Source organism: Hirundo rustica, chromosome 5, assembly GCF_015227805.2.
Source record: "Hirundo rustica isolate bHirRus1 chromosome 5, bHirRus1.pri.v3, whole genome shotgun sequence".
In the NCBI taxonomy this organism is placed as follows: Eukaryota; Metazoa; Chordata; class Aves; order Passeriformes; family Hirundinidae; genus Hirundo; species Hirundo rustica.
Genome location: NC_053454.1, coordinates 62,809,297 through 63,061,167, shown reverse-complemented (window position 1 = coordinate 63,061,167; position 251,871 = coordinate 62,809,297). Strand labels below are relative to the sequence as shown.

General features: G+C 42.3%; 2 protein-coding genes and 1 long non-coding RNA gene across 39 annotated transcripts; 2 read left to right on the top strand and 1 right to left on the bottom strand.

The window, feature by feature from the left end:
- Positions 1-24,850: 24,850 nt before the first annotated feature.
- Positions 24,851-60,952, bottom strand: UGT8 (UDP glycosyltransferase 8). 2 transcript variants are annotated; one of them, XM_040064435.1, is made up of 6 exons: positions 60,425-60,952; positions 44,406-45,229; positions 31,053-31,195; positions 29,516-29,592; positions 28,165-28,384; positions 24,851-27,197 (listed from the first exon to the last, which is right to left on the bottom strand). In XM_040064435.1, the coding sequence occupies exons 2-6, from the start codon at positions 45,225-45,227 to the stop codon at positions 26,834-26,836; spliced, it is 1,626 nt and encodes a 541-aa protein (XP_039920369.1). In that variant the 5' UTR covers positions 45,228-45,229; positions 60,425-60,952; the 3' UTR covers positions 24,851-26,833. The 2 variants fall into 2 exon arrangements, with proteins under 2 accessions (XP_039920369.1, XP_039920370.1); XM_040064436.2 differs by lacking the exon at positions 60,425-60,952 and adding an exon at positions 58,936-59,418.
- A 3,564-nt stretch (positions 60,953-64,516) lies between these two features.
- ARSJ (arylsulfatase family member J) lies at positions 64,517-213,615 on the top strand. 36 transcript variants are annotated; one of them, XR_005700823.2, is made up of 12 exons: positions 64,521-64,562; positions 71,644-71,694; positions 73,796-73,897; positions 104,155-104,229; positions 104,702-104,783; positions 105,265-105,388; positions 108,879-108,930; positions 110,297-110,414; positions 119,756-119,879; positions 122,137-122,249; positions 123,190-123,300; positions 132,887-136,883. XR_005700823.2 is itself a non-coding variant. In XM_040064432.2 (2 exons), the coding sequence occupies exons 1-2, from the start codon at positions 179,475-179,477 to the stop codon at positions 212,513-212,515; spliced, it is 1,770 nt and encodes a 589-aa protein (XP_039920366.1). In that variant the 3' UTR covers positions 212,516-213,615. The 36 variants fall into 36 exon arrangements, 1 of the variants encoding a protein (XP_039920366.1); XR_005700828.2 differs by lacking the exons at positions 108,879-108,930; positions 110,297-110,414 and having other exon boundaries at positions 132,887-132,959; positions 133,094-136,883; XR_005700836.2 differs by lacking the exons at positions 108,879-108,930; positions 110,297-110,414 and adding an exon at positions 121,362-121,476.
- A 14,100-nt stretch (positions 213,616-227,715) lies between these two features.
- Positions 227,716-232,886, top strand: LOC120752516 (uncharacterized). Its single transcript, XR_005700737.1, has 3 exons — positions 227,716-227,780; positions 231,113-231,203; positions 232,794-232,886. It is a non-coding gene; the product is annotated as an uncharacterized LOC120752516 (long non-coding RNA).
- The last annotated feature ends 18,985 nt before the right edge of the window (positions 232,887-251,871 follow it).

The following is a 251,871-nucleotide window of genomic DNA, read 5'->3' as shown; positions in this document are numbered from 1 at the left end:
GCGCATTCAGAAGTACAAGACAGATTTTTTTCCCTCTCTAAAATCTCATAATGCTTCTATTTTTTATTATAAAATATTCATTTGTTTTGCTGATCTATGTCAGAATGAGGTTAAATCATATCAGAGTCAAGGATTCTTTCTACAAACCTTCCAGAACAGAAAATTCCACCTGCCAAGAGCTTCTATCATTGAGCAAATTAGAAATGACTTGACAGATATCTCCCCACAAGTTTTGGCTTTTTCCTCCAGGTCTGCCTGGGGCTTGTAGACTAAATATTCAAAGTATTTTAGGAGTCTAAGTCTGTTTAAAAAACAAATTAACTAACTTGTAGGCCCCAAAAATCAACTGGCTTTCCAGGCCCTGGCAGGTTTCCTGCCTCTGTCTTATTTAATGAAACAAAGCAGAGTTCTTCCAAAAAGAGAGGAGAGGAGAGGAGAGGAGAGGAGAGGAGAGGAGAGGAGAGGAGAGGAGAGGAGAGGAGAGGAGAGGAGAGGAGAGGAGAGGAGAGGAGAGGAGAGGAGAGGAGAGGAGAGGAGAGGAGAGGAGAGGAGAGGAGAGGAGCTCTTTGTGAGGCCTGTAAATATCCAAATCCCAGTCAGAAACTGATTTATAGAACAGCAGAAATGAATTCTGCATATAATTTATACTCCTATTTCTGCTCATGAGGAATTAAAGACTTCCCAGGAAACCAGATTGATCTTTGCATTTCAGTCAGCTGCAGCTGCTGGGTGGGGAGAAAAACATTGAAAACATCTCAATAAACCCCTATCTGCCACTCTGGGTTTGCAAAGCTGTTTGTCCTGCTGCAGCTCCCTCCAAGCAGACACGGGCCACTTTTACAGCGCTCCTATTTCTTTGGGAACGGGAACGTGACACGTTAATACACAAATCTGTCTCTGTGGCAGAAGGTCAGCTGGGTTTATGGGCTGTAGTTACAGAGCCATCCTGGGGTTTTCTCAGAGGTTATTTTCAGCCAAGGGAAGGTCAGCAGCGGGTGGAGTGGGATTTCTCAATCGAAGTTGCAATTCCATAAAATGCTGTGGGGGTTGAAAAGCATGGTTTATAATTTGGGAGATAATTGCACACCATTCAATTGACTTTGTACTTTCTACTTCTCAGAGTCTGGTGGATGCTCTGCTCTCCTGCAGAACTTATCTGTAACACACATCCCCTGTTGGGTAATTTAGCTTCCCTTCAGAGGAGCTGAGCTGGGAGGAAGAGCTGGATGTTCGAGGGGTTGAGTTTTTGCAGAACTTGCTCTGAGGCAGATATTTATTTGCAGTTTTTCTTTAACTCTCCGTGCGTGTGTTTCACTGTGTTTGCCTTGGCTGGGGAATCATCTCCATGTTAAATCTGCACGCCCTCCAAAGGCACAGTTCCCATCAGTATCGGTGACAATTAAATATTCTGGTGAAGGAGAGAATAAACGCACCAACAGAAAATGTTATTTAATGACATTGTAGCTGCAGCACATCTTCCTGCAGAGCTTTGTGTAATCACACCAAGTAAGCAAAGAGAAATTGTTCTGCAACGTGAAGTGTTTAAAATTTCATAAGCAATCTGATTTATAAAAAAGCACAAAATCACCTTTTGGGTACCTTCTTATTTTAGGAGAAAGCTTTCTGTCTCAGATTTTGGGTTTCCTCTCTTCCTACAAGGAAGTACCGCAGCCCGCTTCCCCTTTGTGCTCTCCTACTCACCCACACTCCTTGGGGCTACTTCTTATCATCATCATCATCTATTCTTTCACCTGAAAATTTCAATCCCGACTGAATTTCTCCCTTGGCTAACTTCTGCTCCCTGCTTCCAGACAGGAAAGCTGCAGATCTCCCAAGGAAGCATCACCTTTCATTTCCCAGACCGTACACAGACCATACACACTTCAATCACTTTTAAGTGATGCCAGTTAATTAAGACAACGTGTTCTAGGAGTGTGCTGAGGATCTCTTTGATGTGGCTCTCCTGCATTATTCCCACAGTTTTCCCACTGTTCCAGTGCCCAGAAGCCATGCAGGGAAGCTCCTTGGTCATAAAGCACAGCAGAGCTGGATGGCACGGCGTGTAAATCTGCCATCATTAGGCTGGGAGCTGCAGTTAAATTATAAATTGTCATCCTAAGTAGGAAGAACATTTTTATGGATCCTGGCTCACCCTCTGCAGACTTCAGCTATTTCCAGTAACTGCCACACGGAGCACACTAAAATTTGTCAGCTGCTTGGAAAAGGAGAGTTGAGCCTGGAGACTTAATTCCCTTCAATCTTCTTAAAAGATATGAACCGATACCTCGGGATGAAAGCTTAGGAAGGTACAGGGAGGCAATCCAAAGCAGCCAGGACAATCAGAATGGACAAGCACCTCGGCACAACTCTAAAACTCATTTCTCCAAAGGTCAGACGCACACCCTCTTTTATTTCCCTCCATGTTAGAAATGTGGCAGAAGAAGAAACATTTGGAGGCTTGCCTGGATTGCTGTGGGAAGGTGTCGTGTCAGGGCTTTAACACAGACCACGTTGTCACATTCTTTCTAAAGCCCATCTCATGACAAGCAATTTTTTTCCCCCCTCCCACGTGGGACAAGCCAGGACATAAAATTTTGACAGACGGGTTTTATATTGGTGACACGCTGCGACAGTGTTTTGGCTCTGGTGCGCAAAAACATCTGTAGAACAGAGGATTTTTATTACCACAGGAGCCTGCTCGGCAGCTGAAGGTTTTAGTGTGGATCCTAAATCACCATTCCTGTAGTGCTGCAGATCCTTTTTTCCAAAATTGTTCCATATTTTCACAAACCCCAAGTGCTTTTACTTAAGGTCTGGCACGCTCACAGAACAGAGCCAACCGCTAATCAGGCAACGAGGGGAATTGTGCAGGGTGAGTCCATGCATGGGCTTAGAACAGAGGCAGGAATCAGGAAAATATCATAAATTAAGATGCTTGTTTCTAGGGAAATCCCTAAGGAAGAGAACTGTGTGTCCTCTTGGAAATCTCAGCTGTGTTTAGAAAATTTACACAAAGACTTCACTGCTTATACAGCTCGGAGAATCTGAAAATTCCAGCTCTCAGAAATTGTCAGGAAAGCACAGGCTGGGCGATTCCTCACCCTTCCCTCCGCAGTCAGGTGCTGACACACCCGCACATGGACCTGTCCAGGCTGTTTCCAGCCATGGCCCTTTATAAGTGGGAAATTCATTTTTGCCCCCCTTCACAAAGACATCCTGGAGAACTGAGCTCGGAGGGAAGGGAAGCAAAGCACGTACCAGCAGCCCACTCTGTGTGGGGTTTTTTCATTAAACATTATTTGACAAAATACTGAGTGCTGAAGTAGAAATATCCCTCGCAGACTTGACTTTGCCAAGGACCTATTTAATACTGGCACATTAAACGCATTTTTATTTTACACATTAAAGAATAATAATTCTGGACACTTAACAGTGACACAATGAAGACATTATAAAATTTGGTAATGTGCAATAGAACTACTTTCATAAGAGCCCAACCTTAAGTACATCCATTTTCTGGTTTCCTTCCAGTGTTAAGATTTGCAGTCTTGCACCTTCAATTACAGAGCTTGGTGCCCATTTAAAATGACTCTATTTTGCCCACAGATAATTACCTTTCATTTTGGCTGCCTTTTCCATTTGCCACCTGTTGATTAATGGCCTCAATAATTTATTCTTTTGCAGCTTTGTTGTTTTTCCAACGAAGAGCTGAACTGTGGGCCCATCCTCCTGTGTAATAAAGGGGCAGAGGAAAATTCTGCAGTTCCTTGTGGTGGGATTACAGAGGGCTTTCCCATAAAGCAGGGGCTGGGCACTGTGGGAAAGTGTCTGCAGGCACCTGAGGGGAAAGCTTGGAGAGCCAGTTTGGCCCAGTCACCGCCTTTGCTGCACTGCTGAGAACTTTCACTGCACTCAGAGATGTGGGGATGGAGAGGAGACGGGAAAGCCGGGGAGAAATTACTGAAAACAGGGTATAGGAAAAGAGGAACACATCCCTGAAGGAGAAACCACTTCTTTGGAGACAGAATTTTGCCTGTGGAAAAGAAAGTCGTGGTTCCCAGCAAACCACCTCGGGAAAAGCAAGCCCATGAGATGCTCCTCACGGTTCCTTCCAAGCCAAACCTGTCCGTGATCCTATGAATTGCCAGGTGAAATCCAGCTGACCGACCTGACACCTGTAGCATTTCCCAAATTAAGAAGCATATTCCAGTCTCTCCTCACAGCACACAGGTTTCATGAACTCTGTCAGAGGGTTAAGATTGTGTCTAATTTAAGAGGCGACTGCGATGTACTATTTTAGCAAGTGAGAGTAGGAGAAAACTGGCAGCGGTGCAAAGAATGAGTCCTCATCCAAGGGAATTCAGTGGCACAGGGATTGGGTATCCAACCTCAGGAGGTACTTCCACAGGGTCTTGGAGCACAGGATCAATTACCGGGCTTGAATACTCGGTGTTCCTAAGTGTTGGAGTGCTGGAGGTGCTTGCAGACACGAGGCAGCTCCTGGAAGCCAAACCAGCCTGGCACGGCTTCACCGGGAATTCCCACGGCTGCGGGAGCTCCCGGGGTCCACCACACCATTTCCCACAGACAGGGTCGACCCTGGAGGTGCTGACCCACCTGACGGCTCACAGGGGGTGTCTTTTGGCTGCAGACTCCCTGGAAAAGCCAAAGCTTCCCCCTGCCGGGCGTGTGCGCCCCACCGCAATTAGCACGGTGAGTCGCAGCCTCGCTCCCCAGCTTCCCAAAATAATCAAAAGCCGTGGGAATCCAAATCTGATCTCAAAATGCTGCTCTGGAGCTGGAATCATTCAGGGTTTAAAAGCGTAATCCTATTATGGCGACAGAGTTTCCACACTTTCCCTCCTCCGCTGGAGCAAAGGTGCCAGCCAGCACCATGACCAGGCTGGAAGCGCTCGGGAGGAGCCTCTGGAAAACTCGGGAGGAGCCTGTGGGAAATCGAGGCGCGTGGCTGTGGGTACAGCCAGGGCAGAGGAGGTTCATGTCCAAATCTGCACTTCTAGCGCCACAGGAAGGAGAAAATAGGGAGTGAAGGAGAAAATAGGAGGAGGAATCAAAGGAAAAAGCTGCATTAATCTCAAAAATCCCAAATTGACGCTTCAGGAATAAGAAGCATAATGCCCTAAAATCCTTTAGTTGATCCCAAGAAGCCAGAATGTCTCAAGGGTGTGAAGTCACAGAGCATGCAGGAAAACCCGCTCTGCTGAATGGAGCTGCAGGGAGAAAAGCTGAGATAAGGTGATTAGGGGCTGGAAATAAGAGCAGGTGCTTGGAAAATTCTACCAAATTTTCTCAACTGCTGGAGCTGAAGGTTACCAGAAAAGTTAGAGATGAATAACACAGACCTCAAAATCAGGCGTCGTGCCTCGAGGCAGCTGCCAACTCAAAATTTAATAATCACGTATATAGTGCCAAAAGCACATTTGCTTCTCTTTGTCTCCTTGCAGCATTTCCTGCTGGTGGGTAAAAATCCCAAATTCATTGCTGCAATAAAATCATGGAATCAGAGAATCCTTAAGGTTGGAAGAGACCTTTAAGATCGTCAAGTCCAAACACTACTATTAAAAGAAAAAGGGGAGGAGGGGAAAGCTCTGCCAAGACGTTTGCTAAGGTTTGGCCAAATTTAGCTAGAAATTAGCACGGTATTCAACTTCTCCTTTCCTCACTCCTCTGAATGTCTTGCAAACGCTTAACAGCGAATTCACAAAGTAACCTTTCATTATTTTGGACTTGAGATGAGCATTTCTTTAGGCAAGGGAAGAATGAGCAGTGGGATAAATAAATATACATCTAGAGGTGCAGAGGATGACAGGTTAAAAATAAGACCCCTCCAGTGCAAAAGCTCCCCCGTGCACCAACCTTCATTTCCCTACCAGCCCAGCAGTGAAGGAGGCAATTTTAATTAAGTGCAAGACAAGTATAAACTGAGTTGGAGAAACAAGTAGGAATGGGATTATTTTAATCCAGTGTGACATAATTAAACGCAGGAATCAAAGGCTCTTGGTGGCACAGAACTTGTTAGAGCCTTGAAGTGGGTATTTGCACTTTCTTCTGACGTGTTGCAGCCTCTTCACAAAAACGAAGCTTTTTCTGAAGGGATGAAAGGGTGACAGAGACGTTCATAAATCACTTGGAATAAAGGAAAAAAAGGCCAAAAAAACCTCCATAAAACAACATTACAGCAAAAGGCTGTTCCTCAAAAACACTCAGCAAAACCAAATCAAAAAAAAAAAAAAAAAAAAACCCTGGCAGCACTGATGATGACATTATTTTGAGATCTTTTTTCCCAATCGTGTCTTAACAATGATAATCTTCAAAGCCACCAGCATCTGTTACCAGAAGGAAATTTGCCCCCCGCAAAGATGATTCCAGGGAATACCTGGGGACACAGAGAATTTCAGGCATAAATGAACTCATGAACTCGCAGGTATATTTTGTGTCTGAGCTCCAGGTCTTTGTTTGGTTAGTTTTGGTGGGTTTGGAGTAGAGGGCATGGAATGATCTTCCATCATCCTGCGGTGACTGATGTGGCTCGCTGTGGCTCAGGGATCTGCACTTCCCAGGGAATGATGCCCTGGAGTTCCCTAACTTCTTACAGACAGTTATTCGTTCCAGCACCAACCCTATCCCCACGCCTCCCAACATTGGCTACAATAACTACTTTTAATTCCAGGTATCAAGCTGGAATATTCCACTTGTTTCACTCACGTCCTTCACCTCTCACGGAGCTTCCCCAAAACACGAGAGGCGCCTGCTGAAGGAGACAATTCCAGCTTCTGCAGTAACGCAAGAGATAAGCAGAGATGGGTGTCCTTGAGGGGCAGCCTTCCTGCCAGCCAAATTCCCAAAGATGCTGAGCACACCCGGCATTTTGAGTGGGAAAAGCTGTGCCAAGGCAAGGTCTCCAGCATTTGCAGGAATGAGGTTAAATCCCGGCACTACGGAGCCCGTGGAATGCAGCTCCCACTCTCCATACCAATGAAAAGTTATCCAATTCATTTTTTTCAGTAATTCAATACTAAACCCAATTCTGATTAGATTAATAGAAGGATTTGTCTTTTCAGGGTTGGGTCTGGGGGTTTTTTTCCTGTTTTGGCATTCTTTCCCATTTAGCTGGCATCTTTGTTTCCTATTCTTCCAAGATAGGAGAAGAGAACAAGAGGTCAAAAAAGAAATAGATTAGATTTGCCCACTCCCTAAAAAATAAAGACAGACCAAACATCCCCAAGCTCTTGCCATGCTGCTTTCAGGGGTTTTTTTCAGCTTCTCAGGAGAGAGAAATAGAGGGGAAAACCAGAGCATTTCTTTCCTTTTAACGGGCTCAGACACGGAGTGGGAACACACAAAAATTTATCGCCATCCCTTTCTGGGTAATCAATACACCTGAAGAAGTGTTCCCTATCGATCCCTCAGCTCCTGTACCCTTGTGCTGGCATCTACACCACATCCAAGGATCCTGGGTGGTGCATAAACAGCAAATAAAAGGCTGTTGTGATATATTGATTACCTGGCTGGACAACCATTAGGAAGAGTTATCCGTGGGTGCCTGTCTTTTATTGCTGTCAAAGGCACCGCACTTTGGTTGGAAGCCCCTTTGATACGGGCAGAGATCCGGTATTTAGGGAAGACAGAGCTCTGGAAATAAACACTATGGCTCATTTTAACAGGAATGTCCCCATGACTGCTAGGAAAAAAGAGGGCTAAAATGTTGTCACAAGAAGACTTTTCCTGCCCTCCTCTTTCCTGGGCTCCTCTCCTGTTAAAGCCCGTTCAGCTCAGGAGGAAGGCTGATGCAAAAGGGCCATAACTCTTCTGTCCCACCTTTCAGAGCTTAAATACTCCCAGCAGCAAGGAATTGCGTCTTCTCCCCTAACTGAACTTATTCAGGTTCAAATGCATTCCCTTCCTTGGTGTTTTTTTGCTTTCTTAAACAAACTGAGTATTTTAACTCCATCTCCCGTAAGACGAGAGAGGCAGCAGTAAGCAAAGCAGAGCAGCAGATCTGAAGAGCCCCACAGTGCCACCCTGCTCATTTATCTGGCAGCAGCTCCAGGCAGGGCAGAGCTGGATCATCTCCCTCCTGACTCACACTCCCCATAAGGTATAGATGCACTAAAAACCCCCAGAACAATAAAATAAACCCACCTCACTCTCTCCCCAAAAGGCACTTTTCCACCGTCCAGCCCTGGTGCAGACATTAAACTTTTCCATCCCGGCCTAGGGAATTGGCTTCCTGGGCAGTGTTCCCAGGATTATAAAGCTTTCCGGTGCTGCCATCCACCGGCTTTGCCCCTGTTGACCTGTGAGAGGAGAGGGCTAAAAGCACCCAGGGGACTCTCAGAGAGTTCCTGGGAGTAGCACAAATACGCTCCTAAAATAAATGAATGCTGCAGGGCAGAGCTGCCAGGGGCAGTTTATGCCCTAAAATCTTACGAGGAGCAGGCTCCGTGCGTCATCCAGGTGTGAAACGTGCCGCTTTATGGACTTCCAGCTCCCTCCAGCCTCGCAAACCTCCTGCCACCCTGCCCAAAAAGCCACCAGCACGCAGCTGGAGGTGGCCACGTGCCATCCTTGGGGACAAACTTCCCGTGAATCACTGAAACACTGCTCACAGGAACGGTGGCAGCCAGGGCCCACCTGAGGTCACCTGCAGCAGCCAGTTCCTGCTCCGAGAGCGTGGGGATGCGCTCAGCAAAACCAGCCCGAGGGGCACAAAAGATGTGCCCCAATGTTTCCTGCTGGAAGATTGCTCCCAGTGGGATGGTCAGTTCTCCAGGGCAGCGGCAGAGAGGAGAGAGGACTTCTTAATGCCTTCTGAAAAAAATTCCACGAGCGGGAAAGCAATAAAATCCTGAAACTTGCTTAACAAAAGGCTGTTCCTGGATGATACAGCATTAAACTGGTGAACTCTAAGACAGTTTAAGAATATTTAATATACAACCCGAGGACCACAAATGTATCTATGCACTTCTTACCCACCCACAAAAAAAGCAGCAAAGCTTGGGGGGAAAAAAAAAAATCTGGAAGAAACCCAGAGAAATATTGTGGCTATGAGCTGCAATCCAAAGGAGATTCTTGGATAATGAATTAATTAGAATTATATTACTGAATATAGGTTTTTAAATTTTATTATTTTTTTAATTCCTTAAGCTCAAAGCTGTCATAAAGCAATGCCTGGAATACTTATAAGCTGCCAAGGAGAGAACCTGCCTTTATTTTTTATGGATTAATTCCGTGGTGCCGGGTAGGAGGCTTTGCTCTTGTAGGGCCACCTGCTAATCTCATTATAAAATGCCTTGTACTGAGTCAGAAGCTGTGATAAACCACCCAGCGATGCTGCACAGCGCAGAGAGTGTTCGCAGAGCTGGTGTCAGACGTGGTGAACCTCATCCTGCTCTCTTGACTCACCTCCTGACAGGCAGCGATGGGCACTTTACCAGCGTGAGGAAAACAGGACACCTGCTCAGCCCCCTGAAAGCCTGCTCACTCCCAAAAATATCCACAAAACTGCATTTTTTCTTGGGACGCTGCAGAGCCTTCTGACACCAGCGCCGGGGTGAGACGGGGCGCTGCCACGATCGCTTCTGCCCTGCCCTGGTGAGAGGTTTGCCTGAATCCTCATAAATCCCAGGAGCCTGGAGCAGCACTGCTGGAACAGACCGAGCCTCTGAGTCACCCTCCCTGCCTCGGCTCCTGCAGGCTGAACAGACCCAGAACCTGCTATTAAATCTCCCCTTTTGTCCTCCAGCAGTTTGCCAAAGCCAAAACCAGCACGGCCCACGCTCCTCCTCTCCCCCTGCACTGGCCCAGCGAGAACCTCCTCAGGTTTGTTTGCTCTCTGATCCAGCAGAAACGGAAGAGGGGCTCTGAAAACAAAGCCGCCTTTGTGGCACCTGTCAGCAGAGTTTTATTATTGTTTCTATCCTGATGGCTGTCGAGATAAAAGGAGGAGTCCTTTCAGATCACACAATGGATGTAATTTAATAAGTGATCGGCGCAGTGGTGGTGAGCAAAGAACTCGTACTGTTCTTTCTCCTCCCTTTCCTCTGCGGTCGGGTCATTTGTCTCTCATCCCTCACAATTCCCAGCGTTAATTCTTGTCTGGCCAGGGAGCAAACAGGAGGTGCTGGGCAGAGCCTCGTCCCCCACTGCAGCCACAGTGGATGGTTTAATGCCTACCTGAACCAGGAGCTCCTCTGGAAAACAATGATTTTCTGGAAAAAAGAACCGAGGTTTGCACATGTATTTTCCCTCTAATTAGTTATCATATCTCTTCCTTTATATATCTCCGCAATAAAAAGCTGCAGTGTCTGGCGTCCTCCTGTGAGAAGGATGTCACGACCTGGTTTTTTAGCCTCATCTCGGACCCTTCACCCTCAGAAATGAACCAATAAACCCCATTTTAGCCTCCTCACTGAAGGAAGCCAAGTGCTGACAGTTCAGCTGCGCGCATGAATGATGAGAGCAATCGGACGGAGACAAGCACTGGGAGAGTTACAGCTGGAACAGCAGCATCCACACGGCTCCGGGGCTCCCGTTTTCCACCCCAATCCAAACACCATGTGCCTTTGCCAGAGCCTGGGACAGCAGGGTGTGATCAGACGTGTTCCTCTGTATCCTGACTGTACCAACAGGCTGAACTCCTCAGGAGTGTGCAGTGTCTGGATCCAAAGCTCTGGCAATTTTGTACAGCAGAGCCTGTCTCCACTTCCCTTTCATTCCTGATGCAAAGGTAACACCATTCCAAGGCGACAGGGAAGAGCCTCCCATCCCTGCAGGACAGCTGCTAGACGTGTCAACGTTGTGGGAGATGGATAAATTGTTCCCTGAACAAAACCAGCTACCTTGGCTTCTGCTGAGCAGACCCTGGGGCGGTCCCCTCGTACCCCACAGCGCTGGCTGAGACCAGCTGGGCTTGCAGGTGGAAGCTGCTGCCAAACCATAAAATCCCGGAATGGTTTGTGTTGGAGGGGACAGTAAACATCATCCAGTGCCTCCCCCTGCCATGGGAAGGGACACGTTCCACTGTCCCTGAGTGCTCCAAACCCCATCCAGCCTGGCCTTGGACACTCCCGGGGATCCAGGGGCAGCCGCAGCTTCTCCGGGCACCCTGTGCCAGGGCCTGCCCACCCTCCCAGGGAGAAATGAAACGATGCAGCTCAGGATAGGGCTGGATCTCTGACTTTCCTTCCATCCCCTCCCGCAGGCCCAGGCACACCCCAGGCTCCCCCCACGCTGTCCCGTGGCTCTGCCAGCTCCATACTGCTCCCCTCGGGCTGCAGACGATTCCCATTCACGGCAATGCAGCGGGGCCAATCTTGAATCATTTTGGGCACTGTAATACTTTGTCCTGTAAATGTTTACCCGGCACACGTCGGTCCGTTCACTCCCAGCACGCCGGGAGAGCAATCTGCATGGGAATGAAAGGGAAACAGAGACAGGCTCTGCTGTACAGATGCTCACAAAATTGCCAGAGCTTTCTTCGGATCCAGACACTTGGAAGACATCGCATCGTTCCCCTGATTTATCTCACGTTGTTCCAGCCAGAGAAAATAAAACCTTAAATAATTCCATCATTTTTGATGTCCGGCCTTTTACGAATTCCAAGGGACATTTGTGGGAACGCTTCCCACTCAGCTTCTAATTTGATGGAGGTTATTTGAAATATGTTGAGTATCTTTTTCTCCCTTTACAGATAAAACAGCCCCTCCAGGAGGACGTGGAAATAAATAGCAAGCGAGGGAGATGAACGGGAAACCTTCACTCACGAGGTAAAGATAGGATTTTTGCGCGCTGTCATTTCTTTTCCCTATGGATTGACGAGTTCTACGGCAGGTATAAGTGCATGAGGACTATCCCTCGTTTGAGTCCCTCTGTTAATTTAAGTCTCAGAGTCAAGGGCCGGCAGATTTAACCTGCTTTGCTCCCTCACTCTGACTGCAGTGACAATCCCTGAAGGGACATAAACACCAGCGGCCTTGCCAGGTCTGAGCCGTGCCGAGGATGGGATGAGGCGGAACGAAGCGGGAGAGTCCCCGGAGGGGACAAAGCTCCGCTCTCAGTCGTGAGCACGGAGGCGATTCCAGCCCCATTAGCTCCAGCAGACAGCACTTCTCCCGAGGCCACGGGAAGGAAGTTCTGCTCTAAAAGAGACACACACACTTGGGACCATGGGAATACAAGGCCAGGTTCTGGAGGGACACAACTCTTCTAAAACGAGGGAAACAAGACAGGGATACCTTCCACTAGACCAGGTTGCTCCAGGCCTCATCCAATCTGGCCTTGGACACTCCCAGGGATGCTACAGCAAGAGCCCTGCCTGTAAAGGACCACGGTGTAGGCAATGCTTGTGCTTCCTTTCTTTTTACTTCTCACTGTCAGGATGAGGTGCCCTAAGCAAAAACCTGGAGAAAGCACATTCAAAGCATTTTCCACAGAACAACAAAATCAACCAGCTGGCGAAGGGGCTTCGATCCCTGACTCCCACAAAATCACCGGACGACAAGGGATTTGGTTTCCCTAAGCTGATCCATCGTCTATCAATGACAGGGGCTTTGCAGCCACCCAGGAGGGTGCTGGCCACCACCTCAGCTCCCTTGGCTCCTTCCTGGCTCCGCCGTCTCCCCCACGGCGCTCCGAGGACGGACAAAGTACGCACGTGGAACCTCACAGCGACAATCTAAATACTGTGTATACCCACGGGATTTGTAGTTAAGGTGCTTCAGACAATGCATAGGTAAGGTTACTCATCCTTTCACCAAAAGTTCAACGATTTGGTCAAAATGCGTGGTTCTGGGCGCATTTTTGGTAGCACAACTCTCAGCTTACTCAGCACGACACTTCCTTGGGATTGAATTCAAATGTAAAGATTGATTCTGCTTTAATCTTCAGGGCACACAGGAAAAGGGAAAAACCAGCAACCTATGTTAAGCCCTCGTTACCCTTAGATTCGAATAAGTTCTCAATATAGTTGGAGAGCAATGGAGGAGCATTTCAACAGAATTTTTTCCATCTGCTCTACTGGGAAGCAACAGCAATTAATTTTGAAAATATTTATAAATTTTGCTTTGCAATTACTCTGTGTTTTGGAATTATTTGTAAGCTATTCATTTCTGTAAATATTTATTCTTAGAGATCGTGATTTGGCTATCTGTTAGGAAAAAACAATTACTTTTCCTCAATTGTGCAGCCACTCTTAAAAAGAAAATCTCTTCAGAGAGGGAATCCCAGGATGGTTTGTGTTGGAAGACCATCCAGTTCCCAGCTCCTGCCATGGGCAGGGACACCTTCCACTAACCCAGGTTGTTCCAAGCTCCATCCAATCTGGCCTTGGACACTTCCAGGAATGGGGCACAGAGGGAATAACAGAGGAAGCTGCTTCCCTGGTTTTGCCCTGAGTCTCATCCCTGGGGCTGGTCAGGCCCTGTCCCATCTGCTCAGCTCAGAAACTGGAAATTCACAGGTTCACCGCGCTGCTCCCAGTGCCCTCAGAGACAGGGAAGAAGAGAAAAGCCTAACTCGGAACCATTCGCCCTGTTCTGGTACCTCCAGTAAAGACATCCAGAATTTAGGCAGTGATCTGATGGAGAGTATCCTTGTCAGGTCAGATGGAAGACCGCTGATTAATGAGGATAACACACTGGGAAGTAGAGGAACTTCTGTTCACCCTACGCCAACACCTAGGCTTCACCCCAGGACATGCAGCCCTGTGGGTGCTGAGCATTCCCTAAGCCACTCTGGGCACTGCTGGAAGGATCCAGCAGGCTTTTGCCACGGGCAGCGATGTTTGCAGTCAGGGCAGTCCCGCTCCCATCCCGTTTATCCCGGGTGGATGCTTTGCCAGGGTTTCACAGCCCCCTGTGGGGTCCCTGACCCACAAACAGGTTCTGAAGGGAGAGCAGCGGGAACCATCCCGCAGCCCGGGCCTCTCCCTCTCTGCAGTTCCCATTTCCAGGCACGCTGGCAATAAGGCCCCTGGCAATAAGGCAGACCGTCATCCTTCTGTCACTGCTCCGTTGGCTGCCGCCAGGGAATCGGAATCAGCCGGAAAGAACAGCTCTCGGCAGCCAGCATCCGCGTCACCCTCCTCCTGCCTGACGGCAAATCCCCGATCTTCCACGCGGGTCCATTATCCCTATCAGAGGTGTCTCTGTCGTGCAGGCGGCAATCCAGGGAGCAGAGGGGATGCGTGGCAGGCTGGGGAACGAGCCACGGGTCAGTGCACGGGGCACGTCTCTCCTCATTTGTACGCAAGCTTTGACTTTGGGTTTTGGCCACTTGATTTCTCTGCAAATAAAGGCACTGACTGAAGGCACTCTCCAGGTGTCAACCCCGACTGTCAAACAGCTACTCCACAGCTGTGACCAGCGCTATGGGCTTCGAGGCCAGGCTGAATGGGGCTCAGAGCACCCTGGTGTAGTAGAAGGTGGCCCTGACCATGGCAGGGGCTGGAACAAGACGAGCTTTAGAACCCCTTCTAACCCAGACCATTCCAGGATTTTAGGATCTCACAAGAAAAAGCTTTAGACCCTGTTCCAGGAAGAAGAACTGCAAGTATGAGGTTCAGACATGTAAATATTCCCCACAAAGGCATGCACCTCCTGATATTTTAACCAATCCTCCCAAAACCATCAGGTACTTTGCCCCAAACAGACTGTGAGGCCACCAGACCCCCCCGGAGCGAAGAGATTGGCTGCGGAATGTGCTAAAGCAACAGGAGAGCAGCTGCAATATCTGAAATTCCAGTCATCTTGGGAGACCTGCCCAAGCACTCTGGCTCGGAGCTCCCGCCTCATCCATCGTGAGGGCCTTGTCTACAAGGCAGCACCTGAGACAGATGAAAACCTCTGACAGCATTTTACTTTCGAGAGCGCCATGCATCCTGAGCAAATGAACCTTTTCCCTACAACCCGTCTGCTCCAGCTCCGGGATGTGGCAGGACACTTTGTCAACAGGGACGTGACCAAAACCATCTCCTACAGCAAAACTCCCCCGTTCCCCCGACACCCCCAGGCTCCCCTTCCTGGAGCAGCGCGAGATCTACGGCCCGTGTCTGGATTCATCTATGTGCCAGCTGCCTTTCCCGGTACGCATTGTGTGGGAGGAAGAGCGATTGGAAAGGCTGCTGTAATTGAGGAGCAGAGTCCATTCTACTTCTTTGTTATAATTGGGAATTCTGACAAATCATTTTTCCCCCAAGCCTCTGGCTGGTAAAATGATTTAAGACATCAGGATTTCAGTCAAGCAGGATAAGAAAGGCTTTTCCCAGCCCGGAGCAATGGCCAGCACAGCCCTGCTTGCATCCCTGTTTATTATACACCTCATTTACTGTGATCTACAGCTGACACTGACCCAAAGCTCAAAGCCTGTGAAAGTCACATTTCCCTACAGGGGCAAGGCAAATTTGGCTTGTCAGGAGCACGTCCTTCATCCCTATCCAGCATCATTCCACCTGGGCTATCCTTGTCTCCCTTCCTAAAACTTTGGCTCTTGCACTCTCTCTTCTCCAACCTACAGATCAAAAGGCTTGGAGCAGGACATTTCACGTCTTTATCCTTCCTGAAGATGAAGAAGTGGCACTACTCCCTGTGCCACTTGGATAACACCTGGATTTCTCCAAGGTTTTTCTCCAGCCACACCAGCTCCTGCACTCTTTAACCTCCTCCCTGTAAATTTTTCCACGATTTTTGTCTGTGCCACGGGGGATTTCTTACCTCTTTGCGCATCTTCATAAACCGGACGTGTCCGCAGCAGTGGAACTCCAGGGGACACAAGGCAGAATGACAAGGCTGCAAACCCATGTGCTTAATTTCACAGTCCAGTTCCCCGACATGGAAGACAGCCCTGTCTCCCTCCTGCATATCCTCCAGCCTCGCAGGCCCATGGTGTTCAGCAATTTATATTCATCAACCACCTGACACACATTTTTATGGATTAAACTTCCAGCCTGGAGCCTATTAAAACATCAACAGACAATCCAAAAGTTATTAAAAGCTCTAAACCCCTCCTCTGTCACTGCAGGTAACCAAAATCCTCTGACAGTTGTTTAATATACACACACACACAGAGTACCTGCACCCAGAACGTCTGGGAATTGCTTCAGAAGGGTGAGGATTTGGGGAATACTGGAAGCAGCTGCAGCAGGAGAATCTGTTCCCCTGTGTTTCCTCTACCTTTTCTATCCTCTCCCAGAGTCCACCACAGACCTGCAGCTTTGCAGCTCCTGCCTTTGCAGGGCAGGTTTTCTAACAAGCTAAATGCTGCTGTGAGTGGAAGCCGGCCCCTGGAGCTTCAGGCCATCCCCAGGATATGTTTTCATCTCCTTTTGCAATAATTTTTGCTCTATACATATAAGCAGTCAGAGAGCACGGCCTGGCACAGGTAAATATCCCACCACATTAAGGAAGCCTGAAACAAAAAGCATTGCTAGAACTAAGCCAGGTATTTACAAACAGAATCAGGAGGAACTGGGTCCTGGGGGGAATGACAGGAATCATCCCACAGTACGCTGCACTGACAAGGCACCATGGATTGTACACGGCTTACATGGAAATAGGAAGCTGGAATTCAACGCCTGCACTTCTCTGAGGGGCTGGTTCATCTCTGCTGATGAAAAAAGACCTGAGGTGCTCAAGCTGTAAAACCCGGAGTGCCTTTCCCCCGATCTGTGGATTGAAACGCGTCTGAAATCTCAGAAGAATCATTCCCGCGAGGAGCAAGGTCAAGCCAAGCAGAATTCCTTCTCAACTTTTCAAGCGCTAAGTTGCTTTTTAATTTCTTTTTTAAGCCGTTGCAGAATCCATTTGGGTTGAAGACGGATGTCAGAGCAAAGCCATTAAACAATGCCAAGGGTGCTCTGAACAACCTCCAGAGTCGCCTTGAGGAGGTCAGGGTGTTAATTCATCAGGAACAGCATTATTTGTGATATCTGCTCATTTCCACTCTGTGACTCATTCTCACCTTTCCTGAGTTAGGGATGCTCTGAGGAAAGGAATGCATTGAAATCCTAAACTAGCAACTATTTTTCAGTACTCAGTAACTGATTATGTTATTTTACTCCATACAATCTACACGAATCTTGAAAGGGAAAGTGTGCATAGAAAATGTGCTCATTTCCCACCCAGGAAGGTGAGAAATGCGCCTCCATTAAAAAAAAAAAAAAAAAAAAAAAAAGCAGGGGTTTAAAAAACATTCCCAGTTCTCAAATTCATCTTTGAGAGAGAGGATTGCAGCAGAATCAAGGGGTAAGATGTGACCTTGCAGACCTTAAAACTACCCCTGCCTAAGGCCACCCTATTTCGGCAAGGCTGATATGAGAGAAACCGGTGCCTTGGGGTTACATGTGCACACGTGAACGTTATTTCCACATCCAAAATAAATCCCTGCCTGCCCATTCTGGCTACAATTTCATATCACATTTCCCTGCCATCACTGACTTCTTTCACAGCTGCATTTACATCCAGATTTTCTTTCCCCCAGATTTAAAGCTGTGGAGTGGCAGCAGATTAGGGAAACAAGACCCATCCTCGGCACAGTGCAGGGGCTGCAATTTCATCCTGGGATGGGGCTGCTCCGCTTGAATCCTGCCTTTGTGCTGGGGGCACCAACGGGAACCTCTCCCCAGTCCCTGAATCACCCCCTTGTGTTCAGTTACAGACGGCACTCGGAGTTATCCAGCTCCTCGCAAATCCGCCTCTCTGAAAACACAGGGAAGGAAAGCCAGGGCAGAGCTGGAGCAGGATCCGCCCCGAGCTGCAGGCACTGTGACTTGGTCCCCCAACTTCCACCTCAGTAGTGGTGGCACCCCTTCAAGCCTGCAATTAGAATTTGCCAGGGAGATTCCCTGAAAAATAATTTCCCATTCCCCTAAGGAATTATAAGGAATAATGTTTTTTTAAACATTAGCCCTCTCTTTCCCCAGCCTTCCATCCCAAAGCCTGGCATATTCATGGCTGTGACTTTTGCTCCTGACCAGGCAGAGGCCTGGTTCTGCCCCCAGAGCCTTGCACAATCTAGAAGCTGTAAATATGGGAAATTAGTGGGAAAACGTCTCCTAAACCACAGGGATCCTTTGGGACAAGGGTAACACATGGAAGACTCCCCTTGATTTATTACAGAGATCAAAGAACAGGGATAAGGAAAAGGATACTGCAGAAGGGCTCAAATCCCACCTGCATTGCCTAATAATAGTTTATAATAAAGAACACATAACATCCAATAAAACCCCTTCCCAGGGAGGCAGCTGCAGCTCCCTAGGAGATGCCAAAAATGTCGTCGTGCTCCCCTTCTTTCGTTGTTTTCTCTTTTTTGGGGGCAGGTATTTGTTTGTTGATGAGGGTTTTCTGAAGGTTGCACGGCCCCAAGAGGCAGCAGAAAAACACTTTTCCCCAGAAGAAGCAGGATGCTCCTTCCCAGCTTGCAGGGATCGTGACGCCAGGTGGCAGCACAGCCTCAGCCACGGGAAGAAGCGGGGAAATTGGAAAACGGGAGGAAATACAGATGAAAAGGGAAAAAAGGGGTGGACGTCTAACAGGCTGCCTGCAGGGAAAGCAGCTCTGCTGCGGGAAGAGCTGCAGTGGGATGGTTCCAGCTTCCAGCCCTGGGAAAAAGCCCAAGAGGCCAAAGGGCTGGGCTTGCACAGAGGACAGGGATACATGGACACAGCTGCAGGATGCTCACACATGTACAGGGATGCACACATCTGTTATTCCTCCTCAATCCCTCAAAAAACCTAAAGTTCATCTTATTTTAAACCAGAAACACACATTACTGTAAATTTCAACTAATGCCATAAACTGGGATTTGGATCTCAAGTTAAAACACCAGCCAGGCTGAGCAGCAGATTTGGGGTTGGTTTAGGTCTTTAAAACTGCCTTTTAAAAGCAAAACAGCACACTTTCTGAGGAAAGGCATCCTTTGAAACAGACTGTGAGAAGCAAAGGTGATGCTGGGAAACAAAGAGATCGTTCCCGGCCCAGAAATGCCCAGAAGTGAAGTGGAAAGGGTTTTCCAGCCCACACGTGAGCCAGGAGCAGCTGGCTGCAAGTTCATCAAGCTCCAGAGTGAAACTACGAAGCGTTTTCTGCCTGTGATACAATCAGAAAGCCACCAGCTGAAATCACAGAATGAATCACAGAATTACTAAATGGTTTGGGTGGGAAGAAACCATACAGCCCATCTGATTCCAACCCCCACCACAGGCAAGGACACCTTCTACAACTACACCGAGTTGCTGCAAGTCCCATCCAACCTGGCCTTGGACACCTCTATATTCTCCTGGCCAACTTCCCCTTTATCTTTCTGCTTTTGCCTCACAGAACAAACCTTTGGCTAGAAACAATCGATACCTCCGGTGCCAACAAACCGAGGGGGTCAGGGACTCCAGAGAGCAGCACTCGAGCAACCAAGTGCTGGAGCAGCCTGTCTGAAGAGGGGCTGAGGAGACTCCTTCCCTGGGGATATTCAAAACCATCTGGACATAATGCTCTGGGGAGGGCAACTCCTGTCGAGCAGGGATTTTTCAGGGAAGTGGTTGTGTCTTTGTATTTCTCACGGAGTAAGGCAAAGCATTAGGAGAAAAAAAATGCAAATAAAGGCAGCGAGGAGAGCGAGGGGGCAGCTTCAGCAGTTGTGGGAATACACCGGTGTGCGGCTCAACTGAACTTCCCCAAAAATGTCAATAAGAACTGTACTGGCTCGCATGACTGGTCCCTTGCCATGGATAATAATCTCTCACGCCACACCTGACATACCTTTCCATGGCCCTGAGCTGGGCAGGGACTGCTCAGTGCTCTCACACAGCCGCAGCCCTGAGAACCAATTGTTCTCTACCGGGAAGTTTCTCAACCGTGCAGATTCGGGAGGCTGAAGGAACTCTCCCTTGGCACGGGAGACGGTTCATGGACACTGAAGGGGGGCTACAACCTGGCCTCCATTTCACACAGATCATGGTGGTTCAGCTAATTCAGCCTCAAATATAGTTCAAACTGAGTTCGCAGGCTAAAGGCTTGAGAAACCAGGGTGATTATACCAGAATTATACATTGCTTAAATCCCTCCAGCCTGAACGCTGGTACTTTAACTTGGCCTGAACAGCTGTCCTCCGGTTGCCACCCACACAGCTCCTTTATTCCCCACTCCCATAACTGGGGTATAGACCGTGCTCCCAGTCGCGGTGTGAGAAAAGGGATCTCTCATCCCAACATCCCCACCTTGAGGGCTCCTACATGGGCCAGGGCACCTGCCTTCTCCTGCATCTTCTCCTGCATCCCAGCCAGGAGCACAAGGGAGGGATGTGAGAGAGCAGGAGGCGATGAGCCCCTACACAGAACATCACCCAACCTGCGAGCAGCAGGAATAGCCCCTCCTGTCCTGCAGGAGAACAGGGAAAACTCAGAGCACTGAACACAACCATTCAAGAGTCTGGCCAGAGGAAGGCCACAGGGGTCACCTTTTGGGCAGGGGAATGACCTGAAAAAGGTGCAAGGACACAGCAGGAGCATGAGGCAGAACAGACACCCAGCACCACAGGGGGGACAGCCCTGACATGAGTTCCTGAGAGATTCCACAATTTTCTCATGCCAGAAGATGGATAAATAAAGGAGAAAGTCACACACTCGCCCTTCCTCCCTCACCCCTCGATAATTCCGTGTCTTCTCTCTGCCGATGCCCAAAGGTGAGCCCCCACCAGGGAAGCCACCCAGGTAGACATGTGGTGACTCCTATGACTCAAGTAAGAGCATCCAGCTTTCCCAACCTTTCCTCCCACACCCAGGAAAACCAGGACTGCCCAGAAACTGTCCATAACAGCACATCTGGTGAAATGGTTTGGGACTGTGGGAGATTTCCTGAAGATGAAGAAATGATCTAAGAAACTAGGGGCAAGAGAGCTGGTCACAGGTCTGGGAATGATAACCTGCCCTAAAGTTGCTCTTATATTACTTGGTCAGTGATGTTTTTTTACTTCTAGAAATTTGTTTGATTTATAATGTTACTTTAACCCTCTTAATTAACAGGTTTTTTTTATAACATCCCCCCCCCTTTATTTTATACAGCAATCCCATCTGGCTCCCATGGACAGACTGGAACGTGTCCTGTTGTTACCTTGAGATGCTCTTCTCTTCACATCCACTAAACGCACACTTAAAACACAAAACCCAAAGAAAAATAAAATCAAAGCAGCAGCAGAGTCTTTCAGGAAACCCAAGTGTGGATTCGTTTGCCTTTTTGGGAAAAGCATGGAGTCACACAGTCCTGCCCCTCTCTACATGCCATTCCTCAGCCCCCGGTTTCTTCACTGCTCCATCTGCTGTCACGAGGCTGCTGCTCTGAAAGAGACAAACAAACCGGGAATAAACCTCGGGTTTAGTCCCATGGGGTTATTTTTTACCTGGATCTTCTCACCAAGTTTGTTTGTGTTGCAGCTCCACAAAAAGGAGATGTGTCTGCAAAGATGAGGAGCCATTTGCAGTCCATGGCAGGAAGGGTGGCCAGCAGGAACGAGTCCTTAAAAAACAATGGATGAAGCTCTTCTACCTGAGTAACACGAGCAATGGGATCCAGGGGAAAAACAATATCTATTCCCCTTGCTGTAGCCAACCATCCATCACACTCCAAGCTCTTATCACTTCATCTAAAAAACCAAACTCTAGGGTTTTTTTCCAGTAAAAGTAATGCAGATTTTAATTCATGCGTCTCCTTGTCACGCTTTTCTCAGCGCTGCCAAAAGACCCAACACTGCACCTTTTCCCAGACCAGAGGCTGCAGAGCCAAAAACAACAAAAGGGGAAAGCTAAATAAACATTACTTTCATCGAGAAGCTCATGGGTGAGGCTTGGAAGCGTTGAAAGGTCTTATCTGCAGTGAAATCCAACGACCAAACTTAAATCCTGGCCTTGGAAACATTCCCTGGGGCGAGGCCACCTCCACCCAAGAGCCAACAGAGCCCAGGCAGGACATACAGGATACACAGGAGCTTTCCATTCCAGAACAGGACTGGAGCTATTGGAACAGCTTCTGGCACAGTTACGGTGTCCCCAGGTGAGTTATCCTGGAAAGCAGAAGCAGGAGGGCAGGGAAATGGCAAGGGGGCTTTGGGAAAGTAGTAAATCAACACCTGGCAAGCTCAGAAAACACACAGAAAAAATGCTGCTGAGAGAGGCTGATGTACCAGAAAGGGAAGATACAGAAACATTTAGGAAAAGATGCATAAAAGCATAAAAAAGCAGGGCACAACAGAGCAGAACGTCTTACAAATACAGGCAAACAAGTTAATTCCTTACAGAACTCAATTTTCTCAACACATACATTCGCTGTCTCTGCTAAGTTTCCTCAGAGGGCATCTCCTGGAGCTGAAAACTCTTATCCTTGCTGTAAAGCTCACAGGAGCAGAATTATTCAAAGCCTCTGTCTGAGATTATCAGGTATCTGCTGCTTCATTTCAAGAAGCAAAGAGCTGTTTGTGTTTAGAATGAGAACAATTTCTTCCCATCAGGCTGTCACAGGAGTTCAGTGCACCTTTTTGCAGCGAGTTTGGAAAGTGACCAGGTGAGCTTTGGGGAGCACAAATAACACAGAGACACCCCAGAGGATGCCTAACATCTCTACGCCAGCTGCAGCTCATGTCCAACCAGTCCCTTAAGTCCAAGCATCCTCCTGACCTCTGCCCCTTCTGGTTTTAAATACCTGCTCTAATTCTGCATTTTCTTGTAACATCAGCACACACAAACACATAAAATGCAGCTTATATCTCCCCCAAGTTAATTATTACACCGCGCAGCCCAGCTGGTGCAACACCGTGTCACCACGGGACAGGAGTGGGACAAGGAATTCTTCCTGATGTGGAAAGAAGCATCTCATTGTCACCTCCAGCCCTCTGGGATTCCCCAATTCCAGCTCCACCCCTTTGTTTTCCAGAATCCAAGATTCTCTAGAAAAAGATAACACTGTCTATATGTATATGTGTATTCAGCTGTGCTCCTTAAAAGTAACTTCCCCATTTTATGAGATCTGGAGAGACTTTTTTCCCCTAACAAATTAAACTAGTAGATACAAAGTAGATACTAAATCAAAATTTTGACTGTTAGCTTGTTCTAAGTGATTCTTAGGCACGTAGGAATGCAGTAAAGCATTTCTAATAATACAAAGCTCTGGTAAAATTTGATGGCTGCACAACAAAATCACGAGGTAAATGAGATTAACAGATGCACACTAAAGTAACTCTGTGTCCGCTACTATCAGTACAAAAATGTACAAATTATTTCAGTCTCTTAATCTGGAATAAAAGTGTCTGTAAGTGTTCCCTGCATTAGGAGTATCTGGCTGCCAAAAATCTTGGTACTCTCATCTGCAAAAGCCTGTGTTGTTTCTTGCCTTAGTAACTATTCCCCAGCAGTTCTTACTCCCAGAGATACCATTATTTCATTAAAATATAATTATACTGACATTTACCAACGCAGTGCACTTCTGCTAAAGTCAGTGCTTCTGTTTCCCACGGACCAGCACTCCTAAACCTACGGAAGGATGGTGTTTGTGCCTCAGAAACGCGCCTGACATGCAGGAACCCTTCAATCCCAGCCCACACTGTTAAGGAGCAATTCCTGAATGGGCTCAGTAGCAACCCAAGGAAGGTCTGGCATTCGTGATCCGTTCAATTCCTTAACTACCGCTTAATACCTAAGTTATACACACCTCATGCACCTAAACAATTGGATGATTCTATCCCCTACTCTTAACAGTAAATTCCAGAATAGGAATTTCCAAGATTTCCCCTAAATACTGTTCAACCTTCCCTCCCCTCAATGCAGGAAGAACACAATCTTTTCTATCCAATTTTTGTTTCAGCACAGAGTAACTAGCTATGCCCAACATAGTGTGTTTCATCATTTCTCAGGGAAACGAGACCCAACATTTGCTGGCTTCTACTTGAGAAAACACAGACAACACCCATAAATAAATCAGGTTTGTAACTCTCAAAAGCTGTTATTTTCATTAGGGTAAGTAAGGCCCAACTGTGGCACTTTCCCCTCAGTGGCAGAGCACAGCCTTGGAAGACGCATTCAGTTTGAGTGTTTTCCCTGTTCAATGTGTAATAACTAATATTGATCAGAGGGGTGACTAAAGCCTCAGCCCTGACACCATGGTGCAGTCTGGAGATCCACACGTATCCTTACACACTCTTTAAACGTTCCTTCTGCCATCTGGCTGATTTCAACGCTGGCTGGGCACCAACAGCAATCGCTGCTCAATTCTGTCTGAGACACAGGAACGACTTGTTTGCTGTGGCAAAGAGGGGACTGAAATAACAGCAACAGTTTGTGCTTGAACTTAGAAGAAAGTTGAAACACAACAAGTATTTCTAGAGATGAGGTGGATCAGACTCCTCAGGAATTTGGCAATACATTTGACGCAGCAACTGCCTCTTCTTGCAAAAGAATTGCAGCATGTTTGTACCTACAGAGACTGCCCAAGAAATCCATCATCTCATCTAAGATCGCTGTGGCAAACCTTTCAGCCCTACTTTTAAAGTGATGAGTTTACCACGTACAGGAAAACAACAAGACAGAAACCACTGTGCCAGGTACGTCCACCAACTTCGAAGAATTCAAATTGCTTTTAAGAATTGACCATTTTCTCTTCCAATTCAAGGCTCCTACAGGAAATCAATCTACACCCACAAAAAACAGCAATATTTTTCATTTCAAATACACATCATGCACCACAGCAAATGCTGACAAGTTCTGTGTACCCCAACAAGCACCCACATTTACGTACACGCACAGTGCTTTGAGACAACCAGCATCCAACTGAACAAAAATGTACTTCCAACAACAGAATTTCTCTATTAAATCCATGTTTATTGCTTAAGTTTTATCACAGTGGAGATTAAATTATGCTTAATCATCCGGTCAGTGCTTTTGTACCTTCTTTAATGCCAAAAAACCCCCACATTCTAAACCAAGTCATTCATACACTCGAAGTCTTCTCACCATCCCACCATTCATCGCCTCTGTGTGCTCCTGTAGTTGCCACGGGCTGTGAGATTGTAAAAAGGTATAGCTAAGAGGCTTATATTTATAACACCATTTTTTCTTCAAGTATTCAGAGAGCAGCACAAGCAGCTGCCCTGCATATTAGAAACACGTCTGCACTGTTATTTATTGCTGTAGGACCGAGGCTCCTGATGGAATGGTGATGAAATATTGCATCACTGTGTATGAAGATGAGCTCAGCATCCCGTCATCACCCCAACTCCTCCCATGTTAGTGAGCGACACAAGGCAAAAACGGGCTTCCCTCCCTCCTTTCTCTTTCAGCCACGGGACCTTCAAACCACAAATAAATAAAGCGTACACTCACAACGCGTGTAGTGCAAATTCCAAGTAAACAGAATGACACGGAAATAAAACTCATAGTTGCCAACTTTGGTTCAGCAGGGCAGCGATGATTCCACGCCCGGCACTCCCGCCCTCGCAGCCCACACCACCGCCAGCGTCCCGTGTCGTGTCGGCGACAATGATTGAAGGAGATTGTTGGAGGCAGGGGGATGTGGGGCCACCTCTGCCCACCAGGCCTCACCCCACACATCCCACCAGCCCCGGGCAGGACAGCCGGACACCGCCCGCGGCGCGGAATTCCTATTGGCAACTATGCGGAACATGGATTGCGTGGCCCAGACTAATAGAAGGTAATGTTTCTGTTTCTCCAGATACAACCATCGAAAGAGAACATCTACAACATTGCGATTCCGAAAGAACTTAATGAGAATTAACAGGAAAGACATTCAACTCTGGGGGCGTGGGGGGAGCGCTGTGTGGGGGTTGTTCCCTTTAAACAAACCCCAAGGAGTGGTTCGAGCCGGCACAGCTCTGGGCCATTACAAAACCTTCTGCACTAAGCACAGGGCTAGGTTCTCTCCTAAAGTTCTTTTTTTTGTTGTTGTTGTTGTTGCTGTCGTTTCACTTATTTTTCTTAATTATGCAAATCTACTTCCCACACAGCCGCATTTGGAACTGAAATAAGACTCCCTAATATTTTCGTGGCATAAATTCTGTATGCAGAGAAAGGCGACAAATAAAATTTTGTCTCGGTTAAAGTTAGGACACACTGTAGACTTGCTCAGAACCCTTTTTCTCCAAAGTACTGGTAGCGAGCAGAAGAGTCATGCAGCTTTATCAGTAAAACAAGTACATATTTTTGCCATTTTTCTTCAGTGCTCATTAGGATTATTTCTTTTTTTATTTTTTATTTTTTTTTTTAACGTCTGTGTTCTCAGTCCACAACTTGCTATTTCTCGCATAAAGACTGGGGGAAGTCATTTGTGTTTTAAACAGCGTTCTTACTCAACAGGTTGAGCCTTCCAAGAAAGGAAACACAGAACTAGCACTAGAGAGTTCTCTGAGCTAAAAGGATGGAGGTATTAAATAATAAAAAAATAAAAGGAGAACACCTCTGCAAATAAAAAGAAACCTCTCCTCATTTGGGAAACACACACTGAGCTTTTAAAAGCTGAAAATTCATAAATACGGTCATTGTATAGAACTTTAGAGCATTAAGGCTTCTAAAAACTTCAGTGCCAAAATAACCTCTCTGCATCAGTATTAAGAATAAAATAGTTTCCATTTTAGGTTGTGCTTGCCTTTTTTCTTTTTTTTTTTAAAGACTTCTCTTAGTTCTGTAGAATTTTGTCACATAATATTACATACTGAAGGGGAGTGTTAGAACTGCTTATTGAGGTTTTAAGTAGTTGTTAGACTAAGTTACAGCGATAAAATTCGATTACTGATCTGATTCATTACTACTTTACATAGGGCCGTTGGCTCATTTCACCTTTTTTTCATGCTTAATGTGGCCGTTTCTTCTATACTTGCCATTGGGGATCCCGTTCTGGTAGTGTCCATTAACAGCGCTATGTTTGTCATTGGACCAGAGATGCTTGCTCTGCTTGCAGATTAATTTTGCCATCCTGGCCAAAACATAGTAAAGTAAGGCAGCACCCACTAGTAGGACCAAGGCAATATCCAGTAAGAAATACTGAAACAGGGAGATGCTGTAAACAGCGGCACGGAGGTGCTGGGCTCCGTTGTGGCGCAGGATGTAATTGATCCAGTACACAGTCCGGTTCACGGGGTGTCCAGGCTGGTCCTTGTGGATCTCCGACAGCCTCTGCGCCCGCTGCCGGTAGCTGGGGGGGAGGAAAGCAAACAAGGAAGAAAGGAAAAGCTGTCATCTCGTGCCATTGTGCAACCGAATTACCAGAGAAATGCAGAACAGCCAGAAAGCTGGGGCTGCTTTTGCAATAAACCATTTCCACTCGGGTCCAGAGTTTCACCCAAAACTTTTGGTTTTTCACCCTGAACAGCTGACCCTGTCAAATTCTTCCTCTCCTGTCTGCAGGGTCAACAGGTTTTTTCACACAGGACTTGCCTTTACACCAAGGATAATTGCACAAGGGGAAGGTGATGCAACTGATGTTATCGAGGCTGCTATCATCATTCCCCCTCTCTGCTGCTGCCCTGCTTGCTTGCTCCTGACAGCAATCTCCTTTCCCAGAAAGGCTCTGCTCTCGTGAAAGCAAGAAGCATCAACAGCATCCCACTCCAAAATTCGGGTTAGCCCAATACTGCCAGCTAACCCCTCTCTATTTTTTATCTGGATGTGAGAGGTATTACGAGCCAGAACAGGAAAATAACACTTTAAATATTAATTTTTTTCTATAATAAAATCACAGAACTTAGAGTCACTCCCCCTGCATACCTCCCCATTTTAGCTACAACCCAAACCATGTACGTCTATCCTGCTCCAGGCCCTGCAGGCAGCACCACAGCCAGACTGCTCATGTGGAGTAATCAAGACAGACATGAAGGGACCGTGGTCTGCAACACCGAGTAAGTCGGGACAGGTTTGTTTCCATAACCTCTGTGCCCTCCACATGGCAACTGCTACAGAGAGGAAGTGAGACAATTGAGTTTTGGTGCTGAGCAACAAGCCCAGCACCCACACAGAAACCTCAGCTGTTGGGTAATCTTGAGAAATGGGACAAACACCCAGACTTGCCTCAACTGTACAAACAAATAACAAAACGCAGGCTTTCTTCAGTGCACAAAGGTTTCGTTTCCATACTCACGCACAAACAATCGCTCATTCCGTACCTGGGGTCGTTAATGACTTTCACCAGGGCTTCGTACAGTTCACTCTCAGTCATGGTCTTCCAGTTGAGCAGTATTCCCATCCCTTTGGCCTGCACACGGGTCATGGTATCGTAATGGTCTCCAAAGAGGGGAATGCCCACCACTGGGACCCCGTGGTACATGGTCTCAAAAATGCTGTTCAAGCCTCCATGACTGAGGAAAGCTTTAATGTTAGAGTGACCTGGAACCACAAGAGGCATGAAGGTTACAGAATGTACTTCTAGCTCCTTTATATTAAGTTATAGAAGCACCTGGGTACGACAAATTTATCACCACGTTTCTGTGGCTGCAACTCAGGCAGGTAAAAATTACTGCAACTTGTTCTGAAGCTCTACCTAAACCCACTCTGCTGGAATTCCTCATGCATTAAATCATTTCCTTAGACACAGAGAGAGAGAGAGTAGCCAAAGCTAAGAAAATTCTCATGTGCAAATGTAAAATCACGTCGTCACATAAAATGATTAATGGAGTAATTAATATGCATTGCCTACTCCTGGGTAGGTGCAAGTGGTGACTCCAGCAGGTTTAGCAGTACACGTGAGCGAGGGGGAGCACGGTTTTGTATGAAATAAACTTTTTTAATGGCAGGACAACTGATGTCACACTCTCCCTGAAGCTCTGCGTGCCTTGCTTGAGGTTAGCAAGATCTGACAATCACAGCAACAGACCCATGTGATGGAAAAAGCTGCCTGCCTCAGAGCAATCCTGTAACCAAAACAAATCTACCTGCTTTAGGAGTCATCTGCCTAATCACTAGGGAAATCCTCCAGCTCACACACACTGATGCTTTATGCACTCATCAGCTCCCATCAGGGCTGTTTAGGGAGCACACAAACATCCAAGGTCTCCCAGAAAGAGTCAAATATTTTGTGGCCTCTCATATCTGCGAGGTGCTCAGGTACCCTTTGACAGGGAAGAAAAAGAAAACATCAAATTTCATTTCCCCCTGAGAACCTGAAGCACCTCAGTTGAACAGAAAGGTTAGCAGCTTGCAACACACGTGCCCAAGTTCTGGTAAAGCTTTCTTGCATTTATAAAGCAGTATTTACAGACCCCTAAAACTTACTCTGATGCTCAGTTTCATGACTCCTTCCTGAACAGTGTTTGAACTTAAGGAAAACACAAAATACATACCAAGGAAAGACAATTTACAGAGGGGTGCTCAATTCTGTCTTAATATTCTTGCTCCATGACTGCCATGACAGAAATCATCCTGGCTTTATAGTAACTGCTAATTCAGTAGAGTATTTTTGAAAGAACAAACTGAACTCAAGTGAGAATTAAGCAATAAATAATGGAAACAGATACTCACCAAGGAGGTCATTTTGTGGCAACCATTCGATCAGCTTGGTATTGTTGCCTAAATTCCTTGGTTTGTTTCCTGAAAACCTAAACCAGGAACATGAAATGGACACAGTTATCAAACCCTCCAAAGTAACTACAGAAGGATAGAGCTGTTCTGTTCATTAGAGAGGACTGGAACTGCAACTTCAGAAAGGATCAGCCACACGTGCCCAGTTAGGCAAGACATACATCTTTGCAACTGGCTTGTACTTCTGTATGTCAAAAAAACCCTAAATTATTTATGCTAAGTTATATAAAAGCAAATTATTATGTTACTGGATGTCTTCCCTAACCAGAAGGGTATAAAAAAAACTACAAAAATCCCTTGATGTGGCATTGTGACAAAAAGACTGCCCAGCAGTACTCACCACTTTTCTGTCCAACACACAAGTCCATGATCTGAGGAACAAAACCAAACCCCAAATCCCCAAAAAACTCCAAGTTACATAAAGATACATAAAGACTTAAATTTAATAGAAGGCTTTAAATGAAATTGTTGGGCTGGCATTTGATATGCTATCCTCAAGAAAACTCCTCCTGATTTATTTACTATAAAACGGGGATGCTTCCTAACGAGACACATTCCAGGGAAAACATAGTAAAAGGACAGAAGAAAAGCAGCAAGGTAAATTTGGATTATTAATTAGAAGCCAAGGAGTGCTGTGGGATTCATAAGAAAACAGTGACTCTACTCCAAACAAAAACTGATGTTTACCTTTACTACCACAGAGTTTGTGCCACAGCCTGAAAAATTTCCCTTTTTCCTATTGGTTAGTGGGATTTGACCCTTGAACTACACACAGCAGCAAGGACATTCCCTAAAAAATTGCGGGGAACAGGCCACCAGGACCGTTAATGCAACTCCAAGAGCATGGCAGGGTTGTGAGACACCCACGTGAGGTGTAAGACACTGAATATCTGAAAAAAAATTGTTCACATGAACTCCACCAAATTGTATCAGTGATGCTTGATGCAAAGCAGAGCTAAGCAGTTTTTGGATTTTCACAGGGAGTTGAGAGCATTACTCAGGATGTTTTTAGAACTGAGAATGCCTCTTACTGAGTCTTACTCCTGAAAATTTCTCTTCCTTCAATTTCTCACAGGCGAACAAGCAAGTGGGAGAATGAATGACAGCTTGTGTTTACACACAAAAGAGGAAAACGGGAAGGAGAAAGAAAATGGAGGCTTTTCATCACCAGGATTCATTTTTGAGCCTTGGGGTAGCTCCTTCATCAAAAACAGTGGCAGCATATCCCAAGTGTTATACTCTTAGTTTGTCTTCACTGTCCCCAATCCTTCCAAGGACATGAACCCGTGCCTTGCTCTGCCACAACAATCACTGCCTCTCCTCATCACTGGGATATTGCAGTATTTTCATGCCACGTGTTTTTCAGGAATGTCACATCGTCTGTGCCACCCAGGCACTCTCAACTCCAGCTTCCACAAGTCCAGCAGGAAACAAGCACGCTCCAAACCTCCCCAAGTTCCTCCAACACTGTCCTTACCTCCAGATAACCCTCTGGGGCAGCCTTCCCAGGGCGTGTGCCAACTTATTGGCGATGTCTTCCGACAGGTACTTCACTCCAGCGCCGAAGGAGACGAGGACAAAGCCGTTCTCGTGAGCGCCGTTCACCCACGCCTGGAGATCCTGCGGAAAACAAAGTTCACACTGAACACTGCAGAGGCAGAGCACAGGAACAGTAAGCAAACGTGGCTCAGAAAGAGCAGTTGTTGGTGCCTTTGTTGCTTCAGAAGCCAAGTTTTACAAATCCCAAACATTCTAGATGTCACTGAGAACAACGGCTCACGATTCAGAATCCAGGGCAGAGGCCACGAAAAGCAAAACCCTTCCGTGTTTGTTTTAGCTTCAGAATTAAACACCGGCGGCTTAAAACAATTTGTCCCTCCTTAACTGAGCAGTTGACACCCATCCACAAGTTAACAGGCTGCATTTGAACTCCGCAAAGCATAAATAGATCCAGCTCATAGTATCAACTTGGAAGCCCTGCACACGAGAAGGCTGAATGAAGCCCAGGACTCAGCTGTGTCATTTCCAGCCCTTAGCAAAGTGAGAGCGCTTCAAAAGCCTTGCTTTGCTTTCATTTATATAAAAAGAATAAACACAACTTGAAAGAAACTTGAGCTTCTAAAGTCGCTGTCAGTTTCTACCGCTCAAGGAATAAAGAAAATGTACCCTTTACTTTTTAAAGCATAGGTTTAAATTCCGGGTTTTTCCTAACACAACCGTTAGCAGTGGAAACAAACAAAAATCCTACCACTGACATATCAGTAGGATGAGGAATATCTTCTGTTTCTCAGGATATGGTTTAATTCTGGTCTCCTCAGGTTTAAGCACAAGCCTGAGCAACACCAGCGCAGCAATAGGAAATGAGTGAAGAGAAAATGAAGAGCCGCGCTCACAAAGTGCCTCTTGTCCTGGTAATAAATAGGAGGGCAGACAGTAATGGAGTAACGCCGTGCTATCGTATCCGAGCACAAAATCCAGCACATTGCACTGCGGCTTGTGCACTGCTCTCTGCTGTAAAGCAAAAAAGATTTCCATTTTCTTTAAAACCCACAGTTCGTCCTTTTTTCATTCATGTGAAGGGAGAGGGAGAAGGCAAAGGAGGGGAAGAGGCTCTGACCTGCCTCGAAGCTGAATCATTTATTAGGGGCTGAACTTCTGACATGAAACTTTCCAAGTGGTTTTGTGATTTATTTAAAGCTCGTCCTTGAATCTTTCTTCAGGACCTAAGGCACACTGCAGATGTCATTATATTATAGTCACTGCAGTGCTTCAACTAGTTACATCTTGAAGTCTTTCCCATCTGCTGTTTAAAGCTAAAGAGAAAAGAACTTTTTGTGGGCTCTAGGACAAACCATTCTGAAAAGCCCAATATTCACAGGCTCTGGTCTTCACAGGGCCATCATCCAGCCAGAGAGGCAGACGCCTGGAGGTTTCCAAAGTGTCTTCTGGATGACAACTCCCTGACAGGGGTGCTCGGGAAGCCACAAACAAGGTATTGGTGCCCAAACACACAAACGTGGCAGATCTTGGGACACAAAGTTCAGGGCAGCCTTGCCTGCAGATACCGTGAGATGGAGCTCAGGATACTGAGGCAACATGGCAGACAACACCAGCATCTCCTGGGCTTCAAGAAAGCCAATTCCAGACTCTTCAGAGACCTGCCTGGAAGAATCCCATGAGACATGGACCTAGAAAGACAGGCTCAGGAGAGCATGCTCCAGCACCACTTCCTCCAAGCTGAAGCATGGCCCAAGCTAATGAGCAGGAAGCCAGCAAAGGTGGCAGGAAGATAAGCAAAGATATAAAAAGAAAGGGGAAAACACCAACCAACACAAAAAAACCCCAAAAACAAAAAACGAACAAAAAAAACCCTCACCACACCCTAAGGAAAAAAATCCACACTTGAGTGAGAAACAGGGACAGGTGGAATATCCAGGAACAGCTTAAGCTTGCATGGAAGGGGTTTGGAAAGCCAAAGCTGAATGGGACCAGGGACCTGTAGTCAAAAAGTTCAAGGTGCTTCCTGCTTTCTTCATTGTAGCCTCTATTGGTTTGGCCTTTGGCAATGCAAGGTCCCTCAGACCAGAGGTGAAGTCTAAATAAACTGGACATAGACTACTTATGCAGGGCCTGAGAGGATGCACCCAGAAACGCCAGGTGTCTGGAAACGGGGGCAGAATGGGTTGAGAAACAGGATAAATAGCAAGTGTCACTTGCATTTTTATAGAAAAAAAATCCATGGAGTGGTCTACTCAGCCTCAATTTGATGCCTGGAAAGTGATGGAGAATAATCCTGGATCATCCTGGCATCAGAAGGTCCTACCTGTGACTACCTCTCCTTGGCCAGACACATGATTTCTGCTGCTGGAGATGAGCCTGTTCTAGCTGAGAACTGGTTCCCAATGCCACTGCTCCTCTGTGCTTCATGAGAAATTCTGGGAGACTTCACAGATTGGATGTACTCACACACTAACAATTGTACTTCATATAGAAGCATAGGGGAGGTATAACTATTTCCCTATAATGGAATGTCTAAAATAGCATTCAAAAAATACCCCTGTATAATAAAAAAGGCTGCTAAGTACTTAGAATTTTATGTAGATGACCAATAATTTTTTAAAAAAGAAACTTTACTACATCACCTGCAGACTTTTGCGTTTTATTGTGGAACAGCAAAGCAACCTGCTCTGTGTTGTTCTGGTGGTTCCATAGCCAAGCCTCTGTAATCCTTCCCCTTGAAGGTAATCCCACTGCTTCAGTGGAACATAACATGGACAAAGGTGAATTTAAAATCTTGACAGGCAAGACAAGATCCTACCGTCAGGCTGAAAGCACGGGATTTGTCCGTCATATTAAACAGGATTACATTAAAAAATCAACTGGAACACAAAAAAAACCCCAGTTTGTATCAACAGAGCCTTAATATCCAGACCAGAGCTGGATGATGCCTGGCCAAAGCAGAAGCAGAGGAACCTGATGTTGTCCTTTGAGCATCTTCTAGAATGCTAAATTAGAATGAATGTAATTAATTCCTCAGGGAACACTCAGTTTCATCGCAGCTTGCTGTACTTTGACATCAACTGAAAGGTTCTTTCCTACCCCAGATTTTATTTATGCTTTACAGGGTGCTGGTTAGCAAGAGGAATTGCTTACCTGCCCCCTGACCCACAGCCCCTTTCCAATCTGCTTCCCCAGAGGGGTGCTGGACATCACTATTGTGCATGGGCTGCAGAAAACCAACTACAGACTCGTCAGGACAAGGGTTCTTCCTGCAAACATCTGTGTCATTCCTGGCCTAAAACAGCCTTCATTCAATGGGATCACTACAAATGTAGGGTGCTGGGTAAAAAATTATGCAATTGAAAACAGGGAACTTACATGACATCCTCTTAGAGCTCGCTGAGTTTGTGACGTGGCGAGTCCATTATCCTCAGGGTCCTTAAACTCCTTATAACTATTTCTGTGACAGCTTTTTAGCACAGAATTTCTAAACAGAAAATCAAGTGAAACTGAATCCAAATGAGTGGCATTCCCAGGCCTTTGTTTTAAGACACATCTGAATGTTCTGGTACAACAAGCTGGGCACAAAGCCTCAGTTTTTTCTTGTATTTTACCTGTCCTTTGGTTAGTATACAAGGTGTAGCTGTGATAGCAGCAGATCACAGAAACAGTAGATAAAGAGCAGGCTGTGCTCTTGACACATCTCTGAAAGGGACAGAATACTTCAGCACCACTTATGACTATGGCTACGTATGTCATTTAATTCTTGCACGTACACTCCTCATGTTCACAACAGAGAAGCTAGGAGCAATGCCCACAGAACCTGAACGCCGGAGAAGCACGCAGTGATGGCACAGAACAATTCTGTCTGCCTACCATTTCAGCAGCCTCCAGTCACCTTTCCACTCCCTAGGGCCGTATCAGCACTAACATCCCCCACAGCAGCCTCGATGAACCACCAAAAAACCCCTTCCGAGACTCCCAAGCCCATCGCCCATGAACTCACCCCTTTCTTCCCCTTAAATCCACTTACACTTTTGACCTCCAGCACATTCTGCCCCGGCGGTCTAATTACTCTCTGTATGAAAAGGCACTGAGTCAGGATGAGTCATTAGAGCTGCCCTCATTAAAAGCAGCATTCCCTGATCGGGCAGCACTTCACCGCCCCTGGTTCGCAGCACAGCGACCTCCTCTTGCCCACTTTAAAGGATTTTCGGGTTCCCTGTAAACTCAGGATGATTTTCTTTTAACATAAGGAAAGGAAATTACCATTTGGGAGGTCTAACCTAATTTGTTACATGATGAGCTGCTTTGAGCCTTCCTCAAACTCTGGCTGGAACTTCAACCGAGCACAGAACAGAGATGTTCATTCAAACTTAAGATACGCAAGATCAGGACATGCACTTCCTTAAACGGCTCTCTTCCAGTGACTAGAAGAGAACACCTAACCTAACCTTCTCCCTCCCTCACCCCCAAATATAAGTAATTTTCAAGTTTTCTTTAAACTGAGGCAAGGGCTTTTCTTTCCAAATCCTAGCACAGCCAAGAGACAACATTGCCTCGTTGAGGCTACACTGCCAACTTGACAAACCTAGCAGTGACTCAGAAACAGGGATCTGGCTTTTCCCTTCCAAAGCAGCAATCAAACCTTCAGGGATTATAACCGCCAAACCTTAGTGAACTTTACAGCAAAACTTCCAAGAGAAATTCTAACAAAGAACCAGAACAGACACTCTCAGAGCTTGTGTACATTATGTCCACTGAAAGTGTAGGCCTAGGAAGTCCAACAGCACATTCCCATCCTGAACTGAACTGTGAACTGCATTTTCCAGCTGAGTTTTGTGTTCCATCCAGTTACAGCTTTATACACATTCATAAGAAAGGATCACCTAAGTATTATAGCTAATTCAAATTTTCACTCAAGTGGTTTAAAAAAAAAATACAAACAAACAATGCAACTATCACCTAATACCTATATTAACTACCATTTTCACAGGTTATTTAAAAAAATAGTAAAGAATGCATACTAAGGTATAAAACACTTAAAGGATCACTACTTAGAAGACTGTGGCCAGCCCTGGCAGGTCTCTGCCTGTTTTCATGTAAGTTCTGTGCAAATGCATGTCCTTTGGGATAAAGAGTACAGGACCCTGTGCTTGCACAGGGAGAAGAAGCACTTATTGATCTGTGCTGTACTATAGGAGCGAGGGGGGGGAGGAATAAAGAAATAAGATCCATCTTTTGAGCAATGTGAGACAGGAATGCTATTGTGCCAGCCCCACTGTGTGGGCTTTGTTCTGCCTGGTTTTCTAATTAGCCATTCTCTGCAGGCCCCGGTGCTGAACACACAGCTGTGAGCAGGGAGTGAGGGCCCAGCTGGCAGTAACCAGTGGTGCCTAATACTGAGCTTTGTTTCAGATAAACAAAGTGCACAAATACAAACATAACCGGGTGTAATATCCGAAGCTTTCCCTGTTCAGCTGCTCCATTCAAATGTGCGATAGCACAAACGCCTGTTCTTTGAATATGGTTGCAAACCATCCTTTCCCCAAGGCAGAGCACAGGCATCCTATGCAACTTCTCCTACAAAATCCTGCTTAGACCAGACAAAACCAGAGCTATTCTAAAATGAGAAGCCATATTAAGCCATCTTTGGAAAGGAGATACTCACTGATAAATTAACAGAAAGGGATAAATACCACTTTTTTTGAGTGACCAAACTTTTCTGCTATCACCTGAATAGTACTTCTCTCATGTGACATATTTAAATTCTGTACTAATACATTTTTATTTCAGATTTTACTAACACAACAGGTGGTCTAAGGTCATACAGGTGCCCTTATACAACCTTTACTATCACACAACTAACACAATCATATCGTATAACCTAAACGTTTTAAAACCCCATAATTCTACAGCAAACTCCAAGAAACTATCACTCCAGGCAAAGTAAGCTGTTTGTATTTATTTGCCATGAATTTTTAAGTCAGTCTAGAACCAAAAATAGGAGGTTTTATTTGCTGGGAGCAGCAAAGGGCACAGAACATCCCAGAGAACACGGAGGGCATGAGGCAGAGGATGGAGTCAGCCTCCCTGACTCCACGCAGCTTCTGCTGGCTCCGCATCGCCTGGCACCTTGGTCACGCTCTGAAGGTTATTTTCCACTGAGTTTTAAAAACTGAGTTTTAAAAACTATGGCCACCAGGCAAAAGCTATTCTCCCATTTTATCAGGACTTGCTCCTTTCCATATGATCCATCTTAATTAAGTTTGTAGTTCAGTTAAGAGAGACATGCAGCTCCCAGTGAGGACAGGATCCTCCCAAGCCCCCACTTCCCTCTGTGTTAACAAGTCAATTCTTCTCTTTCCTGGCCTGTATGAATGAGACCCACCATACAAAAAGTGCATGCAGTTAATATTCACACCATTTTTTTCATATTTTGCAATTCCTACTGGTTCAGAATAACATAACTCCAAAAACAGTACCTTGAGCCCATTAAAGATGCGTACTCAGATTGTGGTATTGGACTAAAACATTAGACATGTTTTCTTTCTGGCTAACAAGAAAGAACCTTGCTACCAGCCAAGAAACAAACTCTGAAGATTTGATCTGCTTCCTGTCAGAACCCCAAGCAGCACTAAGTACAGTCACCTTGTATTAATCTAACAATGCTGTTAAGGTTTTCAATGTTAGACACAGATTCAGCCCTGTTGAAACACAGACAATTTTTTCCTTTCACATTTCTCACTAATTATTTGCTGGTTATATATATCTTCCTTCTCGAAAACACACAGGGTATTAAAAAAAGTCTTTACAATCTTACAAAGCTTTCCAGTGCCTACAATGCTGTATTTCCCTATGCTGAATCTTTACTGCCTTTTCCCATTTAGCATCCAATAAGGACAGAGAGTTTAAGTCCACTTAATTTTAAAGAGGAATAGAATTCACGCTCCAAACTGGAGTCAGGAAATGCAGTCCCCCAAGCCTTTGCTCTCATACCTGAGCCCCTCTAGAGTTGCAGGCATATCCAGTGAAGCTCCAGGGACACGCTCTACCCAGAGCTAGAGGTCAACCAGGAAAGTGCCACGCAAGGACTTCCCTGATGCAAAAATCCATTACTCACCAGACCTCTGGCAAGCACCCTGGGAAAGCAACCTTGCCTTTCAAATGAATGGGAGGAGTGGAAAACGAGGAGCTTGCCCTTCAGGAGAGGTTATTAAAATCACTGCAGAGAGTAGCGTGTGCAGCAGAGAGATCCTCAAACCCAGGGTTCCAATTAAAAACCTTGCTGGCAATGCCCCACAGGCAACATTCTGTTAAAAAAACACCCCAAAGCCCCACCTTCCTAAGCATGAACAGAAAAGTTGATGATTATCAAATGGAAATGCAAACCAAGGTTTTACCAACCCTTTGAATTGCTCCATATGGAGCAAAAAACTCTACAGGAGTTCAGAAGAAAGTGTAAGCATGGAGACTTTTTACTTACTCTGCCTACAGAACATGAAGTCATATTAAATTGCTGATAATACAGTTAAGAAGAAAACTGACAAGAAGCTAAATTTTAAATAAAGATCTCTGTATTACCCATACTGACATACACGCCACGCATAAATCCACATGATAATCTCATATAGGTGGGAAATTTTCTGTCATTGTTCCAGCATGACACCTGCACTCTGTGGATAGCAGGAGATAGAATTCTAACCCGCAGCTTTAAATCCTTTAATCTAATCACCGCAATTTCTTCTCCATTTTCCTCTTCAGATAAAATAGCTTTTCTTTCTTCTGGGGTTTGCCTCCTCCAAGGTAAACAGATCCATAAACACGCAAAGCGTATGTATATACACATACACAACACCCATATATTTTTATATTACATTTATATAAACAAGCCATCAGTCACCACCATTTCTTTGAAAAGCCTAAGATCAGCTGGCTTCTATGCCAGTGTAAGACACACATCCTTCACACAGACTCCCCTTGGTCAGGGTGAGCAGCCGAACACACTCTCCGCAGAATTCCCCCGGTGAACAGCCCAGGAAGGCTCAGGGAGGTGTCTCCTCACAAAGCCCTTGCTGGAGGCACCTCATCCCCCAAAGCAAGGTATTAGCCATAAACAAATTATCCACTTCACCTTTAAGCAACATCTGTAAGAAAAGCTATCTTGATTAAAGATTTTTTTTTCCTCGAGTCAGTAATATTAATAATTAGGCTTGCTACTCATAAATGTCAAGTTTTGAGCATAATGCAACTTCCCAAATTATAGGAATATGGTACCCAAACTCAAGGATGTTCCGAATACCCCAGGAAAAAAGAATGCCCTTTGAAACAAATTCCTATCTTCTGTTTTATATGTTATAAATGGGAGAAATATGGGAAAAACACTGGCTCATTATTTGTCCTCTGTGGAGGTCATTCCTCAAAATATGGAAGAGACACTCAGTTAAGCCACTCTTATGTTACCAAACTGAATAAACTTTGTTAGCTTGTGGGTTCCAATATGAACATGATAAGTTAGAAAACTTAAAACCACAAAGCCTGTTTACATTAGCAGCTTATTAAAGAGTTGGGGTTTGGTTTTTCCCCCCCCCCCATGAATAAAAACAACCAAATAACGTCTCTCGCTTGCAGTTTTCATCATCTGACCCATCCGACGTCTAAGGTCTGGAACGTCCATTTTCCATTCCCAATACAAGCAACTGCTTGAACTCAACAAATAACCACCCCAGACTGTAATCCATGAACCAACTAAACTCGCTTTTTAATGAACAGCACAGGCTCCTTTGTCAGCTCATGAGATGCCAGCTTTACGTCTGGCATGTGCACCTGGAGGACCTGCCTTCCTCCCGAGTTTAACTGGAGTTACTTCACCAAGCTCCCAAGTCAGCCCTGTGTCCTTTTCCCTGTGTCTTGTGCTAAACAGACAGATGCTGAGTCACATTTCTTCCCAAATTTAAAATGCAGCAGTACAGCAGAACAGTCGTGGTTCACCAGCCCTGTCCTACTGGAGAAGCAGAGACTGAGACAGTTCTAGGACTGTGGGTACCTGGAGAGCTCACACAATGCTTCCCTGTGAATCAAAACATCAAATTCTGGAGGGAAAGAAGCTTTATCTAAAATATATTTCAGAGCCAAAATACACGATCATACAGTTCAGTACAGAATTTACAGTGCTGCACCGTCTCCATCATCCTCAAAAGACTTTTTGCCTCCCCAGCTGACAATCATATGCGTTTTAGAACAGCTCTAGAGTTGCTTCACAACACCAGAAATTTACTGCCCAAACAGCTCTGTGAGAAGCACTCCCCAGACTTTAAAAATAATACTAAAACGATGTTGCTACACCATGCACAAAAATCTACTGCTACAGTCTGCAAGGGCTCAGAGAGGTATCCTTGAATCTGAATGAAGGAAAAAAGCCAGGTTTAAGGAATAAAACACCTCTTGATTCTTCCATCTCTTTTTGAAGACAATTATCTGTATCAGCTAACACACCTAGTAAACATGCAACTGTCAGCAAGGCTCACAGAGGAAAAAAGAAAACTAAAAACAAAGCAAACAAAAAAACCCCACCCCTAAATACTTTTTAGTGAAGATATTTCAAAGTCACCAATTTGCTGCATAGACTTTGATCTGTCTGGTAATAAAGAGCGCAGACAAGATGTCCATGGAGGAGTGAGGAAGTTCCTGGAATTATCTGCTGACAGCTGTGGCTGTAAGGACAACTTATTACTCCAACATGAGAACACCCTCCTCTGCAGCATAAATTTGGTTTGCTCATGGACTGAGTGTTTCCCAAGGCAGCTGCTTGTAGCACCCCTCAGCTTCTTGCCCTGATCAGGCTGATTAATGCCTAGTACACATCAACCCGGTCACAAGGTATGAACGCTAGAGCAGAGGTTTCCCCATTGCTGCTTAAAAAGCTGCCCCTTTAAAAAGCCAGCTTCATTCAGATCCCTCTGGAGAAACGTAGTGAGGAAAAGGCAGAGGAGCCTGTGATTTTCCTAATGGCCAGGGAACACCATGCCCTCAATAGTTTAAGTCACTGATGACTTTAAGGACTTGATAGCCAGTCTGTCTCTAGCTTTTCATCTTTCAATGCTAATTTTGTTACCACTGTCCTCTATATAATTCAGCATACAGTTTTATGAGTTATGTACGCAAATCCTGGACTCTGCACCCATCACTCATAAGTGAATAAAATTCCACGTGCACGTGAGCTAAGTCGCCTTAAACACCTCCTTGCCCTTCACTGAGCAGCACAGCGCACTTCGTACAAGAAGCACTGTCCAAACCCAGTTTAACCAGTGAAAATGTCACGCTGGCTCTCAGAGGAGACAACCACAATCCCCCACACAGAGCTTTGCAAAACCACTCCCAGCCCTCCCACCACGGCAGAGCAGAGCGACAGGGTGTGCTCGGTTCCATCCACCCGCAGCAGCGATGGGAAGGGGGCACGTGCCATCCCAGGCACTTCAGCCAGCGCCTGGCACAGGTAAGGCTGACCCTGCCGTGCCAGGGAGGGAGCCGCAAGGCACCGCAGGGAGCCGGGCAGAGCCGTGACCTCCAAAGCAGCCGCTGCTCTCTCCCCGCCGGCTCCCCCTCCTTGGCGCGCCGATCACTGCGACTTCCCGAGGGACACTGCGCCAAGCGCAGACCGACACCGGGGCACTGCCCGGGAGGGAGAGCAGGGAGGGGAACGGAGCCTTCCCGAGGCATCTGGGCGAGCTGCAAGCCAAAGACGCGCTCGCAGTTTGTGTGCCACAGCCGGGGGCCGCAGCGTAATTGCTACAGAGCTCAGCAGCGGCCAAAAAATCACGCTTGACACAAGCTAAGAGCAGGATCAGCAGGGAGGATGCGCCCCAGGATCGAGATATTAATGCAGATGGGATTGCAAAGCTGGGTCAGGTTATATATATATTATAAATAAAACATATAATATTAACACAGATGACCAGCAAAGCTGGGTCAGGTTTATTTCCCCTCACACACACACACACCTACGTGACACAAATACTCAGCAGCCACTGCTATGTGCTACCTTTAAAGCTGTGCTTTTCTTATTCTTCTTTCAAGAAGTTCAAGGAACAGGTGCAGGATGTGAAGAGCCACAAAACAGAGCTATCCCATTCCCTGGAACAAAATAATGGCCACCCTGTAACACCTTAAAAGATCTTGACCTTTACCTCCTCATTCTCTGCCTTACTGTCACTACATGCCTCTTATATTTAAGATGCTGCTTATGAACAAAAAGCTAAAACTTTTAACTTATGTGTAGGCACTGTTATAGTTAAACAAACCACTTGGTTATTTTTGGTGAGGTGGAAGGAAAAAGGAAATAACTGTTGACAACACAGTGCCACTACTGAGGTGCCCAGGCAGTCTGAGCAGGTATTTTTGACTTGAAAGAACACCCCTAGTTTTCCCAACACTTCTCCAGCAGACAAAGCGGACTAGGCTACTTATAAGCAGTTTGGGTGAATTCAAGAGACCCAAAAGACTTGTAGCAACAGCTTTAGTGGGCGAAATTTTAGCTACTGTGCCCAGCTACATGCTCCCCTTTTCTAACCATCATCCATGGATGAGAAAACTACTTGAGAGAGCTGCTGAAGCATCACCAATTCCAGCCCAGCACAGAAACATAAACTAGCTCTGGCTCACCTTAATGTACCAAACTAGAAGCTGCAGGAAATAAATTAGCCAAGGCTGCTGCCTCGGAGATGCAGCAGCAAGAGCAGGGAACAGCCGCAGCACTCGCTGTCTGCAGTCACAGTTTTCATCTGCCAGGACAGAGGGACAGTTACGAATTTCATCCAGTTGTTCAGCAAACACAAACTGATTGCCCAATAATTGACCTACAATAGACACCACAGGGAAATGCTTAACAGCTTAGGCATGGACAAATTACAGGATAAAAGAGGAATGTGCTCACTTGGTCCTTCTCTCACGTTCAATGAAAACTCATGTTTTGAACACTAAGAACAAATTGCCTGGTAAAACTGGAAGTAAGGTAAATAATGTCTCAGCTCACAAATAATTATAGGTAGTTTCTTTCCCCACTGTGACAAATATTTACCACCACCTACTTGACCTACAGGTCTGTTTCAAGGTCACTCACTCCTGTTACACTGAGCATCAAAAGACACAAACCAGAAAACGTTAACCTATTGCCCAAACTGATTACACAAATACGTTTTTTCTCTTACAGAAAAAAAAAAAACAGTCTGGAAAATGAAGAAAAAACTCAATCCAGCCAGCAAAGTTTTCCTGGACGGAAGATACGGATGAACTTTTTAGACAACACAAGGGTACCTTCAGTCTGCTTTCTCAGGATACCTGACCCTTCCTTAACACTAACACATTGATGCTTACGCAGAAAGAACCAGTCAGAAGCAGCACAGCTATGGTCATCTCTGATGACACACTGGAGAACAGAAAATAGCACTTTTCACACAAAAAGCAAAGGCTGAAGGAGCCATTTTAAGAAGCAAATTGTTGAGCGCTGCAGGTCTACCTAGCCCTTTTTATCATCCATTAAAAATCACCTATAACTCAAGATACACATAAAGAGAAGTGTAAATTACATGATTTTCTATGGGATTGTTACGCCTGTCACTCAGCACTGTGTTGCTCAACAGAGGCATTCTTAGGTATAACATACCAAAGATCACTGAACTAATCAAACTTAATAACTAATCTGTGCAGCCAGGATTTCTGGAGTCAGTCCAGTCACTATCACTGTTTCAGTCTGAAGTTCAGCACCTGATGTCCTGCACGTGCACAGTAAAAACTCGTACCTGAGTGCAGCCATAGCACCATTTATGTCAACTCTTATCTCCATATCCCACTCGGTACAGTCTTTTCATGCTTATCTACACGTAGCCTTATAGTCACTATCAAACCTAAGGGAGGCATAAAAACAAATACCATAAAGAGAGCCATACCATGAAATTACCTAGTATAACCTACCAGCAGGGCTTCTTTAAGCATAAACAGTATTCATCCATTCTCCCTCATGCTCGTTTTAAACTACGTTTGGTTAAAAGCTCCTGATGTGATTTCCAAGACAAAGCTCACTGTCCTTCACTTCCAGTGCAGCTTTAGGACCTCACTCAATAGCAAAATACTTCCTGCATCCAAAAAAGATTAATTTTGTCGGATTTGTGACCAACACTTCCCCTCACCGCCACATGAAGCGACTTCCAGGGAATACTTCACCACCCAACAAGAGAACAGGTCCCATCTGAAAATAACTGCTTAAAAGCGGCCACTCATCACATGAGGTCAAGCAGAAACCACAGAAATTACTGTAAAACTCAGCAAACCTTACTTCTGGCAGAGGGCTGGCCGGCTTTGTTAGGATTCCTCCCACATAAACAACGTTGGGTAGCGTAGGTCTCGGAAACTCCAGCGCTACGTCAGTACACAGCATCCACAGGCTGGATCCATGGACCAAGTCATACATGGACCGTTCTGGAAGAACCTTGTGTTTCTGCATTATCCTTTCATATTTTGGCAGAACCAAAAAACTGACTCCAAACCTTGAAATAATATAAACAACAGTATTTTTAATCCTCTCGAATAGGTTCATGTGATCTGTGAGCAGCGAGTTAAATTCTGGAACGTAGGACAGGGGAGCTGGAGCGCCCACTTCTGCTGGATACCAGAGGCCAGTGGAAAACACGGCATATTTAACCCCTAAAAGATGGGCTATAACAAAACCACACATCTCGTTGGGATCTACCAGGAGCAGGTCAAATTTTTCCTGTTTGAGGGCACGCAAGAGGTTTCGGTTGCCAACGATCATGTCGCAGTTCTTGGAATAGTGGTCCAGGATATCGAACAGTTCGAGGGCAGTCAGTCTCCCCGAGAAGATGCTCCTCATCTTGGACTGGAGGAAATCATCCGAGGTGCTGCTGTTAAAGATCCCTGGGTAGCGCTGAAGTCTGTAGTGATTAGATGGAGGAATCTCTCTGCCCTCAGAGAGGAGAAACACTGTCTGGTGACCTTGGTCATGCAAGGCTGAGGCCAGAGTCTTGAAAATATAAAGATGGCTTTCAAACATAATTGGCGGCACAACAACAATTTTGGCAGCCCTCGCTATCCCGACAGCACTCCACAGGAGAACGAAGGCTGGAGCGTACGGCTTCATAGCTGAAAGGAGAAATAAGAGCGTTACATCACAGACAACAGGACTACAGCTCGCAGTTTAAGCGCAACACCCTCTCACTTGCACGGTTATGAGCACTTCCACTGCAGGGTCTTGTCTGACAGTTACCCACAGGCTTCAAGCTGCCCTCCTTCAAGCTGCAACCCTCTACTCTGATTTTAGCCTAACATTTTCTGGGGCTTTGCTTTCATATAAGCTAACAGGATAGTGAAGATAGCGGGCTTTTTTCCTCCCAAAGGGACATGTAAATTCACGCCATGTTTTTCTTTAGTATCACTGCTGATCAGACACATAGGGGTGAAAAGGCAAAAAATCATGCAGGAAGATGCTACCGGTGACTAAGAACCAACTCTGAGCTTCCAAAAATGACATTCTGCTTACAAGAACTAGTGTAATAACAGGAATTAGTACCACACACATGAACACTGCAACTTCCACTGAAGCACTTTACCAGGTACTTGATTCTAAACCTACTTAAATCAGCACTTAAACACCCACTTGAACACCAGCTCTATCTAGGCTGAAAAACCCCACTGTGATCCTAAATGCATAGTTCCTGACAGCAGCACACTGCTGGGGAAAGGGAAAATACTTTGTACACATAGTTGGGTGATTTAAAATTCTGTATGCAGCAGAGGAAAGCAAAGTGCTGTAGAAGCACACAGAGGACATGTCAGAAACTCCTCCAGTCACCATCACCCTCCTAGGACAGAGAAACAAGTACAAGCCAAACCAAACAATCTGCTCTTTCCTCGTGCCAAACCAATCCACGTGCAAGCCTGAGTCTGTTGCAGTGTCCTTTATAAATAAGAACAACAGATAACACCGCCACTCAGCCCTTGTTATCTCCCTACGGTATAGTCATATAACCCTCCTACAACAGATTGCTCAGGCCTTTTTCTTAGTTAATGTTACATGGGTTACCAGCTAACAAATAAGAGCACCTCATAGTCTATATAGCTACTTATAAATTATTATATTCCTATATGCTTATTATGGAAAACGTTTAAGGGTTTTTTTGAGTTATGTTACACTATAGTCAGTTTTCTGAAGGATGTCCCTTTCATGTAGTTGTAGAAAGCAGTTACGTCTCCCCTGAGCTTCTTTCTCTCCAGGCTAAACATCCTCAGCTCCCTCAGTTACTCCTCACAAGAAGACTTATTCTCCAGATCCTCCACTAGCTTCACTGCCCTTGTCAGGATGTGCTCCAGCCCCTCCATACTGTTCACGAGCCGAGAGGCCCAGGACCGGACACAGCATTCGAGGTGTGGTCTGAAGGCGCCAAGTACAGAGGGAGGATCGCTGTCCTGGCCCATGCTCAGTCATCCTGAACAAGACCCTGCTAGAGGGTAACACTCTTTAGCCAAGAGAGGTGTTAAAAAGTAAGTACATATGGTTCGCCAATGAAACATCCAAGAAAAATGATTACTCAAACTCAAAAAAATCTCATTATTGATTCCATCTCCCCATGCTAGAAGCATTCCCACGGTATTGAGTTACTGCTCCTGTCAACAAGAGCGATATTACAAAACGATGAATGGAGGTACAGGACTGGGAAACTCAAGTTGTGTTTCTATCAGCAGCAGAAATCAAAGGTTACAGGAACCTAAGGGCTCGTCGTGATCCAACACATTGCCACAGGCCGGCTCTACTTCCATCTCCTGATCTGAGGCCTAGAGCACAGCACAGAAGAGACAATCCTTAGCCCTAAGGCATATTTTCCATGGCTGGGGTGACACACATGCCACCAAAAGCCATGGGAACTACAGCTATCCTTCCCTAGGATGTTGACAGTTTCCCCACTGCTTCCTCTCCCCACACTTACCTGGCAGCCAAGTTTTAAACGGGAATCACATTGGCCGTTTTACTCCTTTGTAAAGGTATTCTGGATACTAACATGAAAACCTGGCAATGTAACTAAAACCATTTACCAAACCTTATTTTTTTATCCTCTTGCAGTGTATCAGTGTCAAGAGATGACACAACACACTTCCTTGGCAGCCTGTACCTTGTGGTATCTTCAGAACTGGTAAAACAATAATCACTTCTCAAAAACCTATTGCACAACTCCCCTTTTCAACATAAGCACCTTCCACGGGAGCTGGAAAATATATGTACAGGACCTGCCAAGCCATATAGATATTAAACACATGATGCTATTAGAGAAATGCCAATTAAGTGACATTTTTACTGGGAAAAATTGCATTGACCTTCTATTGAACTTCTGGCAGGAACCTGCAGCCTCATCATTTCAGACAGAAGCAGGGAGCTCAGGTCTGAATTCAGCAAGAACAAGGGCAATAGGTAGCAGCATTCTGTAAGCCAATTAATCGCGGGCCTAACTCCCATTTGGCAGACCGGGACCGGGGAATAGGCGGGTGCCCGGTGCCATCAGCATCAACACACAACCACCCAAGCTCAGCCCCAGGCTGTCTCCCAGACACTCCACCAACACCAAGTGCCCTCAGCAATGAGCTCCCCCAGCACAGCAGGTTATTCCCACCGGGACAGACATTCCAGTGGGAACGTCTGATTCAGCCCGTCCCCCAAAGCAGCAAGCAGCACCCAGGCACAGAAGGATTTACAAGGGTCAGGACAACGCCAAGGTGGTGCACAGCCAGAAGCCAGCTAATCACAACTAGAGCTCAGGGATTCTTCCTACCAACTCCCAGCCACGAGCTCCCCAAACAAATCACTTGCCAAAATAAATAAAAAGGATCAACGTCCAATGCAATTGCCTTCAGTTTCTGTACACCAGGAGTACAAAAAAGAATTGCCAGGTGTCCTGGCAGAAAAGAGGGAAGAAAGGCCCAGAGACAGAACAATACATTTCTCCAGGAGGGTTAACAATATTAAACCATTTTGTACCTCTATCTTAAGTTCTTCTTAGGATTTGCCTCCATTAAACATGACTGTTTCGGCATCTGAGCTGGCATGCAACATCCTTTTATCACAGAGAGCGAAAAGGAAAATCCAAATTTTCTAACATTTAAAAAAAAACCCCAAAACGTAACACAATCCCCAACCAAACACCACCCACAAAATGGTCACTGAATTGAAGCCATTCCTTTCAGCCAAAAAGCCCTAAAAACAAGGATATGGAGAAGAACCAGACACAGAGTGGCCTTATAGTAGTGAAACCAACTGCTGATTATAAAGGGTTCTCCTATTGGAGCAGAGCAAGAAAAAGTTAAAGACATACCAAGAAGTTAAACATTAACTTTATGAGTAGCCGCTGGAGTAGGTTTAATGATCTGTACGCAGGGGTTTTCAAATGAAAGAGGAAGCATGAGTTTAAAAGGGTTACAGAAAATCAAGCGCACTCCTGACAGTCAGACTGTTGGAGAGGCTTTCAGCTGACCAAAGCACTCCTAAATCATGATTTATTTGTTTTAAGGAAGTATTTTTCCATTCACCCAGAAGGACCAAGCAGGACCTACAAGAAGAAGTGTGACTACACAAGAAATAATGACTTTCAAAAGGAGAAAATCAGAGGGAAGATCTTCTCCCCCTTCTTCACAAAGCTCTGATACTTGAAGGTTGGACAATGTGGAAATGAACTGAATGACACTGAAATAAGTGTAGTGCTAGTTGACTTACAGAATAATAATTTAAACATTAAGACTTAATGTCATTTATATAAACATCAATCTTAAATTATTTTAGATAAATTCCAATTAATAATTGGTGTAACAGTCAATTACAGTCCTGGAACATGTACCCAAGATTACATTTAGATCTGCTGCCAATCTTTAATAATTTGCTAATCACTGCTAATAGAGCTTTTTGGCATGTTTGAGGGGTTTTTTTCTGCTTTACACCCCTGGCTGCCTACCCTTGCCTATTTTCAAGCCAGCAATACCACTGTCCACAGTTTCCTCCATCATAGCGAGGATCCAGAAGCAGAAGAGCTTCTCACTCATCTGCATCCAGCACAGCCTGAATGCAAATTGCTCCCACATTTATCACTACTCAAAAGATTAAAGGGCTCTTAGACATTTATACATAAGGATATAGAGTCACTTATTCACTAACCAAGAACACTCCTGACTTCAAAAGCAGCAATGGAAGTTTTACAGAGCTTGAGTTCAGCGATGCAATTTGCCTTTTTAAGTTCCTCCCCTCCGTTCAGCCTTTCTTTAGATTTGCTAAGGTCTGTTGAATTTACATGGGCAGCTTGAGCGGGACCTCTGTCGGGAAAGGTGCCCTTCATCCCAAACAGCAGCGCTCCTCTGACAGCAAAGGAGCAATCTCTGAGCTGCTGATCACTCTCACCTTACTCAAAAGGGCTCAAATTACTCATTACCATTGCACAGAGACAGCACAGGTTAAAGGAACAGGCTGCCACCTCTGCAAGCCCAAATCTGGAAGCTAATTAGCAATGAAATTACCATGCCCAAATGGAAAGCTAATGTGTGCCTCCCAAGAATATTATTATTTTTAAAAAGGAAAAATCTGATATTTTTATGTATTTTAGCAAACCGTGCGTACTACAAATTGCCAGTTGTGGTGTTCACATCCAGATTTATTCCTTCATCTTGCTCTCAGTATTGCCCCCTTACTTTATTACACCTCGTTACACAAAACTCAGTATTTTAGGAGGAAGAACACAAATTCCGCTCTAGGAGCTGTAAACTCTTCAAAACTTACTATCAGTGTCTGAACCAACTGGAACAAAAGGCAGAAACACAATTTATTTTTTTTCTTTTTGAAGAAAGATGTATTTAATCAGCAACTAAACTTACATTAAAAGACGCACATCTGATGCAGTTTCCACATAGGAAACTTGACCAATTTTCAGTTACATACAGCAACCACCCATAGCAGGCTCCAGAGCCAGTTGCTTTTCTCCCACTAAGGCATATTTCACCTCAGCTGCCCCACCTGAGGTCAAAAACTGGAACCGTGAGCAGGGCAGTGTCACCTCGGGAGCCAATCCCACCCTGCCATGCCCAACTGCAGCCTTCAGCACAGATCAACATAAGCACGGTGCTTTTTCCTCATAATATCAGAGGTACTGTAGCTGTAGGAAGAGACGTGGTTGAAAGCATAGCAAGAGAAATGCTGAGGGAAGCTGAAGAAAAACTGGTCATGGAGAGCACTACAAACTGCCTCTGGGAAAAACAAACAAACAAACAAACAACATACGCAGCTGCTGATTATGGTTTACCTCTACTCTTAATGGAAAGCAAGCACTAAGACAGGGAAAGAAATGACCACCGATCTCCGATTGTTACCAGACATTACCCAACTCACTGCTGCTCCAGCCCTGCCCACTCAAAACCCCATTGACACAAACTTACCTCATGTGCAGCTCTGTTTGCTTTAGCTGCTATTAAAACAGCTTTACAGGTAGAACATGCTACCCATCCTCCAGAGGCTTGTTAACACCTCAGTTATACAAACACAGAGCCAAGCCCTACAACTCAGGCTGCATGACCAAAGGCCCTGTAAGCAAAGCCTTTTATCAAGCCCAAGATAGCCAGGAATGACTAACAGAAGGCACTCGCAGTTAAGTATAATGCTGGAAGACAAAGAAAATATTTCAAGACAGACATGTTTCACTGAGTACAGGATGATTCTATCTAAAAACACATGTACTCAACCCAAATCTTAGCTGTGTCAGCCAAATACAAGCAGTGGATATTAAAGACAAAATATAGATACACATGCACACAAATATGCATGAAGTGCATTGATTCCAAACTGTAGAGGAATGACCAGAGAAAAGAAAAACTCTTCCCTTTCACACACCCTTCAAGATCTCCAATTTTTCACATTCCCCCGAATATTTTAATTTAATAGCAGTCCACATCAGTGCTTTTTTGCCAAGCATCCAGACATGCTACCTATGTGAGGAAATGTACTGAACAAATAATGTCTGACAGCAAATCTCAGAAAATAATTTTATCACAGAGAATGGAAGGTTTTAACTAGTGGCATAATGGATGACAGTAAGGAAGACCATGACCTTCAAGCTAAAACTTCCCTCCTAACCATTCCTTTAAGCTGTAAATTGTAAAACACATTCTTAACCCATAATACTGTTTGCTGTGCTGTACATACTCCACAGGAAATCCAAAGTACTACTCCCTAATCCTTTAGGAGCCTAACAGTAAACCAGGCCCACAAGCTGACTCCAGGCACCAAACTGCAGCTTAAGATTAAGAAGCACTTGGTACTACGCAACCCAAGAGCTGAAAAGAAGCAAAAAGACATCAGAAATGCCAAAATGTGCAGAGTCTCAGAGCAACAAACCAGGAAATTATCTGGGAAGAGACTCTGGTACCAGGTATTATACAACCTTTGGATTTATGTCCTTAAATTTTCCCTATCACACATCCTGTTACTAATTGCTGAGGCACAGTGTGTGCTGTGATTGCTATTCTGTGTTGCAATGTTTTAGATGAGTGGTGTGATCTGGCTTTCAACCACAGGCTCCCTTTTTCAACTAAATGAATAAATTAAGAAATCAGTCAGACACGTGTGTGAAGAGCAGGCTTTTGCATTTACTTTGTACAGTCTCCCAAACAACATCATCTATCCAATGACTGAAGCATTTCAGTGAGTACAAGAACATTCCCAGACAAGAGGAAGATTTATAGGCATTACAATGTTGCTGCAATCCTCTATCCGACCTACTGTGCCAGCTACGCAAACAGCAAAGGAGCTATTTATTAAGAGGGAGTCAAAAGGATATGCAATTTATGAAACCACTTTTAGTAATCACTTATTGTATGTGCAACAGGTTTTATCAAACGTTGAAGGGTTTTACCTAAGCTTTTGCACTCAACCATGGTAGAAAAAGGATTTTAGAAATCCTCATTTCACAGGCAGCACGGCAGAAGAGGCACTCCTTCAAAATACAGGTTCTACAGTTTATACACAAAATACTTTCAGTAAGCATGCTAGCAGATGGATCTTTCAGAAGTTACATGGGAATTTAACTATTACACAAGGCATTTTGTCCTATTAAGATGACTTTACAGCAAGTGGCCGAGTGTAACACCCGTGTAGCACTCCACCACTGGACTTTGGACAGAAGAGCTCTGTGATTCTTCACAGCTATGGAAAACTGTCCCAAACATCTGAAAAGACAGATCATACATAAAAAGATAAAAAATTTACAAATATTATCTTTATGAAGTGGTTGCATTCTAAATCTACTCACATCTATTAATAGCAAAAATTTCATCTTTCAATCAAGTCTCTTCTAAACCCTTATAAGGCCTGTATACTTTGGGGTCATGATGCTGCAGTAGTGACTGTATCAGCCAAAATCTGATTTCCCTGAGAGTAAAGGATTCAAGTCTAATTAAATATTTTTATAATGTGAATTAAGTTCCAACAGGGCAAAGTCATCTTCCACTCCACATGACCTACATTCCTTAATACTCTACGCACTAAAACTGAGCAAACAACACACAGTAAAAAATATAAACTTTATTGAAGGTCAGTATTTTAACAGTATCTATTTTCCAAGTTCAGCCCAACTAACTGCATGGAATTGGGTTTCATCAAGATTTTAAAACCTGTGAAACATTAACCTCTGCAGACCTACCAGGTAGGGTAGTCAAAACAAATCAAAAGACATTCTCGAGGCGTTTAAATAACCCAAATAAAAGCAAACAGAGCAAGAACAGCCAGTTCTTTTTGTCCTGTTTCGCACCGGTCATCTCAAACAGGGCATTTCAAGATCCCTGTAATTTGTAACACTTTACATAGTGAGGATTAGCAAAGCCAAGCGCTCACACATTGCTCCAAAACCTGCGTGCCTTCCACGGAGGGCAACCTGCCTCCGTGTGCCAGCGGCTCGGATTTCTCCGCATTGGCGCTCTCCATTATGCAGCTCTGCTCCTCGTTGCCCACGGTTATCCCACCCCCGGCACCTTGGAAAGACAACTGCTGACCGCACACAGCCAAGAGCCATCTGTTTGCGAGAGACACACGCATATTCCTGATGGAGAGATTCGTCTGCTTCATCCAACGTGACGTGAGAACTTCTCCTGACAAATTACACGTTTTCCTTCACCGCTACTGGGAACTCACACAGGACACGGTGTTTTGGCAAAAACAGTCAAGTCCCTTGACAAAGTCCCCTCAGCTCCTGGAGACATTTCCTCCAAGTACCCAGACCTGAAACCATTAATTTCTCAACTCGCTGCAGCCATTTTTCACCAGAAAGAACGAGAAATATCGCTGTGACATCGAGGCTGGGGTGTCAACACACGGAAGCCAACAGGTTATTCCACGTTTCCAGGGGACACCAGTGCTGATGAAGATGTATTTTACCAGCCCTGCTCCTGCTGGGGGACCACCGTGCCCTGAACATACCAGGAACAGAATAACTCACCACAGGACTAAGTGCTGAAAATAAAAGGAAACTTTCTACCTGTGGAGAGGACTAGGCACAAGAGCCACAGCAGCTGATGGAGATAAAGATGCCCCCCCACATCGAAGGGTCAAAGCTGCCCATGAAGTCTTTGCCCTCACACTGACATCAAAAGACAGGCTGAAATAGTGGCTGAATGAAGTGCTAAAAACATAGAAAAGGGGAAAAAAGACAAAACCTGACTCTGATTTTCAACACTTTAATTAATGACTGGATCTCCTTTGAGATAATGACCCTCTGAAGAAGGGGCTGGAAGAAATTGCAGTGCACTTTGTTTCAAGCCTAATTTGTTGGTGCCTGAGTTATATGCTTCCATCACCCAAGCATGAATTCTGCCTCATGAACAAGCCTCAGGACCTGAAACAACATTAGTTTTAAACTTAATCCCATTTTACTGAGATTTTCACTTAACTTCAGTAATTATTGGGGGGATGCTTTGCTTTTCACTCCAGCTGGCTTCAGCTTGGTACAAGCTCTCCCTGGTCACGCCATCACATGACACCCAGAAGCACTCAATGAATTTCTTTGTTCCGTTTCTGACTTCATCCTATAGCAAATAAGCACATTTTAACAAGCCACACAAACACAATCACAAAGGAAACTATCAGGTTTGTTTCGGCAGTGGGAAATAAAACTTGGAATAAAGTAAAAACACTTTGTTTCATCATGTTTTGCTCTTATCCAGCTCAATTAAAATAATTGCAGCAACACCACGCATGCCAAAAACATTTAGCTTATTCAGTCTGTTAATTAATAGGTTCTGTTTTGAAATTTGCAGGTCAGTTTTCTTCAAATTCAGTTGTTGTCTGTTGCTTTCAGATTTGTATTTTGAGTGCCTGCTTTGGACTGCCTCCTAGTAGAACTCGGGCCTAGAATAAGGGTAAAAGTATTGTAACAGCTTTCCTGTACAATTTAATCTGATTTTAAGAGCAAGACCACATCACCTACCAGAGCTCCAGGGGACAGAAAACAACTTGGGAATCTTCTAAAAGGTCCAAAATACACTCCAATAAGTGTTAGGGCCTTTTTTTTTTTTTGAGATACTCAACTCGCAGGAAGCTTATGTGTAAGACTAGAGTGCAATTCAAGAAAGGAACAGGCTAAAGACAGGATCTGTAGATTTTCAAAGACAGCCTGAGACTTTAGTACAATCCATTAATTCGCAAATATTAGGGAAAAGAGAAATTAAATCCAAAGGTTACAAGCATCAAGACAAAGATGGTTTCCATCTCCAAGACTACAATTCCCAGAATGATCTGAGTGTAAAACCAAAACAAATGAACAATAACCCGTCTAGGCACATCCCAAGTGCATGTGTAGAAGCACATGTCTGCTCCTACCTACCAAAATGGCACTTCCCAGGTATTCCTCCACTTCTGGAAAGCAACTAAAACTCCTTCAACGTGAACACTACCTAGCAATAAATACCCGATGGAGGTTTAAAATAGAAAAAATCTTTACAGCCTATATCTGTAATTATTTCATTAGTAAGCAGTTTAAGACAAGACTCATTGTCTAATAAAAGCACAGTCTGAGATAAAATGATTTGGAATACTCCAATCCTCAAATGTACTTCCATGAAAATAAAGCTAATTGATAAACAAGCAAAATAATTACCAGAGTGTCACAAAGCACAGTAATTAATGACTTATCATTAGGAGTGGTTAAAGAAATGACAGCTTTACTCCTGCATTTTACACACTCAGATCTGTTTTTCAAGGTTCTCAACTTGAAAAAAAAATTTAGATAATCATCACCTGTCCTTGGGCAAGTTTCCACACAAGTCCTCACAAGATTGACACCAACAGCTCCCATTTACTTTTAGCCCCCCAAGTCAGGGATGCCCCAAGCACCAGACTGGCCTATCCAGACATGTCACTGAAATACATGTGGAATTTTCCACTTTGCACCCCTGGGAAGCAAAATGTGTGCAGACAAAACTTCACACAAGCATTTTAAGCCTGACTACTTACAATAAAGTTTTGTGCCCAGGGACCAAACGCCCTACACATCACCACACACCCCGCAAAGCTCAGTTTCTGCAAATCACGGTCTCCTAAGGACCAGCAAGGCTTCATCAGGGTGTGTAATTCTCCAACAAAGCTTTGCTGGCTCCAACAAAGCTTTGCTGGCGTTTACAGTGCATCGGTGTACAGGATTTAACCAAACTACGGTGACTTTGGGCCATGCCAAACCCAGCTCTCCAACCTTCTAGCCAAGAACACTCCTGAGAAGGATACTGCTACAAGGCCCACCTCAGCACACCACACTATTAAAAAGAGGTACTTCTGAGCTGATATTTGCACTATGGTAAGTTGGCAGAAGTGGCTTCCCAAGCAGACCTACAAAAAACCCCAAACTATTTAGCTCCTTGCAAGCAGCACCTATGTTGTCTAACGACTACCTCGTTTTAAAATCCCGAGCACTTAGAAATCTGAAGCAGCTACTACATGAAGTACTAGCACAACTGCTGGGGCTGGTCAATAGCAGTGGGCTCTGCTTCCACACTTCCCACCCCACCAGCAAGCTGTGCATCTCATGCTGAAAGCAATATCCTGGGCAGAACTCCTGTTCCTCACCCGCATTTCATTCAGAGAGAGATGCTCCCTTCATCTCATCTGCAGTGTCAGCCAGAAAACCTCACTGTGCAGTGTCAACCAGAATTCACCTTGCTTCAAATCTGGGTATTTCTCAGTTGAAGCATTAAATTGGGAAGACAATGATATCCTGAAAATAAAGCTAAGAGCAAGTAAGAAGAGATGAGTACTGGCCTTGTGTTTTCTTGAGGCCTTTTTGTTCTCTTTTTGTTTCCTTGTGCTAGGATTTTTTGTGATTTTTTTTTTTTTTTAAAGCTAGCACTTAATTTTTGTTGAAAGTTTTTGCAGTATTTTTTAAAATGTCTATTTTGTGAATTGGTGCTCTTGGCATTAAAGCACTTTATTCATTTGAATTAAGACTAATAACTCTCAAACTGAATGGTGGCTGCAGAAAAAAACCCCCAAACAAATCAAATACAAAATATGGAACTGCATTTTAATCTAAAATCCAGGATGTCTAAATTTAATGTTTGAAGCTTTGGTTACACTTATGTGCTCCATCTTCAGGTATAACAAATAAATTAAATAACTTTCTCCAGACTGATGGTAAAAACAATTTCTCTAATGGAATACAGTCCTGAATTAAGAAACTTGGAAGGTCCTCTAACTTCTACATTCACTCTGTTACCTCCCTCGAAATACACTGAGACACAGCCTTAATTTTTGAATTTTTTTAAAGCATGCTGTTACTGCAGGGCATCAAGGCTCACTTCCAGCTCAGAATCAGAAGCTGACTCAAGCCCTCCCATTAACTCTCCCTTTAGTTACTGAGTAAGAAGGGAAAAATAGTCTTAAGTTGCTTATTTTTTGTGAAGCTGAACCATCCATTCATAGGAGGAAGAAAACAGCACAGAGCAAAGAAGAAAGCTATGCTTGTTTCTCTATACAAATAAAATTATGGGCATGACAACTGTACTGCTTAAAAGAAATGGTCCTAACAAACCAGTTTATAGCCACAGTTTGGGCCATAAACCATTTAAATGGTTATTTCTTACAGGGAATATCAGGAGCTCACACCCTGAGCATTTTAACATACATACGAACAAGTGTCATAAAAGATCAAAAATAATTCACCAAGGGATTCTAGAAACCTTGTGTCACAAGTCTTGGAAATTGCCTCCCAGCAAAGCTGTCCTGGGGAAAAGGACAGATAATTCTATTAAATGCTTCCAGTGTACTTCCTGGAAAACAGGGAGAAGAGCCCTCTACAATGCCTATTCACAAACACTTGGAGCTGTATCAGAAAGTCAGTTTTCAGCCCAAAGATACCTTCCAAAACAACAAGAGGCCAATCCATGCTGAAATTTTTCTGAGGACTAGAAATACCAACAAAGGAGGTGAATTATGTCAAATGCTTCTCACGTATCAGCATTTCTCAAACACGGTTCTGTTCTCCTCACAAATATGACTTTGTAATAATCAAACAGAAATAAAAATGTTTGTTGAAAGTCTAGAGCTGGAGAAAAAAAAAAGTTATTTCTTTGCTAAGCATCTCATGAATTGGATCTCGCCACAAACAACGCAACAAGCTTTAATATTGCAGTGGGATTTCTCTTGTAGGTAAAAGACAAGAGAGTTGACCAATAAGGAATAAACCCAGGTAAATTCCTGTAGTGCTCTGAAGGGAGCAACTTGGCTAAAATAGCAATGTGGACAAAAAGCACTTTAAAGAGCACAGAGTTGAAAACAACAGGAAAAGTAGGCATGGGCAATAAACACCAGGCAGCTTAAGTCAGAACTAATGTATCCCAGGCTCAAGAGCATCAAGAAAACAGGAAACAGCCAAGCAGCATCATTAGAAAAATAACCAACTCAGGACAGATGTTGTTACACTTTTACTTATTGCAGAACACTTTTCACATAGTAGGAAGAGTATTCCAGCAAATCATATCCTCAGTGCAGCCCTCAACAGGTACAGAGAAGGCCACACACAGAGACATGCCAGCAAGGCACAACAGCTAATAGCCACGCACTAAGCCAAAACTGCCACCAATTCAGTCCACCAAAACCAAGCCACTGCTTCCCTTGGCAGGCACCCAGCAAGTCACTTCCCTCCAATCCACTCACACGGGCGTGGAGAGGACTCAGAGCTCAGGTGACATCACCCTGCACAGAAGAAGGATGCAGGATCATTTCGGACGTTCTCTCCTCCAGCACTGGATAATCCCATGGGTTTCTCCACCCAAATCCTACTTTAGAAAAACTCAACTGTTTAGAAGCACCCTAAGAAAATAAAAAACTACTGTTTACAAAGCACTGACACAATTCTCACCTCTGAATGTTAATATTTAAGACACATCACAAAGCAAATATTTTCTTGTTTTCTATAAAGAGCTTCTGTTAACAGGAAACACGCAAAAAAAAAAAAAGAAAAAATAAATCACAGGCATTTTGTACTAAATACTCATTTCCCTGTATTTCAACTGAAATATTCTCAGAACTGCATGAAAGCTGTCTCAGAGCACAAGACTCCAGCACAAACTGGTTGGTCTTTTGAAAAAGAAAAGCCACTGCAGTATCCAGTGTTCCACCCGGATCAATGACTGAAACAAAGGAACAAAAACAAGGAAACGTGAAGCAAAGGTTAATTGCACACTGTGTAGTGCCGGCGCATAAAAACTAGCTCAGCTAAAAATCTAAGTGACCTTGTGTGATAATTGCTTGGAAAAGCGGGCAGGCAGCTTCAGACTGGAAGCGTTACCTGAGAAAATGCTGGCAATAGAAGTCTGGAAATAAGTAAAATCATGTGAATTATTCCCAAAACTAAGTCACATGGTCGTAACACAGAAAAAAAAAAATCAGAAAAATATTCATTTTGAAGTGCTTGCTTTGGGGGAGGAGACCTTCAAGGATGCCTGCTCCTAGAGTTGCTCCCTGCTTTCCATCCCCAGGGAACTCTGATGAGCATGCAAAACGGGCTGCGCAATTCCCAATGATTCCCGGTCGTTCCACGGCGAGGGCTCAGAGGAGCAGGCTGACAGTGAGAGACAAGATGCCACTTGGTACCCGCTTAAACACCGCCACTTCAGTGATGCGTCTCCTGAAAAGTTCACGCTTGACCGTTTTCCTCCTTTCTGAGCCCAAGCGGGAGGCGCAGCAGCGGTTACGCAATTACTGCTCCTTCTGAGGCGCCTGGGATGGAAACTCGGGGAGTATCCAGGGAGGGCACTGCATCCCAGGCGCTCTGGGAGCCATCCCAGGTCTACGATGTCCCTCACACCACCGTCCCCAAGCTGGCAGCCGGGCGGCAACCCGACAAGGGGGGGGCTCTGCACCCACACGCCACGGCGCTACCCCCGCCGACCTCAACCGCGGGGCGGCTGTCGGCGACAGCCCCTCACGGCGCCGCCAAGCAGTTACTGGGGACCCGCCGAAAGAAGCCGGAATTCGGTGTCCGAAAAGCGGCGACTCCCGCATCCCCCCGCCCTCAGCGCCCCGCGCGCGCCGAGCACCGCGCGCGCGCCTGCCCCTCAGGGCTGCGGAGCCGCCGCGGAGGGACCCCGCGGCTCGGTGCCCCCTCAGCCCTCCCGCTCCCTCCTCCCTCACGGCGCTCAAACTTCCTCAGGGAGCAGCGCCGGCACCTGCCGGGCTTCCCCGCACTCGCCGCTGCGGCTCCGGACGACGACAACGCCGGAGCCCGCTTGCCGCGCCACACAGGTACCGTCCGCGCCGGCCCAGGGCCCCTCTGTCTCCCCGCCCAAGCGCCCCTCACGAAAAAGGCGGGAAGGGACGTGTCCTTCTGGCGCCCCTCAGGACATGGCGCTCCCCCACAGCCCTCAGCTCCCTCCTCAGGTCACACCGTCCCCTCGCTCGGAGACACCGCATCGACGCGGCTCCCCTGCGGCTCCTTCTCTCGGCTCTCACGCCACGACACGGCTCTTCCCCTTACCTCCCCGGTTCTTCTCCCCACTTCCACGGCTCTTCACCTCAGCTCTCTGGTTGTCCCCCCCTTTTCCACAGCTCTTCCCCTCAGCCCCCTTGATCGGCTCTCCCCCCTCCCGCTACACCAGACCCTCCGCCGCGGGCGCCCGGGGTCTTCCCCATGCGCTACGGGAGGGAAAAGGGAGAACGCAGACTACGACAAGCATCGCGGTGGAGCAAACAGCCCCTCTCCACCACCCCACCCGGACTCTGCTCCGCGCCGCAGCCGGGACCGCCCGGCCCCCCTCGGTACCGCCGAGGCCCCTCACCGCTCTCCCTTCAGGGCCGCTCCTCCGCGTCGCTGCCTTTGGTAAGGAGCCGACGACCGCAGCTCCGCTCGGAGCTCTTGTCCTTCAGCCGGGTCCGCCCGGCCCGGGCTGCGGCGCTGCTGCGGCGCCGAGAGCGCCGGGCCCGCCGGTGCCTCCGCCCGGGCTCTGCTGCACCTGCTGCGGGGCTGAGCTGCCCTGCGAGCAGAGGAGGCTCCCTCGCTCCGTCCTCCCTCAACTTCGCATCACTCTGGGCTGCCCCTGCTCCGCCCCACCGCATGCACCGGCGCCGCCGCTCGCCCCCGCGTCCGGGGAAAGGCTCGGCTGCCCTCCCGCCCCATGCAATGCCCCGCTGCCGGGACGGCGGGCAGCTCCCGGCACAGGGCAGGTCCCCTGTGCCCGCCCCTGGCGGGAGGGACCGGGGCTGCCTCCACCAATCAGCTCCAGCGCGGCTGCTTTTCGCTTCCAACCCCGTGCCATAAGCAGGGATAGTTTCTCCTGAACCAGGGTGATCCGAGCAGCGTCCCACTGCTTGGCTCCTGAAAAGCCAATTTAACAATGTAATTATCCCGTCCTCGCTCACCCGACAGGCTTTAAATACAAGCGCTAATCACCCAATTGGTTTTGTGTGTGTGTGGTTTGGGTGGATGTGGATTTGAGTTTTTTTCCCCGTGTTATTTGCCTATTATTTAATAATGATCTATTAAAATGTAATAAAACTGTATTTTCTTAGCTGACAGTCAGTAAAGTTCTTTGAAACAGCAAGATTTTCCCCTCACCTCTCACACACTCTAAATTTCAAAGTTCCCCTGTTTCTTTTGACTTACACTGGTATTTTTGCAATGAGCTTTAAAGGACAAGAAGTGTCAGATTGTTTTCCTGATTTGAAAGATCGAGTTACTCCTTTAATAAAAGTGAAGGTTTAAACTTCATCAGACAAAATAAGAAAGTTAATGAAATCGGAATGATAGGTTAACGAAATGGCATGATAAGAAAAATTAACATAAGCTTTAAATTGTTCTCCGTTCTAGTCAAGATGACTTGCAAAAGAAAATGAAACTTTCATTCAGACTAATCCATTTTACTTGGGACATAATTTTTTTAATATATTTGTTATAGAGCTTTCTAAGAGCTCTCCTCTTTCTCACATATAGAACAAATTAAAGTTTCTCAAACCTCACACTCCTTTTGATGTCCAGTTAACATTAAATAATGTTAAGCTTTCATGGGTGGTACTGAAATCCTACAAGCTAATGATGCCCCTTGGCTTAAGGTAAATATTGAGCTCTAAAAATTAAGTTCTGAAGTTAAACATTCCAAAATCAACTATATTCTCACCATTGTGTTGCAAAGTTTAGTTGCTTACAGGCAAAATAAATTTCAATTTGTATTAGGTAAGAATTGAATAAATTCAGTTCCCCTGCAAATCCAAATGACCTTCTTATTCCAGTGGCAATCGATTTAGTAAATCTAAGACCAGCAGAACCATTCCTAAGGCATAACCATGGGCATAAGTCTAGATGTGAGGCACGTGTAGATTTTGTTCAGCCCTCCCTGAGCTGTGCTGGGATCCCCTGCATGTTTGTCAGTATTGCTTTGGTTTCTTGGGTGCTGTGAAAGTGGAAATCGGTGCAGGCACCTGGGGAACTCTGTTACAATTATTTACCAGACCTCGGTAAAAAATTACAGGTGTCCTCATGGAATGTTGTACTGAAAATGTCTCACAGTGGTGGCTTTGAATTTAATTATTGTGTGCTATTTAATACTAGCTCAGGAATGAATGCAACTTCTAAAAGCTTTTGTGTATTCCCCACCCACTCTGCTTTTCCTGCCAGTATGTTAGACTTGCTTGATTTTGTCATTGTTCTGCCTTCCTGGTTTCCTATCTTGAACAGATAGGTCAGACACAACGGTTTATTGAGATTTATTGTGTTCAAGAGTTAATGATTTTCTCATAACATCCTACATTTACTGTAATGGCATCTTTCCTTGCCTTGTAATGGCATCTTTCCTTGAGTTTCCATCAACTCTAGGGATATGTACATCGTATTATCCTGTCTTTGCCTGTTATGGTGCCATGCTATTGTCAAACTGATTTTATTTCAAACTCCGGATGTGTGCATAATTTTGTGTTTGATAATTTTGTGTTTCTTTCAAAGTAAATATGAGGTATTCGTTACGAGCTAAGCTATGATTATAACTCTGAGGTGTGCAAGGTATACAGCAAAATACTGAAATGGGGATTTTTTTGTTCTCCAGTATATTCCAGACCCTAACAAAGAAATTCTGTGCTGCAAAAGTTTTGGAGTCTTGGAACATAAAATTGTGATAAGGAAATCAGATTCCAATAGAATGATAAAAATTCACAAAATACTATAAATATGAAGCATTCTTAATTTTTGTCAAAGTTTTACAGAGATAATAAACACTTCAAAGCATTTTTGAACAACCTTCTATTGTTGTCCAAAGGGACACCTTCATGTTATTTTTCAAGAGAGGAATTTAATTACTTTGCTTTTAATTTGAACAGTGATGTCATCAAAGTTATTTTTACTGGCTGAGGAACAGTAAATGCCTCTTGACATCACATATTTCTCTGAGGTTGTCAAGTGCCTTCATCCAACAGAGTTAGGTTAGAACTTGATTATGTTGGAGGAAGACAGTGCAATGGTTCATGGTTCCCTGTTGCGTTTTCGTCCCGGTGGAGTTTTTATCACACTCATAAGAATCAAGAAATACTACACTGTTAATTCCAGATTTGTGATTCTGCAAGTCCAGTTAATTGAACTGACAATATGTGTAAGTTATATTGAAGATTATGTCCCTTGTGCTTTTCTACTGATTTGCACCTGTCTGGCCGAAGAGGACGGAATTTCTCCAGTAGATTTCTGGATCATGATGATTCACATCGAGTTCTTTAAGTGTTTTTTCCTCAGCCTTGATTGTTTTGGCTATACATGCACATACCTCAAGAGTTTTTACAGAGCAAAGTACAAGCATTACCTTTCTTGTAACTCAGATTCCAAGACAGTGTTAGCTGCTTTTGTTTCCTAATTTATATGCAGTCATAAGCAGCCAAACTAATTTATTTAAACAGGGTTTGTAGTTCTTTAGCCTTTCCAATATGCCTGAAGGAATTAATCATCTGAAATGTATAGTATCCAATTTAACTGCAGCGTTTCCACACAACCAGCACTTCTAGATCTGCTCTCCACTCTTTGGAACCTGCTCACAGATCCTCATAAAAGCAAGAAAAATGTACAAACGAGTCTGCCTTTGTGTAGGCAACTGTTGGCCTCATTATCTCACACGAGTGACACTAACACACGAGTTAATTCTACCTGAATGGGTGAGCCCCGAAACTGTGTATTACAGCTCTAAATGGTTCCCAACAGAGAACTAAGGTCGTCACCCCATGCTTTGTGGCTCGTGTAGGTGCGAAATGGTAATTTCTAGTTAACTGATGGATATCTGGGTAGCAGCAGACTGTTTTTCTCCTAGGTGGCAAATCTGTGACGTGCCTGCAGTTGCTCTTTCGGTGCAGCTTGTGTAATTACAAAACAAAATGTTCTATTTCCTGGGACAAAAATTTTAACAAAGAAGGAATCCTTTATGGGCAAATTTAGGTAAGACCTCATGTCTTAGTTATTCCTTGTCTGGCAGCGCTGTAAGTTTCTGAGGAGGTTTGTTGACCATGGGGGTCAGGACACTTCAATGCAGATAAATCCCACTTTGCTGTGCCTCCTTGTAAGGGACGTTCTGTGGTCAGAGGAGGCACAGGGAGGAGCACTTAAAGCGTTTGAGCAGATCAAGCAGCTCTCTTATGAGGAAAGACTGAAGAAGGTGTAACACTTCTGTGTGGAAAGGGAATAGCTGAGAGGGGATTTGGTCAAGATCTGCAAAACCACGAAGGGGGTAGAGATGACAGCTACACAGCTGCTATTCACTAGAAGCTGTGATTTGACAACAGGTGACAGTAACCAAAGCAGGTTAAAGAGATGAGAGGAAAGCTTTTCATGAAATGCAGCTGATCTTGATTTCCTTTATTACCCCTGAGGAGATAAAAGGCAGGCTGGTTGAGCAAGGTTAGCAATGGAGGGAGCTGCTCTGTGGGTGAGGGTGCTACAATTCAGCTTTGAAGGTAGGCTTTGACCCTGTTGCTGTGCAAATACAATAACTGAGTATCGTGAGTGAGTGAGTAACAAGGGGTGTGCTTGTCAGAATGGGTTATGCTGTCTCTCAAGGGTTTTTTCCCACTGTTAGAAATGCAATAGTGATCTAGAAGAACTTTCTTAGGCCTTGGAATATTTCTTGTGTTGAGAACTCTAATCCAGGGAGTAGAGGTGCTCATTAAGTTTTGGGGTTTTTCTGAGGTTTTTTTACTGCTTTAAGCAGAATGCTGTGTGTGAAAATGTTGTCAGAGAATTGAAAGACTATTCAGGTGGTTTTCCTGCTAGTAAGTTGAGATAATATGTTTTTACAGAAGTTGTTTCTGGGAATTTAGGCTGTGTTTATCCCTGAGCATTTTCAAGTTCTAGGGTAATGCTGAAACACAAGTAGTAAGAGTGTTAGGTGTGGGTGCTTCTTAGTTGGATAGTGTCATGTCATTTGTTTTGGTAACTTTTTGTTCATTTATTTTTTTTCTACACTTAACGGTGATTTAGTGAAGCGGGTTCAAAGCCTGTACAACTCCCTGTTTCACTCCTGGGTTTGACTATTTTTCCTCTCCACTTGCTTAGTCACTTCCTGAATTGTGTGGAAGCGTATTCCTCAGTGTGCTTTTGAAAAGGACTATAGCAATAGAAAGATGAACGTTTCTGTTCATGCCTTTATGAAAATTGTTTTAAATTCAATTTTGTAAGACTATTCATTAGGTTTGTAAAACAAATGTATATAGAAATCCTGTCCTCTTAGTTGTAGTTAAAAGTGCTTATGCATGTAGTTTGCTATTTTATAGGTTTTTATTATCTTAGCAGATAACACCACGTATAGCTCTCCTCATCTGTTTTCAAAAAGGAGCACTAGGACTTCATCTTTTTAAATTTGAGGAAAACAACATGAAACAGGTGTTGGTGGTGGTCTTTTTTCAGCTTAAAATATCAAAAGGTATTCTGATTCTGTTACCTAGTGGGAGTTGCTTGTTCTAATTAGTTCCTTAGACAGGAAGAAGTAATTGCAAAAGGCCACTACAGTAGTTTTATTTTACAAGGCAAAAAAAAATTCTAAAATACTCTAACTTGGAACTAGTACTGATTTTATACCTAGCTTCTGCAAGAGGCTTTTTCAGACCCCATTGTCATTATGCACATATTTTAACAAGTACTGAGTTCAAAACCTGGATCCAGAGAAAGCGAACTAATCCGACAAGGTGCTTGATTGTATTTTTCCTTGAGAGCGGCTTCTGGAAACACTGCGTAGTTTTGCATTTATGCTTCTAACTTAAATTATCCCTGATAATAAGCTACACTTTGTGTATCTTTCCTGTGTAAGCAGAAAAGGTTAGTTTGTATGTAATAAGTAAAATAATTAATAGTGCCTGGATACTCTACTAGAAGGTGTTGCTGTTTGTCTGACAGGAAAAAAAGAGCAGTAAAGCAAACAAAAGCATTGCTCTAGCAGTACTGTATTGTATTTAGTTCTTACAGTGTTTCTCATTGATAAGAGAGCTCTTGACACGCCTATTAAGAAAACACCAAATGCTAAAGCTCTGTGCATCTTATTTGTTCTCCTTAGCCCCTCTGAGCATGACTGTAAGGAGCAGAGTGAGTGTGCAGCACCTCAAAAGGGCTTCAAGGAAGCAGTTAAATGAACCGAGATCCACTCGGTAGTTCCGTGCTGATACAGGTGATAGGGGTGTGGTACGTGCGTGTTTGGTGTTCTGTTTTATACATTAGTAATGTTAGGAAAATTAATCCACGAACACCAGAGGTTTATGTCCAAAAAGGAGACAGAGGAGTCCTTTTACTTTATTCAATTAAAGGGAGAGGCCATGGGGCATTTCCCCTGGGGTCTCAGTTTTTCGGAGGACGTAGCCTCCTTTTTATCCTAATTTCCCAGCCGCATTTCCCTCTCTTTCCCCACTGGCTGAGGTACTTAAGAGGTACAGACTTCCCGAAATGCCTAAGATTCCCCTTGTAATATATAACCCCCCCAATTTTTTAATTTTTATGGGATTTGATGTTTTTTCCCTATTGTTGTTTTATCTTTCAATATTCAATTTCATTTACAAACAAACCTATGGTTTGTTAGTAAAGGCAAGTATCTTCTTTTCCGTTTATCAGTCAATAGAATCCTGCCCATTGTTTCTCTTATCTCTCAGTGCTAGTTTTATCTACCAGCAGACCCAGGGCTTGTTTGTAAAGACAAATCTTGTCATTCCTCTCAGTAAGAGTCTTCATAGCCTTGGCTGTGGAGTGGTAAAAGCTTGATAAAAGATTAGTTATGAGTCCCTTTAAACATAGTTCTGCGTTTCCTTTGTGTCTCATTCAGTTGGTTCCTTTTTTCTTTTTCTTTCTTTTTTTCTTCCTTGTGTTGTCAAGCCCTGCTGGGCTTGGCATTTTAACGTCTTTTTAGTCAAAGATGACACTAAGCAGCAATTTGAAAGTGTTAGTTAAACAGTATTTAAAGGCTGCTGAAAAGACATCCTGTCCCTCCTTCATGTGATGTGCTCTGTCTCCTCAGGTAGTGCTAAGCTCTCCTCAGTAAACTAATTATGACTGTAACCTGTTGTACTGTTTCCTTTGCTAGAAAGCTACTCTGATTTTAACATGAACCTAATGGGCCTGTAAAAGCCAAGGGAGGACTGGGTTCTGTATGAGTTAATAGTCCCAGTTCAGGAGGTTCCTTTCAATCCTAAATTGCTGAACAAGTATTTGTGTGAAGAGAGAGATTAAGAACCGGAAAGGGCTCTCCAGCCTTCTTTTTGGGGTGTTTGCAAGGGGTACAGGGCAGAGATCCTGAGTTTTAGCTCCAGTGCCAAGTGACTAATAGAAATACACTGACATCCAAAGCTGGAAGGTGTCAGGGACTGTGACTTCTAGCAATGAATAAGAAGCAAAATAACCCAACTCTGATGAATCCAGTCTGCTATGGGAATCAAGTATGGCCACTGATGTGAGTCCAGAGAGGGGAGGGGACTATGGTGTTCCAGTTGCCACAAGCATATCTCAGCTCTGTAGTGCTTGGGGAAGCCAGGAACTTCTAGTACTGAACTTACTGTGCGGCTGTGGACCCTCAGCAGCAGTTCATCTTGTCGTAACTCTGCTGTTGGGTGTGATGGGGGAGCATGCCAAAGTCACTCTATGTACCTACCACGTACCAAGAAGTTGTTTCCCAATGTATGGGTAGCCACAACCACATCCTCATGCCAGATCTTCCTAACAAGTTCCTCACTTGTGTATCTGTGTGTTTCATTTTGCAAGTATTGTGTTAGGCTCAGAGAATATAGTACAGAAATCACTGCTTCCAGTATCACAGGACCTCTTTGTGCTTCAGATGGAGAGGCAGGTGTCTCAGGAACTCGTTCTGTTTTTCTATTCAATCTTTACAGTAATAGACTTTCGTCTTTATGCGTTCCTGTCTACCTTACAAATGATTTTCCTTCTTCTGTGCTTTTAAGTAGCCCGTGTAATAAAAGCAATTCTGTCAAGATGTTTTCTGAGTGCTGCAGAAGCCTTTTTTACTTAGGTGTAAAGTAAAAACTTTTGCTTCTGCTCGGGTCTAAGAAATCTATCCATAATGCGCAATTCCACCAGCAAAGTCTGTTTAAGAGACCACAGCCTTTTGCAGCTAAGTTGTCTTGTTTTTATAGCTATACCTTTTAGAATACCTGCTGGGTCATTTTACATTGTCTCTTTTGTGGCTTTACCATTTCTTACTGGTTTATCTGTTTTTAAAAAAGGTGTCCAGTACCATTTCCTAAAAAGTCACATTTTTCCTTGTTGGTTTCAATTATTTCATGCAGTCCTTGTCCTTAAGGCAACCAAAAAGCTTGGGGGCCTGAAGTGTAGAATGAATCATTCAGAGCAGGCAGTCAGCTTTGGAAGAGAGAACAAATTGAAAGTCATTTTCTCTCCAAACTGCTCTCGTTAATTCAGTTTTCAGTGTAGCCTTTCTTCTTTCCTTTTATTTAGGAGATGAAATAAATACCAAGAAAAGGGTCGGAAAGACACTTTTAAGAATGTCAGGAACCCATTTCAATTCCTCACAAAACTAAGGAAAACAGTAGCCTTACCAAATTAGAGCTCCAACAAGCTAAAAAGAAGTTTTAAACTATATGTGTAGATATTAGAAATCTGTTAGTGTGCTGTGTCATACCCCTGCTGACATACTTGTTTCTTTAAAGTCAAAGGTCTCAAATGAGTTATTTTATGTGTATTTGTCCGAGTTCTTCATGAGTTTCTTATGTACTAACTTTTGAACTTTTCGTGCATTTAACAGTGTTGATGTAATTCTGAATAATGTAATGTTAAAGGCTGCATTTAAATAACAGTGTTAAATAGAACAAGGGAAATATCTTTAAGCAAGTGGCAAGCTTGTACAGAATATCAGCAACATGATTTATACGAACTCTAGGAAGTCAGTTTTAAACAATTGTAGAAAAAAAACCTAATACTTTGTATTATTGAAAATATGTTCTCTCCTTTTCAAATGAGTGTTTTGTCTGCTTTTATTTTCTAGGAATATTTTCTTTTTTCCTCTTGGAGGGGAAATTTTCCTTGCGTTAATCATCTGTTTATTTTCTTGGCATTGTTTTTTCATTAACACATTTGCAAATAGTTGTGTGGAAATGGAGCTAACTAGCTTGTATCTGTGGATATCTTCGTAAACCCATCTGTGCTTATGATGCACCAGGTACACCGAAATTGGATGGGAATAACAATTGTAGGGATGTGTTTGCCTGAACTTGTGACGTGGGGGAGAGCAGACGCTGTTTCTCAGTGTCGAGCTCTTCCGTCTCTCTGCAGCCCGGGGTTGATATCATCACATAATGATGTGCTTCCTGTGTTTGTCTCCTCATATCAATGATCTTCCTCTGCAGCACCTTGTCCTTTACTCAGCCCTCAGTGACTTAATTTGAAGCTGTTGTCTCTTGCTGAGTATATCCATATTAAAGCCCTCCTAAGAACATTGAGTAATACATTGAATGCTTTGCTGAAGGAGCCTGGATCTTATTTCATATCAAGAATGTGTTAAACATATGCAAGAGCATGAAAATGTTTGGAGCAGTGAACTGTTACACTTCCATTTGTCCCATTATCCTATTACTCTAGCTGTAATGACTGTACTGCAGCTGATCAAAGTGTATGTTTAGGGAAGAAAAAATCTGCCATTTCATGATTAAACTCTCCTCCTACACTGTAGTTTTACCAGCAGTTTTGGAAGGTTGGTACTTTTATTAGTAAGGCATGGTAAATCTGGATCCATTTGCAGTTAGTATAATTTTCCTCCTTTTGTTATGGTCGGGGGGGTGGGGGGATTGGATATTTTTCTATGTGTGATTATTAACTGATACTTAGTAACTGATTATTGATGTTTTTGGTTTTGTGTGCTGTGAATGGAGAACTGTACTAAAATCCATTCTAGAACTGTCCTATATAGATTTGAATATATAGATTTGAATATTTGGGAGCCTTAATCCATCTTCCTGCTGTTTCATGTTCCCCTTGTAGAAGTTTTGTAACACAATTTTGGAGATGGTTACTGGCTACAGTTACTCCAGATACAGGCATTCCTGAGCATGGGTATCCTAAAATCATCCAGGTTACAAGCTATGTCTGGAGGTCTAATCCCACCCCTGCCCAGAACTGATCGTACCCTAAGTTTTGGGTACTTAGGGCCTGGCTACTTCAGTCTGGAACATTTGAGTATCAGGGTTCCACAGCCTATTTGGGCAACCTTTCTCAGTGTTTGACAACAACATTGGTTTTTTCAAGTATCTCGGCAGCTCTTCTTAGCCTTTGTGTCCTTTGCCTTTCATACTATCACTGAGCACTTCCCAGAAAAGCCTTGCTGTTCCTTTATCCAATCCCACTGGGCAGTTGAAGACAGGAGTGAGTTCTCCCCTCAGCTCCCTTTTGAGATATAGGACACTAGAGAAACTATTCACTGGCATTCCTCCTATCTTGCCAGAGTGTGGATTTTGGGTGTTAGGTTTGGGAAGTATCCCTCCACACCTACAAAAATCGTGTCTTGTTTTGTAACTCTGGTGCTGTGGGGTTTGTGTGGATTGGAAATAGTGATTCCCAGGAAAAAAGTGTTCCTGACTTGGATCATATGTTGAAATCTGCTAGGGCTGGAGGGAAGATGGAATTGGTTCCTCCCTTTGATTTTGTGTCTGAAATGGGTGAGAACGCACTTGGGAAGGAGCTCCATGCAGCTTGAAGGATTGAGTAAAGCAAAAGGATTAGTGAAAATGAAGGCATTGGTAGTAGCAAAGCCAAGAGTTAAGTACAAGTGGTGCAGATGCAAAGAGCATGTTGAAATTAATGTGTGGGCAAGGGATCACAGAAATTACCGTACCTGTCTTAGTAGGCTCAGGCTTTTTCTTTTTATCTCCACAGTAATGTGTTTGTGGACAAGTTAAGAGTGAAAAAATTAATACAAATATTGCAAGAGAGGCATCGCAGATACCATGGAGTTTGATTTTCCTAGAGTGGAGAGGGAAAGATTATTGGTTGAAGGGGGAGGAGTTGTTCTGCTTTTTCAGCCACTGCTTTGAATAATGAAATATTTATTCCCTTGGAGAAGAACAGCTGAAACAATAGAGCTGTGTTTATAGAAAAATGGTCATTTGTCCAGACTCTGATTTCTGGTTCATCAATACCTCTTTGTGAGAGGTACTTCCCTCAAATATGCCTTTGTTTCCAATGGAATGCAACCAGGGGCGTATAGTGCAAGGAGTCTCAGTTGGGCTGGCTTAAACAAACAATAAAACAGTGCAAAGACTGAAATTAAAATGTATATATTTGTTCTGTGCCATGTTCTATTCATTACCTGATTGGAGAATGAAGCAAAGCAACGCATCTTGAAGCTTCCAACTGGCTGAGCTGTGTATCTGTACAGCAATGTTACATGTGTTTTAAAACATGATTGAGAAGGCGTTGCCAAGTTTTTCTTATGGTTTGTTTAATGAGCTTCTGAATGGTGGAAATAACCAGAAAAGTTCTCAATTCATGCCTATTCATAAGGACAAACACCAACTTTTTTCCTTTCTTCCCTAGATCACTGAGCCCAGTGATCCAGTGTTGTGCTTGGAGGGGCTATGACAGGTGGTAAGTGAATTGGCTTCAGGTCACTTTGAGTGTAATTCATCTCTTTTCTGAAAACGGCATCTGCTTGCCCAGAGGGTGCTCAAGTCTATTTTCTTCTTTCCATGCCCTGGTGTCCTTTGCTGGAAGCAATTGAGAGCTTGGAATGTTTATTACCACGTCATTGCTTGTCATGTCCCTGTTGTGATGACAGGGTATGTTAAGGCTCCCTTTCTCTGCCAGGGAACCACAACGTGGCCTGGAATACAAGTTTTATAACATAAGGGTATGTTTTTAGTTTGAATTGTTGTGCTTCTTCCTCTCTATTCTGGTGTGTTGACCTTGCCCGGTGCTTTGACTTGAGTTGTTCGGCTCTCTTGAAAGCACTATCCAGTGGTACAAGCTCATCAGGAAATTAAGGAATAGATTCTGTTGCTTCTTTCTGGGGTAAATCTGTCTCTTGTTTTGTCTTTGCTAAAAATAAGGCTCAAGAGCATTTCTCCGGGTTCCCTTCCAGCCTAGTTCACATTTGGAACACTTCTGCATCCCACCTCTGTGGTGCCTTTTAAAAAAAATTTTTGATAGGTGCCTAAGTCAAATCGACTGGTCTCCAAGAAGTGATCAATGATAAGTATAAAAGATGATATATTAGAGAAACAGGTGGTACTGCACTGTGGTCTGCTCTAGAGGCAGAGATGAGTCTGTGGGAGGGGTAGGTGGAGGAGAGCTGCTGTTCTGCCAGCTGGTTGGGGTTCTTTCCCAAGTGGTTTATGCATATTTTGGATACAGCCAAGGAGTGAGATGTAAGGATATTGCCCTCTCTACAGCAAGAAGGGTGGCATTCAAGGAACAATGAGTGCACACTTAAGCAGGATGTGAAACAAGGACAAGGATGGCAGCTGCAGAGGGACAGAGATGGCTTCTGCCACCTATGGCAGAGGCAAGCAAGCACCATGGGATACAGGGATGGAAGAGACCAGGAGCCCTAAAGTAAGGAACTGTAGGAATGATAAATCATGGAGAATGTGAATGTGAAGTCAGTGAATTAAAAGCAGCTGAATACAACAGTGCTCATGAAGAGCACCATGAAGAGTTGATTGAGAAGTCAGGACAAGTCATCAAAGAATTTGTGAAATGACTTGCACATCTTGGTGACCAGGACTGGCAGTTGTTGCTGTCTTGTGTCTGTATGACAGCCTGGGTTTAACAGGATGGACATCATTGTGCCAATAATTTATTTGTTCTGAACAAAACACAAATACATGCAGCACTGTTAAATGAGCAATATTTAATTCTGACTACTTCTTAGTGTTCTAGTAAGAACAAAGCAGAAGAAATGTTCATGAACAGCTAAATTTTGTTACCATTGACAACCGCAGTGATGGGCAGATGGTGTCACACCTTGCTGTCTTGCCTGGATCAAATGCTTTTTGTGATTGATAATGGGAAAATCTCTCTTGGAAAATTTCTCTCTCCCTGCCAGACTAACACTACCTGCCCTTTTTATTGTCACCATACAGAGCACCAGAGGCATCTTTCCATTTCTTTAAAAATATCAAGGAAAAAGTGTTTACTGATGCTCACTAAATATGCAAATATGTAAGGGCAGCATCTTGACAGATCCATCATAAAAGACTTGTCCTCTAGTGGGGGACAACCTGCTTACTTGAGCATTTGGAGGGCAAAATGTGTTTGAGCATCTTTCAGTAGAATGGCATTTGAAATCGTCTGTTTTTTGGCCCATGAAAAGGACACATAAATGCCTTTAATGCTTTTGATTCTAGAAAAATTTTCAGCCTAACCTCATCAATTTTCAACCAATATAAGGTTTATGGTGAAATCAACAATCAGAAATGAAAGAAAAGAAGCTGCTTGTCAGTGTCATGCTTCCCTATGAAGCTCTTGGTTACAGAGCTGAGATAGTTTTCAGACAGACAGCTTTAAAGATATGCTTAAAAAGCAATAGGGATCAGCTGGTTTGACTATAGAGGGAATGACTATAGTCTGATAATGAAGGTGAAACAGATGTATTTTTTTGTGTGTGTGCAATGCATAGCAGTACCACCACTTAATGCATGGTATTAGCAACATAAATTACATCGGGTTTTATTCTGTATTGTGACAGCATATGCCCAGAAGGAAATGCAGGGGGAGAAAGTCTACAGACTGAAATAGGGAGGACAGTGGGCAAGTTGTGGAAGTTCTTCACACCTAAAACATTGCTGAGGTAAGTGAATTTTAAGTATGTGAACCTTGCCAAAATAAAAGTTACCAGCTCCTATTCCAAAATTGCAACATCCTAGCAGATGAAGCATTTTGTCGATAGTGACACATCTAGAAAGAAATGAGTGCTAAAAGTTGTGAGATGTGATGAGATTTAATTTGAAGTAAGGAAAGGGTCATGTAGTGATGCAATATCAAATTATGTATGAGAAAAGGGATTGATTTAGATACCAGCTGTATGAGGTGGAAACCTACAGCTCATGCTTGGAACTTCCTGTTGTAGACAGGTTATATTTACCTGGTCAAGTTTGAGAACATTTGGGGCCTGGAGCAGGGCAGGTTAGCCCTGAAAACCAAGGACCTCTACTGGTATTGTACTGGTATTCTGCTCTTGGTACATCACACACAAGCTCGGGGAAAAAAAATAAAACACACACAAAAAAAAACAAAACACCAAACAACCCACAAGCCATCAAACCCAAGCGCCACTAAAAAAATCAACCAAACCAAAAAACCCACCACCACCAACAAAAACCCCTAAATACCAAACAAACAAAAACCCCAAACAAACAAGAATACAAACAAAAAACAAGCAACCCCCCCCCCTCCCCCCCCAAAAAAAAGCTTTGCTTTGTAAGGTAGAATTATTTGTTCTAGCCAACACTTGATATACTTACTGATTCTGACCAGGTTGCAGACTAAATAAAAGCAAGTAATCTTTTTAAGGCCTTTTATGCCAGCAAGGTGAAGTAATCACTGCTGCAGTCTTTGGTTGTGCCTCTTTGCAAGTCAGTCTTTTTTTCTTTTGATTTCTTTAGTCTGAGTTGAATTTTATCTGTTTGGTGGAGTTTTCAGTACCTCACTGGTACCTATGCCATGGTGTTGTAGTTGATGAGTAAGTGTATTTCCCCAATCATAATTGTATTAGTGTTTGGGGGTTTTTTTCTTGCCCTTTCTTGGACTTTTACGTGTAATGGCTGTCAAATTATTTTCCTTACTTTCCATAATGCTGCTAATCTTTTGGAAGGGAAGATGTAGCACATTCCCCTGAGTCCTATTCCACTATAATGCGCCTGGACTAACAGAAATGTTGACTGTCCACTGATCAGACTACAAGAGCTGGTGGGTTTATTGGCAAAGGGCTTCCCAAATGTGACTTTAGTGGTGGCTGTGTTCAGACTGACATAAAAAGTGCATGTATTGATATTTGAAAGGATCATTCAAAAATGGGTGAATGTGCAGAAATAGCTTGGAGCTATCTGCCATGTAATGCCCTGAAAACTTGTGTGCCAGGCAAGAAAGCGGTGTTTGTGCCATAAGAAGTTAATTGGTAAGTAGGGTGTAATTTTCTGAGTTATAAGCACCTGAAGAAGTTTCAGCTTCTGTATCCAGAAGCCTCATCAGATAGATGATATCTTGCATGTGTGTTGTTGTATGAAAGGGGTTTCATTTCCAGCTTCCAGAACGTCTACATATAGGAGTCTGTTGTTTTTTTGTAATCCTGATGGGACATGAGTACTCCTTTTTACATACAGGGCAGTACTCACCTGTGGCTCCATTATTAAATTTACATTAGGCAAGAAATTTTGCTTGCTCAGTCATCTTATTCTGGTATTTTTCAGTCTGTGTGAGTTCACAAACGTGACCTTTTACTGAGTCTTCTGTGACTGCATGCCCAAGGGTTTGCCTAACAAGGCTACCTGTCCCTATGAGCCTGACCTCTCTCAGTTCACAGCAATAGAATTACTATCTCAATTTATTGTGGAAATCTTTGATTGGCACAGCTTTTGGGGCATGTATCTGCATATCTCGCTCCGAAGAGCCTATTAGCTGTCTGAGGCACTGCCTTACAAGTGCATGGCAATTAAGGAGAACACAGAAGTTAACTTGAAAATTTTACTAGGTTCAACCAAAGGACCTGGGGCAGGATAAGCTTGCTTGGTTTTTGGGGAATGCACTTTGCTCCTTACAGTAATTTCAGGAACAGAACTCTAAAATGGATTTTTTAGTGTGTTTCTAGAATGTAATTCTTCAGGTAAGTTGTAGGACTATGGTCATTGTCATTAGTATGAGATGCTCTCATATGCTTTTAGACATACAAAAGCTTTGCAAACTTTGTGTTATTCCCTTTTCTTTCTCAGAATCTTGCCAGTCAGTGTTGTTAATATCCTGGTGTAAATGAAAAAAATATCTTCATCTGTTCTTATTCTCCTTAAGGGGAATACTGTGAAATATGTGAAGCATTATCCATGGGGTTTCTCCATTCCTATGTAATTCCCCTTTTTGTTGTACTCTGTGATAATAAAGATATCCCTTTATTATAGGTTATCTCTGTGCCACTTGCTTTTTATTTGGTCTGTTTATTCTTCTTCCCGCTCAACCCACCTTGCTATTGGTTCCACTTTAACTTATTTATGATTTTCCTGTCAGTTACAAGTTATAAATGTATTAAATGTGTTAGAATCAGTATATGTATATATTTAAAAAGATAATCTGGACCCAAGTGTTCGATCTTTCTCTCCCCTTCATTCTGGAACATTGTGGTGGGTGAAATTAGGATGAGAATTTAAACACAGAACCATAAAGTTGGCAGTGACTTTTTTGATGAGATACTGCAAGGACTTCAGTGAGGGTTAAATGTGGGCCTAACTCTGGTTTGGCACAGAGGCAAGCTTCCTGCTATAGTACCTAGTTTTAAGTATCTCTCAGACTCTGCAGGGGAAGGAAGGGGTTGATATGTGATACTGTGTAAGGAATACTACAGTAACAAGCTCCTGTGAGGCATGCTGAGCATTTGGATTGCCTGTACAATCAGTGTTTGAGGACATCAGGCACTGGGTACTGCAGACATTTCTTTGGCTTTTCAATAACTGTCACCTAGTCTGCAGGGGGAACTCATTGTGAATTACAAGGAAGTTCTGGACAAATATTTCAGTTTCCTTTATTTATGGTATGGGAACAAAAGAGTACTAAACGCAGTTCTCTTCATCTTCATGCTTGATGTGCTTCCTCCTAGGCAAAACTACTGGATTGTGTCATAACCTGGCATTTGCCTTGGCAGTGAATGCCAGCCTGACTGCAGGTGGCTGGGCTGGATTCTGCCCCAGACAGGTGTGGGGATGTCAGTGCATCGATAGGCATCTCTGCTAGATTCATATCCCAGCTCAAGCATCATCAGGTTAAGGGTCATTAGTGTTTGCCTGTGTCTGGACCACTGGATTCACAGGTACACTTTGGAAGCTGTTTGTCTGTGTCCAAAGTGTTGTGAGGACTTGGAGCAGAAGCCTGACATGCCCTACTTATTCTTTGCATGATTACTTGGAGGAAAAAGGAAAGGCCAACATACCTACACTCCTCTCCAAGTGTTACTGCAGTACAATCATAGATTAGGAAACCATTAATGGACTTCTGGTAGGAGCAATATTATCATGCGTAATTTCAATTGCTGACTACGTGTACTTTTGTGTATGGTGCCTTTGTTATACAAATGGTAAAATTAACAAGCTTATAGTTCAAGTTCAAAAGGTAGGTTTCAGGTCAGAACTCAGGAAATAAAGTTCTAGTTTCTTCCTTTGCCAAATTTTTGTGACACACTCAGATTACTTGATCTTTTACTGTCTCAACTTAATGCCTTGAAAATTAACATAAACCAGCTCATTTCCTCCCTAAACTTTTTCTAGCCATTGCTGAAGCATAAGAGATAATGACTAATTTCAGATGTTCTCCTTAGTAGAATTGGGAAGGAGTGCTATTAAATTTGTGGCATCATTCAGAAAAGTTCCTGAGGAGACAAATGCCAAAAGTAGAGATTGTATCATCATCTGTGCATTGCATAGTGATTCTTCTCAGTGTGTGACAGGAAGAGGTCCCTAGACAATTAAAGGCTATATTAACTTTATGGGATAGACCTTTTGGACGTCTGCTTTCAACATTAGGAGATTATTCTAGATATGTAATAGCTTCATATTTTCAGTGCTAAATGGCATTTATTTGTTTAAAATGTCAGGTGATCCAAACTAAGAATCCAGGGTGTTTTTGAAGTCATTTTATTGGAAAGCAACTTGATGCTAAAATGTGTCTTGGAATTCCTCTGTTGAACTGTAATGTTAAGGACAGATTTTTTTTATTTAAAATCTGGGCCAGGAATGTGGTCAAAGATGCTAAAGCTAAGTCAGACAATGGTAATCTTTGGTATTAGGAAACCTTCTGTGTGCTGGCACGTTTTAAGAACAGTCAGCTTAGCTTTACACACTTCTTCTACAGAGCTGTTTCTGACCTTGTAGCAGCTTTTTCCGAAGTGTTAAGTACTGGTGAGACCATGCCTTGGATACTGTGGGCTCCTCAGCACAGGAGAGGTATGGACATACTGGAGAATGTGCAGCCAAGGGGCGGGAAGGTGTTCAAGGAAAAGCATCATCCTGTCTGCAGGGAAGGGCTGGGAGCACTGTGGCTCTTCAGCTCAGAAGAGAAGGCTCGGGGGCATCTTGTCAGTGGACAAACAGCTGTAGGGAGGGTACAGAGGAGGCAATTTGGCCACCTTTGCTGTCTGCTGCCAGAACTGGAACCACTGAGCACAAAATAAAACAGGGGAGTTTTCTGCTGAACATCAGGAAACATTATTTTGCAGTAAGGGTGATTGAGCAGCAGCAGAGGTTGGCCAGAGAAGTGTGGTGTCCACTAAGTCACAGCCAGATCTGAGAGCAAGCCTGGGACAGCACAAAGTACCCTCCAAAGGCATCAGAGCATAACTTCAGGAGTTCCCTTTCAGCCTCAGCCTGTGATGATGTTAATGATTCATGAACAGGGACATCACAGGACCAAATCCGTCAAGCTCTGACTCTGCCGTAGCTCTACTAAATAGACACATTAGTGTGGAAAAGCGTGACCTAGCCACTACCCGTGGCTAAAATGGCACTAGGGCTAGGAATGTCAGATAAAGTTGCCGCAATTATGTGAATCTGTCAGCCAGTTACTTTGTATATTTATGGAAAAACACTTCTAATGACACTTATTGGACAAAAAGTGAAGTTCTTTTGGATGAAGAGGACTGATGTCAGGGGAATCCAAGTAACTTCTGTCTGGGGGTCTGCAAGCTTTTTTATTAACTTGTGAGAATTCGAACTTGTTCTTCTTGCTAATTTAAATTTTTACAGACTTGAGACCTATTAAGAATAATTGTAAGAATTAAATAATCCAATATGCAATCAAAATCTAAAATCCCACCCATGTTAAACTACTTTGTATTTTTCTATCAAATGGATTTTTTTAGATTAATTTGAAAGGCTTGTGTTTTCTCTGACTTCACTATGTTGTTAAACACAGCACTTCTTACTAGATACTAGGAAGTAGCACTGCTCAAGGTTTTCCAAACAACAGATGTATTTTATTGTCACTCATTAACCAGTCGTATGAACTGTTAAAAGCCCACTTGCCATTTTCATAGCACTGCTCCTCCTAAGCAGGACTCTGAGAGCCCTTGAACTTACCTGAGCTATGGCTCTGCAGAGCAATCTGTGGTGTTTGTGTCTGGTAAGGGACAGGTTATTACGTAAAGGCTACCACCTTGAGTGTGTTTGAGAAGATAGGAAATAGTATGCATTAATGCAAAATAATAGGAAATAATGCATATTATTGTTGTTCCCCCAGAATGCACTATTTAGTCAGGCTGTTTGTAGATAATGAAGACTATTGTGTAGTTCTTAGGGCAGTTAGTGTCTGAGGAGTATTGTGGTGGTGCTGCCTTAGGTGCCTGGCTTCGTGATTTCATTCTCATATTGCTTCTTATGTAGTAGATTTTTCTGTTACATGTTACAAATTTGGGAAGTCCAAGAACTGAATTTGCACATTGCTTACAGGAAGTGCTTCATAGTTGCACGGATGTCAAATGGATGGTGATTTAATCTCCTCTGGAAAGGAGAGGCTATATAGCACTATGTCATCAAATACCATGGGAAAAAAAGGGGCTTCTTTTCTGTTACCTTATGAAATGATTAATGAGAAGTCATTCAGTTTATCTAATAAAATTTTTCCATGAAGCAGCTGTGAAGTAGCAGCCCTGAAGATTTCCAAATGAAAGTAAATACAGATGAGATATTCAGCAGCTTCCTCAAAATTTGTTCAGTTGGAAAGGCACACTTAGTGGGAGGATGAGCAATCAAAACAGAGAGATTAACTACTTGAAACTCTTAGTTTCTCCTTGTTTCTGAGCCTGCCAGGAGAATTCCAGTGCAAACTGAAATGGTAAATCTCGTTGAAAGTCAAGCAACTTAAACCACTGGCTGCTTTGGAAGGTAATGACTTGTTAGCTACACTATGGGGAAATTGTGTTTATGGAGAGAGTTTATGGTGGTAAAACTGGGATCATAACATTGAGTCCTTTTTTATCTATTTTCCTTATTACAATAAATTCCCCTTCTTTCAGCATATTTAGTAGCTGCCTACCTGGTTTTAGTTTACTGGTGTCCAGCGCACACAAAAGCACAAGCACATTAGGTCTAGACACAGGTGAAGCACTGGTTTTAGCAGCAAATCATCAGAGGGAAAAGTGTTAAATCATCTTGAAGATTTTGAGTTCTTTAGGCCTTTACTGTGTGGTTTTCAGAGCTCTGTGTCTCTGGCCTTGCATTAACTATTGTTGTTCATTTTGTGGTAGGGAGAAGCATCTAAGAATGTTGGTGTTTTCTCTCCTTCTATAGAAAAGGATTTCAGTGCTGTAGTCTCAGATACTGTGGACCCACTTAAGGAAAGTTGGTAAAATCACTTGTGTAACAGAATGACTTTAAAATTTCAAAATATTTGTCAGGTGAGTTTAAAACAAAATAAGAAATATCTGTTTCTCCCCAGCAGTTGATTTCTTATGTGACATCTTTATGAACACATCTCCTTGTAATTAAAGTATTAGAGATATTCAGGGGAAGATTTCGTAACATGCCCATATACCTCTTAAAAGAGTAACAGGCTTGAGGGATAGTAAGTTGGAAGTAAAAATACCAACATGGGAATATATCTAAATGTGGTGAGGTGTCCAAATGGTTAAAAAAGTCTTATTTAAAGAATTACTATAATATGGCTTAGAATAAAAAGATGCTAAACTTTCTCACTGCTCAGGCAGTTTGACTGCTTAAGGACACTTAGTGTTCACAACTTGTGACATCTGATGGATTGGCAAAGCTCCGTTCCTCCCTCCAAAAAAAGAGAAGCTGTATCCATTTACCTCAGAAAGGCTTCTAAAGCTCTCTCTGTACATATCAAGGCGTTTTTAGGACACCATTTGTTTTAATGCAAACATCCGACTAGCTCAGTCAGCCTTCTGTTCCCAGGATGTAGAGTTGTTGGAGGGAAGCTAATCGAACTGTGGTTTCAAAGGTATAACATGAACTTAGCTATTCATAAACTGTACTTTAATGGGTGTTGCCCATCACACAAATCCCCAGGGGATGTTCTCTTGTCTCTTGCATTTCATTCTTAAACTGTACTTCAGCTTGAGAGGAATGACAAGATTTGTCTTTACAAACGAGTTCTTGGTCTGCTGGTAGATAAAACTAGCACTGAGAGATAAAAGAAGCAATGGGAAGGATTCTACTGATTGATGAATGGAAAAGAAGAAATTTCCCCTTACAAACAAACTGTAGGTTTGTTTGTAAATGAAACTGAATATTGAAAGATGAAAGTAACAATGGGGAAAAACCCATAAATCCCATAAAAATTAGGGGGGGTTATACATTAAAAGGGGAATCTTAGGCATTTCGGGAAGTCTGTACCTCTCAAGTACCTCAGCCGATGGGGGAAGAGAGAGGGAAATGCGGCCGGGAAATTAAGATAAAAAGGAGGCTGCGTCCTCTGAAAATCTGAGAGACCCCAGGGGAAATGCCCCATGGCCTCTCCCTTTATTGGAATAAAGTAAAAGGACTCCTCTGTCTCCTTTTTGGACATAAACCTCTGGAGTTTGTGGATTAATTTTCCTGACAATTTTTTGCTGCTTTTTGCTAGATTTCCCTTTTCAGGTCTAGTTCTGGGGGGTATCTGAAATAGTGCTATCTTGATATCTGCTTTAAAGATGGGAATGTAGATATTGGTAATAAAAAGGTGATGTTAGATCCACACACATTGTTAAAAGTTTTTTGTTTGACTAAGTTAGTGGCACAGAGCTTTCCTGTGCTCCTGCTTTGCTATGAAGTAAATAAGAAATACAGACTGTCTTAAATTTCAATATAGTTAAGCAGAAAAGTGTAATTTACTCTTGGCTTGAACTCTTTTGCTGTTAGACCTGTAACTACCAACAGTATTTTTAACTAGTTCTTTGATGTGGTCCTGAAAAGATTTTAAAAACAAGTGTTGCTCTGATGAGCAGGGCAGACACATCTAGTAGGAGAAGCTCCATTTAAACAGAGGATTCTTCTGAATAATGTACCTCCACTTTGCATCTTTTTCCCATGCAAGCAAGAAGCCCCGTTTATGCAATAGGAGTTATCTCCTCGTCTCCCATTGTTGTTGGGAAGTATGAGTACGTCCCCTCTACGAAAGTCCCTCAGGAGCCAAGGAGGTGCTAATGGCTCACTGAGGGTCCCAAGCTGTTGGAAAGTACCTCTTTTAGGCATCGTTTTGTGGGAGAGATGCAGAATTTAATAAGAAATCAAGCAGGGTTGACAATCAACTTCTACCTTTCACTGTGCGTGGAGGGCTATCAGATTTGGGTTTATCTCTGTGAATAGGGTCTGTTTTTAGAACGGTGGTGACCCCTCCTGGGACCACAAGCTGCTTTTAAAACTGCTGAGTGTCAGAATATTGTAGCATGAAGCTTGGCTTTCCCTGTCACTCTGAGTGTTTTGCCGTTGCTGTCTACAAGAGACAAGCCAAGGCATAGCTGATTCCTGAAGTATAACAGTGCAGAAGGTGATGCCGAGGGAAAAAAAAAAAAAGCCAGCTTCGTTTCATATGCTTGAGCAAATGGGACTTGTAATGTGCTCCCGCTGTCTCTGTGGAGCAGCAAGTGTTACCCGGGGCTCTAGGGCATGGAAACTGCAGCCTGAGGAGTTCCTGCGTCTGCCTGAGCTGCCGGCACCAACTGAGGGCACGCTGCTAGCCCCAGGCAAGCTGTGTGCCGAGGGCTTGCCTCTGAGCTGTTCTGGGAGTTCCACATCCTGGTAGAAATGGGCATGAGACCCTATAGCTGTTTGGGGACACTGCTGCTATTGGCAGATCAAAGCCAGCCCCTTGATAAAAGGCAGTTTTCTTCCTGCAGTTTTCTTCCACAAGGGAAATCATATTAGGTTAGGAAACCACTATTAACCAACCAAGCTTCGTTGCAGCCAAATTTTATCATCATGGGGGGGGGGGGGGCAAAAATCAAGGTTATAACCACAGGGCACAAAGTGATGGGTTTTAGTGATGCATTGCTTCAGGCAGGTGAGCTGTACAGCTATAGACAGCTATAGCAAGGCATTTTATCTGTTGGAACTGCATAGATTTAATTGTAAAGTTTTTCCTTGGAGCTTGGGCAACTGGATGGGGTGGTTTTGGGAGGTGATGTGTAGGGGTCATAAAAAGGGCAACATAACCCTAAAGGTGACTCATGGTGACAAAACTGAACAGTTTCTACTTTATTAGTTTTCCGTAGGATTTTTTTTCTGGTACTTGTTGAGTTTGGGGTGTTTGCATTCCCAGTTATGTTACTGCTTAGAAATTGAGTAGACATGTTATTACACCTGAGATGTAAGATCTCATTTTAATAAGTAACTTATTGTACACTTTACAGTTATTAGAAGAGATTAATCTACCAGTGAAAAGCCAAAGTACAGCTCCTGGTTTTCTATATGGCTGCTCTGATCTGATCCTAGACTTGTAATTTTATTGATCAGCTTAGTTATTTCTCTGTATTCATCCGAAACAGGCTTCTGAATGATAAAATAATTGTAGAGAAGTGTTATATTCTTTATTTCTACAGTCACAGCTGTCTATCATGTTCAGTTTTGGGGAACCTCAGTCTCCAACTGGAATTCATTTTATAGCGACAGAGGTAACAGTTTCATTTACAAATATTACTTGTGTTGGTAAAAGGGGAGGCAGGTGTTAGCTCTTGTTTGAAAGAATGGCCTGGTGAACACCACAGATCTAGGTGACTGCATCACAGGAAGTATGCCCTGTGTGTGGTGTACTGCATTTTATTATGGGTTAGTTTGGGGAAATAGAGAACAGCTTTATGTGAAATACATTAAATATCATATGTGAGAAATTACTGTCTGATCCCAGATAAAAATACTGAAAGATGCCGTGTTTTCCCTCTGTTGTGAGTTGGTCACCTTCTGAGCAGTGTTCCTTAAATTAAGGTCCAGAAATTTTTCTCACTATTGCAGAGTTACTATGAAAGCAGTGTAGATCAATTTACTAGGAAATTATAGATACAGCTGTGTTCTGGTTCCAAGCACCAGCGGTAATGTGCAGGATAGTGAAAAAATTATGTGTTTTGGATTCTGAAGTCCTGGTTGTTTCCAAAGGGTCCACACTGAAACAGCAAATACATCCCTTCTGAAAGCTCAGTCAGGCATGCACGGGGAACTGCTGTCACAGCAAGAGGAGCCTAATTTGAACAGCCTGGGTAGCACAATTGCTCACAGCATTGCAGCAGCCTCGAGGTCACTCCTCAAGGTCTCACAGCACCATTTGGTGTAGTTGGGCTTTTTCTTCCAAGGAATTATGATGTGTATGCAAGCTCTTCTGTATTGTCTGTATTAATAGTCTTTGGAAAACTTACTGGTTTTCAGGAAAACTGTTTGCATAGAAAATGGAATTCTTCCTTGGGGAGTGTGTATCAGTGCTTCCAGTGCAGAGAGAGGCTGGCTCTGAGAATGGAGAGGAGGGACAATGGTTTTAAACTGATAAGAGGATAGTTTTAGAAGGGATATGAGGAAGAACTTTTTTATTATTAAGGTGGTGAGACAGGTTGCCTAGAGAAGCTGTCAATGCCCCATCCCTGGAAGTGTTCAAGGCCATGTTGGATGGAGCTTGGGGCAGCCTGATCTAGTGAAACATGTCCCTGTGCACCACAGGGGGTTAGAATGAGGTGATCTTTAAAGGTCCCTTTCAGTCCAAACTGTTCTGTGATTCCAAGCACCTCAAGTTATTCTGTCCAGCTTCTGGGCTGCCTTTCTGCAGCTGGATTTTCTGTGTTAATTACAGACTTTGCCATGGTGTCCAGTGTGAAGTACTTGGGATAGGTAAAGATCATGATTAATGCATAATTTATATCAATCAGTGACATAATTGCGTTTAATTGTTTCTGCAGTTAGGTGGTATTAAGGACTTTTGATGTCGCAAAGTAACAATTAAATGGAAGTTGTTTTCCCTGTAATTAGCCAGTATTACACTATTAAGTAGAATTTGAACCCTGAAACAGAAGCATTTCTTCTCAACTGTGTTTTTGTATCTTAGCAAAGTAGTATCTGCGTTCTGGGAGTGTCTGAAAATGCTGATGAGAGCAATCACTCATTAATTTTAGTAAATAACTAGTTTTAGAGAAGCAAAGGTATGATGTATGTCTTCATTTCAATTCTAACAGATGTTATTTGATGAATAAGCCTACTTAGTTCACATTTATACGACTTAGGTCAAGTCAGGATGATCAAGTTGTTGGTATATTCAAAATGCTTGATCAATGTAAACTTAAAAAAAATTTTCTTAATTACTTTTAATGCCTTTTTGGGCATGCTTCATAGGGTTGCATCTTATTCATGCCATCATTGTAATAATGGCCGCTACAGCTCCTCCTGTTTCCTGAAAGTACGCTTTCATTGCAGGGCTAACAGTGCTGTATGCTCCCATGGAAATTTTGTTTCTGTAACTCTCAGTCGTTATGGGGATGTCCAACTGAAAGTTTGTGGCCTGTGAAACTGAGGAAAAGTGATATCTTCTCAGCTCTTCTTGCTGTTAAACACATAATGCCCTGATGTGCATGTAGTAAGTGATGTCCTGTATTGTGAACATTCTGTTCTGACTGTGGAAGAAGCAAGTAAAGGAGGCCCAAAGAACTTGCTGCACTGTTAGTGCTCCACATGCGTTAGCTACGTTTTTAAAATCCAATCTGTTCCAGCCTATCTCAGATGGACTAGAAGCTGCTGAAGGAGTCAGCATTGTAGTTAAAAATAACAGCTTGTCATTTTTACTACTTTTCCCTCTTGGATAGGAAAATGACTGTCATTCCAAAGGGGCTGTGTTGATAATATCCTGTACACAAGTACTTCTCTGTCTGTATACAATATTACAGATAACAATACATAATATAGAATGTAGGCTCAGATGTAGGTTCTGAAAGGAAACTAAATGGGAATGAAGATGGAAAGCTACTTCTGTAAGGAAAAGCATAATCTTCTGGGCATCACACATTTAAAAAGAGTCAGCCATAGATAAAATTAGGCAATATTTCTTAAATTGATAAGTTACTTGAGCTGTAATGGAAGCCTACTTGTGTTCTTCTGACTTGTATTCAATCCAAGCTAATTCATGGTCTCTTAATAATTGTGTAGAGGCTATAGCAGCAGGTAAAATTGTGTAAGCGTCTTCCGGCAACAATGCCATTATACCATAAACATGTAGTGAACCCAGCTCTCGTGTGCTCAGCATCAGCCCAGAATTCCAAGCCAGAGTCCCAGCCTGTTGCTGATGCAGGTGCCCCTGAATAATGGGGAGTTGAATGTTCTTAGCTGTAACCACAATTCCTGATGATTTGCTAGCACTGTTTTTAACTGTACTTAAAAACGATCAGTGGCCAGAACCCAAGTATTGTTCTTCAGGGTTCATGGTCGGTAAAGAGGAAATTGGGATCCTGAGAAGAAACTTGTGTAGTAAATGACCCTGGGGAAAAAAAAACCTGCAGATGCAAGTGGGAAGGGAAAGCTGCATGTTTTTCCCCATACAAGTTGGTATTATTTAGAGGTAGGCTTTCTGGTGTGTGGCTTTTTCTGGCACACGTGCTGTCATTCTAATTTGATTTGACAAATAGATTTCTAGTCAATCCTATCTCAGTAGATTGTCCTTTTTCTTCCATTATTCATATTGTAACTTTGACCAACATAGTCCAAAAATAGTTTATAAGCTGAAGAACTGTTATGAATAGAATTTTGTACTTAGTCCTTGGAACTTGCAGAATCTATTTTTTTACAGCACTGCTTATGAATAAGTTTCAAATTACTGATACAAAATCAGTTGGTCTTTTTTCCCCTGTTGTATTTATCACAACCATGTGATTATGAAGAGTTTCATGAAGCATGGCATGTCAGCAGTTACTGCTTTATTAGGAGTAAAAAATGTGTCAAGCTCTGAATAATATTAATTAAATAGGAGATGAATTCTGTGAGAAGCTGGTCCATCCTGATATTCCCTGATGCAGTTCCCTTACTGTCTAATCATTTGAGTGATGCTTGTGATTCAAGCATTAAGTATAGGCTGGGATTTTGGTTCTGGCTCTTTGGATGATGATGGGAACATCTGTGTAACAGGAGGTGCTGGTAGAACAGCCTTCATTCCTTCCCCCAACCATCCCCCAGCTACTTCTCCCCAGAAAGGACTACTGAAAATCCATGGCAAGCATGGAGGGAGAAGCTATGGAAACAGTACTATTGACTAACCTTGGAATATGTTTCTGCATCTCCTGCTGGGTGTCCTTGGGGTGGGCCTTCTTGTTTCCCTTGGGAGTAAGTACTGGATGTCAGTGTTGCTTAATGAATCACAGCTGGTTTGTAGCCATGGGACCTGATATAGGAAGAGCTGAGCACTCCTTTTTCTACTTCTTCTTGAAATGCACCTTTTGCTAAGCAATTTTTTGATTTCAGAGTGGGTGATGCTTCTCTCTACCACAGTTTTATTTTTAAACAGAAATATTCACTGAAAAAAATTTGGTTGTGCTTCTGTGAGAAGCTTATTTTAACATTTTTTTCTGAATACTCTAGGGGAGAAAAGAATTAATAAACAACTTCATTTACATTAGGAAATATCATAAAGCCTATTAATGACAGAAGCAGCCTAAACACTCCTGTGTTTTCTTTTTACTGGGTTTTGCATTGCTTGTATCCAGGGTTCTAAACCATGAATATAATCAGTTTCTTTAGTTTTAACACCTTCCCGCTTCAATTCAGACAGAGAAAAAGGCAAAAAGCTCCAAAGGTAAAGAGGGGAAAAATAAATAAGTGTACTCCTGTTTTGGTTAAATCCACCCCCTGTCAGGAATTCCAGCAAGGCAAATTTGCTCCATGTAGTTGATTTCAGTGTTGATTTGAGACTTGTATGTGATGAGCGTTGAGGCCCCTTTTTCTGGCAGGATTGATTCCGTTCTCCAGAAGTTCAAGATTTAAAACCCATGCTAAGTGCAAGTAGCCTAGAACAAAGTGCTTTGGTTCTGTGCTGGGTTTTTTTTTTTTTTGGTCTGGCAACAAAGAAACACATTCATTTTATGGAATGCATTTCTCTCACAGTTCTGGAGAAGCTCATTGTTTATTCATGAAGGAAGGTCAGTAAGGCCTGGTTAATCCAAGCAGTTCTTATTTCTAATTTATTTCCTCAAAGGGGATGACTCTTGCCTTATCAATTAGGAATATTCAGGGGAAAAATGCATGTGGCTTGCAGAAGGGAAAACGAATGGGAGATGCAAAGTCGGTATGTGTTTAGAGGAATTTTAACTATCAGAGCAGGTTGTATTTTTCAATTGTATTTTCTTGTTCTTTTTGATCACTGACATCAATACTATTTGCATTTTAATTTTCTTAAATGATGATAAATGAAGAGAAAGAAGTATACAGTGGGGGTCATTTATGTGCTTTTCCACTGTCCATTAGGAGATCTGGTTCTAAACCTCTTCTCTAGAAATGTGATCCGGAGGTTCCACAAAGCTGCATCCTTTTAAAAAGTGAGGGACGCTGATTTCCCTGTGGAGGAGGGAAGAGATGCCACGGCTTCCAAGCTGCTTGGCACACTGCAGTCTGCTGTTTCCTGAGCTGTGACTCTGATAGATATACACATTGCCTTTGGATTTGTCCCTGATGTCATTTATGTGGCAACTGACTTGGCCTTTTTTAACAAGTTGCTTCTTACCTTGTGCATTGCCCCTAAAAAATTTAAAAGCCTATTAGATAGTTTAAATAATTCAATTAGAAGAAACTAAAGAGCCAGAATTCTCTCATTCTAAAATAAAACACCAAACTAAAGCAAATTTTGGCTCCCCGGTGCTTCATCTTGACAAGGTTCTAGTACACAGTGATAAAATTTTCCATTCTCAATTATTAAAATGCAGTTAAGCAGCAATTCACAAACATTGCAGAACACCATCTACTGCTAATAACTTGTTTATAAGAGAATGTGTTAAGGCTTCAAGGTTAATGGAAATGTAGCCGATCCATGCTGATTTATTTGATTGTAATTTTTTAAGGCAGCACTAAAGCAGTTTTCTTATTGACATTGTTAGCACAGCTGCCTCTGTTTTGATTTGGAGTTATTGTTCAGTGTAGCTGAGAGAGTGAACTGAGACACTGACAGTGTGGGAGTGTGCTCAGAGACAGAGATATCAAGTGAGCTATTTGAGCTGCTTATCAATTGTTAATTGTCTACTGATCCTTAAACCAGATACCTAAACTGAAAGGACCACTTTCAGCAACAGATGCAAATTATATGGATCCTGTAGGTGTGCAGGCCCTAAAACATAAGTGGGGTGCTAAATTTTTTATTATGTATTGTAGCTTTCATATCTGGGCAGTTCTAGTGTGGGCCTCCAAACCTATAGGTGCTCTGAATTCATTTGTAATGAGAAGCTAACACCTGAACTGAAGCTGGATTAACAGCTGCATGTTGACCAGATGTCCATAGATACATCTATTTGGATTTCCCATGTCAAATGCAGTTCTTCTAGAATAGGGCAGGAGTTGGAGATCTTGTCTTTTCCATAAACAAGGAATTTTAGGTGCATTTTCAGCCACGTTGCTATTAATGCTTCAAAGCAACACAATGCAAGTGTTGTTTATGGTTACCAGTAATGTGGTTGAGGTTTTGTGGTGAAGGAGCTATTTGAATTAAACATGAGACAGATGATGTAGTTCATGTTAAAATTCCTTGAAACATCACCTGTTTGCTTTCAGTGCTATGGAATAATGTGCTTGTGTTGGGAGTCTGCTGTGCTAAGTTGGAGCAGTTCTTGATTTATGTCCCTGCATGCTTTCCACAGTTATGTGTGTGCCAGAGGAGAGAAGCACTGCTAGGAGCAAGTTACATGACTGTGTGTGTGTGTGTGTGACAGGGTAGATAGTTTCCCCAAAATGAGCCTGTGTGACTTTTTATGTTAAATAAAAAAATGTATGTATTTGGCAACTTGTACATCAGATTTTTTTTTGACAGAACTGTGACAGTTTGGGAGAAGAATAGGAATGAAGAGAACAGCAGCTTGAAGGCTATGGTCTTTCAAGCCACCTGGGTAGTCAGAATCAGTCTCAGATGTCACTGGGCCCTTTTCTACCCCTGCACTTAATTCTCTTGCTGCAAAGGCTGCTGGCCATCCCTAAGGCAAAGATGTCAAAATAAACATCCTCTATTTTTTCTGTTTCCATTCTCACAAATGGTCCTTTAATCAAAGTCAGAAAACCTGGCCCTGGCACCTCACGTGTCCCACAGGAGGTAGTCTGTTGTATGAGCCCCTGGTTTGGTGTTGGTGCTGCTCTTTGCATTACACAGATAATCTGGGAGCACAGTGTTAAATCTGTCACCCTTTTGGATGCACCAGTGCTTTCTGTCAAGTCACAGCACAAGCTGCTCTGCCCTGGTGACCTGACTAAAAAGCTGCCTTTCTTCAGAGTACATTAAAAGGCTACACAAATAAATAAGGAAGGATTATGCCCTGATTAACAACTTAATGGACAAAATGGCAATGTGACTGAAATTGGACTGATTTTATTTTTGTTGGTTTGGGGCCTTTTTTGGAGTGAGTTCTTGTGTTGGGTAACTAGTTGTCTTTTTGGAATGTGGGAAGATTTTTGACAGCTTATTTGAGATTCTTTTTGAGAAGCCTTGGATGAAACACTTGCAGTGCATCTCCCACAGCCTTTGTGATCTGCTTTTGCTTTTGAGCTTTAGTTGTAGGTGAATTTGCTCCTTTGAAAGGTAGGAGCTGACATCCATTAGCTGACTTTTCATGAGTCAGTACTATTCTCTATCCCACATACTATCATAACTTCTATTATCTGTTTTTCTGTTACATAGCTCTGTGTTTAACTGAAATCCAAGTCTTCTTGAATGTGTGATGTTTTTCAGTGTCTGAGAATTGTGACTACCAGCTTCGTCTTTGTCTTCCACATTTCCTTTTTCCATTCCTGTGTAATGAATTCATCTACTTTCTTACTATTTTTTGATCCAGTATATCCACAAGTTCCTTCTTGGAGACAAAACTCAAAAGGTTAATTAGGAACTTCATTTCTGTCCATATATTTGAAGACAGAATATTTGGCTAATAAGGGGTAGTTGTATTTCTGCTTCAGTTTGCATATTGTCTTCCAGAATCAACTCTATTTTAGCTTGGCTGAATACATTCTTGAATCCTTTGAGTGTAGCCCAAAACTCAGCCAAGATTTCCTCCTGGCTGGGGTGTCATTCATCTGATGGTGCTGAGGTGTAGTGCAGAAACAGCACAAGCTACAGTTGTCCAGTTCCCAATTAGCTGGGATTTCATGCACTCAGAAAACTTCCCTGTGGGGTACCCAGTAAAGTCTTGGTTTGCTTTACCACCCAGTATACCTTGGGCACAACTTGGTGCTTGACATTCCAAACAAGATCATCTTATCAGCTGTTTCTGGTTGTGCATCTTTTCCTGATTTATCCCTCGGTAATACCCATAGTTAGTCAGTACATGCCTTTGCAGCTCTTCTCTTTTCCAGTGATGACTGGAGAGCTTTTGCTGCTTTACAGAATGTATAAAATTATGTAAGTCCTCCTTGTCTGGCTCATTGCCATTTGCATCTTCAGTCATAAGTGAGACCTTCAATATCAAACTTACTTATCTGTCCTGCAAACAAGATGGACTTGGATATAGGATTCACTATATTTGGCTTTCTTGGGTTTCAGTGAAAAGTAGCAGTCAACACTTAATATGTCCTTCCTTTAGTGTCAGCTTTCCAAACTTACTCTGTGCAGACTGCACTGTCCCTTCTTTGTTGTTTTTGCATTATCTCTGTTCATTAGAATATTGAGTTTCTTGCCTCACTGTAATAGGCAAATATTTCCCACAAATTCAGATTTAAAGTAAGCAGAAATCTTTCACAAGCCTCAAACTGATGTCCCTGTGATTTGCAGCAGTTTCCTAAGAGCTCCTCAAAATATGGCTGTTGCTTGTTCTTATCAATAAAAGCCGGGCAACTGGCACTTATCCCTCTTCAAAAGAAACAATCTGCTAATTGCCTTCCCTTCTCCTTTGATCTTCATGACCAGTTTTTCTTAACGTTGTGGGACTTCTCTGAATTCTGAAATGAAGGGACGTGTCTCATAATCAGTCTTAATGCTCTGCATAATTCTTGTTCGCAAAGAAACCAGTTCATAGCTCAGCTGAGCAAATGTGCTTATAAACATCATCTGGGTCATCTAAACAATAAAGCAGTTGGAAGTCAGCCTCTAGTTTTCCTTCAAAAGCAAAATTTAGTAAGTTGAAGCAGACTTCAGCCTGTGAATTTGTGTATGAGAGCTTTTTAGCTCGTTTAATAGTGTATCCTGTTCTGGCTGTATCCTCAGTTGGTCTGTCCATGGGTTCCGTACAGATGCCGTCTACCTCCTTGCTTTGCCAGTACAGATGAAGTCAGACTTGCTGACAGATAGATTTCCTATCATTCATCTGAGCTGAAGAGACACTGAATCAACATCTCAGGGCTACCTCACTGCAAAAAGCTGCATCTTCCAGAACAATACCTTTGTCCTTCAGTGTTCATTCAAGTGCTTTTGGAAAACGGTAGCTGAGCATTAAATTAGCACAGAGATCCAAGCCCTCCACAGAAGGGGAAAAACAGATTGAACATAAAATGATACGGCATTCTTTTCTTCATTTATTTTCTTTTTCCTTTCAAACCTACCTTTCTTTTTTATTGGCATGGCTGCATTGTTGTTTGCATTGTATGCTCTGCTTGGTGTGTTGTATATAAAATGTAAAGCTGTGCATGAGCAGGTCCCTTCCCTGTGGCAGCTGCAGCAATACACAATCCAGTTCAGATGTCATTCATCACTGCAAATAAAAGCATGACAGCTTACATCTCAGAAGCTGATCCTCTTAAATCCCTTTCTGGTCTGAGCCCATGCGTTGAATTTCACCTAGAGCTGTTTTCCAGGTGAGTTTGATTGAAAGCCTTTTCATTTGTAACATACTGCAAATACCGCATTACAGACATGAGCTTAAATATAGGAAAAGACAGGAGCTTACAAAGTATTTCATGGAAGCACTTCGTTACAGGTGAGAGGCTGTCCTTGGGATTCAAGTTTTGCAATATATTGAGAGGTAACACTGCTATGTGGTGCTTCTTTAGGAACACAGAGTGCAAATTTGACAGGTAAGCATGTATTTTGGACAATTCCTGAATGACAGGCAATGAATGTGCATAACACAGGGGAGGAGAAGTGGATGCAACTTCCTTTTGTGAATTATGATCATTTGTCTGTCAATAAGCTGTGGTGAGTAAGCACAATAGCAGTTTCTGCTATGTGGGTATTGCTGAGTGAGAAGTAGCAATGACATTGTGTGCTTGTGTCATCTGTCTGCTTCATGTATGAAATCAATGCCGTAAGAAACACTTCAGTTTGTCTCAAATGGGGTTTACCTGTGTGCCATTGGTTAAAAATGGGAAAAGAAGCGCGCCTGGGATGGGAGGCAGGGAATGCAGTGCTGTAGATCAGTGAGGTGTCTATCTAATCCTGCAGATGGATGAACTTCTTGTGCTGTTCCCCTACACCAAACATTTTCTTGTTAGTTGTTTAAAACCAGTGCAACTCATCTCCAAAAAGAGTTCTTTTCTTATAGCTCCTTTCTTCGTAATCCTTGAATGCACTAAAAATTGCAGAATACATAGGATACTGTAATTAAAATGAACTTGTGTGTTGATAGTATTTACCTAAACAATTTGTAGTTGGATATGTCCCATTCTAGTGGAATTACTGTATCTCCTCTGGTGTGAGCACTAGCCCAGCTTTCTGGCACTGGGTAGCTTTTCTCCCTCTTGAAATCTGCATTTGTTTTCTACTCTTTTCCTAGTGGGATTCAGTCTGTAAATCAGGCTTGAGGCAGTGGAGTTGATGCAAGGAGAATGGGAATGTTATTTGCTTTAGGCATCAGTCACACAGGTTGAGTTACTTAAGTGCATATTGCTTTAGTACATCCTTTCTCGTGTGTATCCACAAGAGGCAGAGAAATTGTGAACGAAGGTTAAAGTATTGCTTTACACTTATACTGTATTATGTTGCTAATGGGCACAAGCACATTCACAAATTGTGGATGTGATGTGTGTGACTGAAGCCCAGTTTCTGTTATGAAATGAGCCAGGGGAACAGATGAGATGCTGGTATTTATTTCTGCTGTTCTGCTCTCTTAGGATAACACATCTTTTAAATTTCCCAGCTAATAACTACATTTACTTTAATTGGCAAAGGTTAAATTTGGGCTACATCTGAGTTCAAGGACTAGGTAATACAATTTTTTTTTTTCATTCTTGAAGAGCTGTAAGATTACCTTTCTTCCCCCACTTATTTTATTACACTGTCTTGAGGAATTTCTTTTGCTACAAATCCACACATCCCTGTGCATCCCTTAAGTAATTTTACAGAATTTCAAGCCAACTGTCACAGGGACCAGTGTGATGTATATGGCTCTATGGTTGGATTTTTTAAATTTCTTTTTTTTCTGCAGTGAGGCACAATAAGAGAAAGGCGCTCGTAGTTGGGCTACCAGACTACCATGGTTGTCTTGCATTTTGTCTGGCTTGCTTACAAGAGATCTTTGGCACAGGTGAAGGTGCACAGCTGATGTTTTTTCCAGCTGTGAGCGCAGAAAAAAAGCAGGTTTGAACTTGCAGCCAGTAGGCTTGGTGTTGTCATGTTATGGAGCTTTTGATACCTAGTAATAGGAAAAAAGAAGAATTGAAATAATGATAAGTTTCTAGTTCTGTTTGCAGAGTAATTTTTAAAAAATGCTGTACTTTTTGTGATTTTTGTAGCATAAGTCAGTGGTGTAGAAATGGGGCAACTCCAACTGATTATCTAATTTTGGGATGAATTAGTTCACTTTTCCTGGCTAATTCCTTTGCTCTTACTAGGGTTAATTTTTCATTACGGTTATCAACATTTAGTTCATGATTCAGTTGTGTACTAGAATAGGTTTCCTAGTGCTCTTTTGCCCTGGGAAGTGCGTTTGATGCATGTATCATGTGACCTTTGGTTTCTTCTGTTTTCATAATGCAAATACTGGGGGAAAGACTTCAAGAGGCCAGCAGGGGAAGGACAGAATTCAGCCTGGATAATGAAAGGGGCTGTAGAGTTTAAAGATCACTGATGGATTTGATAGACCAGGAAAATAAATTTGAAGCTGTGAGCCTCTAGAACCTTTTCTGAGTGTTGCAATGAGGAAGGAACCGCTTAGGGTTACCGCTAAGTGCTAACCACAGTGATGGTGAGGATGTTCTGAATGTGGTGACTGACCTCTGCTATGGCTGACAGAACAGTTCTCACTCACTTGCCATTGGAAATAGCTTAGGGGCACCTCTCTTTGGTCTGTTGAGCCCTACCTTGGAAACAGCTACATATGGAGAGCCTTCTGTGCCTGGGACAGAACTGGCAGGGCCCCAGTGAGAGCAGCCAACTTAGGAAGTAGTTTTCATTACAAAATGAGAAGAGGAATAGCTTTGGTAGGTAGGCAAAATGCCTGTTGCCTCCCATCTCAGGGCAGATGATACCTAGTCAGGATGATCCCAAAGCAGCGGGGGAGCATAAATATAAAAAGGCTGATAGGTTTGCTTATAAAGAAATACTGAATTGATTGATAGAGGAGTTAGAGGCACTTCCACAGACACTTGGCTTTACAGTTCATAGCCATCTGGGACTTTCTGTAATGAGCATTTCTTACTTCATGAAATGATGTCTCATCACTGGATTCCAAGAGCACTTGTGCTGTGGATGTGGGCTGCTTTCAAACTTGCCAACTAGTTCATGAACTACAGCTTGCCTCTGGAGAGCAAAGGTGCAATGGTACAGCTGTGGTTCTGTAGGAATATAGGTGCATTTAACAGTCATTCAGAAAGATGTCATAAAACCACTTGTATTCTGATGAAATTTCTTTTTTTCACAGTCATGATTTTAGAAGAAAAGGCCCTAATGACCCAGGTATTGTTAAAAATGCACAAGCAGGAGGAATGCAAGAAATGATCTGTGAAGTTACATCAAGTAAAGCAGGCAAGAATCAGGGTGGTGGCTTTTTAGGGAATGAGTAGTGAGCATTTAGTTTGTTCTTAGTGAGCAAGGAAAAAAAGAAGTGTGTTTAAGGGCATTTTAGAGTTCTTGATGAATTTTGTGAATTTGGTCTGAAATCGAGCATGTCTATAACTACCTGTGTTATACCCGCTGCAAACCTGTGACAAACACTGGGTCTCTTCCATACCCTACAGTTCTGTCCTGTCACTGGGCAGTGTTCTTGGCAGTTTATTTCCCAAAATAACTTCTGCAACTTGCAATTCTTCCCTTGTACTTTAATGTGTCAGTTAGGTTTATATTTTTAGGGATGTTCACCAAAGCGATGCCAACTCCTATCTCTAACATCAGCACTGAGGAATGCACTTCTGGGTGCTGCTTTCAGTAGAACAGGAAATGTGAGTCTTTAATGAGGAGAGGCAAAGCCTTCCAGCTCCATGTCAGGTGGTTCTTCCTTCGGTTTGGGCTTGTGCCAAGAAGGCTGCTTAATCACTTAGGTGAATGCTGTAACTTAAGCTCCTTTTCAGTTCAATGTCAGTCAAACATTAAATGTTTTGACTGTCTTTTTGAGTTCCCTATGCTTTGCTGCTGAAAAATGATCTGGTGTGTTTTCTCTCTGCTGCTGGTTTATACTGTTCAGCACAAGTTTGTTTTCAATAGAATTGCTTGATAAAATTATTTTCCTAAGCTATGCTTAAGTAAACTCTCTAATCCTTTATCAAAGACGGTGCAGGTGTTTTGGGTAGCAAGAAAAGTGCTATAAGTGTATGAAAAATATAAATATTTTTATCCTGAAAAATGTTATCGCAAATATATGTAGATCATAAGTATTAATTACAGAAGAATGTGATAGTGCCATCTGTTGTTATAATGACTTTGCATCCTAAAATCCTGTCTTACAGCATGTTACAGTATTTTCTCTCTTGAGCTTGAATTGAGATTTTTTTTCCTGCTTTTCTGGAGTTGTAATGATATGATTTTGGCTATGATATGCAGGCCACATGAAAAGGGAGATCAGGAAAAATACCCTGCTTTGCCAAAGTGCAAGCATAAAATGTTGAGAATCAGTAAAACTTTACCACATCTCTTCTGGAAAGCATGAATTTGGCATTTGATAGTAGAATAGCTTAATGAAAGAAGATACATTTATATGTCAAACCTGACAGATTTTTGCCCTGTAGATCTGCAAGTGCCCAAGTAGAGACTTGGAGAGTTTGGAAGTGAAATTCTGCTGAGGTTGGGTGCTGTATTCACCACACCTAGGACTGCAGTCACTAAGAAACCTTTCCTGCAATTGGATCCCCTGATAGGCAGAGGTGATTGTGGCACTGATTGTTTCTGGAACAGAGATCCCCCGGAATCAGTTTCTGCCTGTAAATGAAGACTCTGCTATGCCTTATGCTTATGAGGGAGCAAAATTAACTTCACTGTTCTATTACTCATATTTGGCTTTGTAAAACACTCCTTTAACAAGTTTGTGGCAGTAGTACGTGTTTGCTCTCAGGTTTGTACCTGTTCTGCTCTCTCATTAGTATACTGAGGAGAGTGATTCCAAGAAAATCAGGGAGTTGATGGGGGAAAAGAGATAGAAGAACTTGAAGGGGCTGTGATATTTCCCTGTTATTATTGGTGTTGTTCCTATTCCTTTTCTTACTGATAAATTGGCAAAATTATAATCAGGAAACTAATGCAAAACCCTTTCTCTTCCAAATGGAAAGAAAAGAAGGCAGTTATGGAGTGAGCCTGTCACAGAGATTTGCCATTGCTTCTGAGAGAGAGCTTTATTGCACAAGGTTTAGCAAAGGTAAAATTTCTCTGTAGGGTGTGTCACAGCATATAATGGGTGACACTTGATGATTGTTCTTGTTGCTGCTGTCCTGCCTGCAACTCGGGTGCTGTTCCCTACAGGCCTGTGTGCTGTGATGTTCCAAATCCCAACTAATCCAATAACAAGTCGAGTTCCTGAATATATGAGGTTTAAGATTTGTCTGTATTAACTCCCTGGGAACTTTCTGTTCTAAAGTTGGTACACTGAACAGAAAGTCATCTGCCTTAAAATTATGAGGGTCCTCCAAACGCTTGCCATCTAAGCACAGTAATTGTATTCCACTGTGGTTTCACCAGATTAAACTAGTAAGAATAATCAACTCAGAATGTTAGGAATTCCAAGTATTAATGAAGTGCTGTATTTTTAGCTGTGGCTGAAGTTTACAACTGAAATACTACATGGAGGTATTTTCTTCTGAGATTTGTTTGTGTCAACAAACATATAAGGTATGTTTGAACTGCAAAAGTAGTTTGATATTCTTGTAAGAGATCTTATAGCATTTGGGAGGTTATACTACACCTTTGCTCCTGACACATAAATGACAAGTTGGGGACAGAAAGAACTAAAAATTAGAGTAAGAATTATGTCCAGTAGACTCAGATGCTAAGAATTAAGGAGCATTGGCCACACCTACAACTTAGGCACGCACTTAACATGGAAAACTGAGTTTCCAGCTATGTTTATCTGGTGAGAAATTACAGTACAGGAAATATGACCTCTTGAGTTACTTTGATTGCCTTTGAATTCAAGACAATTTTATTAAAAAAAAATGGTGTAATGACTTGGGCAAATGTAAGCAGTGCTGCAAGATGTTACGAAGGACATGAGAATGAAATCTGTAAGTTAGAATAGTGGAGTAGTGGATGAAGGTAGTGCAGGGCACATCCTTATACTGTCACTGCCAGTGTTAGCTTTATGCAGTCATCACCTGGAAACATATACACAATTTTCTTTTTTTTTTTAGCTACCAAAAGAATTAGAATTGTTCATCTGAGCAGTATGTGGCTCTTTTGTGTCTGCGTATTACCACCCTCCGTGGTATTCTGTTACACTATTGTACCCCGTTGAACTTGCTGGAATGCATTATGCAAATCTGTGTTTGCTCCTTGTGTGTCAGCAAGCGAGATCTCGGCAATGCAAGAGCTGCGGCCGAGCTACTGATGGCAGTCGGAGCAGTCGAGCACTGCCACAGTCCACCCCTTGAGAGCCGGCTGTGGAGAACACGGGCCTGGGCAGCTGGCCTGCTCTTAGCAATGCAGAACAACTCTAGTGTGCTGCTTCTAATGGGCTGAACAGCAGCTGTCAGTGACCAAAAGAGGGAATGCTCTCCAAGACTGGGAATGTTTAATGTGTTGTAATACACGGTGGAGGTGTTGTGTGTGAATGGGGAAAATGAACCAATGCTTGCTGTTTACAGATGGGCAGATCAGAGCTCTTCTGTTTGTAATGCTGCACCTAAGCTGATGTGCCTGATTTGGGGTGAGTGAGTGTCACAGCTAGGGATGATATGGTAGCTAGGTATTTTTTATAAGCCACAGACTCATTCAATATTAGGTGAACATGGCTCCTGATTGAGCCATGTGCTTATCACAGGGTATCACCTTTACCACACTTTGGTTGCTGTTGTTTGTGCCAGATATTCCAGTAATGTCTGTATACTCTGGCTAGGAGAAGTCAAATCTTGTGGTCGCTGTTGCTGCAGCACATGAGTGTTTAGACTTGATTGTAATCAAACCCTGTTGAAGAGTTGCAGTTGCTGCCCTCATTGATGTCATGATGAGAGAATTTGCAAAGGAGTGGGTTCTGCGTCATGCACCTCCACGCAGACATGTGCCCATCATGAGGGGTGTGAAATCACATCCCAGCACGGAGGTCTGTATGGATTCCCAACCTGGAATGGGGATAGGGCCTGAAGATAGCCCTTCCTGTTCCTGTGCTGTGATCCAAATTCCTGATACTCTGGTACAGTCATGTTAGCTGGGAGATAGGAGCTATGGCGTTTGTCATCGATAACTCATCAGCTTTGCAACAAGGATTTGGGGTGATTTCTTAGCTACTGTGTGCACTGAAAAGGTGATGAAAAGCCCCTGCAATGCAGGAGTATGTTGTATAAAAATGAGTTGTGTGTATGCTCCTTAAGTCTTGTGTGTCATTTGCCTGATTTTTAATTTCTGTGGGACTCTAGTTAAGCTCTAAGAAGCACTAATTAAAAAAAAAAGTTTGTTAGCTACTTGAATTCAAGAGAAATAACACCCAAGGTTATGAGAATATGCTCTGCTCCAGCCATAAGCCATTCACGGGGAGAGTGTAGTTCATGATGAGCTTGTTCACTGCTCAGCTTGAAATTCGTCTTGCAGCATGTCTTGTTTGCAGAGATTTTTGCGAAATGTAAAGTACGGTGCCAGAATTGATGGTTATGAAACTCCAGAAGTTTGCATGTCATAAGCTTGTGCATCAAAACCAGCGTGGAGGTGACAAAACATTGGAAAGGGATAAACACTTAAAGATCAGTTGTCGAGGCTGCGGCTAAATTGTATCCATGTGCTTAGGCCAAGCAAAAATGTAGGGCAGCTTTCAATATCCTGTAATTGTGAGTCTGAGCCTTCAGAGATGTCTCGGATCATGAACAGGATGCTGCGTTCAGCAAAGAGATTTGTTGCAAGTTCTTTTCTTCCCAGCTCATTAACTGTGATCAGCAATTGCGACAAGTCAGTGATTCACGCCTCCCGTGATGCTTAGCCAAAACCGGTGTGAGCAGGGGAGTCGGACGCAAAGGCGGTGATACTCTTGATGCCCTCTGTGGATCAGATGTCATTTGCAGCAGTAGTCGGGGCTGCCGCGCCGAGATGGTGCCTGGGCTTGTCACAAAAGCCTGCCGGAATCACTCTCGCTTTAGGGGCGTTCCTTTGCGCGGGTCACTGAGCAGCTGTAGTGCCAAGGAGACCCTGCCCGCTCAGAACGGGGGTGGCACATCTTGTTTTGTTACCGGCTGTTCATGGGGTAGCCTAAGCGCTCTGGAGTACGCAAATCCTGCTGGGATGTAAACGAAGTGCTTGGGAGCAATCACTGATTTTCTGTTAGTGTGTTATCTATTTCTAGCCGTTCTGGAGAAGGCGTGTTATGTAAAGGACAGAACGGCATTTGCATTGCACCCCTGTCCTCTTTCTGCAGAAAGCAGTTCCTAAAGCACAAAGTAGTGCTTATGCTTGATGTGAAATGACAGGAATTGCCCGTGCAGGGTTCACGGTATGAACAGCTCTGAGGTCCCACAGCACGTTTGGTTCTGCAGAGCTTGCAGGGTTGCCACAGAATCTAAACAGTCACATGTGGGTCTAGTTCTGGAAGTTGGTTAATGCTCTCAATAATGTAATTATCAAATGTAATATCTTGGGGGACAGGTGGTGAAATTATTCTTGCTGCAAAGTGGGTTTATATTTCTGCAGAAAAGCCTGGAGTTTGAATTTAGGCCCCATGACCTATTTGAGACTGTAACCAGCCCACTATGAATGTACAGAGATTTTCTTTGCTCTTTCTGCTTCCATGCCAGGTATGACTCTATTCCTAGGAAAAAGAAATGGGTCCTGAATATTTTGGGAGTTCTGGCCAGGATCTCCGATAACAGCAGGCTGACCACATTTGCATTTCCAAACTCAGGTGTGCATATGCACATGCACATGGAGGCTTCTGCTGAGATGTTTGTCATTCTTCTGCAGTTTATTGCAGTACGCTGCAAATGATGCTAACTCTCAGAAACCTGAAGAATGTCCTAGCAACACACATTCCCTCCCAGCCAGTGGGAGTGGGCTTTTAGAGGAATGTACATGGACCTCCTCTGCTGCCTTACCCTCCAAAGAATACACAATGTCTGTGTTGGAGACAGCTTGCATAATCAGGCAGTTTTGCTTTTATGGAGGTGGTGATTTTTCTCTTCAACACTTGATAGTTTTCTTTAAGACCATGAACGTTATGTGCTCTTTGGTATCTTGACAGACTTATTGATCCATAAGACACAAGTGTTGGACAGTGTTCTCTGGTGCAGTTCAAAACGCCCTTTAGTAGCTTTAGTTGCCAGAAACAGCTGCCTATTGCAGCAAGCACATTGAAGGCATTTGTTTTAACTTGGAAATAAAAAAGGGGGAAGAAAGAGAGAAAGTCTTGACTGTAGTTGTAGAAGGGATGTTCAATGGTAGTCAGTAGTAACCATTTGGGAAAGGTTTCTTCTGCTTGGAAAAACAAATGTTAAATGTGGTGGAGGCTGAGGTAATTGTTTAGTTCCACCATATTTAAAAAAAAAAGAATGAGTGGGTGTCCTGGAAAACAACTCTCTGCCAGTGTCCAGAGTGGAGCAAATGAACTCAAAAAAATGTGTGTAGGCCACATGGTCATCTAAGGATTTGTTTTGATTTTCTTAGTCCTTCTATGTTGCTTTGTTGTCTGCATAATATGATAAGTTGTTCTTCTGTCAGCAGGATGGAATATTCTGAACCATTGATTTAATGAAGATTTTTATTAGATTCCATTTGTTTCTCAAAGGTTAGAGAATTAAGAAATCAAGTGATAAGCACAGCAAGGGAGCTGAAATGGGTAAATGGGGGCAGGGGGGAGGGGGAGGAGAGAGAGAGGCAAAGAGGAAGAGATAAATATTCCTATTTCCCTGGGAAAATCTTAATCTTGGCAGTCTGTGCTTACCCAGACTTGCAACAAGTGGAAAGGACACCTGCTTCTGCATACCTCACTATGGTGAAGTAGAGCAGTTTGTTTCTGCAGCTGCACAGTTCCTGCGTTGCTGGAAATAACCTTTGCTGTCACCCTAGCTGGGTGACATGGAGCTGGTGGTGTCTGTCCTCTGCTTTCTTTTATGAGCCTGCTTAGCAAGTTTATTATTTATGTCCCTTGACTGAGGTTGCCTGTGCCTTAAAAAAAAATCACATTAAACAGGGTCAGAAAGAAGAAGAAATACTTGATGTTGGTTATCTGTTTAGGGACCCAGAGCAGTGACACCAAGGACTCAATAGTGCCATACTAAGTTGTGGTTTCTGATCTATTATTCATATTGTGATACTCTCCTGCATTTTCCAACGGAGGCTAAGGCTTAACTAGCAGTGTTTTGGTCTGGGTTGTGAGACAGCTGCTCTTAAACTAGTTACAATGGGAACAAATACAATATGTAAACCAAGTATTTATTCTGATCTTTAGCATCTTGTATCACTTAGCTCACCAGTCAGTAAGATCATCAGCTGGTTCTGCTGATTCATGGAAAAAAACCCATGCAACTTGCATGTAGCAAGCCCCATATTAAAATGCATATTGAGAAAATAAGTACAAGTGTGCTGACACAAGAGCAAACAGTGGGTTGCAGTAAAACACCAGTTTGTAATTTGTCATGCTGTCTCTCCTGGTTTGGAAGTCAGTTTTACTGCAAGCACTCCTGGAAATGCCAAGCAATACCTTTAGATTTAGGTAGAGAGTGGCTGAATCAAATCCTGCTATAATCCGTGGTCAACATTCACATAAGAATTAAAGCCATCATGTAATAGCATTGGTGCTCTCAATCTCTTAATTTCTTTTTTTACAGGCTACAGCCTGCAGTGTTATGAGTGGCTCTTGAAAGAGGTTAGGGTGTATCAGCCTTTGTCCACAGGGGTGCTCCGTGGCGAACCCCTAAGTTCCAGTTCCCATTGTTTCTTCCATTATCTTGCGTGTCTGGAGAGCTGTTCATTTGTTTGTTTTGCCCAGCACAGAATAAATTATGAGGTCAGATTGCACCAACAAGTCAGGATGCTCGCAGGGTGTGCATCCAGGATCTGCAAGCCCTCCCAAATTCCCTTATCTAAATGGTGTCATAGACAAGGAATGACATGCCTCAAAAATGTTGTTAAGTCACCAAAACAAATTACCAGGTGTTTAATGTTATGTATGTTATTGACTAAGAAACCTTCCAACGCACATTTCACCTGGATGTTTTTTCCTTTTGGTAGAAAGACACTGGAAGTGCCAGAAACGTGTACGTGCACCATGGGTGTGTTCCGGTGATGCAGACCAACAAGTCATGGGTGAGGTATCAGATCTTGGATGTTTGCAGATGTCAGAGCAGAAGACCATGTGTCATGAAGCAGCCCGAGGGAAGGGGGCAATTCTGTGTCCACCCATGAGTAAAGGTTGATTTATGTACACAATGGGAGAAGGGTAGAAGGACTCAATGTGGCAACATGCTCCACATGAGTGTTACAAAATTGGTAATAAACCATCCCAAAAGCATTATTATGTAGGAGGAAAGGTTCTGGCCTGCAGCTATATGTCAGGGAAGAGTTATTCCTGAACCCACCACTGGTGAAGGCAGATTAGATCCTAAACTGCTAATGAAAAATCATGGAAACATGTTGAAGCTGTTTTTATCTAGTGTTTTCTTTTTCATATATTTAAGTGCTTATTTTGAATACTTTTTTCTGTGATTCTAGAAAGCAGAATGTATGACTATCTTATTAATCTCTAGTAACACTGTTGAATATATGCCACTTTACACAGTATTGAAGAATAGGCTTGAACAGAAACTTCAGACATCTGTGGGTTTGGTTGAAGTACAACTCTGCCTTACATACAAGAGCATGTGAGTGTTGTCTCAAATGCACAGGCATTCCTCAGACGTGGCTTTTGCAGTTCTAACAAGATTTGTGTTGATTGAGCATCCTTGCCGCTTTCTCTCCTTACTGATTTCACAGTGAAGGAACAAATATAGAAACCTTTGTGTTCCTTTAATACATAAATGTGCAATTTCCCAGATTATCTGGGACAATGGGCATAATTATACCATTCCAGACATGGTATAAGTTCTGGACTAAAAGGACTATTAAATCTTGCAAATACCAGGCTTTTTGTTACCATAACTTCTGTGCTAGGTTTTGAATAATACAAGTTTTGATTGATCAGTTCATCAGGACTATTGAAATGCTTGACACGTGTAAGCTAATGTTTCAGAGCACTTTGTTTCCTCTAGTGGCATGAAAAATCTGTATGTAAACTCCAAGTCCTCATCTGTAATTGGTGGAAAATCGCTTCTAATTGTCCTGTGTCCCCATTATTTTTTACAGCACTCTTGTACAATCCCACTACTCAGGTTACTCATGAGGATCTGGATTTAGCTGCCCTGCCCTGATTGCAGTTTTCAGTTCTGACATGGGGTGGCTCCTTTTACAGCTGCCTGTGAACAGTCAGGTATGTATGAGTTCTTGCTGAGTAGGCTTGTGTGGTACAAAGTATACATTCTGGTATTTACCAAGTCACAAATGTCAACATCACAAATATTCTACGCCCCCGTGCTATGGGAAAAAAAAAAAAAGGGTTCTTTGTGAGGAGAACTGGTTCTCTTACCGTCTGTTTCTTGGAATGCTTTAGGTATTCTGAAACTCAGAAATAATCGAGTAAGTCAAAATACTTGAGGATAAGAAAAGATTTCTAGTGAACTAAAGTTTTGTTCTTAGAAGTAGTAGGGATAATTAACTTCAAAGGAATATAGAATGAGGTTCTGGCTCCTTTGTACACTGATTAGGTAAGAGAGGTGTGTCCTTGAGCTTAACTCTGAGTGCACGTGAAGCTCTCAGGAGAGCACATGTGAAAAATGGATCAGAATTCTTTGTCGGAGTTGCTTTTAAGTAGCAACTGAAAATTTTGGACAGTTAAGAGGTTTCCCAGTACTTGTTATGGGTAAGTAACTCCCAATTATCTGTTGCTACAGAACACAGCAACTCAGAGCAACGTGGGCCAGCCAGTTAGAAAAGCCAGTTGGAGACAGAGCATAAAACATGGCCTTCACACACTGCAGCATTTATGGGGTCTAATCTTTCAACCTGTCAGTGCTATCATCTGAATAATTATGCTTTTGCAGGCCTCAGTCAACATTTGCTGTATAAACTGTATATTTATAATTTCATTTGAATACGCATTGGTGCTCCTGTCAATACAACAGCTTTAGACTAACACTGGTCAGCTAATTTTCCTGATTGATCTGGATCTTTGCCAGATGGCAAAGAAAAGGTAAAGCTTGAATGAATGATGTGAAAGCAATCCTGGCTTTTGTTTCTGGAATTGCGTTTGTACTGTGGTGGTGTTCTTTAGGGGGATCCACAAATAGGGAGGGAAGTACTGTTAGCACAGGAAAACTGGACTCTTGGAGAAGTGTTGTAGTGAGAATGCAATGCAGAAATGAGTGCTTGTGGACATTTTCATCAAGGCATTTGGCATTTTAGACTATACCAAACTGTCTTGTAGCAGTTGTTCTTATACCTAGAATCTTCTAGTGTAACAGTGGAGGATACATTAATAATTGACTAGAAAAGAAACAAGATTTGGAAATAGTTTCTGTTATTTGAATAACATTTTATCACTTACATTCCTTCATTAAATAGTTTATGTATCCCTTGAAAGTAAAAAGCTGTGAGAATCTGATAATTATCTGCTTAAAAAAATAAAATCAAGCTCTTTATACTAACATCCTGTAAACAACATTTCATTAACATCTCTTAAGCAGGGGCTGTGTTTTGTAGAGCAATCAGAATCCAAGGCTATAATTTGTGTTGCAGTGACACCCACGAATCACCCCTGGATCCTGGTGTGTGGGCTCTTGTCCATGAGAGACCTGGTCCCTGCCCTCAGGTACCTCCCAGCTAATTGTACTGGAGGTGGGGAAGGTGAGATGGAGGATAAGGGTAATTGACAGCATCATCCAGCCGGGTTCCCCTGGTGCCAAGCCTGCAATTAGCGGCAGTGTTGGCAGACACAGGCCAGGCAAGGTCTGTCCCACCACCCAGCAAGCAGAGCCCGATGCAAAGGCCTCCAGCTGACCAAGGAAGAGTTCATTGCTCCTCCAAGGTTCCTGTTTCTCTAGTAGATGTCGGGAAAGAGATCCCGTGTCACTGCTCCCGGGTAGATAGTGTTGTACTGCTGAATGGGAGCTCTGATGGCAGCTCAGAAGTGCCAAAGGTTCTGCAGTGGGACTCCTGCCATGCAGCTGTGAGAGGCAAGTCTTCCAGTGAGGAAGGAAGAGCACTTTGAGGTTAGAACTTCAGTTAAAACTCCAGAGAATTAGAGTGGAAAATGCTACTTTAAATTAGTGCTGTTCAGGAATGTCCGTATACATAAAGCCTTGCTTTCCCTCATTTAATTTTTTTCTCCTCATCTTGTTGGATGTATGACCTTTTTAAATCAGCAGACATAAGTTAATGGAGCTGCATTTGTAATGACTATTCAGTTCTACTTATTTCTACTTAGTTAGTTAGGGGAAGAGGTCTACAACAAAGCCAAGGAAGTTGAAAGGAAGACTGCTGCAGCGTGCCCATGGTACTGTTCTAGTTCTTGTGCCTTAGTGGCAGAAAAGGGATTTGTCATCTGCTGATAACCAAATAAGTGCAGTTATCTGATGATGTCTTTGAGGCATTTCCCATATCCTGCTTTACAGTCTTCATTGGGAGAATAAATTTCCCTACTGCACACATTACCACTTGTCTTTGCTGCATGTATTCTTGAGTATTCCTGCTGAAATGAATTCAGAAGAACTTCCATTTTAATGTGTTCTTTTCCTCCCTCAGTAGATGTAAGTAGAATTACAATCTGTATTCGGTGGTTGCCACAGGCACCCTGGCTCTGACTTGTGCGTTCAGGCTGATACAAGCAGAGGCTGCTTTGTGCTGTCGTTGCCAAAAATGAAATGCGTGGCAGGGCCAGAAGGCACCTTTCACTGTTGAAGCTTAATTAACTCTTCTGTATTAGTGACACCTGCTAGTTTGGGACATGCCTGTGACAGTCACTGCCACCATATTCTTAGAGCTGAGCACAGATTTAAATGCAGCGTGAGCAGCTGTTTGGGTGAATGCTGGAGAGAGGTGGTGTCTAAGGTATTTAGAGAATCCAAGCTGCAGTCCCAGGGAACCGACAGAACCTGAAGTTAAGGCATTTACAGCTCATGGAGGACCTCTAGGGAGCAAAAGTAGTAAATGGTCATTCCTTCCTGCGCTGTGTTTCTGCGGCGCACACAGCGCTGAGCTAGCACGCACTGTAGTGTCCCTGTAAGAAATCCATAGGTGCCCAAGGGCTTTGAATTTACATAAGAGTTGGGTCTTCTTGTGTAAACCCGAGTTTTACAGTTCGTGCATTCACACGAACTTTCAATTTATTTTCTAATTATGGAAGTGTCTGAGGATGCAGATAATTTCCTTGATATAGTGGTTATCCAAGAGTTTGGATGCTAGATGACCTGCACTGGTGTTTGAAATCCATTTTCATATTTGTCTAAAATGTACTACCTTGTCGGTAAATGACAGATTTTGTAAAGTTGTGACTCTTAGCCATTCTCATCTAAGTGCAGGTGTCGTTTAATAACATGCCAGTTTTTCTTGCAGCCTTGGGGTTTAGGAAGGAATCATTTGTGCAGAATGCCCGGGAGTAGGAACAGCTACATTGCATAGATGATCAGGAATGTTTATATTGAAGTTCCTTCTCAGTCTTTAACATGCCTATTTCAACTCCTTCATTTTACAGTAGGGGCACTGGTTAGATGTATGTGCTTTTTATTGCTTTTTATTTTTAATTCTGCTATTTTATTCTATTTCTCTCATTCATGATAAGTAAAAATATGCATTCAAGCTGAACTGATTCTGGATAGGGAGAATATTTAACAGAGTTCCTCACTAATGGTATTCTGTTTAACCAGGCAGCTGCAATGTCTTTGTCCTTATGTTCCTGTATTTGGGATCACTTGCTTGGTAAATTTTTTAATAAAAATTGTTTGCGCTAATACTTTGACTCGGAGATAAACAGATTAAATAGTAAAATGCTTAAAATTATAAGGACTTCATAAAAGGCTTTGCCATGGTGTGTTAATGTCTCAAATAGGTTACTATTGCTTGAATCACCTGTTACTGAGCCATCTGAGAACCATCACTATCCTATAAAATTATGGCCTTCAAATCTGGAATAAAAATCACCAAAAGCCCTTATTAGGAAGAATCTTTAGCAACACCTGCTTGAAATGTCAGTTGAATATCTGTGTGCTGAAAAGTGCCAAAAGTAGATTGAATGTTCCTTGGGTATAGTGAAGTTACCATCAGGACCACAATTTTGGTACTTCTTGTCATGATTGTGAATTCAGAATTAGCCTATTTCCTTACCTTGAGTCAAATTAATCCAAATATTGAGAGTGCATATGATGAAAAGGAGCTGCTAGAAACAAAGGGAGAAACTGAAAGAGGGCTGTGTTTTGTTCCCTTGTACCAAGACTGTAAATCGATTAGAAATTGTTGGCATTCCCATAATAAGTAAACCCTTGGGAAAAATGTCTCAACTGTTGATTTTATTGACGCTTGGTTGGGTATTTTGTGAGGAACCCTCACATCTTTTGACACCTTGCAAGCATTACTCAAATTGCATATTGGAAAGGCTTGCAGGTATTTTCATGTCTATGCTAACATTTTGGAAATGTCTCTGGAGCCATGTGTAATTCTTTCAAAGAGCAAAGAGCCAAATTAGTAAATCTTGGAAGGAAAACTTGTTTCAAGAATTATTTCATATTTGAATGGTTTATATTCAGCCTGCCCTATTATTTGTTTCAGTAGCTCTTCTACCTGAAGATGTCAGTGTTCTACAGTTATTGAGCCAAACGCTACTGAAACAGATGATTAAAGCCTGCAAATTATTTTTGTCAGAATAAGTACCTAATACTCTTGTAGGACTATGTTGCCATGAAAGAAATATACTATTTTTAAATGAGTCTTCTTTCATTGCACTTCTTACATGCTTTTCATAGTTATTTAATTTCCTGTAGAAGATCTGAGTTCAGCTCTAGAAAACAGAACTGAGGCTATTTTGCGTATGGTAAATACCTTTGATAATCTGAAATGATATAAAAGCTAAAGAAGAGGAGGCTAAGAAGCAAATATGGGCAGCTGCTATCAATTATTCTGTGATAAAACAGTTCTAGCAGACCATCAGCTGCCCAGTACCTTGTCCTTTTACAAATCATGTTACAGTTGAGCAGGTGTATTGATGGAAAAATGGGAGTGCGAAGACAATCCAGGTTCCCCTCATTTAATATTTATTGAAATCTAGTGATTTAAATGTGTTTATTTGCAGTGCAGGGTACAAATGATGTAACTTCCATTCCTGGGCAGTCAGTCTTGTAAAAGATGAAAAAACCTGAATAATTTGTGTGTAGACATCACAGCTGTTCAGAGTCACAGAAAAGGCAAAGGTAAGGTCATGGTGGGCAAGTCCTCAGTCAGTCCTGCTAAACTAAAGGACAGCTTTAGTTCTCAGATGCTACGTGTAGGCTCTTTGGTTTGCTGAAGAGATGTATCAAAGACTTTGTGTCAATATATTAAGCAGCTCGTTCTGATCAAGTACGTAATCTAATTTTCATGTCAAGGAGATCAAACAGTGAGGTGAGTATGAGTTTTGTGTCATTGGGGTGAAAGCTGAACACTGCAGATATGAAAGTTGATACAAGAGAGGGGATGCCACCTTCCCTGTCAAAATTCGCCGTGCTATTTTAGTCTCTGGAAGACAAGAAATTAGCAGAGTTGAGTATACTCCCTTTTTCCCCCTGTTTTTTAGGGTAAGGCCGTAGAGCTGATCCGTGTGCGCTTGCAGGGAGTTCCCACAAGGCGGCACTCGGACAACACGGATAGAGGCAAGGCATCGTTACCTTCCTTTGTTGCCGTGCTGGAGAGTTGGAGTGATTTTTAAATGGAAAGGGAAGGTTAATTGAGAAATGTAGTATTTGAATCTTATTTACTCACCAAAATACATTTTCTTCATGCAAAACTATTTTCTTTGAGATATATCAAGCCATGTAATGATCAACTTTATAAAATGCTATTTACACTATTCCCTTTAGTACCTGAGGGATTTAAGAAAAATGCTAAACTCTGGAAGACCCTCAGAATACTTTTATTAGAAGATTGTTTGCACCTGTGCCTGAACTGGATGGCTGCTTTGTCCTTTGAACTCTGATGAAGCTTTGTAGAAGCTGAATACAAAATTTCATGTCTTGAATAATTTCAGATTTCCCAATTGCCAGCCTAAGCTTATCAAGGATCAGTTTATAACTACTTCTTGCATCTGCATGGTTTTACACACTCTGCATGTAGTGAATGGATGAGAAAGGGGTCTTGTCTCTTCTCAGCTTGACTCTGACAATAGCAACTGCAGCCCATTTCAAGTTTCCCTTCTTCTAGCTTCCCATGACAAGAAAAAAGTATGGCCAGTTCCTGGTTTGCTGCTGGAAGAGTTGGCTGAACCACAGACCTCCGTGACCTCAGAACAGCTCTGTCAGGTACAAGAAATGTATTAAAGGTGGCAGCTGTATAACAGGAATCAAAACTGCAGGGCTGAAAGTGAGATAAAATAGACATCTGCTCATCAAATACAAGCTGCTCCTGAAATCTGTTGGAAGAGAAGATAGCATCCCCTTCCTCAAGAGATTCAAGTATGTGTCACTTTGGAGCCTTATGGTTTAGCTGGAATTTCCCAGGGTAACACCAGGTATGATGTGCTTACCTCCCAAAATGTAGTTGCTCTAAATCTTGTACAGAGCACAGCCATAAGATCATCCCTGTCAGGAGTAGAAAGTATTTGATTTTTCTCCTTGGTGTTTTACTACCAAATCTCATAAATGCATGTGATAGGATGATAAGACTGAATAAACTTAGCTGCTGGCTTAAGATATTGGTTTGACTTAACACATCATTACTGCTCTGGTCTCTGAAACCAGGCTCTACTGGTACTTCAACATTTGTGCAACAACTCTGCATTTACACGTATAAAATACTGAACAATAGTGTCCAGAATGTGTGTGTGGAGCTGTTGGAATAAAACCACAATATTCTAGTTTACCAGTATGAGTATGCACTGATAGAATCTCTGACTCAAGCACATGAAAGAAAATAGGACTTCTTCCCCGCCCTCCCCCCTTCAGTTCAAAGACTGTTGGAATAACCTTTTAATCCAACCTATTTTATTCCTCTTCAATTAATATTAAGTTACTGACATGAGAGAAAGTGAATACAATTCATCCTTCAAGTGAAAACTCAGGAACAGTGCCAATGAAGTTGAGTCATGTAAAGCTTGTGAGTTGGCTAAGTATTTTATTGGTTTATTCTCTTCTCTTTAGTCAGTGTTCATATCCCTAATAATACACAAGGCACTCAAAAGTTGGTAATGTTTCCAGGCAATGCTTTGGGAGAAGAAAGCCTGTTTAGGAAAGGGTGTTGGGAACAGGACCTGGCAGCTGCTTCCTTGTTTTAGATAATGAGCTTGATTGCTTTGCCTGTTTGTGGTAATTAGATCCACATGAGGTTGTACCTAGTGTTGAACTGTTAGAGTTCGAAAGAGCAAAAATCCCAGTTCAAGATGACAAGCCAAGAAGTATAGAGTATTTGTAGCCACTACATCCCCGGGTAGTGTTTGTTTGACTGCATGAAATCCTTGGGAATCTCAGCAGTTTATCAGGGCATATGGATTCAGCCCTGTAGAGCTGAGCAGTCTCAAGGTAGGAATTATTTCTGAAACTTGAGAAAGGTAGCTCACTTCTGACTTCACTTTGAGGATGAATGTTCCATCTATTCCTAAAAGAAAGATAGCCATTATGGGGTGTCTCTTGCTTCTCAGCCTGAGGGTTTTAATGTCTGGGTAAAAATCAGTGGGACTTCCCACATAAATAAACCTGCCTTTGTCTTTATCTCAGGTGTGGAAAGTTCAGGATTATCATCAGAAAAGACTGTGGCTGTTACTTAAAGCTGTAACTTGCCCAGCACCCAAAACCATGACTGGTAAGAGATCTGTGGCCATGCAGATGAAATAGGATTATTGATATATTGCCAAAATCCTGCAGCAGCGTAACAGTAGCTCTGAAATAGAATTATTAATATTAATTCCTAATTATTGGGACTCAATTTCTGGAACGTAGAGGGATCTTCTGCCACAGGAAAACTGCATAAATATTATTGCATTATGACAATTTATTCCTTGGCTAGTGGAGTGGCCTTAATTTACCAGCTTCTTTGATCCTAGCACACAGGATCTGCTTCTGAAAATTATTATTTCTTACACAATGAATTTGTTTGCTCTCGGCTCCCCAGCTGGGCTGGATGCAGTTCCACCCCCTTTATTTGTTCTGGACTGGGAATTGGTTTCTAAATGCCAGTGGCACATCCTAGAGCCTTTAATCTTCCCCTGCTACCTCAGTGCCTACCAAAGAGTCCATCAGTCTGCAGCCAGCATCACTTGCCTAGTCAGATGTGTCTGGCATAAGGCAGAGGGTGCCAGGAAAGCTCATCAAGAATTTCTGTCTTGTCAGAGCTGAGGGATGAGGTTAGTCTCTGTTAGTCAGCAAAGATTCTGGGAAAATCCATCTTCCTGGAGCATCCCCAAGCCTTAATTGGAGAACAGATTCATTCTCAAACAAGTCAGGATGCTGTCAAGTTCAGGAAAAGTCAAATTCATCTCTTAGTTTTGTTTCTCATCTCCTACTTTCAGTCTCTATCACTTGTGATCACAAGTTCTCTAATGCCTCGTGTGAAACTTGATATTCTTAATTAAAACCTACAAATACTGATTTTATTTAGAGAAGAAATCTGTGTGAAATAAGTTGTAGTTAGTCATCATCTGGACTGGAAAAGGCAGGTGGTTCACCTGAGAAGCTTTCTTTGCCCCAAAGCCTTGGGACAGGACAGGAGACAGAATTAGCCCAACTTCTCAGTGGAGAAAAAAAGATGACATGCTAAAACAAAAATGCAACCAATTATCAGCATGCTGTCCTGGGAAACCTGCTTTTGTGGCTTTCTCAGCACTTTGTGTATAAAAAAAATAATTAGGAAATGGGGGTTTTATGGTAGTAGTTGTTCAGAATTGGCCTGGAGTACTGTGTTTTTAATTTCTGACATTCAGAGTAACCTTCTTGGCAAAGCATTCCTCACGCAATAGAAATCTGTATGGAGTAGGTCATACATAAAAGTATCTAGGGGATGCACGAGTCATCCCCGAGACACGTTTGGTTTATGAACAGGAGAAAATTGAAAACACTGATTGGAACATCTGGATACAATGCTTTTAGATGACTCTTTGCAGGAAGGCACAAGCGAGAATTGCTTATGTTGCACTTTCAGGCTTGTTTGCAGGCACGAAGGAGTTTGCCAAGAGTTGAAGCCTCACGAACATTCCTGTCACCATTTGCAATGCTGAGGTAAAAGAGCAGCCAGCAGAACTGGACAGCTCATTGTCAGTCCCAGCTCAGTTCTCCTATTCACCAGCCACTGAAGTGCTCACGGTTTGCTGGCAAACTTCTTTTTTATTAGGGATGTTCTTGGTCTACAGCAGAGCCACTTGAAGTTGTTCCTGATGGTGTTACTGTGATGTGTGAAATCCAGGAGGGCTTTTCAAGTGCTCAGCATGAGGAGAGCTGGCACAATAGTCACAGGCTCAAACACAGCGAAGGGTGTGTGCAGGCAGGGTTCCAACAGCAGGACTCTGCTGTCCTTGAAGCATATCTGGCTCCTGGAGAAGTCAGCCTATGGAATTCAAATGTTGTTGCTTGCCCAGCCATTTGCTAGATCTGGCTGAAGTGGGAAAAGTTCTTCACAGTCATGATAATGTAATTTCTTTAACTAGAGGGGCAGATTGAAAAAGGCATGAAGTGTGCGCAGCATGAAATAATAGCCAAGGCAAATCTGATAGTTTTATATACTCTTTTATGAAGGAGTTTGAAGTATGGGAATTTGGAATGGTTCTTTTCTGTAATGATTTCAGGCTTGATATGATGACGACCATGTGCTGCTCCAGGGTGAACGTGATTCAAAGTAGTTCATATACACTAAACCCATGAAGATAGGCTGCCTTTAAAGGATTTATCATCTTTTATCATTGTATCTGTTGGAGCAGATCTTGCAGACAGATGTGTAGTGAGAACTGAAAGGCACAATGGTGGAGGCAGTGGAGGTGAGAGAAAATTTCATGACTGCGTTGGCAGCAATTGGCGCTTCCATTTGTCGTGGCTTGTACTCTTGGTTGGAATGGGAAAGACCTGTGCTTACAGCTCTGCTGCCATTTAGGCACAGCAGAGTTTTGTATTCAAATGCAACTGAAGTATTTTAAGAAAGCCTCTTATCAAGCACTAATATTTTGTACAAATAGATAGGTATTGGGGCAGGAAATTAAGGAAAAATGACTCTGCAGTCACATATGGAAGAGTTTGACTTACGTTCTCAGTGTATATTCTATTTTATGTAACTTTATGGAGTTTTGTCAGCTTTCTCCAGTAGGGCTTGTTTGGGACTGAAATGAGCTGTCTCAGGTAGTTCATCCTGATCCCTTACTGCCTTGTAACTCTTCTGTGTAGTCCTACCCTTATGTTGTACACACTATGTAGCTATGGAGAAAATATTATCTTGCCTATATTAAATTCCCCCCCCCCCCCCCCCCCAGAAAATGCAGCATCTTTATGAAGGGGATATTTTTGAGTGCCTGAGAAGACCTTTGTCTGTGAACACTGTGTGCGTGAGTGGCAATGGTAGCGGCTTTCAGTGGCGGGGGGAAGTGAGGATTTTTGTATTTGTTTATTTGTTTGCTCTCAGTGTTGAAGGCTGCCCATGTAAATACTGATGCCAGTGCCTTTGGCATCTCACTGTACACTGTTGGCATTTGCTCCTGAGGGGAGGTCTGGATTACATGGACCTCTGCTAGTCTTTTAGCAGCCCAGTGAAGCCAGTTAATAACTTTCTGAATAGAAACCAAATCAGAAATTTCAAGCTGTAGAGTTAATGGGAACAACTGAAAAAACAGGGTCTTGTAATTACTGCTTAGAATATGGCTGCTTTCTGAGCTGTGGTGGTTTCTTTCCTCAGAGGCTCTTTACAAGTTCCCTTTTCCACAGCATTATATTCCATGAGTATTTTGTCCACCCTGTCAAAACTGCACCCTTGACTCAGCTTTAAGAAACTGCCATTTCTGCACAAATGCCTTTGAAAGGGCTGAAGTTCATTGTGGTTTTGTGTCACTGCCTCTCAGACCTTACTTAATAGTGGATATTTACTGGGAATTATGTAGGGGGTGAGGAGGAATGGCTCATTTCTCTAGAGTTCAAAAGCAAAGCACAATGATAACCACCCTTCAAATGACATGACCTATGTGGCAACTCCATAGACTAACACAGGTTATAGGGAATAATTAGCCTTATTTTTCCTTTTTATTCTACCCCATTTATTGCTATTATCATATCTTGGTATATCAGTACTTAATCTCATTTTCTGCTGCCAAGAGATTTTGATCCTGAAATGGCCCTTTCTAGAAAGAAGGATGGGTTTCCAATGAAATAGTGAAAGAAACACTGCAGGTTTAATGCCGACAGAGATGCCTGGATTCTATCTTTCAAGAATACTTATGTCAGCCTTAACTTTTCAAACTTATCAAATTTATTTGCTGTAGAAGATATGCCTCAAATCTATATTGAGGACAGAGGAAAAGGAGTGAGAAACCCAAGGGAAAATATTTCAGGGTGAAGTCTTCTGGCAGGTAATTCTAGGTGGGTGCATGCAAGATGTTCTGCTGTTTGCCGGCAGAAAAACAATTCTATTTATGAACTTTTTGCCTGGCAGCTCCAGTAGAACACCTGGTCATCATTTCAGTGACTATTTCCTGGTAGACTTAAGCTCCTCTACCCAGTTCAATGTGCTCAGTGTATCCCTGTCACACATACCACACCAGAATGTAGACTGTGCACAGGGAGTTTAATTTGATGTGGTTTTGAAAGAATTAATTAAACCTTTCATTTGTTATTATGCAAACAGTAATTAATTTCAAGTCAGTGTGCCAGAAAACTGAAATGCGTGGGGAGAACTGGGTGGTTTGTTTCCATTTATCTCTACTTCCATCTAGATATGTCAGCATCACTCCACTTGAGCATGTATGTAGAGAGCTGATAGAAATTGGGCAGTTTTTAATTTCAAGTTGGATGGCCCCCTACAATAGCAATGAATCAGCTCTATTTTCCACTGTAATGACTTCTGAGGGTTAGAGCAAAACAAACTTGAAAACCACAAGAGTTGAGGGTTGTTAAGTGAAGCTCAGTGATGGTATGTCATCTGTAAAGGCCAGTATCGCTAGTATCCCTTGCCCAAATGCGCATTTTCTGTGCACAGTAGAGTAAGATGCAACATACACTGCGAGGTTATTTTCCAAGTTCTTGCTTGTGTCTTTCAAAACTTTTGTTTTCTTTGTTCTTCAGCTGTTGATACTGGGAGCACTGCAAGTCTTCAATTTGCATTTCTGTAGAGCAAGGAGGTTATAGCTACCCCCAAAAAAGGAAAAAAATCAAAAAAGGACAAGCATATTTACTGTCATTTGAACCTTTTTTTTAATATATCAGGGTCTGATTTAAAAAAAAAGACAAAAACCTCTGAAGCTCACAGGACTGACTCTACTAATCTTACTGAGTTTTGAGCTAGAGTTTAGTCTCTGTTCTTGCTTTAACCAGTAGGGAAAAATCTGTGGTTTTTGAATGTGCTGCCAGCAGATGTCTCACACAATTCCTTACAAAAGCAGATTCATGATTTAGCTCACTTTGATCATGCAGCTCTGAGAAACTGAAAGTTCATGAAATGGTTTTCATTATTTTATGGAAAAATCTTCAGTAGCTTCAGCATCAATTATTTTTAGACCTTTCCTGAGACAGGGTTTACACAGTAACCAAACCAGAACAAAATTTCAGGGGTTCTTTTGGTGTTTTCATGCTCAATCTGAAACTTAATGTACCTAAAAATGTCCAGCTCCTCACATTAAAATTGATTTATATTTCAGTTGTTTTTATTTTTCCTTTTCCCTTCCCACTGCTCATGCAAAGGGACTCTAAAATGGCCTGGAAATCACGACTTATCACAAATGCAAAGAGTTTGGCAGAGTACCACCAATGCAAATGAGGTTGGCTGTGTTCTTCCATAATAACTGCTTGCATTAATTATTCCTTCTGGTGGCAAAGGAGCACTCTGAATGACACTGTATTTTACACAGCTTGGCATTATACAGAGATTGCTGCTAAAAGCCTCTGAGGGCCAGTTGTGCTGTGCCACATCCTATTTCAGAGCCATTTTCAGAAGTTCAATGCTTTGTTGTGTGTCTGAGGTCTGTGTAGGCTGAGAGCTGCTGAGTTCTCTTAGCTGTGGAGCCAAAGAAGGATTAATAATAACATTTGTTCTCCCTGAAAATTCTTAGTAGCCTGGTTAGTCTGATTGCAGAGCTGGAACGCAGCAGGAACAATAGACCAGGAAAGTAGAAGTGTTGTGTCTGTTCACTTGAGATATGACAGTGATTGTAAAAATTTGAGAGCTCCCTCCATTTTCTATAGAAATGGGAGAGATCTGTCCCAGAAAGAGAAAAGGTGCCCTGGTGCTTTTGTGCTCCTGTAGTTGCAGGAGAGTGGCTGCTGTTGTTCTGTGTTCAGACCCAATGAGCTCCCGAATACCTGGAAAAACAAGCTGTGTAACATAACCCACTTGTCCTTGTTCACAGGAACACTGGTGCCAAAATAACAGGGATGACCCTGAATATATTATATTTGCTTGATATTCTGTGTAAAGGGAGGAAATCCATCCCCAGCAGTCTGAGGGGCAGACTTCTAGGTAGGCAAGGGGGATGCTTTTGAAGGCATTTCACAACTGGCTGATCTTTTAGTTGTCTGATTTTGTACATGAATAATTGAGTTCAGTGGTTCTCAAAATTCAAGGCCTGATGAGGGACAGAAATAAAAGAAATGAGAAAAGAAATAAAAGCAGGTGTAACAAATATAAGTACGTAACTCCACTGTTTTTCTTGTGTTTTATATACCCTTCTGTCCATTCTCTGCTGTGTTTATTTACACTGTAAATTCAGTGTGTTGAGCTCAATAAGTAATAGCAATTTAACACGAAGCAGGTGATTAGGAGGTGAATGGACTATAGGCTGTTATTTTCTGCTAAGCACACTTGCCCTTGTAAAGGAAGAACAGTCTAACAAGATCACAAAGGCCAAAAGGAGTAGTCATAAAAAAAGTAATAATTGAGTGTGTCCCATATTCTTCAAGGGCAGCAGAGAGTAGCATAAACTGAATATGTTCAATCTTTACCTTTCAGACCTCCACAAAAATCCTGGGGGCTTTTCTCATCCTTGTCTTATAAGGCTAATTTCACATGTGCCACCAATGTAATAAAGAGGGGAATTACATTTTTAGGGCCTAGGACTTCAACACTGAGCTTTAAAATCTTAGCCTTTGGTAAATATGGGATTCTGGATGGATGTGTGCTGAGCTGCCTTAAAATGTGAACTTTTGTGGGAGTAGCACTATCAACAGTTTAGAAAGTAATTATCTTTGGGTTTGTGGGGTGGCTGGATAGAAATGTTATACAGGGACCAAGGAACAACATGCAACTCGGAGCCTTTGCTTTATTCTCAGCAATATTGTATGCAAATGGGAACAGTAGCTTCAAAATGTCTTCTAGTCTATTTTCCAAATACTATGGAGTTCTCTTTCCCTACTTCTATAATTTTACATGATTGTTTAATGAGCAGGTTCCATGAAGCTGGGTCGGCTGTATGAATACAGGCAGAGCTCTCCAGTTGTTTCCCTGTGGCTGATGCTGTCACAGGCTGAGCTATGGACTCACTGCTGCAGCTCTAAACCAAACCAAAGGAGGTATGGAGCGTATTGGTGACCCACAATCACCCCTGGAACCATATTTTGCTTTCATGAGGCTTATGAACCTGCATTTGTGGTTTGACCTCTGGGCCATTCCTAAGGTGCCCAGGAGCTGCTCTCCCCATGGCCACATGTCCTTCATGCAGGGAGAGCAACGCCTGTGGAGCACACACAGAATGAATGCCTTGTGTCCTTGTGTGATTCCCAATCAGTTCCCTTCAGGATAAGGATTTTGCTATAAAGTTAAACTGAGGTTGACATGTATAAGTCAAATATTTGCCTCGTGTTCCTACCACTGCTTACCACCCTGCTTGCAGTTGCACATTTTATTTGGGCTTCGGTGAAACATAAACATTGGGCCTCAAGTAATTTGATCCATTGAAATTTGTTGGAATGCTTACTAACTTTGGAAAACGTGCCAAAATCTCCCAAGCTGAGAGGGATTCTTATGGCAATGCGCAGGATATAGTGGCAGAATGACCCACAGGCACGAATGCTTCAGCCGTGTCTCCAGGAGCTCCGCTTCCCTGAGGAAGTGTTTGACAGTTTGTGGCTGACTGGAATATTTTAGAAGTGATCAGAAAGCCAGATTTATGGACAGTATTTGGCCATATCAATGAGTACATGACATGACTATGACTTGGCACACTGCTTTATCCTTGGATGCATGGCTGTGTTGTTTGGAGGCTTGCTTTTCTCCAATAACCCAGATTTCCCTGAGAAGGGGGCATCACACCACTCTGCTGCTCCCTGGCTTCAGATTCCTCCTCCAGGGAACTGAGGCTCTGATTTAAACCGTTGTTTGAGTAAGCCTTTTAGGCACAGCACTGAAAAACTAGGTAATTGCCATCCAGTTTTAAAACCAGGTAATTTGATGTTGGATCTCAACTTGTGAAATGCCATTTCAAAGTAATGCCCTTGTAAACCAAGCAAGGTTTGTTGTTGGAACTGTTGAGTGAGCTGAGGGGAGGCCCTGAGGGCTGGAGATTCTCTTCTCTGAGGAAAGGCTCAGAGTTGTGGAGGTTCAGCCTGGAGAAGAGAAGGCTCTGGGGAGTCTTGAGAGCTCCTTCCTGTGCCTGAAGTGTCACAACTGGAAGTGCTGTCCCTGCTTGCCCAACCTCCCTGGCTTTGCTTGGTGCCAGCAGCAGCACACGGCTCCTGGCTCTGAAGGCAGGCAGACGAAACCAGGCAGGCTCACAATAGATGCTGCAGACAGTCTGTGCTATAAATCAAAGGAAATTCAGCAGTTCTGTCAGACAGGATCCCACTCCAGCTAATGATACTTCATTATGTTCTGGAAAAGAGATGGGGCTCTGATAGGTCTAATTAGAAGAAAGGGAAATGTAATTTCTATGTCTCTCTTTCACTGTATTTTTGCTCTGTTTTTTTGAGGGGTGGTTTCCAGGTAACACCTGAAATCATAGTAGAATTGTTGGAGATGGATCACATGCACTCGTTCATTATCCATTGTTTATGTAGCACCAGGGGCTTATACTTCCCTATACTACACAAACACGATTAGAAGATATATGATGGGAAGAGATGAAGTCATATCCCTCTGAAAACATAAATATGCTGAACATTTGTCCTTCATGTGAGTTCAGATCTTGTCTTTACCTTTCACATCTTTCCAGAGGCAGAGTTCTGTTGTAGAATTGTAGTTCTTATAGAACTACGTTGTCTAAGGCCAATTCAGTCATTAAACTTTCTCAGTATTATGGATTCTTGTGCTTCCTGCTCTAATTCAACATCCCCTGCCTGCCTTGATTTGAAAATCTGTAATGGGAATTATTTTATCGAGTGAAATGGAAAGGAAAGGATCTGAATAATATAACACTCATAATAAAAATGCTCTGAAGAGTTCTTTAAAATCTTTAAAGGCACAAATACTGTTAGGTTGGGAAAGCCATTAATATAGCACTAAGTCATAAGCATCTGTTTGGCTTCTGTTTCTTCTGTAGGCTTTCCATTACCTGAGCAAATTTTCAGTTCTAAATTGTCATTTTAAAAACACCCAGTACTTCAGTTTTGCTGTTACAAATGCTTTCCTTTCTCAGACTTCTCTGAATGTTTTGTTGCTTCAATGAAAACTTCTGTAGAGCTTCTCGCTTAGGAAGTTCTACCAAAATATATTAAAAAAAAAAAGTTAGTAGAGATGTACTCCTGGGGACTTCTTCCTGCCCATGGAACTGGATGAGCTTTGAGGTCCCTTCCATCTGAAATAATGTTGTGACTTATGGACTTTGTCTTTCAGCCAGTCAATGGATGTGCCCATGGTGGGCAGTCAGGAAGCTGTACGTGTGGTTGCCTTGTGCATAAGGAATTCTCCTGATAAAATCCTGCACTGAGCCCTTCGTTTCAGTCATGGTAGGAGACATAGCTACTTGTGCATCTTCTGTCTAGTTGCAGTTCTCCTGTGTTTCCCTTGTGTGTCACAGTTAAAACTAACAGTCTTTGGAGAGCAGAGTGTCTGTGGGTCACTTTAGAACTGCCTGCTTGTGTTTTAAAATACCTCTGTTGGGATGAAATTTGGCATGACTGTATTCTGCTTTATTTCTATAATTAAACTCCAGATATTAGGAAGCATTTATTTACTAAATTGTATTTTACCTCTCTGCTTTCCTGTGGCCTGCAACAGCAACCTTAGGATTTGTGTTGACTGTCAAGCAAATAATGCATTTTTTGTTTGCTATCATATAACAAACTATGTAAAGCTGTAGCTCTGTGCAATTATTAGCAATGTGGGTTTTTTTCTATTTGGAATGATGGTGAATAGTAGGTTTAATAAAATTGAGGTCGGAAAACTTCTGTTCATTCTAAATTGGTTAAGGCAATAAAAATAGAAGCCTGCTTTTAAAACCATTTCGAAATGTTAAAAGCAACCAAATTATTAGAGACCTAGTCATTTTGTCTAAAAGTAGGTAAAGTTATGACTAGCAGATTAAAACCACCCAAAACATTTAAAATTTAGATATTACAAATTAGGCCTTCTATGTGGCATAAATACTCTTTGAGTAATTTTTAAACTTTATAAGCATCAATGAAGGTGTGCAAGACCACAGAAGATAAAACAAGAACCCTAGCCCATTAAAATCCTATTTTAAATGTCTTTTATAATTACTAAAAGGCATAGCATTTGTTTGTAGGATATGAAAAATTTCAAAAGTCTACATTCAGACTAAGAAAGCTGAAAAATGTTTTTCTGCTGTATATGATCATAATTACTTTTTCAAAGCATAATGGAGAGAAATTACTTCACTGACTCTTATCAATAAATGCAAACATAGATGTATTTTAAAAATTCCAGAGACTATTAATCTAAGAAATCACTGAAGCCTGAAAAGCAAGACTAAAAATGAATCTGCAAGGATTTTCAGAAGGAAAATGAAGTTCTGGCTACTGGAACATCCTGGTTCAGGTATGTGGAATGCACAGGAGTAGGGATGGCCCTGTCAGATGTCCTGCCAGTGAAGAGAATTAGCAGTGAGGAGGTATCTGCCATTTATCTCACCCTTTCACACCAGAGCCAGCCTTTCATATTTTATTATTTTTGTTATTTTTATTCTCACATGTCCAACTATGCTAAGTTAAAAATCTGCAGCAAATACATTCAGAGCATTTTATGTAACAACTAAGGATCCACTAAGTGGAATTAACATGGGGAGCATTGTCACTTAAGCAGGAAATATAGGGAGGACAGCATAGGAGGGAAATCAGAAACAAGTATGCCTCCTGGTCTTCCCTGGATACATTGTGTTCTCAGAAGAATCCAGGATTTGAATTTATTTGCAGGGTTTTCTAGAATCTTTCAAAAGACTAAATTCAGGTAAAATACTCTTTTTCCTTTAAGAAATAATTTGGAATTACTAGCCTCTTTTTATTCTGGTGAAAGTATGCTGCCAGCACACTTGCTGCCTTCCCCCCAGTGAGTGATTTTGCCAGCGTGTGCCTGTTTATAATGCTTATTTGCAAGCAAAATACTTTTAGGCTTTGCTCTTGGGCTCCTCAGGTTTTTGTTAGCCATGGGATGTCATGGGACAAATTCAGCTGTGCTGGGTCCATCAGCAAATACGCAGCTTTCAATTGTTTAATCTTCAATTCTTTGGGTCAGCACTTTTGCCTAATCTCTATTTGAGGCTTTTATGCTACCATTCCCTGGAGAATGACAGGAATTTGTACGGAGTTTCTTGCTGCTGTGTGCCGCTAATGCTATGATCTGTCAGGTGCAGTAATTTATTGAATTGTCATGCTTTCTGGGTTTTGAGGGGCTGTCCATAAACACAAAAGTCCAGTCTTGTGGTTTCTTAACTGTCCGGTTATTGGAGCTTTTAGTAAGGGCATGATGCCTTTGTGAGCCAAGCAGAGCCCTCTAACAGGGGAGAGGCTGTGGAGGTCTTAGTTTACACTAAGCACAGAGCCAGATGTACTGGTGACTGCCAGGAGTGTGCTGACACTACATCCAGGAGTCTGCACAAATATCTTGCTAAAAATGTAAGCTATAATCTTGGATGTATTTCTCCCTATCAAGCAATATGAAACATCTGTCAGATAAATCATAGGCTGTTACAGACAGAGCTGTGCAAATGGAGCATTCACTCTTCAGAGTGGTTTCTGAGGTGCTGCAGGACTTGTTGCGCTGAAGTTATAATAGTCCACACTAAGAAGTACAATGTGCTGCATCTAAAAAAATAAAAGTTTTCACAAAATGTGTGTGTATGTATATATATATCTACAGTGCTAATGGTTTTTAATAAGGATGTGAGAAACTACCAAAGATAAGCCAAGCCACACAAACGAAAAGTGAATGTTGAGATGTCTGCCCTAATTTGTAATGATGCCTTTTTACAGTCTTTTGGGCAATGCTACAAAAAAAGGGGGATACTCTGTATATTTTTACATGGCACAGCAGTGCAGTTTCCCCAGTGAGTTAATGAGCTTGTGGTGAGCATTCTGTGGTGTCTGACATGGCACAGCTCTTGTTGTGTGATATGGGGAGAGAGCTAGAGAGGGATCAAGATAAAAGAATGATGAAAGGGCAGGTGCTCAAAGATTGCCAAAGCAAAGAGAAATCCAGATGGTTGCTGCTTGTGTTACAAAAGGAACATTAAGTAAAATGGGACATTAGGAACTCCTTAGCTTATTTCTCAGCAGAAATTTAATTAAGCCAAACAAACTGCTCTTAAAAGCTCTGTGCACAGGATCAGAGGTCTCAAGTTTAAATTAAAGATGCTAAAAATATGGAAGATTTTCTTTTAGGGGTTGTTGCAGTGTTCAGAAGCCACCAATTGAAAATTAATAATATCAAAAAGAAAAAGATATTGAAATCAAAGTCTTCCCTGCTGGATCATGCTTTTTAATAGCCTGGGTTAATGGTAAATTCCTAAGTGGTGCTAAGCAGAAGTTCCAAGTGCTGTAAGTACTGCTCTTACCTGCCCAAATTCAAATGAGATGTGAACTTTTAAACTCTATTAAGTAAGGTTGTTCTGAGGATCTTGCTATGAACTGGGGAGCTGGGAGGCCTGGATCAGTTATTTGCTCTGACTCCCTGCAAACTTAGGCTGTATTTTTGAGGCCTGCAAAGCCCCAAGTTTACTCACTTGGTGTTTGGGTTTTGGCTGTGCTGTGATTGCTGTAAGTAAACTCCAGGTGCTGTGTGCTCTCCACTTCTGGAGAACTGTCTTTCCTAGTCTGGAAGTGGTTTGTGTCTGGCTGGTTTGTAGCTCAGGAAGACTGAACTCGGTTCCATATGCAGCAGAGTCTGTACACAGACACTTGGCTTCTCTGCGTGTCTTGCTCTCTACATACAGCTATTAAGGATAATTATCCTTTCCCACTGCTGAATTTTACAGATAAGCACATTAGTTGGGAAGTACAGGGGAAAGGAAACCATAAAACTTCATTTATTAATTTGCTAAAATACATCCAAGGAGATTATGCAAAATATATATGCATTTCTGAAAGCTTAAGGGCTTTTTAATTAATGCATCTAATCTGTTAGCAAAAGAGAACTCATTTATTATTTAGTATTTTTGTGGAACATCTCTGTTTAGTGAAGTTACAAGCGCAAACGATAGTGCTTTCTCCATTTGGGAACACCCATTTGAAAAGAGGTTTTAAAAACACTTCTCGGTTCTTTTCAGCTCAGTAATATTTAAGGTAAGAACCTACAAGGCACAGAAAAGCAGGTATTTATACCACAGGGAAATGTTTAACTTCTAGACCTGATCTTGCTGATGTCAATGGTAATGCTGCTGATTTCAGCAGGAGTAGGTATTTGTTCTAAAAGCATCTGTACCACGCCAGCTTTATGTAAGTGAAGTGTCCAAGTGAACTCAAAACCAGTTTTAGGTTTATCTGTAAAAAATACTGGCATTTGGCTTACAGGAGGTGACCTATAGCAGCCATACTCCTGAGGCCACAACTTCCTGTGTTTTCCAGCAGCAAGCACTCTGGTTGAAGCTGAAGTTGCTGCTAAAAAGTGGAAACTCTTCAAAACGGATGCAGGATAGAAATAACATTTGTCAATCCTGTTTTTCAAATAAGAAGTCATACCTTAAAATAGTATTCTACTAGGCTATGCAGTGATTTTTCTTTGAAGGAAATGCTGCCAGTTCTCACTTTGCTGTCAGTCACCCACAAGTTAGTAGCAGTTTTGAGTATCAAAATTCAATCTGAGAAATTTAACTGCTCTTTCTGTACTACTCTTTCTCTTCTCCAGTCTCTTCTAGCAAGAAGTCCCAACTCTGAACCCAAAAAGTCAAAGTATTTGCTAGAGATTCTGCTTTTTTTCCTTTCTTTGTGAGTTATAGGTGACATCTCATGTAAATCTGTAGTTTTGGACAGAGAATGAGGTAGTATAGAAGAAAATACTTGTGTTCTGGTTTGCTGATGCATGTTTTGATCTGTTTCTCTTGGCTTTCAGCTTTTACATTCATTTTCACAAATGTTGGTTCCATTAATCTTTCTTCAACGAGTGCACTGAGAGAAGGATTTCTCAGCATGACCAGCCTATTTCTACCAGTGTGATTAGGTCAGTAAGAACTCACCTACAATTTACACTAGGCAGCTGGCTCGTGCTGCAAGCGCTCTTTGAGAGCACTCTGAGAGCTGGAAGTGCTCTTGGGTGAGAAATACACTCCAAAGTATATAAAGGCATGTCATTTCCACTGGTGTTGATCTCATTTTACTGTCAAGTGTTGCGGAAAATACCAGACACAGTCACCCATCAAAATCAAGCCAGAGTAAACCCTGTGTTCCTACTGTAAGTTGCCGCTGTGTGCTGCAGTTGATTCCAAGTTACCAACATGTGGACGTCAGTCTGTTCAGATAATGCATAAGAGATATGCCAGTAAATACCATTCCCACAGTTAGGATCTCGTCAGTGGTGCTATCAGATAGGTAAGGCCTGCCTATGGATCCTTGAAAACATTTTCAAGAGATGTCCAGACAAGGTCAAGATAGTTTCCCACTGCTTTAGGGGTTCATGTTTGTTTAGGTGGGTTTATGGTTATTTTTATATGTGTGTGTGTGATGTTCCAGTTGAGATAAAATTTTTGGGATTATCTTGTGCTATGTGCAGGATAGCTTTTTTAATTAGAAAGAAGACTTGCTATTCTTACTCACCTAAGCATTCCCTTTCAGTGGTGCTTGTGTGTAAGCAGAGAAATGCCACATGTTGGAAACAAAAAGGAGTTACTTCTATAAAATCAAGATTCAAAACTTTGCTGCCCAGTCTTCTAGGTGTGAAAGCAGAAACTTTTCTAAAGCAGTTTAATCAAAGTGAATAAAAGCTGCTTTTGAAAGCATCACCCTGGATAATACTCCAGCTTAGCTGTCTATGGAATAGTTGCTGTTAAAAAAATATTTATCAACTATATGGCACAGTAGTATTTGAGATAAACAACTACTTTCCAGCCCACTCTTGGGAAAAAGAAGGAAAGTTTGTAGGTGAAAATACAGCAAGCCTTAGTTTTAGCAAGCACCATGAAATCATCATGCTTACAGTATCCCTTTTCTTTTTCACTCAAGCTGAATCATACATAATTGACTGTCTGCAGGGTATAGAATGTGTTTTCATGTCTGTGTAACATTTTATTGAATGTATTCTGAAGAAGTTTTAAAACTGAAAACATTAGAAAACTTGAGAAATAATCAGAAATATAAAAGCAGAGCTGAAAAGAGCAAAGTTGGTGAGATATTTTAGAAGTTCTTTTTAGGAAGCTAATACTTGTAAATTCCTGTTAGTGTAAGTGCAGCAATGTTTTATTGCAATCTGTAAGAAAGGGTAACTGTGCTACTGGAGGAAGGAATCCAATGTATCCTTCAATACCATTTCAGACATGACCAGTGATTCTGTTTGTTTTCATGTGCTGAAGGTAGGTCTTAGAGAAACACTCATTTCAGCTGTGTTGCAAGATATTTCAGCTGGGATACCTATTTTTCAACAAAACCTATCTCCAGCCTAGTCTTCTGGCTGAAAGAAATGCTACTGCGTGCTTTTCTATCCAAGAGATCCAGACTCATTGCAAGGTTTCAAAACTACGCAATAAGCAGAGCGAATATTCCAACACTTAATTTCAGAAGTTTTGAAACCTAGGAGGGCCTCATGCCAATGGCATAAATCATTTGCTGCTATAAATTGATAAAAGTCCATTAAAACTGAATGATTCATGGACATACCAGAAATTAATTCAATCCAATGTAAATTCTCCTTGTGATAAAAAAATCTATATTTTAACTTCCAAATTCTAATGACCTCTGAGAGAATTACAGCTGGCATTTATTTTATTTCTGATAAATTACTCTTCTCAAACATATACAAGTGCTGATGTGTTTTGCTTAGGCTAATATTTCATCGGCTGTCAAAGTGACCAGAATTACTGTAGGAAATTTTAGTAGTAAGTGAACCAAGCTGTGGCTTCTGATACTGTCCCAACCTTTATTACACTTAACTCCTGCGTGCTTGCCATTGGTTTGCAGATGTAAAATCATGATTCGGTTGTTAACTTCATGTTTGCATGTGGCAGTGGTTATTATATCCAAAATCCACTGAAATAATGCGAAGGATCTGTTAAACTGGCAGAGCAAGGAAATATAGATTGCATCAAAATTTAACTGCGAGATGAGAACCAGCATTGCAGAATTTCAGTGCCTTGAGGGTACAACGGGTTGAATGCTGTTGAAATTTGTTGAAACAAAAGCCAAGGCAGTGGGAATGGAATAAGGCAAAAAAGTTTTTGCAATCAGAAGATTTTGAATCTATCAGAAAAAATATTTGCAGTCTTCAATATGAAAGATAATGTGGGATGTTTATTTGATTAAATCCTAGTTCTGAAATGTTAGATGATGCTAACAAAAGCAGTGATACATTTTGCAGTGCTTTTATTCAAACTAAAATTTTCAAATCACTCCAAGTGCCTGGGAATTTGCCTTGTAACAGTTTGAGATTTCCAACTTTCTGCACACACAAAAAGTGGCAAAACCAATATTTATGAAATGCTCAGAGATAAGAAAATTAGTTTTCTTCCTATTCTAATGCAGCATGTAAAAGTCAGGATTCATCTGTGTGGGATCTCCAGCACATCTCGTTTATTACAATAAAGAGAAGCAATGGAGTTGAGCTCTTAACCTTTCCAGAAATGAACTAAGGGATGTTTTTAAATCTGTTGGCTGCTATCTGTTCCTATTGGATATAAACAAGTAAAAGTATATGGAAATGAGAGGAGTCAAATATGGAAAGAGCAAGACATGGAAGCATTGGATCTCTGGCAACAAAGCCTGTAGAGTATTCAAAGTAACTGAAATTTTTCAAGACAAACAAGTAACAAGTGAGAAACAGCATTATGTTGACTTAGAATATAGGAAAATTAGGCTAGAGCTTGAATTTAATTTGTGGCTGAATTGTTGAATTATATGGGAGTTGGATGATTTATTGGGATTTTAATTTCAGTTCAGTTCCTTCTTTTGCCATTAACAGTGCATATTTAGATTGCTACTGAGGAAGAATTATTTCTTAATACGTGTTTTTCCTGCAGAGTGACAAGTAGAAGGAGTCTTGAGCTGAGTGTAGGATTTCTGGGGACCCTGGAGGTCCATGGAAAGCAAGACAACTATGATTTCAATTTCTGTCAAGTTTATTTTTTTTCTGCAGTTTCACCTTTGATTCCTAAATATTTCAACCTCTTCCTGAAACCCATGGTAATCTTAGTTTGCCTGGAAGCTCCTGAGTGAAGGGCATTCAGCTGCTCCTGTATCTGATAAAATTGAGAGGTTAAAAAGTATCTATACCAAAGTAAAATATAAGTGTAATATTTACATGCATTTATATTTAGAGAGAGAGTGACTCTTTTTAAACAATTTTACAGCCAAAACCAATGGGAGCTGAAACTTGAAATACGACTTGGAAATTGCTCTCACCAAGAAGAAAGGCTTTTGAGTTCTCTGGAGAAAATTGGTTTTCACTGGATTGAGTTATGAGCATTCCAGATTGAGTATTGAGAACGCTCTGGGTTTTGTAGGAGCTTTTCAAATGGGCTCATAAATTGAGCGGATAGGGATGGCTGGTGCAAAGAGCTCTCTAAAGGAACTCTTGACTCAGGAAAAGTTTCATTGCTTCAGCAGTTCTGCTGCTGAGGGTACAAGTCAGTGAATGCAGAGATTTAATTTAGTCATGGTTGAACTTAAAGCAGAAAGCAATGAGCTAACTCACTCTTAAAAGTGAATTTTCCCCTCTGTTGAAGTATATTTAGTAGAAAATGTTAACTAATGGGTTATTTCAGCTCAATTTGCTTTTTCAATCCAGCTTAATCCTTAAAAAAACCATGAGATATTCTAGGTACGTGGATGCTGCCCTTGGAATCTCTGGTTGTAATCTCTGTGGGAGCACTTGAGTTTTTTCTGCCTCTGGTCTCTTTTGCTGGAGGTCAGGAGTGTGTTGTAGGAGCCCGAAGGAAAGCCTTTGCCTGTGCTGTAGGGATGGCTGCCTCTGGGGGCAGGAGCCTGGGTTCTGACCTCACTATCCGTAGGGAATGGGAAAAAACTCCTCTCAGCTCTCTGACAGACTTGAAGCTTCCTTTCTGGTACTCTGCCCCTAAAAGCTTTCCTTGACAAGCACAGGGTGGTATGTCTGTCAAAGGGAAAACACAGAACTCTCAGCACTGGGATGAGGAGGGATGTGAAGTTAAGCATGCACAAGGACAGGTCAGAAACTGCTGATCCCAAGAATGTAAGGAAAACCCAACCTTCTCACCTTCCTCTCCACAGATGAATATCTGTGTCAGTCAGAGCTTTTGCTAGACTGAATCCTTTTTTTTCCTTTGCTTTCCACCACGGAAACCAATGTTTAATTATTTTATAAATGACAGGATAAATTCATGCTGGCAGCTGTCAGTTCTTTCCTGAGCTACAGACATGACAAATTTCTTTCTTCTCCATGTCAGCTATTTTGTCACTACTTCAGTTTTAAGTCTGATATAAACACACCCCAGGATACAGTGAACACAACCAGGGTAGAATCAATTTATCTCTGTACTTACTGTTTCTACTTCTTTGAATTCTGATATAAAAGCATTAAGTGAAATCCTGATACAGTCACAGGTTAAAATTCTTTAATGACATGAGGCAAATTAGTTATCTGCCATATTAGCAATGTAAGTCAAGATTATTCATGAGCTAGTATTGAAACAATATAAATTGTCCTCTCATTAAATCACAGTAATAGGTTACTATTTGGTGTCAATAATTGAGTGGTGTTGATTATTAGCCACTGTAATTTCTTGGCTTAAAAAGGAAAAGCAATTTTGTGGTACAAGTGGGAAAGAAAAAATTCTAAGCAAAGGACTGATATTTTGATTCTTTTTCCCTGGATTTCAAGGATCCACATAGAATTTTTTTTTTTTTTAATTTTTTTTTTTTATAAACAGGTATTCTGTTATTCTAGAAGGCTCACAGGAACAACAAACTTCAAGTACAATCTTGAATTTGACAAATCTTTCATGAATGTCATTATTATCTGCCAATTTCTTCAGTAGTTATATACACCCACCTTCAGCACCTCCTGTTCTACGTACATTTATTCTGTCTGATGAAGGCAGAATGCCTTCAATCAGAAGAGATCTTCAGATTGTTTCAAAGGCAGAATGCAGCTCAAAGAAAAGAGAAATGAATGTATTCTGTTTTAAACTCCTGAATAATTTTCTGCTTAAATTAATAAATGGAGAAGTATAGGATAATCAGTATAAAGTATTGTTTAAGCATTGAGAGAAAAGAGCCAGTAAACTCTCTGCTAAATAAAAGTGACTGGCATATCAGAGTGCTTTGAACTATTAAAAAAGCATTAATAAATAGCAAAATTGATTACCTATGTCAGTTGAAGTGTGGATGTGGACCTGTGGGCTGGAGATTACACCCAAGTCCCATGTTTTAGGCCAAGGTGCTTTACTTTCGTATTTCACAAAAAAATACTGCTTTGTTTATTTAGTGGGATTTGGTAGTAACTGGTGTAAATGCTGGTGCAGCTCACTTCAAGGGCAATAAAGAATGGTGCAACAATTAATGCCCAGCTTACAGTCAGATTTGCTGTTGTAATTTAATATTCTTTCAAATGCTCCAAAAATAGATTTTAAAGACTGATGGAATTTGCAGATTCTTTTCAGCCTTTTCCGCCTTTGATTCCTCACAAATAGTTCAGTACCAGTCTCTTTGGAGGGTTGGGTTATTTATCTTTGCATTTTTTCAATCTCAGGGATATTCTCGTTCTTTAGAATTGCAGAGTATTTTTTTTACTGTGACGTGTTTGTCACAAATATGAATCTGCTGCCTTCAACTCAGAAACGTTTAGTGAGTAAAGTGCGAATAGAGAAATATATAGTATAAGAAAAATATCGCTGGCTGTTTGAGGTGTGGAAATTACCAGGGAAGGGTCATGTTTTGCCTGCTGAGTTCTCTTTAGAGTGAAATAACAAAAAACCCACAGACCAAAAACTGGAGTTAAATTTTTTCCACAGGTACATCTTAACAAGATTATGTTGCTGATGGAATAAAAACCAAGAGTGCAGGAGGGTCTCCTTTTCAATAAATGTGAGTTCCTGGCCAGCTGTGGTCCCTGACAAAGCAAACTGTTTCATGGCTGTTAGTTACACAGACCTTGGCAAAGCACAAGATTCTCAGCCTACCTTGTTATCCTGTAGCTGCATTTTTCTCTTGCTCGTCAGCTGGTTGCTGCAGTTCCTTGTGAGACTGATTCACTTTTCCTGGCCAGTTCATAGCTCCCTGTGTCTGAGGATTGGTGGGTGAGCAAATGAGCTTTCTCAATAAGGTTGCCTCCTAAGGAGTTTCCTGCTTTCCCCCTTTGTCATCTGAAGAGTCTGCCCAGCATTTCATTGCATATCTTAAAATAAAAATACCAAAATGCACAAGATTCTATCCCACAACAACTTTTGCTTATTGCTCAGAGAGAACCAAACATCAGCCTTTACTGTTGGTATGAATATATGAACGGATTCGAAGGTTTTAGGACTCATTCTGTGGCCTGTGATGCTCAGTTGACTGTGGAGCAGATATTCACCCAGACCTTCAGGATTAACAATCTTATCATCTCATGGTGATGTAAAAATCTTCCTCTCCTACCTAGATATTCTAATTTCATTAAATAACCCTACAAGTCAGCTTACATGGTATCCATTATTAACTTCAAACCTCCTTCTTTCTTCATCAGCTCAGTTGTTTTAATTCATACCCCTAATCTGCCACTTCATTTAAACACCACATTCTGTTCTCCAGTGAACATTGCAGCCATCCTGCAAGTAGGCCTGACAGTGATCTTGCAAGAGGTATCATTAATATTTTAATTATGTATTCACTACTCAGAAAGGTGCCACCATGTATATGAGGAAATCACAAAACAATCACAATTATATTCTTCCTTTTAACCACGGGGTGTCACCTGAATGTGCCACCTTAAGCCTGCATTAGTGAAAATGTTGAGTGCAAACAGGAGATGGAAGGTTTGGATGGAGTCAGAGGATTTTGATGGCAGAAGCCTCTTGTACATTCTAAACTGATGTCTCACTTAATTTAGTATAGATTTTGTCCAGCAGTTCCTGGCCTAAACACTGCTTTCTACTGGGTGAGGAAGCTAGCAGTCATCCACTGCTGGAATTTAAATGCTTATGGTAGCACTTTAAATCTAGCACCTAAAGTCCCCATTTCTTTTATTTCTCTTGTTCATATGTATGAGAAGTCCATTTCTCCAGGTGCAGATAAATGCAGGAATCAGGTGTATAAAAGTAGAAAAGCATTAGATTTGGCTTCCTATATTTAATTCCAACTGCATAACATCAGGGAATTATGCTGCAGGATGATTGGGATCTGTGCAAACCAAGGGTGCGTCACAGAAAAACTATGTGAATTTTTGTCTTCTTGAATGAAATGAAATTGAGTTTCAGTTTCTCTATCTTGCAAGGTGGTATTGCACTGGGTGTACTTTTTTTTTTTTTTTTTTCCCCCTTGTTGCTAACAGGGTAAATTTAAATATGATTAATTAATCATATAATTTCTATCCAGGACACTGCATATTAATATATTAGAATGAACTAAATTCAGGGGGAAGATGTGAAGTTGTGATTTTTCCTGCACCTACATCTGAATGGCTGGACTGACAGCTAGATAGGAATCTTTGCTGCATCCCAACTTGGAGAATTTCTTGGTGTCTTTCCCAGAAAGAATCACAGAACATGATGCACATTGGATCAATCCCTGTGTATGCCTGATACCTCCAGTTCCGTTGAGGTTTTTGGTGCTAACACTAATCTAGAGTACCTTGAGGCAAATATGCAAAGCAGGACTTTGAAATGTAGATATTAGGAACAGTTTAGTTAGGTAAAAAATTGCTCATGGGAGCAATTAAGTAGATTGGGAAATTAATCCATTAATAGTAAAAAAAACTTCGAAGGAATAAAAAATGAAAACCACCATGACTTTTTTTCTAACCTGTAACAAATCTACTAATTGCTTCAGCAAAACATTACTTTGAATGTGCCTCCAAATGAACAGAAAGAGTCGTATAGGAAACATCATTTGGAAAGAGTAGGCATGCAGTTATGGGAAGTGTGCATTGCCCAGCACAATTTAATTTCCCCAGAGCGATTCCAGGTGAGGCTGCTCCTGAGCATTTGCAGCTGGGGCAGGACCTTCAGGGACTCATTCCCAGGCCCCTGGCTTCTGATGCAAAATACTCAAGACACTTGATCTGAGACACACTTAAATCAAGGAGGAGCTCTCCATATGAAGTCTATCAAATCCCACCTGATTTATATTAAATGCTTATTTGGCATGTTTTCTCATTTTACCCAAAAGCTATTTCTGGGTGATAGCCAGGCAGGAAGGCAGGTTCTGTAGAACACTGAATAAAGATGAGGGCATCAGGCAGAGGCTCCGCATCGAGCAAATGCATTCGGGCAGAATTCTCAATAAATCAGTATGGGGGTCAATGGGGAAAGTTTTGTGTACAGAGCTTCTGTATCAGCTGCTTGACATCCTTAGTCTGCACAGACCTTTATTCATGGTTAGGACAAAATAACACTGAGTTTGAACATTACTGCTAACATAGACATTAAAACATGCATATGGTCTGATGGAGCCAAAGACTGCTGCTTGTCTCTCTGCATCCTCAGTACTGCAGGGTTTGTGTATAAAATAAGTGAGAGGTTGCACTGATACTGAATTCTGTGATGTGGTAGCCGTGTTATTAAGGATGAAAGCCATCAGAGGCTGCCAGATTGGGACAAGAAATAAGGCATGCGGCTTTCTTAGAGTCTTTGTTTCTCCTCCATTATAGTTGCAGGACATAGGTCATAAAATGCTTTAGGAGCTGGCAATCTAAATTCTGGAGATGTGCAAAACCAGGGTTTCTTTCAGGGGAAGCTTTAGAAATTTTGAAGTCTGGTCACAATGGTGAGTGGGACAAAATGCTAGCATTTCAGAATTCTTTACAAAGAAAAGATGTTTGGTATTTTAAACACTAAATCACTTCATTTTTACAGTGACATGTTTTAACTATTGTTCTGCTTTCTCCTGAAACAAAAGATAAAAACCCATGCATTCTCACAGTTTTGACTTGAATAGATTGGCATATTCAGATAAAACATGCTTCCAATGCTGTTTTTCTAACAAGCCATATGAATTGACGTTTCAATTTCAGAGGGTTTCACCCTCTCCAATGACATCACGCATGTCTAAGGACGAATGTGATTTTATACATCATGACATTTTCCTGCCATGGGCTTGGGGCCCAGTTTTCCTATGGTGAGATCAGAGTCAGTTTTCCGTGGTGAAGGCCTGGCAAGTGTGCCAAGCTGGGTTTTCCAGAGGGGGCAGAACCTCATCCCCAGAGGGAGGTGGGTAATCCCACAGGGTGTCAGACCCAAGAGCCATGGAAAGACTGCAGTGGCCTTGGACCACATGTGTGGAAGTGTGACATCTGTGTCTGCATTTCTTCATGGGATTTCAGGCCAGTCTTGATGTGAATTCCAGCCCAAGGCACCCAGCAGCAGAGGGGCTGATTTGGCTCCCAGCCTTTCCTTTCTCTGATTCTTGCACAGAGCTATGTGTATCTTTGGCTCTGGTCTCCAGTCCCCTTAGAGCAGGCAGCAGCCAGCTGGAAGCACAAGGAGAAACTATAATAGAACTCAACTAGCAGGATTTTATGTTGTTATTAAACAGCTGTCCAAATATCATGTCAGAGTTGCTTAGAAGAATTCTTTCTCAGGTTATAATGTACATTTCTCAAGCAGGATGATAATCTCACATCTTTATGTGAGGCTAGCTTTATTATGAAATAGTTTAATTCTTTATACTTGAGAAGGATTTGTATGGCTGCGAATGGCAAGTGAATTTGGGTCATTGTGTGGCTTGTGATGCTTTGTTTGGTAAATATTGGCACAAAAGTTCTAAGTCCTGTAAAAAGTTTACTTCGTACCACTGCAAAATGTTAATTGTCTTTTACAATGGGTTTTCTTAAGAAATGTTTTCTCAAGTATTTGTATGATTCTAGCTTTGTATTGGTGTTTTATAGAAGAGAAAATTTCACTGTTTTGCATTTCACCTATTTATTGATTAAAAGTTTCCTATTTTCCCTCTTGGAAGTCACAAAAAAAGAACAATGGGCCAGACTCTAGTCACAGCTCATGTGTATTAAGCATAACATGTACTTTATCAACTTTTCAACTTCTTTCTAAAAAAATACTGAGGAAAAAACAGGGAGTTATGCCAAAAAATAGATGAGCAGAAAATTCATACTAGGACAGGTGGATTAATAGTAAACGGTGAGCTGGGCTAAAAGAGCCCTAGACAAAGGAATTGTACTTAGAATTTCACATGTGTGTTATCTTTAGCAGAGAAGTTAAAAGAATGAATGTGAAATTCCAAATGGTGAAGCGTAATGGCAAAACTTTACCCACTAGTTACATACAGCTCTGCATCAATGACTCCTCAGTTTGAATTTCCCCCTTCTCTGATTAAATGTCATTGCCGCTGTCAGAGAAGATGAAAGAGAGTATTGCAATCTGGCAGGGGGAGGCATTTTGATTTTTTGCTTTCAGTGCAACCTAAACCAATACTCTTTTCTGACTGTGATAATTTATTTTCATTCTAAGAAGGGAGGGGTCACAAAACAGAGAAAAGGCCAAAACCACCACAGATGGACTCAGGAACCTGAGGGTAGCTGTGGTTACAAATACACACATAGTTCTCAGAGATATCTTAACAGGAGCTGGCTTAGTTGGTTACTCTCCAAAAGTTGCACCCAGGATGATATCTACGGGCATCAGAGCTGAATATTGCCAGATAGACTTCATCTCAGTAACTGCTTGGAAAGCAAACAGATAAATGCCCCCTATTAGGAATGGGCAGGCTGGCACAATTGTTTCGCGTTGTGATGTGTGGAAGCCACTAAAATTAGCTGCAAAGCTTGGGGAAAGTAGACTTCTAGAGCAAAATCCTTTTTAAACTGAAAGGAAAATCTAATGTGTATTTTTAGCAGGAAGACAGGCACTTTTTGCAAGGTCTGCTCTTCCCCCCTTTGCTGTTCTGTGTGTATTTTTGTCAAGTTTTCATACTTTGGTTTTTGCCAGGAGTAGAAACATTATCTAGAGTATCTGCTAGTATAAATAATTGAGTTCCATGAACTGCTGCCTTTTACACCCACAGAGAATCTGGTCTATTTTTTGAAGATACATATGGGCACATTAAAGTGACTAATCTTTAAAGAATGTTCTCTACAACTGTTGCCCACCTTTCCACTGGTGGGCTGCCCATTTGCACTTCTAAGCCTGGTTTTCAGTTTATTTTGGAATAATAAACAAACTGAATGTGCAAATCCATTCTATCTTCCTGCCCTCTTCTAGCTGCAAAGATTTTGCTTACTTCTTTTTGAGCTATGATTTAATTGTTGGGGTATTTTTTTAAATTTCTATTCTTTTTGCTATCCGGTTCCCAGCTGCAAATTCCCAACGTTATATTCAGCATTTCACCATGTGTTTAAAATAAAGAGCCATCCTTTCCCACCCCTTTAGAGAACAGATCACTCCCAACTCCACCGCTAAGACTGTGGGGAAAGACTTGCTAAATATCACCAGACACAGAGGGGGAAAAGGCAGCTCTCAGGAAGATTCTCCTGTTTCTTCTCTCCAGCAGTGCTTCCTCATTGCAGCTGACCATGGTAGGGAGTTATTCCCACGGGGCTGTGCTTTCAACAGAGACAAAATTTACATTCTGCTAGCCCTTTTCCTTCCCACATGTGCACACGGAACGGAGATTGTTTTATCTCTTGAATCTCGCAATATAGACATTAGCAACTTGTCTGAACAAGTACAAAGAGGACATTTCTTGGCATGCAATGCTTTTCCGTGTTGAAAAAGTGAAAAATCGCTGCATTTACTTATAGCTTCCCTCTCCCTTCAGCATATGGACACTACTCAAAGAGCTGGAGTCAAAAATCCCATTTGGAAGGTACTGAGAAAGCTGAGGGATGGCTGATGTCAGTGGGAGAGATGGTTAATGCTTCCTGGTAAGTGAAGACTCACACGGTTAGGATGGCTAAAATGCTCCCGCCCTTCTATGTCAGAGCTCCACCAGCTCTGTGCTTTGTACTCCTGAGAGCCATCAAATAGCAGGACTTCAGGAGTCAGGGATGAGAGCAGCCCCAGGCACCAAGACCTTCTTCCTGCAGAATCCTTGTCCAGGACGATCAGCCAGATCACAACCTTTCCATGGGCCATGGAGCTCCAGCAGCCCCTTTGGTTTACTTGCTGCTATTCCTAGGAATTTAGATTATCTGGTCAGCTCCATGCCTTGCATGGGAACTCCTCTCTTAGCAGAAGTGCCCCAGATTTGCTGGTATATGCAGCAAACTTGTGATGTTCTTTGGAGTCCTGGTTTTGCATGCCAAAATCACAGGATCTTTCCAGCCAGCAAACATTGTAGCAGGCACCTCAGGCTTTTAGGCACTGTGTGCTTAATGCTTTTGCAGCCCTTGATTAAGTGAAATAAATGTATCATTCACCTTTGAAAAGATCTGTCCCACTTTTCTTTTAGAATATGTCGGCTGGCTGCTGACAAATTCCAGATGTAGCAGTTCTGATCCCGAATCAGAGACGCCCCTGCTGAATTGCTGTCAAGAGCCACCTGCAGCACTTGCTGTCTTGACATTCCTTGCACTCTTGGCAAACTTGGTTTCTTTCCCAGCTGCACCTGGGGCAATGAAAAAGAATTCCTTGCGTCCTTGTCGAAGTCCATAACTCTGGAGCAGAACCAGCCATTCCTCAGGGTTCCAGACTAGTGACACATTGCACAAACTGCCATCACACAGTTGTGATCCACAGTGGTATTTCATTTAAAATTGGATTGGTGGGAATGGTTCTCTTGGAAAGGGCCAAACACCTTTGGTAGTCTCTTCTTGCTGTTGGGCAACAGCTGGCCCGGTTTATGACTATCAAATTTTTTATTCCTCAGGCATGGGCTGTGAATAGCAGAGGTGAGCTGAGTTTCTGGGAACACTTTTAAAAGTAGAGGCTTCAACTCAGCTTAGGGCAATACTGTAGGTGACTCACTGGCAGTGTCTGCATGAGGCTTATTTTCAGGAGCTTGTCAGAGGTGTATATAAGGGGGAACAGGCTTTATTTGCAGCTATAAAGAAATAATGGACTTATCAGCAGGACACCAGTATATTTACTTCACAGTAAGTAATATCTGGAAAAAGCTAATCTTTCCATGCCATAAAGCAGGAAAGAGCTATAGCTTATTTATAACACACTCACATTCTTCTGTAGAGCTAAAAGATCTATTATTGAAATAACATTTTGCAGGTTTTGTGAAATGAGGGCTTAAGAATTATTTCAGCAAGTAAAAATTATTAAGTCAGTCTTTGTATAGCAGGAACAATTGTTCCAAGTCTTTGTGGTTATATCAATATGTCATCTGGACCAAGAATTAGCATCTCATAAAATAGTAATTAACAAGAAAAGAAGGGCAGATGTGGATTGCTTTGAGTAAGAATACCTGTTATACCTCTCCAGCCTCTCTGCCATCTCAAATTACGACAGAGCAAATTCAGCCATGGTGTAAACCCAGTGATTTTCACAAGGCTGAATTAGGATTTGGAGTGAGGAGAGTACAAGTGATCCATTACTCTTTCTCAGCTAAAAGAAACTGAGAAGTGATGTTTATATCAAAAATATGGCAATAGTATTCTGGATTTCAAATGTATTTACTTAACAACCATAATTCCTAAAGCTCTTCATCCAGTGTGATGTTCATCTAGGGAACAGTACGCTATTCCTCATCTCATGTTAAACAGGATACCCAATTTGGGTCTATAGCTTGGTAAAGCAGGGAAAATTCATTGCAAGTTGAGAATCTGGCTGAAGAGATCTAAGGGTGTCCCAGCCAGCTGGGGTACTGCAGTTGGAATGTGTAGTTGGTTGGAAAGGTGTAACTGCATCTTTACAGCCATATATAAACTTGTCTGAGTCAGTCAGTTCCTCTGGAAGAGTTAACCAGCCACATGTGGTTCTGGTGAGAACACAGAGATGTTGCCTCTATAATCTGTAATCTATATGTGGGGTGTTTTTCTGAAAGTAACGCAGCAGCAAAATGTGGAAAAAATAACATTGCCTTCTGCTTTTCCATAATTTCTCCAAAGAATATATGTCATCACCAGTTGAAGGCTGTCCAAAGTATGACACCTTGTCTTAGAGTTTTGTGTCTTTATAAAGAAACACAGGGACTTCAGTGTTTGTTCACTGTCATGCCAAAACCCCCCAAAATTGGCAGCAGTTCTGTTCCTCATTATTGGGCATGTATTTCCCCTAATGTAATAAGGATATTACATAAAAGGCTGGCTGGCAGGAATGAGATTTGCTTTCCCTTGAAGCTCTAGAAAAGGGGAAATAAGTGACAGTTCCCCCTTCACTTCATCGTGCCTCAGATTATCCTGTGCCTTGATAAGATCTGCTGAAGCTGGATTCTTTTCATCTCTGTGCTTTGGGTGTGTTGTCTCAGCGAGTTCTGTCTTGCAGAGGGTAGGGCCCTGCTTTCAAGTAACCTGGTGAAATATCCAAGGGTATTGCAGAGGAGAGCACAATTCAAGGTGTAAAAGAACATTGAGAGAGATCGTTAATGTTCCTCAAGTGGTGGCCACGTGTTATTTGAGGTCAGTGTTACACTGACCCCTGAGCACCACAGAGATTGGTACACTGGAAAGCATTCTTTATAGACCTGTTCCTGTAACCTATGAAATGAGGATATTAGCATTGCAGTGGAAGAAAATGGAATTTATATCATGAAAAAGAGAGTGCACGGTTCATTCTGAGTAGAAAGTTTGGTGATTACAAGGGTACATGTGAACCTCATTAAATACTTAGTTTGCAAGCTTAAAATTCTACCACGGTGCTCAAGTTTTCTGCCAGTGTCATTTATTTATTTTTTTATTGAAACAATCAGAGAATAAATCACTTTCCAATTTCCCAAAAGCCCAGATAAAACAATACTTTCCAGTATGTGTGGTTAGTGAAAAGATTTGGGTTATCTGAAAGCAGGACAAGACAGTTTGAAAGCCAAGGAACAGTCCCAAGAAAATAGCAGCCTTTTGACTCCTGTCAGGGACTCCATCCATCAACAGTGTCAAAACGGGTAAAAATAGCACATCTTTCCATTCAAGTTGTGCTCGGGGGAGGTGAACCAAGGGAACAGGAGCCGTGTCAGGAGCTGAGGCAGCTCTGGCCACTGGAGGGCTCCTGGATTTTGCTGGCTGCCCGGAGGCCGGGCAGGTCTCTGCCGGTGCTGCTGGCTCGGGAGGCTCTCGCAGAGCTGGGGATGCTGACGCTGTCTCCGGTCTTGGAGAACAAGCAGCCAGGAAAATAGACCTCAGCTCCGTCGTGTTAACACTTCCTCCACCTGCGCTCCAGAACCAGCTTTTCAGGCCTGAAGATTCCTGTTCTCCTTTCTTCAGCTTGATTTCCTTTTGCTGAGCTGGGAACTTTTAACATCCGTTGTGGCTCTGCTCCCGCCTCGCTGTGAGGGTTGCTCAGCCAGCCTGGGGAACGGCATCTGGCTTGGGAAACCTTTGTTGTCATGTAAACAGTCCGCCCTGAAAGCATTTTTTCATTCTTCACCAACAAAGATTAGAATTGCTTCCTTGGCTCTACAGTGAATAAGTGTGTATGAGGGGATTAGCAAAGTGACATTTAAATTCAATATTTTGGAAACGGGATATGAAGTGAAATGCTGGGAACAGAGGGTTTGCAAGAATTTTTGGCTATTCACCCTTTCCCAGTTAGGGCACTTGACATAAAGAGTCCCTCTGTGTGACACTGCCCGGAGCAGATCTGTGCAGACCCAGCAAAAGGGGAGAGCTGTGTGGCAGGAATTCTTGGGGCTGCTTTTCCAGTGCCCCTCACACAATGCCTGGGAAACTCTGGTGGTACTAATGTTTCTTTTAAAGTCCTTTCCTGGCACGTCTTTTAAGGATAAGAGTCAGAAACTGAACTGCAGCCTCTGAGCAGAGACGTGATAGGTATGTGGCTAATGAGATACTAGCTGTATACATGTAATAAAAAGAAAAGCTCACAGAGGATATTATGGCAGCCTCAGAAGAGCTTTAGTGCTGAAAACTATTGAATATTGAAATAATATGCATTTCCTAAATCAGATTGAGACAGTCTTCTATGGTTACAAATTTGCATTACTTGCCCCTAGATGCTCTAGCTCAGGGTCAACTGTGTCACACAATACAGAGAATGACAATAGAAATACATTTACACAGAATTTCGCTGTCCTTAGGAGATAATTAAATATGAAGTCGAGTATGAAGAAGCAGTAAGGCAACACTGACTGGCACAGAGAAACAGTATGACACAGAAACATTAGAAACCTCATTACCACAGGCTATCTAAATAAACCTGCACAGGTTTTCACTTGCTGCTTTTACTTAGTCCTTACAGAATCTGCTAATTGAGGTCTCAGCATTGACTGGATGCTTATGTATAACTGAGGTTTTCATTTGAACTCTACATCCTCTTGTGGATCTCTTGCTCACATTTTGCAAAGGGCTTGTCAAGTGGAATTTGTCAGCACTTTCCCAAAAGGCTGAGGGAAGAATGTGATGTGTTCTGCAATTTATGTCCTTTCTTGACTTAATCAGAAAGATTATTCTAACAGCATCTTCCTCTGCTGAAGCTGTTCTGTTAGAGGATGACTGTACATGCTCTCTGTAGCCTCTCATCCCTCAGAACGTTATTATTCTTAATGTTCTAAATATCAGGATAATGACTCAATGGTCTATGAGGCTTTTTTAAATGTTCTAAAGCACAGTGTGGTCAGAAGCTGCTTTGAACTTACCAATTCACTGATTTTTAAAAATACACCAAAGCTGACATTGAGTCTTAAATGCCTCATAGAAGCACTGGAGATGCAGCTGATGAAAATCACAAGATCTAAGTTAATATGGAGAACTCGCTCTTTTTCCCTATGGACAGCAAAATGATAGGCTCAGGGAGCATCTCCTGATAGTGGAAACAGGCCAACATCTTCATTGCTTTTCTGCCCAACGTCATTTTCCAGAATAGTCACTGATTTCTCATCGCTCATATGTTCATTTTATCTGGTTTTGAGATTACCCAAATTCTAAGCAGACATCTCTGTGTAGAAACACAAAAGGACTTGATTCCGCAAAGAGAGGATCTTAAGGAAAATGTATAGAAGAACCTGTGCACCTGAGATCTGTACAGTTTTGGACACCAAGTTCTAAAACACACTAAAATACTTGTGCTTTTCTGCTACAGCCCTCTAAGAAAACCTGAATCTTGAACTGGTATTTTGTACATAAGCATTCACCTTGAAAACAGGTCTGTAAAAGGCTCCCTCTTTACAGCAAACTCTTTGTGCTTCATTTCTGTGTGAGTCCTTAGCCCTGTTGCGATAAAGGGTTTAGCATAAAATTCAAATGATCTTTCCAGGATCTGAAAGAGTCCAAATTGGATTTGGAATGAAAGAACATGCTTGAAAAGACCATGGAAAACAGGTACTTCCAGATCCTTTTAAAGAGACTGTGCAGTGGTGACTGATAAAGGTTTCTCCTTGAAGACGTAGTCCAACAATGAAGGAACAGGCTGAGATAAAGTGACTCAGACATTTAAGCATATGTGGTATTTCAGTGAAGGCAAACCTGTGCGTAAAAAAATGGTGAATGTAAAAGGATTTTGCATCCTAAAGACATCCTGGGGAGGGGTGTTTAGTGAGGACTGCAGCAGGAATAGCAGCGTTTGGGCAAAGAGTGGTTAAAACTAAGTGTTCCCACAAGCTGATTCTGTAACTCTGAGAAATCACTTACCTCTTCTTGGATTTTTTCTCTTGTCAGTGATCTGTGCCTGGGGAAAAGGAAAAAGCATTGTGAGCCTCCATTCATAAATAGTAGTCAAACCCTTTCTGCTCCCTAAACTACTGATGCTGTAATAACAAAAGGAGAATATTAGAGGAGTTCCCCCTTTTCAGTGCTAACAGTGCAACAGGTTTGGGGTTGGGCCTGAGACTTTCCATGGTGGCAAGTGGAACTGCGAAGTAGCTCAGAAGTGAGGGCAGAGCTAAATACCAAGAGCATTTGGAAGAGATTGATGTTGTGTTATTAATGCTGTCTAGGCTAGAAAGTGATGGCAATGGCTGGGGGCGACTCAGCACGGGCTGGTGCCTTGGATTTCCAGGAGTGGTGTGTCACCTGTTCAACTTGCAGCCACTACATCTCACCAAGAATTTTTTTGGTTTCCATCAACACCCCCAAATGTGGAAACTGTGCATTTTATTGCTGATGGACATAGTGACGTTTAACGTGAACTCTGTGACTTTACCTGTTTGGCAGAGGAGCCACTTTAACCATTGAGGAGGTGTCAGTAGAAAATTGTGAGGCGTTTATTTGAGCTTCCACCGTAAGAGCGTTTCCTGAGCCACAGTTCAGGGTTTGCACTGCTGAGAGGGAAATGGAGTTTGCCTGCTGGAAATAAATTAATGGAATGTGTATGAAACAGGAGAATTCCTCCTGTTATACTTTTCCCATTCCACTTCTCCTCTTGCTGCCCTGCTTTATTGAAGAGGGTATTTCGCAGAAGAAAATGTTTAATGAAATAAAAAAACTCACTTTGGAGAGTGCAGTGTTGTAATATTTGTACTGAAAATGAAGCAAATGGACTATAATAAGTGTAAATAATAAAAGAAAATTATATAATTCCTGAGAGAAATGCTCTAAACAGTACAATGTTAAACGTGTAACTCTGTGGTATAAAGGAACGTACCATTAAATCGGAGAATCACAAGGCTGGAAGCAACTTCAAGAGATCATTTAGTCCATTCCCTTTCCCCCACAACAGTGTACCAAATGTATTTGTCATTCCTGACACAGCTGTCAGGCTTTTTCTTAAATTTCCAGTGGTGATGTTCCAAAACCTTCTGAACCAATCTTGCTGTTGCAGAGCTTTTTATAATATGAAGATTTTCATATATCTTCCCTGATCCAATTCAGTCCTTTTTTCTTTGTCTTATCCAACATATACGTGAAGAAAGAGAATCACTCTCTTCCGTTTCACAGCACTTACTTTTATTATGTGGGCAGGAATGCACTAACATTTGCATAATCCTAATCCAGCATTTATTACTTCCTTTGGGCCATATCTTCCAGACCTGTTACAATTTCTTCTGATTTCCTTTGAACTTTATCCAATTGTTCCAAGTTTTTACTGAAACACAGCATCCAAGCTGATCAAAATGTTCTCCTGCAGGTTTAATCAATGTTAACTTGAAAGATTTTTTAATGTATCTCATGAATACTGTGATATTATGATACATTCAAGGATAACTCATGTTGTCTTTGTGATCCCAGGTCTCAGTGCTCTACAAGTAAATTGAATTGGCATAATTTTTCTCTCACAAGTTCATACTGGAATTTTATTCCTGTCTGTCCCTTGAATACAGTCCCTCTTCATCCATTCTGAGATTTGGGGTTCTTTTCCCTAACAGAGTGCACCATTCATTTTTGTTTGGAAGTTCTGTTTGTTCTGCTTTTTATTAAGTCCTGTATTAAATAGCTCTTCTGTTTATTTGCATCAGTGTAGTGAAAAAAGAAAATGCAGACCTCCTTTGTATGTACCCTGACAAAAATGCTGGGTGGCCTCCCAGAGCTTTTAAATGTAAAACAGAGAATGGTAGAATTAAGTCTGATATGATGCAGAGGCTTTTTAAAGGAGAGCTTATTTCTTCTGTGCAGTGAGAATTAAAAATGAGTGGAATCTCACGTACACATGAGAGCCTCATGGCCCACAAAACTGGCACATCGATCCCCAAGAGCAGTTTCCTTCCCTTTGCCCATTTCTGAAGGGCAACATCCAAATCAGGAATGGTATGGTTGAGATCTAGCAGCCTTATTAGACTGTTATTAGGGGCATTTTTCTCCTTAGACTACATTGGCTTAAATTATTTTTACTGATTTTGTTCTATGGTGCTTGTGTTTTGTTTCCTTGTGTTTGGCAGAACTCACACAACATCCTGATTCCCTGGAGCATGACTTTGACATTGCGCACGTGCTGCTCTTGGCTGATCCGACTTCAGGCTTTAGAGCAATGTAGGGTTTTCCTCCATGGAAAAGATAACATGAAATGTGTGTCATCATATCTTAAAATCTGCCTAGCTTGCTGTGTTATGCTCATGAAAAGATTTGAAGAAGGCTCTTTTCGAATACAACCAGTTCATTTGTGAGGGTAACAGGCATAAGTGCATCTCCTGGAAAGGATTAACGCCAAATCAAATGGCTTTTCAGAGAGGGGTTGTGTCATGCAGCAATGGGAGCTTACTTTAGGAAGTACAAAACCTTGTTGTCTGACCTCTGTAATCACCCAGAAACTGTCACTTGTTTGTGTGCCGGTTCCTCTTGCCAGGTAGGCAGTTCCTGCTCAGTTCCGAGTGACAGAACATCCTGTTCTCTCTGTTCCAGCGGCACAGTACCCACATGCTCATCTGCATTCCTAGATATTCATTATCGTTTACAAAACAAGAAAGTTTTCTCTTCTGCACAGATAGTTTTCATCAATACAAACAAAAAAAAGAGCTAGAGCTGTCAAAATTCATCCTTTTGGCAGCTTCCCACGCTTACGCCAAAGGAAAAAGTAAGGATTGAAAATGCATGAAGGCGATAATAACAATGAGAAATGAGAACTTTCTGAAATGTTTATCATTCTTATGAGGAAGCAAAAACAAGATAAGAGGGTTGATATATTCTGAATAACTTCTTGGTGGCTTCAAGCAAAAAAAGGAGAATGTAAAGAGTTGTCACAAAAATCTAATGATGGCAGATACAATGAATCTGTACTAGCAAACAATGTGAGAAAATTTGGGCATATTTTTCCTACACATGCACTGTCTTCAAAAACCGTTATCACCTTTTCTTTCCCCTTGATCCGAGCTGCTGCCTTGGCCAGTTATTTGAGCTCTCCATAGCTAGCTAGCCCGGCTAGAGGTGGTAACACAAGAGCAAAATGTTGACTGTTCTGTGGCCTTCTCAATCTAACCACGGATGGAGTCACCCCTGGGAAGCCAGACACTGTTCCTAATGGAAATTGCAGCCACTGCCACAGCTTACTCTGTTCCTTCTCTCACCTGCTTGCAATGACCCGTACTTTTACAGCCAGAGACTTTCCTGCTGGGGTTTGTTTATCCAAAAAGCACATACCTACTCCCCAGGGTGTGGATTTACTGCAATTACCATTATTAAAATCCTTGGTGTGTATTTTTGTTGCCGTGTGCTGGCATGGTGAATGCAGCCATAACTGGTTCCCTGCCCTGCTAATTTCCTGGAGAGATCAGGAGTCAGGCTTCCCCAGCAGACACTTGGAGCTGAGAGGTTTTGCTCACAAAAGCTGATCAGCAATTTCCAGGGAGCGAGAGGAGAGGTCACAACAGAACTTCCATTCTTTTCTTAAGTTCAAACAGTCAGTTCAAATGAGCAAAGCAACAGGTAAACATTCAGAAACAGCTTTATTCACAGAAGTAGTTGTTCCGTAGCAGGTTTTTGACTTACATGCAGTGACAGCATTTCCTTGCATGTGGAGAGGAGTTGGAAGACGTGTCCCTCTTTATCCTCTAGCTCCCTGGCATCTCTGGCCCCTTGCTAAGGCTGTCCCCCTGGCCACTCAAACTGGGCAGCACATGCTAGATATGGTGGCAGGTGGCAGGTGTGTCTGCATCCTACCTTCCTGGGATCTGCAGGGGTGTACTGGAATAGAACACAGCCTGGAAGACACTTTGTACAGAAGAGCAGAGTACCTAACTAGTGCTTTTCCCCCCAAGTGAATCTTTCCTTCCTTCCAAAGAACCTGCAGCATCTGAAGGGCTGCCTCTATTCAGTCCACAGATTGCTGTGCTCCAAGGATGAGTCAGGTAATCTCTTTATATAATCTGTAAAGTATTTGGTCATGTTCTGCCAAACCCCATCTGATAGAAGGTTGGACTTCTATATCTTCATGTTTTATAAACCTCTGCCTGAGCTGCCAAGAATACTTTGCTGCAACATAAATATTTATAATACTATCAAGAATATTCCCTGGTTTCCCCCTCATTTGTCTCGACCCTGCAAACACCCTGTGTTTGCACAGTGTGACTGGCCACAGCTACATACCTTCTTCACTCACTCAAGCTTTGCTTTAACTCTGGCTCTTAATGAGAAAAGTTCTCCTCATTGAGGTATCTTGTCTGTTTGTAACTACTAAACACAAATACCGCAAAAACCCCCTAGGCTTGAAAGAGAACTATTTATTATGTTTGTTTAGTCTGTTGTTCTACCTAGCACGCATACTAATATTTTTCATAGTTGGATAACATAAGAAGTGGAAGCAATTTGACCTGACAGTTCTCAAACGAAATGCTCTTCTAACCCACTCAGTGGCCCCGAGCTCTCCCTCTCCTTGTAAACAGTCCCGTTATCTGCCAGATAATGAGGCTCACCCAATGGTGCCAGAATTGCACCCTAAGTGGCTTTAGAGAGTAGAGTTCTATTAGAGAAAAAAAATCCATCTGGGTAGTAGAACTTGGTACCTTTATAGGCACTCAATCATTTTATTCCCTTAGGGATTGTTTTTTCTTTGTTGGATTTTATAGATTTTGGCAGCTTTTAAATCTGTTGATGTAGTCTTCTGTCTTGCAGAGATGCTAATGAAACCCGGTTCCAATAAACAAACACAATGGCAAGAAAGAGCTTCCAACTCAACTACTCAGGCAGGGTAATTGTGGAAGTGCAGGGTGCAAAGTGGGCGGGGACAGCCACCAGGCCAAGCGATGGTCTGGGAGCAAACACTGAGCCACGGCTGATAAAATGGGCCAATGACATGCACTCTTGCAATGGGAAATAATGGTAGGACACAGAGGTTCTACAGTGCCATCTGGAACTTTGGGAAGCTGGGGCTATGTGCATAAAATGTGATTTAATGCAGCCACATAAAATGCTGCTCATCCAACAATGTGAAACATCACTCATTGTCATTTCTACAAAATATCCTAATTCTTTTGAAAAGTAGTAGGTAGAACTTTTTTTTTTTTTTTTTTTTTTTTTGAGATTTTACTTCTCAGCTATCACCATATTTTTATTTACATTTAATTTCAATTTGATAGTACATATACTCTGGGAGAAGATACATATGTCCTGCTCCATGTCTGGCAATTCCTAAAACACCTCAGACTCGGTAGAAGTTAGAATGGTTGTGCCCAGTTCTTTTTGCTGGAAGATCAGAGTCTGTAAGCTTGAGTCCTTACAGTAGACTGGTGCTGAAATAAAATCTACTTTTTACAAGTTTCGTACATAGGAAGACAAGATGTAAATTGTTTATGCAGAAGCACAGTACATTAATTACAAGCTGGTGAAGAGCTATTGTAGAATGATTGATAGGACTTCAGTTAAAGATTTTTAATGACTTACTGTTGTACATCAGGCAGTAATCAGTGGGTGGTGTAGGACCCAGGCCTAATTAATTAGCAGATAACTATAAGCCTTGAATATGTGCTTAGAATTAACTGAGTAAAAAACAAATGTTCTTTGTATTTGGTGGTTTAGAGTTTAGTAATGAGATTGTAAATTTGAAATCAATTTTCTGTGATTTATTATCAGAATAAGATGAAGTCACTAAAGAGCATGAGTGCTTCCAGTAGTTTTCAGAATGCAGTTAAATAGCCCATAATAGAAAACGTCTGACTCTGTGTGCCATCCCTGCTATCAAAAAGACCGAGGACAACTGCTTCATATAGCAGATCACATATTTTAGTGGTACTGCTGTTAGAAAAAAGGAGGAGCATGGGCGTTGGGTTTCTCTGACAGCTCTGTCACCCAGCCCCAATGCGTGCTTTAGGTGCTGCATCCCTAAAATGGGAACAGCGCTGTCAATGTTGTTAAGATTCCCTGTAAAGGATAGGTGAGTGAATTCACCTCACGCTGCTGCTGGGACTGGGAGCACAGCAATGCACCAGCTCTCCCCAGCAGTCACAGACCTGGCACTGAGCAGCAAAGGCATGAAAAGGCTGGGGAAGAGAACCCAAAAACTCCATAGCAGAGCAGCCACATGTGGGCAGCCACAATCATTAACTTCCTGCCAGTGGTTTGCCAGTTTCCTTCATTCTGGTATGTGCAGACCCAACTTCCCCAGTGGCCTTAGCCGAGGTTTCCTTCTGCCTGCCACGGGTTCCGTAAAGCCTTAACAGCCATTTCTTGCCTGCCTAGGGAACCTGTGGCTGCCCTATTTCTTGAATGGTCCCAGACCAGGTTGGATGGGCTTGGTGCAACCTGGGAGACTGGAAGGTGTCCCTGCCCGTGGCAAGGGGTGGGACTGGCTGAGCTTCTAGGTCCCTTCCAACCCCATAGCAGTCTATTATGAATTATTCTAATGTTCATTTTCATTTTAAATATAAAAGGACAAATAGTAGCTGGTTTTAGCAGACATAGAGACACGTTAGATTTCTCCAGAGAATTTTTAGCTGCATTTCTGGTGCAGAAATACCCAGAACTGGCTCATTCCCAGGGTGTCTTTCTCTGTACCATTTACCCCACAGGACCACATAGCCAAGGCTATACTGCACTCAGGGAGAGCATCTGAGACCGTTTTCTGGCACTGGAAATTTCTCCTGATACCACAGAGTCTGTCATCTGAAGTTAAAGAAAATCTTACATTAAAATTTTTCTCTTTTGATATTACTGTCCTTACAAGGTCTCACAAAACTCTATAATCTCCCTTGCAATTTTTTTTCTGTGCTGTTTGTCTCATATTGCTTCGTTTTTCTTTCCCTGCCACCATTCAACACACACATGGGAGTTTTTTCTTCCTGCTGCCTCAAAGTGCATTCTGAGGTATATAAGATGCTGCTGCTTGCCAGTGGTAATAAAGAAGAGCTGGTTAATATCAGTAGTATAGGGATGTTTTTACCTAAATGCTGGCTCAGAAAAGAAAGTAAAACTTTCCTAGTGAAATGTTCCTTCTACAGAAGTGCTCAAGCTGGGTTATGTCTTAAATGTCTACCTTTTAATAATAATAATAATAATGCAGCTTGAGTCATGAACTGAAAAATAGCTAGGGCTGTGAGGAGCATGATTTCATCAAAGTTCCATGATACGAACAAGATCTCAGCAAAAAAACATTTTATTTTAAAATATGAGCAGGGGTATACTGAGAAGAGCAGAGAAAATCCTTCGAGAAAGGTTTCATAAATATTTAGTATAATAACGCCAGAAATTGGTTCATTGTCCATTGCTTCTAGCAATGACTTTCTCAAAATTACAAACTCCTAGGTAAAATAAATATCTGACTGCCAGACACTTGCAGGCCATAGGTGTAATCAGCTTATTTTTATTTGATGATATGGTTAAGAACAAGTACATAACAGGGATGATTAAAAGCAAAAGGATACTCTTAAATTATTTTATTAATAGTTTTGCGTTTCAAAATCTTCAAAAAGTTGCAGAACTCTTAGTCTGACGAACAGAACCAGGAACAATATCATTTGCAATAGATGATCCAAGCAAATGCTGCCTTTTGATAATCTTGTGATGTAGTTCTACCTTGGACTATACCGTGCTCATGAATAAATAATTGGTAAAACAAATTGGGATATATGGATCTGACTTTTTTGTGCACCACCTTACTCACTGGTCAGCGCAGGGCAAACGTGGAGTGTGTCAAATATTCTTGTGCAAATATTGAGATTGTAGCAAACTGATTCTACCTCATGAATTCTGTATTTCAGCCAAGATCGCTTTCCTGTGATTTTGATTCAAACATATTATTTACTCTCTTGAAAATCCCCCTGTTGGATCGCTCAATTGCTCCAAATCCAAGCAAATCCAATTTGATACAACAAAGTAAAAAAAGAACATGTGAAAATTGTGGTTTGGTTTTTTTTACCAATTTGCCCCTGTGAACATTCCAGAAACATTCCTGTCAATAAGGCCTGGCTCTGTCTCTCAAAGCACACCCCATATCTGCCAGTGCAAGGATCTAACTGCCCATGGATTTACTGTGAGCATGTACTCCTAATGGTATTAAATGGTATTTCTTTTCAAAGATAAAATAAATACACTTCTTGCATCTGACATTGTAGCAAGCCTTCTGCTAAAATGGAAATTAGCCACCAGCTTAAATTTTACCCATGAGTCTTGCCACATATTTTGCCTTTCAGACCTGACAATATGTCTTCTGCTCAAATTACTCTATAAAAAACTGGGACAGTTTCTTTTTGGTGCACCAGAATCAGGAAATGACTACAGAGTGATCACGTTGCTGTAGAAATCTGCCTAGGTGCTCCATTTTGGCTGGGACTGCTGTGTGATGGGGAAAAATCCTTGCGCTCTCAGGACAGGAGAAGAGCCTAGATTCTTGAGGGAAGGAGAATTCCAAATCAATTGTTCAAATATGAGCCAAACCAATATGTGATGCCTCTGTTGAAGAAACAGCCTTTGCTTTTTGGTACCCTGAATTGGTGTGCCCTGACCAAGCGTGAATATCTAACACTGTTCCCTCTCCAGAATACCTGCATATCTTGCCACTGCAGTAAAGGAAAATACCTTTGTATGAGTACAACTATTCTGAACCTCTCACAGTAGAGAGGAGTAGGTACAGTAAAGAAGTGTCAGAGTAAGTAGTTGTCTCTCTCTCTCTCTCTCATAAATCAGTGGGAGCCAGTGATTTTATTAAACTTGTCTGTAAGTGCGTTCACTTCTTTATGTGTAGTTGCCATGCTTGTGTGTGGTGGGTCAGTCTTCTCTGTTTCTAAGGCAGATTTGCTTCTGATTTCAGCTGTACTTTCTCAAGTGGCTCTTCAGGAAACAGGAGCGGTCCTGAGGCTTGGTCTGGCTTGTCGGAGGCCCACGGGCATTTGCATTTCTCTGGGAGGTTTCAACCAAGCAGGAATTCTGTAGGTGGCTGCTGAGCTCATCTCACCATTCATTGCTGCTGATAGGGAAGCTCTCCTTCCTCACCACCATGCACCCATCCTCTGTATCTGGCACGGTCACATTCATCCCATCTGATGTAGGAGAAGGTGGCAGTGTGAAAACCACCATCTGTGGTGGCAGAAGTTCTGACTGTCCCTGTCATTTCAGAGACCTTCCCTAAAGCTCTTCATGTAGAACATCTGAATGCTTCAATCTGGCTTCATAGCAATAGCACAAAGTCCTCTTTTCTTTCTTCATTTCTTCTTTTTTGAGCGGAGGAGCAGCTTGGCTGAGCTTTCTGTTTGCTTCCCAACTGTCCACACTTTGCCCTCAGCTTTTTACCACCCAGACAAATACAAATCCCCAAGAAGTTACACCCAGTTTGTTTTCTTCCCCTCCTTTTGTCTTTTCACAAAAACTCTGCTGGCTGCACAGTGGCAGAACTCAGGTCTGAATAGAAGAGCCTCCACCCAGCTGATGCCAGAAGGGGAAGGGCGGGTTTGGATTCACTTGCAGGTTCACTGTAATTTTCAAAAGACTGCACTGGGCTGACAGTCTTTCAACTCACAGCAGTTATTTTTATTAGTTCATTAACCCCCTCATTTAATTACCAGGGTGCTTCTGGAATCTTCCAAGGCAGTTAAAATCTTCCTGAATAATTTTTTGGATAGCATTTTTTGACTTGCGTTTTCAGGGATGTGGTTCTGCACATCCCTGAGCACATTCAGGCTCGAGGAAGTTGCTGGGGCCTGGGACTTACAGACCTGAAATTCTTAGTTCACAAACGCAAGTGTAGTTCTTAGCATGGATTTCTTACCAGAGGGTAGAAATAAAATCAGTTGAGATCAGGGTGCAAAGAACCATGAGGCTCTTGAGCCCAGGTTGCATTTTGGGTCAGATTTGGTGACTGGAAGATTGAGCACGGAGGAGTTGGACACGTCAAGCTCCAGGACCCTTCAAGATTTCTGACACTTGCAGGGTGTGATTCTCTTTCAGGACTGCTTTGAAAGGTCACTCAGCTCTGCAGTTTAACTTCCTACTGCCTTTTACACGCTCCTGGTGCATACATGCTCTCTCTTGCTCTACCCACTGTAGTGAAAGCATTGTTTGCCCTGTTCCACATAAGTTATCCCAAGCAATCTGTGTTCTTTTAGGCAGCTGCCATCCCCGGAGACTAAAAAGCTATCTTTATTCATGCAACAAAATCAATGCAATAACCATCATGGTCCTTGCTATTTGCTTGCTTTGCTACACTTGTGATTCACAGGGAGTACCTGATATTGCTCCCAATTGCGTTCCTCATAGAACCTCTGTGCTCTGAATGATGACAAGTGTAACACTTACACTTTGTCATGCACCCTCCAGGAATTACATTTACATCTCTCAAATGATTTTACATAGACTGGAAGTGGTATTTGAAACAGTGTTACCTTATAGGCCACAGCCAGCTAAAAAGGTCAGTAAAAGCATTTCAGGTTCATTTCATAACAGAGTAGACAATACATAATCCTATTGTGTATTAATAATATATTTAAGATTCTTGTTAGGCAAAGTTAAGCAAAGCGTGGAACCTAAACACAGAAAATATATCTAAAATCTGGCTTCTTAAGAATGAAAACAAGGACAGCAATGTTGAGTCATTTATTTTTCAGTAGATGATCATCTTAACAAAGTGATTGCTTTTGTGAGTATTTCCAAAGGTTATTAAAACATTTTAAGTAGCAGAGACATACTGAAATTTGAAAAAACATATATTGTTTTTTGTTCAGGAAGACAATCACCTGCTATGACTTCATAGGACATTTCTAAAGGATTTCTCTGCCATTGGAAATAAAATTAAAAAAAAAAAAAAAAAAAAGAAAAAAAAAAAAGGTAAATCATGGTCTGGAGAATCCCCTTTAAAAGAGTGTTTTATAACTAATTTAAAGTCAAGTGGGATCTGTGGCTTGTGAGTTTCCCATAAAATTATCCATTTTGCAAGTTGCTTTATTTTTTTTTTAACTCAGTGTGGTATTTTTTCAGGAGTGCTAACCCAGCCTGTAGCAACACCACAGCGCAGAAAACTGAGTTCATTTTGCTGTTCTTAGGGAAATAGCACTTACATTCAAAAAGAGTGAAAAATAAGCATTGCTATGATTAATGATCCTCACTTCTTGGAGAGGATGTATGAGACTGATTTTTTCTGGCACCTCCACCAAAAAGCAAGATCAGATAATTTTATTCTTAACATAGGTTCTTATATTTGTCTGCACCCTCCTGCTGTGGTAAACTGTAGCTTCCTTTGGGATTCTTAAATCACAGAAAGGGAACCAAGGAAAGAGAAATTAGAAGAAATAAACCCACGCTGAAAATCCTTCTGGATTCTGTTTAACTCAAAGGTGACCCCCAGCTTATATAAAAGGAAAGAAATTGCTTTAGTCTCATATTCTAACTTGCACTGGAGGAATCTCTGAAGGCTTGGAATTTTCACTGTTATTGGGTCAACATGCAGGGATCTATCTTTTGCACCTGCCAAAATGTACTGGAAATCCTGTGACAACAGGTTTTTTGGTAAAAGTCACTATTTTGCTTTCAGACATGACCAGACCTAAGAAACACAGAAGTGCAGAAAAATCAAAAGGGGGGTAGGGGTGGGGAAAGGCAAGACAGCTTTTGAATCTGAGAGAAATTAGCTTGCTGCCTTTTGAGATAGTTCCAACTGGTTTATATTGCACCTTGTCCCACTCTGAGTGGGTTTTCTATTTGTAATAAAGTCTGGCATTCTCCCACGGCTCACTCATACTGTCATTCCCAAGAGGTTTATTCCTCCACACTTGGCTCTGAACAAGCAAAAGATGGATAACATGAAATACATCTCTAGCCTGGTACTGAAAAAGTAGAGAGAGGCTTTCACAATCATAGTTTAAATGTATTTCCGTGAAAAATGCAGAGTGGGGATGTGCAGAGTGTCAAACAGATGCTGGGCATTCAGATTTTGGAGAGAAATGAGGGAGCTTCCTCACCAGGAGGGTTGGAAAAGCATCTTTTATGATGGAAGAAGAGGAGTTCTGGTCTTTGAAGCAAAGCTTGCCCAGGTAGTTTTTTAGAGAATTTTGGTTTATCTGTGTGATTGACACACTTGGAAAATGTGCTCTGCTCTGACTGTGTCACACAATCTCAGCAAAGTAACACAGCCATGGTTGGTACTGCTCCCACTTGAAAGAATTAACTCTGAGATAACTCACTCCGTGCCTGTGGTAACTTTCTGTTGTTACTGTTGAAAGAGTGAAAACATTTGTGAACACTCTTGTATGTACAATTCCAGAGTCTGAATCACTACAGCGTTTGTCTGGGTTTATTTTGGCACCAGTTGAAATGTTCTGGTCTACAGCATTTGTTTATTTGCTTAACTCTTGTCCTAAACTTCCAGAAGAAACCACCAATTTCCATTCAGTCACTCAGTTGCTTTTCTGAAAACCAGCACCACTGGGGATTCAGGGAATACAGGAACAGGGAAAATCTACATGCTTGCATGGATTTCTTTAAATTCCTGTTGTCATCCACTGTGACAAGCAAACTCACAGACTGACTATCCAAAGTCAGCCAGGATGTTGCAGTGGAACAACCTAGACTCTGCTGCAGTGAACTCCCTAAAAGGAGACAAAGATGGTTTTACAGTCCAAACCCCAAAATCGTTATTAGAAATAAAAATAGAAATTATTTTAAATAGATCTTGAGAGAAACAAGACCTTTATACACAAGCCTCTCCCTTGCACAGAGAAAAAAATGGAAGCTCAGGGCTATACCCAGCTTTCCTATAATCCTGCAAACATGCAGCTGCTGAAGTGTTGCAATGCTCCTGTTTCTGCAAGCAGTTGCAAAGAAGTCAAGAGATGTTTGCTGAAATCCTGAGAGGAGCAATTATATCAGGGAACTGCCAGGGAATTGCTTTCTGCTTGATATCATTCACTGTCTTGCCCAAGAGCTGCCTGAAAGAGGGCATTTCCTCTTTCTCTGGCATTGCCAGCACCTGTTACTACTTTTCTTCAGTGCAGCTTTACTGCTTTCGAGTTTAATTTCCTTCCCAGTGCATGTCTGAGGAAGATCTGCCTCAGGGAAAAGCAAAATTCTTCCCTCCTATTTCTCGTGATGCTGGCAAACATCTGCTTTACGTGCTTTAGAATCTGATGGTATTTGCCACTCAGAAGTGCTTTCTTCAAGGTGCATCTAAAGAGCTTCTGATCATTTTTATCTTTTCTTTACCTCAATTTTGCATGAAGCCATTTGTAATTTCTCCAGCAAGAGGGGAAAATCTGATGCTGTGGTTCTCATCCCTGAAGTCAGGCTTGTGTCAGCCTTTCCATTATATAAACCCTTATTTTGAAAAGTTTCAAATTCAGCTATAAAAATTCAGTCTGGGCTGGAAACTGGCAAATTAAGTCTTTGCATGGGATGTTTCTTTTAATTAAAATAAAAACGAACTGCATTCAATTGCCTTTGTGTTTCTTAAGTCCTTGAAAGACCTGTCAGGTCTTTCAAGGACTTAAGAAACATAAAGCATTCTACACTTAGAATGCTCTTTCTATGCTTGCAAGATCAATTTTCAGAGATACTGAGTGTTTTTATCTCTCATTTTGATGCAGTTGTTCAACCTTAGATTTTCTGTATTTTTCTAAAGCATTTTGGTTATGGGGCTTTTTATTTTCACAGTGTCAATCCACTTAGAACAATTTAAAAGTTTTAACAGTTTTCTCTCTATAGTATATTTACACTAGGAATGTACATCACTTTCTTATTCATTTCTATTCCTATGCTATTTTCTAGTTAAAAAAAAAAAAAACAGCAACAACAAAAAAACAACAAAAAAAAAACCAAACAAAAAACAAACAAAAAAACAAACATAAAACAACAACAACAACACTCTCTGTTGTGCTGTTCTAGCTCTGACCATTGATTCCTACAGGGAAGTGAGACAGGAATAATTTAACTGACTCATTATTTTCATGGTGAAGAGTTCTTATTGCAACCTTGTTTACTGCCAGATTATACCTAGTAATTCCTTCTGCAGTAAAATGTGAAGGATGGGACAGATAATGCTGATCTTCTTGTTCTGGGAGATCAAAAATCACCGTAGGTCACATGTTGAAGGAGGTTTTACTCTGTTCTCAGAAAAATCATTGTGGATTAAGGTGGAAGAAGTGGAAGGAAGGGGAACTTTGCAGTGAAATGTGATCATTGATTACTGTATATATATATATATATTCTTCTGTATTGGACTTCTCTCTTGGTTAGATGATGCCAAGTTTGAAAAAAGTCCATCAAATAGGACCTTTATTTCCCTGTTTTTTCTATACCTGAAGTTGGTATCTCCATTTTAAGTGGAGGTGTGTTTAGCACAGAAAAACACAGAGTCAGTTGCAGACAAAGGAAAAAGCTGTGAAATTACCCGTATTAATGAGCCAAGTGCCAAAGGAGTGTAGATTGCGATTCAGTGAGCATTTTAGCAAATGCTGAAGTTTATCCCTTTCCACTTATATGGGCTTAACTTTAACTATGTGCTCACATCCCTTTGAAATCACACGATTCAGTGCCTTGGTGAATGGAAATTACTCAAAGCCATAGTGGGACAGCTGATAGGGATTTCATTTTGCAAGATCAGTAAATCATATTAATACAGATTACAGGAATGTAAGCTATATTAATACCGGTGTGTACTTGTGTGTACTTGCAGTCCCCAGAGAACTCCTCTTTGTTATACACTCACCTTTATACTATAACTGTTATAATGCCAATGTTATTATAATTATCCGAGATAAAACTTCACTTCTTAATTGAAAACCATTGTTTTTTCCTCACTACAATTCCATTTTTGGCCCAGAAGTTTTATATCCATATCTCCCTGGCAATATCCCTGTGTTCTACTGTACTTCAAACAATTTGGCAACTAAATGAGTGTTTGAAGCTGATTTAATTACATTAGCCTGAGTTGTCAATTAGATATTTGTAGAAGGATCTTGCTAAATGCTATTTCTTGAATAGCTGAGCAAGGCACACTGGCCTTCAGTTATTCAGTTCCTGCCAGACTGACAATAATGTAAACTGAATCCCTTTCTGCAGGCAGCCACTCCACACAAAAGATAAACAGTGGATGCACTTTAACTCCAACGGCCTCTTGTTGTAATCATTAAAAAAGATAAACTTCCAAGAAATATCCGCATTTAGTTGTGCTTTGCCTTCGTTTTTATATGAAGCCTTGGCAGATTGACTAATTTTGGGGATGAAAATTGGATAACTTAGAGCAAAGGATGGGAAGCCAGTTTGCTTAAATTCTCTTCCAACTATTCACTCAGAAACAATGTATCAAAAACTCTTGTTTATTCGAGTTAGACATAATGAGCAAGGACAGTTCTCGTGAAGGCCAAGCTGATTGATTTCCTAGTTTATTTCTAGGTTTGATGCAAAGAGTTTCCAGAATGGGATTGAAGTCAGGTGTAACATCCATTTAGGCTGTCAAATTGTAATGCTCTGATCCCAGTAACAGCCTTTCTCCTAGTAATTCCCACTAAATCCTACTGTAACACCCTAAGGGCTAACGACTCTTCAGCAGTTCTACAAAATTCAACTTTTAGGAGGCTATCTATGAATTTCGAAGCCTATCTGTGGGTGTGTATTTATGAAATCTTTTACCTCCAGCAATCATGATTCTGTTATTGAAGTAAGTCTGGGCAGCCTCGCTATAGCTTCGAAATATTGCTGTAGTTCAAGTTTAAATATTGATATGGCTCTAAAGGTGCTTGGAATCATAGCAAAATTAATAAATAAGAATTTTGGCAACTAGTATGATACCTATGGAAGGAGAAGACCTTTATGTACTACATTAGGTACTGCTGCTCCTCTTATTCTCTGGTCCTGGAAAGTTTGTCTTTGGAATGGTGTAGGACTAAAGCAGGAGCTTTGCACAAAGGCACAAAGCAGAGCCCGAGGTGGTTATATAAATAGCAGTGGCTTCTGTGGCTCCTTTGCTCTATTGCAGCTCTGGCGGTTGAAGCGAGAGTTTCTCATCTCTGATCTTTTGGCAATATCCTGCAAAGAGCCACCCCATTGTATTGCACGGGATGTTGCCATGGAAACAATAATATTTTTAGTAGTGCCTTTCAGCTGAAAATCTCCGGTTTCTAATGAGCGCCGCCGGAGCCCCGCAGCACCTGTGGGGCAGGTCAGGGCTCCACGAGTGGCATCGATGAGATGGTGAGGGCTGAGCGGCTTCTCTAAACCCACCGGCAACGCTCCCTGCCGAGCACGGTCCCCATCGCTGCGCTCCAGGCTTTGCTGCAGCTGCCCGCCCTTTTCCATGGGAATGGGAGCTGTGTGCAATTCAGGGGGACATCTCCTAACTAAAGAGATAGGCTGGATCTAAGGAATAATGCTTCTTACTGCTGACTGCTTGATTTTTTAAAATGAAGAGTCATAATCAGAATGAAGTTAATCGGGGGGGGTTTTGTCTGTGTGTTTAAAGAAATGTGAAAATAGAGGAAGTATTCTAATGAGAGAAAAAAAATCCTTTAGGGTATGGTATTTGTGGATTGCTCCTATCCACACACCCTTTTCTTTCTCAGAATAACTTTTTGTTGATGTATCTCCTTTTGCTCACCAGCTCTAGTCCTAATCCAGTGTATGTAATTAGTGCTTGCACAAAGCCCTGTTTCCCACTGTTCTTCATTCCTTGTATGCAATGCCCGATATTTTTGGTCCAGAAAGGATGCATCACAAAATGTGTGATGTACAAGTACAATCATTGCTAATGTGCAACTCCATCAACAGCTGCTGTAGATCATCTAGACCAACCAATCTTACAGGCTGTGGAACCTGTGTTGATTTATTTTTGGTTATCATCACAGAGCATCTTTTAACTTTTAAACCAAATTCCTGCTACCACCCTAACTTCTCTTTCCAGAAAGAGCGGCTTGAATTTTCTCAAAACTAGGAATAACTGGGCTTATATCTGGCTTAGAGGTCACTTTATGTTCACAATAAAAATGATTCCTGAAAACACCCCCAAAACTCCCAAGTAAGTTGGCAGCTCAGGGGCTGAAATGACTCCAAAACGCAGCAAGAACCAGTTACAAAGCAGCATTTTGGCTGGAACCCAAGGAATCTGTCAGCTATTGTGCAGGGAATGTGGCTGTCCTCCCAGCACTGACCTAAAGCAGAAAATTCAGGAGATACTAAGGACTGGGAAAGTGATAATTTTATCTGGAATGTCATGGCCAAATTCTGAGGACAGCATGTAAGTGTCTGTAGAGGGAGGAAAAGAGACCTTACTTCAGAATGACTTCATCCAGAAGAAATCCCAGTGCCATATGTTCCTTTGGCCTACATTCGATACTATAAAGACTCTAAGACACATGCAAGGAGGAGAGGGGGTGGCTTCTCTTTCTTTAGAGGAAGAAACCTGTAACAAAGTAGCTGTAAATCTGTGTCTTGGATTGTTTGCACTACTTATAATCAGCTCCAGGGGTTTCCTGAGATGTAAAATGTAACAATTTTAGCTGGAAAAAGGGACAAATCCTTATAGCAACTGTTTTCCAGTATTGTTTTCCAGCCACAGACCATCTTATACATAGCAAGCAAAGACCAAGGCAGATTTGTCTCTTGATAAGCCTGGAAAACAGTGGCAAAACAGATTAATGATCCCACAATACTGGGAGATTTGGTTAGGGTTTTTCCACTGATTTTGCAATCATCCTTAATGACTTATAGGAATATAATTTGTGATGTAGAGTTGTTTTTTTCTCTCTCTCCTTTGAGTTTAAATCCAACTACTATGAAAACAATGATAAGTGGAATTAAACTTTGGTTCCAAAATATTTCTGTAATATGGGAAAGGCCTCTGTTCCCATTCCCTTTCTAAAATGAAATGGCTTATTCAGAAGCAGCACTGCTGAGGGGCTTCCACCCAGAACACATCAACACTTAATTAAATTATGGTGCTATCTGAGGAAAGAGGTGCAGCAATTTCAGCAGCTGACAGCTGGATTTGCACACGTGGATTTCTCCAAGGCGAGCCCCTGGTTTCACGATGCCCAGAGTCTGGCAGCACTTGGACTTCATGGCACGGTGCCCTGGACACCGCAGGTCAGCGCTCCCAGCTTGTGCCAACACAATCTCATTTGTCTGCAGGCCCTTCTCCTGTGATCCAGCTGGGCTAATGCTACTTAAAATCCGTGATCTCTCTCCTCGAAGGCTTCCCAGAGATGCTTCCCAGCGCAGCTTTCCGAAGTGTCCTGGGAAAAGTGCCCTGGCACCTGTACTCCCAAGCACGCTCCAGGAGGGAAGCTGGGAGGTGTTGCCAAGCCCTCTGTAGCACGGAAGTTCTCCCGGGGGCGCACGGCTGCCCGGGCTGTGGCAATGTCACACCGGGGGACGGCGTACGGGCCCCGCAGGGACAGGATGGGCACTGCCAGGGATCATGGAGGGGGATGGAGGCAGATGGAGCTGCAGGGCCTGGCCCGCGCCCTAGGCCTCTGGGCTGTGCCTCACGGCCTGAGGGGTCACTGCCCGCGGTGCCTGGTGATGCCTGGGGCATGGAATTACGAGCTCTTCCTAGGAGCCCTTTCCCGTGCCATGCTCCTGGAAGATGGGAGGATCCCGTGTGCCTGCTGCAAACGTAAGCCTCTCTGGTTTTTGTGGTTTGGGGTTCTTTTAACTCTGTGCTGGGCTTTAAGGAGGTTACTTTGGCAGATGAATGGAAAACAACACAGTGGTAGCATTGTGGAAGGATTAAGGATTCCCTGCGCGGTTGGAATGCGCGCAAACTGTAAAAGGATTAAGGATTGCCTTCACAGCCCCGAGGCTGCCAGAGCTCAAGGAGCATTCGGACAAGGCTCTCAGGCACAGGATGTGACTCTCGGGGGTGTCCTGTGCAGGGCCAGGACTCGATGATCCTGATGGGTCCCTTCCAGCTTGGCAATTCTGTGATTACGCACATGTGGTAAATGGAGTTGTGCCAATTCACCAGGGCAGGTTTTATACCACGTTCATCACAATACACAAACACTGTTCTCTCACTGTTTTATTTTCTGATGTGCCAAGACATGCCCATGTGTAGTAACTGAATGTTTTCTTTGAATTTACTGCCTCGTTTCCACTGCTCCTGGTGGTAAGTACTAGAATGATGATAAGACAGTGTTTTTCACAAAGATTTTAGGTTGATGTGGGGTGGTTACCGGTGGAGATGACATAATTCAAGGTTTGACTGCATGTGATCAAAGGTAGCTCTCTAATAGAATCCATGTGTGTGCCCAGCTTAGGCTTTTGAGCAGGTGATGTTGGCCGTGGGCTACCTGGGTTGCATTTCCTCCTCTGTGTGGGCAGTCAAGCTGCTCTGTAATTGAAAGGCAGGGAACAAAAGGAAAGTGAGCACAGGAGGAGGGAAGGGTCACTTCCCTCACCTTGAAACCACTCATTCTCTCCAGATCCTTTCTGCAAGGGAATCACAGGCATCACAGTGACCTCAGCTTAAATAAGGTCTTCAGTAAGCAATTTGGGTTAAAGATTCTTTATCTTCCTTCACTTCCCCCCATCTTAAATACATGTGTTCTTTTTCTAGGGGGTTGTTGAGCTTCATTTTTAAAACGGTTTTGGTATTTCATTGAAAAAATGAATTTATGCAGAGTTTTCTCTATCTTGTTTTGAAATTGTTTTGTCATAGGAAAGAAAAGAATACTTGATTCATACATTTTAAAAACAATATCACCTCTATTATTTCTAATAAGCTTTATAAATTAATGCCTTTTTTCCTGAGAGAGAACAACCTATCCAAAATTCATGTCATTTGTTGCATAAAAGATTCCTCTGAAGCACTGTGACAGTTTGGATAAGCAAGCAGAGCTGCCCTTTGGGTTCCCTTCTTGCTGTCAACTCTGTTCTCAGTTCCTAATAAAAAATATCATCATGTTTCCCTAGCAATTTCAGAGCAAGTTAAAGCAGTGTAGTCATATGGTACCTTGATGTGTGTTCTCACCCCTGCACCTCTCACACCCAGATTTCAGGCGGTCTGGAATGAAAGAAATCTAGGGAGGCTCTCCTCAAAGGCTGCTTTGCAAAGAGCCTTCACATACTCAGCCTGGTAAGATTTTCCATACAGAGCTCACGTGGTGTTTATGGATATACTTTGTATCATGTATTTAGTAGTTTCCATTCCTCCCAAATTTTCATCATGAATCAACAGGTGGAGGCCCAAACTTCCTCATGGGGAAAATAATTGCAGATAAGAAGTGATTGCTGTAGTGTCTCTGTTCCAGACTCCCTTTCCAGCATTCTCTTTCCTTAAGTGTGCTTTGAAACTTTCATTTGAGCCCAGTTGTAGTTTCATACTTAATGGGACTGGCCAAACCACCCATTCTCTTTTTTTATTCTTCAAAAAAGCAATATGATCCCTAGAAAATTTGTTAAAAGGAAAGGGCAGTTGTGTCCTAAGTGGCCAAGACCCCTTTTCCCAAAGGGAAGTGAGGGTTCAGAAAACACTGCTTGGGAACTACCTTATAGATTCGGAATGATCCCATGGCACTATGGTTGTGTCAGAGTACCTGGGCAACTCCAATCAAAAGAGAGATGATCCCTCTGGAAAAAGTCTTCTCTAGGTCAGGGATGTCTGTGCTGCAGCACATCCATGATAAACTGCAGGATTTGAGGATCACTAAACCCACAGGTCTCACACAGCATACTAAACAGACATTAAAAGTGTGACACAGGAGGCAATGTTCAACATGGATGAATTTGGTCTGTTCACTTTCTTTGGCTTGCACTTTAACATGGAAAGCAATTCCTTGTGTTTCCAGAGGAATCCCTGAACAGTTTTTAACAAATGGCAGTACCAACCACGACCACAATTTTTTTCTCTAGAGGCTCAGCAAACTCTGCAATTCTGTATTCATTTACTAATTCATTTGGCAAACTAAAAGGCTCTTACTGTTTCCAGAAATTGAACTGTATAAACTTGAAACTTCCTTACCTTTATAATTGATCCTTGTGTAGCCATTAAACCTTCCACATGCTTGTTTTTTGCGGGTTTTTTTGGGTTTTTTTAGCAGTTTCTGTGTGAACAACACTATTCACAAGGTGCCACTTAGTACCTTGTGGTGTTGTAGAACCTAATAGCTCTCCATCATGTGAGACATCTGTACAGAGCTCACTGCCCCCCTAAGCCCCACACCAGCTTTTTTCAATCACATCCTTTCCTTCAGTTGCATGAGCTGGAGAAACTGTAAAGGGATAGAGGAAAAGGGGAGAAACATGCCCGCTTCTTCAAGTCAACGACTCCCTTTGCACTCTTTTTTACATTCCTTGCTTTCTCACCTTTGCCAAATATGGTCTCCCAGCCCGTGACTGTGTTTGGGAAGATGGAAGGAGATCATGCTCTGAAAGGGTTTGGGTCAGGCCGAGAAGAGAATTAAATACTGGTGATACCCAGTATTTACTTCTGATTGTGTTATACAACTTTGTACCCATAAAGAAGCAGAGGAAAGCGTGACCTGGCCTATTCTAATTCAGCAGTACTGCTGGGTCCTTTCTAGTTGGATCTTTTTGCCTATTACTTGCTTTGCTTTTTGTCTCAAACCATTTTCTGAGAGACCTTAATCGCTTAGTGAGTGCATTGTGGCTGGCATTAATTTTGGTGATTGAAACTCAGATTCTGCAATTTTTTTTTACCTCATGTTTTTCTGTATGGTGGAATGACACTGGTGCCATTCCTAACCCATCAGCAATTCCGTGGTGCCCCTAAAGAGGCACGATTTCCATTTCTGCTGCAGACCATACACGTGTTGTACTTGCCTCACATGAGCAGTGTGGCTGTTTATGATAGGAGTTTGAGTGTGAATGGCCGCGTGTGCAGGATCAGGGCCACAGTTAATGTAGGGTAGAGCAGATGGTGCAGAACACAGGTCTGGTTTCATTCTACTCCTAGGTACTGTGAGGAGCCAGCAGGGAGAAGGTGTTTCCAAATGCCTGGAGGCAGCACTCAGATACTGTGAAAATCCTGATTATGCTGACAGACTTACCCCAGGCTTACATCTGTACTGAATTACAGGAACTCCCCATGTTTCTGCAAATCACAACCACGTTTTCTGATTGCTGCAGTGTTTCTGCTTCCCTCTCTGTAGATGGGACAGCACAGAGGTTGCATGGGTGGGTCATATTCCAGGTAGGCTGGCAGGGGTTTCTCCCATGCCTCTAAGAATTCCTACAGAATTGCATGTTTAGCATTTATAGCTTGTGTTAATGATGGCTATAAAGTTGTTTGTCTTCACGGAATTAGATATATCCATAAAGCATTTTCCAGCTCAGCTATGCTGAGGCAATAAAGCAAATTCTGCTGGCCTTACTCGCCACAGTAATTCCCAAATAATTAGTCATTCTAGGTAATAGATGTGTGATGTGTCCCAGTCATAAACTGCATAATGTGGGTTACGGACATAAAACATGGCAGCTGCTTGGGAAATGCAAAACCAGAAATCAAATTGCTCAAGTTCAGTAAGGAGCCAGCTTCATACTTGCCTGTTCTCAAATCCTCCTGTGGAGCTTTTCTTCTACATCTAGAGTTAGGAAACTCCATTTCTGTTCTTAGACCTTGCATAAGTGGATTTCCTAGTTTTTTACTTCAAAGTGGTTATTTGTTACTGAGAAGCACTAACATTTATGCACGCTTGTTTTATTTTCCCTCTCCTTACAAAGAGGAATATCAATTGACATTGATGTTGATATTGGCTGGCTTAAAAGCAGGAATATGGGTGGGGTTTTTTCCCCCCCAGTTTTACCTTTTGGCTGACATTCTTCTATCCTGGCATTAAAAGCTTCCCAGGGTGTAATTCATCCTGGTAAAGTGTTGTACATAGTGCTCACAGTGTTTAGTGAATGTTATACACAGAGGAAATTTACTACTGGAAAGTAAATCATCCTGTACTGTTTCCAACAGTGTTCAGCAAGTGTGTGTGTCTATGCTTGGGTTTTGCCTGTGTGAGTTTGGATTTTTGTATCCATAAACTGGTGTTCAATTTCTATAGAAACAGCAATCTTCATAATATCCTAAAATTGGTTCAGTGCATGGTATTACAGCAATTTGCATCAATGCTGTATTACATTTTCTTCCTGAAGAGTTTCTAAAACATAAATATGTCCTTAAGGAGATCTCTGTGATCAGTGCAACAACAAAGGAAGGAGACAGATTGCTCGAAGCACAGTGTGTCATGCAGTAATTTCCAGCGGGCTAATCATATTAACAGAGAAAATACTGGTGCCAGTTTTACTTTAACTAGTAAAGTTTTATTGAGTGCTACTGTCCCTAGTTGCTGCCCTTAACTTCATCTGATTACAAAACCATCTACAGTTTGGGACTGGTTTTATAGCTCACCCTTCTTATAGGGGAACAGCTGGCAAAAAGAAAAACCATTAAATACCAACACTTAAAATACAAAAAGTGGAAAAAAGATCATAAATATAAAACCAAAATATTGGTTTTCTTAAATCTGTGGTAATGACCTCACTGGGCTTTCCAAAATGCTAAGTAATCTGGATCTCTGAGGCTCCCCTGAGTGTTATGAAAATCAGTGGTATAACCATGGTCTCAGTGAAATCCCACTGGGAAAGCCTTTTTTCTAGTTGATCCTGTTCTAGAACCAATCAATGATAAATTGGATTGAAGGGAGAATCCCCCAAAATAAGCCTCCTCACTGCTTTTGCTCTGCATCAGGACAGAGCTATTCCTAAGGTGTAAGTGGCTGCGACCCAGGGAACAGGATCACGGTTTTATGCTGTTGCCAGAACAAACCTTTAAAGGTCCCTTCCGAAGCAAAGCCAAGCATTCCCTGTCCCTAGCACACTGCTTTCTCTAGCAGGGTGTTTTGGGGTTGACTCATGTCTCTTTGCAAGGAATAGAAGCGGCTCCAGGAGAACTTGTGGCAGCCAATATTTGGGGTCCCGGCGCTTCAAGTTAAAAAGTGACCTCATGGAGAGTTAAGTTCATTTTAACCTTCCTGCAGCTACCTCAGAATGCATTTTCTTGCACATCCCTACAGCTCTCTGCGTGTGATGTGTTGGAATTTTGTGGTTCAATGGTCTGTGGCAACCAACAGGTGAAGAGAAAGTCCTGTAGTCTGGGAATCATTGGAGTTCCATATGCAAACCTTGAGCAATGTATGTTGAGTGGTATAAGAGTCTCCACTGACCATATATTACTTGTTTCTGTGAGTTGGTTCCAACCTCATGCGCTTAAATCTTTTTAACCCCAAAATTTTACCCAAGGGACTCTTTCTCTGACTGTTATGCTGTGCATTGGAAACAGTAGACTGGAATCAAGGCTCTGGATCAAAGTCTGATCAGCACAATACCTTCCACTTGAGAGTTAATACACCCACAGTATTAGTCATAAAATATGGAAAGGAACCAAGTTTCCTGTTCCATGTCTCCAGGCATATCCAAGTTACTGTATCCTTGGAATGAGGACTATGGGATATTTGTTTGGTGAATTTGAAATGAGCCATCTAGGAACTGAACTGTGGATTTGATCTGTATTGCTAGGAATTGGGAGTGCTCTGCTGTAACCAGAGATTGGCATGATTTGCTGTAAACAAAAAAACGGAAATTAATGTCTTCATCAGGATTTTTGAGATCAGACAAGAGAGAAACCAGAGTTAGTTGCAAGCAAGGCCACTCTGGAAGAGACCTCCTAGGTTTTTGGCTCCAGGTTTCTGCCATAGCAGGGAATTGCCTTCTCAAGCCCCATTTATACAGTTGCCAAGCCCATCTTTAATCAGTGACAGCCTCGGCATTAAGCAAACATAGGCTTCTTTGATTTTCAGAAAGCAGCTTGTGTGGTTTGCCTCTACAGACGCTGATTTTTACAGATGAGCTCAAGCATCCAAATAATTTTAAGAATGAATTTTAATCTATGCATTCTGCTAGTAAAATCAAAATCTATAAATTATGTTCAATTAATCCATGTTTATGGCAGCTCAGTCATAGATCACTTAGTGAACTATACAGCATTTCTACTTCTTCCATGATTATTCTAAACCTGATATTTTCTTCTATGTAAAATAGGTGTGTCCATTTTTGTCATTAATGTTTGCTAACATTTGGATGTTGCCTCTGATAAGGGTGAAATACAGCTAAATACATATAATACAGCTGCTGCGCTGCTGGCTTTAGCAATTTTATCAGCATCTGAAAATTTACTTATGGGCTTGAACCTGAGTGTGAGAGGCAAATGAAACATGACTTGAGATTATTTGTGGTAAAAACATGGGAGTGTTCTTGCTTTTTTCCTTTAAAAAATGAAAAGAAAATGTGTTAAAACTACAAAATTCAGAAGAGATATAGGATTCAAAATGTAGTAAACAAAAATGTTTTTAAAAATCCCATGAGAATTAGGTGCCTGATCCATGACCTGTAGATACGGATCTTTGGCCATATTATAAACAACCGTGAATACATTTGTAATTGTTTACTTTAGAGACAATATTAGAAGGAATTTCCTATAACAATAAAAAAAGAGCTTGTATTTTATACCTCTTTACCCAAACCAAAAGATGTATGCAGCTTACTTATAAAGAGTCATTGCCACATGTCAGGGAAAAGGGCAACACATTCCTTCTCGATTCTTGTATTTCACACAGTTCTATTGCACAAAATACAATTTAGGTTTTTATTTTGTGACGATTGAAGTAGTGGAAGTTTAGACTATACATGTTGTTACTGTGTCCAGAATTCTGAGGGTTTATGGTAGCAGGAGTTCTGTGGGTGAAAGAACCTGTGCAATAAAGAGCATTGAAAATTGGGAGAAACAGCTATTGTTTTATCCATCATATATGTATTGACCTACCAGCAGCTGCAAATTATTTCAACTTTAAGAGTAGATTTTGCCAAATACATGCACTTAAAGTCCATTTTCAGGGAAGAAATGTAACCTGAGGATCAAATAACTCAAGGCTTTCACAGGCTGATACAGAAACTGCTGACACCCAGTTGAGGAAATTAGTTTCTCAAGGCTTTTTCCTCTGTTTGGTTTTTGGTTTTTTTTCCCCACTGCTGAATGTGGTGATAGTTTCTATTTCACAGCATTTATAAGGCCTAGCACTGGGGAACTGAGGAAACTAAAGTAGTAAAACTTCCTCTAAGCCAAGGCAATTATTTTAGCAACCGCAGAATCATGATGCTACTGCAGCTGGTGTCATTCCAAGAGCATTTCATAGCTCTTTAGAGCTCCATAGCTGCATGTCCATGATGTTCCATGGACATCGATGGATCTTACTTCAACCACTCCTTAGTTAAAACATGTTCCTCCCACCCGTAAGGCACTGTGCAGTGGTGTGCCTTTAGTTTAGTTCTTTTTTCCACAACAGGGTTTGGAAAGGAACCTGGAGCTGTCAGGACCCCAACACCTGCTCGCACCGGGTATTCACACAACATTTCATGTCTGCAGCCTGCGGCACAAGTCAGAGATTTATTGTGAACTCTTAGCAAACAGCAAAGAAAGCAGCCCATTCTGTCTTGAGAAGAAAAGGCAACGTTTGCTCTCTAGAAACACAGAGGGACCTCTAACAAGGTGCTCTTTGAACGCTCTGCCCGTGCCTTTTCCTGCACCAGGAGAGGGATTTGCTATCCGACACAACGTGCAATGCCGCAAAACTCCTAAGGCAGCATAAAAGTATTACTGTTCAGTGTCTGAAGGAATCTGTCCCTGGTGGAGCTGAGCTTAATGATACTGTCAGTAGTGCAGAGCTGGCAGCGCAGGTCCTGCACGGGTAATTCATCCTGAACGGGAAGGCGAGGAGACAGGAGGTTTTCATTTCAGCGTGGGGAAGGAAACACAAACCCACCTGGGAGAGCAGCTTGGTTTTATTGCACGGCTCTGTCTGTCTAAAGTCCTCTCGCAGGAGCTGAGCCTAGTGCTTGGAAAAGGGATGGAGGAATGTGGAATTCTGAGAACAGATAAGAACAGATGGGTCCTGAGGCAGGATAACAGAGTGTGTTGATGAATCCCAACTTTGTTGTTACAGGAGAGCAAAGCTTTACTGTGGTGATCTTCTAAAAGAGGATTTGAGTTTCCTCATTGCCCACAGTGTTTGGTTACTGGTGGAGATGTTTCACAAGATTTGTATGTAATTGAAAAGACAGCCTGATCCGAGCCATTGAACATGCCTGACAGGAATTCGGAAGAGGGAATTGGTGGGGCTTCATCCACAAGCCCAGGATGGTGCTGGGGCCGTTAATCCAAGCAGCCATTTGTGTGATGTTACCAGAGCAGAACGCTGGAAAGGGTTCTCAGAAAATTCTTAATTCATTACGTGTTCAGTTTGGGCAGGCAGGGGATGGTATGTTTTCAGAAATCCTGGCACTCATCCAGGCCCAGCTGAAATCCCATCTAACGTATGGAGCTGCTGGCTTTCAGAATGCTCTCACATTCCCAGAGGGAGTGAGAGAAACACTCTACCTGCAGAATTTCGTCTTCGTGTTATTACTTACATTGCAACAGTGCCCCGAGGCTCTAATTTGCATAACACGCTCCTATACAATGTTTCGGCTGGGATTTATCACCGTCTGTGGAATCAGGGCAGTTTTATGGTTTTTAATTACTAATTTACCTTAATCAGCAATTTTTGGTTGCTCCGGTGTTCAGAACACGCTGCTGCCTACATTTAACATTTCTGTGATTCAGTGTGCCGCTGGATTCCATTCTGGCCAGCTTTTGCAGTAGAATTTGATAAATGCATTCTTCTTCCTCCTTACCTCTTGGTTCCTAAGCAACACTTCTTTTCTGCCAGGTTAGTTATCCCTCTACCTGGTGCTTTATGGCACAGAGTAAGTGATTTTTTTTTAACTGAACACAGTAAGTGATTTTAGTGTAGCAAGGATTTTTTTAAAGAATGTAAAACTGGCTAATTGTCATTTTCATGTGTAGTTGCTCTATTAATTTTGGAAGAACTGATGATTTCATCCTAGATCCTAGAAAAAAGTGCCTGCAGCAGAAAAAGGCACATGCAGCCATTATCCACAAGAATAGTCCTGGCAGCACTATGCAAGAGAAGAGCTTTATTAGACAGTAACTCCTGTCCATCAAGGACTCTTTCCAGCAGGGTGTAAATTGGGCTCACAAGGCTGTATCTGCACAGCAGCTTTAATGAAGTTTATCTTATCTGTAGATGGAGAGGTCATTTCTACCAAAGACTTTTCTAAGGGCTGATAGGGCCTCATTCATAAAAATGGGAATAATAAAGTGAGGAAATTCACCTTCCAGACAACGCACATTCTCATATTCATATTAAATAGCATTCAAAATATTGAAATATATTGTGTTCATGCACACTTAGATAATTCCCCAAAACTTGCATGAAGTATTGATTGATTTAAATATCAAGAAAGAGATTCATAGCACATTTCTCCTTAACAGCCTCGTGGTTCTTTTCTTTTCTTAGTCTCTTTTATCACATTCTATCTCTCAATGTGTGTTTGGGTTATCTGTGTAAGGAGAGAGTTTAGGATTGCATGAGGAATGCAAGCAGTTGCCTCGTGAACTGGACAGTGTTAAATTCAGACCAGAAATGAAATACAGAAGTTTCAGTGATTGTGGTTAACAACTGGAATAGTGAATCAGGGTCTATAATCACAATGTTTAAGTGAGATCTGAGTTAATTTCTAAAATATTTGCCCACAAGTTTATAAGAACACTATTTCAGGGAACCTCTGTAGTCTCTATGACATGAGCTGCTGCACAGATGATTATGGTGGGCTCTTCCAGCTTTAAAATCTATAACTAAATCTAATTCTTACTGTCTTCACTAAGAGCTGCTGTGACTGCTTTGAAAATCTCACTGTTAAACTCACAGTAAAGAAAGCAAAATAAAGTTCTTGCAGTAAGCAGTTGAAAAAACCAAATGTACTAGTGGGTTTAAAGCAAACCAAAGGCAGTATTTCTCAGTGCACGAGCCAAACTGGCTACGAGATCAAAAATAGGAACAGGTTCAATAGAAAACCATATCATTTCCCTCCCAATTATTGATTGTGACACAGTAAATTCAGGAAATCCCCAACCTGCTGGCTGCTGGAAGGGACCCCTTTCCCAGACAAGAGGCATTTGTTACGGCTCCAGGCAGATAAGGAATATGCCGGATCAAGCTTTATTGCTTTTTGCAGCGTGTGCAGGAGGAATGCATGTTGGTGCTCCTCTGATTTGACTTTTGCTTCTGCTTTTGAGTTCAGTCCTGTTTGGTTTGTGAGTAGCTCGGATTACTGAGCCACATAGATGACATTTATGATCCATTACCTACCACTTCTCTGCAGCAATGACATTCTAGCAGTTAATAATTCTGTGCTAGAAATGAGCTGAACGAAATGGCCCAGGCAAAGCAAAGGTGAAGGAGTGAGGTGTTGGGCTGGGTTTGGCTTGGGGTTTTATTCGTGGAGGTTAAGACTGTCTGTTTGGGGGTTGGGGATTGTGATTGTGATTGTTGGGTTTTCTGTTTTTCTTTTTTTCTTTTTTTTTTTAATTTTTTTCCTGTGGTTTAGTTGTTTTTGGTTTTGTGGGGTTGGTGGTTTTTTTGGTTTGGTTTGTTTTTTAACCTGAATCATGATATTATCAAAGTAATCTCTGATATTGCAATCTGTAAAGTTTTGTATACATGAAGCTTTTATCTGGTGTGTAGCAGTGAATCATCTAAATGCCATTTCTAGTATTTTACAACTATTTAAAACATCCTGAGCCTTACAAACACTTCATTAGCATTCTTCCTTCTAAGGACAAGCACCATTCCTGGTTTAAATCATCCCTCTCCCTTAAAGCTTGCATTGGAAAGTCACAGCGTTTTGTCAGCTGTGCACCCAAACCTTGAAATCAAATCCTTCACAAGACCAAAAGAAATACTTGGAATTATATTTTGCTATAGCTGCACCCTTTTGACCAGTCTGTATTTTCAGCTTTTTCATTGCATGGGATAAAAATGTCCTGTTGTATGAATGCCAGGCAGCAGTCTGTGGTGTATCCCTCCTAAACCAGGAAGGTTTTGTTCTGGACAGAGAGAAAGGTTTTTCTTCCATTGCAAAACTTCAGTAATTTTGAAAAGATAATAAATATTCTGTCCCGTTTAAACTTCCCAGATTTACGTTACAGTTGCATTATAAGCTCATGCCTTGCCTCAGTTCTATCGCTCTGGCCTTTTGAAGTGCACTAGAGTGCAGTTTTAAACAAGAGTGCAAGTTTTAAACAGGACAGGTGATCTTTGTGTAAAACCCCAACGCTTTAGGAACAGATGAGACTGTTCCCTCTGTACTGTGCCTGTTAGTGGCAAGGAAACTGTGCTGGAGATTGTAGCTGAGAAAGAGATTTAGCCAACATACCAAAGCTTCAAAGCACTAGCATCCTGATGGCTGTGGCAGCCTCTAAATGTGTGCTGTAACCTCTTCAGATTATTTGACTCTTCAGAGATTTGGTCAAGCCAGAAAAGCGTCCACACCCTTGCTCTCTTACAGACGGAGAACTGTGACCTGTGCTCAGTGACCTGGGCTAGTGGAAGGTGTCCCTGCCCATGCCATGGAGCTAGATGGTCTTGAGGGTCTCTTTCAAACCAAGCCATTCTGTGACTCTGTGACTTTTCCTGGCATCTGCTACTGAAATGTCCCCTTTTCCTACAGAAGCACACCAGCTGCTGTTGCCAGAAGCAGCAGTTTCAGTTGAACTACAGGAATTTACAGACTTGGTTCTGTTTCACTTGGGACCGTAAACCTTATGTAACAGGGAAATGGGACACTCCTCCAGGAAGGCCACCACCAGCTCCAAAGTTGTGTTGTTTCAGTGATTACAGGGGCTGACACGGGAGGGATATCTAAGGTCACATCCCAAATTTCCAGAGTGACTTTATTGGCATCAGTTGAGTGACTGCACATTTACATCAGTGCAGGCAGCTGAGATCAGGATCTGGACCTTTGCCTATGAAATACGGCAGGGAGTTGAGGAAAGTCTGTGTTAAATATAGAATAAGCTAAGAGCAAAGCTCTGTTTATGTCATCATAAAGCAGGGAATAAGCCACGGGTGGAATCTGAGCATTCCCAAGAAGCACATCTGTAAATTAATTACCAGGGTCCACCAAAGGAGGCAAAGGGAATGATGTAAAGCTTGTGACTCACCAGACTTCTATTCATGTTATAGTTTGCTGTTTTCAGTGATGAGTGCCTGGCAAAAGTGCAGCATCCACCTGGAGAGCAGAATGCAGGGATGTCCTGCCTTTTCCTTCCCCTGTGAGGAAGGTATGCTGAGGACAGAGGCCTGCAGAAATGAACTGAGGTGAAAGGAAATGCACACTTACTGTTCTTGGAAATATGTAGAATATTGACTCTGTGTGTAGGCCAAAGCCTGCTTCATTCTTCCTCTAGCTGCAGCAATTCAGCTAAAAATAGCAGTTCACAAAGCTGTTCTTCAGGCAAAGTTTCCTGGACTCAGGCATGATTAGAAGGAGCACTGAATTGCACATCCCAAATTGCATCCTTCCTTGTTACTGACAGCTGTGAGTCACAAGTAAGAGAAACATGTAGTCTCCAGCTAGAAGAATTACCTTTCTCCAGCTAGGAAGAATTACCTTTTCAAGACCTAAGGGTTAGAAAAACAGTTATAATGTCACCATATGAATGTTAGCACTTGAATCTATTTTTTTCTCTGCAGTGTCTTCCCAAGACCTCGCTTACCATTATTATTCCTGTTTCTGAGTAACTTGGAGTGAAACTCTCTCAGGAAGAGTGCTGGCGCAAGGAATGAGGGTTTGCATGTTCAGCCTTCATTCGGGAGCTCTGTCCAGTCTCCTGCACCACAGGACTGTGACCTTTCCCAGGCAGCTAGCACAAAGGGGCAGTCAGGGCAGACAAACAAAGCAGAACATGTTCTTTTTGGGATGTCTTTGTGTGTCAGACATGTCTGGCTCGGGAAGAGCAAGGTTCAAGGCAGCCTGACCTGAAATAACCAGCAAAGGGCACCTCTAAGGGCCCCCACCCAGGCTGCAGGTAACTGCAGATGAGCTGCAACTGCAGCCATCCTCTCTGCACACGTTTAATTTTATGGGCTCAAGACACACAGAGGCTGCATAGCAAGGACTAAAAATATATCCCTTCCTAAAGGTGTGCTAAATTCAGTTTTACCTAGTGTATGTTTGAATTAATGTATTCACTGCACTCAAGTTTAAATACCTATGGATGTTCAGGATTTTTTTTCCCTCAGGGAAAAAATACTTCCTTCAGCTTTCACAACTCTTCTGTTCCTTTCACTGAGCATCCTGAATGGACTGTATAAACCTTGGCTACAATTCCTGAGCATCTACAAATATTTTCTTAAGTAGAATATTAATAGGGCATTATCTTCTAAGGCTTCTGTGCTTCAAGGTCAGCTGAGTATTTTGCTGAAATAAACCTACTTTTGTTTTTGTAAAAGTGGCGGGGGGGGGAGGAAAAAAGGAAGTTTTGTCAGGCCCATAAAGAGAGAAGGTCACGTTTGTAGATGTCTGGCAGAGATTGCCCTTGGATATTTTCATTTGCAGCTGGCTGGGGACTAACAGGGTTTGGTATGGTTAACGGGGCACTGGGAAGTCACAGGCTCTGTGTTCCTCCTGTCTTCTAAGAGCTGTACTCTATGGCATCTTCTTAATGATACTTTTTTTTCCCTACTTTACTGCTAGGAAAAAAAATATATATGTACATTTGATCAGATCCTTATCATGATACTCTGATGTTTGCCTGGATCCATGGTGCTACTACAGCTTATATTAAAAGGAGATCATATTTTTTTGTGTTAAAGGCAAAATGGCATCACTAATCCAATTTGCAATTAACCATTTATGGATTTGGTTGTCTACATACATTCTTTTGGTCTTGTAAATGTGGGCAAAATGCAGGAGTAAAAATTGAGATAGAAAATTCTTTTAAACAGAATGTAACTTCAAGGAATTGTAGCATGGTTTGGGTTGGAAGGAAACTCTAATTCCAATCTGCCTGCTGTGGGCAGAGACGGTAGATGAAAATGTCACTGTTTCTTAAGTTTAAGATTTTGGATTTTTTTTTTTTTTTTTTTTTTTTTTTAAGAGCTCCTGTTAACTTGCCGTGATTTCAGAAGATGTTCTACCTCAGAAGTTAAACTCTGCAGGTTTTACGGTGCCGTTGTTACTTTATTGCATCACTTTTCAGTGCGGATAAGCCCTTACATAGCACGTTGAAATCCCAAAGTCCACTGCTACTTCCATGTGTTCCTGCTGTAGCATTGAAAACTTCAGCATAATGCTTGGTTATTTCTGAACAGGTCTTTTTTCAATGGGAATTTTAGAGTGGGGACATTTTTTTACAACCTGATGTGAACCGGATCAGTTAGATTTGACCCAAATTAAAGTTCTCTCAAGACAGCGCTACTTTATTTTTAATCTGTGAGGAACCCCAGAGGGATGTAGAAAGTCCCTCGGCAGGGACCAGCTGGAGCTTAGCACAGAAGTGCGGGAGCTAGAGGGCTTGGTCCGAATGCCTGTTTGAGAGTTAATGCTTCATAAAACCTGGTTTGACTAAAAGTTGTTAGTGCTGACTCACTTTAGACAGGTCAAACATGCAGATTTACTTCAGCCTAATCGTGTGTGAATATCAGTTTCTGCTTGACTCAGTCTTCCAGAACGGGGTGAAGTTGTATTTTGCAACTGCAGCACATTCGTATTTTAACTCAAATTCTTAAAAATTATTGTATTCTGCAAAGCCGCATTCCTGGCGTTTGCCACAGCCTCGCCAGAATTGGAGGGTTTGGGATTTGGGGCTGTTTTGTGGCTGGAAACAAATCCGGTACGTTCATACCTTCCAGATGTTTGTGGCCAAGTCAGAAACACTTAAAACAATCAATATTTCGAGGGGGCGGAACAGGAGGGGACGTGTCAGACCACCTCGCTGTGGGGGGGAGGCTGGGGCTGGCGGCCGAGCGGGGTGGGGGCTTCTCCTCCGGGATGCGGGGGGCGGGAGAGGGAGGGGAGGAGGTGCGGGCAGAGGGGAGGAGAGGGAAAGGAAGAAAAGAGTCGCGGACGGGGCGGACAGGGGCAAGAGCCGGGGTTGCGGAGGGGCCGGGCAGGGAGGAGCGGGGCTGCGGGCGCTGCCGGGGCCGGGTTCCCCCTGTCCTCCGGCGGGTCCGAGCCCCGGGAGCCGCCGGGGGCGGTGACGAGGGTGGGCGGAGGGAACGGGGAGGGAGCGGCGCGGCCCGGCAGCGCCGGCGGGGGCGGGCGGGGGCGGCCCGGCCCGGCCCGGCCCCGTCCCGTGCCGGGGCGCCCCGGCTCGCCCCGCCATGGGCAGCGGCCCCGGGACCGGCTGGCAGCGGCGCCCAGGCGCGGGGCCGGGGGCGGGCCGAGGGTGCCGTGACCCCCGGCGGGGCCCTGCCCACCCTCCCGGCGCCGGCACCGGCTCCAGCGGCTGAAGTTGCCGAAGTTGGGATGACCGCGGTATCTCTCGCCCGGCGGGAGCCCTGACGGGCGCTGCCCGTCCCGAGGCCGCCCGGCTTGGTTGGGTTTTTGTTGGTTTATTTCCTCTTCGTTACTGTTTTTCTGCCCTCCCGCCGCGGTGGATGGCCCGCGGTGGGCGCCGCTGGCCGCGCCGCCCCAGCCCGGGGAGGATGGTGGCGGCGGTGCTGGCCGTGCTGTCCCTGCTCAGCCTCCTCACCTGCGGCTACCTGGCCTGGGGCAGCCGCCGGGGAGGTGCCAGGGACGCGCCGGGGAACCTGCTGGGAGAGGAGCCCGCGGTCAGCGCTCCCCGCTCGCAGCCGCACATCATCTTCATCCTGGCCGACGATCAGGGGTTCAGGGACGTGGGGTACCACGGGTCTGAGATCCGGACGCCCACGTTGGACAAGCTGGCTGCCGAAGGCGTCAAGCTGGAGAACTACTATGTCCAGCCCATGTGTACACCATCCAGAAGCCAACTGATCACTGGAAAGTAAGTTCGCTACTACTTCATCATTCGCCTCTCCAGCCTAAACGCTGTGCCTGTTGGAAAGAGCACGGGTGAACCTGGCAGGTTCATGTCTCTGTTATCCTGGGGGCAGAAGGTGCCTCTCTGGTTCCCTTAAAACCCTGGAATGGAATGGACTTGTGATAGTTTGAAATAGGGAAATAAAGCTGTCACCCAGTGAGGCAGGAAGGTTCAGCACTGTGAGCTGCCTGGCTGAGTGCTGGAGCACATTCGTGCGTACAGCATCACTGACAGACGTGCTGGTTGTCAAGTAGCGTTGCTATTGCTGGGGAGCGAGCAGCTCCGCTTTGCTCTGTGATTTCCAAGGGACTCAGAGGAGGAGTCGTCTCAGGGAAATGCCAGCCTTACGTTTTCTCCTCTGTGTTCTTTGCAGTTGGGTCACAGGTCTCACTGACATTGTCTTGATGTGAGTTCTCTCCAAGGGTTACCCTGAATTTATGAGGTGGTTTCGTGGTGTGTCACGTGTGGATGGGCACTGGGAATTCAGGCTCTCTCAGCATCCTCATGACTGTGGTATGGCTCTTGTCACTCTGCAGGCAATTACAAACCTTACTGCTAAGCCACTAAAATAGGTGCCTCACCTAACTGGTGAAAGCACTGGGTCGGTGTCATGTGCTTTGCCTTAAAGTTGTGTTATACTGTGGTCTGTTAACAAAATAATTATCCAACCTTAGGGCCTTCTTACATCAGAATGTTAATGAGGATTAAGCGGGGGGGGGGGGGGGGGGGGGGGGGGAGTTTATACATTTGAACTGTAGGAACAATTTCCAAATAGCTCCAAGTGTGGAGACATTTACTCTGGAACAAAACTGCCTTGTTTCTGTTTAGCTTAACTCCCTTTGACAGGAACAGGGAACTCTTAAAAGAGCAAAACAAAATGAGAGGAAAAAAGTTTATTTTCTCCTTTCCCGAAGTATAAACAGGAACAAGGCCATGTTAATACTGCTGGTAAAAGAAACACATGTTAAATAAAACAAGCAACTGGCCTGGTGTCTTGCATCTCCATATGGTAGAGCTGGAGATAATTCTCAGTCTCGGTCTATTTCCCAGACTTGCTGGACCAGGGAGATGTGCATGGAGAGCTGACACATTATCTAGAGCAAGAATTCCACACAGGTTTTTGTTTCGGTTTTTTTTTTTACTTTTTTGTGCAGGCTATGTCTGCAGACGTTATTTCGAGACACCTCCTCACTCATTCACAAGAACAGAGTTGCCCTGTGGCAACTAAAGCTGCAGCTTTCAAGGGAAGCGTGTGCCAGGATAGCGTTCAGTGCATCTTGGTCGTCTTTAAAGGCACGCAGCAGTTGGAGGCCAGGAGCTCCGCCAGCAGCACGTAGCCAGCCAGCTTTCTGAGGATGATGGTTTGGGAAGCAGTGCTTTACAAAGGGAATGTCATGCTGCACAGGAATGACTCATGCAGCAGCTGCAGGAATGGGATGACCGGGTTCCAGTGGAACCAGGGTGCTGCTCTGGCTCTTGGAGGCTGCAGAGATTGTCTAAACGTTAAAAAAAAAAAAAAAAAAAAAACAAGTTAAGAATAATGGTAACTCACTTTAACTATTTTGATTGTTCTTTATATACAGTAAAAGGTAGGCATGTTCTGAGGAACCCTGCTCTTCCCATAGGCTTGCCAGGTAGAAATGGTTCTGCAAGTCTGCCTGCTTTGGTTTTGGAAACTTTTATAGGAAAAAAGAAATTTGCTTATCCTTTGTCTTTATTTTTTTAGTCTGCTGGTCTAAAGCCCTTAGAGCATTTTTTTTTAATGTTGTTCTACTTTAGGGAAAAAGGAGCTCTAGAGGGAGAGCTATTTGTCATGAGTGAGAAATCAGGGCAGGATTGGTGAGGGGTTAGTATGCTGGGTAGAGCACTCAGAAGGCGGGTTCAGAGAATACTGTTTCCATTCCTGCTGAAGATAAATGCTTTGAGGACTGCTTTTAATGCCTTCTTAGAAGAGTTGTTTTAATTAAAATATCAGGATTTGGACATTTCTAATCCAGTACAAGTTCTATTATTTCTTGAGTTCTTAAATGTGTTAGTTCCAGGCTAAAGACCAGCTCATCTTCTGAAGGATCACCTGGATGCTCCATGCCTCCCAATACACATCCAGTGCTAATATAGTACCAGAGAATAGTTTAGGTTGGAATGAACCTTTAAAGGGTAACCTACTCCAGCCCTCTGCCATGGGCATGGACACCTTGAACTAGAATATGTTCCAAATGTTGGAACATGTTCAAACCTGTTGGATCGGTCAAATCCAGAGGTACTTGAGTAAATCAGAGTCATGAGGGAGCACTGGCTCCAGTTGCCAAGCGGAAGTTAAATTTTGGAGAAGACTTTGAACAGCCCAAGTTTTTCACAGGTCTCCAGGCAGCCCCTCAATGGCCAGTGTTAGTAGAGAGACCCTTCTTTTGGTGGCTGTCCTGTGTGTGAGCTAGCGCAGAGAAGGAGGCTGCTAGAAGGAAGAGGCAGAATTAGTTTTTCCCCTCTGTGCTGTACCACAGTGTGGCAGCTGGTGAGCTTGTCATCCTGACCGCTTCTGAATCCTTGTCTGCTTTCTCACACCCTGTGTGTGAGCCCTTGGCTGCCTTCATTCCTTGCTTTCCCACAGTATTGTCACTTTCCCCATTCACTCCATCCAAAACTATTGCTTTTAGGCCACTAGTAGGGCTGGCTTCCACAAATTTTTATTTTGGGCTTTATTTCTGGGTGTGTGGGGGGGTTGCAGCTGAGCTGAGCCTCAGGAGTGGAGAAGAAGGGCGTGAGCCAGTGGGCTGGGGGCCAATGTGATGTGCTGGGGCCGTGCAGGGAGGAGAGGGAGCAGCTCTGTGAAGCAGCTGCAGAGCTGGGATGGCAGCAGGGACCTGGGTGACAGGGTGTGCTCTGCCTTGGGCAGCTCTGGGACACTGCCTGGCCTCTCCTATGTCCCACAGCTGGACTAAACCTTTGGTCATGGCTGGGCTTGAGTATGAGTGACATAAATTGTCTCCAGATGAATTGTTTTGTGTGATACAGTATTTTTTGTGGTTGTTTTCTTCTTGCAAGTAACAGGCGTGCCTCAAAAACGAACTAATTTGAGCAGAATGGGATACCTGGCTGAAAGCCTATAAGCTTAGATGAACAAGTGTTGGGGTAGCTGCCCCAGTCCTGTGTAGCGGGCATTATGCAAAGTAGTGGTATTTGCTGGAGCAAAACTTAATTTAGCGAAGGGGTCTGACAATTAATACTGGCTGATAAGAAGGAATCTAGACATAATATGCTGTAAATGCTTTTGGCATTATTTAGATACCTGCTTTCTCCTCCAGGCTCCTGGTTTTCTGCTGACCATCAGAATTGTAGCCTGGAGACCATGCTGTGCGCTGGAATCCATCTGGGCTGCAGGAAGGTTCCTCACCTATTCACGAGTAGGGATCTCTCTTTGTAGAGTCTGATGGACGGTTTGGCTTATAGATCAGTGAGAATCTGGACTCCTTTTCTGACTCATGGAAGCCCTGCACTAATCTCAGGAATGATCTTTGCACTGTGGATGGAATGCAGAGATGGGAAATGCTGAAGGTCTGGGGAAATAAATCCTTTTTTTTCCCCTCGGATAAAATGGCATATTGAGAATTTGCTCATCCAAAGCAGACAGAAATAGATTGCATAATCAGTAAGCATAATCTGAGTGTTATTGTAATGCAAGTAATTATATCTCTTATCTAATTCAGAAATGTCACACATTTATAAACATATATATAGAACTATATGCGTTAGGCATATGGCTCTATAGGCATCCCTGTGTAGTGATACCTAGTTCAGCATTAAAAATGACAATGTTTGAGCAAACTAAGATTTATTTTGGCAAACAGGAGTGGGCTAAGTACTTTGAGTTGAAAGCAGTGTAGCTGACTTCAAGCAAACAGAAATGCTTCACTCTGAGGGTGCGAGCTCTTGGTAAGCCTCTTCTTTCCCTGCCTTCTGGGTGCATCCTGGCCCAGGCCACAGTTCCAGCAGCACGTTGCTCTGGGAAGGAGCCAGTACTGTGGTGCGTGACTGGGAAGTTACCTGCTGTGCTCTGAGCTGCAGTGAAGGGTCTTGGAGCCTTGACGGGATACTGGGAAGCATATATAACACTCCATTAGATATATTCCCTGTTCTGTACTTAACAAAATATGAGTGCTGCAGAATATCAGCCTTAAGTACCAAGAGGTGACCTGATACTTTATCTGCTCTGGAGTAAAGGGACTTGGCAGTCAGCAGTCCTGAGTTTAATTCTGATCAGTGTTTCCATTAAGAACTGAGATGATGAAATAAAATGTTCAGAGTAAATGTGTTTGTAAGATAGGAGGGCCTGCCAACATTAAGGGACTGAAGTGATACTGAAAATCATCCTGACAAATTAGAGACATAATCTGAAAAAAAGCAGAATTAAAGCCAGCAGTGATAAATAGAAGCTACTCTGCTGAATTCCTGAAGCAGGAAGAAATTTAACAGGCTGAGGGTGGCGATCAACTCCTTAGGCAGTATTCCTTTGGAAAAGTCGCTGGAATTACAGTGCATGGTGCACTGGGTATGAGGTCAAAAATGTCATGCTGTTACAAAAAAGGCGAACATCACGTGAGTTTGTGAGAATGTGGGGCCTGGTAGGTCTCTGAAGAGCCCTTCTTCTCCCGGCTGGGGCACTTTTGCCCAAACTTGGGCATCATTCTCCAAGAGCAACGTGTGTATCATTGGAGGGTGTCCAGAGAAGGGTGATCTGATATCTCAGGGAGATAACTCAGGGGGAAGGATCAGAAGAAATGGAGTTGTTTAGTCTAAAGAGGAGAAAAATGGGAAGGGACGTGGGAGATCTCCAGTATTTTAAGAGCTGTGCAGAGAAAGGGCATCGTGTGTGTTGTCATGATGGGTGGTACAAGAAAATGAGAGGCTTTCTGGAGCAGGGAAAACTTCCAATCAGATCAGAGGGAGAACCTGCAAGCGTAAAGATTGTGGAACACTGGAATAGCTGGCTTTGAGAAATTGCTGGGTTTCTCCACCGGCGGTCATTAAGAAGGATATGTCAGGAATGACATAATGTAGTTGAGTCTGTCCTGGGGAAAACGGCTGAACTGGATGGCGTCTCTTCCAGCTTGGATTCATCTGTGCCTCATTTGAAGTACAGATTAATACAGAAGGCCTTCTGAGGGATGGTGTGAATAAAACACGACTAAATGCCAGAAACTATTTCAGCATTCACTCAGAGAAAATACTGTGTGAAAGTTAATTTCAGTTTTCTCCTAGAAATTCCCATTTTCTGCATCGTTGTTTTCTCTGGAAATTTTCAAGGTTTTTCCCTGAAGGCCTCATAAGTCTTGGAGTATGTCATTGTTTATTTCTGCTGACTTCTTTCAGGAGCATTTGTGGGATGGCTGCCAAAGATGTTGAGGTATCTTTTTCCATGTTCTTATGTCTTTCACTTAGGATGACATTGTCCATACGTACACGTATATGAAGCACACACGGAGAACAAGTAAATAATTAAAGGCAAGGACTTCTTTTTCTTTATTTTCTTCTGCCCTGTTTGCTCTCCTCTGTTCTATGGAAAATTAGATCCGGGTAGTGAGCTGCTCTGGGGCATTAAGCTACAAGAGGTCTGTCCATATCACTGTGATTATTAATTGACTGCACAAAGGAGCATGTGGAGAACAGGGCTGGAAAGGAAGCTGCATGCAAGCAATCCAGATAAAAAGTAGCTCACACAGGAAGTTGGAAAGTGTAGGACACGTTGTGATAGCTTTTTCCTGCATCACTTTCTGACAGCCTCTAAGAATATTGTTTGATAGTCAAAATCTGTTGCATGGAACAAACAGTATTGCCTGACATCTATAACTATATAGTGGAAATTGATTTTTTTCATTTTCCAGTTTATACGAAGTACAGTAAGCTAAAGAAATATAGTTGGAAATAAATTTAGAAAATCTGTCATTGTAAATTATCACTCCTCCAAAGAGTTTCTTATAGGCTTTTATCCTGTGGTTTGGTTTTGTTGGGTGTTTCAACTGTAAAATAGAAATTATATTCCATGGAAAAGTTTAGCTTAAAATAATTAAGGAATTTAGCTCTTTTAGCATTGTTCCTGGTACATGCTTTGTAATTGAGGACACATAGTGCTGCCTCTGACAAGAAATTGAATGAGTGATGGCAGTGGACTCTTGTTCAGTTCTCCCTTTTCAATGTTACTCTTCCTTCATGAGACCCTTTAAGTGAATCAAGATGGGAACCTGAGATGGGTGTCTAAAAATAAAACTGAAATTAAAAGATCCTGTCAAAGGATTTAGACTAAATTAAATGGGACAAATTAAATTAATGTTTTCACTAAAACACTTTATGTTTCATAGGAAGATTTTCCAGATTTGTGAGCTGAAGGTCAGAAGCAGGGAAAAATCTGACCACATTCTTTCTGTCTCTGTGACACTTGTGTGGGTGATAATACCACACCCAGGGCTTTGTCTTCATCATTGTGTGTATCTTAGTTCAGGGTTTGAATTTTTATTGCACTTTGGACTTTAAGTCAATCTTTATGATTTCCTATTCCCCGCCTATTTTTTGCTTGGCTGTGTACTTATTCATAGTCAGATTTTCTGTGCTGAGTTGAGTTTGCTCCATTCTGGAACGTCTGTTCCAGAATGAAGGAGGTAATTTCACCAGCTGTTTTTCAATTAATATAAATAGCACAAGGCAAGGAAGATGGTGCCTGTGTGAGTGATCTTGTGTAGGATGTGTTAGCTTTCTCTGTATCAGTGTTTTATCAAAGCTGCCCAATTTATTAGTTTCCTCACTTAAGAGTCAGGAGACCTGGCTGCTGACCTCAGCTTCTCTCTGTACGTGTAAATTGAGAGGCTGAATGCAATAGCGAGAGTTCCGAAAAAACCCAAGACAACCCTAATGGGTAACAAATGTACAGGATTAATACAAAAGGTGTTTTAACCATTGAGGTTTGACTAAAATAGCTCTGTGGTCTCTGCTGAAATTGCAGATTTTTAAATGGGGAACTTTATTGTACGTGCTGACTTATAATAAGAAAGCAGTTAAATATGTTTCATCATTCTAGTAAGATGTTAATTAGTGGTGTCAGCTATCACCTACTTATTAATTCAGGCTCTTATCAACGTATTATCAAGCTAGAGGTTGGAGGGACAGGATGTTGCTGGAGTTGGAAAACAAATCTGGGATAATTAAGTACATTTTAATCTGCTTCAAACACAGAATTATCTTCTCAAATGCATCTCTGCAGATATTAGATAATAAGGATTGAAGTAGACATTATTAACCTCATAAGTATGTTGTGGTCCCAGAACTTTTATTTTCAACCTTGGGGCAGAAAATTCACATATAGAAACCAAACCTGTTCCTTATTTTTCTTACACTGAAACATGTGGTTAGTGAGGATGTTTGTGCCATGGCAGCTTTCTCACTGTCGTGGCACTCTGACTGTAAATGCAGGTTTCAAACTAAATTACTTTGGCTTTTAATTTCACTTCTTTTTTTCTTTTTTAATTGAAATATTAATTCAGCTTTTTTGGAGTACATTTTAATTCCAGAGCATCCTCTTATCAGATATTAGCTGTTTTCTAGCCAAATCTCTTGTGTCCATTTTCTGATTCAGTCTACTTTTATCTCCATTTATGCATTTTAAAACATTCCTTCCCTGAAAGAAAATTTTCTCCCATTATGAGATAACATTATGTAATTTTTCTTAGCATTTATAGAACACAAGTGGGTACTGAAAGGTACTGCTTTAGAGGCGATCTCTGTGATAATAAGCTCTCGTGAGAAATGAGTTCCCTTCTGTTTTGAAGAGGCGGAAAATTACAAATTTGAAGAAAGAGTATAATTTGAGGAAAATGGGAAGCTGAAGGGAGAGGAGATTAGTCTCAGGATAGGGGGAAGCAATGTAGTGTCTTTAGCCTAAATATACTCTAATCGACCCACTGTTACCTCACAAATTGTACCTCTCTCCATGTAATAAACTTTGTCAAAACAATATTTACAATCACATTCTGTATACTCGGCTTCAGTTGTCATGGACCAGAGTTGATAACGTCATAGAAAACTGGGTTTGAGGGGACCTCTGGAGGTTGCTGAATTAGGTCTCCTGCCAACTTATATCACACTGCAGGGACACACTGACTGTTGAAACTCTTTATTGTTTGTTTCCTCATGAAAATAAAAAAAATGTTGCCAAGTATTCAAGAAATTGGAATCTTGACTGATAGGGAGTTCCCTAACTTTACCGTGTTGTCAATTTTAGTAAAGAAAACTGGTTTGTGAACTTTTTAATATTTCGTATTTGATTTCTTTTCTTCTAAAGGGCCAAATGAGTAATTAGGGACTTCATTAATGACTAGAGCATAATGGCAGCTCGTTACTTAATTGTTTCATGGTCCCATTTTCAAGAGCCTTCACAGGAAGCTATTTCAGTCTGTTTGCTGATTTTCTTAAGAGAAGATTTTTTTTTTCCTATTATACATACTTGACTACCATCGTTCCACATTAGTTCTGATTTGCAGTCTGTTTAATTCTTAATTCTTAAATTATTTTAGGGTTCTGACTTGTCACAATAAAATTCTTGGTGGAGGGGAGGAAAGAGCAATTTACTTCTGTGATGGTTCTCTCCCTCTAGAAGTACCCTAGGCAAACAAATGAAGTATTTGCTGCTTGGTTTATGGCCCTCTCCATTCTTACCAGCTTCAGTTTTCATGTTTCCTACTAAATGTGACCAGGAAGTGCACTGGGTTTAATAGCCTGAATTTCAGCTGTTACCTCCTACAATGCCTTGTCTTCACCAGTAAACTGATTTAATGAGATTTTATATATATAAATATATGTATGTGGCTTTTCCTGGCAAATCCTTAAAGTGCTTTGGAATCTGAAAAACTGTAACGTCAAGACGATTCTTACTGTTCAGTGTGCATCCTCCATGTATCTGAGTCAGAGCTGCTCACTTTGGTAACAAAACATTTATTTTGTTACCATTAACCATGGTGAGTCACGGTAATGCGAAATGAAATTTGTGGGCTACTCTGCTTTGCTTTTCTTTATAAACAAGATGCAGCCTAAGATATCTTAAAAGGAAAAAAAAAAAAAAAAAAAAAAAAATAAAAACACCACAACAGCTTGGAGCATTTCTGTATTAAATGATTTCATGTCATCATTGGGTTTTGGGGGTACCTGGGGGACATTTTTGCTCCACAATAAATTACTGATTTCCATAATAAATGTATTTGGGGTCAGAAGCAGGAGGAACAGCTCAAGCAGCGAGTGGGACGACCAAGATTTTACTTCCTGCCCTTGTGATCATTCTCCCAGGTTCATATGTTTGGAAACCCTTCCGGTGGGGTGAGGGTGCCCATCACCCCAGGGGAAAGTGGTGAGCAATCCCTTTACTCCCCAGTTAACCAGGAGAAACCCATTGCCTGGTTTGTGTTCCTCTGGTAATGTAGGTGTGTGTTTTAGAAAATGAGACTATTTATTAACTTGACCCGGTTGCCAGTTCCTTCTGCAACCTCCCATCCTTCTAGGGGAAAACCACAGGAAATTATTCTATCCATAGTAATACTGGTGCTCTGTGCAACCCTACCCTCCTGTCCTTCAGGATGCCTCCCTGACCTTTTTCACTCTATCCCCAGAAAACACTCAAGCCTTTCAGGTCATTCCAGAATTAGTTTTAAACATTTGCAGCCTCCCAAACCACTTCCAGGCTTTTCTGGATACCAGCCCACCAGGACGTCCTTTTGGAGTCTTCTCTCTTCTTCCAAGGCCAATCAGTTTGGCTGCTAGACTTAAATATATTCTCTTCATTTTCCTCATTATCCTGTCTCCAGCACCAAGCAAAGGAAGGGCCAAACCAAGTCTCCACACGAATGAATTGTCTCACTCTGCCCTTTAGTTCTCTGATTCTTCATGTATTTTTTTGGCTGAAGAGCAGATTGGTGCATCTTTCAGATACAGTCAGAATTTATGTTCCTGTTAATCAGTTACTGACATGCATAAAGCTTTGTATGCATGAAGAAATAATATTTATACTTTCCTTATCAGTGTTTTAAAGCTGGGTTAATTGTAGCTGATCACAGTTGTAAATACACTTCAAGGGGTATAAAAGGTAATGCTCCTTGCACAGTTCTGAAATTATTTTGAAACAGTTAAAAATCCTGTTGTCAAAGGAGACTATCTAATAAATGTTTGATGTGGTACCATGTAGCTTTCCATCAGCGTTGTATTTTAAAACTGGAAGAGAAAAGGTGATATTATCAGGGAGGAGAAGGAACTTTACAAAGGTTCTGCTGCTCCCAGGAGTGTTTGGAAAAGAAAACAAACCTAAGGCGCTTGGAAGGAGTTCAGGGTTTTCTAATTAGATATGACACGATATGATAAGTGATGTGATGTGATATATAGGCAAGATTATTCACCTTTTAAGTTCACCCTTCTGTATTCAAACCAAACCGCGCTTCCCTGATTTACTCCAAGCCCTGGAATTCAGTTCTCTGCTACTGCCAGCCTGCCTTAGCAGTGCAGGGAGATGTGGTGCACTGGGGTTTGCAGGCTGCTCTGAGAACAAGGTGTTTCCAGGAAAGCAGATGTTCCTTGTCCTCCCACAGCGTCCTCGGCGCCGCGGTGGCCCGGCTGCTCCCGGCTCCTGCGAGAGGAACTGTGTGCTTGGGGTACAAATTCCCCGTGTGCTGCTGGGGAAATGGTGTTTCTCAGCTGAGCTCTGTGGATCCATTGCTTTTCCTGCACAGCCCTATGGGCTGTGTCAGGGAGAGTCCCAGCTGGACTCACTGCATGGTGCTCCCTGGATGGTTCCCTTTATGGCTCCTGAGCTGACTGGCTTGCCGCTGGACTGTTGAGAAGGAGGGAACAAACTAGCATTCGTTGCTTTGTGTCCACAGAAAATTCAAGAAAACAACATTTTAAGAAATCCTAATAAATTACTATGTCTGTCTTTCAGGAAATCATTAAAAAATACTATTTAAATATGTGGGAATAACTTATTCCTAAAAACTTGCAGCATAGATTTCCACACTTTCCCCAGGCAGTCTTAGCTGTAATCTAGGTTATATAACTTTTGAACTATCTTCCATCTTTAAGCCTCTGGCCTCTTGGCAATTTCAGGTGAAGAACTTACTTTGCTACAAAAGGTGATAAATCTCCTGTACATCTGAGTCTGTTATCACATCTCTGCTCTTCTCTTCTCCAGCCTGAGTAAATTCAGTTCTTTCCATCTTTCCACACAGATCTAGGCTTATATACCTTTGATGGCTCTTAATGTACTCCTCTAGACTTTTTATATCTAGGCCTATTTTTTTATTGAAAAGTGTTATCCGAAACAGGACACAATGTTCCGGTAAAAGTTTGACCAGTCCTGCCTTGATATCTTGTTCTCAATCCCAAAGTTACTAAAACATTTTCACAGTTGAGTAATTGGAAGGCAGCACATCAACTCCTTTACTGGCATGAATTTACCTCAGCAGAAAATCTGGGCAAAGCGTCTGTTTATCAGAGAGTGTTTGAGGTTTTTCCGCTGCTGATGGGTAGGAAATGTCACAAGAACAACAGATCTTGTACTATTTTTACCAGTTCAGCTGTGATCTGTCAATTAAACCAAGCTGATCATCCTTATGGGCTCGTTCCTGTGAGAACTCCCACGTTCTGTGCAGCACAGGGTGAGGTGCGCTCCAGCCATACCATCCCATGGTAGGATAACAGCCAGGCTGGAGCTCTGCCCGCTTTCTCAATGTCTGGATACGAAGCAAATGCATTTTCTTTTCCCCTAACCGACCTGGGAAACCTGTGTTTTACTGCCTTACTTAAAGCAGGATGTCACGTTTTCCCTAACCCCTCGTGTAGGTCCAGCTAAGACAAAGCTTTTTTCCTCAGCACCAAGGGGTTCCTCCGGCCGGGATACCAGCAAGCCCCAGATCTTCTTTTCTGCAAGAAACTTAAGTTAGTGTCCTTGATTATTCCACCCCAAAAGCACTGCTTTGTGGTTATTGTAAGTGAATTACCTCCTGTTCAGTTCAGATTATTCCTCTTATTCAATTTCCTTTCGATTTCAGCTCTCCAACAGGCACTGCAGCAGCTTGATGTGCAAATTTACAGTCTGAACAGGTTGTGGAATTTAATCTGTATAAATTTCGCCTTAAACGTATATTCATAACCCCTATGAAAATAATCACTCAAGATGTAATTAACCCAATTGCTTTTTCTAATTCCTCACAGATTTACTTTAAGAATGGAAAAGCCTGCAGCTTAAATGTATTTATTCCAAATTTCTCATTTTAGAACTTGAATTTCCCAAATGAGTTTTCAGGGTTAGTTAAAGAAATCATATGGGCATATCATAAAATGGTTTGGGTTGAAAGGTTAAAGCTCATCTTGGTCCACTCCCTGCCCTTCCAGTCTCCCAGGCTGCTCCAAGCCCCACCCAACCTGGCCATGGACATTTCCAGGGATGGGGCAGCCACAGCTTTTCTCTGGGCACCCTGTGCCAGGACCTCACCACCTCATCATAACATGTCTTTTTCATTATGTCTTTTTCAGCCTTGGGCTTTTGGAGTCTTGGGTGTTTATGTGTTTTGAGTTTGTTTTGGTTTTGAGGTGCTTCTGCTCTCCTTTCTCTGTGTTTCTGGTTCATCAAACAAAATAATGATCTTGAGTTTTGGCGTTCCAATGTCAAATGACCCGTGCCATTGTCCTTGCATCCTGCTCTGCTGGAGTGTCACCTGCAGGTATTAAATGAATATCAGAATAGGCCAGTTGTTCCATCCTCATTTGTTTCGGTATTCCTCTGAAGAAATGAGGCCGGCAATTTCCCAAATGAGCAGACAGAGCCTTCTCTGTCGCTGTGGTGCTGTGCTGAGGCCAGCAGGACAAGGCTGGAACAAGCCAGGAATCCAGGCTGTCCTGATCTGAATCTTGACTGTGAACCCGTGACAGTGAGTGAGGAAGGATTTGATTTCACGAGTTGTAAAAGATGAAATCGCTGGATTATATTTCATCACAAAAAATGGTTTATATTGCAGGTCAAGGTGCCGGTAAGTCATATGCAGGGCCAGAAAACTAATAGGCAGCTACTGCTCCGGTATTCAAAAATACAAGCACATTTGTGTTCTTTGAAATTCTTACTTCTCTGCTGTGCAAAGAGCAATTTCGTGATTTAATGGACATGGACATAGACATTTTCTTAAAAGACCGATTGAAACTTTCGTGGTTTTGGGGTAGATATATGATGCTTAACAGCGAGGACACTTCCTGTAAAATTACTGCTGGGCCTTCATTAGGTTTTAAAGATTAGAGATGACCAATTAGGCACGCTCCAGGTTTCCTCTGCTATAGGTAATACTGTTTTTTATTAGAATTATGACCTTTATTTGCTTTTGGATCATGTCCAGCAAAATAAAATTGTCAGTCGTTATCAGTGAATTGGATTTTGGTTTTGGGAATAAGCCATGCGTGCTCTTATTTGTGCATAAGAGTTTCTTCCTTGCCAAAACCCCATGGATTATGATGAAGAAGGGAGGAAAAATAAAAACATAAAAAATATAGATATAGATATATTAGAGATAGATAGATAGATAGATAGATAGATAGATAGATAGATAGATAGATAGATAGATAGATAGATAAATTGCAAGTTTCTTTTTATAAACTAGCATTACTGGAGAGGGCAAGGTGGGTCACTCAGCCATTCTTCTGTGGAAAGTAAATGTGCTGTCTCACTTGAACTCAGTCTTCTGGCAACCAATGTGCATGGCCAGAGTAGCTAGCTGGCTTTAGAAAAACACAGCAAAAGCGTACAAAGAAAACCCCCACCCTTGTCTAGTCTAATTCCCTTGGCTCACATAAAGGAAATTTTGAATTTAGCAAATGGAACAAGTGTGCTCCAAGCCTGATCTGTTTGGGAGAAGCTGATAAATTGTGTCAAAACAGTCCTGCATACTTGGAATTAAATCCTGCACATTTCTGAAGAAACACTTGCAAGTATTACCACTCTGCAGAAGTGTCTGAAACAGTTGGTGCTGGTGCAACACTGGCCAGGCAGCAATGGAATTAAAATATTTCCTCTCTGCCGTCTGCTCGAGGTTAATCAGCTGCTGATGCCATAGAGAAACTTGGTCTGTTTGTGGTACCCTAATCCAAACTGAAAATATTTTCCTGCATATACATTTTTTAAAGAGATCTTTCAGAAACTTGGGCTTTTACAGAGATGTTTTAATTGCAGTCAGTTTGTCTCCCCGCAAAATTCAGCATACATAAAGACTTATTTCAGTGTTCTTGCAGTTCAGAAAATGTAATTTTAGATTTTTAATTTTTTTTAATTTGATTTTTTTTTGCCAAAGACAGCCAGTGAGTGTACTTGATCTCCCACCGTGTGCTGGGTGAATGTCTGTAACCTGCATGGGAAGGTGTGCTCCATGTTTTCCTCTGCCTTTCTATCCTATCAAGCTAGTAATGTTCCATTAGCATCAGAGACTAGGAATGTGGTGGCCCTGCCATAGGGGAACCAGCTGATTTTTAAGGTTCTTTCCGACCCAAACCATTCCGTGATTCCATTTTTCTAATTCTATGATTTTCCATTAGTGTATTTTTACACTGATGCATCTTCAGTTTGTTATCTAGATGCCCCTAAATTTAGGAGCCAGTGAAGCCTGTATTCACAAGATTTTGTTTAATACACACAGTTTTGCCATGGTTAAACCAGAAATAATTTATTAAACACAAAATGAAGCTATAATTTGATATACCTCTTAGAAATAAAAGTGTGGATTTTTTAAAATTACTTGCTTAGTTAAACAGGTCTAAATAAACCCAGACAGGCCACTTAGGTGAGGAGTAGGTGCTTGAAGACAGGAAGTACATGCAAAACAGAGAAATGCACCCACAGCAACACACGAAATTCTAAATGCAGCTGAACTGCTTGTTCCTTCCTGTTTTCTGTCTCTTGTTGGGATTGTGTCTGTGTGGTACAACTGGAGATTGGCATGCCAGGAACATGACAGGGAGAGAACAGATTGCTTCCCTTCACTGACATAGAGGATTTAACCTATTTATGGCACTCGGGTGTTAGTACAGAGAAAGCCAAGCATGCCCAGGCTGTGTGCTGATACCACTTGTTCTGAATTCACACCTCATCAATCCATTATTTAAGGAAATGAGGGAAGAAAGGAACCATGTCTTAATTGGGGTAGGTGGATGATAATGCCAGGCACGCAAGGGGCCAACCTGTGCCTGAGCCAACGGCAAAACCATTCCTGGGAAGGAAAATGTGATTCTATAAACCATGATTGTCACCACGAACATGGGGAAGTCCCTGAACCATGGACTCTGCGGCTTCTTGGGTCTTATTTTTGCTAGTTCAGCTGCTAGCTTGCTTTAGGACGGGAAGCTGTGTGCAGGCACATTGTTTAATTTTTGTCACTTCTCTGCAAGGAAATAAACTACCTGCAAGTAGAGAAAGGCCATCAAATGCTTTTAAAAAGCAGCTGAAGCCATGGTCATAATTGGGAAGAATTTTGACATAGGAGTTATTAAGGCAGGAGAAGTGGAATTTTTTAAGCAGATTCCTGAGGGAGTGAGTGGGAGAAATCATTCTGTCTGCTGAGAGCATGAAATAATGTGTGTGCATTTGGGGGTTTATTAGAAGGCACAGTTTGCTTCGTTTGATTCCATTTGTTTAGCTACTTAAGTCAAATCTATCTCTTCCATCTACGGGCTGATCAAGAGCTCCATAGTAATCAGGCACTTGAAAATTTTAACCTTTGTCAAATAGTTGTTTTGTTGCATTGTCTTGTCTCAGTAACACACCTTGGAAATTTCAGATTCAAGGAGAGAATGAGAATTTTCTTCTCTTTTTTTCATCCCTATGGAAGGCAGAAATAAAAAAATAAATTGTTCTTTTCAGCCAGAAAAGCAAAGGAAAAACAAATGGTTGGGCAACATACAAAGCTTTTTATTTTGTTGGCTCCAGTATTGTGCTTCTTACCAGCAGAATATCTGCAGCTGTGTTAGCTACATTATTGCCTATAGTATAGGTGATAATAGGCATTGGATGGTCTTGCAGCAACCTGCTCCAGTGGAAGGTTCCCTGCCCATGGCAGAGAGCTTGGAACTGGATAAACTTTAAGGCCCCTCCAAGCCAAATCATTCGGTGCTTCCATGGCCCCAGTAAGGAACCCCACTGACCCAGAGAGGCTTTTATTCCAGCACATCAAATCCTTAAATGTGGCTGATGCAAAGGATATTTATAGGCTCAGAAGGAATATTGATGAGAGATTTTTCTGGAGCAAATGGAATAAAAACGAGGTTTGTTCACAAGCGAATGCTCTAAATCATGGTGAAGCTAACATCTTCATTTTGAGTCCAACTGGGAAAGAGTTGGAAGAGCAATTCAGACCCTGTACAGGGAATACAGGTAATGTCAGAAGAAAAGGAGGTATTTGCTTGTCAAACCAAGCCTTCCAGCTTAAATCCTTGAACTGCAATTGGCTGTATTTTCAAGTGTGGGGCTTCATCCTTCATCCCGTGGGAATAAGAATGGAGACAGATGGGAAAAAGGGATGGGGAAGAAAAAATCCAAACAAAGACACTTTTCCTGAACTGGAGCAGTTTGGAAGATTCTAGAAAATGTAGTCAATGCAGAGCTATTTACCCGTGTTGGACTGGGATAGTTCCATGGGCTGTGTTAAATGCCTTACATTAGATATTTCTTTTTCCATAATACTAGGAAATCTTGTGCACTTTGTGAAGCACCAGGTGTGAGCCTGGGATTGCTTTGGGACAGCCTGGGTATCACTGGCACCTACAGATAATTCCGGATATGCAGGAAGATCCATAGACATACCTAGGCATTATTTTGCTGATGAAAATCGGGATTTACATTACTCCACACTGAAAGAGGAGCTGTTCTTCCCTTTTTCCTTTTCTTATTTTTTTATGTGGGGGGGCTAACTAAAAGCATATAAAGAATGAATTAAAAGCTGTTTGCACTTTTTGCCTTTAATATATCAGAATGCCAACCTCTCCAGCAACCTTGCTACTAACATTAAATGGAAATTTATTGTCCTTGGAGCTGACTTGTAGCACTGGCAACAAACAGGATTACTGTTGTGGGGTTTATGTTGGGTTTTATATGACAGCCCAGGATGATGCATTTCTCAAAGCACTCAAGATGCAATTTCAGAGAGGCAAATGAGAATCAGTCAGTGGGTCAGAGCAACACGGTTCAAAGGCCCATAGTTCATAAAATATTTATGTGCTGTTATAAAAGTAAAGAGGAAAGGGAGCTTATGTAACATACCAAAAAAATGAAGAGGCAGCAGAAAACTTCCTCTCCCATCCCACAACTGAATTGAACTTACATATTTCCAGAGAAAGTGTGTCCAGCCATGGCTTTTCCACAGCTATCCCAGGATGTCTGCCATTTCAAATCCAATAATTCAGTTCTTTGCTATTCTATTGTTCCTAGATGGATGCATCATGTCCAAGCTATGCTGTGACCAACTGCAGAAAACTAGTGTGCCACAAGATGTTTTTGTTGGGTTTTTTTCAGTATAATAATGTAATTGCAAAGGAAAAGGGGAAGGAGGAGACTGACATCGGAAAATATACCATATGGTTTAAATTTGAATGACATTTCGAAGAAAATCACCCCAAAACACCACAACCCCCCTGAGCAGAAATAAAATCCTGAACTTGCAGGCAATAAAAACCTGAGAGGAAATTTTGTTGCCTGTTAGCTGGCTCATGGTGTCCTTTACACTGTTGTTGCCTACTGTCATTCAGATTTTTGAATTTATCTGGATTTTTAGATAAGCTTCTTTTTGGTTTTAAAAAAACCCTGATCTTATATTGGCTCTATGTCTAAAATATTATGCACTGAAAGTTCTAAAGGAAAATGTAAAACAAACAATGAAAGGCCTGATTTAAACTTTTGGGTAATGTTACTAACTGGAGGAAGCCCTGTTGGAATCACAAAGCTCCACTCCGATTCTAATGTAGTTTTTATGGATTTTTCATCTTTCCCTTCTTTATTTCACCTCGTTTCTCCGTAGTGTGGTGAGGCAGTCGCCATCCTTCGGAGACGTGGCTGCAGTCTCCCCAGGTGACCGTCAGCACTGCCTCCCTCTTGAGGAAGTAGATTATATGAGAAACAAGGGAGAAACTTCCAAGTCAGAGCCAGAGTGCAGATTTAGCCCAGACTCCTGGCTCCCCAGGAACGCAGGCGGAGGCTTCACAGACCTTTTGCTGCTCTCCCATTCTGCTGCTGCTGACTCTTTGGTCACCTCCCCTGCATTTTGGTTTTGAACATACAGACTTAAGCCAGGGTTTGAGAAGCAGATGCTTGACTTTAGCACAAATAATAGCAAAGAAGTCGGTCCTGCAGTTTGTCGAGCGCTGCTCATGAAAAGCTGGGCATGAAATGGACTACAGAGGAATTTTACAGAGAAATGCAGCCAGATTACCAGAATTCAAAATACATTAAGTGCTGAATATTGAATGAGCCAACTGGGAGAGTTCGTGAAGAACCAAGGCTGTGTGGTTAAGTTGCAGGGGCACATTCATAGAACAAGTTGAAAATGTGTTTTATAGTGTGCACCCACTCCTGTGAAAAACCTGGTGAGGTGATCCTGGACAAGCCCAGTGCTCTGACAATATATACAAAGTTAGCAGTGACTTACTGCCCTGACTGTGCAGCTATACACAGGGGTTTGATTTATCTGTTTGGTGGGACAAGTTACACACTGCTGTCACTAATGGGGCCATAGAGATAAGAATGTTGTCACTGAGTGAGCTGACAGGCTCCGGGCAGGATTCACAGCTTCCTCTGGCTCCTTGTCTCCTGTGTGACCCGTTGGAGCTACACTCCACAGATTTGTTTAGGGAATGGCAAAGTCTCCTGCAGACAAGGCTGAGCAGATGTGATGTTGTGGTTCCAGCAGCGTTCCTGACATGTTCCCATCCCCTGAACACAGACGCTGCGCTATGGTGGTGTCACCACTCATCACCTCTCTGTGGTGTGGTACAGTCTTAGCACAGACACTGCTACACAGTGTCAGTGAATTGCTTTGGGGTTGATTTGCTCCTCCTTTAACCTTCCTAGCTCCTGAAGAGGAAAGAAATATTTAGCTTTTTCACTCAAGGCAGATGCAAAGCATGCCTGATTCTTATCTCTTCCCCTTCCCTCTTTTCCCTTTACAATCCCCACAATTTCTGAGTTTCTATTCCCAGCCTAGGAAGGATGTTGAAAAAAACAAGAACATGATGGTGCTTTGTTCAGCATTATACCATTTTGTTAATTTTGATGTTATTGCCAGGATTATTAACCACTGAAATACATAATTGCACAACCTGGACAGGATGTAAATTATTTGGAAGCCGCAAATTATGTACCACTGATTGAATAACTTTCCACAGAGTTAATTGTGCTTCATAAGAATGGATGGGTTATGATCCTGTTGTCATAGATTCCAACTAATGCTTGGCTCTCACTGGAAAGCCTGGGGTTGGAGACCAAATGTGTATAGGAGCTGCTTTTCTGTGATGGTGATAATTTCAGTTTGGCACCTCTGAGAAAACAGAACATGTCCTTTTCATCTTGAAGGACCAGATTTTTTTTAAAGGAAGCTTAATAATGCAGATTAGGAATCAGTGGTCTTTTCTTAGTTCCTGTAACTTCTATTGATTTCATAGAGATTTAGGGACCCTTTTGAGAATCCCTATTTGTGACTTTAGCTGTAAAAAATACAGACCAGTCTGTAAAATTCCTTTGGAAGGACACTTAAATGTCAGTTCAAGAGCAGCCACTTGTTTAGATCCATCCCATTCAAGAAAGCTCTTCTGTCAACATGGAATTTAAGCAGGTGTAGAAGCTCTATCCATACAAAGGTATCTTCTCAAGTCAGAGCTCCATAGCTATTCAGTGAATCACACACACTGATAAATGCTGAATGTGTTTCCCTTTCTCTTGGACAACTAGTGTTTCTCAAAGAATCACTACTTACACATTTTATTTTTAATTTTTAATGAGTGATCTTCATTTACCGGGGAGGGGGGGGGGGCTGTCTGCCTTTAAATCCCTTCTCACAGGGTATGTGATGCTAATACCACTCTACTTAAATAAATGTTTTCAGACAGGGGGAGAAAGCCCCACAGAAGGCAGCATACAGTGCTGATGGTATCTCTACACAGGTTCCATTAGTGTATTAGGAGTTGCTGGGTATGTTGAATGCACACTGCCAAAACTTTGTGCGTGTCCCCTTTACGCCTCACTTACTCTTATCCAGCTGACTCCCTTACATGAGTCATTTTTGTGGTATTTTGTCTGGGATCAAAATCACCTTCTAGCATCTTAAATAAGGCACAGCTTCATTAATACATTAACATTTTATGGCAAATATTTTATGTATGCTTGGTCTGCTTTTGTACATAATTGCTAGACACGTGAGAGTCTCTGTTTCTAGATTTTTGTTGGACCAGCAGCAATAGGGCACCTGTTTCCATTCTGCCCTCTCTTTTATGCTCCATTTTATTTCCAGGGATGTTTCACCGCAGCCCTGGTTCCTGTTAGGCTTTTGGACGCTGCCTCAATGCAAGCAGCAAGGCAAGATGTGAGTGAGGAGCAGTGTGAATGAGAGTTAGAAGGGATTAGGGAGCATGGCAGTGACATCCAAGAGAGCACTACTTGTTTTGTTAAGCTGGATTTAGGAGGGAAATAAAAAAGCATTTTTCCAAATCTCTTCATTATTCGTTGCACAGTGGCCTAGAAACAGATGTGCTGTTAACCTCTGTCCCGTATTAACTCCAGCTTGTTCCGTTCTCTGGCGTGGGAGGCTGAGGGAGAGGGAGCAGTGCAGCAGGGTGGTGTGAGGGGGCTTCTCAGTCTCCGTGCCACGGCATCTTGCAGCCATCCAATGTGACACAGAGAGTTCTCTAATTCCCTCACATCCCTACTCCGCAGAGCAGCCTTACATTTCTCCTAGCCCTTGCCTAATTTGGGCAGGGAGCAAAGGTAGCAGCTCAAATCCGTTGGTACAGGAGCAGAGAAATCCCTGTGAAGTACCAGAGAGCTTCATCAAGTACAGTTAGTGACAGGACAAGAGGGAGAGGCCTCAAATTGTGTCAGGGAAAGGCTTAGGTTGGATAGTAGGAAAAATTTCTTCACCCAAAGGATTGTCAAGCTCTGGAACCACCTGAAGCTCAAGCCACCACCCCTGAGAGATTTCAGAGAACGTAGGTGTGTCACTTAGAGATGTGGTTTAGCAGTGGAATTGGCATTGGAATTGGCATTGTCAGGTCACTGGTTGGACTCGATCCTAAAGGCCTTTTCCAACCGTGGGTCACAATGAGCTGGTCACGTACCTGCTGAAGTTGCTTTCTTCCCTTTGAGTTCCAACATGTGGTGCTTTGAATACAGACATTTAACTTCCCTTTTTGGTGATGTACTATACAGTGCGTGCGATCTCTGATGTGGTAGTTAAAAATTGTCACAGAACTGACTGACAGCCCTGCAGCACTGCTCCCCCCTCTCCTCCCTGTGCTACAACAGCACACCTACATCCACTCAGACACTGGCAGTGAAAGCAGTTCCTTTCCATGTGGAATCTCCCCTGTGAGTAAACAAAGATGTTCCACTTCCCCGTGGTGTCAGTCAGGAACCTGTCGTGTGGGACCCAGGTTAATGCAGTACCTTATTATCCTAATCCATTATTTCTTTGGCAACCACACACAGTGGCTTTGTCTTGATCAAAACCAAACTTGAATGGTGTGGTCAGTTCTGGAAAAGGGATTTTAATATAATATTTCTCAGGTGAATCAGGAAATAGAAAATCCAGCAGCCAGCAATATGTGACAGAACTCATACTTAACTGCTGGCAATTGTTGTAAATAAGCAGGTGCCCGTAAGCACTGTATCTTAACAAGTCCAGTTACAAACTGGTTTAGCATCAGGGTGAGGCTTGTTTGCATCCTACCACCTCTTTTATCGGGACTAAAAAGCCCATTTTGAGCTTTAACTGTTGTGCAACAGGCGCAGTTCCATCCCTGCTCAAAGGGTTGAGCAGCACAAAAGACTCAGAAACTGATATCAATGTGTCAGAAGTACAGAAAACTGAGGGGATGCTCAGGCTGAAAACTACGCAGAACCCGGGAGACAACATCTCCTGGCTCACAGCCCTCCCTCCTTTTCAAGGCAAGGTTATTCCTCTCACTAATGATTCAGTGCCACTGCTGTTGCCAGGAAATGTCAGCCCAGAAAACCAGCGATATTGTTGAAAAGTCAAATTAGAGTTGTGGTTTTTTTCAGCCAGATCTGTTCTTCATATTATCAGGGCTGTAGCTTTTCTGGGAAAATGTCTCTGGGGTGGCATGAAGCAATTGTGGGTGGTGTCTGTCCCAGGATGCCTGTAGGGACAGCAGCAAAGGGCATCACTCTCTCGCTGCCGAGAATGAGACCCTAAATCTGGGTGGGCACTACAGGCTCTGTAAAACTTAAACTTAGGCTGTGTAAGTGAATGATGTGCTCAGGTCTGGGTAACACCTTATCATTTCCTTTCTAGCAGCATCAAATGCCACTGGCTGAAATGCAGAAACTAAAGACCTACAGCAGGTATCCTGCTGCCTCAGACTGCTGTGCTGTGCACAGGGGATGAAGGAGAAGATAATAATTTCCTTTTGATCCACATGTACACATTCTACAATGATGTTATGTGATAGAATGCATTAAGTAGAACAAATAGCATAACAAAGTTGAGATGAAACAGAAATAATCATCCAAGAATATTTCTTAATTAATTGGCAATCCCAGTGAACCTCCACATGAAAAAAAGGAGTTTGGTGCTTTAATTCATAGACTCATTTTGATACTTTGATGACTCTGAGCAAAAATTTACCTAGAAGCATATTCAATTGAAATTGATGGAATTACTCTTTTACTTAAATACGTACATATTGATTAAGAGGGGCAGAATCTGTTCTCTGTCCTGTAATAGAATTTTGGAGACACTTGAGCTTGAGGCATCTCACAGAGCAGGATAATAGGAATATTATAAATACTAAAGAGAGGTGTGGCTGTTACCACTTCATCATCATACTCTCACAATAATAATTTATTTCTGACTATCACAATAATGATTTATCTCTGATTTTAAATTACTGTCTGTAAGACTTATCCTAGGATTCAAAAGAAACTTAATGGCCTGTGATACACTTATGCTCACTAGAGCAGTAGAGCTATGATGTTCTCCCATGTCACACTCAGAAATGGTGTGTTTATGTAGTTGTTCAGTGGTTAATAAAACATTACAAAGCTTGGATGTTGTGAAGGTATCTAAAACACCTGAGATGCCTCTGAGGCACCACATAGTCCTAATTTTTTTTCAGTGTCATAATGTTCTTTAATTATAAAGCAATTACCTCTCTTAAATGATGCCATGTAAGCCCATGATGTGGTAATTGTTAACTTGTATTTTACATCCTGTTTTTTGCCCTCAGTCATCCTTGCTGTCAATTCAAGGTCATTTGATAACATTGAGGTTGAGACAGGCTCTAAGTGCTGGATGTATGAATAATAGGTAAGGAGAGTTTTAATTCAGAAGTGGTACTAAATGCTCAAAATGAGTACTTTAATTAGAGAGTAATATAAGACAATAATTGTTTGGCTGCTACCTTAAGGGCTGCCATCAAGTATGTCATTTTTATGAGCGATGTCTTCTTATGAAAGGCAACTGTATAATAAATATCTTTCACGTCCTTTAGGGACAGTCATTGAATAAATTCTTCCTATGTAAAGATGAACCAACTTTCCTAAACTGTCACAGAATTGGGTGGAAAATATTTCACAAATGTGTGTGGCAGGTTTTTATTTTTGGCCATGTAAAAACTCCTGTGTTATTAGCAATTAAATGATTCTTTTAGAATAATTTACACCTTGAAGTTTGCCTTGTCTGTAACAGTGACTGTTCTGGTGTATCAGGAGACTCTGGAGTGCTGTTCTCCCCAGCACGGCAGAGAACAGAGGTGGAATGAAGGCACCTCTCCTTTACAAACCGGTACAAGCTGTGTCCCTCTCCCAGCATGCTGGTCCAGCTCCAGCCTCACTTTGGGAGTACCTGAGGGCGTGGAAATCCTTCTGCACACAATTTTTAGACTCCATTTATCCCCTTTTTTTTCCGTTTTTTTCTCCTGCAAAAATTACCAAAGCAGAACTACAAATTCATCTCTAACTAATCGCAGAGTCATTTTAGGTTTCTTCCCCTTGTAACATGGTGATTAGGTGTCATATCCGCTGGGATCTGTTGTTGCTGAGAGCTCAGAATTTGGTGGCGAGGTCTGGATTTGTGGTTGGCATGCAAAGCATTTAGTCAAATTGTTTTCTTTCCATGTCACTCCCATGTAGACATGAAACCGCGAGTGCCGATTATGCAATCGCACATTTTCCCCCTTTTTTCCTAAATGAATTACAGTGATAAAGCTGGAAACGTTGTGCTCTGTTTCCACAGCTGCAGCAAACTGGGAGCAAAGAGAACAATAGCTGCATATACACATGTGCATTCCAGCTGCTGCCAACTCCCACATTCTCCCTTATCCTTGCTGTCCTCCCAGTGGAACAGATAAATTGCCTCAGTAACAGGAAAGGTCGGTAGCGGATAAGCTGCCAGTTTAATAATGTTTGGTAGAAAATTTGGAATTAGTGTATGAAAATGCTAATTGCAGCTTAATTTGGAGGGTGATTTAAAGTTCAAGCTTCTGGAGCTAGGGAGAGTAGCCCTGACGAAATGCAGATGAAGGTTTCTGTTCCTTTTCCCTTCCAGCTTGGTCCCACAGTCAGATATTTTTCCTTTAAAACTCACAACTCTGGAGACAACAGTTGCTTTCCTGCTGTTCACTGAGCTCTGCCTCACTCCTGGGGTGCCAGTTGCATCTGCAGGGATTGGGAAGATAAAAGAGAGAGGATCTGTTGCATATCCTGGAGATATAAAACTCTTGGAATAGAGAACTATGGAGTACAGCCTTTTGTGGCATGGTTCCCCAGTTTTCAAGCATTTCTAGGTGCCAGGTGATAAAAATCCCTTTCACAGTATAAACAATATCAGGGTGTAAGGACATTATTTAAATGACCAGATGCCAGGGCTGGTGTGAGATCAGAATTTCGAAATGATTCAGAGGCTGAGTTCATGCATCAAAATCCAAATGGCATTTGATGAAATAAGGATGCCTCGACTCCTGTAAGTCCTTGGAGAAAGGTCATGGGAACAAAACTGATAACATTATTAGTCTGCAAGGAAATTGCTACTTTATTTTTCTTTTCCTGAATTTAATGGAAGAGCCTTAACTGGTCTAAAAACAACAATGAAAAACATGAAAGTAGGGCAAGATACAGAATCTTCCAAATGGCATATATGCAGTAGCATTGCCAGAGTGATAAAACAGTAAATAACATGAGTTAGACTTTTTATGTAAACACTTGGTTTAGAAGTAGATACTTCTGCTCTGATTTACAAGCACATAAAAATTCAAGGAATACAGCTGAAGATGGAATGAATGTGTGTGTATGTCTGAATGAACACTTCAGGTTTGATTTGTATGGGCTGACAGTGAAAGTCTGTGAAAGTTTGGAGTTTGCTTTTAGTCTTTAATGTTGCATTTTCTTCTCTGATCCATTTTACACTCATAAGCCACCTTCCCCCAAAATCCCAAAGTCGTAAGCCAGAAGATAAAGGTGGTTAAATGATAGATAATGAATGATAGATTTAATATAGAAAATTGTGGTTTTCTGCAATTTTTGAAAGCTGAAATGTGCACTTATGCAGTGTAAGCTCAGGGTTCCTCGGGGTAGGCTCTGAGCAGACTATGTTGCATGAAAACTTTTATGCTGACATTTAAAAGTGTTTCCCATGGGATTATACACAGTTGCCATAGACTGTAAACACTGAAGAAATGAGACAGATGTGACTTAGCTTAACCTGGTCTTGTCCAGGACAGATACCAAACACGCTGTCTTAAGGAGTGCCAAGGTGCCACTGCCTGCTTTGGCTCTTCGGAGCCTGGCAGTTGCAAGTCTGCAAGGTTAAGACCTGCCATCAGTCTCTCAGGAAAAGTATGGAAACAAGAAGGACATGAACATTTAGAAAACATCCTGCTTATCTGCAGATTGGCTTGATACTGATGAGAGAGAAGTGCTGTGGCTACACACTCTGGCTTTGTTGTCATCAGCCTGAAGGGACCAGGACTTGCTGATGGCTTGGCAGTAATTCATGTCAGGCTGTGATGGCTTTATTTGCATCTCATTTAAATCAGCTCAGCTCTACCCTCTGCCCCAGTGTCTCCTGGATCAACCCACCCCTTTTCCAGCTTTACTCTGAATTTAGTTTTAAAAAACCTCGGCATATGCAGCATGAAACATTTCATTTTTATGGCAGGCATTTCCGCTGCAGTCATTTTGTGTGATTCTTTCACACTGGTCCATATCCAGCATGCCCATGATCAGGATCCCCCTGCACCAGCCTGGGTGGAAGACTGACAGCAGAGGAGCTCCTGAATTGCTCCTGTTTCCCTCACAAGAACCTTACAGAGCTGAAAACAGCTTCGAGATGACTCAGAGTGAGCATCCCTGCCCAAAGTAACAGCTTTTTCAAACATGTAGGGTTTGTGGGCTCCATGCTAAAGCCTCAGTCCACTATAGACATGCCTTCGTTGTATCTGGTTTCTCTCCCTGGTGATTGTCCTGCTTCTGATGATTTGTTGGTGACACGTGGACTGTTGGGGTTTTTTTTCCCCCAGTAACTTGGACCTCTGAGGACTGAGCGACCCCAGAATCACCTACCTCTCTATTTTTTACTCACCTGGAATTCCTCTATTTTAGCTGTTGTATAATATAAATAGTTTCAGGTAAGATGTCAAAGACTTTAGTAACCCCTAACTCTATGTTCTAGACAGGTATCTACTTGTACTTTATCATTTTTAACTAGGAAATGCACAAACATCAATAATGATCCCTTTAATTTATGTAGCATGCAAACCTCAGCGCTGTCACTCTCTATGCAACTCCTGGAAAATGTGGAGCTTTCATTTAAAGTATCCTTTTCTAAATCCTAGGCTAGAGTTTACTATTTTTAAAATTGAGATTTTTTTTTTCAATATATCCTGAGCTGTGCAAGCATCATAAAAATACATTTTCCACATGTACTAACTAGAGCTATGCTAGCAAAAGTTCCTGAAATTGGAAACTTCCAGCTGAGCTTCTTTGTTAATCTTCAGTGAGCCTTAAAAGAATCTCCATTTGAAGACAATTAATGCAGTATTTGAAAATTGTGAGAGTTTGAAATCAATAGTGCTGTACATGCACATTACAAAATTAGAAACATCCCAGCTTCTTCTTCAGTGCAGAACCCGCCCTGAAGTTAAGGGGGAAAACACTCAATAGAAAACTCCTCAGGAAAAGATTTTTTCAGGAAAGCTGGTTTGGCCTACATGTGTGTGAGGCTGCATAGGGGATGTGAGGCGTGCCAGGAGAATCTCTTTCGCTCCACAGACCCCCCCAGTCCTACTCTCTGCTGCGGGGGAATAGCAGTAGAAGTGTACAAAGATTCTGTCACTGATCTCCTGCTCTGCAGATGAGAACTGGAAACTAACTCAGCACTACTGAGGGCATCAGAAAGGGGAAATGAAGCCTCCCAATGTTAACACATTCCTCAAGCTCAGGTCTCACTGTCTTCAGTGTGCCTGTGCTGATTTACATCCGTAACACTCCAGCACTTCAATGTGCAGTTGACCTTCAGCAACTTAATGGTCTCTGCACCTTGAGACTGGAGGTAGGAGTGTATGAAAGCCACTGCCTGAGCGTTGTGTCTGAACTAGAACAGGAAAGGAACTTGTGTTGGAAAGGGGTACCATGAGCTCACACTCAGGGGGGAGGATTAATTTGCTTATTTATTTATTTTAAGAACCTTCTGAATTATTTCTCCAAGCATCCAAGAAGCAAAGGGCTATGAAGTCATCGGGATGCTCCCAGAGGGAGGCCATTACTTTAAAGTTCCCCTACAAACAGGGAAATAGCTCAGTGTGTCAGTGAGCCAGCACCGAGCATCTGCCTTGCCAGCAACACTTATCACAGTGGGTTTACTGTGAACATCTGAACACACCAGGAAAACAAAAACAAGAGTAGGCAATGCGCAAAAAGCCATCCGTATGTAGTGAGGAGGAATTCATTTTCAATATGTGTCTTATTAGCTGAACGTTTCACACAAATTTTACTTAGTTCCTTGTTCTGAAAATTGCAAATCTCAGGTATTCTAAGGAGACACCTCTGATCCAGAATCTTGGAGGAGTAGGGAGAAAGAGAGCATACCACATGCATATTAAATATTCCCAAGTCTTGAATCCCTACTCTTTATACAGGCTCTTAGCAGCTAATGGCCTATATGTAAATAATGCCCACCAAGGTCAAAGTCTAAAAAACAATGAAATTAGTTTCTGTGGCCTGTCAGTATTTGCTTGGATTTGACTGGTCACTGGTGCTGAAATTCTAATAATGAATTCCAGACTATTCACAGTCCTTAACTTGCTTTCTGCACATAGGATTAAATTCAACCAATTTATTCTAAAACATGGAAGCCATGAGGTCTATGGGATGTATCACAGATATTTCATGGAAGTTGGCGAGCTCATGATTTTATCTGCTAGAGAACACCCCCAAAATCAACATCTGCCTCTTAATCCCTTTATGTTTTGCCTGGTTCCATTTTTTTTCCCTCTTGCACAGTCTAGAAACAGTTTCAAAACAGTTGTTTTGCGACACTTTTCCTATTGCTATTAATGCCATTTTCTTCCATATCATTATTGTATTTTGCTCAGATTACTTGGATTTTCTATGAATGCCCTGCAAGTCCTTTGAAAATGAAATACTTTCACTGAAAAAGTAATGTTGGCGCATAATGGATCAGTGAGAAAGGCATGTGGTGCAGAAAAGTGAACAAATCCTGACCATTTTTGTCTTAGTGAACAGTCTTCTGATAATCAGACGTTGATATTTCTTTGAAGCATTTCTATACTTGAAGTGTTTTGACTTAAAATATATTGGTTTTCGCTTTTTTTTTTTTACACATATGAGTATAAAAATGTATCTCTTTGTCTGTGTGCCTATAGGTATATTCTGAAGCACAGCCATGCCAAAAATAGCATGCAGACACATCTGGGAAACACACCAAAGTCTCCTGCAAAGAGGCAGCAGCAGGGAATATACGTGCATATAGATGGATGTATGTTATATGTGCATTGTTACCAGCATATTGAATAACTTCCTGAGAGCGCTGCTGAAACAAGATGCAGTGCTGAATGCCTGTGCGGCTGAGAGTAATTCTTGCTATTTTTTTGGTTCAATATTTGTCAGATCAACTGTGTAGGAATTTCGTGCTTGGATCTGTAGTTGAAAAGCCCTCGCTGGGGAATCTGCCTGGTGTTTTAGGAATTCTTGCTGGGAATTCACGTTGTGTGACTGTCGTGCTTTCTGTGTAGGCATTGCCTATGAGAGGCAAATTGCTTTGCAATGTTTTGCAGTTTCTGTGGCCTGTTCTCCTCAGGCCCACTTTCTCAGTTTTCAGAGGAGAAGGGTGATGGAAGGATTCAACAGGGTCCCTTTAGAGAAAAATCCTGACTTCCAGCAAAATTAGCTTATTATGGAGAAACTGCCCAGCTGGGATTGGGGCCTTATCTTGTGATCAAGGAGGCTGTCAGAGTTAAGAAAGCTGAAACTATTGACTAAAATAGCCTAGTGGGGACAAGGACTTTTCCAGTTGGATCAAAAAAATGGGAATTTATCAAAAGGATTTAACAATGCTGAGGAAAGAGAAGAGGAGGGAAATTAAATGCCTTGTGGACCTAGTTCCCTGAGGAGTCCCAGATATGGAACCAGCTTAAGTATGGGGCACTGCATGGCTTTCCTGGTTGTAGTTTGCCTATTTTAGGAGGAGAATATTGCAGCTGAACCATGGGAAGGATGTGGGACTTGTGTGTGTGTGTGAAAAAACACAGAAACCCGTAATTTTCAGGATATGTTTTAACTCTCTCCTGCAGCATCTCCTGCATTGTCAGCACCAGCCTGTGAATTTGGGGACAATTGGGTGGCAGGGCTCCAGGTCCCCAGGCTGGTCCCAGAGACAATGCTGTGCAGAGGGGCCAGGGGAGCAAAGCACAGCAGCAGTGCTGCAGCATGCTGGGTCCAGAGCAGCACAACACCCAGAGCTTCTGCAGGCAGTTAGTGAGACCGGAGCTTCTGGTTCCGTGGAAATTAGCTCCAGAATTAAATGGGAGTTACACAATCCGTACAGATTGCCAGCCATTAAAGACAGCTATGGCGCCTTGGAAGATCTTGGCCAGGAAGCTCTCATATGAAAGCAGGCTATAAGTTATTTATGGACAGGCAGAGCCTAATGGTTTTAATTTTCTAGATAGCTCAGGAGGCCAATTAGAGTGGCAATACCAGCAGAATGTGTCAAGAAGCCCCAACTCCTGCTACCACAAATTAATGAGAACTGGTTTTGGGGGAGATCCACAATATTGATGGACCTGGCTGTTCTATGCATGGCTGAGAATTGAACCTGTTCTCACACTCATGGATAAGTTGTCTTTGGCCTACTATCTGCTGTTACATTCTCTTTTTTAGTGTCAAACTGATATATATATTTGCCCTTGATTTTTGGTGCTTACTGCTGCCCGTACTGGATTCATTTTCTCATCATATGGAAGCCATATGTATTCTTTACACATAGCCTATAGTGCACTGCATAATTTATTATCCCATCCTTTAAACATACTGCTTCTACATGCTCAAAGCCCCGCGTTTTTATATGCTGTAGATACGTTCACCGCTAGCGAATTACGAGGCACTGTAAAAATTGTATTTATCCACATAATTTTCTGTAGTCGTTTTTAAATGGAGACATGTGGAGGAAAAAAGGGTGCCTCAAAGTACCTGTGCTCCTGCATATGTAGATGTAGGTGATTTGAATAGCCCAGATCATGGAGGGAAAGGTTTCATCCTGTAGTGAGAAGAGGACAGATTTGATAGCGTGACTGAGCTGGTTTTTGAAAGCAGCGCACACAGGCAGTCTGAATTATTTCCAGAGATGGCTGTGGCATGCATAGGGATATTTTCTGCGAGGGTTAAGGTGTCCATACACCTGAGCATTTCCTCCACCAGCCTGATACCTGTCTCCTCCCACCTCCAGGTACCAGATCCACACGGGACTGCAGCACTCCATCATCCGGCCAACGCAGCCCAACTGCTTACCTCTGGATAACGTCACGCTACCTCAGAAGCTCAAGGAGGTCGGGTACTCCACGCACATGGTGGGCAAGTGGCACCTGGGGTTCTACCGCAGGGAGTGCATGCCCACACAGAGAGGGTTCGACTCCTTCTTCGGCTCGCTCCTGGGCAGCGGCGACTACTACACCCATTTCAAGTGCGACAGCCCCGGGATATGCGGCTACGACCTGTATGAGAATGACAACGCTGCCTGGGACCACGACAACGGCATCTACTCCACGCAGATGTACACGCAAAAAGTGCAGCAGATCCTGGCTTCTCATAACCCCAGGAAACCCATTTTCCTGTATATTGCCTACCAGGCTGTCCACTCACCTCTTCAGGCGCCAGGCAGGTATTTTGAACATTACCGCTCGATAAACAACATCAACAGGCGGCGGTATGCAGCCATGCTGGCCTGCCTGGATGAGGCCATAAACAACGTGACCCTTGCTCTAAGGAAATATGGCTACTACGAGAACAGCATTATCATTTATTCTTCTGATAACGGTGGGCAGCCAATGGCCGGAGGCAGTAACTGGCCTCTCCGAGGAAGCAAAGGCACCTATTGGGAAGGAGGTATCCGCGCTGTCGGGTTTGTGCACAGCCCCCTCCTGAAAAACAAAGGGTCTGTGTGCAAGGAGCTGGTGCACATCACAGACTGGTTCCCCACGCTGATCACGCTGGCAGAGGGGCAGATCGATGAAGACATCCAGCTGGATGGCTACGACGTGTGGGAGACCATCAGCGAGGGCAGGCGTTCCCCGCGGGTGGACATCCTGCACAACATCGACCCCATCTACACCAAAGCCAAGAACGGCTCCTGGGCCGCCGGCTATGGGATCTGGAACACTGCCATCCAGTCTGCCATCAGAGTGAATCACTGGAAACTGCTGACGGGAAACCCGGGCTACAGCGACTGGGTGCCTCCGCAGGCCTTCAGCAACGCCGGTCCCAACCGCTGGCACAACGAGCGCGTCTCCTGGTCAGCCGGGAAAACCGTGTGGCTCTTCAACATCACGGCCGACCCCTATGAGCGCGTGGACCTGTCTGCCAGGCACCCAGAGGTGGTGAAGCAGCTGCTGCGGAGGCTCTCGCAGTTCAACAAGACCGCAGTGCCCGTCCGCTACCCGCCCAAGGACCCTCGCAGCAACCCCAAGCTCAACGGAGGAGTCTGGGGGCCATGGTTTAAGGAGGACGAAAAGAAAAAGAAATCAGATAAAAGCAAAGGTGTGAATAAGCAGAAGAAGAACAAGAACAAGAAGAAAGCAAATCGGAAGAAGGGGCAGTCGTTTCACTGCCGGTCACGTCTTGCTGGTGGGTAAACTCTAAGCAGGCTCCTTGGCCAGGCCTCAGTCAGCCTGGCCCCACTTCTTGAACTTCTGATGGTATGGACTAGAAATGCCATTTCTGCATTATGGATGAAAGTTGTCATCTTTTAATTTTGTCTCTGATTTCACCAGCACAAGATACCTTAGCACTCTGAGTGAACATGTGACGGACTTTCTCCTCCATAGGATAAGTGGTCCTCACCCATCACCAGACACATTCCAGATAACAACAGCGATAGCATCTTGTTTCAGGAAACTTAGCTTTGATGGACAAATGATGGTTCCTTGCCTTAATTAGCTGGAATCTTTGGAGAGCGTGGAGACGTTAATGGCAGATATTCTTAAACTGACGGGTGGTTCAGAGGGAGGAAGGAGAAGCAAAACCTGAGAACCTCTGTGGGTCAGTAAGTGTTAGTCATCAACCTATGACATGTTTTGATACAGCACAGCAAAAACTGAAGCCATCAGGGTAACTTTGTAGAGGTGCTGGGGAGGGGGGCATGATAGGAGGAAAGCTGCTTTAAATTAGATTTTGTCCATCTTAAATAAATCTGAAATATTTTAAATGTTTCCTAGATGTGCTGAGCTCCCCCCATTTGCAGTAAAACACATGACCAACGAGCACACGCCGCGTGTAATTTATTACAGGCATAGACAAAAACACATCGCCAAAGTGAATGTAATATTTAAACACTTTAAGATAACTATATAACAATATGTAAGAGTTATAATTTATTTTACAGCACAATCTTTATTTCTCTTCCATTAAAACTTCCTGGCTGATGCAAGGTACCCCTGTGGGTGCCAGGGTTGTTTGGTTTCTTTTAACGCTGACTTTTTAAATTTTATTTCCGCCCTGTCATTCAGAGTTTATTTAACAGATTCATATCCTCAGAGTACTGTAAACCAAGGAAATACTGTATACACTGCTAGGATGAGGATGGAGAACAATTCAGGTGCGTCACTGCATTGTATATTTGCCTTCAGTGGTTTTGAATGTAACAAAGGGTTTATTTAATTTAGGAGTCCCGTGAATATTGTTCAGTTTCTGTACAGAAGCTAGGCCATCTTGATGTTGGGGGGAAAATTCTACTTTAAACCTTTTATTTATGTACCTATTAAAATAGTTTATTTTTATGGCATTCATAAAAGCGGTCTGCCTCTTTCTTGCATCCAAGATAGCAATTCTGGCCTAGTTTGTTTAAAACAAACTCAAGTAAGCTGTTTTATTACTATTACTTTCGGTTCAGGGACATTTTACGACATTTTGTTTCTGAAACAGAATTTCTCCTCCCAAAGCGTATGTCATTTGAGACACGCTTCAAAGTTTGCCCTTTTCCAAGGTGTCTGCGTGGATGATGGATGCATGGACTGGCTGCACATTCGTGGTGCTCTGTGGTAATTGATAAAATGCACACACACACATAAACTTCAAGATGAATTATGTTAAGTAAAATTGATGATTCATTTGCTGAATGGCTATAGCATATTTTGGTAGAATTTCAGATAAGCCTGCTTTTCAGCAGTGTGTCACTTAACTCAGAAATTATATTTATATAAATGGATTATGGTTAAAAAATTGAGCATTCCTAAAATCAGTGCACCTAGAAATCAGAATGAAATACAACTGTCCAGCACTCCAGCAACCCCGTACCTTTTCAAAAGGCAACTAACTGCAGGAACATACTGCCAAACCCTAGCAAATTGCATACTTAGAGCTGTAAAGCAGAATGAAGCTGCCATTAACAAAACACAGGAACAAGTCAGGCAGCTCTTAGAGTTACTTCTGTAATGAATATACTGGAGAGGACACAGAAGTGGACTTGGAGAATTATAAATAATAATTATGAAAGGATCATGTGTATCTGCATAAGTGTTTAATATTGTCACCATTATTTTTCATGCTGTGTGTTCCTTAAGATGACTAATTCATTCCTTAGAAATCTGTTCAGCTTTTCTTCACATCCACACTATCCAGTGAGTAATCATGAACTCTGATGCTTTCTAGCCACCGATGTCCTTAAAAGAAATGAGAATAACATACTGAGATATTATACTCCAAAATGTGATCTATAAAATTCTTCTTTGTGAGAAGATATATTTAACTTTCCAAGGTAACTTTTTAAAGGCAAAAATTAGGTGTATAAGTTAAATGATATACAGAGAGGCTAAGATATTTTAATTTATTTTGGCATAATAGCAGCAAGGCAGTGTGATAGAGTGTTATCCTCTATCTAGAATTAATTATTGCCCTTTTCCCTGAAAGTTTTATGGTGGCTTTGGCTTTCATTGGACCAAAGCAGCCAGAGAACATTATTCTCTGACAACGTTTTGTTCTATAATTATTTATATCTGTTCTCTCTCGGGCAGAATGGGAGTCCTTGAAAGTAACCAGTGCAAGGCAGAACAGTGGATCAGTTCTCTGTGTGTTAAAAAAATGTGCCACAAAAGTAAGTGTTTGTAGACTACACAGTGGGAGTACATTTCCAATCATTTTGATATTTTGATCTAAGAGGGCAAAAGTTGGCTTTAGAGGGGGGTAGAAAATAGCCACAATTTAGCTGCATTCCTGAACTTTTGGCTGAAATGTTCCTGATGTGAAAATACCGTGTCTGCTCTCACACAACACTTGTTTCCTCGCTGCAGTGGCACAGTGGTCTCTGGTTCATGGGGATGCTGCATAGCTCTCAAACTCCACTCTCTGCTGAGCTCTCACTAGCTCATACGCTCTCCCAGCTGGATTTCACATCTTATTTATTCATATCTTATTTGCAGTTATGTTACATGCCCAATCTTGGGGAAGATTTATAAGTAAACACTGAAAAAGAGTCTCGGAGAAAGGCTGGGAGGGGGTAGACAGTGGGGAGCATTTACCTAGGATTTTTAAAGTTGTCTCAAGCTTTCTCCACACTCTGTGTAGGCACCAGGAAAAGGCAGGTTGGATACCAGCGCTGTTCTGGTCCTAGTGACTGCCACACCTTCAGGAGGCCAGCCTATTCTTCAGAAGAATGCTGTCTTTTCCAGGTTTTCTCAATTTCATTTTAAAGATCTTCACAAATAATTTTCTAAATGGTAAAATAATTTTAACATCATCACTGACTTTTAAAGTTTTATTACCAATGATATTGTTATTATTGTTGTGTTGTTGTTACTGTGTTTGAGATAAATTTGGAAACAAAACTCTTCCACAGCTACAGCTAAAGAGGAGTGGAAGGCGGTGCCAGGAATGGTGAGTAAACCAGAACTGTCTTTTCCCGTGGGTGATGCTGGGAGGTGTGAGGGGATCCCTGTGGGTCGTGGGAGGGGATGGCCGTGGGGTTGTGAAACTCAGCCAAACTTGCAAACTTAAGAGCATGAAGGCACAATGAGGTACTTGGTGAATTTTAAACGCCACCCAAAGTAATGCACTTCACAGACCTGAACTTGGTAAACTTTAACTTCGCCAAACTTTAGCTTATCCAGACACAACAGGGAACTTACTAAGGCATTGCCTGGAATTTTTTAGTTTGGGGTACAATGCATTTTGAGAAGAAGGTAGGAGAAAAAAGAGGAAGAAAAGGGAGAAAGTTATGTAGGCAACACCCTGGGATCCAGCAAGCTTTGAGTGGCCTTTAAAACCACGGCAGGGAGCCCTCGGAACTGGGGGCGTTTGCTTTGCTCCGCTCCGCTCCCCTGGGGCTCCCCGGGCCTGGCCGCGCTCCCATGGTCCCTGTGGGGCCCGCACGGACAGACGGCGCCGTCTCCGTGAGGGGATGGACGGCGCGGCGTTTGGGGGAAGGTGGGGTGTCGGTCTGCCATTGTGGGAAAGGGCGCGAGAGGGAAACGGTCTGGTGTTGGGTGTCAGGCTGTGGGGTCACTCTGCCATTTTGTGTCAGGCTGTGGGGTCACTCTGCCATTTTGTGTCAGGCTGTGGGGTCACTCGCCATTTTGTGTCAGGCTGTGGGGTCACTCGCCATTTTGTGTCAGGGCATTGGGGGAATTCAGTGTTTCACTTTGGGTAAGGGTGTGGTTCACTCCGCCATTTTGTGTCAGCCCACAGGTTACTCTGCCACTGTGGGGCAAGCTATCCATCATTCCGCCATTTTGTGCCAGGCCATGGGGTCACTCTGCCATTTTGGTTGAGGGCATGATTCACTCAGCCTTTTTGTGGCAGCCCGTGGGATCACTCTGCCATTTTGTGGCAGTCCATGGAACACTCCACAATGTTGTGTCAGGCTGTGGGGCCACTCTGCCATTTCGTGGAAGCCCATGGGGCACTAAGCCATGTTGCGTCAGGTCATAGGGTCACTCCACCATGTTATGTCAGATACTAAATTCCTCACGGTGGTATTCTTTTGTGCAAATGGGAGTTCTGGATGCCCCAGGTTCTACTCCAAATGCAGTTCAGGAAATCTCTGAGAAAAGAAAGAAAGAAAATTACTTTTAGTATGTTTAGTAGTATTTCTTTTTTCAGCTAAGGAGATCGCTGAACAAAGGGCTGTTCCTTTGCTGACTGTTGATGTGCACTGTACCCAAGTACTGGAAGAAGTAGCTGTTGGTTTTCAGCACGTAACACTTCCAGATTAAAACAGATTCCTTTTATCATCTGCCTTTAAACCCAGTGAATATTCATCAGTGACGCTGAGGCAAACTGAATAAAATCTGGTTTACTTCATACTACAGACACTATTAGTTATACAACCGATGTTAGGTCTGTTTGTCCAAAAGATAACATTATCACAGAAAAAGACACTGGGATATACAACGTGCCTGTTTGCTATTGATTTAATGAACTGTAGTCTTGGGACAGCAGGAACATTTCTCTTGCCGTTCTCCATCTTTTATTTTCTCCTTTCCAAGAACAGGCAGAGAATGTGTATTCCCATGGGGGAAAAAAAAAAGCATAAGATTTAATTTAACAGTTAAATAACACAAGTTCCACTTCAGCATCCCATTTTGTTCAGAGGAATACTCAATAATGTACATTATTTCCTTTCTGTGGATCATAAGTCAAGGTCTTGACAAAGTGGAGGATTTGTGTCATAGACAAGCCAATGTGAAAATACAAAAATGCTCTCTTTTCCTGCATTATGCTTCCTGTTTTCCTCTCTGCCAAGCAAGCTAATAACCACAAATATAAATACAGATAAGCACATGAAAGGAGATATAATTAAGTATCTGGATTTGAATAAATGGTGCAACAAAATATAATCCATGATATAACTTAAAGTTATTTCATAAATTTCCTTTGTTTCAGGTATAATCAGAGTGAGGTTGCTGAAGTTTAGCTTGTGTCTGAAGTAACAGAACCGACAAATTGTTGTGAATTTCCATAAGGGGAGAACAGGGTCCTGAAATGTCATACTGATGTAGCCTGAAAAATACTTTTTTATAATTCCTTATAAACATCAGTGTCAGTAAAAGTCAAGTATTTAATCACCTGAAATCAGTGCAGGCCATGACGTTTGTTGTCATATCCTAGATTTGCTTCAAAAGATCACTTTTGAGCATCGCTTGGCAAGGGTGTGTTTATTCCCCATTAAATGCAGCTTGCAGGAGTGGAACAGCATGCAGGAGAAAGTCAAAGCCTTACTCTGAGTGTAGGAATGGTTCTACATCAGCAGTTTGCAAATGGACACCCCTAGTGACAGAACACCTATATGGATTTGCCAAAATCCAGAGCAGGAGACTAGTTCCTTTTAGATAATCAAGCTGCATTTGTCATTTTTAACGTGGCTGGAGAAGGAGGGGAAGTGTGGCCCTGTGGGGAGATGAAGAGCACCAAGCTGTGTCTGCTCTCAGACTTTGAATGAAGAAATTGCATGTTGCTTAAAAGGAGCATTTTGGGACAGTCATTAAAGAAATGCTTCATGTATCATCATCTAATTTTCTTCCAAAGAAACACAACCTTCAAAGCTCTGACTATTGGCAAAACTTGAAGGGTATAACTAGTAATGTCTTACCTTTTGGCAACATTCTGATGTCTTTCTCTCACAGCATACTTTTGTACAGTAATTGGTTCCAGTTTTATTTTGGTTTTCAGCAGCAGCTTCCATTACATTTTGTCACTCTGGGTGGAGGGAATATAGTTAGTCTTGATAAAAAGCATTTTGGGTTGGTGGTGTTTATCTTTACCAAATTGTTTAGCCTCTCAAGTGACCCTGAAGCAATCTCTTAGCAGACCCATTTCTAATACACCTAAAAACTTGATCTCTTATTACTGTGTGGCTGTGGAGAATTTGAAAGAAATCCACAAAGGATTTGAAAAAGTACAGAGGGAGCACACAGCTCTGGCCTTCAGCCCAGGTGACTTCAGCATCTTTTGTCTTTAAATGTGATTTCTTTGAGATTTTTACTGCTGCTAGATTTTTTTTTCACTTCTTTTGGCAAGGAAAAAGGCTGCATGATTAATTCTGCTTTCAACATTGGATGTGAAAGTCTGCTTAGAAAGTCCCTGCGTGGAATGGCAGCAGAGAAGAGCAAGAAGTGCCTGCTTTTTGTGAGGAGGAACACAGTGTCCTGCTTCCCCTGCCACAGTCACAGAGCCCTCACCAGCAGTCATTCAAGTCCTTAGCTCGTGAGTGTGAGCCCAGGTAATGAGTGACTTGGAATAAGTGGTACCCTTTGTGCTTCCTGTCTTTCTTTCCCATTGCTTTCTTACCCCGCAGCCTGACTGAACTTGTGGGATAGTTATATTGAAATCTGTGGAAAATTCTCAGCGGGCTGAATCCCACTGAAATCTGTTTCTTTCTGGTCCATGCCAGAGGCCAGCATGAGGACCGGTACTAGGAGACAGTCCATGAAATCCAGATGGAGTCATATCTTTCCTGTGTTAGCTGTGGTTGTTTCTCAGAGGTACACAGGAACCATTTTCTATAGCATAATCCTAAATTCAGCTAAATTCATCAGCGTACAATAACCATTCTCACTGTCCTGTCTGCTTATACAATAGCCTTCCAAAATACACAGTGTCTTCCCAAAGGCACAGGATTCAGGTTGCCATGTCTTATCCTTGTCTTCAATTCCCATTAAATTGCTCAAATCCAGGAAATTCTCTTTAACTAGAAGGTAGCTGCTTCTTGAACTAACATGAAGAAAAGCATCCAGTTCTGATTTAAACCAGAAAAATATGAAAAATCCATTGCTTCCTATTGTAAATCTCTTGCAGTAGTTAATATCCGAGTTAAAGGTATAAATGCCTTTTTTTTTCTGGTTTGCTTTTTGGTCTGACTACAGATTCCAGATTTATGTTATTTTTATCCACAAGACAAAGAGTCCTTTGGCACCTGGTGTTTTCCTCTCGATTGTACATCTGTATTCCAACCCTGAATATTTTTTTAGAAGCTGAACAGATTGGCTCCTTAAGAGTCTAATAATTTTATGGCATTTTCTCCAGTTCCCAAGTAGGAGCTGAAGTTTTTTTGCACGCCTTCTCCAGATTTTCAGTAGACTGTAGAAAATGTAGACATCAAAAATAAATAAAATATTCCAATATTAGTGTCCTTCAAATGATGTACAGGGATATTACCTCCTGAGAAGAAAGCCCCGTGGGCTGCACTGAGCCTAGAGCATCCCCTGCTGCTCTGGGCTTGGGATGGCACTCCCAGGCAGGGAACTGGCTGTGGAGTTTACGGTTATTTTTGTTGTTCTGTGTGAGGCAATCTTTTACTCTTTGGGTGTTGTTTATTCTTAGAAAGAAAAAAAAAAACCCAACCAAACAAACAAAAACCAAAACAACAACAACAACAAAAACCCCACAACAACAACAGCAAAACCCTCAAGTCTGAAAATATCCCAGCAAAATGATTGAATGTTTTCTCACGGCATTTTCATTCTCTGTCTCAACCCTTACAGCCATTTTATAAAAGCTTCCTGTGCGAAGCAGAAGGGGAAAATGTAAAAAAGAAAAAGGATACAGAATAAACTTTCTCACTGTATTTTATATTCCATAATATGCTCACAGCAGCCATGCCTATAATGTCTAATCCAGGAAAAGTCACTTTCCCCCATTTCCTGATTCCAGAGGATAGGCTCTGTTTAATTCCCCCTAGCTGAAATCAGAGATATTATATTTATTCAGATATAGCCCTCTGGGTCTCATGTTATAGCAGGAGTGTTTCAGTGGTTGCATTTCCCAACAGAATATGTTGAAGATCTTAGCGGTGAGTAATCAGTGCCATGAAATAGCTGCTCCATTTCCATAGTTATGGGCAAATCTTTGTTCTGGTTTTCCTGATACCAAGTGCAGTGTGCTGGTTTGTCCCTGCTGAATGAGGAAATTCACTCAGTCTCTCCTCTAATTCCAGAACTATTCAGTCAGTAATTGCCTAGTGATACTATTTCCCCAAAGATTGGGGGTTTTAAACCTTTTTTTTCACTTTCAGAACATATAAACAGAAGTAGAGTTGCAGTGCAAGGAAGTCAGTACTGTTGGAAACATTAACAGCTTTGATAATGAGAGTAGAGCAGGTCTGAGAGTTTATAGTTCCTGCTTTGCACAGATCCAGGTGAGCGACACACTGGCATAAAAAGGGGCCTTTGGGGAATTACTGAGGTAGGTGTGACAGCAGTGAACCAAGATTGTTCATTATGGGGAGGGTGGATGGAAGGAAAGCCAGTTCAGGTGTAAAGTTATCAACACTTTTCTTGTATTCCCAGTGGAAAAGCCATGTCAGGGCCTCTCTTCTGTATTGTATCCCAAGACAGAAGACTTCCCGAGGTATGAAAGTGTGTTTCTGGTGCTGAGATTTATCCTGCAACACTGTAACCTTAGTTTACCTTGAAGAAACAAAGGAAAACAAAGATTTTATTGTGCATAGAAAGCACTGCATTTACTCACCATGCCATCTTGAGCATCTTTAGCACCATTATCACCATGTTTGGTTTCTCCTGATACACCCAACCCTCAATCTCTCACTCTTCCCTGGAATTTTCCCCGTCTTGTTTGTTATTCTGTTCCCTTGCAGTTTGAATTTATTTTCTCTGGAAGCAGCAGTGCCATTCCCAGCAGTGCTGGCTGTGCACTGGCCCTGTGAGTGTGTCAGGTTTTAAGTGATGCGCATGTTTCCTGATCCGTAATACGCAATAAACAGGTTGCCCTCTGGATGGAAGATTAAATCCATGCGTTTGTTAGCAAGTTGAAGCACTGGCTTTAGCTAAATTATCCCCAATGCCTTTGCCTGGCCATCTGTTTCCAGCGGAAATGAATCTTGGGCTTTAATTATAAATCTCTTATGAATATTATTTTTCTTTTCTTTTCTGTCCCGATCTGCCCTTTTGGGGATTGGTTGAACTCTCCCTGTGTCATCTGAAAGGTGGGTGGGATCAACAGAGTGGCTTATGGTGTGATTCATTTTTCCTTTAGCCTTCCTGTTAATGACTTTAAATCTATTTATGCTCTTACTGCAAGCTGAAGCAAAAATCTGTGTTACCAAACCGTGTTCATAAATTTGCTACAGATACAGTGTTATGAAGCAGTCTAAGTACAAAGATGTTAAACCACATGGAAAATCTGCCCCAGTCTTGCTGAATTGTTCCAATATTTAATTTCCAAGATTGTTAGGAGCGTGCACCCTCTTTCTAATTGTTTTTTCTAATTCTAATTTCCTGGTCTAGCCCTCAGATCATCTTATAATTCTTTATGTTCCCCATGAAGGTGTGCATAGATTGAGACCAAACACAAAAAGCTCCTAGTCCAGGTGCTGCTCTCCAACAAAGCATTACTCATCTCAGTAAGGATTTGTCATTAAAATGCTGTGTAGTTTATGATTTTTTTCCAAAGAAAGGGTGAAGTCATTCTGCTTATTTTAAATTAAATGGGGGACAGAGAGGAGGACACAGAGCACTCTGGGCTGGGGTGTCAGGGGAGTCCTTTGTAAGATCCTCTCTGGAGCTCTTCCCTTTTTCCTGGTAGGTAAAGGGGAGATATTCACATCTTATGCAGCACAGGACAGCAACTCTTTTTTATGACCAAGAAAGCAAATGAGAGCTCACTGAGTTACGCATCCTGGCACCTTTTCCAGCCCTGCTGGGAACTTGGCCCTTGCTAGTCGGCACAAAGACCTTGAGCAGGAGAGCAACCTTTTCCTGCCAAGCTTTCCTCCCCAGCAGAGGCCAGCTTGCAGCAGCACGGCGTGGAGATGAGTCAGTGCGGGATGGATGTGGGTAAACACCATTAGCCGGCCTCTCCAGGGCCAGCTGCACTTATTGCTTCACCCCAAGGCCACTGAGCTGGGCGGGTATTCGACACTCGGCATTGAAACCCTGGGGTGTGGGCTGGTCTTCTGCTCCAGGTTTTACCCCTGCCCCATTCAGTTCCCATCCCTCCCCCTCAGCTCTTGGTGCTTGCCATCTGTTAGGATCATTCTCTTCAAAGGATTTCCAGTTTAGAAGGGTGCCAGCCTGCCCTTTGGTCTTCTTGAAGGTGCTTTCTCTCCAGAATGACCAGAGCAACTTTTATCAAAACACACTTTATTCAGATATTCTCATAGCCATGGCTTTCTTTGAGTCACCATCACTGGAGGGATGTAAAAGCTGTGTAGATGTGGCAGGTTGGGACACAGTTAGTGGTGGCCTTTCTGCTGCTGTTAAATCAGCCCATGGGTTTTTTTTCCTGTATGATTTTACTCTGCTGACTGCTTGTACAGAAAATGTATCTACATTAAGTGCTTCATGCAGCTTTTAAAGGAGTCCTGAGAAGGTTTGGCTATTACTTTATAGAATGAGACACTGAAGTATCTTCACACTCACCCCCTTTCCTCCCATTTCTGTGTTAAGTTCAGTGAGTGAAAATGAGTCACTCTTGATTCGTTCTCATTCCTGCCCAAGTTGTGTCCTTCCTTGAAAAATACTATATTTCTTTTCGTATTCTCCACAAATACTGTGTCTGTGACTTCTTCCTCCAGCGTTCCTCATGGAGAAGTTTAGTAGCAGCCACTAAGAAGAACAGGCATCTGAGAAGCATGAGACTCAAAATGGGATTGTATCTGGTACCAGCTCTCTGCACCTCTGGGAGAATAATAATCAGCCCGTGGAATAAGGGAAGATGCTCCAAGGATTGTTCAGCTGGACCTATAATTTTCTGGGCTGTGAATTGTAGAATAATATAGAAGCAGGAGATGGAAGATAGTGACAGAGTGACTCAAGTGAAGGCTCTGGCTTTACGCACTCAGCCTCTGGAAAAAATACAGATAGAATTGGTTTATAAAGCAGGAAAGGTGCTGATTCTTCATCCAGTTTTAGATAAAGAACTCCAAACAACAGAAGCATTTGTATGGATTTTTATACAAGCAGGTGACTAATGTATTCTCAATCACTGTCTATGTGTGTATTTAGTACAAAACCACATATTTAGGCAAAAAAAGATAACCCAAGATGCTTGTAACTGTTATGATACAATGTTAGCAAAGTTACTTTCATAAGTAACACGAATAGTTGTGTTAGGCCTCTTGACCCTGGACTTTGGGCACCTCTACTTTTCCATCCATAAATCCTCCTAAATCAGCGACCTCTGGGTGTTGATGGCTCATGTTAGGCCCTCTCTACATACCAGCCTTGGGAAATGAAGCTTGGAATATTTGTTTCAAGTTCCAGCTGCTGTGCCTGGGGATGCGAGAAGTGTGCTCAGGCTCATTAAATCTGCAGGACTTGGAAGCTGTGCCCGTGGTGACACCACAGACAATATTCCACATGAAACCCAAGCACTGGAACTCTTTGGCATGAGGTGTGTACGAACGCTCGGGAGCAGTTCCAGAGCTGACTCCAACACGTCTCCTTGTTTTTCAGCTGCTGACAAAGAGGTGGTTTGTACAAAAAAAGACAGAAGTGAAACAGATGTCCTCAGAAATGGAAGTAGTTCGCATGTGAGGCATCACACACACATGGACTCAAGGCTGCTTTGGGAGTTTCACCAGAGACCGGAGACCTTTCCCGCAGTTTGTGGGGAGCTGAGCTTTCTCCTACCTGGAGTTTTGTGGGGAAAAAAAGATACAGTGTCAAATGTGGAGTCCTTATAGAGGATAATTCCTTACACGTCTTCATTTCCCCAGGCTAAGAGAAGACAGTGCTTTTTCAAAACATGGATAAGCCAGCTATGCTACTGTACCACCTCAGTTGTTTCCAGCTAAAGGCAAAGATCCAAAGACATTCTGGATCTGTAAGATGCATTCTGGATTCCAAAAGAGGGAATCTTTCCCTTTATGCCTGCTCATTTCTTCAATCTAACACAACTAACCTGAAATACTCTTATTTCTTTTAAGGTCTGCTTTTCAATTTGCTTTTGAATTGCTTTCATCTAGAGTGCGAAATTCCAAGTCACTGCAGAAAAGCTGTCTGAGGAGTATTCTTGGCAGTACTGCTAGCAGAGAGTACAGGAAACCTCACCAGAGAGTTGGTTCCAGCAGCACTGCCATCCACGTTTCACAGCTGCAGGGACATTCAGAGCAAATCCAAATACTGACTTTCCCTTCAGCAGAGCCACAGTAACCCAGGACACGTCCCTGGAAATGTCCAAAGCCAGCCTGGATGGGGATTGGAGTGGCCTGGTCCAGTGGGAAGGTGTGGGACCACTGTTCCGTCGTCCTGTGAAAACGCAGGCAGCCCCTTGGGCTGCTCAGCAGTACTGCACCGGTATATTGGCCTCATCCGTGCATCAAACACATTTTCTGTTACTGCTGCAAGTTTATGAATATCACCTTATCTAAAATGTCCTTGAGATGGAAGGGGTCCTCAGCACCCCATTTCAGCCAGGAGATTATCCCTCTGGAGAAGACACCATGGAGCAGCCCTGAGGCTGCCCTGGACAGGCCAAGCCATGGTGACTTTGCCATGAAAATAGAGAGGCCTTCACTGCAACTGCCCCAAAATCTACAGGGAGTAAGTAAGAGCAGTTCAGAACTGCACTGCTGCCTCTAGCCCGTGTGTTCCTCGGCTGATGCAGAACCTGAGTTTTGGCTTGGATAAACCTCGGCGTGCCCCTAAAGGGAAGGTAACGCAGGCAATGCAGCCCGCGGTGCACACTGGCCCCTGTGCTGGCGTCACTGCTTGAATCTCACTCTGCCTTCAAGTTTGCAATGCAACTAGCACTTTTTAAGCCCGTTGCTTTCAGAATTATTTTGCTTTTAGGCAGTACAGGTGTTATTTATTTTTTGGTCTCACTGAATTTTCTCATTTCTCTACTGGAAATGACAGATATTTTTTTCTCATCCTGGCAACTGCGATAACCACATAACCCTGAACTTGCTATTTAACCCATTGGTGTTGATTTAGGTGAAACCTTCAGAGAGGTCTTGTAAAGTTTTTAAAAAATACCTGTATAGCAGGTGTGTTCGTGGATACGTGTGAACAGTGAGGCGTGGCAGGAAAGACTTTGTCAGTAATTTTGTCAGTAATTTGTATGCAGAACTCTGGCTTGTTATTTTCTATTGTATAATATCAGAATAATACAAATTTCTTGAGGCAGATTAATTGCTGAATAAAGTTTCAGAGTGGAACAAAATCGGAATAAAAGTCAACTAATATTCTTCTGGCACAACATTCCCAAATATATTAAGCCTAAGCAAATACCCTAGGGTATTTTATATTTAATATCTTAAGGTATTTATTATTTAGGATGTTTTAATATTCTAAGGGCATTTCAGGAATAGGCGATACCATTTTCTTGCAATAAATGACTTTAAAACAGAAAATAGTAATCACGTAGAAGGGCAGAGTATTAACAAATGCTTGATTGCACTAAATAATCCTCTTTAAAATTTTTCCTGATTATCCTGACCTTTTCTTTTTGTCACTTAGCTGATCTGCATGTTCTGAGTTACCAGTTGAATTGGTAATTAAACCCAGCTCCTAGGTCTTCCAGGATGACTAAAGTAAAAGCAGATGATAGTTAGGAGATAGCTCTGCAATAGTATTCACTCTTCAGGAAATAATACATAGCAAGAGGAAGAGAGCTCTGGGGAAAACACTGGGAAGAAGGGGTATACATTTTTTTCCAGCTATTATATTATCTTCCAAAAAACAGGTCACACACATACTGTGTTTGTAGTAGGTAAAGTCAGCATATGGTAAAAGAAAGTCCTGTAAAAACATCAGGATTCAAAGAAAATTATTTCTTGTACCCTAATGCATACACAAACACATGACAAAGAGCCAGCTTTTGTGGTAAATAGTAGCTCTCCTTACAGGTTTTTTTTCAGTAAATTTGAGATCTCTGAATTATGCCATATTGGTCAACTTACAAAACCTGCAAAAAAATCCCTTTTGGTCTCTTAATCCACCTGCTTTGGCAGCGCACCCTGGCTGCAGAGGGCTGAGTGCTTGCTTCTCATGCAGGAATCACAACTTGAGTCTTATTTATTCACTTATTTCTCACACTTCCTACCCTCTTGCTAATGCTTTTTTCACGGCTGCACATTTTTCAGAGACTCCAGTGAAGTTCCTTGTCAAGTATCAGTGAAGTATGAAAATCACTTAACTGATTAGACAGAGATATAATTTACTCAACATATTCAAAATAAAAGAAACCAAATAACCTTTTTTGCTCCCGGAGTGGATTTAACATCACAAAGAAGGAACATATAGTTTCATCTTTTGCTAAGGTACTACTTTTATTCTTTTTCCAGTGCCTTTTTTTTTTTTTTTTTTTTTTTTTTGGGGGGTGGGGCGGTGAGGGCTGGGATGTAAAATAAATAATCCATGCAGAAAATGGAAAGTAATGGTGTAAGGACTGAAAACTCAAAATCAAGCAATGGGCCATGGAAGCAGAGCTGTGTGGAGGTGAAGGGTATCCTCAGGATTTATTTATGTGTACCTAGATAATTTACTTTTGTCCTAAGATATCTCTTGAGTCCAGTTATGGTCACTTTGCATTGATGTAACTGCCACACTTGATCTGTGTGCACAGTGATTGTACAAAATCACACACAGGTGAAATACTGCCTGACAGTTCCCTTGTAACTCCAGGAAAGGTTTGCTTTTATTTATTTTATTTATTTTGCTGTGACTTGGAAACTGATAGGAAGCTGTGGGTGGGACCAGTACTTGGTGTGGGCACTCTGTATCTCCTGTTAGTGAGGCTGGTCTGGCTCTGACTTCCCACTCCAGGGCTAAACCAGAGGCTTGGCAGTGTGGGAACAAGGAGAGTCCCAGTACAAGGTGAAAGCAGCACCTTAATGCAGCAAAAGCCCCGAGCAGCTCCTCAGGATTTGGTGGTGTGGAATGCAATAGCCAAGGGAATGAGTTGGAACAGGCAAAAGGGGCCCTGCATTCTCCTCCACCACGAAAGGTAAGTGTGTTCTAATACTGTTTTCATAGATTGCAAGTGTGTTTTTCCTGGGGAGGTGTGGGAGATGTTAGTTGGGAGTGGTGATGTTTTTCAACAGTTCCTCATTCTCAGTAGGAGGAATGCTTGGAAAAAGTTGGCCTGTCCCATTGAAACCCTGAGAAATTTCCAGGCAGGTGAGATGTAGAGGCACTCACTGGGTTGTAAACTCCGATTCTGCTTTACTAAAACGTTATGAGATTTCTGTTCAGTGTCTACATGTGTTCAAAATTCAGCTTTACGTCTTTGAAAGATTCCATGCCTCTTCCCTCCAGCAGTACCTTTTAGCACTCCCCAGGAGCAGGCTCTTCCTGCTGGCTTGGAAAGCCATTTTAGCTACTGCAAACAAGGACAGCCTTCGGAATAAACGGAACTTCCAACGAGGCCCTGGAGCGGGTATAGCCTGCTGTGGAGTGACACGGTTCCCCACCCGCTCACACACGCACAGGCTGCACAGATGCACACTCACCTACAAAACCCTCCAAATCCTCCATTATTACTCAGAAACCATCAGCACAGATGAGTAAAGCTACAGGGTTTTTTCATAGCTTGGCAGAAATTGCTGTTAGGACTCTCAGCATGCAATAATATTTTCCCCTTGGAACTTGGAGAGTAAGAGTTAAGAGAGCTCAAATCCTGTATTATTCTGGGCAGCTGTAAAGGAAAGTATTTTGTATTGCTAGAATTGCTGGAGCATGTACTTAAAATTGAAAGTGCTCACCAAACTGAAGTGGTCTGAATTGAAACTACCATTGTTGGTCACGAGCTTTAATACTTCCACTAGTTTGATCAAAGAGAGGGGAAAATAATACTAAAGAAGAAAATTATAACGCATATACTCTCAGTTTCCTATCTTTGCAGTCTTTTAGCAAAGTGGTTGTTGTACATTTTATCCATAGAAAGGGAATCAAGCTCTTGTTTAATTCCTGTAGTGTTCCAAATATTGCTACTGCAATGATCTCTTATCAAATGTCAGTGGATCAGCCTTTGAGTTGATGTGGACTGTCAGGGATTCTTTGGCTTTCTGGTTTTCACTGTATTGGTGACTCAGTTGTTAAAGCCTAAAGCTAAGGGCAACTTCTGCATGTAGCCACAGAGACAACATTCAAAAACATTTATAGTCAAGAATAATGCAAAAAGAGAGAATTAATATACAAGTGCTTTTATTGCTTCGGTTTCTCTATTTTAGCAGCTGGTACAGCTGTTAAAGTCCTCTTACATTAAAAAGAAAGGAAAGAAGGCAGAGCAGGGTATCTGGGGGGAAAATAATAAAAGAGAAAACAAAATTGTACCTTTTGGGACAATAATTATTCTTTCCAAGTGCAGCAATTCAAATGGGTCATATGTGAGTCAAATAAAGATGACTGTAAGAACTCTAGCAGATACAATGTGTGCTTGTTCTGTGATTGTCTGGTCTAACCTCAGTGCCTGTTCCAGGGAAGTGCCCCAAATGCCGTGGTTGTTCCGAGTGGCAGCTGTCCTTTGGTGGTGGTTCCCCGGGAATGGCTGCAGGAGATCAGATGGCCAGGCCTGCTGGCCTGCTATTCCCAACTCCTTGTTCCCTTGTGCCTTTTCCTTTTGCTCAGAGCTTTCCTCTCCAACCAGCAGAGCCTCGTGTCATATAAGGAGCACCAGTTACCTTTACCTACCCCGTCTGCCCCCAATAGTGGGAAAATGGTAATGCTTCATGTTTCTTTCATGCCCCATCATAAATCTGTCACTTTGAAAAATAGAAAGACGGAGCTAAATTAATCACTCTCATATTGATTCCGCTTGGCCAGATTCTTTAGGTAATCCTACCCCTGCATAAACCCTCAAATACCGCTCTGGGCAAAACCTGGCAGAGAAATGCATCAGACTCATTTATATTTCATTGTTTTAAGTGGTTTCCTCTGTAAATATTTCATAGATGATGTATATATTGAGGTGAATAGTAAAGCAGAAAACTTCAAAAAACCTTGACTGCAAACTTTCAGCGTTCCTGATAGGGTAACATTTCTTAATCAGAAAAGAACTAAGAGGTCTCTCCTAGCGCAAGCTGATTGGATTTTTACAAGTGGTGAGTAATTACCTAAATACCAACACCTTTACAAATACTTGCCGTTAACAAACTACATTAATTAGTAAATGGTTGCACACAAGACTGTACCAGTGCCTCACCTGCACACAAGCCTTTTTATTCACATCAACATTAATTATTTGAACCAAAATTGCACTTCTGCATCGGGATGTAGAATGGGAGAGGTACCCATTAATTTCGTCCATACTTCTAATACTTGACAGCAAAAGCATTAACTTACAATTTATTTATTATTATTACTGTTCCTTTACACTTCGGCTGGTTCAGAGAGACCCTCGTGCTCCAAATTTGTAATTTATAGAGAGGATGGAGATGGCTCAATGTAAAGAAAGCCATAGTAGCTCACACAGTAGTGACCCAGGAAGAGTCTCATGTGGTAATTGATAACAAAACTAAACATTAGACTCGCAATCATGCAGGGGCCATCAGAATTAATTGTCTTTGAGCACAAACTGTTGAAAAGCTTAATCTCATCTTGGGAGGATTTGTGGAAGTGCAGTATCCTTCAGGGAGCCATGTAAATCTGCACAGCAATGGCCTTTTTCCTGAGGTTTCCTCAGGGATCACAGAGAATTTATAGGGAGGCTGTATTTTTTTGTAGTCACACTGCCTTTACCAGCTGCACAAATTCTTCCTTGAATGACTATATTCCACAGCAGCAATTACAGAAAATGCTGGGATTCTTATTTTCATTGTTCTTAGCTGTTCTGCAGAGACAACTTCTCTCTAAAAAGTACCCAGAGCATGCACATTCCAGGAAAGAGAAGAGCCTGCATGTTTATCCTTTCCACTGAGGGTATTTGGAAAGTGCTGTTACGTTTGCATGCACATTGTATGCAGCTGAATGGGAACAGTGTTCATGATTGCAAAAGAAATATTAAAAAGAGCCTTGACTTGTTGTGCCTGTGTTGTGTAGGACTGGATACCCAAGGCCACAATGACCAGAGATTTAATTCCTGCTCTTATCTCTCCTTGTGTTGTGCTGCTTCCTCGTGTTCCTTTATCAATACAGAAAAATAAGCTCTTCTCTTTTAACAGGGCAGTAAAAGAAAGCAAATCGTGACCTCATTTGTTAGTAGCAGTGGTGAGATGAGCTGCAGCTCTGACCTATTTCTCTAGAGTTACAATTATCTGCAGTAATGGTACCATTTTCCTTCTTAAATCCTGGATTATTGGAATTTGAGATTTAGAGAAGTTACTCTCTCTCTGGTTACAGATCTTGGTCCTTCAGGGGCAAGCCAGCATGAGGGATGAATGAATACACAAGGGAGCAAGAACAGGGCTGGTGTTCAAGCCAGAAGGAATTGGTAATTCTCACTTTAATATTTTACATATATATATAATGTAAGAAGTTGTCTATGTAATCAATATAATTTTATTTCCACATACACGTAAAATATATATTTATTTTCATATTTTTAATATGAATATATGAAAAAATGTACTTTCCTACCCATATGTGTCCCCACATGGAAAGATTTAAACCAGGGTCCTGTGGTGAGGGATCTGGGTTTTGTTCACTTGTCTGGCAAACTCCGCTTTGCTGAGACATGATCAGCCTCTCTGTGCACCGTGGGAGTGATAAATATAAAAGACTTGAAGAACTCAAGTTCTTAGATATTCAGAACCAAACCCCTTGGTGATAGAAGTTGACACAGCTGCCTTTAAATCAGTTTAATACTTGCTTAAATCAATGGAAGGAAAGTGAATTTCATTATGTGAGGATCTGGTATTTATAATCTGATTTAATTTTTTATTTATTAGCAGTGTATACAACCTTGAAGAGCAAACCTTTTTTCCCTGAGTTTTATATTTATCTGTATCACCAAAATGAACAGAAAATATGTTCATATGTCTTCCTCGAGTCCAATTTCCATGGTAAATTTTCAGCCTTCAGAATATACCATTGATTCAGTGGGTTCTTGGCCATGGTTGTGTTTGGTCAAAGCTGAAACTGATGGTCTTGAAGGTGCTTTCCGCCATTCCAGCGATTCCACCATTCCATGGTTAGTGTTGTTTCACCACTCAGGGTGCTGTGAGCAGCATTCACAGCAACATTGTGTTCGTAACAAACACAGAAATTGTGATTCAGGTTCTCACCCAGCTCAGCACCAGCTCTAAAACCTGAGTTTTCAGAAAAAAAAAGCCCCAACAAACCAAACCAATGAAACCAACTCGTACCTCTTTATTTACCCACTGCTTTCTACCATACCTTCAGCTTTGCCCCAGCCCATAAACACTGACAAAACACAAAGCACCATGACTCTTCCACAGTTACATGCCAAATGCTAGAGACTGAATTCCCCACTGCCACCGAGAACAGTGCACAGACCATTCAGGCCATGGATTTCACAGCCAGGATTTATTCAGTCCTGGTATTTTTGCCTGCCTTCAGTCGGACAGGAAATCATTCCCTTTTCGGTCACAGATCTACTCTGTAGAAGGTGGTCACACAAAATGGTTGCTCAGGGCTGGCTTTTCCTCCAGAGCCTTTCATCAGCATCAGGGAGATGCCACGAGCACCACCCACAGAATTCATGGATTTTGAAGAGCTTTGCCGTGCCTGCAGGAGGCTGAGGTCAAGCAAGGATGAGTAAACTGCAACTGCAGCTGCTCTTCATGAGGGGCCTCGTTTGTGTTTGGATTGCTGTGCAAAGTCATTAAGTTTTGCTGGGGGGGAATGATGCTGGCTGAGGTTTTGAGGAAGACATCCATGGCTTCGTCCCCGGAGGGCTGACACACGGGCTCAGCATCTGCCAGCCCCGGAGAGGGACGCAGGGAGAGCACAAGGGTTTGGTGGAAAACAGGAGACGTTTGGGCTGAGGCAGCTGACAAAGATGAAAAATTGCTGCTGTTGTTTAAATTGCTTTAACAAATTTCAAATCTTTCCCATCCAGGTCACAAAGAAAGGATTGACATTAACACTAATGGGAAGGAGATACTGCCATGGTTTGCCCAAAAATGAGACAGAACATTTTCTGTCCTCCTGAGGGATATGCATTGGAGACAGGCAAAAGGTCTTGAAGTCACGAGAGAGTTTTGCTATAAAAATGAGAACACACACTAAAGTCTTCAGCACTAACTCTAAACCAAACATTTTCCTCATGCCTTAAACACAACACCTCAGTAAATGTATCGGAAAAGGAAGATGAATAATTTGGCCAGTCTTGGTTCACACCTGTCCATGGAATTTGAGGTACTTTTGGAATCTTGTGGCTCCTAACATGGCAGTAATATGCATTTCTTAGATAGGACTTTCTTCAAAATTTTCTTCTTCTTTTTGTTTCCATATGACTTTTTTTGTGACAGAAAGATATGTACATTAAGATGCCTTCCACTACATGATCAGGTTGTTATGGGTAATATCATAATTAATTACTTTAATTCCCCTAAAATTATATCACTAATTTCAAGATCAAGAAAGTTAATAAATGGCCAATAACTAACAATTACCCAGTATATATTGAAGTGAAATTCCTAAGATCAAAAGAGATCTTGTTAAAGACTGAAAACTGTGAAGTTGGTTATAAAGATTTCACAATGGATAAGAATCACCAGCCATCAATAATCTAAAACAGACAGACAAAAATACATTTCCTTTAGTATAGCTATAATATAAGTACTAGTTGCCTTTTACATGATTCACTCTTTAATATTAAAGTTTCTAGACTTTACATCAAATCCTGGATTATGAAGAATATCCCATAGGCATTTTTCAGCTGTTTATCTCCAATTTGCTACAATTGTAGTAACAGTAATTTGTTGCTAAGAAAAATATAAATACATTTGTTACAAAATGTAACTTGTTTGGGATTTTTCTTGTTATTAAAACTGAGAGATTGTGTTGTGACGTCACTACCTCTTAAAAACAAAACCAGATGAACTTTATAAAGTAGTGCGTAGTTGATCAATTTTGAGTCAGATTTGAAAGTAAGAAATTTTGACCAAAATAGGATGTGGTTTTAAATGCTGATTAAAACCAAATATGTTTAGAATCTGTGTCCAGGTCTGCCCTCTCCTCCCTTTTTCCATGCTACCTCAAATGTTAGTCTAGGAAGAACTAGAAATAAAATTTCTCTTCACCATCTGTTGTCTGACATTTGGAAGAAGTCCTTTTTCGACTAGTAATGAGAGAATTAGGAGCAGTTGGGCTGTAAATCATTACCCTCAAATTTACAAATCTGGTACATTTTTAAAGGCAAAACAGAAAATGCCCAATGTGGAAAGGGCCACATCCCCCAAGAAACAGAGGCTCATCCAAGCATTCAAATATCAAATAGATGGAGGAACCTTTCAAGGGAATATACATGGGGGGAAAATTCCTGAGGAATACAAGGTTAGAGGAGCTCAACAGGGCCACAGAAAGTGTTAATGACCCAGGGATTATCTGTTCCAAAACTACATGGGAGACACAACTAGGAAGAAAAAGGTTCTCCTAACACAAACATCCAATGAGGAAATAGCATACAGCAACACGGGATTATCCCCCAAAAGATGAACTTGGAATCAACTTTATAAGGATCAAACTCAGGCGAAATATCCCAAAGCTGACTTGACAACTTCACAGAGGAAGGCAAAAATCAAAAACAGACCCAGATGTTCCGTGTTACGGGCGACTTCATATGAATGAGTCATAGACATTATATAAGCAAAGGACGGGGAAAGGACCACGGGAAGGTCACCCAAGAGCTCCCTGTGGTGCTGGGCACTGGGAAAACATGGAGCGCCAGAAGAGCTCGAGCTCCGAGTCAAAGCGGCACGAGTGCGGAATGCTGTGTCCTAGGGGGTGTGCCTGCGAAGGGTTTCGCCGTGCAGGGGGAGGGCAGTGAGAAAGGAAGAGAAGTCTGGGGCCACTGCAGAGCTCTGATGAGGAAGGGCTGTGGGAATGGTAGAGGCAGAAGGGAATAGCTGGTATGGGGTCAGTTCAGGGCTGGGGACAGCTGGCTGGTAGGCTTCCCCTGGGGATGAGGAGGATGATGATGAGGAAGGAAAGTGCTAGCTGGGGCCTGCCTGGTGGGAATGTTGTATTGAGACAGTGCTGGTTATAGGGATTTGTGGTGCCGTGATGTTGCCGTATTATGTGAGCTTTTGTGAGACGTTTACAGCTCTGTAGCTGAATTCTCACGGTCTGTACTGTAAACAATCGGTGTTTTCAACATTCCTTTCTGATGAGAGTCAACTGATTGACTTCTAGCCTGGCCAGTGGGATGGAGAGGTGGTAACCTTGTTCTCCAACCCCTGGTCAATGTTCAGAACCTGTAAAAGTGAGGTCTTTGTAAATAACGAAAAGTTCTTCAGCTTCTTCTTGGAGTCAGAGAGTGTGTAAGTATCATTTTCTCTACGTGTCCTCTAGCAACACCCTGGTGCATCAGAAGACAGTGGATAGGCAGATGAAGAGATAAGTACTCTTTTTTGGGGGCAGAAATAGAGGAGGTAGATCTCACAGACTGCAGCAGACTGGGCTTTCAACAAATGTGAGCAGCCTTTGGGTAAGAAAGCTGTGAATAATTTCTGTGTCTGTTTCTGCATGCTGTGTCAGTTGCTCATAGGAGATGATTAACATGCCTCAACACTGTCACATCTGAAGGTTATGCTGTGAAGGTCCCCTCCAAATCCCCACTTCCCACACACCTAAGGCACAGGAATTTCTCTGTGTATAGGAGTGCAGCTGGCACCCTGGCCATAAGAGGTGACTGTGTCTTTCTGTTACTGTACGTGAGATATGCTCTGTACCCCATGGGAGTGAAAATGGAAGGTGGTTCTTCTCCAGACATCCAAAGGGAACATCCTGCCTCAGCTGTGGCTCTCCTCTTTCCATCTTTCCTATGGACTTAATTTCCTTGTCCACAGGAGAAAGGGATAGGTAAGAAAAGCCTAATTGAGGCAAGATTAATATAGTTCCACTGAGACTAAGGGAAAGATTTATTCTCTCCCTCCTTTCTACACATGTCTTGCTGTGGACTCTGCCTTGCCTAACATATGTACCTTTATTCATTTACTTCCTGCTGGTCACCTGGGAGAAGCCTTTCTCATGAAATTTATTACCTTGGCTGCCTTGTTTCTGTCCGTGCTGGTCGTAAGATGTAGTGAATGCTCATATATTTGTCTTATTCTCAGATGTGAGTGAAAGGGATTTATCTATGCTGAAAAATATGTACTTTTGGCTTGGTACAGCCAGGAGTTACTGTAAAGAAAATGTTGAAATTGGAGCCTCTAAGCTGGCAAGAAATGTAAAGCTTTGAAAGAGTGGGACCCAGAGGAGCTGCTGAAATAAAGCTTCAGGTTCTGGAGGAATGGGCAGCCTTGGGATCCTGCTCCGTGCTTTCCTTTCTCTGAACCCACTCTCACCTTGGGCTGACAACGTTAGCAGGTGATGGAGGAAGGAAATGCTTATTTTAAATGCCTGTTTGATGAAAGGCTGTGAGAGGAGACAAGGAGAACATAGGCGCACAATTTAATTTATATGGAATCGACTCAGGCAAGAGGAAGGAGCCTGGGCCAAGCCTTGCATGCTGTGTGTTCTTGCTAAACTTGTCCTTGAGACTGGCAGACCAGAAAGTCCTTTACAGCACTTTCTGGAAAGAACATATTTGAAGGTCACCCTGCGGCATATCTTACCCAGAAAAGAAGCATCTTTACCCATCATTGGCATTAATAAGCTCAAAACAGGCCCTGGCCCTTTTTCCCCAACAGCTGCATTTACTGAAATTGTCTATACTTTTCTATATTCAAAATGTCATTTTCATTTTTACTTTTCAGTAGAGGAAGGCAGCTGTCCTTTGCTTTTTCTTGTACAACCTGCCCTTGACATTTTACAACTTCATATCTTGCCAAACACAAAACTCCCGAAACAAAGTGCTTTCAGGGTGGTGTGAGTGATGCTCCTGGTCCTGCTTCCTAAAAGGCTCCATAGCTGCCACGGACAGCAGGGCAACCAAAGGTGCATTTGAAAAGTTCTCAGTGTTTCAGCTCTGCTTGCCAAATGAATCTTTTCATGCTTTTCGCTTCCCATTCTTTAAAGTGCAAGTTTTCAATTATAGTCACTGCTATCACCTCTTCCTTCTTCTCTCAGCCCATGCCTGGGAATGAAGGGAGTGCTGTTGAACGGAGCAAGGAAATTAAAACAGCAATATTTATCTTGCTGTACTTTGGCTTTCATTTCCTTCAAAGCCAGGCTGCTTTTTAACCTGCAGTTCTCTTTTTAGCCCAAGCTTGTGGTTCTGGGGGCATCTACTCGAAGTGTTTTTATTAAGTTCTCAATTGTCACTTCCTTCAGTTTAATTCTATTTTCTCTCACACCTCATGTTCCTTAAAATTGGTTTTGGCTTGTGGAACTGTCTCTTAAACACCAACTAAAATATACTGTTATTTAGTGCAGGAAATGGCTTCTTGTGTTTGGGGACTCTTCCGTAATTTGTAGAAATCCTGAGGCTGTTTCAGCAGTAGAGGCCTGAGGCTGCCATCAAACTGCAGATAGTTTACTTGTTCCTCCGCTTAGTGCTCAAGGATGTTCTTGTTGAAGAAACTGGGGGTCAATTCCTCTTTGTGCTTCAGTTTGTAGGGCTTTGTTCAAAACAGTGAGTGTCCAGTTTGTTGTCATCATCATTACCTAAGTTTTTTTGTATTTACTGATATTACTTCCCATTTGCTTCTGGCTCCAAGCAGTGATTTAACATTCAAGTTATAAAGAACAAAACCAACCAAACCAGCCCCCAAATGCCACCAGATGCAAGTGCTGGTAGCTCAGATGGATACAGGCTAACCAATATAAAATTCCAAATGCTTTTATTTATCCTCTGCAATAGATTTCAATGACATCTTTCCTTTTGCTAAGCAGCTCCTTGATGTTTCTCTTGCCATCTTGACTCCTGCTAAGTGATTTTTGCCTTCTCTTTCCTGTTTTTACTTTTCCATTGTGTGTCGGTTCAAGGGTCTCCTTACCAGTGTACCCTTGGCTCAACACAACATGAGAACTATCCAAGATGCCTGAATACTTTTTACACAGCCAGTGGGGCACTTATGGATTTCCTTTTTTCCTTTGGAACAGAGAGGATTTCTATTCGGGTCCTGAAAGCAAGCCAGGGAAGCAAACTGGGCTTGTGCATCTCTTCACTGCCTTCAGAACTGCCATTAGCTGAAATGCGCAGTGAACTAATTTTCTACCATTTATTTGTTTCCCTATATGAGAATTTTGATCACATTCAATACCTTTTTGGGGAAAGGAAATTAGATGTTAATTTGGGTGTTATTTCTGAATGATGATGTTCATTTTAAATAAGAAAACTCTGTTGCTGCAATGAACTAACAATTGTTTTCACCTCATGAATAGTCAGTAATATTTGACAATGATTTCCACTGATCCATCTCCAGTTGAAGAAGTGGCATTTCTCCTCCCAATCTGAGATCAATGCAGAGAATTTATCTTAATCTTCCCTTAACCATCCAGCCTCCCAGACTAATAGTTGCAATCCGGCAGTGGGCAGGTCACAGATACCAGCCTTGGGGGATTGTGGTGACTGTGAGTAAGCAATTTCACAGCAATTTTACTGCAAGACAAGTCACTGAGAGACATTTTAACCTCAGCAATTATTTTTCACAATGCCAATGACATCATGAAAGCAGCCAGAAACAAATTCTTTTGGACAATTATAAGCAGAGATTGCTCTTGACCCCAATATTAATGGGGTGCAAGCCATCAGGAGAGGTTATATAGGTCTCCAGAGCAACCCTGCCAAAACTTCGGAGAAGTTCCAAAATAGCAATAATCTATGATTTCACTGTGCATGGCTAATTGTTCTTCCCGAAAGAAAAGCTCATATTTGGCAGGTTCCTTTGTAACAAGAAGATAGCAAAGGTTGTAAATCCCTGGACAGCTGTTACTGCACAATCAGATGTGGCAGCTCATATATATCTCCCCTGGAAACCCAGTAATGTGCTGCTAAAGTCAGGGGAAAAATGGGATTTGGGGCTATTTTGAGCTGCACAGAGAATCTTGAGACTGTTTTTAAGAAATTATCAGGAAATAGATCAGTATGATACGTACCGATGGATGTATGTTGCAGTATGTATACGGTGGAGTGGTCTGAAAGTTCGCTAATGCAAAATACATTGCGCAGAATGCATTTTTTTTAAAACACAATAGGGGCAGAAACACACCTGTTTCCCACAGAAACAAATTATTTCTATCACTTGACAAATGAACACAGGTAAGAGGAAAAATGTTCATGAATCAAAACCACTCTGCTCAACTAATGTTCCAACCCAAACTTTCCCTTCTCTCATGGAGAGAGAGAGAGTCTCCTCTTTTGGATAAAATCCCAGTTAAATCATGGCTGTCCCTGGCTGGGTGTCTGAGCATCTAGTTTCCTTATCACTTGGAAACAACAGTTTAGAGACGGGCTTGACTTTGTCTTACTCAGATGATGATTAAATGGGACTTGTGGTGCCAGAACTTACCACAGTAGATACAGTATTTGGATTTCTATTTTAAGCAGGAATAGAGAAGAGCTAATGAGATGTCCCCCAAATAATAATTATAATCAAATTTAGACATGTAATTTTAAGTAATGCGTAGAATTTGCCTTTACCATATTTAAAAGAGAAAATCCCATCTGCCAGGGGATGGAGCAGCCTGATCTGAACAGCTCTGAACAGCCATTCAAGGATGACAGGGAAAAGAAAAACCTGTCTCCTGATCAGAGCCCAAAACCAATGTCTGAGAGAGGATGCAGCTGCACTCTGAGCACAGAAATGGTATTAACAGCATTTGGGGACAAGCTTAATGGAAATTAAAGGATAACACTGGGGCTGAACAAATGGCTCCAAGCTGAAAATGGTTATGTGTGGGCTGGCTAGGAAGCAAAGTTTTCTAACTGATAATGTTGTATTGGCTTGGAGTAGAATTTTAATCTGATTAGCAGAGGAAGGCGAGAGGGGAAGCTGCCCTCATTATAGATGGCTGATACGGCCCAGAAACATCCTTCTAGTCTTATATGTTCAATTCCTGTATGCCTGCAACAAAGACAAGGCTTGTGGGCAGGCTGACCTGCAAAGGAATCAAGTGAATAAGTAGGAAAGAAAACCAAATAGCTCATAAATTCCTTGCTGAGATTTTCTGTCGCCTCAAATGTTGTCATTGACATTGCAATTTTATAGATTCAACACTTTCTGTTCCTATCAATCTGTTTAAAAAGAAGTGAACTAGCAAATGCTCAGTTAGGCACATGTATTTGTAAATTAATTAAAGATGGGACGGTGAGCAAGGACATTTTCTCTGATCCAGGATCTCCCCTGGGAGCGCTTTCATTCCCTATCGCTATTTCCTAAATGACTTCTTCAGTTTTAATGATATCCGTGTCGTTGCCAAGCCCTCAGGTAACCTCTCCAGAAGTCCTGGGCTGGAAAGCCAGCAATTAATGCCAGGCAGGCTTGAGCCCAGGCTCTCCTAAAGCAGCAGCTTCTTGGGGTGAGCTCCTTAGCTGCTGGCGGCATGGAAAGGCTGTCAGGGCTGTCCCAGAGGTTCAGGAGGTGACACCAGCCCGTTGCTCTGCGTGCAGGCACCTCTGAGCTGGGCCAGCACCTCGGGCACACTGAAAATGCCTCTGAGAGGAGCAGGTGCTCGTGTCTCAGGAGCATCTGAAGATAAACATTCATTTCTTGAGCAGTTTGCCTCCTGTTCAGTCACTGTGCAAATGGGGAGATACTTCTACCCCGAATCTCCCCGGTTCCTCGTTATCCCAGTCATTTAGCTTAGTGTAACCTGAATTTTCTACTTGAGAAAGATTTCAACTGACAGGCATTATTTATAATGCCCATAACTTCAACTGTGACATTTGCTTATAAATAATTTCTAGAAAAACATATGCTTTCCTTTTATAGCGACACAGGAGATAATTCCATTACCAGTAGTTTAGTTATTAAACATATTCATTGACCTTAAAAAAAAAAAAAAAAAAAAAAAAGAGTCTGAAAGGCAGGGCAAATGTGCTCCACTGTGGAAAAATGTTTGGGACCGATACTCAGCCCTACTTGTTAAGAAAAACACACTATGAGAAACTGTCTCAACTACATGTCTTTTTCACACCAGAAACTTGTAATGTTTCTAGGGGATCCTCAAAATGGGCATAATTGGTAAAACACCAGTGCCTTACTGGTACTTGATGATTTTAATCATTTTAATCTTTTGTTGTTGTAGCTTTGAAAAGAAATGAGTAAACCTTGACTGCAGGTAGAGCAGAGAACTGCAGAGAACAACTTCACTTTAATCATCTAGAAAATACCTTTTCCTCAAATCAGAGGCTACAAGGTCAAGTAGATGTCCTCCCATTTTTCAGCTGAGATTGGGAAGGTGATGAGAGAAACAATGCAACCAGAATCCTGTCTCCACAACTTGAAGTAAAGAGGAAATCTTACATCATGGATAAACTAATTTTTCTGCCAATGATGGGTGAGTTTATGCATGAGCTATTGTGGTTTATACTTCCAGGGATGCTAAATTACAAATGCAGATGAGGCCTGTATTTTAACACTTGGGAAACAGCTTTCTGAACCCTTTGGCAGGGCTGGTGAACTAAACAAAGCTTTTATCTCTCTGAATCTCTCAGGGCATATTAATCCTTCACTTAGAGGTTTGTCAGATGAAAAGCTGCTTGAATGGTTTGGTATTTTTTTAATTGTGTCTGAATTGTATTGGTGCTGTGTACAGATCACATGAAGCCAGAGTCAGGTGTCCCAGAAAGCTCCTGCGGCCTCTGGGACGTGCAGGACGTGGCGCTGCCTCGCTGCTGCTGCTGCTGGGAGCAGCAAGAGTGGGGCAGAGGAGCAGCCCTGCACCTGCAGCCTCACTGAGGAGCCCAGCAGTGGGGTCTGGCACACACTGCACTGTGCAGCAAGGAGGTTGTCTGGGCAGGGTAAGCCAAGCCTTTCTGTGCACATGGAATCACTTGGAATCACCCACTGCTTGGGGCTGGAGGGACAGCTCAGCTTGTTCCCTCCTCTTGCCACGAGCAGGGACACCTTTCATAGACCAGGCTGCTCCGAGCCCTGTCCAACCTGGCCTTGGACACCTCCAGGGATGGGGCAGCCAAAGCTTCTCTGGGCACCCTGTGCCAGGGGTTCTCCACACTCACAGGAAACAATTTCTTCCTGCTTGGCATTTCCTTCTGCTGAGAGAGACCAGGGCTGGAGGGGCCGGTGGTTTGACACAGCCCCGTGTTTCTTATGCTCTTAGGCTCATGGGATCCTACAAATCCTTACTTACCAAGCAATCTTCTGTGTAAGTAGCTTTGGGCACTCAGGAAATGCAGGAATCTTTATCTGAGCATCAGAGACACATTTGCTATGAAACAAAATGGGTCGCAGCCATTTTTCTGTAAGGCTTTCACTCAACAGATCCACACCAAAGGGGAACTGGTTCATAGAGTTGGAGGGAAAGCCTGTTTTTCTATGCCAAGTCCTTTGTCAGCCATTCTTAAAGCTTATCCCACCCAGCTATTCTACACAGAAAGGACACTCATTTTTTCAGCAAAGTGAGAGAACAGCAGCCTAATTTAATGCGATCTCTGCAATGTCTCTTTTGAAGCTCAGACAGGATTCAGAGATGTTCAGCCTGTTCCAGTTCTGAATACCTTACTGAGTTTTGAAAAACTATTATTCAAATCTTCCTTTGATTTTAACTTATTTTTTTTTCCCCTCCTTTTTTCTATAAAATTTGTCAAAACCGAGGCAATATCTTTGAAAGTTTTCAGAAAGAAAACTTGATTGCTGTTTTCTACCTAGTTCTGAAATCAAGCACACAGAAATACAGTGGGCAAGAACTCAGGCCCTGGAGCAGCATTTAGTTCTGTTCCGGAGGAAAGCAGAGAAGTAATTTTGTGCTACAAGTAAGCTTGGTCTCCTTTACAAACCAAAATGTAGCATTCCCTTAATGGCAATACCAGTTTTCCAGCTGGCCATTTGTACACTTGTGCATTCTCACGCACTGCAGTATTAAAGAACATACTTCCTTTCAGTGTGAAAGAATAAAAAGTGCTGGAATCTCAAGTCCAATCATTTTTTCTCCACTTTCCCACCAGCAACCCAAGACTTTCTCCATGCTGAATTAGCCACAAATGGAAAAATTGGAGAGACCAACAGGATCGTGAATAGCAACATCATTGTACATGAGCAGTATGGGACTCTTTGTATATTCTGCAGGTATAAAAATGTGTAAGAAAAGACAAAATATATAATGAACCTCACTGAAATGGATGACTAATATGTGAACATAAAAATTAGCATATTGTCGCAGTATACTAATAAAATAAAAATATTAATGATTATACTTATGCAGAACACCAGAGATTATGTAGGGATAGAAAAAAGAGTATACTTCATGTTTTCCATTCCAGTTTTATATTTGACATTTATGATTGAATAGTATATGGTAGGAGAGAAAACTGAGAACATGGATAGGAGGAAGAAATGAAATGACAAACCAAGGGAAAACCATGGTTGGGGATTTACAGTGTGTGGTTCAAAAAACCCATGAAAGAATGTGCCTGTCCTTTTTCTACTTTAGCTAACCCATGTAGGTGACCCTGGAAATCTCTCTCCTCTTGTTTTCTTTTTTCTTTTCTCCAGGGAGGATGTACAACTGTAGGACAAGTACAGAGGGCTGAAGAACAACAATGTCAACAAAGGGGCAATGCAGGAACCGAAACCTGAATCGTTATTCAGTCAGACCCTTTATTATACAGCTCATTTTGTACCGATGCAAGTAAATCCTTAATTCTGAAGCAACTAGGAGAAAGGAGTGCAAGAGACTCTGGTATCCCCACAGACAGCAGCTGATGGGAAGCATGATAGATAGAGAGAAGAGAGGTAAAACCTTAACCAGTCTGGAATTCAGGAGCAGTGGAGGTACCCAAGGGGAAGAGAATACAGACCTCAGGAGAAGAAATTATTTTAGAAATGTATGTAGATATATATATATAGAGAGAGAGATTTGACCCATGTTTTTATCAGATGAGAGATTCAATACGAAAGGAAGTCGCTGTGGTAAAGAATGTAAGGTTGTCATCAGGCCATGAAAAATCTCTTCACAAATTCTTTATTTCCATGTTGGAGTTCAGGAACAGAGGAATGTAAGATCAAACCAGCTCACATGCCACAACACTTGAAGTAGCCAATTTTAAAAATAGAAATCAGATCTGATCTCTCTCTTGGGAAGTAAAAAAAAAGTATTGTGCAGAAAGTTACAAGAAGTTCTGGATCAGATTGTGTGGTCAACAGCTCAAGTGGCTTAAAAATTACCAAAATTCCTGCCAAAAAAAAAAAAAAAAAAAAAAAAAAAAAAAAAAAAAAAAAAAAAAGTCTTTCCAAAGACTGTTCAGATTGCTCTGGGTATTTGTGCTCAAGTGGTCACAGCGTGACCAACACCCAGCCCAAACCAGCTGAAATGGAAGAGCAGGCAGCCAACTGCGGGGTGAAACATCACTGTCACTGGAGAATTAATTACAGTGTGTCAGTCAATGAAAGGTAGCACCAAATTACAGACACTGTTCCAAAGAAAAACACTCCAAGGGGTTCCTGGCTTTGAGCCCACCTTGGTGGGAGATGTGTCTCTGTCTGGGATGCACACAAGATGTCCACACAGGCTTGAAGGGATGGTTCTCGGGGCTGAACCTCTCCTGGGAGTCAGGAAAAGCAGAGAGCAGTGGAAGAGGCAGCAGCCTGGCAGCTAATAAACAGCACGTTACTCTGCATCTCATAAATCCCCAGCAAGTTCATTTATTCTCCTCTGAGAATGAAGAACTAATGAGAAGCCTCCTCACGCCAGTTGTAGCACTACACAAAGCAGGTTGGATGTGGAGCTGCTATTAATAGCACTGAACGAGCTGCTAATTGGGCAGTTATGTAATGGCTTTGTTACGAAACCTAGTTTGGGTTTGACACCTTCCGTTTGCTAAAAACAACGGCAAAACCCCCAAACAAATCCAGGGGTAGCAGTGCATGACATGAAAGAAAGGCTGAATAATTACCAATGTTTCAAAACACAAATAGAATTAAAAAAGGGGGAGGGGGGGAATCAATTTATTTCTCTAAATTCCAGCAGAAGTGGGCTGGAAGCAAATCATTCCACAGATCTGCTGTTCAAAGGGTTACTTTAAAGTAACTTTCTCTAATACCTGCCCTGCAAATAGTGACAAAAATCCTCTAAACGACCTGTTTCTGCAACTTGTGAAGTCTCAGAAACTATTTCTTTAATTTAAAAAAAAAAAAAACAAAACCAAACAAACCAACCCTGTGCTTTGAATGAGCACAGACAGAACATATTGTACGGAGAAAAAAGGACCAGAAAATGCCTGTGTGACATACTCTGGTACAAATCATGCACTAGGATGAGGCACGAATTCCTACCCTTGTAAATGACAGTAGATAACCCATATAGTTTGACATTTTTAAAGTAACTTATTTAAAAAAAAAAAAAAAAAAAAAAAAAAAAAAAAAAAAAGGAGAGAAACAGGTGAGGATGACATTTTGTTCCCTGCCATACAGAAGGAGAGGGGATTTCAGTGCATTAGAAGGGAAGCTTTTATCCAGGGTGGCCCTTTGAGGCGACTCTGTTCCTAGCTACTCTGTACTCTGAAAGCTGGACATCACTGATGCAATTTACAGCCCTGGGAGCTGCTCTCCTGGTGAAACCCAGCTACTGGCCCCTGCTTGTGAGGTGCTTCTCCCCTGGATACACCAAACACAGCAGCATTCAGAGCTTGCAAGAAGGATGCCTACAGAGGTTTGTAGTTTATGTGTGTCGGAAGAGGCATCAAAATGAAAATCCCTGATCAACCCTGTGCCAGCGGTTGTTTGATCCGTGTTATCCATAATTTTTTGGTGCTGGAGGAGATCAAGGCTGTCACTCCAGAAGGAGCCCACAAACCACCCAAAGAACTTTTCATCTGACTGTTTGCAAACATAAAGTCCTCGCCTCTATGCAAGGAAGTATGTGGAATTTGCCTCCAGCTGAGTCACCTCTTACATTTCAGGAAACTGGGCACAGATACTGCACTCAGCTCTGCTGAGTTATTTTCCACTGCTTGTCACTTTACATTGACTAGGTGATGATAAACCCCTTGGTGTATCCAGCATAGTAGATTAAGAAGGTTTTATTCCAATAAAAGAAAACTCTACTTAGTTCCTTCATTACTAAAGTGCCCAGAGGAGACAGCCAAAGGGCTCACAGAGACTGGATGCACAATGTCCCAGCACCACAGTAATTGCAGCCAGTATGCCTAAAAAGCTGTGATAATTTAGGTTCAGCAAGTGTTGAAAGGCATTAGACTGGAAATTGGGTGGTCCAGACGGCTCCCACATGTATCCAGTTAATAACTGAGATCTAGAATCTCTTATCTATTTTATATGTGTGTGTATATTTATACATCAGTGTGCAGAAATACATGTAGACACTGTTTTCTTCATTAGGAAATTTTGGAATTACCATGTGGCAAATAATAGAAGACTCTTCTCCTAGAATAACATCAACATGCTTCCCTACTCCTACACATGAGCTGAAAGGGGTTTTCTCCTCAGTGCATGTTTTCACTGGTAGTACAGCTTGTTTGTGTTGTTACTGCTCTTCTGTAACCTCACTTGAGAGAGCAGGAGGAGGCATGGAGCAGCTCCTCGGAGTGGTAACACTGTTCCATAGCTCTGCTGTGGTGGTGCTGAAGGGATCCCATAGGATATACATCTGATCACCCATCTCACTGGAGGACAGAGTTCAAAATTAATCCACAGTTCTATGATTGCTTAATTCTCATGTACTCTGAATTTATACTGGTATAAATGTATGCCTTTACAGTACTTCAAAAACTTCTAAAACACAGTAAACCCCATCTAAATCTTTAACTGCTGTTTACTTTTTAAAACCCTTAAAATACTTGCAATTGTCCTTTAAAATATATTTAAATATGGGAATAATATTTGCCTGTGTCTGATATAATTTTTTCCTCGGTGACAGTGTTTTTTGCAGCCTTTGCATTGCCTGCCTGCAGTGAGGGTACATCTACTACAACTCCCTCTGTATCCTGCTGATCCTCGTATTTCCCAAGATAAGGCAACCCAAGCCTTCTTGTTGGTGAGTGCATGTAACTAATGTGCATCTATTGTCTACTAATATGTTACCTTTTCCTGCTGGATTGATACATATTTCATTTTGTGTGTCGACGACACTTTAATTGATCTCTGGCAAATGGTTTTCTAATGAAGAAAATGAGAAGCTACTTCTCTACAGGGTTATTATCCAGGAAATACCATATTTTTGTTTCCTCTGGATTCTGCTAGGGGTGTTTCCTTTTTAATAAATGGAAAGACCTCTCTGTAATTCGGAATCAAAAAAAAATTTCTAGATAGAAATCAGGGTGGGGAAGGAGCTTCTGTCACCTGGGGGAGATGGTGTTTATTTCACTCACCTGACCCAAATGTAAGCCAGAAGCAAACACTGCACTCTCATGTGTGTCTGGGGAGGACGTAGGCAGAGAACTGATGGGATCCTCTTTAATTTGCTTGATAAACTGAGAATGGTAGAGCTCATTACAGCATCCCTTGGAACCATGAAAGCAGGGGGATAAGAGATAGGACAAGAAGAAATGGCTTCGAGTTGCACCAGAGGAGGTTTAGGTTGAATATTAGGAAAACTTTTCACAGAAAAGGTTGTCCATCCTGGGCACAGGTTTCCCAGGGAAGTGTTGGAGTCACGGTGTGGTGATTAGGGACATAGTTTGGAAGCTGTGCATATCCTTATTCTTATTTCTGTTTTATTCTTGCCATGAGCACTCCCTGCTGTCTGGGTCATGACACCAGCTGCTGAATTTCTCCTCTGCTTAGGTTCAAATCCTCCACAGTCTCATAATTGTGTTCTTCTCAAAACTCAGCTTCTTTCCAGTCGACAGTATTTCATATACTGGTTTCTTTAAGACCTTCCCCTTTTCTGACTGTCCTGGTTTAGGGGCAAATTTGGGAGAAAATCCCTGAATGGGGTCCCTCTGGGAAGCAAACCCAAATGGCCCCTCCCTCCAACCAGTAAAGAACCTCCTCAGAAAAAAGTGGAAAAACCTGTTTTACTTAACAAAGTGCATACAAGTATAAAGAATGAATAATATGAAACAATAAAACCTCTCATTCTGAAGTGAGATGGCAAATTGAGAAAGTCCTTGCCGTGGGTGTAGCTCGGCTCTCTCTCAGTCTCTCCTCAGTCCCAGTCCCTCCGGCGCTGCTGGAAAATGCCAAGGTCCAGGCCCCGGTGGGCCGCAGGTGCAGCCCCCAGTGCTCCCCTGGGTTTTCAGTCCAGAGCAGGTTTAAACAGTTCCAAGAAAAAAGGAAATAAACAGTCCAGGGAACTTCTCTGCCTGAGCTAGCTGAAACTATCTAAAAGCAAAAAAATCTCTGTCCTGCAGTATCTCCAAGCCACCTCCGAACACCGCGTCCAGAGAAGAATGTGGAGGAGTCAGGCAGTTTTCTCAAAACAAACTCCACGCTTCTCCTTGCTCTTAGAACCAGTCTTAAAGGCACAGGACTCAATATACAGCACAAACAGAACAGACAGTTGGGGATACAGGCATCATAAAGTTACCCTAGGACACTGACCAAATCTTTTGTCTTCAGTTCAATCCATCCAAAATTCTGTCTTTGAAATATTTCCCTTTTCTCATCCCCCTGACCATATTCCCCTACTTCTAAAATCTCAACACTGGCTTCTTTCCCCCATAAAATTCCAGCCTGCTGCTTCATCACTTCTGCTTAACTCTGTTACTGCTCCCTCCTCTTGGGAAGCCTTTTCATCTCCAGTGCTGGGAATGCCTGTGGATGGGAAGCAGGGGGTGTAGTTATTAATTTCCTTCTTCAACTTCCTTAATTGAAAGGTTGCTCCAAATCTAAAACGGGTGGTAGATGAAATTATTTGGAGTCACCTGCCCCGTTTGTTTTTAGGAAATGCCTGGAGATATTTACAAAGCACTCACCAAAAGCATTCAGAATGAAGACTCGGCACAATTTCAGTGCTGGCATGCGAATGTGGGTTCCTGTGTTTCCTGCTTCCCTTGCAGCCCTGGCAGCCTCTGTGGAGTGTGTCAGCCAAGATCACAGTTAGCTCCTCACCTTGATGATACTGAGGCTGTCACAGCCAGCTTTTCCATGTGCATATCTTTTCTCTTGGGTTTATGTGGCAAGGTAACACTAAAATCAGTCCTACCAGGCAAGACAAATGCACATATTTCCCAGAGTCTACCACCACTGAACCAAAAGTAACAAACCCCTGGGAGCTCTGGAAGGAGAACCATTTATCCTTTCTGAGTCAGCTGATCACACAGGGTTCAACGCTGGTGCTCAGACTTCCAGAAATCATAGAATCACGGAACCACAGAATGGTTTGGGTTGGAAGGGATCTCAAAGCTCATCTCATTCCAAATGCCTGCCACGGGCAGGGACACCTGCCACTACCCCAGATTGCTCCAAGCCCCAGGAAACATTTAATTCACAGCCTGAAATATCTTTTTTAGTAATGTTTATATTTCAAATCCATGTCATGAAAGCCAGTGGCAAAAGGTCTTATTCATGGAGTGTTACTGACTCTAATTGCTTGTGAGAAGAACTGTGTAAATAATGGAGTATTTCGTTTGCTACGAATTCATTAAATTACCCAGCTCAAAATAACCAGGATAAGTGGATTAGAAAGAAATCACTCTCTTCAAAAGCATTATTTTAAAGTCATATTCTTAATTAAGAATACTTCAAATAAAAAGAAAAAGGCAGAATAAAAATGTATTCTTTAAAATTCTGAGATGAAACTTGAATCCTCTCAGAGCATTCCTTGTTTCTTTCCAGTGCAAACAAATGAAAACATCGGTTTTGCTCAGCCTGTATTTTTGTCCTTGCCCCGCACAGAAAGACAAAAAAATAAGGCATTAATTTTTCATTTCTGTCTCCCTGTGGTGCTTCCAGAGGCAGGATTTAAGTGGCCAGAAATGCCTCCCAGCCTGTCAGGAGTGATGCTTTTTTAGGCCAGAGAGAACCTTTGGTCTCCTGCATAGCAAGAGCATGACAGAATCACTGAGCTATCAAATCAGTTATTCTGCCAACATCTTTCTGGTTCACTGAGGAGTAAATTAATCCCACCTAAAGTGCTCCAGCAGCACAGGCAGAGAGAGCACACACACTGCCCCGCTCGGGCAGCAGGGTGCTTGCCAGGAGGGTAAGTCATGGATAAATAATTCCTTGTCATTGGGGAACCTTCAAGATCTACTTCTCCAAGTGCTGACACACACACGGTGGGACAGCAGCAGTGAGAGAACTTCTCCAGGGGACAAAACAAGCCCTGGGGCAGGTGCAGTGTCTCCACAATCCAGCAGAGTCCAGGCACATCTGGGGCTCGCACCAGCTTCTGGAGTCAGCGCTGCTTGGAAGGTGGTGGTGAGAGAGCTGCTCAGCAGAAGGCATTGGGACCCTCATCGCTCAGAAAGGAGGGAATGAGTCTCTGGCACGATGTCACCAAGTCCTTCTGCCCCCCAGAAGCTTCACTTTCCAAAGTCCAGCAGCTCCCGTGAGAAAATAAGAGAGGTACAACGTTGTGGTGCAACAGAGAATTCCACACTGACCTGAAATCTGTGCCTCCAGTTCCAGCTGTTACAATGAACTGTAAACCCATGTATTTCCTGTGTGATTTCTCCTAGATTTTTTTTTGCCCAGTTCTTACATCTTTCCTGGTTTCCACATACATTTTTGATCTTTTCATTGCTTTACTGCAGTGGTGTACCCCTGACTGCTCCAGTGTTATCCACTAATTTCCCCAAGGCAGTAAGTGCTTTGCCCCAGGAATATGTGTGGCCCTAGGGCAAAGCTAGGTTTCTGTTAAAGGCCATCTGCTCATAAAATGATTATTTACCTAAACCCCAGATTGCTCAGGTTTTCTGGACATTTTCTGCCTAGGCCTCTACTGTAGGTGGCTGTTGCATTTGTTCACAAGCAAAACATACATTATTCCTAGCAGCCCTCCTAATGAGCAGTACACACAAACGACCTCTTGGAAGCTCTCTTGACTCCTGCAAATCATAAGAAAATTGCAAATCTGTATTTGCAAGGTCAGAAATAAAATGAAAACCTCACTTTGGCTGTCTAAAAGTGAAGCCATGCAAAGCAAAGACCTCACTGAATGGCAAACTCTTAAAATAAATACAACTGCCTTTACACAATAAATGTTTCAGTATAAAGTTGAATATATAATTCATTCCACTTAGCTCTAACCTTTTGTTAAACTTCAGGAAGTTTAAGTGAACGACTTCAGTTTCTTACAGGCTTGAACTGCTCTCTTGAAAACCTTTTGGAGAAGAAAAATATACACTGGGATGGCTTTTAAGCTTTTTTTTTTTTTTTTTTTTTTTTTTTTTTTTTAATTCATTGTTGAGATCTGACGTTCCTTAACAACAGATAACTTGTTTCAGTGGCTTTAACAGAAATCTGAAGCTCTACCCAGCATTTAGAATTTCACCTCATGGACCAGATCCTTGGCTGCCATCCTGCCTGCTTTAATCTGCTCAGGAGGAATTTGGGGAATGTATGAAATGTTTAAACGGCAGCTACAAATTATGGTTTTCTTTCAGCTCAAGAGAGAACTACAATTAAGACATGATTGTTGTAAGGAGAAAAAACCCTCTCAGCTGAAGTGTTTCCAAGCTACTCATCACTTCCCTAGTGGTTCTCTTAAGGAAATTCATCTAGTCCTGTGATATTGATCCTGTAAACAAATGCTTTCTTTCCTTACCTGCTGTGATAAAATTCATGCTTGATATTTCTCTAGGAACTCCTTCACCCCTTCTTGTCTTTTTTCAGATTGGGAAATGGGGGGGGAGGGGGGGAGGGGGAGATTCTTTATAAAATAATCTGTTTGGATCCCTCATCCTTATAATGACTTTTAAAAACCACAAGAAAGTGAATTGAAATTGA

Excerpts from the sequence above, each read along its gene's own strand:
- UGT8 (XM_040064435.1), bottom strand. The coding sequence starts at position 45,227 with ATGAAGCCGTACGCTCCAGCCTTCGTTCTCCTGTGGAGTGCTGTCGGG. Across the intron at positions 28,385-29,515 it reads GCCACAAAATGACCTCCTTG|GTCACTCTAACATTAAAGCT; the intron begins GTGAGTATCTGT and ends TTGTGGTTCCAG. Across the intron at positions 27,198-28,164 it reads AAAGTCATTAACGACCCCAG|CTACCGGCAGCGGGCGCAGA; the intron begins GTACGGAATGAG and ends CCTCCCCCCCAG.
- ARSJ (XM_040064432.2), top strand. The coding sequence starts at position 179,475 with ATGGCCCGCGGTGGGCGCCGCTGGCCGCGCCGCCCCAGCCCGGGGAGG. Across the intron at positions 179,843-211,113 it reads AGCCAACTGATCACTGGAAA|GTACCAGATCCACACGGGAC; the intron begins GTAAGTTCGCTA and ends TCCCACCTCCAG.